We start from the raw sequence: 243,793 nt of genomic DNA, 5'->3' as shown, positions 1-243,793 counted from the left end.
AGATCCTTGCTAGGAGCTCACTGCAGGCCAAGTGTTTGGTCAGTGTGGCCAGAAAAAATGTGAGAAGAAAACAGCACCTGATTGTCATCTGATAAAACCACAAATGAACATTTGCCCTCCTTTTCTTCATCCCTCCAAAAAAAGAAAAAAAACCACCAAAAACCAAAAAACACAAAAAACCAAAAACCGAAAAAAACCAAACCAACCCATCCACACCCTCTAGCCACAGTAGGCTGGGAAGGGGGGGGGGAATAATCAATTAAAATCAAGTTAAACATGCACAGTAAAAGTCACCTCTGGCTGTGTGTCCACAACACTAAGATTCCCAATGTTTATAGTGCAACTTCATTTGACCTGTAGTTGAAGACCAGTCTCCATCACTTTGTGTGATCAAGTTCTGCTGATTCCTTGTAAAGTTGTGCAAGACAAGTTTCACCACAGACTAAAACATCTTAGGAACCATTCAAGTAATTAGACAGTGGCACTGGTATGGCTGAACAGTCAGATGTGTCCAAAGAAACCAGACTCAAGCTGCCTTGTGAGTACCATGTGAGTCTCTAATTAGTAAATGGCTGCTCTTTTTCCCTTTTAGTGTTCAGTAACATTGAGGAAATTCACTCAGCAATTGGCCATAATTCCAGCACAGATCTGGAAAATACAAATATCTCATAGAAAATATTGATACGTGCTAACAACCCAAGCAGTCAGTGCCCAGGTGCAGGGCAGAAACTGCAGGGCATGGTCAGCCAGAGTTATAGAACCTGTTGAATTTGTGAACAAACTGATCAGCCCATTCTTTAATGAGATCTTTAAGCACTTCCTTCAGCACACTTGTGTGTTCAGAAGAATCATCCTCCCCTAAGTTAAATACAAAAATAGATCCTTCATCTTCATTCATTTAACACAGCTGACAGATGACTTCTGCTCTCCAGTTTTCTGTCCCATGTTTTTAAGGAGGGGGAGGTAGCTTTAGATCCAACAGACTGTAGGCAAAAATATTCCAGAAGATGGCAAACAAGACAAAAATTATGTAAATAGAAAGGAAGATCCACCATAAAGTCTGATCTTGGAGTCTCTGCTCATAGTTCCTCAGGATGATGACACCAAGGGTGATTCCAACCATCACCCCTCCCAGGTGAGCCATGAAGCTGGGGTGAGGGCATGGCGGGTAAGCAGAGGGGTGGAATCGCAGCCACACGGCTCTTCCAAATTCAAAGCTCACTGGAACAAAGAATAAAAAATAAATTAATTGTCTAGGTTATCCCTTCTTAAGTCCACGTTGCAGACAGCACTGCATTCCTGAGGAGATGGAGAGGGAGAAGTTGCCTTGTATGGTGAGCACAGGGAAGCCGTAGCCGTGTCAGGGCTGTGGAACACAGACATGAGGTCTCTCCAGTGGCTGGAAAGTGGTCTGGGTTTGTGGGAGTGTAGATAGGTTGGGGAATATTTGCCTCCTGAAATTTATACCAACACCATAACAAAAATGAGTTAGAATTTGAAGACAGTTGTCTGTGATGAACACATGGTTTGGTTTCCCTTATTGTGCCCCCTGGTGATATGGCTGGATGAATTCATCAGTGTGTATATAATGCTGCTGCCATCCCAGATAGGACGTGCTCAAGGAAACCCAAGTATTATCATTACGAAAATACTGCATGTTTGAGACTGCAAAGAGAAGATGCTTAAGTCCAATTCTTTCACAAACACCACAAGCTATAGATGCTAGCTAATGACAAATCCTTATTTCCAAATACTTGTGTTGAAAGCCAAAATCTGCAGTGGAGAGCAATGTGGTTCCTGCTGCCAGAAGGTCCAGATGCAAGTTCCTACCAAAATTGCTGCAAAGTCAAAACCCTCTGAGTCAGCTTGAACTATTATGACAAGGACAAACAAAACAGGACTGGCTGCATGTGTGCCAAGCATTGTATGGTACTTACTACAGATCAAGGCAACAGCCATGCGCAGCAGTTTGAATTGGCACTTCATTCCTGACCAGTTCTGGAAAAGAGACAAGGAAAGCAAAGTAATGCTGCACACAAACCTGAAGGGATATTACATTTAGATCTGTCACTTGTCAGGCAACTTCTCAGTGCATTCGAGCCCTACTGTGCTTTTTCAATGCTACTTTCTGTGCCTCAGGCTCACTGAAATTCTGCAGCTCAGATCTCTGGCAGAGCATAGAGAAACAACAAAGACTTCAATAAAAACATATCAAGGAAACAGTGCCATAAGAAAACCTGGGCTTGGCCTCCTCTGTCTTCAGGCTTGGTTGTTAATTGTTAATTGTTTAATTCCAAGAATACTTATTTTTCCAAGCAGGAGTGTTTCCATTTCCTTTGGTTACCAGGAGGCACGAGGGAACAGAAGATTCCAGAGACCCTCCCTGCCACAGTCCCTGTGCTCTCCCCAGCTGTGCCAGACTGAGTTTTGCCATCAAACAGCCAGCGTGTCTTTCAGCGTGTGGGAGCATCACACTTAGGTAACAAGTGAGCACAGAGAGACAATGGGGGAAAAGAAAAGCAAAGAAACCCCTCCACCAGAACTGGAAAGGCAGCAAAAGTAATTTCAGGTGGGAAGAGAGGCAGTGGATAATGGAGAAATAAAGATGCTAAGGTAGCAATTGCTAAACAGATTTGGAGGAGGCCAATGAGTAGTGAAATGACACACCACTTTGTGACATTTTAAGAAGTCTGGGAAGGTAACTGCTGAAGACTCTCCACACACCTCTGGCAGAGCCTCTTCCTGTAAAGCAGACCAAAATTTCCTCCAATGTCCCCCTCTAACCCTGTGCATTGTGGTGTTAAAAAAGCCCTATGTCTGCGTTGCCACCCTGAGAGACAGAGGAAGCTCCCTCCTGCTTCTCTTGGCACAGTGGTAGGGAACACAAATGACACTGAAAATAACTGTATATAAGGATGCAATTCCCCAGCAGAAACCCTGTGGTATAGGGGTAGCACCTCTCCTCCACTCCCTACCTCTCTGCCAGCCACTCAACTGTCTAATTTGGACATCAGCCTCAGCTCATTCATGCTCTGAAAAGCTTGAAGAGGATGAAGGAGACCAATTCTGGTCAGGAAATCTCTCACTTCCCGTCTCCCAGCTGTTACAAAGCTGTCTGGAGCAGCACCACTGTGGGTCGCAGCTGGAGCCTGCTGACTTCACTACAGACAAGCATCAAGTACAAGGTTTTCTTTTAGGCTTGACTCTACCACCGCCACCCACACATGTCTTCCAGCACCCATATAACAGATCTGTTTCTACTGCAGCCAACCCACACTATCTTCCCACTCAGACCCAGGGGAGGAGCATTATCCTCATTTTCATGGTTATTCTGCTCTGATATTGCTGGTACAGGACAGACATGCCACCACACATGAGTCTTCTATCAGCAAAGCCTTTTTTTCCCCGGCATCAGCTGAGGAGTCCCCTGGGCAGTTGTGCTGGGCTTTGCCACCACCTAGATGAGGGCTGGGGATGAGCTCTTGCTTCCAGCCTTAGAGGAATGACAATGCTGGCATTTACTCACCTTTGTGAAGTATTTCATTAGGTGAAACAGCAAAAAGATGCATCACTAGATCACCCAGGGTTCAGCTTCAGTCTGGGTTTTACAAATGCAGATAAGGAATATTCTGCACATGAATCCACCGAATGCTAAATTTCCTTAGATACCCAGTAAAATTAATGGCACATGCAGACAGAAACAGATCTACGCTTCTGCAGAGCCAGTCTGCTTTTCAAACATTTGCCAGCCATTGTGTGGAGAGCTGATAGCCTGGACAACACTGATAAATTTTGGATTACCAGCATCTTTAGCTTGTCCTGACAAGCTACCAGTCATCAGGGTACCAAGACACCAAATGCAGGGTAATATTTCCATTCCAGGACCACACCACTGAGACAAGACTCTTAGCTGGGGCAAGCTCTGAATGACCAACAGCTGGCTCAGGCCTTATTTTCCAGCCCCTTTGGGCCACCAGACCTGGCTCAGTCCGAGAGGTCAGACGGTCACTCTGGTACTCACCATCACAATATTGGCCAGGTGAGCAGAGACAAGAGCATACACACCTCCAGAGGAGCCCACCACAGGTGCTCTCATGTCAGCCACTGACACTGCCAGGGACCCTGGGGGAAACAACAAGGCTTTGTAACAATTGCCAGCCAATTAAATACACTCTCCCCTACCCTACATCCCTGCTACTGCCTGTTTGTGCTAATTGATGCAGGTCAGGAATACAGAAAGAGAAGGAGGGGGAAATTGATTGACTCATGAAGCCAACTTAGTCCTGTCAAGGCAGTGACTGATTGTTCCTCTGCACCTACTTTAAAAGCAGCCAAGCAAGGCAGCAATGTGTCTTTAAACCTGTGCTGCAAAAAGGCATTTGTTCCCTGATTGAAAGAACAAGCAGGAGACAGACAAATATCTGTGTTTTGTTTCTCACCTGAAGATAAAATAGAAGTAGCTCCCATGTTGGGAAGAAAAATATTTGCACAGGGAGAAGGAACTGGGGACTTGTAACTTAGCACAGGCCTCTGATCAAAGCACAGCCTACTACTTGTAAAACTTCAGAGTAAAACTAGTTAAAAATAACCTGGATGGAGGCAGTAGGCATGTGACAGCAAAATGACAGGTCAAGTATATAAACGCACCACTCATAACAATACAGCCAAACAAAGACATTGCTTCTTCTTATCCCAGTCGGAGGCTTGGATCTGCTTAAAGCTCCTTTCATTGCTGACTTTAAGAATAATTTAAGCGATAGAGGGAAAGGCAGATTTGGTGTCACAAGGAAAGGATAATGAAGATCTTTGTGATGAGTGGGAATGGGAGAAAGACACATTGGCAAATCTTGAGAGAGTCCTCGGTAGTGTAGAATCTAATGAACTTCTTTGCTAATTGCCCAACTGATTCCAGGTCAAGAAAGTGCTGAGATTCCGCCAGCCAACTCTGCTGATAGCTCCCTCCTTCCTTCTATGGCCCTGAGACTTCTCAGCTCTTAAACACTGCCATTAAGAAAAAAGTTAATGAGAAATAAAGGAAGGAGTAATACGATCGTGCAGTTAAGTCCTCAGACACCGCAATTTCCAGTCTCAATGTGTCTTCTTAGTAAAGCCAGACCGATGAGAAAGAACCACAAAAGTTGTGGCCTAACTACATTTTACTGTCTATTCCTGATTATTTAGGAGCTGAGTTACCTTTATATTGCCTCAGCATGAATATATCCATTTCCCTCTCTCCTGGCACATGACAAAGAATAAAGAATATTTCATAACTGGCTAACATATCAATGAAGCCCTGGGGTTTGGTAGGTGTATCTGTGTAGAAAAGCTATGTCTGGAAAGTTGCAAATTGGGCACCATTTTTGTCAGTGCTTGTTAAAATAACAGTCAGGGGACAGTGGAGCTGATCTGCCAACTCCTTTCTCTGCATTAAAAAGTGTTAGTGTTTGTACCATGCCTAGTCCTGTGTCCTAGTCCAATTATTCTTTCCACAGTCTCTCTCCTGGAATGCAGGATTTATTAGTACCCAATGCAGCCCATTCTACAAAGGGTTTATCTGTTTATTATGGAAAAAAAATAATTATGTGGCTGGAAAAAACCAAACAAACACTATAAATCTTGAACTAAGGCAATCAGTCACTGTCTGAGTTCCACTGTAAAGCTCTTGGTTGTTTTCACACACTCCTGTTTTAATCAGATGTTGATCTATTGTCAGCTAACTTCCATCACCTCCACACTGCTGGAAATTCCAAACATAAATAAAAGCAATTCTGCACAAACTAAAAATCAATCAGACACCATGGCTTAATGATTAAATGAATTTTCCAGATTTCTGTGCACTCACAATCCACGACCAAATACTTCTTGCTTACTTAGGCTGTAGAAAGGTGACAGACAGGACAAATGGAGGAAGAACTGGCATGGGACCAGCATGACTCCACATTCAGGAAGACCATCTAAAGCAAGGCTATTTTAAAATAACAGGTAGTTGGTGCATTTTTAGCAGGTCTCCTAAACACAGAGTCTATGGCTACATAGAAATAGATGTCAAGTTGTACCGTATTTTCTATGTCCAGCCCACCAAAGGATTTCAATGCACAGAAGATCAGTGAATGCTCCTCTCCTAATCCCAAATATCACAAAACATTTCTCCTACTCAAAAGCCAGCACAGACCATTTTCGCTGCTTCTCTGTCTGGGGCATGCAGAGGTGTCACCTACCTGCCACAACTCCTGCAACATACACAAAACTGATCCTCGCAGCTCCGTGCACCATTTCCAGAGGAACCCCAACCAAGAGCTGAAGGACAACATTGAGCCCAAGGTGTTCTATCCTGCAGCAAGGAAAAACAACAGTTGTCCTCTTTTCCAACTCTTCATCTCCTTTCTCTACCACTGAGACACAGATATCTTGGAAAGAAAATCAAATAGCACCTGTTTCACATAAGTAGACTAACGGTGGGAAAAATAGGGATTCCAGAAAAAATCAGACCCAGAGCTGCAATTTATCTTCCCTCCTTGCTGCTTTTATCTTTTTTGTATCTACATACATCCTTCCAGCCAAAGACCTCATACAATATTTGGTTCTTAGTCAGACATTTTTTCTTTTTTGTTTCGTTGAATGACTTGTCAAAAAAAAAAAAAAAAAGCAGCAAGATGCCAGCAGAGCCTGGAACAGAAGCCAGAAATTTGACCTGCTCTTCTCTTCACCCCTCCTAATGATTCAGCCTTTCCCTGCACACATCACACTGCCATGATGGGGAGTGGTTGTTGAGTCAAGAACAAGGTGAGCACAGAAGTTCCAAGAGAGCTGCCATTTCCTGGTGCCATAATGCTGCTTTACAGTATGGGCTGTCTGAACCTCACCCTTTTCTGCTGTGCCTACATCAATGGCCAGAATGGGAAGCATTTTGATCTCTGCTCAGGTGCCCAGGTATACTCACTGACGCTTTCTCTTCACTCACCCTTGTTCCCATTGCAGTCAATAGCAAAACTCCTGTTGAACACAAAGGAAAAAGCTGGGCTGAGGGAACTCTTGCAGAAAGCCCCACTGTCACACTGTGCAGTACCACTTACAATCTTCAGGCAGAGTGTGGCAGCTCAGATATGCATATTGGGTAAAGACTCCAGTGCAGCAGATTTCGCCTCAGCTGAATCAATAGTTTCAAGGCAAGTTCTCTGTTGCTTTAATCAATACTACTTAAGAAAACTGTCCTGCCACTTTTCAAAGTTCTACACAGATATTTATGAGTGTCTTTGCCATTTGCAGGATCTTCCAGTGAGGTAACAACAGCATCAGGCCCTGAACAGGGTCCTCAACACTCTGCTAGTATCTGAGATTTACCCTGGGCTTGCAGGGCTGTGACCTCACTGAATAGTGACATCCCACTGGATCCAAGGGTATCCTGATTTTTGTATGAAGAGTGTCCGAGCCTGCTTACAAAACAGATGGAGCTAAATGACACAGTGGTACCCTTAACACAGAATGCCAGCATCTTTTGGAGAAACAAGAGCAAAGTACCTAGTGCCTTGAAAATATACATCCCATTTTATACAAGAAAAGGGTTGCTCACAGGCAGGCGCTAGCAAACTTTGGTTTAAGTTATATGTGTTTCCACTGTTTTGATCTTTTTCATGTTACCATAGCAATTTCCCATATACAGCAGAGAAAAACACTGATGGTGAAATGCAGTAATGACAGAACAGTCTTATAAATGAGAATTTAAAGTTGGACTGGAAAAAAGTGCGAGAAATGATACTGCAGGAAACAATCCTCTCCTGATATCTCTATAAGTTTGTTTCCATTGAATTTCTCTCCAAAGTTAAATTTCCCTCCTGCACAATACACTCAGCACTGCAATTTTTCATCATAGGAAACTGCTGCATGCCACTGAGTTATTACCTTCCTCGAGCCTTTTGAAGCCACTGGGCATGGTCAGCACTCATTCTGATCCCGCATGCTCACAGAACATAGGGAATTAAATTAGGGACAACCAGCAAAGGTCAAACTGAGATCACAGAGACAAGTCAAAACATCCAAATGCCCTTTCACAGAGGGGAGAGAAGAAGTTTGGCTGGCACACAGTCAACATCATGAGGCGGCACCTGACATTTCCACACAAAGCACTGGTCTTATTTTTCAAAGGATGCTTTTGTAAGAGCTCAGCAAAGTTTATCCTGGACTCTGAAGTGACTACTCTGATTCACAGCAGTTCTTAAAAGACTTCCCAGGAGCAATTCCATTCACTTCTCTTTCCCACCATGGTAAGAGCTTTGAAGGCACCACAGTCAATAACGACCCATAAAATATAATTATCCTTTGCCAGTGCTGAATGTGTCATTCTTGAAGTGACAATTTCATTGATTTATTAAAGACTTTCTCCTTCCCTGGGACCAAACAAATGGGACTGAGCATCAATGCAAGTCATTAGTTATGGCAGTGATACAAATGCGTGGGCTTCAGATATCAACGTCTCGTTTCCATGAAAACAGAAGGGCAGAATTTACAACTTTGCCTTTTCAGCCCTCAACAAAGCTCCCTCCATCAGGACTAGCACACAGCCTGTACATTTTTGGAATCTTTCTAGAGGCACAGCCAGCCAAGCCTTAGCAACTACTGCCTTCTCAAACACCTTCCGGCTGCCACTTGCTCTTCAAAAAAAGACCGAGTGCACTAAATTAAGGAGCAGTCCACATTACCATTTAAAAGTCTCAGCTGGAAACAGGATAACAATAGACCCATGGCATTGTGTTATCCCCTCATTTGAAAATGAGAGGAGAATGATGGGCGTCCACTAAAAAATGTTATTACCTTTCCAAGATTTATCTGTTTTCCTCACAAGAAAGGAGCTTAACACAGAGAAGTTAGAAATAAAGGAACATTTAGCTTAACTCCAGATACTGCAGAAAAATCACGAGGTTTATTGTTCCAGTGAGATTCTCCATTGTTTTGAAGGCTGTGTAGCTAAAGGACTTGGAATCCATCATGACAGTCCCCTGCTCACCGCTTTCCATTGTTCCACTCTGAGCCAGCCAGAGGTGAAATAAAACTGAGGGATTTTTCATCCAGTGAGTGTGAAGAATACCAGAGAACTGCCTGCTACAAAGGTGACCTGGCACAGGTTAGGAAAGCATGCCAAAAAAATTGTCCTTGTGCAGGTGTTTCTCCTCCAATGTATCCTAAAGCAATCTGTAGTTATAGAAGCGATACAGTAAACCACCACCACCATCAAAAGAAAGCCCAAATATGAATTAACTAACATTAATTAAAATCAAGTGTTTCTTCCTTTTACAAGCCCAGTTTTCCTCATATCCTCAGTGATGGAAATTTCCACATCTCTTTTTACATAACCAGCTTCATGTCTAAGCCCAGTAGTTCCCACTTGCAGGATGAAACCTATATAAAATGGGCTCTTTGGAGGGATTCAGCATGCAGACTACAGATGTTGCCACATTCAGAAGTTTCTTCTAAAAACTTTTTCCTACTCTTGCCTTGGGTGGAGTCTGTTTTTATGCAGAGATCTGGGGCACATTTTGTGCTCCAGGGCAATTACACACCAAGAAAGTTATTCCATGGCAGGGAGGAGACATTAGCACATCTTCCATCAGAGACATGGAAAAAGGAAAAGATCAACTTGATCTTTCTGGCCTTTCATAGAAGAACATTGATGGAAATATAGGCTTTCTATTTAAGAACAAAGGATCCTTATGCAATTTCAAACTCTACACTACTGCTAAAAGTCTTGTTGCTAACATTTTTCAATGACAGAATTAAAGAAAATTGCAATTATCTGCCAGGAATGTGTGAACATAATGATCTGAGAAACTGCTCAGAGGGGGTAGAGTGCTTTGTACAGGGATGAACTTTCCAGTGACACTTACTCATCACCATGGCATCACAAACATCACACAATTAAGTCTATTTGAATTTTGTGAGGACTAGCACAGCTGAGAAGAACAGAGTTAGAATCCCCACGCCTGGTATATTCTTCCCAAGTCTGCTACATACCTCCCATGGGATGAAGGAGGATTAATTTTACTGTGCAGCTTCATTTTGCATGGGATGGACCACTCTCTGTCCATCTGGTCAATCGAGATTGTCAGCTCTTCAGGAACACTGGTGTTTGCACAGCGTGTACAAAATGGGAGTTTAAGCTTGACTCAGGCTTCTAGGCATTATCTCAGTCCTTACAGAAGGGACAATATTACTAAGTGATGACATGTCACAGGCACAGGGAATTTAACTGACTTTTCCAACCTCAGCTAGGAAGCCTAGCTCAAACACACCCTGTAGTTTTTAAATACCAGTCCAGCATCTTTGCAGACTTGTTTTAGCACCTGCACAGCTCCTTTAGTGGAACACTAGGCTTTGAGCTGGTTTTGGGAAGTAAACAGTAAGAGCAAAGTGTGGTCCCAACACTGCTGAGGAGAAGAGCAGCATCTGTTAAGTTCCTTATGTTGCCTTGTCCCTTCAGAGAGCTGCGAAGGTTTGTGCCTCATTGCCTAACACTCCACAACTTCTTGAGATTTTTACACACAATTTATAATTGAGTTTTAAAAATTTAATTCTGAGCTGCTTCTGTCACTTCCTCTTTCTCTCTGGGGAACCTGAACTGTGGGAAATCTCCAGTCTGTAAGTACTCACCCTGCATGCATGAATATGTAGGTTAGGTACCTCCAAGCCTGGGCCCGAAGCTGGGGATGGTACAGTAATGCATTCTTCAGGTACAAGGGGTGGCTGACTTGCAGCACAAATCTGTCTAAGACCACTCCATTGTAAAGAAAAAAGGCAACCTAGAAGAGCAAAGATATTCATTGGTTAGCAGATGCCTTTCCTCACCAAAAAGTACCTTTTAGCTCAAAATAATGGAGAAAAAGATCATATATACAAAAACTTTTCTCCCATTTTACAGCTTCACACAGCATGAATATTCCCTGTTTTGACGCACCTGTGACACACTGATATAACTCTATATGTGGCCTTCTGTAACACACCAGCCCCTGAGTCAGAGGAACCTGCTCCCAGTCAGCACCTGACTGCTATCAGTGTCACATTATATCCTCCTCTGTACTTACTTGAGCACATTACTCAGCAAATGTGCAAAGATCTCATTTGGACAACACATGAGCAGGTCAGAATATTTAACCCAGAGGTTCTCTCATGTCCTTTTTCTCCCCCCTCAAAGAACAGAGGCAGCTGTAGAGAAATTTCTCTTCTAATTCCATTGACTTATCAGTTTCTCTAGAACTGTCCTGTTTCCATTCCTCAAAAAGTTTTTCTCTAGTTTCCCAAATTGAGTAGTCTCATATACAAATTGTTCCAATGACAGGATCACAGTCTCCACTTATACGCACCTCAACAGGCAACCAAAATGGCCACCAGTTTTACATCTGTCCTCGTGCAGGTCTGAATGAGTCCCTCCCTAACCCTTGACTGTGTCCCAGCAGAGCCTTTGGCAGTGTGGGGAGGTTCTTAGGGAGGTCATGAGGGTACTTGCCTCTACAATAGTGATGGTGATCATGAACCAGGGCGGGGGGCAGCAGGTGTAGCTGTCGTAGTACCACTTGCGGTCAATCTCCCGTGGCAGGGTCTCATATGCCACGTGCCGGATCAGCCTCTGTGAGAGGCTCAGTCCTGTCTCCTCCAGCAGGGCCTTGCTGCACAGCCTCCTGTTCCCCTGGAGGATGGCTTGGCGGAAACTGTTCGACCTTTTGTTGCTCATCTGGGTAAAAGGGAAAAGAAGAAACCATGAGTACAAAGCAAGGCCTGGCACAATCATCAGGGAGAATAGTGCCAGTTTGGCAGCACCAGATCCAGGCAGGCAGGAGAGCCACCATCAGGCTGAGCTTCAGGAACCAAGTCTCAGGACAATCACAGGGTGACCCACTTGGAGTGCAAGGAAAACCAGTACCAGGGTCTGCCATTATGATGCCATTAAATGAGGTCAGGGCAGAACTCTGGCAAGGCAGAGCAGAGGCTGCTGATGCACCTGGCTGACTCTATGGCCCATTCTCCAGCCTTCCATGCACTGTCTTCACCACTGGTTATCACAACCCATATTCCTGTGTCCTCCTTCCCTCTGCTCCCCCTGCTCTACCACACTTCCCTGCACTCTTGGGGCAGAAAATTTCTTGAATGTAGCAGCAGGAACTTTCACAGCACATATAACCCTTGTGGCAAGAACTAGCTCTGGGCAAAGAAAATTATCACTTTGTGTAAAACAAAACTGCCTGAGCAACAGCAACAAACAACACATTAATCAGCTGTACAGGCTGTCTTAGCTCCTGTAAGCTTGCAAGTCTTTACAAGACTTCTTTTTATAAGTTATCCTCAGACGGGGTAGGTTCTGAGGTGGCACAGGCTTACAGCTAATTTCTATGTGCATTATCACCATACATGCATAGATTTATCTGTCTATCTTTTTGAGCATACACTTTCCCAGTTTGGATGCATAATTAAAGCAATTGCATTTGCAAATTAGGCAGATGGAATTTTATGCTCAGCCTGCTGGGGGCGGCAGAACAAACCAGGTCTGAAAGAGCCTGTTCCAAGATTTGGATAATTTTTAATTAGCCCCGATGTCAAACAAACCTGCAGCATTAGAGCCACTGTCTGTACTGGCTGAATCTTTGGCAGAAAGCTCCAAAGACTCACTGTGTACACAGGCTGCTGCAGGGGGACCCTCTACTGTAACAGGCAGCAAAGCAAACATGACAGCCTGGTCCTTCTGAGAGAACTGCTAACTGCTCTCAAACCACCAGCACCTCCAGCCTCTCAGAACCAAACAAGAGATGACACTCAGCAGTGTTGGCTTCCAGTTGGTTTCAGCTGGTATCCCAAAGCCAGCAAAGCCCTGAGCTTGTGCTCTCAATGCCCAGGCAGTCAGGGAATCACTCGAAGCTGGACCAAGCTGCTTAAACACGGTAATCACTGCAGGGAGCCACCTCCTGTTAATCACTGGAGGAGGGCAAGGGGCCATCTGAGATGATGGCACTGCGACCCACTCTGCCCGTCCCTCCTTAGCCTTCATTTGCAGCCTGTCCCTCCAACACAGAGGAGCATTGACAGGCATTCAATGTTCTTATATTTTTTTTAAACTGGGGAAAAATTTGTTGCTGTTGTTGTTCTCTGTGAGTTGTTTTAGTGAGAAGATGTTTTACCCTAACAACTCTCTCCATTTTGGTACTTCTCCTTTGTCACTCTTTCCTTCGTTCATCCAGAAAACACTTGTAAAAGAACATTTCTGGAAAAAAAAGCAGAAAAGACAAAGAAGAAAAAAAAATGTCCACCAAGTCTCTCTCTCAGTCTTCTCAAGTCTATCATCCAAAAGCCTGTATCTAAAACTAGGGAAGATGAGGGGAAAACAATTGTTGGTGGTCCTCAATTGCATTAAGAAAGCCTGCTCATATTGAAAGACATTGTTTTCGTAGAGAAACATCCAACAGGTACAAGGCTTTCCTTAGCATGTGTGAAATGCCTTTTGGTAGGTAAGAGATGTACCTCTGTTTCAAAGATACTTTTAGCCACCTAATGACCTCACTGTGCCCACAGAAGAAACCTTCACTTCAGGTTAGTTCAGAGCAGCTTTTTGGATATGTTCTGCACATGCTCCCTTGTAGAGGGATTCCTTCTGGAACAGGGGCATACGATACCCCAGGACAGTCTGAGCAACTCAGGGCTGCTAGGGAAGAACCCCTGAAGGGGCCTCAGGTTGCAGGCTTGAAAGACACCTGGCAGCAGGCAGCCCTGAAATCCTTGGCAAAGTTATACACTGGTTGGCTCCCCTGCTGCTTAGAGGCTGTCTTGTGGGAATAGGGCATGAATCTTTGAAAAGTAGATACAAGTTGGTGCAAGTAAACAATAAAGCAGAGCACGATGCTCAAATCGTATCGGTGTTCGTATCATGACTCTGGCCAGCTCCCCTGCGCTCAGAAACCCCGCCCCCCACTAAACTCCCTCACAAAGTTCATTCTGTTCTCTCTCGCTTTGCCCCTCTTATGGACAAGAATAATTTCACACTGAATCTACAAACTTGCCTGAAGATACCAGACAGTTGACTGGAGCTGCTGATCTGCTTATTACAATTACAGTGATATATGGGATTTCCTGCCTACCACAAAAGGGTCAGTGCTTTTCCCTGCTGCAGCACTTCAGTGGAAAATACAGTAACTTCCAGAGTCAAGGAAAATCATCATTGCAGTTCAGCATCAAGAAGTGCTGACCACCCTCAGCAGATGATCACCTCATCATTGCAGATACTGCTGAGGGAGATGGGCAGGAAACTGCAAAGGCTGCTAATGTCCATGGTTAGGCTCATAACAAAGATCTCCTTGCATCATGTTGAGCAGAGGATCCTAATGGAGGCACCCCTGAACTCATCTGTTACTGTTTAGTATGACACAAGGGACTGGCTCAGTCACCTGAACTCAGCACAGCCCCATCAGTCCAGTGTCCTCTCTGCAATAATGCTTGTGCTGCCCATGGAGCCCAGACAACAGCCAGGGCACTGCAAATTCATCACCATGGTGTTTCTGAAGGTGTTCCTCAACATACTAAAAACAAAACGGGAAAGGTCTTCTTAGATTTAAGAGCAAAATATTGCAGGATCACTGTAAATCACACCTCAGATGACTAAAGCCTCCACTGGCTCTCCTTAGGAGGTGGGAAACTGGACTTCTGTTCAGCAGAAGCTCTGCCTTCCTTCTTCCAGAGAGGAAAATAAATCACAGGACCTTTCACACCCCACACAGAAGCTAACATGGAAGGGACATGAAAATATTTGCCAGACCTTCTTTGGAGCAAAGGATATGGAAAGAAGGTCCAGGTTCCCTCTACATGACACAGTCTTGGTGTGGTTTTACACCCCAATGAGGCAGGGACACAGTGTCAGGAGTGTACCAGATGTGCTGAAAAGCCCCCACAATCCAACAAGATGTGCATAAGTGGATGTACTGAGCCCTTGATAAAATCAGGCCTCTCAGGAAGGAGACATCCTGTTGGTCCCCACCTGCACTCATTGCCCGTGGCACCAAGGAGGAGATGATCTCCAAAGAGACAGCACAGCTGTCTGCCAGGGCTCAAGCAAACACAGAAGTCCTGGTCCTACTTACACAGCCCCACAGGCCTTTGAATCAAGCTAGGAGGAGATGGGCATGAGAAGAGACAGAGGATTAAGTCACTATTGCTGTTCTCGCCCATTCTTGACGAGAAGTCTATTTTGTTCCTCAGACTGACTTTGGAAGACTCAAATCATCCCAAACAGTCTCGCATATGGTCAGAATTTGCTGACTTTATTTTGGAATTACATAATATTGGTATTTATGAGCCAAGTATTTAATCATCAGCTGAAAGAACACTAGGTCCATTGTTGGCCTGCACATTACTATGGCTCCAGAAGCCCAGGGCAGCCCATCTCACTTCTCTTCATGCAATCAATCTGGGACTTCTTTAGTGAGTGTGATATTAAAGCTGCAAGCAGATGGGTACAGCAAACAGTATGTGGAGAGAAAAGGTAGCAGGGGGAACAACACATTCCCTTAGTCCTTCATGCCTGCAAAATGTTATTATGGAAAGAGAAAGAAATTTCCCTTGCAAAACAGCCAAGCTGAACTGACTGATACCCAGATGCTGCCACCTGTGCCCTTCGGTATTACCATACCAAAACAAACCAAAGCTTAGTGTTAGAGCTCCTCTAAAAGGCTGGGTTTGATACCTCTGTGCAAAAGGAAAACTTTTTCCTACTTAAATCTGAACCTGTCTTCAACACTGAAAACGTCAACATTTAGGATGAGTCCTTACTGTCTAGTGTAGGACAGTGACAAACTTTGATGAAGTACAAAGCCCTGCTTTTGTTTAGCATACATGGCACTCTAAAATTACTCTAGGATAATCTGCAACTCGCAAAGGAAGTTGTCCATTCCCACCAGCAGACCAGTTCCTCTGTGTTCCTTGGATATCTGTACTACTGTAACTATCTCAGATAATCAATAGACAAATCATGTCATATTTCCCCCATCTCCAATTTCAGAGCTTGTGTGGGGCACAGTACCCTTTTTACGGTTTTATTCAGCCTCACTCAGAAGGTTTTGAAAAACATGGATTTCTGCCCATTATGTATTGGCATCTTTGAAACTGGTCTTGAGCTATTTTTAAACACATACAGCTCTGTGACAGGCAATGCATTCACCTCCCCAACTCTGATCCTCCAAGACACAGAACACTAAATCAGAAGTTAGCACAAGCTTTTTAAAAGCCTCTGCCAGCTCCAGTTTTATAACCCACTTTACTTACAAATACAACCTCTTCAATCAATTTTGCTTTCAAGATTCCCATTTATTTCTTTCCCTCTGCCCACACTTCTACAAAATGCTAATGTGGGTAGAGACAGCTTTTCCAAAAATGTATATCTCAGCATCAAGTTCATCTGTCACAGATGCTCACATCCTCTGAGCCAACCTGGTAGCACTTTCCTGAACAGAATCAAAGGGAAAAAAACCCAGATACCAACATTCTGATTTGGTCTGACCAAGCAGTGGTTTACTCTGGGGATTCAAAGAAAGAGGCAGGAGAGACATAATAAATTATCCCTGCTCAAGGCTTTTCCCGATTCCTATTAAATGTGCCAGGCTTAGGCCTTCCAGCACTTCCAATAGAAAAGGTAAACCACTTTTCAAATTTCAAGGTTACTTGAAAGAACATTGCTTGCAGGACAAGACTAACATTGTGGTTCCAATAATACCGTGTCAAAACACAGTGAGTTGGAAACTGCAAACCCTCTATACCTGCTCCATTTTCCATTGATGCTGGGAAGGATTCCACCAATGAAATGAATCCAGATCCAATTTTGTGAAACAATTTTTAAAAAAAAAATCTTTATAACATTTCTTACTCATGTGTGCATTTTAGATATGCACACAACCATTTAAATTGATATTGCACTCCTCAAGTTTCAACTGTATGTGACGGAAAACAGTTCAGGTTAGGGATGGGAATTTCTATGGTAAGTTCCACTTTATTTGGCATAATGATTATTTGACAGACTAGTTCATTTGGAAGAAAGTTCTCTCTTCTGCTGCTACTTGCAACCAATATCTAATAGATTTAGGTTTAATCATCCTTGAATAGAGAGCATCTTAATGTATCTTTCTATACTGCATTACAAAGTCCTACAAGTCTAGGCAAGTGTTAAAACTAGACTGAGATACATTGTTTTTCTACATTTTTTCTTTAGCATGAGACATACAGTAAGTTCCTATAGACTGATGAAGCTGTCAAATATAAGTCAAACCCTCCACTGAACCAGCTCATTTCTCACTTACAACATTCCAGGATCCACTTTGGACTTTTTGTTTTTGTTTGTGGACTGTAACATGATCCCAAAGTATTTTATCCCTTCAGCCAGTCCTGCTCTTTCTTCCAACACCAATGAGATCCCCTGCCAAGGACAGAAGAGCCGGCATCTAAATCTTAACCTCTGTGTATCTACAGCATCCAGTGGCACAGACACACTGTAAGACTCTGGGTAGGCACTTCATCTCCTTCACCCCCCGTATTTTATCTTATTTTTAAGACTCCAGCAATATTTTGACACAGTAACTGCTCCTTTGAACATCCTGCTCAACAGCACATAGCACAAGACACTTTCCACTAACACCTAATCATGTTCCAGCCTCTTGCATGAAGTAAGAAACTCCTGCAAAGATCTTCCTCTCACCTTCTCTGGTGGCCAGCAGAACTGTGGATCTGGCACTCTCGAGAAGGAAGAGCAGAGGCTGCAGATTTCTCAGCCTGCCTCTCCAGTTTTATTTCTTTACTTGAAGAGGTAGGATTTACAGCCTGGCAAGTCAGAGAGGGAATCACAAAAATTAAAGGAAATCCTTCTCTGAAGGGTAATGTGTGCTGGCACCAGAAATGTTTGGATTAGGGTGACCAGATTATTGTCACATAGTGCTTCAAAAATATGTGGTTTTTGTTGAAAATGAGATAGAATTAGCCTGTTCCTAGAAGCCAGCAAGGCCAGGGAGAGCAAAGCAGGTGGTGATTCTTGATCTGGAAAACAAAGGATGTGCATTTAATTAGCTAATTATTGAGATGCTACATCAGCTTCAAGTTACTACAAAGCTACAGCTAAACATTTCTGTTGGAAGCAGCAGTGTTTTGTTTTTCCCAAGTCACATGAACTCTATCTTAGAGCTTACTACTCACTGCAAGCTCTACTATAGCTCACAGGGTATTATGTGAAGTAATCCAGGACTGCCAACAGCAACTGCTGTTCAGCAAGAATTCCAGCAAATAACATCTCAAGTGTAATTACCTCCTGGCTTGTCTCTTCTCTAAAAGTAGCAAAGTTAGTTAAACACCTTGGTTCATTATCTCCTCCTGTGGCCCATGCTGTTCATAGGCAGAATTTTCACTTTGCATCTCTTTTCACAATGCTGCAAAGCAACCAGACAGCAGATGCTCGAGATGTCTCCACTTGTACAGGAAACACTTTTGTTACTCTGCACTGTCTCAGACACAGCATAAGAAACCCCATCTGAAACTGCTTTCTGCTGTTATTACAAACCACAGTGCAGAAACAGAAATGGATATGATTGCAGCATTGTGTTTTACAACTACATGAGCTGAATTTCATACACACAGAGGAGAAGTAATTCCCAATGAGTTGCCTATCTGATTTTTTTGGTGTCTTTTCTGTTTGCAGATCACACCAGGAGTTTTCATCTTCCCTGAACTTATTCATTTCTCAATTTATTTCTTGAGTGATTTCTGGGGTCTATTCTCATATTTTAAAACTTCCAACTTCATAAATTTAAGTTGCTTTGCTGAGTTGAGAACAGACACATGTATGGATGTCATTATTAAGGTGAGAAGTCCTCTAATTACATTTTTGATGTATCTAGAAGTTCACAAAACATTTTGGACATCAGACGATAACACAGCTTTGCTCAATAGCAGTCATTTAGCTGGGGATCACAGTGAGAGAGCAGGCAAAGTTCTTGGTGCTCATAATGATGCTGGAGAAAGGGAAAACCATACATACAGAGAGCCATGCTTGTACAGTCTCTGGTATAGTGAAAGGTCAGCCTTTCCATCACGACACCCAGCACCATCATTTTTGGCAGCAGGTCAATTCTTGCTAAGCTACTGAAACAGACAAATTAACCTGAGCTTAAAGCAGAGAGGGCTAATGATCATCAAGCACAAACATGCACTTAAACACCACCACACAGAGGATTGACAGCTATGAAGTGAAGGAACTCCGTAATTTCACAGTGATTCTGTGTCATCTGTGCTGTTTCTTTCCATCAGAAAGTTCAAAAGTAAGTTCAAAAGGCAGAGAAAAGAGAAGGAGCCCTAAAAAAAGCTTGGATGTTGGAAATCAATAGAAATTAGAGGAGAAGGGAGAAGAGAGATGTCATTTTTAAGTAGCTTAATGTTCTGGCATTTGCACTGCCTATTGATTAGAAAGTGCAAAAAATGCAGACAAGGATAGAGGGGCTGATAACAGGAAAATCAATGGCTTCTTTATAGGAGTCATTCCATAGTAGTGAAGGAAATTTGCTGTTCTGCAGAAATCACACCAGCTGGGAGTGAGCTGGCATGATCTCCTATTCCCAAAGGAGGAGAATGTCCAAGCATTTCACCTCCCACCTACCTCTCATTAGCTTGTGCTTCTCCTGAGCCCTGTGGAACGAGGAGAGAGGAAAAAGCCCAGTTCTATTCCTAAGCCTGTTGTCAATGTGTTAGCTGGCCCTAGGCCATCATTTCTGTAAAAGAAATTCGATGATACCTCTTCCTGCTACCTAAGTGTTGCGCAGCCCAATTAGTGAATGCTTGCATGGTACTTTGAATATCCCCAACTGTGGAACCAGCAGCTGTTACTGTAAATACTCTGCTGAGCACTGAGGACCACACTGTTACACTGGAGCTGAGGAAAACCTCATACTGTGTGATCTGTTTAAGAGTTGCTGTATTTATTTTACTGTGTACTTCGACATAGGCAAGGGGCTAACAAGACAGCCTGGTTAGATACAGCAGGTTTCTGTCATTCCATCAAAGTAACTTCACCTTGACACTGTCCACAGCCTGATGGAGGCCAGCATCAGGGTCCTTGACAGCTGGGCCATAATATCATACTTTTCTGATGAATGTGAAAACAGGACATATGGCAGACACTTTCTTTCTAAACCAAGGACACATACATGAGTGACTGTCTCGGGTTTGAAAGACAGGTGTCTGCTAAGGAAGGCAGAAGCCCCCCTTGAAGTGGCAGATATAACCCCTTTTCCCTCTAAGTTATTATATTTTGAAATCAAGGGCCTTTAGGCAAAGATGTGGGAAAATAGGAACAGTTCTTTACTATTATATATCCATATGTGTATAACCAGTCAAACAAACAGCAATAACTATGGCAGTAACAGCACACACAAACCCAGTGCCAGCCTTCTCGGCTGTCGGGCCCTTTCCCCTCGGGTGCAGTTCCGCTCGCAGCCGGCAGGGGCGCTGGCGGCTCCCGGTGAGCAGGGCAGGTGCGATGGTTCCCCCGCGGCTGCAGGGGGCGCTCCGGAGCGAGCTCGGGGAGCACGCGGCACTGGTGGCCTGGGATCCCGGGAAGGGATGGAACAAAGGCTTCACAAACCCCTGGGCAGCCGATCCCGGTGTCCAACCGGACCCTCGGGAACAGCAGGCTGGAACGGCAGGCTGGAGCAGCAGGGACGAACACAAATCCGGGTGGCAGACGAGATGTATCCAGATGGGAAAACCCCACGGAGGCCCAGGCAGGCAGGGCGAGCAGGGCTACAGCGTAGCGAAAGCTCGAAGCAGCAGCGGGGCAGGGCAGGGAAAGCAGCTTTTGGGGTCCCGGCGTTGTTTCCAGCAGGAAGAAGAAACGGCCGAAAGAAAGAAGCAGCAGCTCCTTTCTCTGCAGCTTCTCTCTCGGGACGCTCAGAGCGAACTGACCCCACACCCAGGTGTAGACAAAGGAGTAGCCAGGCCCGCCCCACCCCCCTTTTTGTCTTTCTTAAGTACAGCTATTTGTCCCCTAGCAACATGCATATGGGAGAAAATTCCTTTAACAGGAAAAAAAAACTAAGACTAAACTAAAAACCCCAACATAATCCACCCCGAATTTTTTTCCCATACTAACATGTTACATGAAACTTAACTTTTTTAACCATATAAATCTATGCATCACCCAAATTACATACAAATATACATGCTGATACTGATACAAGTACAGAGCCATGGGTAGTTCACCCTAAAACAAGGTCCCCTTGAGGTAAGCATCGGGTCTCTCCATCCTTTTGCATCACCCACCAGGTGCAACCTGGTCCCTTAGCAAAAACAACCCCATGGATGGGTTTGTCTTTGCTCAAGGCAGACTTTACCCAAACAGTTTTCCCAAGCATACCTCTCATGTGCACCACTGGAACCTTATCCCTGTCTGTTGTTTGTAGGGGTTTGGATTGGGCAGGGCCTGCTCAGCTGGTGGAGCCTCGGGTGTTAACTAACCAGGTGGCTCTTGCTAAATGCATCTCCCAGTTTTTGAAAGTCCCCCGACCCAGTGCCTTCAAGGTGGTTTTAAGCAGTCCATTACACCGCTCAACCTTCCCAGCTGCTGGTGCATGGTAAGGGATGTGGTACACCCACTCTATGCCATGTTCTCTAGCCCAGGTGTTTATAAGGCTGTTCTTGAAATGAGTCCCATTGTCAGACTCGATTCTCTCAGGGGTGCCATGTCTCCAAAGGACTTGCTTTTCCAGGCCCAGGATGGTGTTCCGGGCAGTAGCATGAGGTACAGGATAGGTCTCCAGCCATCCAGTGGTGGCTTCTACCATTGTGAGCACATAGCGCTTGCCTTGGCGGGTTTAAGGCAGTGTGATGTAATCAATCTGCCAGGCCTCCCCATACTTGTATTTGGACCATTGCCCACCATACCACAGAGGCTTCACCCGCTTGTCCTGCTTGATCGCAGCACATGTCTCACAATCATGGATCACCTGGGAGATACCGTCCATAGTTAGATCCACCCCTCGGTCTCGTGCCCACTTATAGGTGGCATCTCTGCCCTGATGACCTGAGGCATCATGGGCCCATCGACCTAGGAACAGCTCTCCTTTATGTTGCCAATCCAAGTCTATCTGGGACACCTCTATTTTCGCAGCCTGATCTACCTGTTTGTTGTTACGATGTTCTTCATTAGCCCGGCTCTTGGGAATGTGAGCATCTACATGACGGACCTTCACGGATAGCTTCTCTACCCGAGTGGCAATGTCTTTCCACTCTTCAGCAGCCCAGATTGGTTTTCCTCTGCGCTGCCAGTTTGCCTTATTCCACCTTTCCAGCCAATCCCACAGAGCATTGGCTACCATCCATGAATCAGTGTAGAGGTAGAGCTTTGGCCACTTCTCTCTTTCAGCTATGTCCAGAGCTAATTGGACAGCTTTGAGCTCAGCAAATTGGCTCGATCCACCTTCTCCTTCAGTAGCCTGTGCAACTTGTCGTGTGGGGCTCCATACCGCGGCTTTCCATTTCCAGCTAGCGCCTACAATTCGGCAGGAACCATCAGTGAAGAGGGCGTATTGTCTTTCACTCTCTGGTAGCTCGTTATATGGTGGGGCTTCTTCGGCACGTGTCACCTGCTCCTCTTCTTCTTCAGAAGATAACCCAAAAGTCTCACCTTCCGGCCAGTTTGTAATTATTTCCAAGATCCCAGGGCGACTTGGGTTTCTAATTCGGGCGCGCTGCGTGATGAGGGCAATCCATTTGCTCCAAGTAGCGTCGGTGGCGTGATGCGTGGAGGGAACCTTTCCTTTGAACATCCACCCCAGCACCGGTAGTCGGGGTGCCAGGAGGAGTTGTGCCTCTGTGCCGATTACTTCTGAGGCAGCCTGGACTCCTTCATAAGCTGCCAGGATTTCCTTCTCTGTGGGAGTGTAGTTGGCTTCAGATCCTCGGTAGCTTCGGCTCCAGAATCCCAGTGGTCGGCCCCGAGTCTCACCAGGCACCTTCTGCCAGAGGCTCCAGGACAGACCATTGTTCCCGGCTGCAGAGTAGAGCACGTTCTTCACCTCTGGTCCTGTCCTGACTGGGCCAAGGGCTACGGCGTGAGCGATTTCCTGTTTGATCTGGGCAAAGGCTTGCTGCTGTTCAGGGCCCCAGTGGAAATCATTCTTCTTGCGGGTAACCAGGTAGAGAGGACTCACGATCTGGCTGTACTCGGGAATGTGCATTCTCCAGAAACCTATGGCGCCTAGGAAAGCTTGTGTTTCCTTCTTGTTGGTCGGTGGAGACATTGCTGTGATCTTATTGATGACCTCAGTGGGAATCTGACGCCGTCCATCTTGCCACTTTACTCCCAGGAACTGGATCTCTCGGGCAGGTCCCTTGACCTTGCTCTTCTTGATAGCAAAACCAGCTTGCAGGAGAATTTGAATTATTCTCTCTCCTTTCTTAAACACTTCGGTTGCGGTGTTCCCCCACACAATGATGTCATCAATGTACTGCAGATGTTCTGGAGCCTCACCCTTTTCTAGTGCAGTCTGGATCAGTCCATGACAGATGGTGGGACTGCTTCCACCCCTGGGGCAGTCGGTTCCAGGTGTACTGCACGCCCCTCCAGGTGAAGGCAAACTGAGGCCTGCACTCTGCTGCCAGAAGAATGGAGAAGAATGCATTGGCAATGTCAATAGTGGCGTACCACTTCGCTGCTTTGGACTCCAGCTCGTACTGGAGCTCCAACATGTCCGGCATGGCAGCCCTCAGCGGTGGAGTCACTTCATTCAGGGCACGATAGTCCACAGTCAATCTCCATTCCCCGTCAGACTTGCGCACAGGCCAGATGGGGCTGTTGAAAGGTGAGTGGGTCTTGCTGACCACCCCTTGACTCTCCAGCTCGCGGATCATCTTGTGGATGGGGATCACAGCATCTCGATTTGTCCGATACTGCCGGCGGTGCACTGTCGAGGTGGCAATTGGCACTCGTTGCTCTTCCACTTTCAGGAGCCCAACTGCAGAAGGATTCTCAGATAGTCCAGGCAGGGTGTTCAATTGCCTAATGCCCTCTGCCTCCACAGCAGCAATCCCAAGTGCCCACCTGAGTCCTTTTGGGTCTTTGTAATAGCCATTCCGGAGGAAGTCTATGCCCAGAATACACGGGGCCTCTGGGCTAGTCACAATCGGATGCTTTTTGCCACTCCTTCCCAGTCAGGCTCACCTCAGCTTCCAAAAGGGTCAACTGCTGTGATCCCCCGGTCACCCCAGCGATGGATACGGGTTCTGCCCCCACATGTCCCGATGGCATTAAAGTACACTGTGCCCCAGTATCAACCAATGCATCATATTTTTGTGGCTCTGATGTGCCAGGCCATCGGATCCACACCGTCCAGAAAACTCGGTTCTCCCGTGCCTCTTCCTGGCTAGAGGCAGGGCCCCTCTAGCCCTGGTTATCATTCTTTCCCTGGGCGTACATGCTCGAGGTACCTTTAAGGGAATCTGACATATCATCCTCCCTTCTGTAATATCTGGCAGCTCGGTCACGGGAGGCTGAGGCTACTTTCACCTTAGCGGAACCCCCTCGGTTAGTGCCTCCCTCCTTGAGTTCACGCACCCACGCTGCCAGGACAGAGGTGGGTTTCCCATCCCACCTTCTCATGTCTTCCCCATGCTCACACAGGAAAAACCACAGCTCAGCTCGTGGGGTGTACCCTCTCTCTCTAGCAGGGGGACGACGGGCTCTGACTTGGGGGCCTGTGACTCGCACTGGTGCCACACTGACCCTCCTCATCTCCTCCCTCATCTCCTCCCTCATCTCCTTCATGTCCTCTTTGAGGTCCTGGACCACAGCAGAGACATGAGCTTTCAGCGGGCCATTGATCATGCTGTCATAATGCCTGAGCTTGTTGGCAACAGAGCCCACTGCTTCTCAGGTATTGTCAGCATCAATCGTTGCAATGAAGGTGGTGTATTGCGATGGCCCTAGCCTTGCCAGGTTCCACATCATCTGTCCTGTGCACCTGACCTTATCGGGGTCATTATCATGCTGTCCATCCTTCCCAAAGAGTACCTCTAATATTGCCACCTCTCTTAGCTGTTGGATCCCTTGCTCGAGTGTCTTCCACTGCATTCTATGATGATACTCCTGCATTCTTTCTTTGTGAATGAACCTTTCTCTCACACTCGTTAAGAGCCGCGCCCAGAGAGAGAGGGGCCCTGGCTCCCTCACAAATATCTGGTCCACACCTGGGTCCTGGGTCAAGGAACCCAGATACCTTGCCTCACCACTATCCAGTTGCACACTTGTGCCCATAAGGTCCCAAACCCGAAGCAGCCAGGTGGTATAAGGCTCACGCCCCCTTCGCACAATGTCGTTTCGCATAGCATGGAGACTGTCATGCGACAGGGACTCAGTGATGATTTCTGGCTCTGGCTCTCCTGCTGGTTGTGAGGGCCCTGGTTGCCCATCATCATTAACTGGTCGTACTGATTTGGTCTTACACTTCCTCCTTTGCACAGGGGCGACTGCTGCTGGCTGTGGTTGTCCTTGTGGTTCAGCTGAAGCCTGGACGGTTGTAACATCCGTGGGTTCTACTGCTGCACCATCGGACTCACCCTCTTTGGGGCAGGGAGAGGGTTTTTCACTAGTTGAGGAGGTGTATTCCCTTAGCAATTGGCATATCTCCTGGCGCACCTGGCCCATCTCCTGGCATATCCCCTGGCGCACCTGACCCATCTCTTGGCACATCTCCTGCATCCCTTTTGCCAGTACCCCCACCAAGTTTGGGTAGTCCATTTCTGAGGTGGACTGTTGGGCGGTATCAGTCTGTGGGGCGGGGTCTCTAGTGTCTGGGGCTGTGGCAGGCTCTGGCTCTGGGGTAGGATCTCTAGTGTCTGGGGCCGTGTCAGGTTCTGGGGCAGGATCAGGCTCTGGGGTAGGAACTCTACTCTCTGGGGCCATGTCAGGTTCTGGGGCAGGATCTCTAGTCTCTGGGGCTGGTGTCCGGGTAGATATCCAAGCCAATCTCAACTTATCCTTGAGTGCTAAATAGAGTAGGCCTATCAGCAGCAGATGGTTAATATTCAGAGGGAATTTAAACCCTTCGAAAATTGATGGGGTGGGCCCAAAGAGCTGGTTCAGGGATTGGGGGAAAACTTCCCCTGGTGTCATTTCCTCACAGAAGGTACCATTGTTAACATAACCCCAAAAACATGTGCTCAGTGTGTGATAGCCATTTATCCATGTGCCCACATTCCGGAGGAAGTTAAAAACCCATGAATTCCTCACCTTCTCGACCCATAACGCAAGCTGGATAACAGCAATGGTAGCCTTAGTCAGAGGACCCATATTCAAGTAAGGAGCTGCAAAGGGGAAGAATATAGCCACGGCCACATGCCACCCGAACCAGGGTAAACTAGACCACATAGTGCTGCCTAGCAAGGTTCCTATATCAGGCACACAAAATAAAGTTATCCAGGAACTGTTATTCCTTTTTCACCTCTCTCTCTTAATGCCCTCAGGCCCCACATTGGGCGCCAAGATCTGTCTCGGGTTTGAAAGACAGGTGTCTGCTAAGGAAGGCAGAAGCCCCCCTTGAAGTGGCAGATATAACCCCTTTTCCCTCTAAGTTATTATATTTTGAAATCAAGGGCCTTTAGGCAAAGATGTGGGAAATAGGAATAACAGTTCTTTACTATATATATATATATATATATATATATATATATGTGTGTATAACCAGTCAAACAAAACAACAATAACTATGGTAGTAACAGCAAACAATCACAAACCCAGTCCCAGCCTTCTCGGCTGTCGGGCCCTTTCCCCTCGGGTGCAGTTCCGCTCGCAGCCGGCAGGGGCGCTGGCGGCTCCCGGTGAGCAGGGCAGGTGCGATGGTTCCCCCGCGGCTGCAGGGGGCGCTCCGGAGCGAGCTCGGGGAGCACGCGGCACTGGTGGCCTGGGATCCCGGGAAGGGATGGAACAAAGGCTTCACAAACCCCTGGGCAGCCGATCCCGGTGTCCAACCGGACCCTCGGGAACAGCAGGCTGGAACGGCAGGCTGGAACGGCAGGCTAGAACAGCAGGCTGGAGCGGCAGGGACGAACACAAATCCCGGGTGGCAGACGAGATGTATCCAGATGGGAAAACCCCACGGAGGCCCAGGCAGGCAGGGCGAGCAGGGCTACAGCGTAGCGAAAGCTCGAAGCAGCAGCGGGGCAGGGCAGGGAAAGCGGCTTTTGGGGTCCCGGCGTTGTTTCCAGCAGGAAGAAGAAACGGCCGAAAGAAAGAAGCAGCAGCTCCTTTCTCTGCAGCTTCTCTCTCCGGACGCTCAGAGCGAACTGACCCCACACCCAGGTGTAGACAAAGGAGTAGCCAGGCCCGCCCCACTCCCCTTTTTGTCTTTCTTAAGTACAGCTATTTGTCCCCTAGCAACATGCATATGGGAGAAAATTCCTTTAACAGGAAAAAAAAACTAAGACTAAACTAAAAACCCCAACAGTGACCATAACAAATGAAGGGATCAAATACCTACATTGTCTGCAGAACACACAGAGATGCAAATTACTATACTCTGCATCAAGGATACATCCAGCTTTCAGAGAAACCTCAGAGATGTCACCAACTTCCATTGCTCTTTGACTTTGTCACCCTCGCTTATTATTATTAATATTGCACTAAATCTGATGGGATTCAGGCATTCAATAACAGAGCAAGAACAAGGCAAAGCCCCTGAATGGCCAGTGTCCAAGATACCTTGCAAACAACATTTGTAAGCTATCCTGGGCATCTGACAACACGTCTACAATTGTGCTGACTCAACAAACTGCCTTGACTAGAAACTGAGTGATCCCTTCACTAATTGACTCATTAGCAGAGATAGAGAGGCATCCAGATCATGACTCATGCACTCTGAGACACCTCACCTGGGATAAAATGAACATGACCTAGAAACACTTTATTGCTGTTGCTGTTGATGCCTACAGCAGTGCAATATGACGCCACCCAGCACGTCAACACAACATTATCTGTATATTTTTTCTGGAAGTGGTGCAATCTCTAGATAAAACAGGAGACATTCAGACTGACATACCTCTGCTTGCAAACAAATGGCTCATTATAGCAGCTAGCAACTGATACTGAGAGCAAAAACATCTAAACTAGCAGCAGCCATTGCTTCATGATCTTTTTACAGCTCCCACAGTTCCTTCCCATGCAAATTTGTTTTCCTGGAAAAATCAGAAGCAATTTGACTCTTGCTGAAGCATTCAGTCACACCATTGAATGCTTCAGCAAGTCCATGCAGAATGTGATGTGGCAAACACTGGTGTTAATAGAGGGAGGGAAAGAGAGAGAGAGACACTGTCCATCAGCAGCCCATAAGCAGAGCCAAGGACTGACAGGCCCTGCCAGCCAGAGCACTCACCAGGTTGACGAAATCCTGGTAGCAGATCCTCCCCTCAGAGTTGCTGTCTGCCAGGGCTAGCAGGACCTCCAGCTTGTGGGGATCCAGCTCTGAGCTGTGTCTCTGGAGAAGGGAGCGAAACTTCTCAGTGCTGATGTAGCCAGTGTTGTCAGGATCAAACTGGGATAGGAGGGGAAAGTGCCACAATTAACAATTCCATGTTACACACAGCTCTGTTCTCCTTTGCATTCATCACCCGCTGCACACCCACAGGGACCCAGGGGCTGCTCTTGGCTTTGGTGACACTGTCCTGCAATCACCCAGGGGCTGGAAAGCACCCTGCTGCAGAGTGGGGTGAATCCAGGCACCATCATCCACACCACCATCCCGTCTCCACCCAAGCTTCAGCTGTGTCAGCTCCCTTCACCTTCCTTCCCTCTGCATCATCATTTCCCTTGTCTATTTTTTATGTCTCTTTCTATCTGGAACATCAAGTAAACCAGTGATGCAGTTTGTGAGATAAAATGCACCGAAAACAGCTTTACTCCTCTATTTCCTAACACAATTGCACCACAGGAATATGCCATCCCTCCTCAAGCCCTTTCTGTGCTCAGTGTTTCTGACAGTCACCTTTCCAGATCACCTCTACATATGCCTTCACTATGGTAAGTGCTTTCACTGCTGAAGAGCTATTTTAAGACACTTGGGAAAGAAAATCTTTGGACAGGAAGCAAAGCAGATGAACACCATGTCAAACTAAAAGTGGCAAGGCAGCCACATACCATTTTGAGAATGTAAACCAGAGTCATTAGAAGGAAAGTCCCAGATGAGACCTGGAGTGAATCCCACTCTGACCAAAAACATCACTGTTTTCCCTCAGCCTGTGGCTAATCTCCTAAAAATACCACTGATGAAAAGAGACACCTTTACAAAGCTATCCAAACTTATGACTGATCCAGTGGCACTCTGTGAGGGGCTGCCAGCTCACAGGGCACAGCCCCAGCCCTGACAAAGCCCGTGCTGGCACCATGCCGAGCATGTTTCTTATGTGCTTGGAAAACTAGTGGCTGCAAGCTGCCAGACCAGCCTGCACTAGCCTTGGTGCAGTCTGATCTCTACCAGTTCTCTGTTGCTGGGAGATTTTGCCTTTGATTTCCCAAACTTGGCTGTGAGAATCCTGGTGCTTGCTGGCCTCCTTTTGTAGATAATGATATCAAGCTTGTTGGCTGGATTGAATGGCTGTCAGGGGGCAGGCTGGTCAGGAGGGAGTCTTTTCATGGAAACATTTGGGACATAATAGGGCCTTGGCAGAGCCAAAAAGGTCCTGACAATCCTCACTCTTTCCTAATGGAGAACAAAAGTTGAACAGGCGCCTGGCCTTCTATCAGACATGGTGGAGTAAAGGCTGCCTTGGCAAGGGAGGAGGTGGGAAGGAGGATGTGGCAGAGGATGCAGCCTGCCAGCAGCAGGGCTAGCATGGCTCTGCAGTGAGCAGAACAGCTGTAAAACAGATCAGCCTCAGGCATGGGCAGCTTGTTTGGAGGTTGCAGTGCCCATGTGCGAGGATCTGGCTTCATCTCCTTCTGGCCCGAGCACCTTTGTACCACTGCTCTGCTCTCCCCAGCTGCTTGACTGAGGAGGAGCTGCCTAACCTGAGGAGGGGAGGACACAGCTCCTTGCTGGAGTAGGGCTGTCTGCCTTTTGTCAAAGCAGCAGCCTCTCTGTGAGGAAGCTGCTGGGGCAAGTGGATTACACAAAACAAGATAAACCAAGTGACCTGTGGACAGTCAGAGCTGGGCACTCTCTCCCGTTCTCTGCCAAAGGTTGTCCTGCCCTTGTGAGGTGGCCTGGATGTACCTCCCTGACAGCTGGCACTCAGAGCCAAAGGTGGATTTCATCAGCTGTTTAGTGCTAAACAAAAGCTTAATATTAATCCCTGGAGAAGCTTAGCTCCCCTATTCTGGCCCACTCTGATGCTTTGAGTTAATAGATCAAACTCTAAAACCAACCCCAAAAGTCAGGGTTTCTGCACTTGGGCCCAGCTCTGATGAGTTTTGGCTCTTGCTGTGACTCTCAGGCCAGCCTGTTTGTGGTACCCAGTCCCAGACATATACCCAGGAAACGAAGTATTATTAGCACAGTACCTGAGATGACCTTTCTCAAGGGGAATTTGTAGGCGCTGGGAGATGAGTCATTCAGTGAATGAATCTAAGATCTACAACCCCGTAGATACTGCTCTATTCATCCCTGTTTCCCAAGAACATTTGACCTAAACAACATCGTACTTAACTGCACCACTTTAACTGTATCTTGATATTTAAAATGTCAGAACCTAGCTTGTCTAAGACAAAACTATTTACTCCTTGAAGGCTTAAGTACCTCCCTACTTTGAGGGCCAGGGTCAGCACCCAAAGTGTGGGACTCTCCCCACGCTGTGTGCTCACTGTTTGACTTTGTAGGAAAGACTAAGGGCTGCAGCCACATGGGACATGAGTATTCCTTCAAAGGGCAGATGAGTTACAGAACTGAAGCACACAGGCCTCCAGAGCACAGAAGAGCTGCTGAGATCACAACCCACTTTTCCCAGACTTTGTTCTGCTTTAAAGCCTTTCAAAAAGAAGCATTTTATAACCAAGAACAGAAATTACACAACGGCTTCAGAGCTTCAGACCAGCCCACAAGGACACACTAATGACTTCAGACTCACTAGTGCTAGAGCTGATACATCCTGCCACTCAGGATGCTGCTATCAGTGGTTGCTGGCTTCCAAAGGCACAGCTGAAGCTATAGCTGTCTGGTGGCTACAAGGGAATCCACTCCAAGGATACTTCTTTCTCACACCAACAGGCACCAGCATTCCTCCTTCAGCTCACAGTCTTGCTGCTTGCTCCACAAAAATCAAAGCAGTGGCAGAAGGTAGCTGGTGTTTTCTGTAGTGTAATTGGGCTAGGGAATCTCTTCTCCTTCATGTTATTATATATAATTATTTTTTGGCACTATGTTAATGATACTAATTCGAAATAAGTTTGAAGTAAAACAGTGGATTTGAACAACATGAGAGTAAGAGATAAACAATGAACAACTGACATCTGAACTAAAATACCCCAGAGCAGGGTCAGAGCACAGTTTCCACAACCTGGAGCAGAATGTTTTACTGTCAACCCCAGCTGTAAAGAAGTCCTCTTATTTATGTTTAGACAATTTTTAATTGTATAACAATTCTATATAAATAGCATATAAAAATCTCATCTGTTGCCACTCAAAATCCACACAATACTTCAAATACTGTTTCTGCTATCCACAAAAATCAAGTGGTTGAGCAGGTCCTGCATATCCTATGTCCTACACACAGCAAAACATAAAATCACAGAATGTGCTGAGTTAGAATGGACCCATCAGGATCATCCAGTCCGGCTCCTGACCCTATGCAGGACAGCCCAAGAATCCCATCATGTGCCTGAGAGCATTGTCCAAATGCCTCTTGAACTCAAGACAGGCTCGGTGCTGTGACCACTGCCCCGGGGAGCCTGCTTCAGTGCACAACCACCCCTTGATATCCAAACTAAACCTGCCCTGACTCAGCCCTAGCCGTTTCCTTGAGTCCTGTCACTGGTCATAAGATCAGTACCTGCCCCTTCACTGCCCCTCATGAGGATGTTGAAGACCACAGTGAGGTCTCTCCTCATTCTCTTCTTCTCCAGGCCAAACAAACCAAGTGACCTCAGCCACTCCTCACACAGTTTCCCCTCAAGACCCTGCATCATCCTTGTGGCCTCCTTTGGACACTCTCTAATAGCTTCATGTCTTTTTTATAATGTGATGCCCAAAACTGCACACAGCACTCCAGGTGACACTGCACCAGTGCAAAAACATGTGACAGCAGACTCAAAACACTCAGGTCCATCAATTATAAAAGAGGCAACTGACCTTTGCTAGCTGCTTCATGCATTTATCCATTACGATCTCCTTCAGGGCCAATTGTCCCACAAGCCCAGCCGAGCACCAGGGTCTCACCCGAGGACAGACAGCAGGGCTGTCTCACCCTGGAGGCAGCAGCAGGGCCGTGCTGGGCCTGACTCCAGCCCCTCTGGGAGCAAAGCTCCCACAGCACAGGCACCACGGTGCCTTCCCTCAGCACAGTTCCTTCTGCCTGTCCACGCACTTGGGCAGACAAGTGATCAGGGATGAGGAAGCCGTTTGCCCCCCCTCATCCCCCCAGACAACAGGACACTAATGGCAATTTCATGCAAGGTTTTCTCTACATTTCAATGACAATCACCCTTAACTCCCTTGATCCTCAACCAGGCTCTTAACCAAAAATGTAAATATGTTAATGACCGTAGCAGCCATCTGACCCAGGATCTTAATTCCCTGGCCCAAAACAAGATGTTTTTCTCCTGTTTCTTCTTTATATTGGAGGAGACACATCACAAACTAAAGGTCCCACAGCAAAACTACAAGACAAAAATAAGGTGAGGGGGCCTCATAAACTGTGATGAAAATAGAAATTCACTTGAGGAAAGAAAATGAAATCTCTAATTGTTCCTCTTCTTTAATTAAAGACACATCAGCCACGGCTGAGTGAGCAAGTAGGGTGGAGGCTGGTGCTGCAGACAGACAATGGGTATCTTGGGAAAACTCAGACATTTCACAGAGTGCAGCCAGCTGCTCCTCTCCCCATGGCAAACAGCCCTCAGGGGCATCAGAGCAGCTGGAGAGTCAACAGCTGAACTGGGTACAACAGGAGGATCCTTGGCTGGCTTTGGGATTGCAGGAACAGAGTTAGCTACCACCCATAGTTTCCTTGTTGAAGGGCTTTGTCTTGGCATCACCCAAGCCACAAGTTGTCTTTCCAGCGGGCAAGGTTCCAAGCAACTTCATCTAATTTGGAAATTGGCCTTGAGTTGGACCAGTTCCTTAAAATCCAAATCATTCTAAGGTTGGGTGCTGGAGAGACTGGCCTGGTAGTATCAGGCCTCCTGGCACTGACCCCAGCTCCGCTCCAGACTAGGAGATTCTAGAAAGAAATTGCTCTAAGCTTTAGCTTCTCCTCCCTATTATATAGAAATGACAACTCCTGATTCATTTCCCACCAGAAAGGAGCTCTCAATAGTTGGCCTGTCTCTTATTTAAATGTAGGCCCTTTTCCACTGGAAAGGGGGAGTGAATTGCATGCAACATCTTTTCATCACCAAGGATTTCAGAAACCACTCTGAGCTTTGCTGGATGGAACTCAGACAGTTAGGTGGCATAGCCTCTGCAATCTAGGGATGCATAATGATCCTGCTCTCTCTTCCAAAGGTGAGAGGTGAAACCCTGAGAGAAGAAACCCTGATCCAGCAGAGAGGAAGGCCAGTCAGAGGTAAATGCATATCCCTCCACCTTGAAATACAGCTTCCCAGCATTTAAAGTCACCTCATCTGAGTTGCCTGAACGCATGTGGTAAAACATTAGTGCTGGCTCCAGTGACGCACACTTGCCTCCCCTGTAAATAATGAATTTACTCACTGTTGCAATAAGAAGTGACACAGATTCCCCAGACAGGTGCAAAGGAGAGCCACTTTATTGCAAAAACCCGGCCTTTTAAAGCAGTTAGCTGGTTATCAGTTTACATAGTCTCAAGGCATAACAAACATAATTCAACCAATGAACATACACCATGATGTGGGCACGTGGCAGTCACGCAGCATGTTTTTCTACCCCTAATTCAGCTGTGTCTCTTTCCCACAGTCCTTTTCTACTTAGCCAAAGTAACAGGCCTGAGCCATGATTTTACAAAGGCAACAAGGCCTTCATTTTATAAGGTTTTAGCTATATGCAACAACTCACCACTGCCCAGACAATATAAAGTGATTAACGGCTGTCTAGCAGTACTTTAAAGGCATGTTAGATTGCTTTGACCTGAGGTGAACCCAAGGGCTAGAAACATCACCCAGCTCTCAAAAGCCAGATTGCTTTTAAGCACAGAGGATATTCCCTCACCAAGCTCCCAGACAGACCTGCTCCCAGGAAAGCTGCAGTGAGAGCACGGAGCTGCCCAGCTCAGCACTCACCTAGGCCAGGAGGCATTCCAGAGAAGGGGGCCTGTCACCTGGATTTGGGTAAGAGTGTCTCTGCATGCAACACATGGCAAAGTGGAGATGGAGGGGTATAAGATTCCCTTTTCCCTGAAGAGCAGAGTAGTCTGAAAGACCAGGTTCAAAGCTAGTTGGCCAATATATAGAGGCATTTCTGTTCTAATTTATTTCTCCTATTGTCTTAGGCATAAAGACAAGGAAGGAATCTACATTACTACCATCTGTTGTTACCTTCTGCAGAAGCACTTCATCTAAGCAGACAGTGGAAGCACAGCTTCAACAAGAATGAGAGAATCAAAAGATTCACTCAGTTCTGAGGTAGACAGGAAAGAGGGCTTGGGACTAGATTTGATTTTGGTATTGCCAAGAGTCCTGAAGGGAGCCCAGAGACTTGTGTGGTGTTGTGACCTCCCAATTTACAGGGCACAAGCGCCACACCTGTGTTTGTGTGATCCAGCACAGTGAAGGCTGTGCAGCACTCAGAGTGTGGCTGGATGATGGCTGCAATGGCAAAGGGCAATTGCCAAGCCACCGGGCCAAGAAGCACTCTGAACAGAGGTGGCCTTCTGAGGTTTCAGGTACAGAAACCTATCAAACTTTCCAAAGCCAGTGACAGCTGGACACCACACTGAACTCCTTGACTCTACAGAGGTCACACCCCTGGTCCATAATCACCTGTCTTGGTTTGAAAGACAGGTGTTTGCTAAGGAAGGCAGGAACCTCCCTTGGAATGGCAGATGTGACTCCTCTTTCCTCTGAGTTACTATAATTTTGAAATCAAGGGGCTTTTAGGCAAAGATATGGGAAATAGGAATAACAGTTCTTTACTATTATATATCCATATGTGTATAACCAGTCAAACAAAACAACAACAACTATGGCAGTAACAGCAAACAATCACAAACCCAGTGCCAGCCTTCTCGGCTGTCGGGCCCTTTCCCCTCGGGTGCAGTTCCGCTCGCAGCCGGCAGGGGCGCTGGCGGCTCCCGGTGAGCAGGGCAGGTGCGATGGTTCCCCCGCGGCTGCAGGGGGCGCTCCGGAGCGAGCTCGGGGAGCACGCGGCACTGGTGCCCTGGGATCCCGGGAAGGGATGGAACAAAGGCTTCACAAACCGCTGGGCAGCCGATCCCGGACTCTCGGGAACAGCAGGCCGGACCCTCGGGAACAGCAGGCTGGAACAGCAGGCTGGAACGGCAGGAACGAGCACAGATCCCGGGTAGCAGACGAGATGTATCCAAACTGCGGAGCTGCGGTGGGAACCCCCCGGAGGTCTGGGCAGGCAGGGCGAGCACGGCTACAATGTAGCGAAGGCTCGAAACAATGGCGGGGGGCAGGGCGGCCATGGCCTGGCTCCCAGTGGGGCAGGGAAGGTGGGCTTGGGATCCCGGGGTTTCTCTGGCAGAAGCAAAAGCAGCCGAAGAAAGCAGCCTCCCTCTCTGTCCAAATGCCGGGGACTGACTGTCCACACACCCAGGTGAAACAAAAGAGTAGCCAGTGGGTAGGTCTTTTATTTTTCTGAAGTACCCAGCAATTTGTCCCCCTAGCAACACGTATGGGGAAAATTCCTTTAACAGAAAAAAAACCTACGAGAACTCCTAAAACCCCAACACCACCATAGGCCAAGCAAATCCTAAACTTGGAAATCCCAGTAATTTCTGACCCACAGCTTGCAGGGGAAGCCTATCATGCTCAGCCAGGTACCCAAATTCATGTTTCTGTCTCCATGCTAATTTTTAATACAACTCTCTTTCTTATCCTTCCTCTGCCTGTGGATTTCTTGCTGCAAGTCCTTGCTAAGACACTGTGAGATGACAGAGCTGAGAGGCACTCACATGACCCACTGAGTGGACTTTCAGTCCTCGGCCACCTCCACATCCCACCACTCTGAGTGATCCCACTGCCTCTCTCCAAATCAGCCTCCTGGCAGAATACTTCCAGAAATCAGCCTCTAGTCTCAGCTGGGGAATTGCACACAGTGTTCAAGCCACCCAGAACTAAATTATTCAAAATATACCACTGTACTGGCTTTGAAACCAAAGCCGCTCCCCAGAAAGAAGCCAGGGTAAATAGAAGCTCCATTACCAGCAGCACTGACAGGGAAGGAGGTGCAGCACTGAAAGTGAGGGAGATAATTACATGAGTAACGAGACAGCATAGGTGGCAGGAGATGCCCTCCTTTACGCCACAAGGCTTAATACAAAGAGACATGTTTATAGACTGAGCCTTCTCCAACTCTGCTTCTTCCTGTTTTATTATTTATGTCAGTGCATTAAGACTAATGGAAAGAAGCTGAGGCACTCTAAAAAGTCGCAGGTGGGGTTTTTTTAGGTGAAAGTATTATTTTTAATCTTGATCCAGCACTGGCCACATTGCACATTCCTGCATGGGTAGTTGTCCTCAGCCGCAGTAACAGACTGGGCAGGCTACGACCCAGACTGGCGAATGATGTATCCGACAGCACCAGCCCAGCTCTGGTGCTATCTCTCATTTCTGGTCCCAACATCCTTAATGTATGAATGCCCAATCTCTTGCTCTCCTTTTGGGATTCCTCTGGTTTTTAGGCCTCCACAATCTCCTGAAGCAATGAGTTCTGCAATCTAGATAAAATAAACCCCACTTTTCATCTGGATGGTGTAAGGCATTAAATATCAAAAGCTGAAAACAGCAATATCCATAGTATCATACAACACGTGATACTCTCATTTATCACCACATAATTATTGTTCATGTGGTTTTAGACTTGGCTGACTGGAAAATCTCAAAATTCTGTATTAATATCATCTCTCAGGGCTTCTACATCATGAAGGGACATAACATGTAAGTAATTTCATTCAGATCCAAAATGCAACACACTCTGGGTGAGATGCTGCATTGATTTGGATTACATAACTCAACAGAAGACATAAGCATGCACAGTCAATCTCACAACTGGGAGACAGGCTCTAATCACTATTGCCACAAAGAAAGTAATAATAAAAACCAAAGCAAACCAGAAACTGACACACAACAGTGAGAAGAGCCGTTCAGTGGGGGCTCTATTTCAGGCCAAGTTCCTGCAGTCAGACCCCTGCTTACCCCCAGGTCAGCTAATCATACATAAGATTTCTGTAAAATTCACTGCTGTGGATAATGTCTCCTGTCACAGCTGCATCTATGCTAGTACAGATGAGTAAGATGAATCTTCTCATTCAAAACAGGTTTTTGATCTGATATTATCTGGAAAAAGTTGCATAGGTGGTATCAGTGTGAAAGAGTCAGGGGAGGTGAAATATTTCTGTTCTGTATGTGGACAAAAGCCCAATGAATTATCTCTATCACACGATGATGATGATGCACTTTCTGTCCCAGCAGTAACTCTGGAGAATGTTACACAGCAGCTGCTGAAGTTAGTTTTGAATCAGCAGGTCAAGGTAACTTTCATCCAAAAGATTTTAAAAAGTCATTACAAGTACTGATTTTCTGCAAGTCTGAGAAAACTGGAAGAACATAAAGATCTGCTTGCTACCTTTCTTCCAGTTTTGAATCAGCAATGTAGCCCTTCCAACCCTGGCTCCAAAACTCCTGTGCAATCACAGTGACAGACACCCACCCTGCTCCCTAAACTGCCCGGCATGAATTTAATGGGATACAGCATGTCTTGTTGGTCTAACAGCAACCCACAGCAAAGGAACAGATGACTGGTATTGAGTAACGCATACTTGAAGGAGGACTGGTCTAATATCAGTCAGAATAGGCCACAGAAAACAGATTATGTCCAGCTGATATTATCTGGATGAAAATACAAACTTGGTGCAGATCATAAGACAAGGTTGCTGGGCAGGACTGATTTCTGCAGGGCATCTGATATCACCAGACATCCCTGAGTCTGATGATTTGCTGTGAAACAAACATTCAACATGCTGAAATCTGGCTATTTGACAGGCCTCAGAAATAAATCTGAGTCATAGAGCCACCATCACATGGCAATGCCACTAATGGGGTCCCATGAGAATTCATTCTTCCTCCTACAGAATTCTCATTAGTGACTTTGGAGCAAACTTACGAAAAGCCTGCATTGTGCTCACAGATGAGTTAAAGCAGCAACTTACTAAGCATGAGCTGGGTCTTTTGGTAAATCTGGGTACTTGGAAACAATACATATGACATTAAAAATAAATAGAAAGACATCTGGACAGAAGCCAAGAATGCCAGCCAGTGTACAGGGTGGGAAATGCCATCTTCAGCAGCTGCCACTCCTGGCAGGGGAAAAAAAAAGCCCTTGCTTGTTATATTTGAGTGCTCTCAAGGTAACAGTGCCTGCAAAAAAGGAAATGGGACCTGCAGGTTTGTAAATGAGGTGACATTACGTCTTTAGCACTTTTTATTGGTACAGTCTGACTGGCTGCACTAACAGGCTCAATTCATTATCTTATGAAAGGGAAGGTTAAGCAATGACTTGATCGCTGTCCAGAGGAACAGAAATTTGGCAGTACAGGATTGTCCACCAAGAAAAAGGTATAATCACATCTAGGGGATAGAAGTAAAACTGGACAGCTTTAGATTAGAGTAAGTTGATTATTTTTACTACTAACAAGTGAAACGTCTCACTAACTTCACCAGAAGTTTTACAATTGAATGGCAAGTTCTCCTAGGAGATGAGGTATGGTTGAGGTCAAGCAGAAGATCACTCAGAAAACCTTCTTGCCTACATTAGGAGACTAGATGATCCCAGCAGTTTTCTTCTGACCTGAGAGCAAGCTACTAGGGTTCAGAAAAGCTCAAGCTAAACAGATGCATTTAAAGCTCCAGTTAACAAGTGCCATAGCACCTGTGTAGCCAAAAATAACTCACCTATACTGGAATTCAAACCATGCTTCTGGTTAGAGCAACAACCACATAGCAAAACTCCTGCTAAACAGACTGGGAAAGGTATTTAACTCATACTGGTCCTATAACTTGCTTTGCTCAGTCATGGGGACTAGAAGCTATGAAAGACACTCCTCTGCTTTCCAAGCTAAACTGGAGCAGAAGTTTAAGTGAGCCTTGTGAAGAGGAGACGGAGGTACCACATGATTCCCTGCAATGCCTTGTAGGCACTGGCATTGCACTGCAATGACGTAACCATCTCAAAGGTACTACAGACAGGCTGGTTCCAAATGCAACCTGGAACTGAGCACATTCTAACTTCTACCATTTAAACACTTGAGAGCAAGAAATCCTGGTTTGCATCTTTCCAGGGTGATCACAGGAGTTACAGCTGCAGGAAGGAGCCAGACTGCTGGAAGCTGTAGTGGTTTGCATTGTTTCTTAGGTGATCTACCCAAATTATTCCTGGATGACACTGAGACTGCAGGTTCCCTGCATTGAACTGCAATAGTAATTTCTGCAGTGTTTGCACTTTACCAGTGTCTGCTATGTCAAATATGTTTTGGTTTAAGGGTAGAAAAGATTTGTCCAAGTGCCAAAGTTGCAAAACCACAGATCAGAAAAATCAAGCTGCATTTTGGATTCCTATATGCTCTTACTGGGGACAAGAGACAGTGTTCCCAGAGTTCTCTCTGCCACAAGTTTTCGAACAGAAAGAAAATGTGTCTGACATTTTAAAGCAAACCATGACTAAATAAACTCCACAACAGGAATGCAACTAACTTCATAGGAAGAAGCGCTGTTCATGCAGGGTTCCCAGTCCAAGCCTTGTTGGAGCACAGAGTTCTGCCTGCAGGTGACAAGGTGCAGGACTGGCCTGGGGCTCGATGTGCCCTGCGAGGGTCAATGTCTCTGTGGGGCCAAAGCACAACGAACGGGGAATCCCTTTTACACACTCACCAGCCTGACAACAAACCACAGCAGGGTTTGAAATCCCACTTTGATACAGTTAGGAGGGGAAAGGGTCCTTCTCAGAGAATTGACAAGTCCTCCCAGAACCTGGCCCTGCCAGGCAGTGTCAGGGGCTCCTTTTAGCCTCATAAGACAGCAGTGGATGGTCCTTTCACAGCCTCCCACACAACAGAGAGTTTGTACTGTCATTCAGACCTGCACACACTCACAGAACTCCCCTCCTTGCCTGTCTCCACGTCATTTCTACCTCCTTTACTGAGCTGATCAGATTTCCCACATGCACAGGGCTCACACAAGCTTTCAGAGCACCTGCTTCCTCTGACAAGCCTGTCCACTCTTCCCAAGCTCTAATACTCCCCTTTTACTTGACCAGACTGGCTTGAATACAGTTTAACCATTCAAAGCTGAAGGCCGTCATGGGCATCCAGAGGCCAGCAGACCTCCCACTTTGTTTTCCTGCCACACTGCAACAGAGACCTGCTCCATCAATAGCCTAGGGTGATGTCTGCACACTGCTGGCACTGTGGGAGCTGCAGGGGACCAGGTGCTCAACAAGCTGGGAAATCTTTGGCAGAGACTGTGGTCCATAATTCCTGTGTCTGCATCACAGGCATAGGGTTGTGGCTGCATTGAGACACAGAAACAAAGTCCTGGCTAATGCAATTCACAAGCTCTGTTTCCTGGGGAACACTTCAAACACACATTCGAGCTCAGAGATGGGTTGACAAAACTAATACAGCCTCCAAGTAGGTGATTTAAAAGAAGGAAGCAGAGAAGACACCGGCAACAACCATAATTACAGAGCCAGCATAATTAAGAGAATTCACGTCATGTTCCTCGAGAATGAGGAAATCCAAACAACCTCCCGAAGAGTCACCTGAGAGCTGCAACTGCTGCAAACAAAGGGGAAACAAGCCAGGAGGGAGAGACAGAAAGACCAGACTGAACAGAAAGGTTAGGAAATTGCAATACACTTCCTGTTCATGCACCATGCTGCATCTCCAGAAGTGGGGGGAAAAGAAATCTTCTCACCTGCAGGGTAACTAGAGAGACAAATCCACCCAAAACAGTCCTTACCAGGCTTCCACTGAGGATTAATTAGCTCATCAGTTGGGGCCAACTTCTAGCAGATCATCCTCACAGAGCACACTGCAGACTGCTGAGCTTTGGATAGTCATGGAGAAGGGAGAGCAAAGACACAAAAGGAGGACTGTGGAAGGGGCAGGAGGAGAGGGCAGCCCAGAGTGGCTGAGGGGAAGCCCCAATGAATGGAGAAAGGAAAGCAGGGAGGTGAATGAGCAAGAGGTGATGAATGGTAGGGAGGGCATGGAAGTTCTACACAGGGCAGAGAGCAAAGACAGACATTGAATGGGGAAGACTGAAAGGTGCCGCTTGAATACAAGGGGAAAGAGGGAGGAGAAATGAGGCAGGGAGAGAGCTGAGCAGCACAAAATGAAATAGTGCAGACAGAACAGCTTCCCACATGGACTTGACAAGGCCTTAGAGAGACAGACAAGTAAAACAGCATGAACTCTAATCCGGGAGCAGAAAAGCTGCCTCAAGCAGACAGTGCTACCATCGTCTGTCCCTGTATAATCTCTCCACCATCGGGCACCTCCTTTGCTCCCAGCCAACAAATTCTCATGAACCCAGAGCAAATCAAACAGCAGCCACCAAAGGTCAGACTGCCCCCATCAAAGGGAGCTGTAGCAAAACTGAACCAGTGACATGGAAACGGCCGATAGGATAAAGCACCAGGATAATTACAAGCAGCAGCCCGAGAGATGCAAGTGTAACACTGCTCGAAGGGTGGGACAAGATGCAGTTTATACGCATGATATTATTTATCAGCAGTGTTATTTTCAGGGGTTTTCTCCCACTTATGAAGCAAGGACAAATTTTTTCAAAACAAAACTTTCTAAGCAAAGAGATTTCCGGAGATTTCAATCATGCCAAGACTTTCCTGAGATTTTGCCTTAGATTTGAACATTGATTGTTTAGAAGTTCCTTCAGATTCTAAAAGGCCAAAGCACTGGATATTGCCATTTTCAAAATGTTTCCTTAAAAATTGTCATTTATATTCCTATTCAGAGTGCCCAGATGGTTCAGCTCAAATCAAATTAAATATTTTGCTAGAAAAGAAACAAACAGTGTTTTCCCCAGCCTTTAGGTGAATTTCAAACAAAACTCTCTGTATCATTATTCATCCACCTCCTCCCTTTGCACAGCTGGGGAAAACAAAGCATTTAAAAAGGGCACATCTTATTACTTCAACCTCACTGGCAGAGCTGAAAACTGGATGCCCTCCCATCCTTTTTGGGTGGGCAATGTCTCTGTTTTCCTCCTAGGTCTATCAGTCCAGTCACCCCTGCATGAACATGTGCCAAAGCTGTTTTCCCAATGCAAAGCAAAAGACACAGTGACTCAGCTTAAAAGGGATAGTGTAAGGCCTTAAATCATAGTATTTCACTTCATATTTGTTAGGAACAACCATTTAAAAGCTAATTTCAGTGTCTGGAGCACATGTTTTGCTTGCTCATAAATAGACTCCACTAGCACATAAGCTAAAATGAGAGGTCATAGAAACATCGTAGAAGGCAGGACACTCCCTGCAAAAACAAACACAATGGAAAGAAACCACATTTAAATCTAAGATTTGACCCTATTTTGCCTTTTCAACACATCGGGGAAGTCAAACATACAAACTGGCTTTTAAAGGGTTGCTACAGGAACCATGAGGACCCCATCTGTGCCTCAACTTGAGGCTCTGTTCTGCCCCTTCTTTTTTTGATGTTCCTTGCACCAAGCAAACATAACAATACCAATGTGGGTAATTTCAGGCAAAAAATGTGAGTGTCCTGGAGTCAGAGCACAAGCAGCATCTCATCTGAGAAAACACATAAGGATTTCTTTCCCTGCTCCATGTCCTGCCAAAGAAAGAACAAAGGAATTCCTGGGAAATCTGGGCTGGATCATCAATCCCTCTCAGAGAGATCCAAAAATATAAGGGCAGAGACTTGGGATCTGGTTGTTAATAATCAGGTCTCTAGGACATCGTACATTTTGAAATAATTTGTGCCTTTATGATTCACAGTGGTACCACCTCATAAAGAGTTCCACTTTTGAATTGGGAAACAGGCAAAGTAATTCACCCAAGTAATTATCAAATTATGAATTACCAAAGTAATTTGCAGAGAGACAAAGTAACTCACCCAAGGATACAAGAGGCTTAAAGAACTACTGTAGCTGAGATGAGCTGCCTGTTCTCCAGCCACCTCCATGACACACTCCCGTATTGCCACCTAATAACTAACTAATAAAAATTCAAAACTGCCAGATACGAGAGGGGGGATTTTGAAGGAGTGGGTAAGATGGAGCAAAGGTCAAAGCATCTCTATGAAGCACGCTAACCTTGGTGATATCCACAAGCAACAAGGAAAGATAGCCAAGAGTGAAAGTCTCTCCTGGAAGCAGCAAGGAGATGAACACATGGATGTGGGTCTGTGCAGGCACACACACAGCAGGGGCAGGGGGACGGAAAGGCTGCTCTGCCAAAGCTCACAAGCTTGAACACTGCAGCTTCACAGGCCAGTTGAGCCCAGAAGAACCATTACTGCGACCAGAAGAGTGTTTTGGGTTTCCAGCTGCCAGCCTGGGCACAGGGAGATCATGTTACATGTGGCAATTGCGGGGTGGGGGGGTAGGGGGGGAGGGGAAGGGAGAGGAAATATGAATCATTCTCAATCCAGGGAAAGGAGCAAGAGCTGTGCAGCTGCTGCAGTGCAAGCAAGTCCTACCAGCACTTAGCTATTGTTTTGAGTCAAGAGATCATAGCATTTCATAGCTTCCTGACTTCTGCTCCATCCCAGCTGCTTTCCTCTTGCTTTAGTACCTGCCTGCAGGAACAGCTAGCTTTCTGGAAAAAATCCAGACACAAGGAGGAGAGGTTACATGTGCCTGAGGGAAGCAACAACACACAGCAGATCACTGCTTAGTCTAGAAGCATTCAAGAAGGGTCAACACCTACCAACAAAAAAGTAGATAAATACACACATACACGCTGTGCAGGGGAAGGATTTACTCATATGGGACAGCCAGAAGCTCAGGTGTGCTTGGGGTACCTGGAATCTGCATCTCCGGGAAGCTGGCAGCTATTACATCTGAATCAGACATGGTCAGGAACTTGCAGTGCCTGAGATCTGACAAGTTATCCTCCTTCCACGAAGGGCTGCTGTAGCACCTGTGCTGTTAGGGATCAAAACAGCCCCCCTCTCCCCATCCCGCATCCAGCCTGGGTACTCCAGTTCTTTCCTGCTTCCCAAATCACAGTGTCCCATATCAGACAGCCGAGGCAATGCCACTACCACAGGCTGGTCAATCTTCTTATGCAAATGAAATTAGGGTAATTGGGACAGTTACAATGAGTCCCTGACAATGTTTGCCTTTGTGCACACCAGTGGTAAATATAGACTGAGCTGCTTTCTAAGGATGGGGTGAGAGGAGAGCTACACCCAGGGACAGCAGCTCAGCTTCTCACAGGGATGATGAAGAAGTAAGCGCTGTTTTAAACACAAGAATGCTCTCAAAAATGTGGACCTGATAGCAAGGAAAGAGGCAGATGCTGCAAATAAAAGTCACTGGCTGGAAGTCTCAGAAATCCTCAGGGAAGCATAGCCACTGTGGCAGGTCTGTGGAACTGTCCCCTTGCATTCCGACCCTCCTTCCACAGACAGAATACTTCCAGAGCATTCATCCCACTAAGGATCTCAGCCCACAAGAGGCAGAGCTCCCACCAGAGCCACAAGGTGACATGGCACAAACACCTCAGCCAGAGCAATTGCTGACAGTCTCCAGGCTGCAAGAGCACAGTGACTGGTCAGGCTCAGTCACTTCTGCACTGACAGCTTTGCTTCAGCCCCATGAATCTCATCTATAAGCTCTACTTTTGTTGTAGCCCTCCAGGGCCCATTGCAGCAGCAGTGGAAGAAACCTAAACAAAAAGCAATTGCCCCCTGAAATCCTGTCATGCAAACAAGACTCTTCCCACCCATTGCCACAAGGCCTGAATGGAAAGGGACTGAACACCTCCCACCCACCCCCGCCTGGTGGTCTTTTTGTCTCGTGACCTTACTCACACAAACACAACCCCACAACAATCAGACAGGCAACATAATGCGCCAGCACTGGCTTTCCCAGCCCTTCAAGGCAAGCTGGGGAGGGAAGGGGGGAGAGCTGGGGAGAGCTGAAAGGAGCTAGGGATGAAGAACAGATAAGATGGGCAAGGAAATACCAAGCAGTGTTTTAATTTCTACTTGTACAGTCCCATGAGCCGGGATGAAAATAATTTTAACGAAAGAAACAAAAGAAATGTCATTCAAATGGCTTAAAAGGGACATGGGAATACCAGCCAGTATTTTAATACCTAAATAAATAAATAAATCCAAAAATGCTTCTAAACCCTGAGAAATCTCTTGACATTCTCTTCAAGAAGCCAACAAAACTGAGCCCCTTCAGTGCAAACTCTGCTGGTTTTACTTGGCTATCTTTGAAATTTAAAGTCTGAGATGAAGTAGATACAAAGGTTTCCCTCTAGACTGGGACAAGACTTTTTGCAACTGCAGCAAAGCTGCTGTAGCACATGGAACACATGGAAAAACACACATGGAAACCCTCGCTGGTGTGATAGCTTCAAAGCACAGAAACTTTCTGCCAGTCTGCCCTGAATATGGAAAAAAAGAGTCATCACCTGTGCTACTGACAGCCAGGAGCAATTGCGCCTCCAGGCCCCAGGTTGCCCCTGCAAGGTAACAGATACCTTTTGGTTACTGCAGGACACATACCACCTTTGGGAAAGAGCAACAAGGCTTTCCAAAGGGCTTCTCAGGAGCAGACCAGGAGACCAACCAGGTAAGGGGAAACTCCTAACCTTCTGAAATGCCATGGGATACTCCCATGCTCCCTGTGCAGACACAGGAAAAAATACAGACTCCACAGGAAAGCAAAGCCGATAAAACAAAATTAAATATAATCTCTCAGAGCCTGGACTCAGTGGGCTTAGCAGGGCCCTCGGCTGTGCTTCAGGGCACTGGAAATACATACCAAGTACCTTTATAAGAAAAGGAGGCTGCTCTTTTGCCACAAACTGAGATCTGTGTTCCATGAAATCCTGGCAGCTGAGGCAGTGGCAGAAAGCAAAGCCACAGGAAAGCACTTGTGTGATTTACAGACACATTAACCACCTGGGGAGCATGACACAGTAAGAAATGACTTCTCAGCTCCTCCTGCCAGCCCCCCCCCCCCCCCCCCACTATGCTATTGTCGTTATCACAGCCTTGATTAAAGCCCTGTGACCACACGCTGGAAACCACCTGACCAGGTGTGAAATCACCGCCATGGGATGGTGCAGCTGATGTAAACAGACAGAAAGTCTCCTCGAAGGCCACGTGCAGCAGCTGTGTGCAGGAGGCCTCTCCCAAACCCAGACCAGATCATATCTGGCCTGATGTACTGGTCAGAGGTCATGGAGCTGCAACTGACCCTTGCCCATGTCCAGATATGAACTGGAGTAACTGGAAGAGCACCAGCACCAAGCTTGCACACAACTGGCAAACTTCCCACAGCACGGATACTGTCTCCTGTCAATCCACTCCAGCCTTAATCCTTCATGGAAAGATCCCATCAGCACTGTGCTAAGAGGCAATCTTTCATGCTAGACGTTAACAAATAACGATAGCGAAGATGACGGAGGAAGGGACAGATGGAGAACTGATATAACCAGGCTCTGCTCATCACACTGAGTGACTTAGAGGAGCTGGACAGGAGATATACAGACAGGATTTTTAGTTTTGGTTAGCCCTCAGTGAAGCACTACACATCACCATGCTTGGGACAGCTAGAAAGCAAGTCCATGGCCATCACTCTCTTCTCTCAGCATTTCTTTGCTAGAAAATCTCACTGCATGGAAAAATGTTCATTGTAGCAAGTAAGGAAGTACAACAGACTGGTTACTCAGCTGAGATTAATTCCTGTCCTATTTTATTGCATGAAAAAATTAATTATACTATAGTCTTTATTATGTCAATTAAAATTATATAGCCATTTTAATTGACCAGCATTGCTTGCTCCAATTCTCAACTCTACAGAGTTTGGAGGCAGCTAAAGTAAAAATTATTTCAGAAACTGCCACCTGGTGTCACCAGAAGAAGAGGGTCCTGATGAGTAGTTTCTCCATTCACTCTTCCCTTCCCAGGCCTTGTGGTCCTGGTCTCAGACAAGCTGAAGTGAGAATCCCTCCTAAACCAAGGAAAAGGGACATTCTAGATAACTTTGATCTGTGGTGGGGGGTTGATGGGGAAGGTGGGAAATTTTTGAGGTCATTTTCAGCCCTCCACATTTCACGACTCCTTCTCCTGTGAGCCTCATGAGCTGTGTGCAGGGCTGTGAGTTCAGGCAGCCCAATTGACGCCAGCCAGAGTTCAGTGACACCAGTGCTCAGTGGCACAGAGCTGGTGGTTACAGTGACCTGTCCACAGTGCAATGCTGCCTTCTGCAGCCCCAAGGGGTGACTGGTACCCAAAGCTGCCAAATATCTTCAGCTGCCACTGAATTCACAGACCTGAGAAAAGACTCACGAGAACCTTACTCGGGAGACCAAGCCTCCAGAAGAAAAGCAGCTTAGGTTTGCCTACATACTTGCTGATATCCTTCAAGGAAACACAGCAGGTTTTTTACAAGCTGAAAGATGTGTTTCTACCAACCCAGAGCAGGCTGCAGATCCCTGCAATCACAACCAGCCAGCTTCAGAGCCAAGACATCATAACCAGGCACCCCTTCTTGCCTCTGGGGGAGTTTTTTTTTCAAATGTCACAATGAGAGAAAGAAATGTCATGGAGGTGCCACCCACACTCTCAGCCACTCCACATTGGTACTTCACCCTGGTTCTATTCCTGCTGCCCACACAGCAAATCTGGCTCTTTCAATCGCCTTCACAGAAACACAGCAAACCCCGGTCATTTCCTCAGGCTGCAAAACTGAGAGACTGTTCAGTGTAACCCTGGCACACACCCCTTGAGAACAGACCAGGAAGAGGTGGATGCAGTACCCACAGAGCAGCACATTATGACAGCTGTGATAGACCTTCCACAGCCAAGCTCTGCTGTGCTGAAATCACCAGTATCTGGAGGAGCAGTGGCCAAGGATGACACAAGTAAAAGATTTTTTCCTGACATTAAAGATGCTGGGAGGTAGCAAGGCTTGGATCCAATACTTCACCTTAGAAAATATTAAAATAAATCATAAAAGCCTCAGGGGAAGAGATCATTTGAGCCTGGATATTCCTTTCACCTTGGCACAATTTTATGGTGTGCATCACAATATTCTCCCTGCATATTTGCTATTGCCCCTTCAGCCCAGGCTTGTGGAAGTGATGAAAAGCTGAAGTATTTGTCTCACAGTGCTAAAGGGAAAAACAAGAGGCACCAATGTTTTCAGAATGTAGCTTTTCAATATCTGAGGGATCATCACAACCTCATGTGCTTGTAAAATGCAATTTATCACATAAATGCTCTGCCATGGAAGGGGTGCGCAGCTTCCTTTCATGAAACCCTCAGCAAATGAAATTTAATATTTCAATGTCTGCATGCTAAAAGAAACACTGTAAAATTAAAATCAGTGGAAGTCCTTACCCTTCTGAAACCAGCAATGAAATTAGCATGGGGGCCGAAGGAAGCAAGCAAGGCCTCTTTGGAGGGGCCAGGATTTATTTTTGTGTTTAAAACCCCACAGTGGCAGATCTGTACTTATTTTAATGACCCACCAAATCTTCTTAGTCCTCTGTATCCTTCAATGAAAGCCTAATAATGAAAAATTATCTACTAAAACTTGGCTTTTCCTGAAAAATAATATCTGAGCAGATCTCCAAAGAAAGCTATTTCTATGGACACCATGAATTTGACTGCAGTGTTTTGTTTCAGATATCACTGCATTTCCCATTTTCACAGCTTCCTTAGAATAATATTTGATACAGAAAAGGTTGAAGTGATACAGACAACGGAACAGCCAACCCTCAGAAACCACAGGGCTCTCCATTTGTATTGCTTTTTGTAACAAATACAGTCTGAGCCATAGAATTCCAAGTAAGAGAACCTCAGGAGACTTAAAAATTCAAGCAAACCATTGCCATGCAACATTAAATGCATTCATTTTTATGAGCATCAAATTCCACCTATTAACAGATCAGTCATCTTCTGCAGCTACCAATTTACATATGCAGCCTGTGAGCTGCCAAGGGGCCAGTGGACACAAAATACATGAATACATTAAATCTGAAAAAGGAAACGAATGTTCATTATAACTCAACTTAGTGATCATGTTTTCTTTAGGAGCAGCAGCAGAGCCCGTAGCTGACAACCATGCACCCTGCAAAGGCACCCCAGGTGCCAAGAAGCACTGAACCCCCTGCTTTGAGACTGTAACTGTGCTGCACGCAGTGTTCACAAATTAACTACATTCAAGCCCTGTACAAAGAGGGAATTCCTTGGAGCTACCTTCTTACCAAGTCACTAAACCCCTTGCTATTGTACATGGACTAAATTCAAAGGCCTGAGCCTCACTGTGGAAGATAGTTTACCTGAATATACAATTAAAACCCTGTAACACTTTGTCAGGCTTTTGCCAAGCCAGGCAGTATGACCAGCTTTAATGTAACAGCACTTTTGATCTTGTAGCAGCCAGAGTGATGCTGATACATCTACTATTCCTCCTGGAACAGAACCGTGGCCTGATATCACACCTACAGTTCACTCTTTGTGCACAGCTGTCTAGAAACAGATCTAAGAGAGAGCTTCTCAGCAGCCTGTACCCCCTCCATCACCTCTCCAGTGCCCAATCCAGCACCAATTACAGATATGACAAAGAAAAAGGCTTCTATTTTAAGATTCTTGAAAAGGAAACTGGGTGCTGCAGGTAGAAGGATGGACATGGGGGAAAGACTCCTGTAAACTGGTTCGCCTCTTTTCAATTGGGCACCACAAAGGTAGACAACACCTTGATGAATGAGGGGCAATCCCACAAGCAAATGGATTCAGGTCTGAGCAGACAGCTCCCCATCGCAACTCAATATGATCACTGATCTCCTTATTCCATTTTCCCACCTATGAAACAAAATGAACTGATACTGGAGAACAAGCTTTGAAGTCCTGGAAGAGGAAGGGTTATTGCAATGCTGAATAAGGCCAATTCCCTACAACCCACAGCCCCTGTGGTGATACATGCAAAAACTCTGAGGTGCAGAAGAATCAGGCTCTGAAGGAAACTAAAAAGCTCTGACAAAAGATGAAAGAAACTGAACATGGAAAGTTAATACTGCTTTGAACATTTACTGAACAGAAATCCTTCCCAAAAGTGACGGAACTGCAGTTACCAATCAGGGACTCTGGGTTCAGGCTGCTAGGCAAAGCCCACACCTCCCAAGAGATCTGCCTGCAGGGCTTGCTCAAAGCCATCTCACAGGCATCAGTTACAGCAATATCTTAGGAAGAAAGGGCAGGAGCTTTTAGTTGAGCAGTGGGGAAGAAGCAAACACTGCTTGTTTATTCACAGGTCTTGCTACTTGAACTTGTTGCTTCCATCAGATGTGTGGTAAGTACCTGTTTAAGAAAAAATCAGGAACAAGAGCAAAACCACCCCCCTGCAGCTAATCCAACTAAGACACAGGATAAAGTTGTAGAGGTTAATCAGATCTGAGCCACTGGGTCTCTCTCTGCTGCTGCTTAGACATATCTGGTGAGCAACACCAGCAAGAGGAAGGCCAGGCAGAAACACCAATGACCCAGCCAGCCCCAGGAGACAAGTGCTGCTCCTCCCTTTTCTGCTCCATCAGGGAGAAAAGAGAGGAGCACATTGCAGGGCAGCCCCGTGGGAGAGCTGCTGAGCTCAGAGCTTGGCTGTCCCCTTAAGCCTTACCAGGTCCCAGGACACTGTGACTGATGGGCTGCATTAGACACCCCTTACAGCAAAGACCAGGGCTGTGCCTACCAGGTGCTGCCAGGTGGAAACCAGGGTGGAAATTTACTCAGCAAGGAAAAGTTCTGCCCATACAACTGCAGGGAGCTCCTCTTACCTTGTGTTTCATTAGCTGTAACTCTGTGTAAAAAGGCTGCAGCAGGGCAAGTGAGGGCTGTCCCAGTTCGAGGGGCACCAGCACAGAGACCAGCTGGACTGTCACAAACAGCCCCTTCAGCACTGGGAGCCAGAAAAAAGCTGAGCTGGGGTTACACTGAAGCAGCTCCACCAGTGTCGGTTCAGTGCTGACACAGGAATGTTGCTCCTGTCGCATCCAAGGTATCCTGCCTACTGCCTGGCCTGAAGTCTTGACCTAAAGCTACCTTGCAAAACTGGGCACTCTAGTTTCCCCAACTCAAGCCTTCCTGTGCAGTCAGATCTGCTCTGCCTCTCTCCCTCTTCCTCCCTGTAGAGCAAAAAGAAGCCAGTGGCCTCAGTCCTTATTGCTGAGACCAGCATCTGCACCTTGGTGGTAACAACATGCTATCCCATCACCACACCCCTGGGTGCAGGACACTCAGCATGGAAGAATGGACGTGCTCTGGAGAATGACCTCCCCTTTGGCCCATCAGACTGGACTCAGGCACATTCAGTGGGGAAAGGAAGACATTTTTTCTATATCCATTTCTTCTGGGCAGGGAGTACACTTGGACCAGAAATTCATCTTCTCTTCCAGACAGTACATGCCAGCCTTTCAGGGGATGGAGCAGGCACTCCAGTGGGATGACAGAACTGTAGTGACAGCAAGAAGATGATGGAAGGTTTGTAAGCACCATTCTGACAGTGATGCTAGTCTCTCTGGTTGCCAGAAATACTGTGTCAGGCAAATGATTCCTAATCCAGTGACCATCATCTTCCCCCTGGAAGGGAACTGGGTCTCTTGATACCACTCTACCACACAAGACTTTGCTTGTCTCCTCTGATAAACTGTTCCTCCTTCTTGGTAAATTATTTAATATGAGGACAGGGACTGCCACTGTTTTTCAGTTTCTCAAAGGAACTAAGATCTGTAACCCCCAAAATCAGAACTTCCGCCCTTCCTGAAGGAAGTTTTATGCTTCCTTTATAGACATGAAGCTTTATAGCAATAATCCATGAAACTTGTCATGAGAAAAACATTTTCATACTCTGGACTCGAAACACAGAACATTTCAGATTAAAAATAGCTCCCTTTTTCACTGTCTGCCAGATCTGGGAGGGAGGTGAAAATCCCCAGGGACTTGATTTGATGCATGAAAAACAATTCTATAGCAGCAAGTATGCACGCACGTTTATTTTAGGTTAATAATAGCTCTGCAATAATACTTAGCTCTGTAGAGAAAACTAAAGCTGAGATAGACCCATGCTGGCTGGTACTGAGTACCATGACAACTCGAGCACATCCATCAGAAAGAGAATAAATAATTTTTTTAAATCTCATCACATCACAGTTTTCCTGGTTTTTTAGGATGATTTCTCTTTCAATTTCCAAATATCTGCTCCTGTATCAGCAATCATGACAAGTATCTCGGCTAAACGGATGGATCCTATGAAAGGACAACAGGAATTAGCAGCTTTGACTCTTAAAAACATGGAGTTAAACATCCAGTATTAGGGGCTACTGAGTAATGCAGAAGTGATGGGACCGAAGGAGGGTTACTTTAGTAATGTAAGGGAGAAGAGCAGCCAGTCATTCCTTCCCTCCAAATTGGTGTTGGATGACAGAGGCTGGATCATCTATATAATGTTGGTAAGTGCCTTGCCACTGGCAAGGAACACAATACCAGGGCACTTGGAAACATCTCTGCTCTGATGTCAACATCACAGCTGGCACACACAGAGCATCCCCACCCCAGGAGACAGGTCCTGAGCAGGGCTGACTCTTTGCCTGCTAACATAAGAAAAACACCTTGGTGTCCCCACTGGGAAAGACCTCATTCAGCTACATCTGATGAGCACAGAATGACCTCAGAAAGACTACAACATTCACACTACAGAGAGCATCTTTCCTTGAATGAACTACTGCAGCTCAGCGTAATTCAGGCTGGTTTAGACTACAAGAAACCATCCAATGCAGCTTTGTGTCAAACCTCCACCCACACATCAGCTACATAATTAATAAGGATGAACGAGAGCATTATCCCAAGCTGGTATTCAGAGCCTCAGTGATCGGTAAAGCTTGTTATACTCTGTTCAGCTTTGGAAGTCAGCGGAACATACTTCACACATTGCACTACATGCTTGGTCATTAAACACAGGCTTATAAACCCACAAAGTCAGTTGCTTGCAAGTGTGGAGCAATTTTTTGCATGATCTTGTTTGTTTTGCAGTAGGCACAAAAGTTAATTAGTTTTCACAGTTTTATTACTCCACGTGGTCAAATAACAGCCTGGAGCTTCCAGTCAGCTGGAACTGCATAAGGTCCAGAAAATTCTTACTGTGCTTTTCAGAACTGTTCACTAGGGTCATAAATCAGCAGCTGGCAAATGACTTTCTGGCTCTTCTTGGCCAACAGTACCAACACTAAAAGATCCCATAAATCAGTGCAGCAATGGCAGCTCTCAGCTCATGGAGCACAGAGGGAATCAAGATGGAAAACACTGTTTCAGATACATTAAAACAATGCTTTGGGAGGAATTTTGGCTATCACTACCCTGGGACAAGCCATCCAGAGCACTGGTCTTGTTGAATGGGACTTTGGTTCATTAAGCCCTAGAGGAGACAACACCAGAATATTTAACACGTCAAAGGAAAATCCTGCACACAACACGTATGCACAAGACCTGCCCAAATGGTTCCCAGGGCTGGCAAGTCCAAGTGTGATAAAGCAAACTTACAAATTAATAAAAGTTCTTCAGACACTTTATTTAGGTTGGAAGGAAGTTATTCCTCCAGCCATGGTCTCCAGGCACAGTTCAGAAACCAAAGACAGCAGCAGCAGGACCATCTCCCATGGTCTCCACAGCAGTCTCCCCCAAAATGGCTGCCTAAATGCACAAATCCATGCAAAAATAAGCATTTCCAATATTATTGTCAGAGGACACATGAAGGAGAAATGTTTGTGCCTTCCCTGTTGACAAGGAGAACAACCCAGAGATAGAAATCCAGTGATAGTGGAACTGTGTGCAAAAGCAACTCCTCTATCAGCAACCAAGAGGGAGTAGCTGAGGGAGGAAGCAGCAGTTCAAACGGAAGAAGGAACCACAATAAACATTTTGATTTTCCTCCCTAGTGCAAATGACAAGGCTAAAAATCAACATCATTCCATGGAGGCCACTGCCAGCAGTGAGAAAAGATGCTCAAGTCCCAATTCCCATTATTTCTCAGTGTGAGGGTAAACGTGAGAGGAGTGGCAGGAAGACAAGCATCTGGCTCTGTCTTAGAGCCAAGGGGAAGAACTAAAAACCCACTTTGCTCTCTAAATTCCTTAGGGAACACCCCATTCTGATACCAACCCCAGCAAAACATACAGCTTATGTCAGACACATAAACAATCCAGGACAATTGGCACACTTATTTTCAAGTGCTTTGCTAAACCAAGTCAGAGCATTCAGGATCAGGTCCTCCAATAGCTTTTGTGACACTTCCCGTTTTTCACCTTCTATAATATTGACCCTTTCTCTGCCAAGAGACAAACAAGGCTACACCTCACTGGCTGCAGGCTGTCATCAACAAACACTTCCACTACCATTGTACATCACAAACAAGTATGCCACACAAACCAGGGACCCCATCACCACTGGTATCTATTAGTGAAGGATCACTGAGGCAAGGATGTTTCCTCAGGGAACACTGCCCTGAAGAAGTGCATCAGACCAGATGTTTGATGATAGTCACAAACAGCTCTGCCTTCAGCTGTCTCATTCATCTTTTCCTCATGCAACTCGGGAGACTCCAGAGTATTTGCTACTTACAAAGTATGTCAAGTATCAAAAATGATGAAGAACAGTTCCTAGGGGTAAGATTGATATTGCTTGTTTAACATCAGTTTCATACATTGTTACTCTTCTCACCAACAACACAGGGTCACTGCAGATAGGTGTTCCTAAGCAACAGGAACGGACACTAAGAACACATAAATTCTCTGTGTCTTGTTAGCGTGGGGTTTTACTTTTAAAGTTGAAAGAATCCAAGGTCCAAGTGAGACTCAGAGGGATCACAAACATGCAGGACTTTTGCTACATTTTCCACCAAGACATATTGTCTCTAATGAACAGAATATTCCCTGTGTCACCCTGAGCAGCCAAATCTGGGTTGATGCCACCACTCAGGAGACTGGGAGAGGGAAAGAAGTGACTCTCCCAAGTGCTACAGCTTGAACAGGCAAACACTACAAGGTTTGAATCACACAAAAATCCAGGGCACTCAGAAATCAGGAGCCTATATGTACAATAGTACAGGAAAACAGCCCATCAACTGAACCCCATCAACTTTGCCTCATGGTGCGTTGCTACCAAACTGATTTCAGACCAACATATAGTACAACACCTAGTGAGGAGGCAGAAGGAGATCACAGCTCCCTTGGCTGCTGTCAAACTCAAACAGTCCCACTGCTGCATTTAATTTTCAAATGTGCCCCAGTACTTTTGCACTGACTGCAAATACCAGAAAGCAACGGGAACATCATACTTCCTACTGCAGAGGAGAAACATTTGTTTTCCAGGTCTGATAGAGAGTAACTTTAAAAGTCCTGTAAATGTTACAGGCATAAGTGATGATGGTGTGGAAAAGCACCTCCAAACTGTTTCCACTCGCTAAGCAGCTGGCTTGTTCCTCTGGAGACGAGATGATCTCTTCCCCTTCTCTGTCATGACAGCACACAGCCACAGAGCACAATGCACCAGCTGATTTGCAAAACAGCATCAATCCACTCTGTGTTTATGGCTTTTTCTCCCCTTTCTTTCTAAACATGCAGGCTTAAATGTTTTTATTGCTTCAGTGATTTTCTATGTGCAAGACAGGATTTGAGAACAATGCATTAGCAAGGATCTATGTGCCTAAATCCCATCCCACACATTCAGCTGAAACAGCAGAGCAGAGATTCCAAAGCCCCCCGCTGCAGCTGGGATCAGGGAGCAGCAGAGACACACAGCTCTGGACATAGCTCAATGTCCCTCTTGGACACTGCACTCCAACATGCAGGTTTCTAGGCTCATACATGGAAGGTACACAACTGTGTAATGAGTATGAAGCCTCCTGAAGCTTTTTACAAATCTAGAGACATCAAGCTGCCAGTAACTCATGAGCTGTGTAAGACTGACTCAGCCTCCATGTGCTTTTTGGTGTGTTTGTTATGACTCCTTGAAACATTTCAGGAGATGCCTGCTTTTACTGGCACAAGCTTAAGAGTGCTGTGTTTGCTCTGCTGCCAATATCTGGTTCATACTGATGGCTGCTACTCCCAACTTTTTGCAGTAGTCAGAGTCAACAGTCTGTGTACAGGCCAGTGGGATTGGAGAGAGGAGTGTCCAAATAGCCAGGGAAAGGAGAAATGGGGTAGCTGATCACAAACCTTTCACGCTGCAGGGAAGGTGTAAATACAATCTGAGATACACATTCAGCTTAAGGGCTGGCTGGTGCTCGGTGTACAGAGGTATTAGAAGATTAAGAAGGAACTTGGGGCATTTTTGCTGTTTGTCTTGCAAGAGGCGGGAAGATCATTAATGACCTCCATGTGGCTTTTTCATGCTGAGCCATCACTCCAGTGTATCGTGGGTAACAGACAAACCTGGGTATAAGCCTTGAAGTGCTGGGAGATTGCCATCCACTGTAACAACACTAGGGATGGACACGGGCTAATCCAGGCGTAGTAAGAGACATTATCCTGCGGAGGGAATAGTCTCTTGGACTTGTATTTGCTGCTCAATGCCTCAGTTTCCCTCCTTGACTGAGGGAAGGATAAATTCCCCTCCCCTTTCCCAGGCTGTATTCAAAAAAGCCTCTGCCTGAAGGCAGAGAGGAGTTGATAATCCAGAGGGCATCAGCAAACCAATCTCCAGCAGAAACAGCTCCTAACAGCCCCTTCTTGCTTTCAAGGCTGTCCACAGGGCAATGAATTTGAAGGGACCCTTTTTTTTCCCCCAACCCCATAACCCAAAGTGGAGGAGTCAAAGGGTTAATGCTGTATGACAAAGGTCAGCCCAGTTTGGGGAGAGAGGAGAAAGGGAAGCATTGTGGCCATAGACAGCAGCTCACTGCCACCACAACACCACTTGAGAAATGTAAAGTGATGGTGTTGCTCAGAGAAAAGGCCTGAGAGCCTGGCCTAAATCCCAAGGCTTTATCACTCACAAAAGCCCAGCCCCTTGGGACATTAATCGTGTGCTCCATGGCTGGGTGCCTCAAAGAGCAGCAGATGACACATGCCCAGCTGTTATTGCCGCCCCTCCTCAAGGTACCGGGGCAGAGGCAGATGCACTCCCAGTGCCCTCTGCTCGAGACTAATCTATTCTCCCTCCTTGTCCTCTGCCTTTCATCTCTTCCAGCAGCCCACGCTGACAACTGTAAATGAGATTAGACTTCAAGGCGTGGGACAGATGCAGAACCCCCTCTGTGCATTGCCAAGAGACCCTTGTCGATATTAAAATGTCTCTCCCCTTTACAATGCACAGCTTGGTGGAGGGGGAGAAGGGGACACATTTCTTGTCATGCTCTCAGAAGCGTCTGATATGGCAGACAAGGCAGACGCTGGTTTAGGGCCTGGATGCTAATCTGTTATCACCATGGACAGTCTTCCCACCAGCACCTCAGACTCCTCAGTCACCTTAGCAGATGAAGTAACAAGTCGATGACTATTTCCTCATCCCAGTTCCCATAGCCTCTTCTTTGCAGCACCACTCCATTTAAATGTGGACAGATGTCCCAATGAACACTAAAAAGGCAGAAATAGTCCAAAATTCATGCGAGGACTTGAAGGTTAATACAACCCTGGGCTCAACCCTTCTGCCTATACTGCCACTATCACTGCCATCATTTCCTATTCCTTATATTGCAGTTTGTGCTCCACCTGTTCCCAGTGATCCAACAAACCAGAGGTGAGATACAAGTTGTTTGTCAGAGAAAGTTGTGAAATCTCAAGGCACAAACCACTGTCTACAGCTCAGTGAGACCTGCCTGGAGAGGTCTTGCAGCCACAACTGGCAGAGGTTTGCCAGCAACAACAGGCAGGGAAAGTTTTCAAAGTGAAGGGTCATGTTTAGCTCAACAGTGCCCCAGTAAACAAACTGGAATTTCTTTTACAGTGTGGGAAATAGCTCTGCCTGCCTGTGCTAAAGGGTACCCAGAGAAAAGGGACAGTTAACATAAAAGATCGTTAAGTTCAAAATAATTCCCTTTCTTGGATACCACCAACCATGATAATAGCTGCCCCAATTTTATGGATCTCTCTGCAATTTCAATCGTGCAGGAACCAGCCCTGGATTTATGGCAGCTGCAAAGTCAGCATATTTTAAAGCATATTTTAATGTTTTATGAGACCATGGCAGAGCGGGTTGAGCTGCACCCACTACTGGTAGTGTCAGCAACTGAACTCTTCCTGGCAAGTGAATATCTACCTCTACAGCCTTGTTTCTGAGCTCAAGTTTTCCATTAGCTGCCTACACAGACTGGGTAACTTGGCATCCCTCTCCCTCTGCATTCCCCATAAACTCTGTTCATCTGTTGCCATTACACCCACATACAAGTCTCAGGAAGGAATCTAGGATTTCTAAAGCAGCTGCAACAAAAACATAACCTGGATTGACAAGCAATAGGATCAAGGTGTTGAGCCGGTGAGGAGGGTCTTTTTGGAGAGTTTTGTGTCTATTTAAAACAAGTTTGTTGTCATGACTACAAACCAGGGTATGGGTAAGAAGAAGTGAGAACTCCATGGTGAGTGCTGATAATGCTAATTAACCCTCAGAATCTCAGCAGCCATGGGGATGGGGAAACAGAGAAGATGATACAAGCTCTTGACATCTAACAAGGTTAAAAGCCGCCTTCAGAAGGCAGGTCTATCCCAAGAACAAACACTGTCGTCCTAGATAGCCCCTTTCACCCAGCCCAGCCAAGGGCCGGATAACACCAATGAGCTGCAGTCACTGCCAAAGCAGGGGCACTGGGGACATGGAGACAAAGAACCTCACGCAAAGCCCTAGAGAGGACATAGCAACGCAGGAGCAGCCCCTCAGGATACTCATCTGCAGAGTCAGTCTCCAACCATCAGGCAGCTTGGCTTCAGCAAGGACTGGGAGATGTTCTCATGTCTGAGTGCAAGGCAATTAACGGATCTTATTAGCACAGAGAAGCAGGAAACTGTCAGCAGCTGCTCCTGGGATTGTCACATTTTTAACTTTACCAGAAAATTAACCAAAAAAATGGGGCTTTGGCCACTGAAAACAAATGAAGAAAACCCCAGGTGATTGCAGAGGGATGGAGAGAGCTTGCTCTGCTCAGAGCTCAGATTCTACACGGAGACAGCACAGAGCACGCAGCAATGGTGCAGGCTCTGCAGAAGGCAGCAGATGCGGAGCTAATGTGTATGTGGGGGTGGAGGGTGTTTATGAGCACAATAAATAAATGTATAAATCCCTATAAAAGTTCCCATATAAAAGTGAGTTAGAGCTGCCCGCGGGCCATGGTCTCATAATAAAAACCACATCTTGCAAGCACAGTATGAGGCAGCAGCTGAACTGTAACTGGCTGGCTGCAGCACTGAAGAGCTGCGAGTCTACCTGTTCCCCAGCTCTTGGGTGAAGTGCTGACCCCACTAAATCCAGGAGGAATTTTGGTACTTGCTTCAGTGTAGTCAGGATTTTGTCCAGGGAGGGGCTTCTTTGAACCTCAAAGCCTAGGAAGCAGTTCTGGGTCTGACTTCTTGTCAAATTTAAGTTCTGTTACTTCTTAAAAAGAATCTGCAAGTAGCTGAAGATCTTGGCTTGAGCCACTGATAGTTCCCAGTGTGGCAGACTAGAGCTGGATCAAAACAAATAAAAAATTCCTCCAGAACACATGGTCAGTCACTCCTCTCTCCCAAAATAACCAAGCAAAAAGCATTGCTTTATGGCTGAGCAGCAATTTTTCCATCAAGAAGTTTTTGATTTTTAATTTAAGTTGGGAGGGGATAATAAAAAAACCAAACCCCTTAAATTTTGTATGTCTAAACAGAAACCTGCTGCTTTTTTTGTCAGTAAACTTAAACAAAAATTTTTAAAATACCTCCTCAGAGGGGGGAAAAAAAAAAAAAGCAAGCATTAATAATAATTTCTTTCCCCTCTCAAAGGCTCTGTGTGTGTGCACTGACCTCTCCTTCACAGTTTTCTGGGATGATGGAGTATAACGCCAATAAGGCACTTGCAGACTCCCAGCCTGTAAATTCCCAACTGCTCTAACACTTTCTCCAGAGCCTTCTCTTGCTCTCCTGGAAGGTGGTGAGTGCAGAGGTCCACGTGTCTCAGCTGAGAGGATGGCTCTCAAACCTCAGACCCACCTCATGAGTCACAAATGCACATGCACCCGGGGCCACCCATTTTCACTCCAAGTACACCTCCAAGCCAGGTCCTGACTCCCAGGGAGAGCTGCAACTGTTCCCAGTGCCAACACACAGGCATTCTCTAGTTATTAAGACTGTCCTCATGTTTCACATGGATGCCAATCAGAGCTAAACAAAATGCTCCCCTCTCCTCTTAGCACATTGCTGCTGGGAATAGCAACCTTGTTCCATGACAAACAGCATCTTGCAATTCACTGCAGGACTAATTGCATTGCTTTGCTGGTATAATGCTCCAGGAAGACATCAGCTTTGCCCGCAGGCAACAAGGACATTATTGATTTATTCAGGACTTATGTGTAGTTGTCACAGGTTGCATTCTCTTTCATAATAAAGCCTTACAGACAAGGTTTAAAATTCAGCTGCAGCCCTAATTGAAACATAGCTAATTATCAAAGGTCTGCCTTTGCAGCCCGTTCCATTGTTACTGGGCTAATGTTCTGTAAATCCAACAGTCAAACTTTCCCTTCCCTTAAAAATAAAAAAAAAAAAAGCAGGAAAACCCCTCATCTACTATTCAAGCAAGTCCAATGGGAAACTACAAATTCCTCTCTTTGAGCCTGAGGTAGCTACCAGCCAACAGCCCCGTCCCACAAGGACTCAGTGACTTCAAAGGATGCTTGTAGAATAAGACTCCAAATTAAGGCCAGTGTTGGAGACAGAAGAATTCAAAGTGGCTGGAACAAACATTCAGCCCAGACCACAAGCAATTTATTGTGCATCCACCTTTTCAGCGGCAGCATCCCCTATGAGCCCCAGCAAATTCAAACACACCACATGATTTAGGTGTGATCAACAATCACAATACCCAGCTCCCAGGTGCCGGCTGACTGTAACACAGCCAATGTGCTGCAGTCCAGACACGTGGAATAGCAGCTGGTCACGGCTAACCGGGTATAAATGAGCACTCATCAGAACAAGCAGCCCCAGTTAATAGCTGAATGATAACAGGACCCCCAGGGTACCAAGGACATCCTTTCGCAGGCTACGCCACAGCTTTTGGCTTTGTAGTTCAGCCAAACACAGGGGCGAGATTATTGCCTCATAAAGCAGGGATGAAATCCCATCCGAACTTTATTGCCAGGATGATTCCAGCGTCAGAGCAAGCTCCCTTACAGAAGGTGACATTTGCATGCATGCACAACAGCATAAAAGTTTATGACATCAAGAGAGTGCTGCAGTTTAGAAGCAAGTCAACCCTAGAAAAATACCTGTGTTTATAGCTGCTACACATTTCAACCTGGCAGATGGAAGGGATACCACAAAGCAAATGTGTCAGTGAAAGCAGCTAAAAGCATAATTTACAAACTAGAACCCACAGCTCAAAATCTCAGCAGCTGTAGCTCGAAGCTCTTCAGAGCTGTGCTCATTTCAGCTGGCTACTGATCTGACCCAAGGCATTTATCTGACACAACCACAGTCTTTGGTACAGAAGCAGATTCTTTGTTAATCCTCTGCAAGTCTAAAGCAGCAGGTCCTCCCTGGATGATGTAACCCTGCAGAAGTCAGTTTAGCACCTGGGGAGCCATTTCAAAGAACACAGTGCCAGTTTTACAGGTCTTAGTCTGCCCGCCTGAAAGAGTAGAAGATCCTTTAAGCAAGGACAGCACAATTGGCAGCAAACAGAGCACCTGCTGCAGCACCTTGGCTCAGCCCCTGTGTCGCCAGGGATGGGCTCACTCCTGTCCCTGGCTACTCTGAAGAGGAACTGAGAGAAAGGCCCAAAGCAGCTGTGATAATTATGACTAGCATACCAGCATCCTGGGAACTGTGGGAGCATGGAGCACATTACTCTTAGGCTGTATTTTAAATGCAGGGAAAAGCCAGTATAGAGAAAATTAACCAGACGTTAGGCTCTTTGCTCACAAGACAGAGACAATATATCAGTTGTTCACATACCTGATCAAATAGGGCTTTCCAGTGCTGAGAGGCAATGCATAAGGGAGGAAAAAGAATAAAAAGAAGGTATCAGAGCAATGACATTAACATGCAGTAAACTGTAGAAGTATATTCTAACAGAGAAATAACCAAATGATTTAATGCCATTTTCAACATCCTTCTTCATCCCAGAATCACCTTACCCTTCCAGAGGGGGAGGCAGGGGAATCTACCAAACACAGGGAGAACAGTTTTCATTTACAAATCCAAATTAGGATGAACTCAAAACATTCACAGGGTAATTCTGTTTTCTCCCACTTTGTCTATTTTCAGGCAAGCAAGGAAAAAAGGAGTTTTTACTCAGAGGGATCACGAAAGCTCTGTGTATATTGAGGGAAGGGAGGAATTAGCAATGTTTTTCCAGATCACTTTCTGAGATCCTGTGGCCCAACACTGACCAATCAATTGCCTTGCTGGGTTGTAAGAGCCCCGTCTGATGCCTGCTTCTGACTCTGGCTTTCTGCAGGCTCTTTGATAACCCATCAGTTCTCTTAACCTCACATGTCCACATCTGAAAAACAGGTAATTCCTCTTGTGCAAGGTGGGAGGGTGGAAGGCTGGAGAGAGCCCATTGCAAGGATTTACCCCACATCTTTTGTTCTATCAGATCTGCCTTAAAAATGCTGTATAGGAGGAAGCTCCACTTCAATGCTCACAACCATGTGAACACTCCACAAGTCCTTGTCACTTGGAAACAGAAAAAATAAACTGGAAACTGGCTCTGATTTATGCTTTGTAGAGAGACTGATGTCAAGTCACCTCCCTGACCCAGATTGCTGCCTCACTGTCCCACGGAACAGAGGAAATTCCTAATGAATTGTTTAAGGCTCTCTCTCATGTATCCTGGATTTAGGGGCCAGTTGAGAAGACAGTAACTTCCATGGGGCAGCACTGGGGTAGCCACTGGCTTAGGATCCCCAGAAACGTTTGAACGTTTGCTCATTTCCAGCTCCATTGTCTGAAGTGCTGTTCAGCACATCTTTTTTCTGCCTCACTCCCCTTCCCAGAGAAAAACAAATTGAGTAAAACAACAAACATCAGACTCTTAGAAGCAAATCTCCTCACAGTGCTATTAGCAAAGCAGAAGTCTGGTAAGAGTCTTATCTAGTCCTGGAAGAACATTTCCTTTTACATGGTAGGCAAATCTAATGCAGAATTGACTGGAGAGACAGTGGGATATCAGGCCACTGAATTCCTTTTCATTGCTTAAGTTGTTAGCTCCCCTCCTCCCCATGTCTCTCTCCATTTATAAGCTCCCATTTATCATCATAAATCAGCCCAGCACTTTAACCATAACACTTTGGGACTGCCTGAATCCTGGCTTTATGGAATGCTGCTCTGAGAGCTGCAATGACATCACAGCTGAGCTGTTACACACTATCAAGGCTGTGACAGCCACATCTCCACTGTGTGATATTTTTGTGGTTAATAACACATAAAGAACTGACCTTGTGCCAGTTCTTCCTGGCCAAGCCAGAGAGCTTCCATCAGGCTTTCAGATGTAATAACAACACAAAATCAACCCCCAGTCTGGTCTCAGGGGGCACAGAGTAGCACAGACCAGTTGAAGTTTTCAGAGATGATGCTCTGTAGCCTGCTTGTTTCAGCAGGAAATCTTGGCAGAGGAGAAGGAGGGCATTTACACCACTTCCTGCTTTTCTGACTTGCAGATGATACATGATACCTCAGGCTTCTGTCACATCATCTACAGCCAGGTCTCAGCAGCTTCTCATAACCAGTGCAGCTGCAGGCTTTAGTTTTGTTGATTATAGAAAACAAGGTACCAGAGTCAAATAACAATGCAAATAATGGTGAGATACTGTGAGCTGGATCTGACTCAAGCTGTCCTACCTCAAGGTCAAGCACCAAGGCAGCTGTGGAACTGGGATGAGAACTTCTAGACTAGATCTAGACTTTAGCAGGGACAACTCCTGTCCTAGGAGCCCAATCCTGCCAGGCACTCAGCACTTCAGCATCTCCTGGGCCCCCTGGCAGGATTGAATTGCTAATGGATACGTTTTTGTAGAGAATGGAACAACTCCAAGGGGCCCACGTGTATCACAACAGGAAATCTTTCTTATAGGACCATCCAGACAAGCAAAAAATTTGTCAGAGAAGAAAAGGTCACAGTCTGATTTCAGCAAGTACTGGGATTTGGAAACCTGGACTGTGAAAGCTCCTGAAACGCCACCCTTTCCAAGTCAAAGCCACACACGCCCCTGAATCAGTCATCTCCTCTTAGGACTGTCTGGCAGTGTTGTAGCAGAGGTCAAACTGCATCACACGCTTCCTCCTTACTGCACTGTGCTCAGGAATACAGACTGGGGAATGCAGCTCCAGCAAGCAGCTGCACTTCCTCCGGTACCCTCTGGGAGGAAAATCCAACAGCAACCGAATTCTAGGTGATTCAGAAGGAAGGGCTGGGGGGTGAAGAGCAGGCTCTGTCCCGAAGCATGCCCGGGTGGCTTCCTCCAGCAGCGTCAAAAAGATAGAGGGCCAAGGGGATGCGCCATTGATGGAGGCTCAGCTCCCAAGCGTCCCTTTCATACTGGTGCAAGACCCGAGCCAGAGCCCGCTTCAGAAAAACATTTAGTATCTCTACTTTATGTCTCGCAGGCAGGAACAGACCCTGCACTTACCGCTGCACACTGAGCAGACACTTTGCAGTTCTCATCCCAGCCCAGTTTGCTGGGAAGGAGAGCTGTGAACAGTCCTGAGATGCACCAGGAATGCAGGGTCTCTCACGTTCACTCCCTCCCAGACAGGTGCACGGCGAGCTCCTGCCTCCGGGTCCGGCAGATGCAGAAAAACTGCCTCAGCTCTGCAGGCACTGTCGCTCAGCATAGCAGGAGCAGATTTGGAGTGCGCAGGACCCCTTCGCGTCCTTCTGGGCTGGGTGGGCAGAGAGCCGGTGCCAAGTTATCCCACCCTCACGTGCCATCAGAGCTCGGAGGGTGGAGAGACGCCATCAGCCCTGTCAAGCCGAGGACAAAACTTGCTCGACTGTTTGTTGCTCGGGGACTGGAAGAGAGGGCAGCTCCCGAGAGCGGGAGCATTTCTCATCTGTCACCCTCCGGGTGGCTGTGACTCTGGAGAAGCTCTCTGTCCCCTGGCGGCCCCTCAAGCCAAGGCGTCAGCCCCTCACCAGGCTCCAGAGTCGCGTTTGTGAGCAGTCCGCTGCCCCTGCCCGGCCAGCCGCAACCCACCGGCATCTCCCCGCCGGACGCGGGCACCCAGCGAACCGGGAGCCCGTATGGGCCGCCGGGGCTTCCTGGGCCGGGAGCTGCGGCCCCGGAGACGGAGCCAGCCCGGTGGCTGCTGGAGCCCGCAGACACCCAGCGGCGGGGGGCGCGTAGGGCGGCGGAAAGGCGGCGGGGACGGCGTCTTTCCCTCGCCCCGCAGGGTCACCGGCTCCAGTCCTGTCCCCATCCCGGGCTTCAGCTATGAATAGCTTGAGCCGATTAACCCGGCCCGGGGGAGAGGGGGGAAGATACCGAGCAAAGGAAACTTACATCCTCTGCGGCCATAGGTAGGACATCCTCGGAGTCCAGCACCTCGATTTCTTCCGCCTCCGAGCTGGCAGCCACAGCAGGGGAAGGGCTGGCGTGAGGCTCCGGCAGCTTGTCTCCCATGCTTGGAAACGGTCCCCCCTCCCAGCCCCCGCCCCCCCCCTTCTCCCCAGATCCTTAAAGAAATTAAACCTAGCTGCTGCTTGGCAAACTTTCAAGCCCAGCCGAGCCTGCCTTCATGACTCCCGCAGCCGGGAGGGGAGGAAATCCTCCATCCAGGGAACATCCAATAAGCGCGGGCAGCGCCGGCGGGCGGCATCCCGGCGGCCGTGCTCCGGCCAGGGCAGTGACCCCTCCCCGCCTCCCGCCCCTGTGGCCGGGCGGTGCCCCCGGCCCGGGCACGGCCGGCGCCTCCCCCGAGCCATCTCCCGGGGACGGGGGTCCGCCCTTCCTGGCGCGGGGGAGCCCCGGGGGCTCTCGGAGGCAGAGCCCGGAGCTGCGGCACGTCCGAGGATGCGGGCTGGGCGGCGGCGAGGGGAGCAGCGCCGGGTGGCCCTTGCCCACGGCCGGCACCTCCTCCCAAGGGGCGACCCTCGGAGGCTCGGCCATGGCCGGCACCGGGCAGCCCCTGCGGCGGGGCCCGGCCGGTTCCAGCCCTGCCCTCCTGCCCGCGGACAGGTGACCAGAAGTGCCGGTTCATTGGGGCTCTCTGCAGACGACTTCTGCGTCCCGGAGTCTCACCGTGAGGGGCTGGTGTGCGGTTTTACGTCTTTTGCCATAATTGTTCCTATATGTCAGGATGGGCAACTTAACCATCTGGAGCCTGGATTAGGAACTTGAGGAATGCCTTGACTGCCGGCAAAAATCCAGCAGTTTTAGCTTCCTCCAATCTAGTACAGAAATAGCAGGTTGGCAAGGGGGAAGGGCAAGCAGAGCAAGGCTGATCCACATGGTGCCAGTGCCTCTGCTTTCTGTTAAAAGCCAGACAGAACACAGAGGCAGAGCAGAGTCCAGCACCACAGGCCAGGTTTTCTTGATGAAAAGCTCCAGTACCAGATCAGAGACACCTCAGGCACGAGTACAGAACCAAGCTGGAAGTCCCTCTTTTCTCTACAATTTGTTTAAAAACCAACCACAACAACAAATATTATAACAAATCCAGCTAGAATACCTCTGGAAAAGGAGCAGGATCTTCCATCCTGCAGTAGCAGAGCATATAGCAGAGAAGTAAAACCAGGACCCTTGAACCTGAACAGAACTTTTCTATCTCAGGATTCAAGTAGGAAAATGACAACAAAATAAAAGCTCTTATGAGGTCTTCAGTGCCACTGATGAAGAGGAGGGCTTCTGTTCCCTTAATGACATCGGTGAAACAGAGCAGATCTTCTTCACATTTAAAGGTAATTCCTTGAGCCATTTCTGTCTGGTCTAGAGCTTGTCCAGCCTGCTCTCCTGAAGCATAAGAACAGGATACCAAATCCAGAACTTCTGAGAAGCACTAACCCACTTCACTCATACTAACACCACTCCTGCCATATTCCAGGCACTAAACAACGATTATACAAACAATCTCTTTTTGATTGAAAAACTAAACCTCATCAAAACTTCAAAACAGATGGATAAGCAAAAATATGCTATGCCAACAGAAAGAAACAGCAGTCATTTAAAGATGTCTGTAGGGAAGAGGGAAGCAAGTTTTTAAAGTAAAGAGAGAATAAATGAGCTGAATTTCAGGGGTAACAGGTTCCACTCAGTTGGGGACTGTATCATCTCTGATTCCAGATGCTAGTGGGAAAATGCCAAATGTGAAGTCTAACATGAATGCAATCAGCAACAGGGAGAACCCCCAAAACTCCTTACCTCAACACCAAACTCCCCCTAAAGTGGGAAATTGCTGCAAAATTACAAGTTCATTTTTCTTCTCTAAGGACTGTTTTTCACTAGTGGTTTTTTTTTTTCAGGGAAATATCTCTGCAATTGCATATATGAGCTAGTGCTCTGCTATAATTGTCACAGAAAGGAAATTAACAGTATTCTAATGAGGAGTTTTGTTACAGACAAATTATCATCTTGCAAGTGTGTGAGAGTCTCTCAATTTAGAATGTCATTTCTCCCCGGCATACCCCGGTGACTCTACCTTGAAAGACAGTAATTGCCTAAATAAACTGGGAGGTTGTAAGCCACCCCAGAGCAGGTGCAGACTGAACATGGAAGGGCTTCAGAAGACAGAAAGGACTTGAGATAATAAACCCCAACTTTTATAGTCCAAATCCTGCAAACAAAATGTAGATGTATGCCCTCCCTGAATTGGAAGTGGCTCAAAAGGTCAGCTCATGAATATGCAATAAACCCACCTCAAAGTAGGGACCCAGCCAACATCTGTTAGCTAAGCCCTCTGGAACAAATCTAAACAGTTTGTTCATGGGTCCTTTCTCCACCCAAAGTAGCCCCAAAGGGCTTTTACAAAACTTCCCAACTCTTACAATTGGAACTATGTGGAGCAACCTACCCAGCTTGATTTCCATACCAGAGCTCAGCCAGCTGGCCAGACTTGGGAGGCAACTTCTGAAGGAAAATGCAGCATTTTGGATCAAAACCCAAAAATGCTGCACACAAACACAACCTTAGGAGGAAATTAGATAGCACATACACAGCTGGGACTGGATCAGACCTGTCAGATTAACCCCTTCAGACTCATGAAAATGGCCAAAAAACCTCTAAGGACCACAGATGGTTTGAGACTGGGGTTTAAACGCAAGTCCAAAACGTAACAGTGGCGAAGGACTCTTCCAGCATCAGCGATACTCCCTGTGCCGGAACAACGCAAGTTTACCTCACAGAATCAGTATGAATTTGACTATATGTGCTGCCTTTTGGCTTCCCCCTGTCGCATGGGTACTCTCCCTCCTGAAGAGAAGGAATAGTGGGAAAAAATAAAGTTCAACCTCTCCTGTGATTTCTAACTTGTGTTGAAAGACCATCCTCCTGACCCTCCCTGTTCCATGTTGTACTTAGAACTTTCCAAGTCCAGCAATGAAAAAGCACTCTAGTCCTTCCATCTACTGCTCTCTTCTGCCACAGTAGCTGTTATTGGTTGCAGCTGGTTCAAGTTGTCTTTTTGGTTATAGTTGGGGAAATACTTAAATCTGCAATTAACCCTTTTTGGGGCAGTTGTCTTAAAAGGGAGCTCTCATATCAGGTCAACCTTGCGGTATTTTAAGATGTGTCTGCTTGTTTTTACCTGCCACCTGCTGGGATCACAGTACAGGGTCATTCCTAAACAAAAGAATTGTTTGAAATGGAGACCAATTAGTCAGTCAAGGTTAATTTCCAGCATAAAATCAATGGTAACTATTAATGCTTACTATGAATCTTGAACTGACAAGCTTTCAGACAAGAGGTCAAAGCTGAGGGGTGAAGGACGTGTCTCCAAATAAGATGAATCAAGGTCTTTTTCCTCTCAGTGACTTGACACTGTGGTCAGGCAATTCACGCATCAGACTGAGCAGCAAGAAATGGAGTCTGGTTGTGAAAAATAAAATGAAAGAAGTTGTTAGAAAACTGACAGCACCAGAGGAAAGAAAACAAACCACTGTTGAGAGTAAGTGGACTGGAGTGCTGCACCTTCTTCCCAGCACTTGACTGCAGTAGCTAACTTCTGGACATTCTTCATCATATACTCCATGAGAAAAAGAATTTCCCCTCACGGTAACTCTAATCCTCACGGGATTCAGGAGGGCTTGGCCAGTGGCAGGGGGACATCATGACTCTTATCTGGTGGCACCGCGGCCCCCTCAGAGAACACCGACCACCCACCCGGATGGGGCCACAACAGAGCTGGATACTAGGACTTGTGTGCTCTTCCCTAAGAAAATTCCTGTCCGCAAACCACTGTGGAAGGCCTGTTTCATATAAGCAGGCGGTGATCCGCTCCGTCCCTCACCTGCTCTGGCCGCTTCGGGCCGTGAGGGCGGGCGGGCAGCGCCTTAGAGCAGGGGCGCATCCCTCAGCGGTGCAGCAGAACCCGCTCCCCGCCGCTGCCGGGCTGATGGGGCAGTTCCACCCGGGAACACCGCACCCGCCGGTTCGGGCTGACGGGGCCGTTTCCCGCTCCCGCTGGTCCCGGGCTCAGCGCGGCCCCGTGAGCTCGGCGCCAGCGGCCCCTGGCGGCCGCTCCCGGCCGGGCCGGTGGTCCCTCGAGGGATCCCAGGACTCCTCACAGCTCCTCGGGAACGCCTCACTGCTGGAGCTTGTTTAATCAACACGGCAATATTCACCAATTCACTGCCCGCAACTCCCTAAACCCCACTGAACTATTTGATCTTTTCTCCCACTCTTTGTCCTTGACAACATTAAGAAAGTTCATGCTTGACTACTTGCATTTCAGCTTTAAAGTATCATCGAAGGCACTTCGGTTTTCTGATAGAAATCAGAAATAAACGCTAACTGGAGGCAATGCAGTCATGAGAGAGATCAGAGAAACTGCAACACCAAGGTATGTAACCTCCAACAAGTGAGGGCACCGAAAGCATCCTTTGACATATAGGACAAAGTTTTGTTAAACTCCACCTTGCAGGGCACAGGCAGGGAAATAAAAAGAAGAAAAAGATAAACACAGACACAGTACACAGTTATTTTATTGAAATACTTGAAAAGGCCAGCAATGGAAAAATAGGTTTGTCATGAGGAATTTAATGTTTGGTTTACCTGATCATTAAAAAAGCTGTGTCTATAGGTAATTCTAGCCCATTACAGAATGCACTGTGATCCATGCAACTAATATACTACAGTAGAATAGGCACTGTGTACTATTGTAGTTTTCTCTTATACACAGCTTTCAATGGGTATGATTGACAGATGTGAGAAATTAAATTGCAACACTTTCCAAATTATAATACACAAATTTTCTTGTCTGGTTCATGAACAACATAGTGAAAAATGAAAAACAGGGGTTACACACAGCATATAAAGTTGATCTGGCAGTTTTTGAAGTTTACTTTTTTCCTTTTAAAAGACAGACCAGACTCTAAATATATCTATCACTGGTCATGTAAAATACAAAATCAAAAGGCCAGGACAGCAAAGGTGACTCTTTCCTGAAATACATTATTAGAGGGGCAAATTTGTTCATCAGTTAAAAATATGAATGAAAATCACAAATTCTGCCTGGTATAGCTTACAGTCCAAAAAGATGAAGTCACTTCAGATGAATGTGAAATAAATAAGCAGTCCTTGAGGAAGTATGATCCTTGAGTTGAGTCTACGCTACTGAAAATTAATTTCACCTATACACTAGAATGTCACCATGGTGAACATCTAAGAACAGTATTTTGAATAGGTTTTTGGCAAGCAATGTCTTACTTGCTTAAATATGTACAGGTTATTTACAACAAATTCCCTTTTGGCCTCACAAGTTAAGCCATTTCAGCTGGCTGTTAAGATGCAATTCCTTTTTTTCCACACATTACGCAATACTGTAGTTAGACCTATAATTTAAAATAATCTTATGCATGAATTACAAATATTAATAAAGTAACTCTGCATATATAAATATTTCTAGCAGAATTTAAAGCATTCAGAATGTACATAAAAGTGTTTTATTTATTTATTTATTTATTTGGTAGGGCCAGATGTGCTTCTTCTCAGATCATCGCTGCTTTAGTAGTGCTTTGTACATGGCAAAACCCAACACTGCAAACACAGTAGCACCAAAACTTGCTCGGAGCCAGAATGCTGAGGTCTTGAGGTCTGCTTGTGTCACATGCCTGAAATTTAACACATATACAAAACCAGGTTAATTCCATGACAGGAACTCCAGACAACTTGTGCTAAACTACTCTGCTTTTGGAAATTCATCACTACACTTGTCACAGCTAAACAGCGAACAATTCAGCCTTACGAGCACTTTACAGTCATTTTGCTTTTCTTAAAGCTCTGGATTTGATCTGCAGCCCCTGATCACATCTGATCTCCTTGAAGTCAGAGCACTCAAGACGGCTGAGGACAAATGCAGGAGCAAATCATTACTCATGGATGTGAGGATGTGTCTCCTTTGAGAGTACCAGCAAGCATTCAGGAAAGGCAAACAAAAATAGCTACAAATAATTAATGACTCATAGTGGGAACAACTCTGTCCAGCAAAATCCAGTTTTTTTTTCCTTTTTTTCTAAATGTTGAGTTTAGTATTTCTGCTTTTCCATGAAAAACTTCCCAGTCCTGTTGAATATCTACTTATTCTATCCCCCCCCAAAAAGTTCACTGACAAGTAGCAAGTAATATTTTTCCAAAAGCTAGAATCAAACCATTTGTAAATCCCTTTCTTCCCAGCAGTCACAAGAACAGCAACAGAAACAGTCATCCAACACCAAGCTGAAAGCTAAGAGAGAGTGCGAGTGAAACAAGCAGTGACCATGGCACCAACAGAAAGAGACAGTATGGAGTGACTGTATGACAGAAAAAGCCACATCTCACATGACAGTGGAGACAGGCAATGACCCAACTCTCCCAAATATTGCAAAAGTCTGTGAACATGCTCAGTTAAACATGGCTGGCCACCCTTGACAGCAGTCTCAAGTATGACAGCTTACCAGGAAGCAGGAGCTACCATTTAAAACAAGTTATCATAAATGCCATAATTCAAAGCACAGGAAGTTCCTAAACAATAGTAAAGTTGGTTTTTTTGTTTGCTTGGTTTAAAGATAGAACTTAGAACAGAACTTCACTAGTCTACATAGTTTAGCCTGTGTTAATCACCATGGGTTACCCAATGAAGCTGCAGGAGGGCTAAGTAAAGGAGCACAGAGATCCTAAGCACACACAGGAGTTCATAGAGCGAGAACTGCAGAGCTGTAGCTCAAGCTGTTTAGTGAGAGCTGGAATTGCTACTTGCTATCAAAACACACAAAACCAGTTTTGGATATGCTTTAGTAGACACTTGCAGGAGCCATATCAGCCACATAGTTAACCAGTATTCTGTCATACCACATGCTGAAGAACAGGCTCTTTGGTGCACACACAGCTGCTCTTTAGCCTTAAAAATCCTGATCTTATTTAAGAATGTCTTGCTGGGTTATGGAACACACCAAATCCAAGAATTCCTGCAAGCGTTAGTTTTTCTACAGCTAGTTTTGACAAAATCTCTGCAAACTAGATGTCAAGTGGCTTGCTGAGGGGAAGACAGGGAAAAGGCAATGGCAAGGTCACCTGGGTTTGGCTGTTGTTACCTGTCTTCAAGCAAACGTGGGCCAAGAGATGACTCCATGAAGATGGAATCTTCTACAGAGTGGACGGCGTGCACCTGCTGCATAATCCTGCTCTCCTCGTCTGCTAACAGCATGGCCCCCACCTCAGCTAGGTAGACTCTTAACCTTTTCACACACATGCACAATGCAGTTCATTGCATGGCTCAACAACAGCAACCCTCTCAAATCACAAAGCCCAGAGAATTTCTGATTTTTAGCCTTCTAGCCCCTGATTCTTGTGCAGTTGTTAAAAACTTAGTGCTTGGGGAAACCAGAAACAAATCGAGTTTGTGCTTTTAATAAGCTAAGCAAAATGTATAGTTTCATGTAGCTAAATGCCATTGATTTAAGGACAAAGAAACCTTCTTAAGAAACTGGATTTTTCTTCCCACTTCACCTCCACAGCCTCAGCTTCCATGTGTCTGTCTACAGGACACTGCAATACTCCTGCACCATATGCAGGAGCACTTGTGCTAAACACACTGGAATGACTCCAACACATCAACCCTAAAACTGACGAGATCCCACTACTGTTGAGAACTCAAAGACTGTATTTTATCACTACAGTGGTAGTTGGGGTTACTTCTTAGTACAAGGCTATAAAATCCTTGTCTTCCGATCTGTAAATTATAAAACTGATCTGTGTATGCAAAATAAATCACTTGAAGGTAACATGATTTTAACAGATTACATGACAAGCTGTGTTGGATGAGTATTTGTATAACTAACAAGTCTCCAGTTTAATTTGGTTAATTCAAATGCCCAACTATTTGTACAATTTTAAACCCCATTCCTTTAAATGTGCAAATCAATGTTTAAGTTGCAAATTAATGCTTATGCATTGCCTCATAAAGCACTCTCACATCTAGATTTTCTGATTCCTATCTATAATTTGCCTTGTTTTGCACATGTCCATATTTAATGGTATGCAGAAACTTGCTGAGCACTGCTTCATTCTTCTAAAAACAATTAATATGCTCTCAGCCATGATAAAATCCTCTTGTAATGTCTAAAGGGAGACTAAATTGGCTTTGATCCCTTTTCTAAGCCTAACAATAGCAGACTCTTTCATTTAAATAAGGAACTAATTTGAGACAGGGACTTACAGCCTCAAGGAAATCTACTCTGAATGTCTCAGCTTGAAAATCTGAAGTTCAAAAATGCTTACTGAAATTCAGAACATTATGGATGTCTAACTGCTTTACAACTTTGTAAAACACCCAACTTTTCTTCTTTCAATGTTCCTTATGCTATCATAAAATCAATTTTTACAACTTTAATCTCTAATATTGTTTAGCTACCATTAACAGAACAAAAAAAATCTGAGATAATAAAAAGATCAATATTTGATTCTAGCACAGGTTCTTTGACATGAAGGTGGCAATAATGCACAAGAAGTTTTTTCAATACACACTGAAAATTTCTACCTTTTCAAAAAATAACATTCAAATTTTATTTCAGTCTAGTTGTGCTTATGGAACTAATTTTCACCAGTGGTGGAAATTATTACTGCCTTGTTATAGACTGCCTTGTTATATACTGCCTTGTAAGAGAGTAACCCTGAATTAGAAAAAATATTTTCTCCAAGGGTAAAACATCTGTATAAATGTGCACTTATACACACACAGAGCAGAAGTCAGGACTCCATAAATGAAGCTGTATTTGAAATTAAGCCATAATTGGAACTCTTGCTTATTAGTAATAAAAATGATGTTTCAAACTTTCCAGACAGGCTGCCCTGTGCATTTAATCATACAATTAGTTCCACAAATATATGAAAGTCCAGAAATTTTACCTTTGGCACAAAATTCAGATTTTAATGCACATTTTGGGAAAAAAAAGGGGCATATTTTAATTCAACCTACCTTTAAAAGTGAGTCAAGTATCTTGTCACTTTTTGAATAAGATCTTTGAAATCTGAACAGTCTTTTTTTCAAGAGACTTTAACAACTCTCAAGAAGTTAATCACACGTACTTACTAAGAGGTTAACTGAGCATGCCTGCCATGGGTACACACAGAAAACTGCTGAGTTACAGACCAATGCTGACACTTTTCCCTAGGTCAGCAGCAGAATAATTCCCAGGTCTGGGAAGGTTTATCCTTAAATACAGAAGTTCAAAAACATTCTTATAGTAACTTCCAAAGCATTTAAAAAGCACAGTGGTGAGGCCAACAGGCTGCTCACATGGCTACTCACACCAGAACTCTAAGCAAATTCACGCAGCAGCAGCAGCCACCTGCTCTGACAAAGATTCTAACCATTACATACAAGCAACTGAATTCCGAAAGCATCACGTAACCTGCACGAGCTGCTGCAGCTTCCTTTCAGGCACGTATTTTCCCAGGATGCAAACTAAGTCCAGCAGTTAGAATTTTCCGCCATGCATTAGTCATCTAAAATGTGCAAAGCTCCAAATGCATCTTAGTATCCATAAAACCTAAAAATGCCCACGTAAAATGCCATATGAATATACTCTATTTAGAAAGAAATCAGGCACCACAGCTTTGCAAATTCCTATGCAGTTTGGAGTATTGAACAGCTTAGAGGAGGCAAATAAATTAGCAATTTCTAATGCCCTAATGTAATGACATTGGGATGTCATTTAGCAATGTCCTAATTTGAGGGACACTTAAGTGTAGAGATAGATTTCTGCAATTACGTTTAATAGCAATACACAAGTTTTGAAAAGTAAACTGCATACCCTGCACATCCTGGATTACTCTTAGAACTTTCCCATTATTACAGGAAAATCTAATAATAATGTATTGTCTTATCTTTAATTTCACAGAAGGAAGGTTTTCACAGAAAGCAAAACCTTACTAAAAATTCCTGAAACAACCAGGTTTCATATGGAACTAGAATTTCACTTCAGTTCTACAATGTTTTAAAAGCTTTAGAAGAAAACCATCCTCTGAGAAGTCTCCTTGCTGAACAACAGAATTCTCATGCATTAGAAGCGTCTTATTTTGAAATTAACTTAGCCAGAAAAATGCCACTACTGTACAAGAAAAAGGTAACATGGATGATTTGAAACCAAGGGGGGGAAAAAGCGCGAAAAAATCCAAGCTCATCATTAAAGAAAGGATTAGAATGACAAAAGCAGAAATCCTGCTTTTGGTAAAACAATGTAGCAAAAAGAGATTAGGTGCCAGCCAGACAAACACAAGTGAACACCTGAAGGAAAGAACAAATTAAAAGTATAAAAATACTTCAGGATACTAGCAAGTCTCATAGATGCATGTCCAGTGCTTTGAATGCTGTCCCTCCTTCCTCAAAGAACCACTGAAGTGTGACCCTGGGTAGCTCAAATCAACACAGCAATCTCCAAGCTGAACTTGCCTTTGACAGCCTGCAACCCTCAGGGGAGCCTCTGAAGTTTGTCCACAGAAGAGAAACTGAGGGGGGGGCATGAACAGGTTTCTCAGTTGCACAGAGGCAGTGTTCTTCCTTTAATTACTACGGTGGGAATATTCAAACATCATTTTATATTATGCCTTGGTAACAGTGTTTAGGTCTTATGTAGCAACACATTGCACTGCGAGTCCAGTGTGAAAAATTTCAATTTACCTGAAAAGCTTCCACAGCCTAAAGAAATAGGAGGGGATCAGGACAATAAAGTACTCTCAAGAAACCTCCTTCCTTCATCAGTTATCTAACTTCAGCCCAACTATCTAACCTAACGGTAAGCACTTGTGAAGGCAAAATAAGAAAAGTTATAGAAACTAACTGAATCAGAAAGTCCTTCTTGATCCAAATGCTTTCTCTAATCTAATCACCTATCATTAGATGTACGATTTTTATACAAGAAATCCATCTCTACCCTCCTACACCTACAACTGGAAGCTATTCCCTCTTGTTTATAGGTATCCCAGCTCGACCATTTGTGCAGTTATGTAGCAGCTCATGTGCTGAATGGTAAATAACCTGCAGCAAGGTGTTTGGTGAGGGAGTTGGTGAGATGAAGTGAGCATGCTGGAAACCTGCAACAAACCCCAGTGACTGAGAGACAAACGGATTCTAGCGAATAATTCCTCTTTCTGGAGGGAAGTGTCTATGAGGAATTCTTCTTACCCTGAATTACAGACTTTTTAGTCAGTAGTGGATTCCTATGTTTGTTCCACACTCCCTAGTGATAAGGTGTGGAATGACAGCATCCCAAACCTCATTAAAAGATTTCAGTACCCTGAGACCCTGACAATATTTCAGAGGAATGAAGTTCAATGTCTAATGCACGACTCAAAAAAACCAATACAAGAGAGAAACAAGCCACAACAGTGAATGGAGCAACCCAAAACCATTCCAAAAAATGAAGATGTGTTACAGATGATTTCAGCCTCCATAATGAAGAGCTGGGATCTTCAGTAGTGACTGCTTAATGAAGTTTTAGAGTGACAATATGCAAGGAGATTGCTGTTTCAAAGGATTTCTGTCTATGGGATGACTGCTGTAGAAGAGATGCAACATGAAGAGCCTCACTCATTCAGTTTTTTCCTAAGCTAATGAGTTTTTCACCCTTCCTTGAATTCTCACTCTTTGGTTAACACTTGTATCTTGGATTAAAGTGGTATTTCACAAGGAAAATGCTCAGTCCTGTTGGTGGGTGTATCAGCAGACCTCCTACGTGTGTGTAACTTGCATTTAGAGGAGACAGACTCTCTTACATGGAGCAGCTAAATCTGAAACCTCTAACAAGTAGTAACATACATGGACCAGCAGCATGCCAGGATATTCCAACCATGGCCTTCAAATAAACACATTTACCACCTAAACCTCCAAGAAGGCTGTGGATGATGGAACCACTGCACTGCAACAGTTGTTTGGTTTGAACTCCCATTTGCTTGTGTGTGATGACAAGTGCTGAAGTGTTAGTAAATCCTGTGTGTCAAAAACAGTGCAGTACACACAGGACAAGCTAGAGTACTGTTTTCAAGGCTGAAAACCAGTTATCTCTCTTTACCAATTGTTTTTCCAAAAGTGTCTGGAAATGCAAATGTTTAAGCATTTACCACTTCAGAGAGGAACTGGACGTTAAAAGATCTGGATTATTTTTTTTAACACAAAATGCTCACTCTTTGTGTAAACCAAGCATAACATACACACACAGAAATTTTAAGAACTCCCAAATATCCAACTAGCAATTATAAACATGTAATACGTTGCGTGATGCTGCTGTAAGTCAAGCTGTGCCTTTATGAAAGTATCTCTGTAACTGATATCTCAAAGGCACTACCTCTAATCAATACTAAACAACCCTGTAATGTCTCAAGTGAGAAACATTACACAGATTTGTAGACACTACTTAACGTCTATTAGCAGTTCCCTAAAAACATAGTCCTAATTCCCGCACAGTATTTCTGCAATCACAAAGAGCCTGAATCAACAACCAAATTGGTAATGTTTCAGAAAAATGACTGAACTAAGCTCAAAAGAATCTTCAAGTTAAACCAAGTTTGATAATTCTATGACAGTTACTAAAGTATCAGCCTATTTAGTGGATATGGAGTGAAAAATCTGCAGTATATAAGGTTACCAATTGCTTTTTCAAAGACACCCTTTATTTTAAAAGCACACCTGGTACCTAGTAAATAAAGTTAAGGACCTGTTAAGAACTGCAGTGAAGAGTTTGTTCTTTACAGATTGCAGCAAGTCTGAGTTGAGGAAGTTCTGACAGATGCAAAATGTACACCTGTTGCAGGCGCACATACAGCGTAACCGGGCATGGCTGCGAAAACACACAGAAGGACAGGAGTTGAAATCTTGCTCATCAAATCAGGTGCACATTAGGACTGTGCCACAACCAAGAGAGAGATTTAGGAATAAAAGGTACATTTGAATGAGTAAGGAGAGGAGAAAAAAAATACACTGGGGAAGAAAGGGTACAACTACAGCTGTGCAGAATTTAAAGGTTAGAGGTTCTATGTCTTTTGGCATTACCACCATATACAGATCTTAACAGCAAAGCACAAACATGAATGAAAATGTTTGTTGAATTTATACAAGTTCCCATAAAAGGGAAGCATTTAAAGGCTTCTGAGTATGTCTGCACAGCAATAGGTAACACCCCTTTTTCAAAGGAAAGGAAGCCACATTTTCTACCACTTCGAATGCCCTCTTTACAGGGTGAGCGTTGCCTCTATTTTTCCCACCCTACCAAACACACATGCTTGAAAACTAAGGGAGAAGCAGGAATATTGATATGACAGACATTTGGTCAGTGCTACAGTTTAGTGGTTTCCCAGTATTCCAGTGCTACAAAATGAACAGAAGAGGAAAAAAAAAATCAAAACCAAAACTAAAGCTTTACAGACGTAATTCAGTAAATTCAGTTTCAAATAATTAAAAATACCCTATTATTTTGGGTGAAAGTGACATTAGTTCTATTTATTTTAAAGCAAATGTCAGCTGTCATACTAGACTCCATCTGCTGTAATATTAGTGTAGTTCATCACCATATTAAATAGCTTCACCCACCAAAAAAAGAGATGCAAAGTGAGTTTAGCAACAGTGAGATGTGTAGTGAAGAAGAATCTGAGCTTAACTGTATTGCACCTGAAGTCCAAAGGTGTTTATACAAAAATTCTATTAAAATGATAAGATTTATTAGATGAATGAACTAAAGCACATAGTAATAAACACCCTGAAAACAAAAAGTACTTTGAGCAGTACATTTGGGGAACTGTTGTGCACTAAGGTGCCACTGCTTGTAATCAGCTGTCAAGTTGAGCTATCAACAACGATTACAGTACAGCTCACTCATGAATATCTCAAAAACACCAAGATACGAAAATTGATACACTTTTTGTATCCCCAATAAGGACCAAACAGAATCCTATTCACTGGAATTTGCATCTTGAGCTGGATGAACTAGGGTATTCTTTAAAAAACACCTTAGCAACAACAGCTGAGACTGATTTCTGTGTTGGATATATGCCAAGTTCCTCAATTTGAAATAAAGATTCTACTCAGGTCATTCATGTCTCTCTGTTGCTAAAGCTGGGTGAGGCACTTCCATCCTGTGGCTAACGATGGCATGCAGTGAGTGGTGCTGTATGACCATGCACACGGAAAACAGAACAGCTCCGGTACTTACGGATACATTGCCATAGTTGTCAGCTTAACAAAGATATCCTTACTTGGCACATCAGCAGTATTACAAGTAAAGGCTTGGGGTGGAGGCATTTTGTGTTTTTTGCAGAATTCAGCAGGAGAAATACTATATTCCTGTCTAACTTCATGCAAGTCGGACTTGGCAGCTACCAGTAAACATGGTATTCTGCTGTCCATGAAGTGCTGCTGCAAATTAAAAGAAAAAAAAAAGCGAAAGAAACAGTATATGACACATTCAACCTGGAACAGGCTGTACTGAACTGGTTGCAGCAGCATCAAGATATGTTCATGGCACTGAAGTCAGGCATTTCTAGAAGCAGAGTAGTTTACATAGGAAAGTAGATGTTTGCTTTGTATGAGTAACAGAACTGCATCACTGCTACTGCATCATGATATATAACCAGCACTTAGAAATAAAATGTCTTTTAAGCACTAGAACCAGTGCACAGGTCAGGTAACTGACACTGCCTATTTAGTCAGTGAGAAGAAATATAAATGTAAAGGTTTGTAAATATAAACTCTACAAACCTTAAAAATCCTGGCACAGTATTCAAAGGATTTAGGATTACTGACATCATATACCAGGCAGACAGCATCACATATGGTCTCAGCATCAGTTAAAAAGTCTGAGTCACTGACGTCGTGCAGCTGGAAAAGAAGATGGTTGCAGAGGAAGAACAGCTTGTCATTATGCAGTTAAAGGAATTTAAAACTTGTCTCATAATTTTTATGGCTCATTTTTATGTATCCTTCAAACTAATGGACTGACAATAGGCAGAATTAATGAAAAAGAATAGTAGGAATTTACCATGCAGCCAGCATATGTGAGCTGTTAACATCACATCTGCAGGCAATCACCACCTCAGCATAAAAAGGTGATATTTACTTTAAAACAAAGGTTTAGACACCCACAGAAATGGGCATTCATCCTACAGAGAAAAACCAGAGCAGAGGACTAGATCTCAGAAAACAAAGAAAGAGATCATACTATCATAAAGGAAAACTAGAATGGAACAAGCCTTAAAGAACTGATTTCTCCCACTGAATACTAATTGTAGCCATTCTAATCACCTCATGTGACAGAAGCTTCTTACTGAATACGTAGACTGACTTCTGATCATTTATCACATGTTGTAACTTGATACCCTGCAGTGTGATCATAAAAGGACTAGGTTTTGTACAACTCAGGACAAGGTTTCAAAAATAACGGGTCCTGAACAGGTTCAGCTAAATTATCTACATAAAAAACCAGAAGGTATCTGGGACAGAAAATAATTGGGGGGAATTCCCATTAAGAAGAAGAGAGAATTAAAACTAGTTTGTTGCAGAAGGCTCTGAATAATTCACAGAATTTTAACATTAACCAGTCTTAGGCAAACAAGAATGAGGCAACCTTACCAGCAAGTATTTTTCCTGTCCATATACATAGACTGTATTAATGGCATAGTAAGATTTGTGTTCTGCACGTATTTGCCTCTGTCTCTGAAAAGGCAGAATTTCATGTTACATCACAGCAACTTTTCCCTTTAAGTTAGATTTGAACAGCTGGTTTACTCTATTTATTAATGAATGAAAATTATAGTAATCTTTGGCATTTTTTGCAAGGAAATGCATAGCTATAATCTATGATGTACAAGTCATTATTGCATGCAATAGCTACTGCCAGAATAGAACAAAACCAAAAAAGCCCGAACTCCTCCTTAGTAATTCTGTATTTCCTCAAAGAACTCTCCAAACTCAGTAACAACCATTAAAGCTCTAAGATCAATCACTTTTGCTGTCTAATCTTAACTCAAGAGCATATATAGGTGAATATAAGCAACATGTTTCTTACTATCAGATTTCTTCCAAGGAGAGCTTGAAGAACTCCACTTTTCCCACAGCCTTTCATTCCAACAACATTGCATCGGAAGACATTTCGCTGAGTCTGTTTTTTCTGGAGGTCTATCTTTTTATCTCTTGTCACTTTCAGAAAACCAAAAATATTTTTCACAAGATATAAATGCACGCATGTATGTGAAAACACAAAAATGCACACAAAACTATCTCTCAAAAATATTAAATCAAAGGTTTCACTTGAGCAGAAAGCGACGGAGTAAATAAAAATAGATGAACTATTAGACAATTTACTCTTTAGTATATTTCTAAATTTAAATTTCTCTGTTGTATCAAATTTTTATTACCTGTAATTGCTGATGCTTGAGATTCTTGTTCTGCAAGTATGGAGTACCCTAAATAACCCAGGTACTCCAGGCAACGCTGAACATCCAGGTATGTGGTTAGTCTGGCAGAGGGGACAAAAGGAACTTTCAATTGTCACCATCTGTGGTACCAATTCTTTATAGTACTGAAACAATCCTTATCTCCTATCTCTAGATTGACATGATAGAAACATTCCTGACACTATGCAGTACTGAAGGACAAAAGTCTCTGAGAATAAATGGTGATAACTTTATCAGTCTTACTGGTCACCAGAACACTACTTGCTGAGGCTTATCAACCCACACTGTATTTTCTTATTTCCCCAAATAATGTTTTTCCCATTTTCTGTATTTTAAATTGGAAAAAAAACCCCTCCTTATTAAGCACCATTTTTCAAACTGTCTCCAAAGAGCAGAAAAATAGCAATAACATTTCAACAGGGATCATAAAGATTTCCACATTTTGAAGGCACACTTCTTCATTCTTAGCACTAAATACTGGCCAAATCCTGAACAGGTTATAACAGTCTGAAGATCAGGCCACTGGATGGCTACAGAAACTTGGCTGCTTGGGTCAATTTTCAACTGTTAAACTTCTACTCTTTCCAGTAGTTTTTTAAGAGGAATCTATAAACACATTATCATACCCATAGTTCTCAGCTACTAAAATGTCCTGTTATCACACTTACGTCCACTGCGAGAGAAACCCTTGGTATGTGATCCATCCTCTTTCATTTGTACAAACTGTGTTGTTCACATCAGGTCCCCATGGCATGTAAGGGAAGACTTTGAACAAGTCTTTCAATTCATCAGGAGATAAAGCACAATCTCTATCCTGAAACAAAATACAGTATCAGACATAATTTAATTCATGTCTATTCTAAACTGGTATTTTCTTGCTGTATACTTGCAAGATTCAAGAAACTGAGCTGTTTCCTTTTTAATAATTTTTCTTTCCTTGTTTTTTAGTAAGATTAAACATATGAGCTAGTTAAAAACAATTTGGTACTACAACTATGCTTGCCAACTCTCCTTGCAGACAATCATAAGCAGCAGGTTAGTTCTGACTCCATAGATTAAGCTAAAGCCAGTTTCTGAATAAAATGACATAATGATAAAACCACGTTTTTGTTAGCAAAAATCCTGGCAAACTAAGGCTCTTAAGTATAAGGACGCACACACACTCGGATTAAATGCTTACCAAATCATGTTTATCAAAAATACTTTGAAGAAACAAGTATGCATGATGATTTAGTTCTGTTGTGCAGTCAGGGGGAATTTTTAGGCTGTTTATTGGAAACAAAAACAAATACAAGAAGCATTAATTGTTTATGAACTATAGAATACTAAAACTCAAAATACATACTTTATGAATTGTAACATTTAGTATCTGACCCTGGCACTTAACTTTAATAATTTATCTTCACATAGATCAAAGCACATACTTTTTATTAGGAATTCTAAATTGATGAGTGAGTGCCTTTATATTATATGATATATAGTTCTATAATAGTTACATTTTTGTTGTTTTGCTTTGTTTTTGTACTTTGGGGTTTGGAGTTTTTTAACAAAAAATGATGCAGTTACATTTTTGAATAGAAGCCACAGAATTGGTCAATCTCTTAACTTTTTAATTTGGGGATTTTCAATAGGTCTCAAATGCTATGAAAACACTGACAAGTCTTTTAGAATTTGATGCCACATACAATAAGCAACTGCTCAGATTTATGTTCCAGTTTTGTATTAAGAATCTCTTCTGCCACCTTTCTTGTGAAGAAAGGGAACAGAACGTGATTTGGCACAAGAGAGTTCTTCCTTCATGTTGTTTAGTCACATGAAGGTTTTGGCTGGGTGGTCATAAAGTAAGGGAGGTACTTGATGTAACAACGTGTTAAATAAACACACTACAGTAACCCTTTCCTCCTGCCAAAGCAGGAGCACAGACTGAACTCAAGCTTAGAAAGCTGAAATCAGTGATACATACGGAGGGAACAAGTACTCTGGGGTAAGCTCTAAGTCATCGTCGTAGCCAAAGCGACGCAAAACAGTCCAAGTTGTCTCATGCCTTCCTCGCTGAATGAAAAGTGTGTGTAGAAAAAGAAAACCTAAAAATCAAAAATGGTGAAATCTTAAGGCCCTGAAGTGCTTTACCTGCTACAAGTGTTTTCAATAGAATCAGTATCAGCCGTGAAAACAAAAAAGCTCAAAATGTACATTAAAACTTTAAACCTCCTGGGTGATATTTACAGCATTATCTACACAGACTGAATGTTCAGAAATCATGTTTCCTTCAAACAATACACTTGGTTTTCTGCTGTTGTTTGCTTTTTTCAGTACCAGCATTTTAGAAGAACTCAGCTGTATGAAAATAAACCCAATATTTTCAACAGTTTAAACCAGAAAGCTTTAGCTTGGAGTTGCCTAGGGAGGGGTCTCATGGAAGACTGCTTTTAGTTTTCTTATATCAAAATAACTGGGTAGGATTTGTGTTTAGCACTTCCCAGGGCTTAAGAACATTGAGATATCACTGTTTAGTAAGCTCAGCTCTTGCAGTCTGAAAGAATCAAGACAGAGATCATATTCCAAAAGAGCACCTTTTCCACGTAAGAGTGATTATCAATTGTATAAAGACACATCTTTTAAGAGTTAAATAACACTCACCTTTTAATGTCAATCCATTATCTGCAACTCCATCACTTAGGTTTTTCCTGACTACATTCTTTACGTCTTCCAAAGCTTGAGGTGCCAGTGGTGTATTAAAACAAATTCTCTAACACAAAACCCAAAAAAAGCATGTTAGGACCACTGTCTACTGAGCTGGACAAACAGCATATCCTGTATGAAATACAGCCTTAAACATTTTGATAAGCTAGTTAAGGACAATGCAATTTCTTAGTGGAAACAAAGGTCTACAAATTGTATTTTATTTTTAAGAACATTAATAGATTTTTAAATTTTGCTCTTGAACTCAAACTTGAATAATGGTTAGAAATAAAAATAATTTCATTTCTGTTTTTACAAATCCATTCTTCTATGCCACAGTTGAGGCTTAGTATTTAGGCCTGATTCCCTTACAGTTTACCTTACTATATTTATTCAAAACCAATCACTTGTTTTTCTAGAGTTATATAGTTCACCTTTAAGCATGGTGGAAGAATAAGCAAGGTACCTGAAAGAAATTGAGCTCTGCATCATTGAGAGTACCATCATTATCTTGATCAGAAATTCTAAAAATGCGAGTCAGTGCTTTAATACAGGCAGGTTTCATCTAAGGAATAAAAGGAAATTCAGTATCTCTCCAGGCTTAAATATAAAAAGATTACACTGAATGACACCAGGCAGCTCAATCACATGGTAACACACACTAGTCTTCATTTACAGTTTTAGAACAGAGACATTCATTCACATCTACACAAAAGTAAAAAGCAAGAGGAAATTAAAATTTGATTTAGCAAATTTATATCCATAAATTTAAAGCAATTATTCCACATTAAATGTTTTTCTATTCAATTATTAGAAGAATCTCAAGCTCTTCACAAGCTGAAGGTGGCACTACTAAGTTATTAAAAAAAAATAAAACTCAGTTCTCTAAATTCAGTCTTATTGATATAGAAAACTTTGAGAAACAACTAAATAATTTTTTTTCCCAAAACAATTTTTGGTGGGGAAAAGAAAAACACCTTAAAATCCCAGTGCTTTGCAAAACTAAATGTGTCTAGAACTACAGCCAACTCACTTCAAACATCAAATACTGAAAACCTTCACAGGGCTCATTCATCTACCAGGCAAAGCATTGAGCATATGGACTATCTCTAGGACAAAAGAACTGCTAGGATACCTTCCAAGTGAAGGAAAACAGACACTGGTAATTCTCTCCCAACAACTACTGTGATGATGGACTCTTCTCTTCACAGAGGTCACACAGATTGCATAGAGATTGGTTTGGGAAAACCAAAAAGATTTCAGCACAACAATTTTATCACAACATTACTAACTCATATAGATGATTCTGATGGAAGAAATCAAAACAGGGTTATTCTCTGATTCTCTACTTAACAAAGTACTGCTGAAGCAACTTTCCTACTGCCCAATACTAAATGGATACATTCAGAGATTCTATTTGTATTTGCCCAGGAAATTGTTTTTTTAAAAAAACATACTCCTTCATAATACACTCAGCTAACCACCTGATACCTAAAAACCAGCCACATTACTTGTTTCTAATCCCTTTTGCCAAAGTTTCACAAGATTCTCAGAAAAAAAAAATCTCTTAGATCAGGCCAAGTCTAGAGTGCTTTCCCTGAAATAAATGGAATTACTGTGAAATGTACATCTGAAAGAGAACTGAATTGAAGACATAATTTGGTTCACATTACATTTGGCTCAAGGCCACTAGCAAAGCTTCTCGCTTTACTCAGCAGTTCACATGGGCAACAAAAAACTGTCTTCACTGCTTTGAACAAAGAGGAAAGACAGGTCAGGTTAATACATCACTGAACAACCCCCATGGTTCTGGGATGCAATGCCTGACATTTGGGGGTGGGGTGCTGGTAACAGAACACACTAAGAGATGCAAAATCCACTGAAAAGGAAAGAACAGAAAAGTGATTCACTCCCCCCAAATTATTTGCTCTGAGAATCTATGGATAAATACCTCTTTCTCCTCTGGGCAATAAAGAGGACCTGTAGGATGTAGAACAGCTTTCTGTGCATAATAAAATAGTTCAGATATATTCTTCAGGTTCTTGGCTGAACACTGAAAGAGAAATCCTCACACTGATGAGCTAGTTTCTTGGCTATTTGGCGATTTCTTCTGAAATTTAAGTAAGCATCACATTTTTAAAGACTTAGTGCCCTCCTGTGGGTACAGGGCTGGTTTGGAAAAAAGACATCCAGCCCCTGTACCTGTTCAATTAATTAACAAATGAAGCTTCACTACAATTTGCTGTCATACCAAGAACAGAAATCAAAAAGCTGTCTCTACTTCGGAAAAAAAAAAAAAAAAAAGAAAAGAGACATATCCACACATATTAAATCAATTTTGAATACTTTGCAGACAACTGTCTGGCTTAAATTTAAACCCTTGTTAAAGGCAAGGATGTGAGGAGGCTCTAAATATTAGAATTTGACTGTAACATTTGATTATACAATAGTGTAATCTTCCCTAAAGAAAGACAACATATAAACTTGCTGGTTTTATAATTACTCATGTTTGAAATATTTTATAATTACTCATGTTTGAGTTAGGGAAAAAAAAAATCCCTTCCTCTACTATAAAGTTGCCATACATGCTTGGCACGAATATATTTTTTGTTACTTGCTTTAACTTCATAAAGTCTTGCATACCTCTACACACGTTTCTATCTCTGTATATTGATTCATAATGGGAAGGATAGTTTCCATACTGCTATACTCCACTAGATCAGACTTGTTTCCAACTAATATAAGAGGCAGCCTAAAAACAAAAAAATATTAAGAGCTTTAAAGACAGATGGATAAAATATCTTAATTTAGCATTTTATCTCCCACCAGAAACTACTGTATTATTTTCATGATGTAATTAAATACCACTGGAGGCAATGGGCAAAACTAAACGACAACAGTTTAAATAAGTGTTTTGATGTACACTTAGACATAAATGTACTTCTTGTTGATTCTACGAAACCCACATATTTAAATACAATGGCAACTAATCACATTGTTATTACCCAAACCAGCATCAGTAGAAAAGCTATACAGACCACAGAGGCAAAGCTAGTTATACCATAGCCAATATAAACACACCTGGTAAAAGCTGGCCATGAAATTCAAAATAAACAACATTGCTGGCACATGTAACAGACCTACATACTTCAAATCTCTTGTTGCTTGGACTTCTTAAATAAACTTTAAGTTTAGAATTTGATTTTCTTAAACAATTAATATCCTCAACACTGTTCATTGACACCCACTGACATGCAGCCTAATTCACATTTCTCATCTTTACTTAAGCACCTGCTATCTTTGTCTGTCCTTTCATTGATGAGAGGAATCCATCGACTCGTTACCTAAAGTGGGATTAAAAACAGACATGAAAAATACATACTCAAATTAAATATGACTGAACTGTGCACAAGTTTCACTACAACTTCTACTGCTTCTTTCCCAAAAAGGCACATACTGACCCACAAAGGAGGAAACAAAAATTGGAGTTGATTAATGAGCAACTTTCTCAGACAAGTGAAATGACTAAAAACTCATGTATGTTGGAATGGAGCAGAAGCAAAACCACATCCGTTCAGTCTCTTAACAACTAATCTCAAACTCCATCTCAGGCATTTAAAATGTCTAATCCAGATTTCATCTTGATATCAATGAGCAGTGCACAAGTTACATCTCAATAATGGGATAAACTGTGTTACTGTACCTTATCAATAGAATTCTTGTTATTAACAGCATAGACTATACAAATCACATTTGCCTGCAATGAAGAGAAAGGAAAAGCATGGAATTCCACCGTTCAGAAACCCCTGAGCAACAGAGACAAGTAAAGACCATACATAATAACATCAGAGTAAACTATAGAACTACGTAACTAGAACTCTGTTCCCGACTTGTTTAAACTACTTGGAGCCTGAACAAGAGATTAAAACAAAGAATTTATATGCTGAGAAGTGCCAAAAAGCCTGTCTTGCAGTGTGATAGTCACAGCTTGTGTCTGCAGAGACCTGTGCCACCAGGAAATCCAAACTGAAGAGTCATGATGTGCAGCCTCCACTGAAGCACTGAACTAAATGCCAGAAATGGAACACAACACCATGACAGACTGTGCAGAAAATGTGCAAAGGTGCTCAGAAAGAACTGAAAATCAGAATCAGAAAATAGGAATCAGAAAGGATGACAAAGTCACCAAAAAGCTTGTGCTATTCATAAATCCAATAGTACCATGTGACAGAAAGAAGCAAAATGGATCTTTTCAGGGTAGAATTATTTATACAAAACTGGCTTGCTGATTAAAGAATATTTAGGTTCTGTCCTTTCACTTGGAAGGACAAAGCTTAAGCTCAATTCACCAACACAGTGGCAGTATCTACTTTCTCTATTTAAGATTTCTTAAATAGAGAAATCTTTCCTATAGCACGAGCAACAAAACAAAACAGAAAATGCCAAGTAAGAAAGGTTTTTTTCTTCAATTCAAACTGAAACCCATCTAATGCAGAGAACTTCGAAGGAAAGATTTTTTCCAAAACTATTTTCTAGCAAACACTAAAATACACTTACCTGTGATATTTCATGGTAAAGCTGCTCATCACTTTGCTCTGCTTCTGCATTCAACAGAGTAAGTTATTCATTAATACTAAAATTTTTGCAAACAAAATAACAAAACTTCTGAAACTGAACTAGGGTATTTCAGAATGCTTATGAGACAGCTTTGTCAAAGCCTTGATATTTAAACTTCTTTTTAAAAAATACTCTAATGAGTGCTCCTTCGAAAACAATAATGAAATTGGTCCATTAATTTGTAAGACAGAAACAGTCTGTTGCACATCAATTTTTTACAGCTATTTTGAAGAGGAATAATTGTATTTGTAGACAGGTTCTCTTTGGAACAAGTGACAGTTTGCATCCTTCTACGTTTCTCAACAGCCCCTTCCTTCTATAATGTAAATTTTTACATCACAATATGACATATGTTAATTTTATTACAGTGGTGATGATTTTTTTAGTGATACCAAGCTTCTGTTAACTGAATCTATGAAAAATTCATTCAATAGAAAGAAAAACTCACTCCACATAAATTTAAGGTCAAGTCCAACAACAACAAAGCATTATTTCTTTTTCCAGATGGTTAAACACATCAAAGACATTTCCTCAGCAGTGATGGGAGAGAGAAGACAAGAAAAGTACCTGCTAACATGGCCTAACTCTTGGCTTCCACTGTAAATGGCAGAAGGGCTTTTACAGCTGTGCAACAGTTGCACAGATTTATGACGGCACATGAACCTTCATAGTGAACCTATTCATCTATTCAGTAATAAGATTAAAATGCATGAAAAAAATACAAAAGAATAAACTGACACAAAATTATGAGGTGTCCTAACTTAGAAATTCAGAAAATTTCTACTTTATTGTAGACTTCTCCCACCTGCAACTCTGGTCCCAGACCTGTCTGACTGTTACAGGGGCTGTTGAGTCAGACAAACAATTCCATACCACATCAGTGACAATATTGAGCGGTCCCTACCTGAATAATCTACTATGTGGGTTGGCACTCTTTCAGGAGTGACATCAGCTGGAATGGTGATTTCTTCAGCTCGGGGTGGAACCTGGGGTTGAAAGGAACAGCAAGAAAGAGACTTTCAAGATAATCCTGACAGTGAAAAAAGTCATATACTGTAATACACCTGCCATTTGGTTAGCTTAAAACAGAGCAACTAATATTAGTTGTTCAAGTTGTTTAGTTATTCAAGTACTGTTTGTTTTTCTTTTTTTTTAAGTACTGAAAGTCTCTGCTATCTTCTCACTCTTTACTATATACTTACTGCATAAGGAACTTCCTGCAAGCTTTGCAGAAAAGCAGTGCTGTTAAGGGATACATACAGTTAATGTTTCTATAAAACTTAAATCCACTCTATCCAATGCCTAAACAAGCATGACAGACAAAACACAAGTCTCAATTTTTATACAATTGTAACCTGACAACATCCTTGCTTCTGACAATGCAAAACATTAAATTCAGAAAACCCTGAAAAGCAAAACATGCTACTAATAAAAGCTTATTCTGAAAAACTCTGATAGCCCTTTTTTCCAGAGAACACTAAGTCGTATTCAGTAACTTAAACCTAATTTTAATGAAAATCTCCTGCACATCTATTTATTGCCTTTCACCTGCTGACACTGAATTTTCATGATACTTTACTTTTAGTAAAACAAGGGAAAAAGAAAAGTCAATCACCACTAGAATGTCTCTTTGTAAAGCTTCAGGCTCTGCTGAGATCTTCTTCAAGAGTGATTACTGATAACACCCTGTACATTAAACACTATTTTCAAGCTTGATGTGCCTGTTAGACCCCATAATGTTGCTCTGATCCGCCTGACTGGCCTGAGGAACCGGGCAGGTCTCTTTCAGCAGCTTTTATAGGATGCAGTATTTTTCTAAAAGTTATTTTTGTAATTTCAGGGAGGTTTTGTGTTATATATAAATTATGCTTTTTCTCTACACAAGAATTTAGAGAAATATTCTAGGCTATACTGCAGGAAGAAGCTGAGAAGAGAACAGAAGACTACAACTCACTAAATACACTAACAAACAGCCTGCCAAAGGAACGGGTCCCTGAGCACTTTAAGAACAGGAACCAGACCTCCTTTTTACCTGCAAGGTTAGGAACTAAATTCAATTACATTAACAAAATTCAGTTATGTTTACAATCCAATCTTGACTCCTGAACTGTGGTAACCTACTGATTTGCATTAAACCCAGAGAAGAGCAGACTCAAAGAGCAGCACATGAGGTCTATTTTAAGACCTGTGATCAGAAGAAATAAACATTCATGTTTCTATGTAAAAAGCTTAACTATTTGCAGCAGCTGTGCTTCTTTTTATGGTATAAAGAAAACTATGTGCTGCCTTTTTAAAGGAGTAATAAGTACAGCTAGCTTTTTCTGCAGTTTTTACTTCAAGAGTCAGTAAAATATTCTTCAAAGACAGAAGTAAAGGCAATGTCTTGCTTAGTTACAAAAAATAGCTACGTATAAGTTATACAATGTGACTTTTTAATTCCTCATTCTCAATCATTTTGCAGTCTACTTGCTCTTTAAATGCAATACCCCCCCCCCAAACAATTGATGGTCTTGTCTCTTTCAGCACCTTCCCATTTATATGCTGAAATATGCTGCCAGTTTGGACCAATTATAGCTCCCTAAAAAACCTACCATTCATCACATATAAAACAATTAGTTTAATTAACAACGTGAAAAATAAGAAAGGAACTTACATAAAACTTAAATTTCTAATCTTCATGCAGAGATATATTTAAACTTACCTACATCACTCTTCCTGAAGTCATCTTTGCAGTTTTAAACTTTATTTTATTTTTAAACATTACTTTAAAGCAGAGTCTGTTAACTTATTATATGACAGGGTAGAAATAAAACTTAGAAAACAAATGAAAGTGCTCTACCTCTTCTGGGAATTCCTCACTGACAAGAGACATAATTAGTGATGTCTTCCCAACTCTGGCTGCAAAAGCATTAAAAACAGATATTAGGTAATTTGTTTTGTTACACTCAATAGTTGCACCCCATCTTAAAATGGGAAGATTTAAAAAACATTTTCCAATTCACCACATTAAAAGCTTTTATAATCATACTAAATGTGGATGACAGCAATTCTCTCATCATTCTTTTACTGTAAAAACTTGGGATCCATCTCACACTTCTGGATTTCCTCCAGAAGGGAAAGCGAATTCTGCTCTGCCTTATGCAAAAGAATTAGCAGGTTTTAACCTTAGCACAGTACACTTAAACAAATAATCAAAACAAACTAGAAATGCTTTAGTAAAACTTCAGAAATAGAAACAAAATGCACAGAAAAGCATGTAGAAATTAACTATTTTTATAGTATTCTTGATATGATGATTGCACTTTAGTCCTAAAATACCAAGGATGAGGCTGGACAAGAGGACATGAATGAAGTCTCCATCACTGCGATTTTTATAGTATTCTTGATATGATGATTGCACTTTAGTCCTAAAATACCAAGGATGAGGCTGGACAAGAGGACATGAATGAAGTCTCCATCACTGTGACTATTTTTAAAGTGCAAGAACTTACTCCCTTTGATACAAATGATCTGTCCCCCACTAAAAGTGAAAAATACCCCAAATCACCAACGCTTCTAAAGTCACAGTTTTCTTAATGCAAGGTGATCATCTCTGCTTCAATACCCAACACTACTCAATCAAACAAATGACTCTGTCTACCTGCAAAGTTTAGGCTTCTGACAGAAAAATTTAATTCCCTGGTTTTGAGAAGCTCTAATGTGACCATTTAAAACCAAGAGCTGTAACTTATCTCAAGGTTCCACTCTCACTAAACCCCTTCATCTGTGAACTTTCTGGTCCTCTGGAAGCCTCATAAGACTATTATTGCTTTATTTGGTTTTCAGACATTTCTTAAAAACCAAAATGTTCAGATTCAAATGTCCTTCTGGGACTGTCTATTTCCAACAGCCCCCAATTCAAGCAAAACACTATTTCGCCCTGGATTTAACAGCATTTCTGCCAGCAGGAATGTGTTACCAACCAAGGCTCTGATCACCACCAGTCAGAGCCTGTGTCACTGTTCCTACTGAAACCAACAGCAAATGTCACCAGGGGACAGAAGGCGTTCAGCTGATATCACTGCATTTACACTGCTCTATGTAATTGCAAACAATTCTGAATATGGAAGAAGAGGTATGATTATACTGCTGGTTGATTTTGTGCAGGAGTTGGTGTTACTGAACTGATGATCCAGTCAGAGCACCCTCAACTTATCTAGGTCTATTTTTGGTACAGTAACATGTTCTGACATCCAGAAATAAAACCTTCTCTTCATCATGGTAAGTTAAAGAGCAGTTGTAACAAAATTATGAAAAGCAAAGAAAAGCTATTCTGGGGAGGAAGATTTCTGTTTTCCTTATGAAGAACAGCTGTAAACTTTTCCCTAGTGGTACTCCCTGCAGAGCAGCAGGCTGCAGGTTTCCTAACAGCAATGCAGTTGTGTTTCCATCAAAGATACTCACGTGAGCTAAAATCCTAACTTAAACTGCCAGGCATCCTCCTGCATCAAGCGCATCTTAAGTTTCATTCCTTCAGAATCAAAAGAGCTTCAGAAGCTCTCCTATTTCCATAGGGAAAAAAAAAGATGAGTACTTTCCTTACAGGTAAGTAAAGTTACTAACTAGTGAAAATAGTGATGTGTATTTGCACCTGACCAAGACAGTTCCAACTTGAAACAGTGACAAAACTGGCTTTGCAGATATAGAAACCCACTTCGTATGACTGAAAATAGAAGATTATGTGTTGCTGGTGAGTAAATGTTCAGTATTTAGAAGCTCTTGATACACTTTCTAGTCTCCTTGAGATTTATGAAAATCCATGGGTTCAAGTGTAGAGATTTGGGTTATTTTGTTCAAATCTAGGTCAACCCTCTGTCTTTCCCAATCTGTTTATAGTCGTAGAAGTAACAACCTAAACAGCTGACTGGGATGAAGGAAAGCAGCACAGCACTTTATGATAGTTAATTTGTCTTTTTCCTCATATATAAGTCTTTTACATCATGCTACATAACATGCTGAACGTAATCTGAAAATTACTGGCTATTAAAAATTGATGTTTGCACCCTGGCTACGAGGACTAAACCAACTTAAGCCTAAACTGTGGACCACTGGGGATGAAAAAGGCTGAATTTTGGAACAGGCTTACAATGAAGAGTTCTTGGCATATTTCAGATTCCAAACCTGATGGTTGCTGTTACCATCTAACAAGTTTTTAGATGGTCTGGACTAACTTGTGGTTTCAGACTAATAAATATACACGAGACACATACACAAAGCAGCACTGACACTATAACTGACAAATTTTACCAATTTGTAAAACAAATTTCTCCCCCCTCCTCACTACAAGTCAAACAAAAGTGTAACATAGGGATGCTCACAATCTCTGATGTGTGCCATGTACTAAACATTGCTGTATTTAAGAGACTTGTATCTTTAAAATGCCCATTTGGACACATTGTGAACCTTGTTGCCAAAACAAAGCACCTGTTACACCTGTGCTGAAACCACTGCATAGAGCCAGCCCAGAACACAGGCTTGTCAAAGGCAGTGAGGTAAATCAGGCATACATTCTAAAGAGGAATTAAACTGTGTATTCAAAGGCACCAATTCCTAAACACAGTCATGCAAAACTAACCAAATACAGTCTTAATGAGTTAGCTCTTTCTGCACAGTTACAGCTCCCTCAAGATTCCTCTCTAGAAAAGTCACAGAGAGCCTTTCTATGCAGTACAGACAAAGCCAACCTGCACTATAAAACAACTGCATAAACTGCACTATAAATATATATGGGGCATTCAATCCTCAGGAAAGCTTTGTCAGTAGTACCACATTCTTAGTATAACTAGGTAATTTTCTAATAACACTTGGTAATTACTCTGTGTTCTTTCCCCTTGAGGAACTTAAGCTCGCTTTACAAACTAACAGAACCTCCTTGCTGCTATTTATACCGGTGAGAAGCTGAGCCTCTACAGGCCTTGTCAATTATTTGGGTACCTAAGTGTGAATTTCAGGACGCAATTTTAGGAACACATGAAAAAATCCAGACCCACAGTACCTCTGGCATGCACCTACGTGTGTGCTGTTTATCCCAGGTCACGCAGAAAGTTAAAAGCAGAAAAAGGGATCTGGACTCCCTGGCCCTGTCCTGGCCACAAACTCAAAACACCCGACCTATAACCACTAGGAGCACATCGGGCCACTGATTTCCAAAGTCAGTAAATCGGAAACGTGCAAGTGTGGTTTACACAGGGATATAAAAGAAAAAGGAAAAAAAAAAGAAAAAAAAGAGGAAAAAAAAAAAAAAGAAAAAAATAAAAAAAAGGAAAAAGAAAACCAAAAGTTTAAATAGGCCGTGGCCAATTATCGGGCAAGAATTTCACCCCGGTGTCGTCTCCAGGGACGTCCAAGCCGTACAACTCCACCAAGTGCCCAGAGCAAGGAGCCGAGCGGCTCCAGGCCAGAGCTCCGATCGGTCACGGCTAGCACACTCCGACCCCTGCCCGCCCCGCCGGGCCGGCGCTGCCCCGGGCTCCCTGCCCGGGCCGGGCTGAGCCCCGCGGCACGGAGGCGGTGTGACAGTCGGCGACCCCCACCCTACCCCGGCACTCACGTTCTCCCACCAGCAGGATCCGCACGTCCTTCTTCATGGCCGCGCTCACTGCCCCCGACGCGGGGCCGCTCACATCGGGCGGGGCGGCGGCGGCGGCGCCGCTACGGCCTGGGCTGCCCGGGCTTCCCTCACAGAGCGGGGCGAGCGCGCTACGGCGGCTCGCGAGGGACCGGCCACGAGCGGCGGCTGCGCGGCGGCTGCGCGGGGCGGCGGCAGCCCCTGAGGGCGCGGGCGGGAGGCGGCGGCTCCACGGGGCAGCGCGGCCCGGGCCGGCCGTGAGCGCAGCGAGCGCTGAAGGACAGCTCGAGGCACTCGGAGCACACCGGGAATCACAGAACCAATGAGGGTGGAAAAGACCTCGGAGATCATCCAGTCCAACCTGTGACCCAACACCACCGTGTCAACCAGACCGTGGTACCAAATGCCATGTCCAGTTTTTCCTTAAACACCTGTAGAGATGGTGACTCCACCCTGGGGAGCCCGTTCCAATGTTTAATCACCTAATCAGGAAGTTCTTCCTAATGTTCAAGTAGTGACACAGTGGGTTACCATCTGCACTGTGTGTTGTTACGTGTGTTGTTGCTGTGATCCAAACCATAACAAATTGCTGCCCCTGGGCACTACGGTGCAACTCGTATGTGGGAAATTAGGGATGTCCAGTGAGTTCATGCTGTAGCTGATGTTTTTCCAGATGAACCAGCAAAGGACACCTCAATCCTAACAAAGTAGTGGCTTTGGCTATCTCAGGAAAGCTACCCCAGCCTTGGAGATGCTGACAGACACACCCCTGGGATCATACAAATGTGCATTTAGTCCATCAGAGTGTTCAGTGACACCAGAGAGTAACTCTGAAGGTGAGCAGCAGTTCTGTCAATGACCTTAAAAGCCAAGGAGCTCCATTCCACTAAATGAGATAGCTGAATCCCACTTTTATTCAAAATAAACTATTTATTTTGTTAATTCTGGAATGCCACAGTCTTCCTGAAAAAGCTTTTGCTTCTTGTGAATGCTGTTTTCAGTTTGCCTGTATGAAGCAGTGGATCTCTCAGAAATCAAGCTGTCCATAGGTTTTGTAGGACCTCAGCTCTGGTCCCTTCACCCCCCCACAGGCAACTGAGAACCTCTTGCTTTGTCCTTGGACCAGATGGTCCTTGCCATGACACAGTCCTGTTTGCAGGCCCTTTAAAAGAGCAGTAGTGACCACATGATTTATTAGCTGCTATAAATACACCTGAACATCTGCTTCCACAACCATTCCCACGGTCACACCACCACCAGGATTGACAACCCTTTGGGCAAGACTAATATATGGCTCCAGTGAGATTATGCTCTTCTGGGACACCTCCCTGAAGTGCCAGGTCCTCAAATACAAAGCCTATTTCCTAGTTAATGCCTACCCTAAAGGGAAAGATTTTCATACCTAAAATCACTAACATTCTTACCCTCTGAGCATTCTTTAATCAATCAGATCTGTCTAAAAAAAAACCTCACTTGACAGCAAGTAATGGCATCATCTGTTCTCCTGTATTTTTTATATCAATGTAGGAGAAATGAGGTCCATGAGAAAGGCTTATTCCCAACATTAGAGCTTCCTTAGTACATTCTTTCCTATGAATATCCTGGGACTACTTAAAGCTGCTTGAGAAATCCACCTGACTCCCACAGGGGTGGTTACTGCCTTTAGAATAGGCTGGAATCACTTCAATGCAGTATGGCTAGACCAGAGCACAGCAGACAGAAGTATCAGTTGCTGATTCCCAGGAAAGCCTGGGTAGCTATGCATTCATTCCTTGGTACATTCCTGTGTAAAACACTGAGGCTTTTATAGAAACTCTGCAGTCATTGGCAAAGTTGTCCCTGTTCTCAACAGGCTTTATCTCCTGTTTGGCTGACTTATAGTTAAAGATCCATTTCTTTCTAGACTGTACAGCCAGAAAGCAGGGTAGAGAGGATTTGAGGTAATAATTTCAAAGGTGTGCAAAAGCATTTCTTTGTCAGCGATTGAGTAAAATGACACGGTCTTCTTTCGTAGCTCCAGGAAAACTCCAACCTTCAGCGGTTTATCCTTGTGTAATAATGTTTCTTGATCCTTATGCCATGCTGACAGCTGTTTTTTAGCACCCAGCCATTCTACACACCAGGAATGCTCAGTTCTTCCCAATTTGTCCCTTTTACCAATCATTTCGTGAGCAACTCCAACAGCCCATCCATCACTGTCCTTGGTAATTACTTCCCAGTAGTGGCACCCAGTAGAGAAGCCCTGTGAACACATCACTTGGCTGATGCAGAATCTTTTGGGTGAATGTTCATAACTGGTCAGGTGGCTGGAAACCATCACTCTCCTGTTCTGGGCTGTGAGTGCCAAGTGCTTGTGTACTCTTGTGGGGTCAAAAGTCACATCATCTGCCCCTGGAAGACAGAAAGGAAAATATTCTCACCTGCAGGCAACAAGAAAGCAGGTGCATTCCTGCTCCAGAACAGAAATGAAAACAAATGATCATACAATAAACCTGAGTCAAAGTTCAAGAATCCTCAACCAAGCACTATCGACTGTATCCTGGGCATACTGAAACATATAACAGGCACAACTGGGTAAATATCCATGACAGACTCATATGCACTCCAGTGGGAAGGTGAAAGTACCTTGCACCCTACAAGATGGATTTTATTCCTAGCCACAATATTTTTTTTTAAATTACCTTTTTGTCAGTAATAAATGGGATGCTCACCTTAATAAAGCTTACAGTCATCTGTTCACTGAGACAAGTTCTTACATACTTTATCAGTATAAACATTTGTTTTCTGTGTTAAGCTACAGCTGTAGTACAGTGTGTTGACTGTAAAATGTTTCTGTCAAAATGATGCAGAACTCAAGTAACAACTGGAGTAATTACAGCTTAACAGCAAAGATCAGTGAGGTGCAGTAACTGCCGGTACACCAGCTCACACTGTAGCCAGCACAAGCTGCCACACAGCTTACACACCTCCATGAAACAGGTTTCTTATCTTTTTTTATCTTGCATCTGCAGCCAGGTACAGTGTTACATTATGTGTCAGTAACTGATTCATTCATGGCAACTCCATTGTGTTTCCATGCTTCAGTAAACAGCCACATTGCCTGCTGATGTTAGCAAGGACAGTTTTCTTCAGCAAATCCAGTCTCAGAGTGACCTGGATGTTGTTAAGAGTCCTGCTGGCCTGGATACTTACACTGAGAAAACTGCCTGGAAATGGTTGGTTCAGGACTTTCAGTTGCAGACTCTGGAGATGACGAGCAGACACTTGGCTCCTGATATGAGTCTGGAGGCTGCACTAAATACAAAAATAAGTGAAGTGTTAAGGCATTTCTTCAAAATGTACATGGGAAATATTTAAGCTTCTAAAGGAAAACACACCTTAAATAAACCCAGCTACTGGTTCAAGTACAAAACAAGGACTTGCTTTTTTTGATTGTATAAATTACAAAGGACGAATAAGCAAACATTTTTACCCAAAATTAACAAAACACTGTATGCTGCTGTGGTCAGAAGGGAGCTGTCAGAGGAGTGAGACGGGTAAAGCAGTTGGAGCATTCTATGCAGAAAAAGCAGTTTCTGTCTTAAAAACTTTTACAGTGTTCTTTATTTTTTTGCTATCATATGTTTCTTGTTTTATTTGCACATGCATTTCATAAGCACAAAGTAATTTTTTACTCTATTTGCTAGATCCACTGCCTCTAAGAAAAAGATTTCAAAATAAGGAAAACTCACCTGATGGGAGCTGCTGAGCATAATTCTCAAAGAGTAAAATTTCCAACTTTCTCTTAAGATCTTCTACAGCACTTCTGACAACATTAAGCTTCTCATCAAGTGTAATTTTATTAATTGTTGAAGGTGAGCCTTTGTACCTCTGCCTCTCAGGTAAGTTACTCTGATAATGACAAAAGGATCAAGGGGAAGATGTAAACAATAGCAGTTATTTCATCTCGCAGATCAGATTATAATGTAAAGTCCGAGTGGAAAAAGAGCAGTTATCTCTCCAAGAATCTTATTCTTTGCATCAAAAGCTTCCTTTATAGGATAGCTACCTGAGCAAACCAACCTGAAACCTTACAGAAAATAGGGAAGGATATTCTTATTAAAAAATTTTTAAAACTGTGTTTTCCCTAAGAAAACTGAGAATGCAACTAATTTTTCTTTCATATATATATATATATATATATTACAATTTTCTTTTCATATTTCATTCATATGAATACACAAACTTACTCTTTTTAAACTTCCTTCTTGTTCTAAAACCCAAACCAAAAGTTTCAAAATGTATGAGTGTGAGGAAAGGGCAAACCTAGTTTGCCTAAATTTAGAAATTGTGGAAATCTACATCTGAAGTTGTTCTCTTAGTCTGTGTGTACAGTCTGTAGGAGGAAACAGCCTTTTGGAGGCTGGATTAATCTTCTTTGCAGGCGGATATCTCAAGTAGGCAGATAACTCTGAAAGTGCCCATTCCTCCTCACTGCCTGTAACGGGACACTGGATCAGGTGAATTCCAGTGTGGGCACCTGTGCCTGCATCCTGGAATTCCAATTCTGTCTCATGGCACTGCCACACCCAGTGAGCCGCACTCTAAATTCCTGCTGGCTTACTTATATCACTTGGCACTGTTGTTTTCAACATCAAAATGGGCTCTACAGAATCTGAAGTGATTTAACTGCCTCTTTTGAGGGCCCTTGATATGTTTTCCCTGAGAAAGTTGTTACACAATATTTAATAACTCTGTAAGTTCTTTAACTTGCATCCCTATGTGTATATACAAAATCTGGAAAATAAGAAGATCGTGAAGGATCTCGACTTTAGATTTGACTGAGGACTGGATTTCAGCAGTGCAGTTCCCACTTCATTCCAGTTCACCAATATCCTTGGAAAAAAATTTAGTTCTGACTTGCATCCCCAGCCTGTGCCTCTTTTAGTACTTCTCTTCCTCTGAATTTCTCACTCCAAACTCTCCCTGCTAACAGCAATGTCCATGGATTGGCACCATTGTCTCCATGAGAATAGTGCAGTGGGGACCTCAAAGGCGCTCTGTACATATTCAGCTATCCCAGACATTGAGCTTGAGAGTTTCTATTCATATTCTGCCCTGCCACTTCATTTCATCACTTACAGTTTGGCCTTTGATGTCTGTGAGCTGGTGAATAGTCTCTTCAATTTTATGCTGAGCAGCTTTTTGCTCCTGTTCAATGAACATCAGTGTGTTTCTCTCCTGTCTTTCAACATATTCCTTCATGCAACAGAAATCTTTAGTAATCTGGCTTTTGATCTGAGATGTATATTCCTGAAAGGCAGAAAATATGGAGTTCATTGTGTGGTTAGGAAAGATGTATGCAATACGAGAAGCTACTGCCCCATCTAACATAATCTTTGACTGACCCCTGCAGACCAGAAGATTTTATTCAAAGGAATAAAATATATTTGACACTATCCTGCATTACCTGCAATGAGATTTGGGGCATGGTAAGAATCATGACTATTTTATGGCCAGTGGACTCTGCTTGACAACGCAGAAAGATCAATATTCCCTCTTATGATTTGTAATTTGCATCTGAGTGTACCAGAAACATTCAGGCTACTCCTGGAGTAAGCAGAAAAATGCAACCATGCACAACTCCAGTAGCCTTTGTGCCAGCCAAGACACAAATTAGTGCAGCTGATGCCATATATTCATTCTCATCAGTAAAACTAGAATTGTGACAGAAAAGAAGGAAACAAAAAGGCAGATTCCTGCTCTGGGCTGGAAGGCAACCCTGCAGTCAATCACATCTCCGAGGGTCCAGAACAGGGGAAACAGAAGGTAACTGCAGGTGATGAATGTACAGTGTGTACCTTTGTTTTATTGAGATCTTTCCTCAAAAGGTGGACGGTCTCTGCAGTTATTTCTTCTTGCTTGGAGCTCTCCCATATCTCTTCTTCCTTCAAAGTGATACATTGGACTATTTATCTATATAACCCTCAGAGAAAGCATGACTAGGTTAAGCAGCAGGATAATAAAATTCCCTACATCACTGACATTAGTTAAGCATTGGACTGGTTAAGGAGGTGCCTAAAAGACACAATTCTGAGCAGGAGTCATCACAATGAAGTCAACATGCAAGAGTCACCGATTAATTACATGTTCAACTAGAATTGTGAGCTTCAGCTCTTAGCTTGACTGAAGAAGATACATATGTGCTAAAATAATGAAGGTAAACAGATTTTTCTTATCTCCTCCTCTGGGAGTCGTTTTAAGCAGACCTAGATCATGAACCGGTCCCATTTTGTGCCATGACGCTGGGTGGAGCTGTGGCATTGTCTAATAGTGTTACGTGTCACCAGTCTCCAATGCAATGCTGATGCAATACGTAACACCCAGCACAAAGTCGTCACTTATTACTATTTTAAGTCAGCTGAATATGTACAGGTATTAGTTCTTCTAATTCAGCTATGCAGCTCTCAATGCATCAGACATTACCAATGAGGCCCAAACACTGCATTAGCTGAACCCATCTGCTCAATGTGTTACGGTGCCGTGGGATGGAACCCCGGGCTACACTGGAGATGCCATGGGATGGGAACCCGGGCTGTCCCGAGGGTGCCGCTGGGCGCTGTCCCACAGTGTCGCGGGCAGGAGTCCCTGGGAGTCAGGGGATATCGCCTCGGGATGTCACCCCGGAATGTCCCGGGGTGTCGCGGGGAGGAGCCCCGAGCTGTGGCGGGATAGAGCCCCGGGATGTCGGGGGGTGAAGCTCCCGGGTGTCGGGGGATGGAGCTCTGGGATGTCGGGGATGGAACCCCGTGCTGCCTCCGGCCGTACCTTGTCCCCAGGTCCCCGCCCCACCGAGCTCTGGTCGTTGCAGGCAGCAGCTCCATAGCGTTCCGCCCCATCCTGTGTTTCCAACTTCTCCTTCGGCTCCCGCGGGATGAGGCTGAGCAGCGCGGCCAGTTCGCGGTTGGGCCGCAGGTGGCGGAGCTCGAATCTGCGCCGGCAGAGCGGGCAGGCGGCGCGGGGCCGCCCCGCGCAGTACTGGAGGATGCAACCCCGGCAGAAGCTGTGGCCGCAGCCCGTGAGCCGCACCGGCTCCGCGAAGAACTGCAGGCAGCAGGAGCACTGCAGCTCCAGGACGCGCTGGAGCCGCTCGAACTCGATGACGGCGGCCATGGCCCAGCCCGGGGCGGAGCGGAGCGGCCGGAGAGTTTCGATTTCCCCGGGCGCCTCCTCCGGTGCCGAGAACGCCCCGGGCCGCGCCTGTTCTGCCCCGCTCTGTTCGTCTCACGTGCCTTGGTCCCCGGATTTGGGTTGCCGGTGGAAATGGACTGTGACGCAGAACTCTCCAAGGCTCGGCCTTGACTTTTATTGAATGTTCAAAAAAGTCTCCGTTATCTCCACTATTTCGTTTCCACCGTGAATTTCCCGATTTTGTAACAGTAAGAGATGCTGACATGAGCAGTCTGCTGAGCCAGCCGGGAGAGAAGTGGCACAGCACAGCACAATGCAGATCCTGTCTGACTGAAGCTCAGGCTACTGGAAGGACTGAACTGTTCTGAGGTCATCCCGAGCTACTCAGGTCATCTCAAAATAACAATTAACAAATGAAGAGTGACATTGTTCCTCGTACAAGTCAAAAGCTGCTTTCTGTTGATTTCAGGAGCTGCAGGATTAGGCTCTTCAACAGAATTGCTGAACCACCATGTGAGCTAGAATGAATGGGGTTGTGTGGGGAGAGAGCCTAGAACACAGGGAAGCTCATGGGAGCGTACCAACAAGTAAAACTACTGCAGATTGCTCAGAGCTGAATGATGAGCTGGCTGAGAAAAGCAGAATGACGATCCAACTCAAAACAATTCCTTTGCACTATTGGGGGGCGGGTGGGGAGAAAGAACCATTAGTGTCACTAATTCCTGCAAGTACTGGCACTTCTCATTTCTGCAAAAGAGAACTATTTCGAGTATCTCAAGACCAACTGGCAATTGTCAGCAAAAGGTGGAAGCCTCACCAGAAACTTGGTCTACAAGACTTCCTCTTGATTTGCAAACTAAGGCTATCTGGAAAGAAGAATTAAATGTGTGAATGATTCGCTGCTTGGTAAAACCAGATCTCAGATTTGGTCTTGAGGCATGGAAACACACAGTGCTCTGTGTCAGCCAGTGCAAGTCTCCATCAGTTCCTGCACACAGCAGTACCTGATCAGAAGGCTCCCCTCCAACACTGAACACCAGTCCTCCTTCATGGAGTGTTTTCAAGCAAGTCACTGAAGAAAACACTTCTAAAACTTGTTTCTGCCTTTCAGTATTCAGTTGAATCAAGCTCATTAAGCTTCATTTGTTCTTAGGTGAGAAAGGTCAGCGTATGTTCATCCTGTACCCTCAATGTGTTCACTGGGGCACTGCATGGGGTCGTGCTATGGAAAAAATTCACTGGATGTTGGATTTGCCACTCATATAAAAGCCAAAGAGTAGAGACTGTTGAAAGCAAGGTGCTAGGAGCATCTGTGTGATTCCTTTAGAGGAGTGATTCCATTACAGTATCCTCCACAACTTAAACCTGGCTTGTATTTTTTTAATTGTGCCAGAAATGTAGTGCCATAAGAGACATTCACCCCACTCTGTTGAAAACAACCCTGTCCCTGTGTGGCCAGAAGTTGCAGCCAGGTGGAATGTAGCAGCCTGACTGCTCCTCCCTGTGGACATCAGAGCTGGGTGATGACTCCGTTCAAGGCATCCATCCACTCCCTCTGCTTCCTGTCGTTCTCACAGAGAAACACAAACTCTCTGACTGGTGTGACCAGAGTGATCGCTGGTTTTGTCTTTTTCACACAGACTCTCTCGGGCAAATCATCTCGTACTTCATATCCCTCATCCCTCCTTCCGATGAAAACCTGGCCCTGTGCAAATGCATCCTGGAGAGAAGGAAGCAGAAGACAGCCATTAGTCGGTGGACAGTGGAGCTCCAGCAGACCAGACACTGCTCTATCCTTTCACATAGAACAGGATCGGGGGATGCATGGAGGGGAACTGATGACATGGACTGGTGACAGCAGCAGGGAACACACAAAGGGGTATTTTGCACTCACAGGCATTCTCAAAAAGAGGAGGCAGGGCCCCACCCTTACAGAGCTGGTTGGTGGGTGTTCAGACGGGGCAGGGAAGGACATTCCCATAGCTAAAGCTGTGCCGGATACTGGGGCTGTCAAGCCCCTGATACTGGAATATTGCGCATCTTGGCTAAGGTTACAGACACAGAGGCCCTAGTGCTGGGGGAGAGGGGGGCATGAACACCACAGGCAGTAGCAGTTACTTTTAAAAGACTTGGACCTTCCTCACAGCCTCTGTATGGGCCAGAGTTCCCAACCAGCTCAGCTTCAGAGACATCCACTGGCAAGGGAGATGGGCTCTTGAGGCTGGGCCCACTCCAGTTTGGCACAGCCACTGGAAAAGGTGGATGAGAACAGACCCTTCCTCCCCACCTGCTTCATGAAGGGGCTGTGGAACAAAGAACACTCCTCTTACCAGTGGATTTTTAAAGTATATCAGGTTCCTTTCTTGAGAATCCAAGCAGAACCAGCGTACCTTAAAGGCCTCCTTCTGCTGCGAGGAAATGGTAGAAATTCTTTAAAGACCAAGTCTCAAAGTGGAGTTTGTTCTATTCAAATGCCAGGACTGATTAAATGACTTGGAGCTGGAGTTCAGTTTCCTTCATCCTTGTAACTGGTAACAGGTGAGTGACTGCTGTGTGCAGCCCTCAGCTCTCTTCTCCCTGGGCTCAAACTACAGATTTACATTCAATGACAATCCTTTGGGCAGGGAAGTAATCAAACTAACAGGATTAAGGAAGTTGCATGAAATGGATTGAAAGCACTGCACAGAACAACCCCTGAGCCAGTGGTGATAGTGAAGAGAGTGTGCAATCAATTCCAATGAATCCAAAACAATCTGATCAGGGAGGCTGTCCCTAGAATTTTGGGTGTACAATACTAGTTGTTTTTTTTTAAGTGCTAATTCCATCAGCTACACTTATCTGACCATTCCTGAGCTATTAATTGCTCCATGCTGAACTGAAGAGGCCTCTTCTAGGGCTCACCTCAGTTTAAGCAGAATTTAGGCCTCAGGAGAAAAATATAAAATCTTTCATGCTCTGAGCACTGGCACAAGCTGGGCCAAAACCCAGCATATTCAATATCAGCACGGCACCACTGAACTTTATAATGGGACTTGGCTCATGGCTCACTCAAAGGAGAGCAAGGCACAGAAGTGGCTGTGTTCAAAAAAGACCTCAGATCTTTATCTCCTCCTTCAGCAGTGTCAAAAACCTCACTCTTCTGTTCCCAGAGTACTGGCCCAAACACTTCCTACAATAAAACAAACCAACCGATTGGCTTCACTGTAGAGAAATTTGCTCAAACGACACTTTGCTGCTTTAAGTAGATGTGACTTAAGTGCAACTGACTCTTAAGTGAAACAGAGAAGTAGGAGGGGTCAGCACGGAATGTTCTGCTGTGGCAGGAGCTGCAGTTAGCAGATACAGCAATCCATGTGGGGTTGTGTAACAGCACTTTCCATGTCCATTAACAGCTAATCCATCTTGCTTACTCTTCAAGGATTCTTCTTCCCGATCTTATTTTCCACACAAAATAAAACATGATCCCAAAGAGCATGACAGGCTTGAATATAATGTCTTCTATCAATCCAGGAAGCAGAGAGTCACTGAGCAAATCTTTTATGAGTCAGCATCATTGAACTACCAAATATTCTCTATCTGGAATGATCCTGTTTGTGTAATGCCAAGCATGCACTTACTTTTGGTCCTGTTTTCTTCATATAGCCTTCTCTGACAAAATTTCTTGTGATCCTGGGTATGAGCTAGAACACAAACACAAAAAAGTCTGTGTCTGTCCCAACTGAAACCAGGACAGGCTGCCTCATCCAAGATTGCACTTCTGTTCTGTTTCTGTCAAAGTTAATCACCATCAATTGCGGCTTTTGGGGTCTGGGGTTTTTTTGGCTGCTCGGTAAAAGGAAGTCTGAAGTAAGAAGGAACATAACATTTTTCACAGATTACACTTTATAAGGATCACATGGAGACTTTTAGGCCTTAAATGCTGACTAAGTTTTTTTGCATGTTATTCAGCGTGGCCTTTCCTTTTACCTCTTCTGTCCATTCCCTGGACCCAAGTGCTGCTTTTTGAGCACCTGACTCTCAGTAGTGAGAAAATGTTTTCCCATGCTATGTTTGCCTAGACTGCTTCAAACCCTGTTCAGCTCTCACCTCAGCCTCAGGGACATTTGGGAAGGTTGTTCTGAGATAATGGTAACGTGCAGCCCGAATAGCATTGAACCAGTCAACAATCTCCTGGAAAAACAGCAAACACAAATACAAAAATTAACAAGAAGCGTAAGAGCACTGCTTCTCCAAAATGCCCTTCTCCTTCCTTGTGACCTCTTTGTAAAGAGGTACTTTCTCCCCAAGGGGCAGAGAGAGTCAGTGATTTGTCCCAGACACCTGAAAAACACTGACCCTTGAAAATAATTTAAGAATGGCCCTCCTGGGAGGACCTAGACATGCTCAGCATGGACAATCACCCAAGTTTGTATACACTTTTACAGGCTTTTTCAGTTGATTCAGTTATGGGTTGTTTAAAAACCTCTGTACCTGGAAAGACATGAGAACTCTGTTGAAGGAAGAAACAGAAGTCTAACAATATCTACAGAGATATTTTTTAAAATTACATTATTAGCTTGGAAATAATATAGAACAATACTCTCTATGCATGTCAAGAATTTAACCATGAAATTATGTAAAACCAGAGGCAGTTACCTTACAGAGGTTTACATCCATGCACCACTTAAGAGTATCCAAAGGGTGAGATTGAATATATGCCCCAACAGAAAAGGAGCAAGATGCTACTGTTAGGAGTATCAAATTCTGCAACTTCCTATATTCTACAAGTCTTAGTGATGCCAAATAAAACCAGATCTTGTGGACACAGTAACTCTTCCAAAATACGGATCAAACATCTAAGCATCTTGATTCTGCTTACTCCGGAATCTCCATGATATTCACCTTTCCACTTTCGTGATAGACAAAAAGGTTCCTTGTTTGACCATCTGTGGTGTATGTGATCTGCAGCCCATGAATGTGTCCTATTTTGTCCACCTGGAACATTGCATTCAGAGATTCAACGCTGATAATGGCTTTTGGACCTTTGGACTGTGAAATAAAAGCATCACTGTATTAAAGTGCTCTCAGGGAATGTACTGCAGGACAGATCAGTGGTATGAGATGTAGATCCCTACTGAAGAGAAAGCAGACATCCTAAACTATCTGAATATTGGATATACCTGAAACATAAAGCCTTAATTACATGCAACATAAAACCACTTACAAAGATTCCTTGACAAATGCTGGGCCACTATTTAAGAGGGCTGGGTCTGCACGGCAAGGGATAGGTCTGTCTCCAGCCCTGTAGTTAGAGAACAATTAGCTACAGTATCTCACAGAAAGGAGACATGTTGAGGACCCTGCTGCAGGAGCTGATGAGAAGATATTTTGGTAATGTAAGAGGTGACAACCACCAGTGGATCTCTTCTTTGTCTTGCTATTCAACTGCCAGTATCCATTTCCTTTGTTCACTAAGCAAAAGGAGGCTGCAGGGTTGAGATAACGGATGAGGAAAAGAGCTACATCCAAAATTGTCCAATATACCACATATGTTAATGGGGAAACATGGACTCCTCTAAGCACAGGCTGGCTGCAAAACTAGAGACAAAGCTACTTGTTCTGGGTTTTGCCCACAAAGAGCAAGTTCTGAGGGTAGGTGTTGACCTGCTATCTATGGCCAGCTCTGGCTGAGGAACTCACTTCTTTGGTGAAGTACTTCATCACCCCTTCCCTTGCTGATAGGAGAAATTGCCTCTTCTGGAACTGTCTGCGTCCTTTCCGAAGTTTCCAGAGGCATCCTTCACGGCTGCCTGCAGACCAGACAGATAATTGTCAGGGAACGATAGCACAAGGGCGGGACTGTTTAGCTAAGGGTGATGTGGCACAGTTTCAAATCTCTTCTCCATCTGAGAATTTTCACCTCATAAGAAAAAATCAGTGGAGAACTAGAGAATGGTAAGATCTGAATATACCCATGCACTCATGTAAGTGCCTTTTCTTAGAGTTCCTTCTCAAAGCTAGACTCAATGCAGTGACTGCACATCCAGCAGTTCAAATGTGACAAGTCAACCTCAGAGATCTCCAAAGCTGCAAACAGAACATTGTGCTGTTGGCCTTGAGGCTGAGACCTCCCTGACAATCCTTTTACCTGCAGAACAAGGATCTTGGCAGACTTGGGTGTCAAGAAATTCCCCACGTTCATATTTAGCTCTAATCCACTGCTCTCTTAAAACCCTGAAAGAGGAAAACATGGATAAAGCTAATCTGTCTCTACTCTAGTTTCACCAGCCAGCCAGGGAGACCTGTAAGGGAAGCAGATGTAAAGGTCTGCAGCAGTGAATACACCACCAACTTACAAGCAGTCACAGGACTTGGGGATGTAATAGTATGGAGGCACCTTCGCCTCATATTTAGCTTTGGCCCAGAGATTCCCATGATTCTTCATAAACTGAAATACAAAATAAACTACAGTTAGGTGTGCCACTATAAATCAACACCATGTCAAGAACATAAAATGAGATGTGTATCAAAGGAAGCACTGCACTTTTGCTGAGTCTCACCATAACTCAGCGTGTACTTATATACATTTATAAATTCCCTTTAGCATTATAGTTTGCTATTTTTAGGTGGATGCACCTTTTTCAGTATTTACAGTTCTGAATCATGTGTGAAGAAATACAAAACTGTGGTTGTTGATGAAAAGAACAAAAGAAAATTAGGAGAAAATTTATGATCTCCCTATTCCTTCATCTCCTCCCAGATATTAACTGTGAATGTATTATTAACACAGTTCAACTGAACGATGAGAGGCTGAACCAATATTTAAGAAGAGTATGTTGCTTTCTGAATTGAACATACTACCTGGAAATACCTGTGAGCTTCTAAACCACAGTGAGAAGTTACTATGTATATAAAAATACACATCACAGACAGTTAGGAACATGGTCACCTATCAGTGTAATTTGCTTGAGCAGGTCATAAAAAACCCCCTGAAGTTACCCATGGAGTTAACTTGGCTCTGTGTAGCTCTGTTGCTCTGTCCATGGTGGATGGCACAGGAATTACATGGCAGAGGAGGTTATGAAATGTGGAGAATTACTGCTTTTGCCTCTGTACCTCTATTAAATTGCTCTCCCAAAAGTCAAGGCGAAGGGATTTGACTCTGCTGATTTCAGGAAGATTGCGATGAATTCCAGAGCAATTCAAACAAATGAATATTCCAAGTTTGTAAGAAGCCCACTCTGGATCTGGATAAAACCACAAAGAATTAATTAATACACAGGAAAAGGTACAGCCACTGGCAAGGGTGAAAAACCACATCTGATGCACAGCCCAGGCTTCATACCTTATAAATACCTCGAACCCCACCCCACTGTTATGGCTGTCACTTCACTGTGTTCAGGGGAACGACACCTGCTTTCCCCAGTGAACGATGGCCCCTGCATTTATACATTCTTTTACTGACTATTTGCTTTAAAATTAATGTGACTGTGCAGACAGGTGAGTGGTGATGGAAAAGCTCAGCTAATTATTAGGTCTGCATGAAAAGCTGCTGTTGCTGAATTACCAAGGGAAGGAAGGTGCCGAAAGTGTGCACTACAGAGAGTACAACAGAATACAGCGAGGACTCTGTCCGCTGCCCGTGAAGGCTCGTGCTCTTGCCTGCTGCTACATCCCCTGAAACAGCTTTGACAAGTGCATCCCTATAGGCATTGACTGCTCTGGGCAAGACCATTTCCTTGGATTGTGCCACCGTCCGCTTCTCCCTATCACACTAAGCAGAAGCTACTTGACGCCTTCTTCAGCTCCTGCTGGCTCCCGACTGACCCACCCGAACGCTCACTGGCGCCAGCACGGCGCGGGGTCTCCGGCGGGTTTTCCTTGGTGCCTTTCTCTGCCCCAACCCTTGCGCAGAGACATTCCCCGAGCTGGAAATCCAACCCACGCACCCTCCTCCTCCCACCTGCAGCCTCATGCCCTGTCCACAAATAACCCGGGGAAGCACCCGGTGCTGAGGCCGTTTCCTGCCCCCTGCTGCGGTCCCCTGGCCCCGCGGGACTCCCCGAGAGCCGTGTCCCGGCGCGGGCAGCGCCCCGGGACCGTCCCGCTGCCGCCCTGAGCGACACGGAGCGAGGGGCGCGGCCGGCCCCCCGCAGGGACCGAGCGGACACAGCTGCGTGCCGGGACGAGCAGCACCCAGACGGCACCACAGCCTGAGGAGGGGCCGGCCCCTCGTCACCGCCGCTGTTCGCTCGGAAGCGGGTCTGGAGGCCGAGGGGCGCGGGGCCCCGCCCGGCGGAGCTCCCTTACCTGGGTTTCCGCAGTCGGCGCAGCGATCGTTACCGGTCCCGGCCGCCCTCTGCAGCTCCAGCAGCAGCGCCTTGTTGTGGTCGCGGTCCATCGCCCCCGGTGCCCGGCGCGGAGTCTGCGGGAGGCTCGGCCCCGCCTGGAAATGAGGAACCGGAGCGGCCCCGGCGCCCGGGGCGCCCCGTCCCCTCTCGCGCCCCGGGCCGGGCAGGCGCTGCTGGGCCGCCTCCTACAGGCGGTTCGGGGGGTGCGGCTCCCCTGGCTCGGCCCGCGCCCCGCGGGCACCCGCCCGCCGACCCCGTCCTGTCCCGGTCCCCCGCCCGCGTCAGCTTTCCCGCAACGAGTCGGAAGTTCCTGCGCTGAAAGTTCATTACTAGGTGGCTTGGGCCCAGGAGGGCTCGTCCCCGCAGCTCCAAGTTTGTCTCAACCTCATCTCTCTAAAAAAATTAATTTACAAAGCTTGCTGGATAACAGAATAGCAGTCATGCCCCAGACATCGACCAAAGCACCGGTACCGCCGGGGCAGGTGAGTCCCGCTCTCCCAGCGCAGCTCTGCGCCGCTGCGAGTGCTCAGCACAGGCTCTGAGAGAGCTCGCCGACACCAAGTGGTGCCAGAAAAACGCTGCCCACATAGCTCAGCACAGAGACAGTACAGCATTTCAGTCCTACCGAAAATGTTCCTCTTTCATGATAAAGCAAATGCAACAAAGCCTGTGACTTAATATTCTGTTTATCTAAGACAAAAGACAAAGAAAAATTTGAGAAAAAGATTTTCAAGAAAGTTAATTCACTCAGAAAAAGATTAAGAGGTATTCAAGTATTTTTCTAGTTTCAGATTAAATTTAATTTGCATTGCTAATTTGCATTGCTATAGTGAAGTATAATACACAATGCTTCTTTAGTTAAGTTTATCTACAATCTTGTAAAAACACTGTAATTTTGTAGATGACTAAACACTACACTAGACATGTATTATCAATTCCAAATACTGAAACCTTTTTTCCATCTCTAGGTACTAAATAGTATTGTACCTTTTATTTATTTGTAAATATTGTGAAGTTACAAAATAAATAGCAGCAGAATATCTGAAAAGTTGTTCAACTACCTACATAGAATCTCTTTTCAGCATTTACCCTCTAGGAACTGTTGCATACTGGAATGTAAGCGTGGATTTAATTTTCCCCAGGGAATTTTCTTGCAAGCCATACACCAAACCTTTTTGCTAGCCTAATTTTTGTAGTGTCCTTACAACTCCTGTAGATAAAAGATGATTTTGTATGACATTTGGGAAGTGGTTATTTATATATATCTTTTACAAAGACTTGAGAAAGTCTTGCTCTTGAAGGGATCCTTCCCTCCTCCCACTTTTGTTCTGCAGTAGCATTAACACAGCCTAAGCCTTTGGCTCGTTCTTGCAACCATAACTGCTTTTTTCTCTATTATTCATGGGATGGTAGAACAATGTCACCCTCACTTATATTCTGGAAACTAATATTGGAATGACAATAAAAAGAAAGAAAACCTTGAAACTTGGTTGAGATTCCACCAAGAAGAACAAGGTTGTTGGTTTTGATTTTAAGTTGCTATACACCTACTAATAACTGCTGCTTAAATGGGGGAGAGTCATTGTGAAACTCCACGGTTGTTTTTACTTCTATTTTCAAGAGACAGAAGTTAGCTCAAGAGGCAGTAGACAAAAGACTAAGCAGGGCCCAAACTATGGCAGGAAAATATTTAGCTTCAAAAGTAGGCAAACTTCACAGTACTGGAATGGAGCTTGTGAAGCATTTCCTTCTAAGCAGAGTTAATCAGAACCAGCCCCAGCTCCCTTTTCCTCAAGCCTATCCCTCCTGGAAACTTGCTTTATTCTAGCCTATAAAAGATGCTCATACCTGATACACAAAAATCCAAAGGTGTTAATTTATCAGAATTCAAATAAATCATCACATGCAGATTATTTTTCATTCAGAATACCTTGAGTTAATTTCATGTGGTAAATATCTGATCAAGAAATGAAATACTTGAATTCCACCTTACCTTGTGGACACCACAGGAGATTCTGTAAATTTCTTAAGGCAGTTATTAAAAGCAGAGAGTTGACTTCAAAAGAAGGTAAAATGTCTCTCACTGCTTTCTAATTTGGGTCTTTCAAATTACCCATGAATTTCCTAAAATACTACTTGTTGGGGAAGATGAAACAGGAAAGCCTTATAAATATGATTGCCTGACAAAAGATTTTGGGAATATGAAAACTATAAGCGACATCGAAATGAAGGCCACCTTTGAGATACCAAGTCTTAGTTACTGAACACCTGGAAAACAATGGTATGGCCGACTGAAGGTAATCCCCTCTTGATTGAACAGTGCCCTCTGCTCGCAGGCAGGTCCAAGGGTCAGAGCAGACCCTACTAGCTCAGCAGAAGGGGTCCAAAGAGTAGTTTTTAGAAGTTAAGATGTAACACTCTATGGTAATATAACAATTCTTATAGGCTGTATGTAAATGCTATAGGATTTGTATCTTGTATTAGATTGGTTAGTGACAATTAGAATATTCAGTACAGGAGATGATTTATTGTATTGTAATGAGGACTTCTGCAACACTCTACTTACTCCCTTACCTGCTTACTCTCTTACTTACCTCCTCTTCGCTCACTCTTACTGCGCTCTTACCTACTTGCTCTTACTCTTACTCTCTTGCTCTCTTGGGCCTGCTCAGAGCTGCCAGCTGCAGCTCTAAGCAGTGCCCCTGTACCCACGCCCTTTGCAATAAACCGCATGTTCCAAGATCTGACTTCAGAGATCTCTCGTCTCTGTCCGTCCCGACCGTCCAACCCACCCCAGCCCCTACAACTACTACTTTATAGGACTTGTTTCTGATTTATGTAGGTCCTCACTGTAATCTAGTTAGATTGATAGTGCCTTTATAAAGCAGTGAACAGATACACTTTTACTTTATTATTTTAAAAAAAATTTAAAATGTGTATTTATTTATTTTTACAAATCATACAGGAGAAGCACAGAATGTTAATACAAAAAATCAAGCCATGAAGATTTTAACAGCCACCACTTTAATTTTTTGATAATTCTGGATTATGGAAAGAGTAAACTATAAAGATGATCTACAGTGCAGAAGCTTAAAATAATTTACTGTTTCCATAAATATTTCTTATTCCTGAACATCTTTAAGACATGTAAGATGAGACCAGAACTACTAAATGGCCTTCCTTATTATTACAGAGACACTGAGGTAAGTGGAGCACCACTGCATGGCAGTAGTCTGACTCAGTTTGAGGAACAGGAACAGGAACAGTTCAGCTGCAATAAAAAGGCAGAAAAGTACAAGGTTGAACTAATTCCAGTTTTAAAATCCTTTAAAAAATACATTTCAGGAGTTTTACTTTTCATGAAACGGAAACATTCTGATTGTAGCAAAGTTTCACAAATTTATTGTCATATAAAAATGGATTCAAACACAAATAATCAGACTCAAGTCTTGTCAAATACAAAAAGAAGCTTAAAAATAGGACACAATATACAAGACTAGAAGTAGTTAAATATTCCTGAATCCAAAGTAACACTGGGATAATTGTTATTTACAAAATCTTGCCTAAATCTCTTGAGACCATGCTGAGCTACAGTATTAATTTCTCTACCTTTTTTAGGAGATTAACATGCAGATCTGATAGCTGTAAACAATGAAAGGAATGTATACAAATATATGTACATTGAGGCATAGTGCTTTGTAAGGACTTTGTTCCCTGCGGTCAAAGTGAGGAGCCGCTTTTAGTCATTTAGACTTTGGAAGACTTGTTGCATCCCCTCTGTGCCCCTCCTACCTCGAGTTATTTATCACTTAACTGCAAATTCAGAAACAAACTTATTTGAACAAAACAGTCTCCTCAGAAAAAAGCAACTTTACTGTGGAAGGTGATGGTTGTTACAAAAGGACTTCTTGCTATGTGATCCACAAATTAGAAAGAGAGCAAAAAGTAGTCCCCACTGAATAGTTTGTGCATTTAGTATTATGAATGCACTTACTGGACAAGCACCAAACAAACCCACATTTCAGCTGTGGAGAGCAGTATAATGACAATAGATATATACATTATTTTAAATACTTATAAAAATTTAATATACAAATGGATCTGAATATACAATAATGTGGTAATTAAAAAAAATAAAATAACCAAACTATGGCGAGAATACCACCATTAGGCACAAACTATTTCTGGTGTTGGTAATTTTAAGGGAAGTCCAAAGACAGACCATTTATCACTTGTCTGGGTATTTCGAGATGAATCCCTTCAAGATAATGCAAGAACCTATTAAAAAAAAAAAAAGGAGTAAAAATGATTGTTAAGGGAACAAAGTTATTTCCAAATGTAAGGCAACACTTCTATTATTTTGAGAGACAAATGTCCACCTTTCTTGCCTATAATTATTTGACAAAATATTTTATTAAAATCCTTAACTATCTTCTGCCATGAAATGTAGCAAGATTTAGGAAAACCCAAACCTACCTTCTTTTAGTTTTCCCTTGCTCTTTAAGCTTCTCAGACCTACAGATACTGCGGAGAGTGGGGAGGTATTCGAGGGTACTGGCTTGCTTATTGCCCAGGTTTAAAGGACTTCTGGAAAATACAGTTTTGATGACAGCCAGCCTCTTCTGTGCTTTTTTGTGAGTGCTAAAACAGAGAATGAAGCTTTATTGTTTCTTATTCAAGAATGTGCAGCAATGGTTTTATTTCTTTAGGATCAAAGCCACTGGTTTAAAACTCCATAAAACTGATGGTAATCTGCATCCCAATGGATCAGATGTCTGCAGCCTCTGTGTGCTGCTTACACAGCATCACAAAGCTGCACTTGGACAGAAACAGGAGGGCCAGCAGTTTGTTTGGCCAATGCTCTTGTCTTAATCAGGAGTCTGATCTGGGGAGCTCTTCAGTCGAGATACGGATGTGAGGTTCAGTACAACCACAACCAAAAGCATCTGTGGTCTTCAAAAATAAAAAGCATTATGCAATTGGTATTTGCCAGAATATCAGTGTCAGGTCCAGTGTCTAACCATGATATAACCTGGTCGCAGGATGGATGGTCAGATCCATTCTAACATTGCTCCTCTGGGTACCGACTTACAGAAAAAGGCTCTAACCCATTTTCCTGTTCAGACCCCTGAATGGGCTTTAAGTGCCCATTGTAGCGATTTTACCCATGATGACTTGTTTATGTTAAAAAAATGTTTCATGCCCACACTTGATAGCATTCTTTGGTCTTTTACAATGTATTAAAGGTATTCTTTGTTAGCATAAGTTACTACAAAGACTTTGCTTTGGATTTTGTTAGGTCTTCATCAAGCAACACCTACCAACACAACACAGGTTCAGTATGAGCAGGTGACAAATTTGCATGTCTGGTACTTGCAGAATCCATTTAACCCCATCTGTCTTGAAAAAGCCATTCCTTTAGGGTTCTGTTATTCTTTTGGGGGTGGTGGTGGTGTTTGTCCATTTTTAAAGTAACTAGACTAAGGCCACCATTCCTTAACAACATTAGAGTCAGGCTGTTCAAGAAAAGTCACTCTTTGCAGATTGCCAAGAAGTTAATTTAAGGTTGTAAAAGCACAGTGAACAAGATACTGCAGTGTTTTGAGGCACACTGACAACAGTCATAGTGGTATGAATGTGTATACATCAAATCTGAAACAGTCCTACACCCTGTGAAATGCTCTTCTGGACAAATAACTGCACTATACTCCAGAAATATTAACAAAGTCTTACCTTGAATCAGCTGACTGACTGAAGGCTATTCCATTCCTTGTGTTTGAGACAGGCAAAGTAAGTCCCGTCAGCTGATCACTTTCAGGTGTTTTACTGGTACTCAAAAAGGATTCCAAATTTTGTGAAATATTAACAGAACTTTTGGTGAAGCTGAGTGCTTCAATAGCTGCCTTTATTTCACTACAGCTCTGGGAACTCCACCAATCAGTATTTTCTATACTGAACTCATCACAAAGACCATTTCTGATTCTGGCATTTGTCCAATGAAATTCTTCATTTTTAGAAAACTCCAGTGGTTCCCTGGTGTTAGTGTTTACACAGCAATCCAGGAAAGACATGTTTTCCACTAACTCAGTCAGGGAATTCAGACACGGGAAAACAACTGCAGACCTTTTTTCACTTGCTGAGGTTTTAACTTCTTTTTGTTCTTTATGCACCAACAATTTTGATTCCTTTTTATTCATTTCAGCACATGATTTAGGACTATCTGATGGCAAAGTTATGAATTCAGCTGAATAGTTCAGTTCAGTATCAAATAAGTCACTATCATCCAATATCTCAAGTCTTTTCTGAGTCTTTGTCTTTTTAGACCTTTTTCCAGGGCTACTCTTCCCACAGCAAGAACTCTTAGTAGATCTGTTTTTTGGAGAAACTATAGTAGTCTTTTCAAGTATAGGCTTTGAGGCTTCAGACTGGTTTGAAAGAACTTGCACTGGTAAGGGAAGAATAAGGTCAAGATTACTATATACAAAATCCACATGCTTCATCTGGAATTCTGTGAGAAGCTGCATCAATTTATTCAATTCCTCCATGGTTGTGATTTTGTGCTGTAAAATAATAATTGTGAAAGATTTATCAATATATTAAAATATATATTTTTAAAAATAAAAATGTTATTACAGAAAATCTCACACTCCTGGCTTTGTGCTTATGAGGTGAGGGACTGCTTTGCTTGCAGGAGACCATCCCAGTTCAGATTGTACTTAATAACCATGGAATTCTATAATTTCTACAACAAACCTTTTCAAAGATTTGCTTCTAAGATGATGCTATTCCTGGTGATGGTTACACTCAGTTACCTGGCAATCATTAAAAGTATTAACTAGTCAACTACAAAAATACCTTAAGAAATGTAAACAAATCTTCTGAAGGCAACAGGATATTCTTAAGGCCAAGCAACGTCTCTACACAGCCTGTATCACATTTTGGAAACTCCTGAAGATGTGCGTCATCAGCTTGAGAAAAATCCGCCTTGGAATCATTACACTTTGCAGGATCAATGACATTATCTGCATTCCTTGTCCCTTCTCCTTCTGCACAAAGATAACAGGCTTTACTTGAAAGGGAACAACTGCATCATGAAATTGATTTCAATTCCTCAATTCCTGTCACAAAGGATGCTGTAACTGTCACCTCTTGCTGTGGTGCTGGAGGAATGGAGCAGCTGAAATGAGTCATCCCCATGCCCAGTTCACTGCTGGCAGTGTTACCAACCCGCTCTTTCGCTTCCCAAGTAATGTTTGAAGGAGGCTGTGCCTCACTTATCTCTCCCTGTCACTCCCTCACACGCCTAAACTCTTCCTGAATCCTTTGGGATCAAGTTCCTACCCTTGCCTGCTTGCCAGCTGTCCCATTTTTACCCCTTTTTCAGCTCTGCTTCTTCTACATGAATTGCCTACAACTCAGCTACATGGATAAAGAACTGCAAACTCTGAAGGGAAATTACTACTGGTTCCCTTCTTTGCCCTGTTTTGCTACTCAGAACATGAAAGGGAGATAGTAAGTACCATAATGATGGGCAATAAAACCCTGAAAATTTAGTTCCTTATGCATTAATACAAGGCTTTGAAGAAGCTAAAAAATACCAGATCCCCTCCCCCTTCCAATATTTAGGAGTCTTATAAGAAGTTACCATTTATTCATACACATCTAAGAATGCTTAGATTGAGTCAAATTCAAATTTAGATGGATATTTTTTTAGGATTAAATTAAATCAACATACCACAAGGTGCCAAACACTTCTCTTTCAAGCATCCACCTCCACTTCTAACCCAGAATTGTAAGTACAGAACACTTTGTCTGATATCACAGTTATTTGTGGCTAGGAGAGCAGCCAGGTCTTTCACATCTGTCCGTAGGTTCTCAGCCAGGCACAGAGCTTGGAGATAGCTCACAGAGTTTATCTAAACAAGAGTTACACACAGACCACTGAAACAAGTCCTGCCAATCACACTGCAGGAAGTCACACAGGAGCAAATTATTCTATTTATGCTAGCAATGCATTTTGCCTTTTAATACAGAAGATTAGTTTATTAAATTAGATTACAGTTAGATTAAAACCTTTACGGAAAAGCAAAATACCCAATCTATGTAGCTTATGTCAGAGAATTAAGTTCAATTTAGAAATTCAGCTGATTAAAACAAACACACAAACATATTCTGCTCATGGTTCTGAGACTACCTACACCTTGCTTCTCATCACCAGTGATTAGCTTTTACTGAACTATATTAGTTTTAAAGGTTTTTCTTCCATTCTTTCTTTTAACTCTGCAACTGCCTGGAAATCCAACAGGTTTTCAGTTTCACATTAACCAATTTCCCCTTCTCAAAAATTATGTCCTTCTGATTCTCATTTTTTTAGGTTTTTCATCTAATACATAGCTGCAAATAAAACTATTTGCTACACAGAACACTAGTGTTCACATTAAAGGAATAACCCATAATATTTCTAAAATAACTCCAATACTTTTTAATGAATGAACCAATACTGGCATAACCAACCTTCAGATAAGAGCTATCAGATATTTATCTAACTACATTCTAAAATCTAAATGAAGTGGTTAAGTGATGCTCTTATTGTACTTCTCAGTACCAATAAACTGTTTGGAAAATAAATCTTCCATGATAGTAAAACAGCTTCTACATGTAAAGATAAATACATCCTACACATGCTTACATAAACCTCAAAGACATGTCTGTCTCTGATCAAACAAAAATATTACATCAGAAATGTATAAACCTACATGAACATTTAAATTTCAAACTGAAATCAGCTGACAATTACTTGTTTAGGATGTACCTGCATTTCCAGACACAGACTTACCAAGGAAGGGGTTTTAAAGTTGATTTCTTCAAAATAGCCATCAAACATTAAGCTGAATGTTGGATCTATAAAGAAATATCAGTGAACTGTCATGACATTATGTTCAAACCTACTTATTTCCTTTAATCATTAGAGTAGCCAGTAGCTTTATTCAAACACTAAAATACTTGCTTTACAGTCCCCACTCATTTAATTTTGCATTTAGGAGCAGTATTCAACCATCACCATTTACAGCCTCTAATTAAAAGCGGCTCTTCTGTCTGTAAAGCCTAATTACTGTCACAAACACTACTCACCATTGGTGGTAAGAATTACAGGTCGCTTTGCAGTTGCCATGAATGTCTTTATTGCACTTAGAAATCCTGCATCTTCATCAAATATTATATCCACCTACAGAAAACAAAGTATCAATAGCTTGAACAGCAGTTATAAGCTGTGAATACAATCACACTATGTTTCATGTGAATTTTACCTCTTCAAAAAGAATGAGAGATGTTGCACTTTTCCTGTTGTGTTCTCCTCCTTCTTCTTTGTTTATTGACTTAATTTGAGCATCTTTCTTTACTTCCAGTGAATTCTGAGTATTTCCTGCAGATGGATGAATAACTGAGCAGGAAGGAAACCATTTAAAGCTTTCCAGGTACTGGCTTCCAAAGTCCCCCATGTATCAAATGCTTAAGAAAATCTATTATTTCCCCACACAGCTCCACATACACAGTGTAGCATTTCCATCTCCAAAGGTAATGAATTATTAAAAAGGGATATCTACCTCTATTTTTTTCTTCAGATGTTGCTTCTTCATTATTACCTTTATGTTTGGCAGAAATTTTGAAGTAGTTTGCAAGTGTTTTAGGGGGCAAGCTTCGTTGTAATCCTACTCCTTTTGGTGACAGTGGCGGTTTTCTTGGAGAAATAACTTTCTTTGGAGAATACATTTTTTCTGCAAGATACATTTAATATTAAACTTCATCTGGAGATACAATGTCAAACTGATATTTCTCAAACAAATTTAAAGTAAAACTCATTTATTATCTAGTAAATGACAGGTTTACTGATACAGTTTACAGCTGATTTCTGCTTAATTTCCTTTTCTCTTGTTATTGGAAAAGCTTTCTGTTTAACTTTCTATTCAAGTGCCACAGCACTTACTCCACCGCTGCAGAAATAATGTAATCAAGAGTCAGTATTTTAATAAAGTCATTATTTAATTTGGTTTGTAGTTGTGTTAACCAACAGAGCATTTCTTACCATTATGGCCAGATAAGGTAGATCTGCTAACTTTTTAAAGACAACTGATGTCTAAAATTTGTTTGGGGAATTCAGTCTTTAACAACCTCCTCCCCTCCATAAAACCCACCTCATAATTCAAAGCAAACAAAGAACCCCAGGTAAGAACCATGAGACTTACTTGGTGACTTGGTGCTACAACTGTTAAAAAAGCAAGGCTTGTGTGCATTAACACCTTTTTTGTCCACTTGATGAGACTGAGTAGCTTCTTTCAGCTGGGACAGTATCTGTCTCCCACTACGTTGGCAAGAGGCATTGACTTCAAATATCTGCAATGGTATTTAATTGACAAAAAAAAAAAAAAAAAAAAAAAAATTAAAGTGTAGACATCTTGTATTACAAATGCTTTTGTATCATTAGTTATAAATAAGAAAAATGCACTGAGGAAACAACTCCACAAACCTTAAACCCAAGCTCCTGAGCACAAGCATACACTGCAGCAGTCTTCCCCACTCCTGGTGGGCCAGTTATCAGAACTGTATTGCAAAGGGTTATCTCTTCCTCAATATCAGATTTACTATCTTTAAAGTCAAGGCTGCTTAAAGAATCTGTAGAATTATTAAAAAGAAAATAAAGGATTACTGTTATTTTTTTGCCAACTTTTAAGAAAAGATAAGCTGTATTAATTCTATCGGTACCTTCTTGCTCTTTGTCCTCCTTTTCCCTTTTCTGATGTCGTTTTTCTTCCAAATCAGCTCTCTTTTTCCATTCTTTTAACCAACTATAAAAGGAAGGAATGAAACAAGAATAAAAACTGCTGGTGAATTAAGTAAACCAGATTAAGATGGAACAGAATATAAAACTAGTGGACATCAGCCACTTGTTATCCTACAGAAACCTATCAAGTCGTTCAGATAAAAGCAAAAAAATGTTCAGGATTTGATTCTTTCGTAGAAAATGTTTCCTTTTTCATTCTCCATTCTATTAGCTGATTGGTATAAAAACAAGTCATTTGGTGAACTACTTAATCCCTCATAATTTAGTGTTGTTTTGTCAGATGGATCTTTAAATTCTATGTAAGAGCCACACCAGTAACTGAAGCCCACACAGAAAATTTAACTGAAAGCACAATGTATTAGGTGGATTTCAGTGCTAAATTCCTGTCAAAAGCAGAGGCAGTACAGCAAGGTCAGACTATGATGCTTGTAGGGAAGTACAGACAAGTACTTGAGCATTATCAAGTAACATGAGGTTTTGAGTTATTTTAGGAATGGATCCATGTTCCCACTTCTGACCTGTGTAGCCTTTCAATCTCTTTCTTGTTCCCTACAAGTTCACTCGAATCTTGAGGCTGATATTTTTCTGTCCAGAGCACGTCTTCCTTTTCCACACCTACAGAAAAAATATTATCCATTTTTAAATAGTTCTTCATGCAACAGATTTGATCAAGTCTAGTGAAGTACTAGGACTAGATACGATTTTTGCATCACAGTGGAAAGCTGACATACATTACACATACACTTCCCCAGTGCAAAGATTAAAATGAGACAGGAAATGCAGTTACCTGAAGGTGCACTTGGATCTGATAAACACTCAGTGTCTTCTGTCACACCATCTGGTTTCTGGGTCTTGTTTTTTTCCAAATGTGTGGCTTGTCCTGTCTCTGCTTTTTTTTCTGCAGATATGGGAGGAATAAGGTTCCTGGGAACTCTTGATTTCATTTCTGTCTCTGTACTTTCAAGTTGTTTTCTTCTTTTTGATTTGCGGTCTTCTGTTTCTTTTCTTTTCCTCTTCGTTTCCTTCCAATTGTCAGGTTGTTTCTGAATTACATCAAGATTTGCAGTGCCATCTCTGCTTTCTAAGAAAAGAAATTGCATCCTTTTAAAATTTCAGGCTATGTCCCTTACTACTGTACATTTGTTTAAGCCATATTTGAAGAATTTGGTCAAAATAACCTAAAATGTGAGGATCAATTTATTTCCAGCAACAGTATTCCTTCAGTAGTGTATTTTTTAAAATTCCCCATTGTTTTTTAATGCCAGTGAGAGTGAGAGTGGTTTTTTTCCCCTACATAGATTCCTAACCTTGTGTACTGTTTTCCAAAGCCAAGTGTTCTGTTTGCTTTTTCAGGAACCTGTAGTAGTATTTTCTCACTGGAAATTGAGAATTAGAAGACACGATCTCATCTAGCAAATCTTTCTTGAATACATCAGGAAAAGCTGGTCGGTGGCCTGAAAGCTGGAATACACGCACAGAGAATTACTCAAAACTTTACACAGAATGCTTTCCATAATTTAAACTGGCAGTGTCTTGTTAAATTCAGAGATTAACAGAAACTGTTAAGAACTGATGAGAACTGTCTGATGTTAAGATGCAAAATGGGTAACTCACACACAGGGAAATTTTAAAAAAATTAAACAAATTACAGGACTGAAACAGATTCAAACTACAGGGTTTTTTAAAAACATAAATCCAAACAAATATCAAAACAACTTGAATTTTAAAGTACTAACCACAGGTGCAGAACAACTTCCAGTTTGTTTTGAATTCACAGTGGAAAATTCACCAAGTGAGAGAGTGATTTTTGTGGTGTTGGTGACTTCAGTACTCAGTTCCCTCAGCTTAGTTAATACAGGGCATGATGGTGATTGCAGTTTCCACATTGGAGAACCTACAAAAGAACCCCCACCAAAAACAAAACAAGAGTTAGCTTCTATTCTAGGGAAAAGAAATAGGCTGGTCTTCTCTCTTTTTGCCTTGTCAGAAGAAAATGTTTTCTGCCCAAATCAGCCCAATACAATCTTTATTCTCCAAATTGGAACTTAACAGATCAACTTCTTTTTACTAAATATTAAGAATTTTGCATCCTTACCCATGTATGTATAGACTACTTTAGCATCAATTTAATTTGTAAATTTTGTATTCAAAAACATCTCACTCGAAGCTTCTAAGTTTTGTTTTCTTACCGAGACACAAAACAAGAGGAAACTCCCACCTATTCCAGTCTTAAGCTGTTCAAGTTTTTTCTTTTTTGCACAAATTCCTCAAATTATTACATACATTTAAACAAAACCCAAAAGCATAAAAAAGGCTTACAGTCATCCTTCTGCTGTACATGGACAACAGTCTTAAAACAGGAACTTGCAAGAGAGTATGCTTCCATTGCTGCTGCTTTCTTTGCAATCTGCCTTTTCAGTGATTCTGGCAATCCACTCATCAGGAATTCACGTTTTGCTCTGAACTGATCATCATCTTGAGAATTTTCAGATGCATCTTGGCTTTAATGAAAATAGAAAAAAAAAAAAAAGAAAGAATTATTAGAACTTCCAGCTATGCAAGGCTGAATTTAATCACATTCTCTTCCACCTGAGTTAAAAATAGTCTGTTAGAACTGCTAAAAATTATTTTAATGTAATTAGTTTGAATTTAATTCTCAGTTTTGTGTTAAAAATTTTAATCTAAAAAAATTCTCTTTGTTTTCGTATTTTTACATGCAATTAGAGACTCCTTTTTAATCCATCATCAACTACATTTCCACACATCTAATATGGCTCTAAAATGATTGAGGAACTCTCCAACACACCCCTAAAATTTTGCAAGCAGATTAAAATACTAATCAGTATAAAAGTCATGAATATTTATAGCACATCAGTCAGTGTATTTAAATCTGTCAAATGAGAGAATGGTAAAGTAACCTTGAAATGTATTTTGATTTTTAAGTAACTGCACACTTGACAACTGACCTGCTTTCATCAAAGATCATGACTGGTTCACCTGCAGAGTTTTGAGCATTTTTGCCTAGGCAGGATGGTGGATATCTCAGTTTCCCTTTAAAAAGGTTAAAAAAAAAAAAAAATTAGATTAGCACTGATACGAGATTCTAACCTTGCTTCACCACCTGTATGTTCCATTTAACATCATGGAATCTCCTTTTCTTAAGGGAAAGTTGAGTATTTTAACAAAATTCATTATAGCTTTATTTCTAATTATTTCCTTAGTATGGATGTTATTTTCTAAAATTAGGAAAAAAAAGGAGAGGCAACAAAACATGGTATACTACTGACAGTTTTTCAAACAAATAGTTTTCCCTGAATAAAGAAAAATCAAAACAACACATGTAAATAACCTCTGCACTATTAATCCAGGTAAATCAGAAGAAAAGATGAATGTACTGCAAAAAGGCAGCTTTATAAAATAAAGTTACAATCATCAATAATATTAAATGTTTCTATATTAAAAAATAAACACATTCAGTAAAACCCAATTACCGCTGGAATGCTTCGCAACCTTCAAGTTTTCAGACTTCTTCCCCAAAACATCATTTAAGCTCCGAAGTTTCTTTTCCTTCACACTCTGCTCTGTAGTAGTGACACTATTCACACTTGAATCTAGAATTATTACTGATTCCTAGAAGGAAAGCAAACCAAATAAGAAAAGCAACACAACTTTTCCTCCTTTATTAACAATACATTGCAGATATCTACCTTAGCTTGCAAACATTTCTTGTAAAGAATCAAGTAGGAATCATTTGTGTAGCTTAAATCAATCACAAATATATCAAAATATTCCCCCTCCCCCCAGTATAGTCTTACATCACTTTCTTCTAATTTTTTCTTCTCAGCAAGAGCTCGCTGCCGAGACGAGCGCCTCACGGGAGCTGAGTCTTCATTCACTTTTGATCTGTTATGCTGTATAGCCTTTGCTTTTTCAATCAGCTGCTTTGCTTTGGATATGTTTTTAGAAGTGGAATTTATCTGTTAACAAAAACCAAAAGAACTGAAATACCAATTAATAGTGCTATCTTCACTAAGTACTTTGCATATAAACATAATTTTTCACTTTCATGTAAGTATGTAATTGTTGCAAAATTTCATTGGTATCAAAAAGAAAATTAAATAATTGAAAGGAGAAGCAAACCAAGATGATACCAACAGTTTTCAAAAGGGAGTGAGCCCTGCAAGCAGATCCTCAATTTGTCCAGGGAACAAATAAAATATGGGCGGTGACATTCTTAAGCCTCAGCTGTTCTGCTGTGCCCAAACACTATCACAAATCACTGGATCATTTAGGTTGGAAAAGACCTCTGAGATCATCAAGTCCAACCTCTGACGAATCACCATCTTGTCAAGTAAACCATGCCACAAAGTGCCACGTCCAGTGGTTTCCACATCCCATCCTGAGAATGTGAAGCACAGGAGCATGCTATTTTATGAGATTTTTCTGTTATGAAAGGTGGATTTTTACTGATAAAACATGTTTTAAAATCTAAAGTAGAAGAAACTATCGCAAATTCTATCATAAATCAGAGTAATATTCCCTATCCACTGAGCAGCTGGGAACTGTCATACTGTACTACATTAGACTATTACACAAGACTGAATAGACCACAATTATACCCATTTAGGAAATGACAGAACACTGACACCAATGGTTACATAAATTACCTTTGTGTTTTTGGAGTGAGACTCTTCCTTTCTCATTGCTTCAACTTTATTTGATTTTGTAGCTGCTTTGATACGTGTAAACCTCATTCTAATTAGGGAAAAAAGTATTATGAAATTAGTACTGTTTAATAAAAGGAAATGTTACTCTCAAAATCATTTTCAAAAGCCTCTAAAAATACAGTGCTGTAAACAGAAGCAACCCCCTAACTGGTGGTTGAGGTCTTTTTGTTGTTTGGTTGCTTGGTTGGGGGGTTTTTGGATGTCTTTAGTGCAAACAAATTTATAGTCAGCTTTAGTTCTTCTCTATTTTTACCCACCATGATCAGTATCCATGCAACTTTGGTATACAATCAATTTATAATTATGTCTTATTTTCAAAATATTTGCATACAATTAATGGGCAAAAAGGTAGAATATACTCTAAAACGTTTACCTTATTGGGCTGTTTCCATCAAAGGGCACAATAATCACCTCAGCTCTGTATATGTTGCTTTTCTTGCAGGATTGCCTGCGTGCTTTTGGGGTGGAAGTCTCTAATGGGCAGCCACCTAATTCATCTGCAGAACAGGCACTTTTAGCCCTGGGCTTTTTAGGTGTAACATTTGTTGATGTTTTGGTTTTCTGCTGCCTTAAACTCCTCCTTAACTCACTCACTTTTGGACTTGATGGAATTATTACATCTAAGATGTTTTCCACAGTAATAACATTAGCACCTGAATCCTCTTCTCCATTATAATTGCTAGTGTTTGAGACATCAGTTTCCTTAGTTTCTGAAGCCTTCTTCCTTCTGTTTCCTTTTTTCTGAACCTTCCTAGGTCTTCTGGGTTTAGTTCTATTGCTTTTAGGTTTAGAATGTGTGTGTTTGTCCACATAATCTTCTCGTATCCCACTTTCCAATCCTTTATTTGAAGGAATGACATCTTCAGATCCTTCTTTTTCTTTTGAAGACTTTGCAGCAGCTTGCTTTTGTTTTCCAGGTGCCTTTTTAACTCCACTTTTTGCTACATCTGCTGTTGGTTGTCTAAAAGCCTTCATAAACTGATGCTTTTCTTCCAGAGTACATTTTGGCTTCAGAGAATCCGATCCTGCAGTCTCCAGTACAGCCAGCTCCAATTCTTCTTCCTCAATAACGACATTGGATTTTCTTTTCTGAGCCACCTGTTCAGTTTGGTCAGTGTCCAAGAGGGGTGGGCTGCTTTCTTTTTCCCCTACACGTCCCTTCTGCTTCAAAAAAATGGAAGCTATTTTCCTAGAGCCTTTTTGCTCCTTATTTAATGGAGATAATTTGGGGGGAATGGAATGAACTTGTGCAAGGACAGTCACCGTTCGGAGTGGCAGCTGTTGAGACTCCTCACACTTTTCTGGGTCACTAATACTATCACTTTTGTCCATTTCATTTGCTGTACCAGAAGTGTCCATTGCTGGCTTTGTGTCTCCTTCAACATTATTTTCTCCCTGACTTCTCAAGAAGTCCTCAAATGACACTGTTATTGTACAATTATTTACCTGGGATGTCCCATCATCCATATCAACCTCAAAACTGGAATCACCAATAGCATCACCACACTCTGCTACTGTGTTTGTCTCTTCAGTTTCCTTTTTACACATTTCATTCATCTGGTTTTCTGATGAAGAGCTTTCAGACAAATCAATATTTACTTTGTGCTTCCTTTTCCTTGATTTTCTTACCCTATTTTTTGATCCCTTTGTTTCACAACCAAAGCTTTTTGCATTTTTTCTAGAGGAGACAGTGTTTGGGAAGTTCTCTCTTTGCACATTATCTTCTGCTGATTCTCTTGCACATTTTTGGTCCACTAGAGCACAAGAAGCAATAAAGTCATTACTGTCTCGTTGCAGTCCTGTAGTTATTCCGCTGTCATCACTACTAATTTCTATTTCATGGTCATTCTCAGATTCTTTTGTTTCTTTTAGCGTATTATTTAAATTAACTTTCTTCCCTTTTCTCTTCCGCTTTAAAGTTGGCTTGAAAGATGATTTATACTCTTTGTCATCAGCATCCAACAGTATTTTACTTTCTCCAGCTCCAACTGGGAATGCAGCATTCCCAGTTGCAGATGTCTTTTTAAAATAATCCAAGATATTGTTGGATTTTGGTGATGACAATGCTTTATCCACTGGTTTTGCTAATGGTGAAAAATACCTTGTGATTGTTTTTACAGAAGCATCTTCCTCTCGCCGCTTCTTGCATGGCTGTAAAAGGTACAACATGAATCTTAGTTTTAAAAAAACTTAAGATGACTTATATAGTACTTTTTCAGAAAACAAAAATTCATGTTAATGTGCTCAGACTGTGCATGCCTCAACTTTATCTCCGTGTTTTCAAAGGCCATCTAAGCCTGAAATAAAGATTCTGCTGTTTCAAATAAATAGAAATCCTGTTCTGAAACCTTGAGATGGTCAAAACTGAAAGGGACCACAAGGTCTTCAGAACAGCAATGCAGAGATTTCACAATACTGGAAGTCTGAAAGTCTAGTTCAATTCAGATGATCGACCTTGACATGTTCCCCAGAGCATCTGTTGAGCATTTAAGAGGGAATTCCAACATCACTTAAACAGGTCTGATCCTGCTGTAAATATCTGACATATCTTAGGAAGACACTGTATCTTTAAGAGTACTTAAAGAAAATGAACACAAGAGAACTCTTATCTCGTATAATGATTCAAACCATAAAAGAGCATTTACTCCTACAGCTCCAAGAAAGACTTTGGTTTATAAAGACTTTTATAACTCCTAGTTTACTAGAAACTGAACTCCTCTGAAATCACACCCTCTGAAGCAGAAAACCCCTCTTCCCAAAGCCCTTCGAAAGCGTTTAATGACAGCCCGGGCCGCGGGGCTGCGCGGACCGTCAAAAGCACCCGGGGGCGGGCGGCACCTCACACCTCCCCTGGTTACACCGGACGGGCCGTGTCAGGGGAGAGCGCCAAAGAGGGCGAACGCCAAAGGGAGTGATCGCCAAAGGAGCGCCGCCCGTCAGCTGCACCCCCTCTCTCCACCCTCACAGCGCGACCCCGGGCCCGCGTCCCCACCTGAACGTCGCCGTCGTTCCCGGGGAGGAGGGGGGAGGCGGCCGCCGCGGCCACGGTGACCCTGCCCACCATGCCCCGGCTGCTGCGGGCGCGGAGCCCTCCCGGATCGTTCGGGGCGGGGGGGGGGGCGCGCGAAGCTCTGGGGCCCAGGCAGTGTCCTCAGGGGCGGGGGCCGCGCAGCGCCGCCATGGCCCCGATGGCGGCGCCTACGGGCACGCGCTCCGGGCGGGCGGTAAAAGCGCGCGCGGGACCAGATTCGGATCGTCCGCGCGGAAGGCGGGGGGCGGGGCCTTTGGCCGCTCCCACGTGACCCTCGCGCGCTGCCCAACGGCCGCCCGTCTGTCCCGGTCACGTGACGCGGGCGACCCCCGGCTCCAGCTCGCCCCGCCTCCTTCCCCGCCGAGGCCACGCCCCCTTCTGATCCCACTCCCGCCTTCAGGGCTGTCAGTCGGGTTTTCGCGCCGCGGCCGTGACGTCACGCGGGCAGCGCGTGCCCTGCCCGCCCCTAACGTCACACTTCGCTGACGTCACCAGCCACCGGTCTGTGCCCCGGGGCCACCCCCCGCTCCCAGTCCCGCCGCCCTTCCCGCCCCGCCCCGCGGATGCGCGGCCCTTCCGGGGGCGAGGTCCGCCCGCCCCGCCCCCGCCTCGCTGCCGCCGCGGCTGCCCATGGAGGCCGCCGCCGCCGAGGTCGAGGTGCGGCTCCTCTTGCAGGAGGCTCGAGAGAGCATTGAGGCGGCGCGGAGCTACCGGCGGGAGCTGCAGCAGCGGCTGCAGGGGCTGCACCAGGCGCGGGAGCAGGTGGGGAAGTAGGACGGGACGGGGCTCTCCGGAGCTGTCCCGGGACGAGCGGCCAGAGCCCTGCCCGGGCTGCGCCCGGTGCCCACAGGCGGGGCCGGTGGGGGTGGGGCCAGCACCAGGGACCCCTCCGGGGTGGCTGCTGGGCCTGGCCGCTCCGCTCCCGGGGCCCGGTATTTGTCCGTGTTTCCTGTCCGCCGGGAGAGCCGGGATGGGGCTCAGGTGTAGGGAAGGTGGAGGAGGGGGAGCCCCGCCGAATCGAGGGGTTATGAGAGCCCTGGGACCGGCCTGTGGTCTCGGTGGGTGCCGGAGATGGAGGGCGTGGGAGTGGGCAGATGTGGGACATGTCGGAGGAAAGGGATGCGAGCTGAAGTCTGTTACTGAGCTGAGCCTCATTTTCTGGGATGACAGGGAGGTTCCCCAGGCAGGAATAAAATCTTAAGGAACTACATTTTCCAAAGTAGCTGGGTCGCTAAGTCTGATTTAATAGGGAATGTTATACCCATCTTCGCATCGGATACCTGCCTGGGCAAGCTGCTCCCTGGTTTGGATGATGTGCTGAAGGCTGCTGTCCCCATGCACCACAGTGCCTGGGTCACGTACTCCGTGGGTCAGGCAGGAGGCTTGCCACCATTCCGGGTTAGCTGGTTTGTCTGCAGCTGTGCACTGGAGCCAGAGGAGAGTTTCCATTGGGACTGTGACCCACCCGCCGGGAGATGCAGGAGGAGATAGGCAAGTGTGGGCAGGGAGAGCCATAGTGCCGGGCTGGCTCCTCTGCTCAGGCAGCCTCTCAGCATTTGGGGTTTTGCAGACTGGAAGTGATGCCTTGCTGTCTTTGATTCAGCTCTGCAACGGATAAATAAAAACCCAAACAAAATCAAACTCAGCGAGTGTTTCTGTGTTGACCTGTTAGGTTTTCTGAAGCAGATCCCATTAGTGTAGAAACCTGCTGTAAATCTGCTAGGAGAGTGTCCTGCTCCCAAGTGCATGTGGGTGATCACTGGACATTTAATTAGTCAGCACTGAAACCACAGGCTACTTAAGAAAATAAATTGTTCATGGTTGTCTTTAGTCCAAACCTTGTCATCTCAAAGTGTTGTTTGGCAATTCCAAGTGCAGTGAAAGGCAGCCCATGTGCCTTTGTGCAGTGAGTGTGTAGTTAGCTCACCTTTCCTTTTCCTCTCAGGGGGAATTTCTTTACTGTGTGCATGTTGATGTTTTCTCTCTTTCCATCTTCAGGACCACTTGCTGTTTTGTGCACATCCAAGAGTTCCCTGTGTTCCCAAAGTGCTGAGTGTGCTAGACTGGGGTTCATATAGTGGCAGCTTTATTATTTGGGGACTGATGGTGGGCAGATGTGATAGAGCTGGATCACTTACATTGCATCCTTTTCCTTTGGACCAATGGGACATGATTTTCTGCAAACTGCACCGAGCTCTGTGTGTTCAGGGACTTGCATTTCCTCTTTTGCATGATGAGCAGTATCTAATCCTGGAGATGAGCTGCTGAATTTGTATCTGCCTGTAATGGAGGTAAAGAGCTTGGAGAAGTGACTGTTCTGCCTTCCTTTGCCCCACCCCTTCACAAAGCTAAATACTTCCTCTTTTTTTTTCTCAAGCATTGAAATTACAAGAAAAGGGAAGCAGAGCTGTGTGGCAGCTGCAGAGCTTCATGAATATTAGTTGAAGAGGAAATTTATTTTACCTAACCAGAGAACTTCCTGTGTTGGTTGTCTGTACTTCTAAAGATCTAGAAATTATGTGTAAGGCCATGAGTGTGTTGCAGCATTTCCCTGTGTGTGTGACTTAGAAAAGTTGTTCACAGGGAGATGGTCACTTCTGATTTTTGCATCTTTAGCTCAGGGATGTTCAAGTGTGTTTTCTTCCCTAAAAGTCAGATTCAGCAAGTTTGCTGACATTTTAATAAACACTTGTAGAACCTTCCGTGGTTGGGTTCTTCCGGAATCAAAACAGACTTGCTGTTCAGCCTGTCCTGTCACCAAGGGGGGCTGTTTGAACAAAATTGAAAAGAAAGCCGAGGATTTTAAAAATCCAGTGAACTGATAGGGCTTGGAAAAGTGCTCCTAGATAGTTTTCAAAAAGTCTGATAGGTTTTTGTTTGCAAGGGGGATTGCCTGTATATGATGCCAGGTGGTTTTTGAGTAGGATTACAGCAGTGGGGGTTTTTTGAGGGGCAGCAGGGAGGAGATCTACAAAGCATTTGGATTTTTCTGACAAGAAAAATTCCTTGATTGAAGCACCCGTAATCCAGTTTGTATTTTGTTTAGTTAATATGCTCTTCCCCTTGTCCAGGCTGGTTTCTTTGCCTCCCTCCCTGCTGTACATGTGCTAAAAATGACTTCACTGATTTGTTAACTGCCAGTGGTCATTTTTTAAAGCAGACTCCACTTGCAGCTTTACTGAGCAAATGAGATGCTTCAGAAAAATAAAAGATGTGTATGGCCTTTGCCTTTATCCTGAATCCTTCTTTCCTGTTACCTGAATTCAGATCAAAGAAAGTGCAACATTGACCAGAGATGTGCTTGAGCAGCATTTTAGCGATTTGAAAGGGACCCTAAAGAAGCTTCTGGATGAGCGACTGATGTCCCTACTGCAGGAAGTGGATGTCATAGAGCAAGAGAGCATCAAGCCCCTGGATGAGTGCCAGAAGCTGATAGAGCACGGAGTCAGCACGGCCGATGATCTGCTCCGGGAAGGTGAGGCAGGACCTGGTGCTGAGTCTTAGCTCTGCCTTCCAGTGTGGGTCTGTCAAAAGTCTGGAATTATGAGCAGCGTGTTTGGCTCATTTTGGACTCATCTCTAAATGTTAAGAATTGGGTAGATGTAGTGAAGAGCTGATCAATATTATCTCCTACAAATCCATATTTCAACATTTCACTCCAATCCTAGGTTGTACGTATGTCAGTGTAGCCTCTCCTAAAGGGCAGGAAGTACTTATTTGGGAATTAATTCACTACAGAGAAATTCTGTACCTCTCCAGGGTAGACAGAAAAGTATGTCAGGCTACTTTGAAATAAAATATATGGTGGATACCACCATAGCAAAGTGTCTGTTTTGGTGAAGTAAGTTATTTCTGTCTTGCTGAAATAGCAGCTGAAATAAACAAATTGTCCTCCTAAGTGTGATTATATTTGCTGTTGGTGGGGAGCATGAGGAATGATATGGCCGCTGTATGGGGAAAATTTCTCTAAAAAGTCTGAAGATGAGGCAGACAAAAATGGCCATGTGGAATATTACTGTAAGGGCCAGACTATACCCTACTGATGCTAAATACCTCGGCAGAAAGGAATGTCACTCTTGCCTGTTTTGCCCGGGCTGGAGAACCTACTGAGGGCATGTCTGAGCCATGAGTGTGTTGGCAGTTTCCTTGCATTGTTCTCGTGTCTCAACTTTAACTTTCTTTCAGCATGAGCTCAGTTCTGGGAGCTAAAGCACATTGAGCCATGTCCCAGGGGTGGGAAAGCTCCCAGTTCCTCCTCAGCCCTGAGCTTTGTGCTGGCCTGGGAGCTCAGTGCCTCCTGCTCACAGGAGCAGTGACAGTGTTTAAAGGATTAATTTGTTGGGGTTTTTTTCTACCACCACAACTCTAGGACAGCTTGTTTTCACCTTGGTTTTATTTTAAGTCTCACCTTACTGAGTCAGGGTGGTGGCAAAGATTGCCTGTGTTTTGTGTGAGATTCTATGGGGTCTCATGAGAAGCTGACTTGCTGCACTTCCCATCCCCTGGGTGCTCTGAGTAGGAGCATCACTGAGTGCTGTGGGCAGGACAAGCTCACATTGCAGCTAAGTCAGAAAGGAGTTAAGCCTCCGTGGTTATTAAATCTCCTGCTGCCAATTATGACGTGTGCTTTCCTTCAGAGATTTGTAACGTGCGTAATCCTCCACTTGGAAAAGAACTGAGCTTGCTGAAGTTGTAAATTATCCTAAAGTCAGGAGACTGGAGCATATGTCTCTGTAAGATGAAGTGTGGGATGCTACTTTATATGGAAAGCTTAGGAAAATGTTTGTATTTATCTCCACACTTCAATGCATGGATTATTTCCTTCATTGTGACAATAGTGCCATTTTGATTGTAGCAAATAGAACAATGGTTGAAATTATTTCTTGCTTTCAAGTGTCTGCTTTTTTATTTTCTGATCAGTGAAGGTACTTTGCTTTTCTCTTCATTTAAAGCTGGTGGAGGAAGGGATTATTACCCCTGACTTTTGGCATCATCTGACCCCAGTTCTGCTCCTGTCTGAGACCTGAGGCAAATTATTACATCTGTTATGGGTGTGTCTACAGGTAGATTTGAGAGCTTCAAAAGTTGCTAGATAGGCTTTATATTGTTACCTGTAATTGTATTTTCTAGCTAAGACTAGCAAAAGTGCTGAGAATGCTTCACATTTAATTGGTTGTTCGTGTCAGAACTGGTTATTCTTTGAAGCAAAGAATGCCTTCTGTGGACGTTGTCTCATTAGGAATATTTTTACTGTTTGGTTGCAGGAGAGAGTGCAGTCGATGGAGATGTGGGAACACAGAATGAGAAACTTTGCAACTTTGCAAAAAAAGCTTTACATATTCAGCTAGATAGGTAAGACACCAACATTCTGAGGTGATCTGAGGCAGTGGCATATGTGCCCTTCTTTGAAGAGGATCTTTTCTCTTTTGAAACAAATGTTTTCCACTCCATTGCCTCAAAAGATTCATTTGAGGTGCTGCTGTCCTGTTTGTTTCACAGACTCTTATTGGGGCTGGTACTTAGAGAATGGAGGGGATTTTCACCCTCTATATGTTCTGTGGAAATAAAGGCTGTTTATTTGCGAAGGATGAAGCCACTCCCCATAGAACAGCCTGTGTTTCAGAGTATTTACTCACAAACAGGCAGTCTGGTTAGGGCTAAAACCACAATGTTTTCTGAGTCTTTTAAGTTTGGAGTGCACGTGCCAATTTCTGCAGCTGTTCTCTCTTTGCAAATCTGCACAGATTCGAGTGTATGGATGAAATATGAATTTGTAGAAGCTGGTCCCTCTCATTACAGTGAACTTTCCTTTCTCAGCTTACCAGAAGTGCCCTCCTTGGTTGATGTGCCTTGTTTATCTGCCCAGCTGGATGACTGCCTCCTTACTATACTGAAAAATCAAATATTCAGACATGGAACTGTGGCATCTCGCCCACCTGTACAGCTGGAGGAATTTGTGGAAAAGCCTGGAGGTATTTTAGTCCGATGGTGTAAGGTAGGTAAAATATCCTGTTGGAAAATCCTCTAGACTTGAGTTTTTTCTAAAAGAACCCAAGTAATCCACCTTCTTTCTGAATTCTCTACGGCTTTCGAAGGACTAGTCCACTCCAGTGTGGAGTTAGAAACTTGAGCTTTTTATGGTAATGGTGTCATTTAAAGGCAAGGTAGCCTGGTGACGGTGTGGTTGGTGCTGGGGTTTGAGTCTGCCTGGCAGAGACACTTGCTTCAGCAGATCCAGGATGAGGCTGGACCTGCTCTCTTATGCTTTTACCCCTAAGCATGTTTGTGTTCCTAGGGAGATGCAGTGGGTTGAAAGAGAAAATATTATTATATTGGTGTTAGCTAGTCCAGTAGCTTTTCTCTTCGACACACAGAGACTATTTTTGAGTAAACCACTGCTGTGATCTGATGTGGTTTAGTTGTTGTTGGACAGCTCTATGCTCCTTGGCAGCATCAAACAAACTTTTGTTGTTCTAGCAACTTCCAGTCGTTGTTGGCCACCCTTCACTTGTAAAGGATGTGGACTCAGGTTATTAAACCATAGGCACTGCTCTCAAATGGGGTCTGATTTACTGTGGTATAGAGGAATTCCCTGGATTTGGTTGTGCCTGGGGGATATTGAAGGGGGCTTTTTTGAGGGTGTGTGTGTGTGTGTAAATATCTTTGGACTTAGAAATATCAAAGAACTGGAAATCATTCCTGAAACAGTTTATGAAGGACAACAGTCATTTTCCCTTGCTGTTAAAAACTGGCACAGAATTTCTTCTGCAAAGTTGTTCTCAGCTTTTGGCTGAAGGATTTTTTTATATCTCTGCTAGAATGAACAGCCTTCTGTTAAATGTTTCTTCCTCTGTAAATATTTTTTAGCTGTAATAATTCTGATACATCTTTTTGTTGGTTCAGATGCTGATGTTAGTTCAGACACTGATGTGTCTACAAGGCACATTTTCTGCTCTGAAATACCTTGTGAGTCTGATCACCTGCGGTGCTGTCCTAACATGTGCCCCTTCAGAGAGAAAAGGAGAACCAGGGGGATCCTTATTAACGCAATAAATGTTCCTGCAGGTGGATGATGATTTCATACCCCAGGACTACCGGCTGCAGTACCGCAAGAGCACTGCCAGCCACTTTGAGGATGTGTATGTGGGCTCGGAGACAGAGTTCATAGTGCTGCACATTGATCCCAACGTGGATTACCAGTTCCGGGTGTGCGCCCGCGGGGACGGGCGGCAGGAGTGGAGCCCCTGGAGTGTCCCCCAGATTGGCTGCACCACGCTGGTCCCCCACGGTATTGGTCATCCTGAACCCTCAGCTGCTCATCAGCACTCTGGGGGGGGCTGCAGGTGGATGGAGCTATGCTTGTGTGGCGGGGGGTGTCTCCAGCTATGGGGTGTGCGTGTGACATGCGATGAACTGTTCCTCTGTCCTACAATTCATTCTTTTCTTCCTTGGCATGGGGACACTCAGTGAGCCTTTCACAGGTGGCTCACTGCTTCCTTAGCCTTGGAAAGCATGTGAGCCAGATGAAAAGCATTATTTTTCCCTTCTCCCTCACCACAACGTAAGCATTTTTGATGACGTACAGCTCACAACAAGCTCTTATCTTGGAGAGAGAAAAATTTAAATTTTCTCTTCACTTAAAAATTTGTAAGCGCAGTGGGTAATGAAGGGTTTTCTTTGCCTATGATAAGACTTGGCAGGGATTGCAGCAAAGAGTGAACTCCTGGGGACCTCTGAGCTGGAAAATACTTTTTGTAATTGCAATTTATTTGAAAAACAAATCTCTCCATAAGAAAAAGGCAAAACCAGCCCCTGTTATTAACATAGCTTGAGCTGCATGAGGTGGACTGAGTAGACATTGGGATTGGCTTGATTTTGCACAGACAGGAGCGAGTTGAGGTTCACAATTTCTTTCTTGTTTGTTTGTTTTCTTTGAAGAATGGACAACTGGTCTGGAGGGTTACAGCTTGAGCAGCAGAAGAAACATAGCACTTCGGAATGATTCTCAATCGTGTGGTGTGCTCTACTCCAAAGCTCCTACTTATTTCTGTGGGCAAACATTAACATTCAGGCAAGTCGTTTTTGGGTGGCTGGTGGCTGGTGCATCCCCTGTGAGCTGTCACATCTGAATTGTGTGTAAACCTGAGGCATGTTTGAGTTTTAAATCAGCTCAGCTCTAGTCAAGGTAGTGTCTCTATGTGACGTCTTTAGTTCTTTAGTTCTGCTTCCTGGCTTTGTAGGAAAACACCTGATGTTTTTGTAGGATCTGCGGTTATATAAAAGAGAGATGAGTGAACTCCTGAGGGATTGTAAAATATAGCCCATGCTGACCAGATCTGTGGAATGTTGAACTTCCTGATGTTTTGTAGCAGCTGTTACTGGCTGAAGTCAGTGGCGCTTTGCCTCTAGTTCCTTTTAACCTTGGGCCAGGGGTTACTTTCCTTCCCAGACTATTCACTGGCTCTGAAGACTTTGGACATGAAAACACTGATGTGCTGTTGGGATAACAGTCTGGCAGCAATGCCTTTAACATCTGAGATAAATAGTGCTGGTCAGACTACTAATGCTTGAAACTGGCATTAGGAGATCCAGAGTAGAGAAGGGATCTTGTGAATTTCAAGCTTTCCATTTGACACAGAACATGATTAAAAACCTTGGCAGTTTTTCTGCCTGTAGTCCTATCCCTGAGATGATGCTGTTTAACAGGGTATGAGGAATGTCCTTGTGGATATGTCAGTTGTAATTACAGACCTCAGAGACTCTGAAGCTTTGTTTCATCTTTTCCCTGGTTAAATAAAACTACTTGCTGTACAGCAAGCAACCCCCAAAGGCAATCAAAAAGGGCTGTTCATGATACTTTCATTACTTATTCCATGGTGTTTCATTTAACCCTTCCTGATAACAGATTATGTTAACTTCAGATGGTTGCAGTGTGAGGATGTATTCAGTTGCCCTGTCTGAGATAGGTAAAAAGATCTAAAGCTTTCATTTGAAATCTATTGCTAGATTTTACTTCTCTTGGCTCAGCAATGCCTGTGAAATTAAAGGCAGAACCTTGAGGTTTCCCTTGAGGTTCTCTCTCAGTCCAGTGCCTTTTATCATTTTTTATTGGTAGCATGTGAAAATGTTTTGCTTCACATTTTGGTTATGGACTTCTCTCCAAGAGGAGATTGTTTCAGGACGGCAGAGGATGTGTCCACAAGAGCTATCGTGACACGAATCTTGAGATTGAAGACAGCCTCAAGAATTGGTTGTGTTCCCCTTCCAAGGTCCAAGAGTAGATTCTTGTTTGGAAGTGTGAGAGATTTTCCTGAGCAGGGAGATGTAGTACTTGGTGCTTGACTTTCTCCAGCTGTTGGAACACAAGTTATTATTCACAAACATCTCTGGGGGTTCTCTGTGTTCAGGACCCAGGCACAGCTTGTCAGTGAGAAGTGAAGCTGTAATAAACACAGTATTTTGTATCTACATTTTAAAGATAAGCTGTGGCAGTTGTCCTGAGGTGAAGCATTTGGCCAAGCTGTAGGAAAACATCACTGCATTAGGTCAAATCTCCTGTTTCTTTGCAGCCTCCAGGGAGCTGCCCTTAGGGACAGGAACATTTCTCTGCAGTGACCTACCCTTCATCTCTAAAGCTTTGTTTGCTGTGGGGAGCCACAGTCCTTCTGGCCAGGCTGGTGATTCGGGCTCACCCAGCAGATGCCCTGTGGTGGTCATGCTGGCTTTATCAGGAACCCAGCACAACTCTGCTGACAGCTGACCGTGAGGCAGTTCCTGTGATCCCACACAGATGGACCTTTCTGTGCTCTGAGGCAAATAGAAACTGGTGGTGGTTCACTGGGGTTCAGTGTTTGGGCTGCAGTGGCAGAGAGGTTTTGTTGTGTGGCATTTTTGTTGTGCACCAAAATCAATTTGAAATTGCCTTTAAAGTTGCTTTGGGAAAACATTGTGGATCCCTTCCAAAGTAAAAGCTTCTTGGAGATTTAAATAATTGTTTTCTCTTCGCTTTACAGTGCAAGGCTACTGCTCTCTTAGTGACATTCCCAGGGGACTGAAAAACCTAATGGAGTGCAAAAGTAAAACATGGTTCCAATTTTATCTTCCCGGTTTGCCTCAAAAGAGTTAACCCATTCTGTGCCAGTCCACTGCCCCCTTTAATTGCTGGTTCTTGAAAGCTTTGCTGAAGTTTTCCCTCGTTTGCCAACAACCATGTATCAGTCTGTTCTTTCTCTCAAGCTGCAATGAAAATAGCAACTGCTTTACTTTCTAGGAAAGACCATCTGAATTTCCTGAGTCACTCAGGCTCTCTGTAAAGTAGGATTTAGCACCTTTGAGAGGTGGCAGTACTAGAGAAAGGACTCAAGTCCAGAACAGCCCTTTAGCGTACGAACTGTGCAGCCTCGCTCCTCTGCTGGGGCCCAAAGGGAACTGAGTCCCTGGTCATTTGCAAAACTTGTATGCATTTTCTTCAGAGATTCTTTCCCCAGACTAAAACTCCAAATACAGCTGAGCAGAAGCCAGACATGTAAATGCTCTTCTAGGCATTGCTTGGTTTGCACCAAGCTGATTTATTACAAAAGCCTAAACCAAACACACTCCCTAAGCAACACCCCATCCTCATCCCATTACAGCAGAACATGGCAGGGCCCAAAAAACCTATTTTGGTAATGCTTATTAAATCCCTGCTGAAACTACTGATGTCTTGTCATAATACATGATGCTGACTAGTAATCTGATATAGCTAATTGGCTAGCTGAGCACACTGTCTGCTTCAGACAACTGGAAATCATTTCAAAAGACCATTTCTAAGATGTGACAGTGGAGAATAGTATTAAATACCATTGGAAGTTTGCAGGAAGCACGTTCCTATTTTGTACAGATTAACAGAGTATTGCTCAGTGGAGCTCTTGGGAAAGCTGGTAGGAATTTTGGGGACCTCCCCAAAAGTTTGGATGAATTTGTTGAGAGCCATGGAACACAGTACAAGGGTCTGGTGTGACAGGTTATTACTGTCTGGGTTTCATGGTATGTTTTGATTTAAAGCTTCAGGTTTTGACTTAACTTTTTGCTTGTTAGAATTGAGACCGTGGGCCAGCCAGACCGACGGGACAGCCTGGGAGTGTGTGTGGAGCAGCAGAATGGCTACGACTCCCTTCAGCGGGACAAAGCTGTGTGCATCAGCACAAATGGTGAGTCTGAACCACAGAATTCCCCCCCAAACCCCACAGCCCCTGGCTCTTTAGATCCCTGCATAATATATGAGCAACTTTTATGTATGTGCTGCTTGTGCAGTTAAAAATCTTTGGTGAGATCACAGATCTCCTCTTCCTGCTTGCAGTTATTGCAGCCTGTTCCATGTGACAAAAGAAATGCAGCAGCGTTTTTTCCCTATTTGTTTGCAAAAAATGGGGAGATGTGATCTTCCATGTTAGTACATGCAGAAAATGAGAAATGGTAGATCTGCTGTTTCAGGGGCAGTATTTGTAAATGGAAAAGAAATGACAAACCAGCTGCCTGCTGTTACTTCTGGCTCGACTGTGACATTTGACATGGAAGTTGTGCAGTTGGGACCCTGCAGCAACGAGGGAGGAAACTTCAAGCTTCGAGTAACCATCAGCTCCAACAACAGAGAAGTGGTCTTTGACTGGGTACTTGATCAATGCTGTGGATCTTTGTATTTTGGATGTTCATTTTCATACCCAGGCTGGAAGGTTTTGGTGTTTTAGCAGTGAGTAAAGGGATTTTTTGTTCTTGCTGTAATGTTAAAAGCTGAGTTTCCAGCTGTTTGACAACAATCTTGTAACAAACCCCTGTCTTTATAGTACTTGAACTCCACTATATTGTACTTCATACTGGATTCATTTAAACAATAATTGTGAAACATTTGATTTGTTACTCTGGAAAAAGCTAGACACAAGCATTTGTGTAGGCAAATTAATTTAAGCAGTCCATCAGACCTTTCCCTTTTTTCCTCCAGACTTGATTTTTGTCAGTATTTCAATTGTACTCGTCTCAGGGTACACGCATTGTGTAGAATTAACTTTGCTTAAAACTGCTGCTCTGTAAGCATTTTAGGGGTGGTAATGGACCAAAGTTGTATTTATACCACTCAGAGCACAGTATTTAGAGCGGCAAGGTCCTGCTCTGCTTCCTTGTGCACGATGCTGCCTTAGGAGTCTGAGTGGACAGTGGGGCCCACCTGTGGCAGCTGCTTCCTCCGCGCACGGTACTGTTTGTCCCTCCGGAGCAGGGACATCTGAGCCAGCCTGTTCCTGTCTCACTTAAGTGCCTTATTTCAATACTTCTTGAACTGTTTTCTGTGTTGTCACTTGGAATGTTTTCTAGAGTAGCTGCATGGTGATACTTACATCAACGGTGCAAGGCTGCCTCAAGCAGACCAACAGCCAGCGCAGGATGTTATCCTGATCCTCTCTGAATGTCTTCCCTGGTTACAATTCACATGGATCCTGTGTCGGAGACAGTCTCAGTGATTTGCTACCTGGCCTCAACCTGTGGATTGGCAGCTGTGGTTCCTCAGAGCCCTCCTAACATGCAGAGACAACCTTCTCTTACTGTCTGACAACACAAGGGCTGTTGTGATATGCAGGATTCCTGGCAATCCCAAATTCTGCCTGGGAACGCTGTGCTGTCAGTGCAGGTATATGGTCCCAGTACTGCAGACAGACTGGGCTGACGCAGCTGTGCCTGCTGCTGGAGCTCCACCTGGAGTAAGGGAGATGGGCTTTGGAAGTGGGCTTCAGGCATACCCTGCCTGCACAGATTTAACCTGGGGCAGTCAGAATTGAAGAGAGGGTGGTAATTAAGCTGTCTCCATAGAATAGGATGGGATAAAAAATATTGTGAATTAAATGACTTGGAGTTCAGAAATTATATAAAGTTACATATTTTTCCTCTAAGGAGCAACTACAATGGATAAGCTCAGTCTCAAAAGAGAGCTTATTCCTGGTCAAAAGATTTTAATGCTACTGCATTTAAGGAATATTTAAAAGCAACACTCACTGAGGGGTTTCTTACCTCATGTTCAATTAAAATTAAATATATTTTATCACGTTAGAATAGCATTATTTTTATAAAGCCTAGACAATCATACTGCCTTTCCTTCAGTGGCAATGTGCTACATTAGCCCTCTATATTACCATAATAAGCTTAAAGCATAAAAGCTTATTTTACAATTAATTAACATTGCCCATACTCACACTGTCAGTACATCAGCCATCCTGCCTGAATTTTTCCCCAAGCAGCTGTGGCAGGGGTACAAGAACTTCAGACAAGGAGAATGGCTGTTGGTATTTATACCATTTACAAGAAAAAAAAAATGCATGCGGATTTAGATGGGTGCTGCAAAGAACCTGCACAAGGCAGGGTTAGGTTGGAATTGGCTGTAAGACATGAAGTGAGAAAGACTCAACTGCTGCAGGTCAGATCATCCACTGTTAGCAGCAAAGGCCCTGCAGTACTGTCAGTTTTTCAAGCTTCACTAGTTCAGTGTCAGGGAAAAAGAGTACTAGCTTATCCTGTGCTTTCAATGTTACTTTAATTCTCCTGTGAAGAGTGTTTTCAGTACTTTTACAATAAGATTCAGTAGATGAAAGTGTCAGTCCTGTTCAGAGGGTCAGGCTGGCACTCCAGATAGCAGCTAACTTAAATCTTGCTCCACATAGTAGTGCTGGCAGTTTTATTTATACACTTCAGGTATCAGGTACTAGTTGTAACTTAGTACTTTTACGATATGGAAACTAAAATTGTGAATATCCACATTTCTGAGGTACCAACGGGTCAGGTACCCTTTAATCTGCTTTTGGAGGGGCTGGTCAGACTGTAGATTCTGCAGGATACTTACATATTAGAAAATAAAAAGCTTAAACCTTGAATTCAGGTACTTCCAGAGGTGGCAATGCTGTGTCAGGTTGTTCAGAATATAAATAAAAGCAGCTGAAGGTGACTGTGAAGGGCCATGGGAGACCCCTACTGCTGCCCAGGAGAGCTGAGGAAGGCAAGAGAAGTTTTTCTGCCTTCAAGCTTTAGCTGTGTGTTGAACGAGGGCAGATTGCCAATCGTTCTTTCATTGTTATTGTGGTTTTGTTTTTTATTTGAACTTGGCACAAGCCTTGCTGTCCAAATTCCAAATGAGGTACTTTCAGCCACCTCTTGGAGCTGCACCTTGTGAATGGGGGAGGAGTGAAGAGTCTCAGGGCAAGAGACCTGAGCACTAAAGGAACAAAGGATGCAAAGAAGTGGAAGAGGCTTGAAGTAAAAAGTGTAAATTCTGTTCTTCCGCAGCAGAGTTCAGCTGGATGGAAAACCTGACACTTCCTGTACAATTTGCACCTATAGCTCTTGGAGCCCTGCAAGTAACAGTGTTAATGGCTTATGAAACCCAATCCTGAAAGTTGTTTTCCTAAGCTAGTACATTCACTTACCTCAACTAAGACTTGCGTGTCAAGAGAAATTTGAATTTTTTTAAATAAAAATTTTATCCCTCAACTGTGTATGGTCTAGGAAGTTATTTATTGGGGCATAAAACTGAGAACCACAGCAGTCTAATAATATAAGGAAATGTTTTCTAGACTACTGCAGCCATCTTTAAGAGCTTAGCCCCTTTTTTTTCCCCATTTTTTAAATTTTCTGTCCCTCAGAAGTCCCAAACAATTTATTTCCAGGTTTTGCACCTGTGCACTTACTTTTATTTCCAGATTTTAACTGACATATCTTACAAAAATATTTTTCCCCTTCTTTTAATAAAATTTGTTAAAGCATCTATGAACTACCCCTCAATATTCCATCACGGCTGATTTGTCTCATCTCCATTTTACTGTTCGCGTCTCTTACTGGTGCATTCAGTGGTGCAACTCTTACACATCTGTAGTTTTTGGCCAGCAGCAGAGGTATTTAATCACCTTCAGATGAAGTCCCTGTTGGACTAACACACAGCTTTACTTAGTTCCCTTAGTTCTGCTTTACCTGGAGCCTGTTCCCGTTCTTTGGTCTCTTTTAAAGGAAAAACAGCTTGTGAAACCAGTAAGTGAAGTTGCTGACTTGGCAGCTTTCTCTCATAAATACTCCATTCACATGAACTTCCTTCATGACAAGATGCCAAGTGTTTCTCCTCCAGAGCTGCAGAGTCACTCTCAAATCAAGCAGCCTAAAAACTGTAGGTTAGTCAGGGAGGATTTACCCACTCCAAAGCCTTTGTTTTCTTGGATATGAAACCACAGCCAGATTTGTAACAGGGAACATCTCCACTTGTCAATGATGGCACCAGACTTCTGTGAATTAAGAAGTATTTAACTTGGAACAACACTGTCACAATTGCCCTCACAGAATGGCTCCTGTATTCCCAAAGGTAAAATCAAATTTCTGGTTTGGGGGATTGTATGGTTTGGGAATTTTGTTCTGTTGATTACATAAATAATCAGAACAGTTCAAATCATGGGTAACTGCCTGGAATGAAGCAGTGAATCTTTACCCCACCCCTCAAAATTCAAGGGCTACATTCAAGACATACTCCAAGCAATGTGGGCTGAAGGTTAACAATTCACCTACTTTTGAATAGAGTAGTTAATGCACTGAATTAATACTGAAATCATGTTAGGTTCCAAGTTGGGGTTCACAGACCCATTGTGATCACCAACTACAAAACAACATTAAAACCTTCCGTGAGCACGCTGAGGGCCAGATTAGGAGAATCTGGACAATGTTAGAGACAAGAACACACAGCTCAATGGCAGCCTAAGGTAGTTTGCAGAGCCCAGCTGGCACATCCTGCATTTCAGGATCTGAATCCTAACATGGAAAAAGGTTTCCAGTGGCTGCCATTCCACAGTCACTACTTGGCCAAGCAATGCAATTCCTGACTTGTTTTGTCCCACAGTACCTGGAGCATCCATCCTCTGCAGTCCCAGATGAATGGGGTTTTCAACTGACACCAATTTAAACTTGACTTCATATAAGCCAAATACTTTAAAAAATGTCTGAAAAATTAGCCACTTGCATGTAAAATCACATCTTAGTTCTGTTACTGCCAACACAAGTGGTATGTGTCACTTGCACTTCTATAAATTGCAGTTCTGCACAGTAAAGTACAACTTGCACATCTATCTCAGGTATTCAGCTCTACCCCAAGAAAGGAGAATGAAAGTTACTAAAATCTGGCTAAAACCCTGGAAATTTATGGAGATACCTTAAATAGAGCTGTAACAATCTGGCAAAGGAAGAACACATATCCAAATTTTAAAAGTCATGCAAAGAATTTACACAGGTGCTGCTTGAGGTCTCTGCACATGGAATGACTGGACACCCATCATGGCAAATTTTGTATTACTGAACTTCATGTACAAAAGCTGATTTCAAATAAAACATTTAATGAAAAACAATGGTTCATTTAAACAGCTTAACTTGTTTTGGGGTTTTTTTTTTTTGGATGGGGGGAGGGTTTTTTTTTTTTGTTTTTACATCTACTGTACCGTTCAAATTCTTTTTAACCAGCTTACATGGCATCTTCAAAGGTACAAATAGAAAAGGCATCTTTATAAATAGAAAACAAGGGGATTTTTTCAGCTTTTATTATAAATTGACATGACATACAAAGTTTACTGAACAGAAGTAATTTCATTACTATTTTGGGGGGATCACCAACTTTTTGTGCAAACAATGCTAGCCTTCTTTTAAGCATTAAGAGCATAACTGCTTAAGAAATGACATAAGCAATAATTCTAGAACTACTTCTCCCCTAAAATAATCTATTTTTTTACATATGTGCACAGCTTTAGCAAATTAAAGCCAGAGAGAAATGCATGATGTACTATCCAGAGGCATAATTAGAGTTTGCTGAAACTCAGAGAGCTGGCAATTCATGAAGTTTGTAATGAAAAGCTGCAGTTTTCCCTCTTTCCTATTTTGTACACAAAATCAGTGACTAAGAACTTAATACTGGATGACAAATCACATCCACACCATTAGTTAAATAGTCTCACAGTTAAACACATCTTAAGGACCATCAAAATCAGTATTTACATTTTATAAATTTCTGAAGACACCATTAGAAAGCTTATATACCCCTTCAACAAATAGGGAACTGCATCTCATGGTGATGGAATGAAATAAAAAACAAAAAATACCTGTATTTACAGCAGCATTGTTCCTTTATAAATAAAGAATATGAAAAATGAAATATTTTAAGGATAATAAAAAATTGAGGTGATGTCACTCAACCACAGTGCTTGCTGGAATAAAACCCTTCGGTGCTGATACTGTACCAGTAGTGAAACCACTTTCCATTGGAAAAAATCTGTAAACGTATGCATAAAATGTGTTAACAGCAGTGCAAAACTGCTCAAATATAGTTTAGTCAGCATCTTAGTATCTGTATTGAATACAATACATCACAGAATACTTACATAAGAAGTGCAACACATTTTCTGGTCCAATTTTACAGTGCATTTTTCCCTCAAGAGTGGCATCTCGAAAGCCAAAGCTAAACCCATGGCCTGGCCTTGCAGTCTGTGCTGAGGCAAGAACTTCCCGGGAAGTTGGCAACACAGCGCCTGCAGATGGACATGAGGCTCCGGCCTTAGCATGGCACCCCAGGACGGGCGACCCCAGACATGAGGGGCTGCACCCAAATCCTTTCTGTAGCTGTGTAAATGTGTAATAAAAATCTAAAGGAGCTAAATGTTCAAGTTTAAAATGGTACACTGGGCGATCAATACATCAGAATTATCCACGAAACCCAAACTGCTGGTTAACCTCAAAAAGCCAAGGTGGTACTTCACTGTGTCTGGAACGTGAAAAGCCAAGATCTTTTCCAAACAGGCACAAGACAAAGGAAGTGCTAAGTTTGCCAACTCTGATAATTTTTAGTGTAAAAAAAATTGATTTGTAACATGATCAATTGATAAATGATTTCAAATACAAGGATCAAGGTTAAACTGTAAATAGTCAGACGCTATTTTCACAAAAAGCTAACTGGAGAATTTCTAAATAAGAAAAGCAGAAACTGTATCCCAATCCCCTTTCCCTAATGTTTCACAACTTCATGGTAGGAAAAACAGCCAGATACAGATGCAAAAATCTTAATATAAAAACGGTTTTACATATACTTAAATTACGTAAATTCCATAAAGTTCTTAAGACACTAATTACACTAAAATTACAAAAAGATTTTTATATTGCTCTTCATGCTCAGACTCTTAGAATATTGTCATTACATCACCAAAACCAATATACATGTAGTACTTGCATAAGTAACTGAATAAAAACCCTGTTTAAACAATATCCTTGTTGAAATCATTTATTTCCATCCAGCAGTGCCTGTTTGGAATCTCTGTATTTCTGTGTGTAATTCTTTATAGAGCTCATGCACCCTAGAATGTCACTTCAATGCTTGTCCGTTGAATGACAATTGACTTTTGACTTCAGAGCTTCTGCTTCTTGCTCTGTTTTGTGACACCTGAGATGCTTTCCACTTCTGAAATCCTCTCTCTCATGGTATTTTCACTGTATCCATTTGCTGTCCCACTTTGTTCCTCGGAAGATTCCTCGTCCGTCGCGGAGGCCGATTCTCCTTTCTCCAACTTCTGCTGCATCTCTCGGAGCCTAGCCACAGCTTTGTCTATGGACATGATGCTGATGAGGTTAAAGTCATGCATGCTGACCAGGTGGAGCATAAAGTTTCGACACAAGTTCTTCTTAATGATTTTTTGTCCATAATTTTCAACAAACAGCATACAGGCATGATTCATTTGATTGTCAGCAATAAACCTGTCAAATAAGAAAACTGTCATTATGCAAGTAGAACATCTTCAAAAACAAAAAGATACTCTACAACATGATTTATCAATGTAACTGCAGAGAGCAGCTACTACAGAGTCCAATATTTTTTCTTTTCAAAACCCAAAGGCAACTAGGCACAAGAACTTCTTTAAAAGCTTAAACTCTGAAAAGCTTTACAAATTATCCTTTAATGACCCTTTCCTAAAACAACTGAGACAACTAAATTTTAAGTATTTAGTGAATTGCAATGCAAAATGATCAACCAACTGTATCCTATAATTTATTTCTATCAAAACTAAGCAGAATAACATACCCGTGCTTCATAACATGAAGATTCCATAATTTCATCACTTCTTTCTCTCCTTCGTTAACATCAGAAAATTCTTCAATTTGCTGGAGATTGGGAGGAAGGATAGGAAAAGAAACAAACACACCCATCAGAACTGCATGTCTGCTGCCAAGTAGTGAAAGCATACCCAAAATTCAACTTATACACAAAAATATATATAAAAAATTTAGGTTCTGCAGTCAAAAAAGTTTAAAAAATGTCTTTTCATGTAGAGATTTGTGATGATAAATTATATCCTTATTATAAATAGCCCAAACTGTGTGCTCCTGATTTCAGCATCTCCTCTTTGAAGGAGAAAAGGAGCCACAAACAACGAAAACTTGTTCGAACACAAGGGGACTGAACCAACTTTGCAAACTGAAGGCATACTTGAAAAAACAAACTTTGATTCCATTTATTTCCATCAACAGTTTTCCAGCAAAATTTTCTGCTTTTAAAATGCAGAAATGTTGCAACATATGCCCCATTGTTCCCTAAAACAACTGCAGATCATCTTTTAAAAACCACAATCCACTTAAAATAACTTAGTACAAATGGAATAATTACAGTAATGGTTTTCTCCCGAAGCCATTCTGGGTCCTTTTCATCCTCACTGTCCACCTCCATCTCCTGGGGGCGGAGGGGCAGACAGGTGTCGCTGTGGAAGTAGAGCCGATTGTGCCCACTGCTGTACGTCCGCTGCTGCTCCACCTCTCCGTCCTCAGACTCCAGGAACTCGGACATGCTTGCTTTTGTGCGCTTTGGCCTGGCAAAGGAGAAATTACTGCTGTCACCATCACATCAGAGATGCAAATACTGAGAACTGTCAGTGATTAATACAAATTATTTTAAGCTCTAGCTTGCCAAAATGTTGGGAGGGGGGAAATCTCTAGCAATTAAATAATCCCCATTAAAAACCCAACAGCTCGTGACCCAACCCTCCAACTTCACCTTCTGGGGAAGAAAAGATTTAGGGTACAGCAGTTAAAGAGAGCTACATTGTTATGAATAGGTATCTCATCTGGAAAAACGTAGAAAAATCAGGGGTGACATTATCATCCTTCAGTTACATTTTAGTTAGTCATAACAGTGAAATTTAGCACTGTGTATATGCACCTACAGATTCACAAATCTGGTTTATAGGCTGAAAAATTCTTTGCAGAAAGCGTGGTTGGGCACTGGAATGGGCTGCCCAGGGAAGTGGTGGAGTGACTGTCCCTGGAGGTGTTTAAAGAAGACTGGATGTGGCACGCAGTGCCATGGATTAGTTGATCGTGTTAGGTCATAGGTTGGACTTGATGATCTCCAAGGTCTTTCCCAGCCTAGCTGATTCTGTGATCCCCACACAGAGCTTGCTTCCCAGCTCCCTACCTGCAAACCAGGATGTGTGTGATTGGAGTTCTTTTGACGGGCCCGTTGCGGCTGAAGGCGAAGCCGGGCTGGCGATGGATGTCCTGGGGGTTTCCTGCGTAGGAGCCATCGTAGCACTCATTGATGGACACGTCTATTCGAGCACCTTTTGGATGATACTGAAGCACAATTGCAAATACTCAGACAGTAATGACAATGCATCAAGAGGTTTAAACAAGTAACCTTTAAATTCTGAATACCTTAAATATCACCTGTCAATAACCTGATATAGCTCCAAGTTTCCTTTCAGAACACCCAAATAATTTTTAATCTCTAGAAGCAAATTATACTAAAGCTTCCTTGCTCTGTACTATTTTACTGTTTTACATAAAACCACCCAGAACTAATTATAAAATTAAGGAAAATATCAGCAAAAGATTGCTAGCAAGTACACTTCTGAACTTCCTAGAGCTTCAAGAGACTTCCAACCTAATTACATTGCTTTCCACATCAAAGAGCACATTGATGCAAAAGCAGTAGCTACAGTCAGAATTCAGCCTCCAGTGGTCAGCACTTTTATATATATAAAGAAAGAAAATCAAACCCACAATATTTCCCCTCCACGTAACACAAAAACATTCACAGAAAGCAGCTTCTAACCTGTAGATACAGTCCTACAACTTACTAAGATGGAAACAGAATCCCTGCTCTTGTAGTATCTGTGACAGACTGTACAGTGCTTCATAGTGCTAAACTACAAAAAATTACTTACAACATAATTAAAGATAAATCTGCTGTGGCAGAGTTTAAGATGTTTGAGTAAACTATAGAGTTTCCGACAGTTCAGTGTGCACCAGGGGCAGTGCAAGTCGTCGCGGGCCTCGGTCTGCTGCCTCGTGTTGTTGTTGTAAAGGAACTGATGCAAACAAAGGAACAGGCAGAGCAGAATTAGCACCAAATGAGTTTCATTCATCAACTTCCAACCCCCAAAACCAAGTTGGACATCATTACAGGAGACCTTGACAGCAATAATTAGATCTTGGGAACACTACATCAGCTCAGTGTACTGAAACACTGGTATTTCAAGAATTTTTTTTCCTATAGGAGACCCACCTGTCTCCCTCCAGATGTCTAACAAGGAATGTCCTTTGCCTTTCGGAACATCAGATGTGCCCCCAGGAAGATTAGTTTCCTAAAATACTTCTGGAAAGAGTAGTCTGTGGAATGGCTTTCGGTCTGTGAATCTAAGACTCTTTAAGGCATCCTCTAAAAGGGCAAATGGAAATTTCCACCCAGCTCCCAAGCAAACATTTTAATTCCACACAATATTTAGATTCTAGTTTTTCCCTCCAATTATTATTTTCAATACCTGGTAAAATATTCGCAACTTCTGTCGAGGTTCATTTAAAACATCTCTCTCTTTTCTTGTTTGAAGGTCTGTCGGCAAGGATTCTTTCACAGCTGAAAAAAACCACATGTAGACACACATTTCTTTGCTGCAGAGGAACAGACAAACATTGTTTCTTACCCAAGTATGGAAGTTCTGAGAAGAGCACTGCTGCTGAAGGAAACAGGCTACTCAATTGTCCTTTGACATAAGTAGCTCCTACCAGCAGCAAGGAAGTCTGGATGTTCAGCTTCCTTCACAAACCTACAGGCAAACCCACTTCTAACACAAGGTTATCTCCAGTGTTGGAGAATCCTTCAAAGAACTTAAAAATGGTCAGGTAAAAAGTAACCTTTTTCTTACTCCATTTAAGCAGAGAATTCTTTATATATTGCTAAAAGCAGGTGAGGCTGGGAAATTAAAACCATCCCTGCTTCAGACCGCTACATTCAAACACATCACTTAAATTCGATTTCAGAAGTTCCACCAGTCTCTTAACAGACAGCAGAAATGTAAGTAAACACACAAAATATTTAACTGAAACTTTAACCCTTGAACACTTACTATTTGCATGTGTAATGGTACTGCTCAGTTGCTTCTGAATCTCTTCTGTACAGTTTAATCTATGTAATAGTATTTGATTTCATACAAACAATGAGAAACCCCACATAACTAAGCAGGTTTATAAGTCTGCCCTCAAGAGAAACCAAATAATGACCCTGCTTGCTTCTGAGTTGTGAAAAAGATGGGAAAACCTAACTTCTAGAAGATGCACTTATTTTGTATTTAGTATTTTGGAGAAGAATGGAAATTTTATCTTCTTACTGTACGAAAAAAGACAGAAGGTCTGACACTTTAGCCTGCACCACATCAGAGAAATCCCAATTCCATGGCTCAGTTACTTTCAGAACTTTGTAATTACAGCAAAGTTTAAGCTACTATATTTAGAAAGTCTTTGATGTCTTTATTCCACTGGTCTGCCTTGGGAAATATGCCAAAGTAAAATGACAACACCAAATTTATGTACCATTGGGAAAGTACTGGGTCTTTATCAGAATCTCTGATAGAAGTTTCCTACTGTTTTCACTCTTGTGGTATTCAGACATTGCAAACAGCAGAACCATAATAAATACCCTACAATGCTGCACATTACACTACAATATGTTTGTATGTAAGAGTTGGCTGTACTATTTGGGAAGGGTGCTCTGGCTGTAACTTTATCAATTTACTGGAATATTTAGCTTTTCTGATGGAAGAAAAAGTGGGTTCCGGGTTTACATTAGCAATGCAGTCTTGCCACGTTCCTACTGTCTCTACATTTATCACAGTAAACTACCACACGCCTTCTAGAGTTAGTTAACTCAGCTCTCATTTCTTTTGCAAGTCTGAGGATAAAACATGCCTAACAAATTACAATACAGGTCTCCAAGAAACTCTAAAACACAAGGAAGCCTACTACAAGGAAGAAAAGAGAAAGCAGAACAATTTCTACAGCGAACGTTTGAAGACCTCCCAGGTTCTGTTGGAACTACTTCATGTTTGTATGCACTGTCAGCCATTCATCCTAATGCAAGAAACCCAAGTGTCTGCAGTCCCTAGCTCAGGTAAAATACTCGGGTCAGGAAACAGAAATCAGTCTTATTTAAATATTCTTGTACTCTTTCCAAAGAGAAAGACGCCTGTAGGTTGGCTGAGGATATTAGGGATCATTCTAGACATTGGTTTCTGCACAGGTAGGGTAAAATTCTTCTTGCTCTCACTTTTTTATCACACTAAAGCTCTAAAAGAATCACCACTCTTAGGAAGTCTCACCATTACATTTCTCAACATTTACTGCAACAAAACTGCATAAAAACTACGTTTGGAAAAGCAGTGCTTTTTTCATAACAGTAATTCCCTTGCTGTCACTACTCCAGCTCCAAAACTTCACCAAACTCAGACTGAAATGCCATTTTGGACAAGTTCTCCAAAGCACTATCAACTCTTCACTAGCAGTGCCTCACTGCAACACCCCAGAGACTAAGCCCGGGGACAGAACCACTGCACTCCAGATAATCACTTCTACAACAGGGACCTAGAAGATTCCTTAATCTGAGTCCCAATCTAGTTACAAGCTTGGAAATGCTGATTACTCTGAAGTGAACTGGCTGCCAATCCAGAGTCTAGATGTGTTCATAGCTGTTGAAACAACAGGTGCAGCCTTTGTTCTCTGTACAACTTAAGTTTTCCAGATGTCCTTGAGCTTTACCTGCCAACACCAGGTTCTAATCCAAAGTCACAAACAACTGGGAGTGAGAAAAAATAAAAATGGCATCTAGGCTAACTTTCCTTCTAGTTTCTATACTGAACATGAAGCCATACGTTCTGGAATATCCCTCTGGACAGCTTGGGTCAGCTTTCCCAGCTGTATCTTCTCCCAGCTCCTTGTGTCCCCTAGCCTCCTTGATGGTGGGGTGGTGTGAGAAGCTGCCAAGTCCTTGACTTAGTCTAAACACTGCTTAGCAACAACTAAAACATCAGCGTTATCAAAATTATTCTCATCCTAAATCCAAAACACATCACTATACCAGCCACTGAGAAGAGAATTAACTGTATTCCGCGTGAAACCAGGGCACCTATAAATCCAGAAACTTACAGAACAGTAACTGGAGTGAGTAGGGCAAACAAGATAATCCCAAAAATCCTACTGATGGATTTTTCCCAATGTATTTCACAGCAGGATTTACCAGCATTGTATATAATCACTTCAATATTGTCCTGATGTTTAGTTTTTAACCTTAAAAAATTTACAAAATACAGGATACAACAAAGCCCACTCAGTTTTGCTTTTTCCTGTTGAGAATTACCTGAAGCAGCTGCACCAATGAGCCCTAAGCACACAAGGGCTAAGCAAATGATTATTCAGCAGCAAAACCAAAGTTTGCTTACCTATAGTCTGAGTAGGCTTAACAGAATTGGGCTTGTTTTCTTGAGAGAGGCTTTCAGAATTTCGTGTTGCAAGAGGTTTAGCTATAGGAGCTGTAGACTTATCATTTGTGTCTCCTGTCCAACGAAGAGTAAACTGAAGCGTAGGTCCCTGAGAAAATGTTTCAAATGGAGGCAACCGCTGGAGAGTGGGGGAAATAAAAAAAAAACCCAGCAGAGTAAGTGTCTTCACAAAAACAATGAGAAAATATTCACAAAATGTAGACTGATGTAATTTATTTTAATCCAGTTAAAGGCTAGTCAGGATACTTGAGCCTATAACTGTACTTTTACTATATAATTTGGATCATCTCTGCTTTTTTCATAATTATAAGATCATGGTGAGATACAAATACTCTGCAACTATCTGGAATCCTCTTCTCTTCGATCACTTACAACTCATACTCTCCCAGGACATGTGAGCATGACTATGTAAGTACATAGAGTCACTGACTTGATTCACCTCAGTCAACAATTTCTCAACCCTTCCTCCTACACTGATACATCCTCTTCATCACTACATTTTATCAGCATTCTCTTAAGGTATGTACATAAGATCACACCTGTGAAAGGTCTGGGTTCCTCTTTCTTCCCCTTTAAATATTCTGCAGTTTGGTCCTTTTTGATATGTCCAACTTGTTAGAATAGCATTTAAACTGCTTGATTTTCTAGGTCAGAAATTAAGAAGTCACTGAAAAGAAACAGCTGCCATACTTACAGTAGTTGCCATCTACTTGTATTAAGGATCCAGTGTAGCCAAAGCTTTCTAAACTGAGAGCTAAATTAAAATGTATGTCCATACATTCCAAAGAGAATTATTTCCTGTGAAGACAGGTCTCTTGGCCACTAAAACAATCCATACCTTCCCATCCAGAATCGTTTCCCATGTTGCTCTTTTCTTGCTAATGGGACACTCTTCCATTTCCTGCATGGCCACTTCATATTCCCCATCCAGAAGTTGCAAGCGTCTGTCAAGACAAAACACCCATTATGTGCAAAAAAGCTCTTTTTTATTGTATGCCTATTAAAATGCACTATTTCACAGTAACTAAATTTCCGTGAACCTAAAGGCGTATTTTCAGGCAAATTTATTTGACTAGGTCTGAATCTTAGGCAAACATCATCCATAACAAAGAAAAATGTTAAAGACTAAACCAAACATATAAACATTTTAATGCATGATTTGGTTCTGCTGCAAATCAGTCTCATTTATACAACAGCATGTCTGAGAATGTCCTTGCTTATCATCACTACAAAACCATCTAATGGTTTCTATTGTGTTTAGCATATTCAAGTTCTCCAGTAGAATTAAGTAATAGAAAAGAACAAAATATTGTCAAGACTTCTAAGATATATATTAGAAAAGGATATTTCTTCAAAACCCAAACTCTTCTCAAAATATACTTCTAAAACCCTATTTGGATAAATAACCATTTTGTCAGAATTAGTTGGAGCTGGTTTAAAGCAGCTTTTTCTTCAAGCTCCATTTTTATTGATAAAGAAATCATCTAAATACCTACCTTTACCTGAGACCTGCATTTGCCACAGAAAGAGGTCTTATTTTCATTGTACTGTATTTTGGCTGTTGGCACTATGATCCTTTGCAGCACAACCAACCAAACAACCAAAATGTCCACCCAGGAAATGGTCTGGTCCTTATCTTTTGAACTAGATCTGGAGTGCTCTGAGCTATTGACACAGGAGTTCACCCCACTCCACCTTCTTTGAAATACTTTAAGTAGTATCATGATAATAAATAACTAAACTACATGACAGAGTAAGCCTGTTACAATTTTAACAATTTGATTGTCCTGTAGTAATGGAGAACTTACGTCCTCTCTAGCTGCTGGCAGAATGAGACCTGTGACTACATCAGCAACGGTCTGGGCATGGAGAAAATTATGGCACGCAACAGAATGTAAGCAGTAAGGGTATTTCAGAGACCTTTTCTTTGTTTTTCTTTTAAATTATGCTGTCACTGATCTTTAACAGAACCCCAGAAAGTACATCTGTCAAAAACTGGCAAGGAACAGACAAACAGATGCAAATTAACAGGACAATATTCAAGTTCACAGATGGGAATTATTTACAATAATCACTGAATGGGTTTCAGTATAAAATGTGTTATGAAACCTGCAGGTTTTTTAAAAAAACATAACAAGCTGAAGTTCTTACTGTAAATAACAACTAAAATGCAGCCAAATACAACCTACACTGTAACAAAGAACATATTAAGTTTATTATCAAACAAACTTCTAATGATTAATAGAATTGTTTTTAATAATATCACCTGTTTTTATCAAAAACAGTCATTTGTGCTACAAATGTCTTTTCCCCATCTTCACGATTTGAAGAGTTTCTTTTTCTTCTAGCTGGAAGCTCCTCATTGACATCTGCACATAAGAAATATGGTATTCAATCATTATATAAGCACAGATTCAAAAGATCAAACAGTCTCTATGCAGTCACAAATATGGCTGTTGATGGTGTCAGATGTGCCATACAATAAAGAAGGACAATGCAATAGAAAGAGCACTTAGCTTAACAGTAATCATATTTTAGGTATGTTCTCATGTATTTATAGTTTCATCCTATTATTCTGTCAGCATAAAGAAGTTGGGATTTGATCTTCCTCCTCTTGTAGCTATAAAATAGTGAGAAAGTTTTTCATTCTACATGCACTTTCCAAGGCTGAAACATTTGTGTTGTAACACATCTCAGTAAGATTAAGAAAATAGCTTTTAAAAATTTGTTATTGGGGTATTTTCTCTATTGGCTTGTCATTTAGTTTTGCTGAGAGATACTGATAGCACCTACAGGGAGTCAGTGTTGGTAGAGGAATAATGACACTCTCAGTGACCAAAGGGCTCTCTTGCACTATTCACCTTTTAACAGTGTTGCCTCACACCTTCATCACTACATTAGTAACAACTGGTGTTAAATTTACAAAAACCAGAAGCACAATTTCTAGCTACCAGCTGAATTTCAGCCCCTAAAAAGAGACTGCAAACAAATAAAAGCTCAGTCACTCAGTTATTACTGGCCCTTGTCACAGCGTCACCTACACTGCACATCAAGATGACTCTATACGTGCTTACAAGATAAACCTTGCAAAAGCAGATTTAAAGGTTGAAGTTACCAATGTTTTCATTAGTTTCGCCATTGATCAGTCCATTAAATTCTCTCCTTCCTGGGCGAGTGACTCTGAATAACAATGAGTAAGACTTCACCATATGGCTGTTGCTTGGTTCAAACTCATTGCTGGAAACTGCAAGTGATGGGAAGTTGCCTGGTTTTATTTGGCTGAGGTCTGGGTTTAAAGGCACCTGCTTTTTACCTGTAGGAACCTGTCTTATCGGACAACTGACATCCTGCAGCAAAACAAGAAAGATAAGGTTTGGGTTTTTAGACTTCAAAGTAAAGACATTATTTAAATTGACGTCATTTATTAATCGTACTTGTTCTGCCAACTTTTGAAAATAAGCCTTGTAACAGATATAAATAAAAAAATCTGGAGCAATCCCAGATTTTAAATGCAAACCCAGATATTTTTAAGTGTAAATAAAATTGGCATTCTATAACCCCTTCTGGCAGCAGCCATCTTTCTCTATGTGATTAAAGTAACACTAACATGAGGCACTTAGATTGTTAAACAGTCATTAATACTAATTTAATTCTGTTTACCTGAAGAAATTAAATGTTTAGGATATATATATATATATATATATTTCAAGGGCTTCCTATCTTCTCCTTGCAATATTTCAAAGTGCACTTTGTGCTATCTGTGAGATAAAGAAGCACTCATCTGGGATTTATTATATTCAGTACCTCTCAAAGAGATCATCGAACATTGTGTAGAATTGGGAAAACAAGACAAGATGGCCTAAATATGAAGCTTGAAGCAAAACATTTGGAATAACAATCAGCACCTCCTGATCTCACCATATTTATCCATACTGTAACAATTAACAAAATTGGCTAGAAACAACATCAATTCTTAAAAACATGTCAAATCAGCCTAGCATTCTTAGGGAAGAACACATAGTTCTGACTGCAAATCTTTCCCTTTCTGGTAAAAACCTAAAGCATTACTGAGCCTCCCATATTCTCATAGTTGGGAAGATAATTTGCCAACTGATGTGAAATAAGCACAGCTAAAACTGCAAGCAAATTCAAAGATGCTTTAAAAATAAATATAAAATTGCTTATGAATCATGGTAGCTAAAACCTGCAATAATTGAAATGATCAAAATAAAAAACACAGGTACAGAAAAAGCAAGGAAAGAGACAAGAGTTGGCAGATGACTGAGGAATTCAAAACAATTACAATTTGTTCCTTTTTACTCCTAAACTCTAAAAGGCATAGACTACTTTATGATTTTGTGATTGCCTGGTTTACTTAAGCCTCTGGACATCACAACAAAATGAACAGTTTAATGACGTGACACACAAAAACTGAGGTAAAACCAGAAGTGGCTGAAATTCACAGTGAGTGGATGTGATTTACAAGCTTAATTCAATCAACAACGTTAAATGCTTTTTAAAACTCATTTCTCATAAAGCTGTGCAAAATCCAATAGAAAACAACTTGAATACACTAGTTCTTAAATTTAAAGACTAATTTCAACTATACAGCATCACTATATGGCAATGTTACCTGGATATTCCAGAAGCAGGTAAACATTTTGCTTTAATGTATATAAATAGTTTGTGAAATAATTTTTACCTTTCGTTTCTTGTGGCAAACTTTCACGAGTAGTACTTCCAGAGTTACAGAATTTTGTTCATTTTCTGAGTTTTGTGATGGCTTATCTAAACAGAAAAGTATTTTAAATTCTGAAAAAGTGAAGATCTATTCAACGATCTAAATCCATCTGTAATTACTTTTTAACCACAGGCACCTCCCAGGTACAAAGACCTTTAACCACATTCTTAGTTTCAACTCTCCCCAAACTTACTACAAATTTCCACTTGAGAATATATCCTAATTATTCTCATATTAACAGATTAAAAGGCATAGCTGATCTTTAAAGTTTAAAAGAGCAAGTGTGCTATGTTTTATAACAGAGAAAAATGTTATGGGTAGATTTAAGGACAGTCAGAATACACTAATTACAGAGGAGTCAAATTATTTTTTCCAATTTTTTTCTTTACAGGTTGCAAACCTGAAATTTGAGTTTAAGATCCAGATGCTATCAGATAGGAAAATAAAACAAAATTATCCCCCTTCAACCTCAAATATTATGCAAAGTTAAATATATGCACAATAGCTGCTAAAGGACTCTCGAAAGAATCTGAAAAAAAAAGTCTTAGAAACTAAGACTTGGTTTCGGAGACTGCACAATAAATTTCCTAGAGCCTGGAATCTTCAAGGTAGCTGCTGCCAGCAGTGTGATCAGCAATGCCAACCAAAAAATTAGAAATACTGTTTTATTTTAATGGACAAACAGCTTTTGCTCTCAGAGCAATAGAACTCTTCATTCTGGTCGATGAAATCTGATATTCCGATTTTGAGAGGCAAATTCTCACATGCTTGAAAGACACCATGGAATGACTTCAAGTCACTAAACTATTATTTCCATGGCTTTTATAATCATTGACATGGCCTTCCCTTCATTTCTAGACTTGACAAAATTTTTTCTTACACTTCTATTTTAAACTAGCATGGAATCTTCCAACTATTTGATGGCTGTGAGGTTTTTTAAAGCTACTTCAAACACCAAAGACACACTCCCAGAAAATGACATTCTTCAGGAAAGAATCACTTTCCTCAAGGTCTATTTCAGTTTGAATGGATAATGACTTAAAGTATTTCTCAAAATCACTGTTCTGACTAAAACCCTGAAGGCTTACCTTCTTAACATCACATTACAGTACAACATTTTTAAAGCACTACTGAATTATAACTAATGAGACAGGCTGAACAAGTAAATTAAAACCTGCATCCAAACAGCAGAGATTAAAAACATTCAAATATTCCCCTCATGTATCTCTACTAATTTCAAAGGTGTTATACAAATTAATAGTGTAATGAATGAATTGGCAAACATACCATTTTTATGGAAGAAGCCAGTAAATGTAAGTTGCAAATGAGCAGACAAGCTAAATAGGAAAAAAAAAAAAAAAAAAAAAAAGGAAATGTTAGAATAAATAAGTGTTTTCTTCTCACAGCTACCACTTCACTGATGTTCAGTACAGAACTCTAATGATTCAGTCCATCCTTTTAACTTGGAAACTGCCTGGATACAGCAGTTGCAGTTGATGCAGAATTGAACACCAGTTTTCTCTTTACAGACTCATTCTCTCTGGGTACTCTATGACTTACTATGCTAAAAAAAAAAAAAAATTTAACACTACAGTAGAAAAACACTGCCTGAAGACAGGAGATCTTGCCTTCACAAGCAGGTAAACACATTTGTTGGACATTCATCAGCAACAGAGTTCAGTTTTGGTGGAAATTGTCTAGAATTTCACCCTGAACCATGGGCTTGGTACAGATTAAAACAAAACCAAACCAACAAGTATTTTAATCTTGGTAATGAGAATCTGCAGGGGGAACCTTCATCTTTAGAAATAAAGATTATCAGTTACATCAAGTCCATATAATTCATAACATATGCAATCAAAATAATAATTGCATCTGTTTTGTTTCACAACCTATTCTGCTGACTATAGACCCATCTTACTTCAAATTGCAAAATTCAGAGCACATTTCAGTTTAAAGCAAGTATTTATAAACCTAGATTAAAAACAGTCTCAAAACCACTTAGTATTTCTGAAATACACATTAAACAAAACATCATCTGTCCCACCACACCACCAGACACAATTTTGCGCACCTTCATTTCTCAGGCAGATACAGCCTGACACTCCACACTTATTTTTTAACACAAACATTCCCAAGAGCTCTGAGATGATCAATGTAAGTGCCCAACAGCTTGAGCATTCAAAGGACTATATCTACACCAACTTGCATTATTCATCCAGGTTACTTTTCCACCCTAAAGCACATTTTGGATAGTTTTGAAAGCACAAAAAACAACACACATAAATCAATACTCTAGCAACTAACAACAATACATGGAGCAAAATATAATTAAGAAAAATAATACATGGTAAATCCATAAAACCTCTTAGAATACAAAATTTATGTTTGTTTCAGACTACACTGTATCTAGCACAGCTGCCTCTGCAGTAGTCTAATGATTTGCAAACACTGTGGGAAAAGGTTAAAAACAGCAAGTATACAACAACATAAACCCCAAGCAATAAAACTTTGTTGTATTTTCCCAAATCCACCTCATTTTTTTACTTTTAATTCCAATGCACACAGATTAGTTACTGACACAACTGACACTCTTAAAAACAAAGTTAAGGCAAATACCTATTTTAAGTTTCTATACACATTCTAAGAGCTGCCACAACAAATACTGAAAGTTTATCCCAATACTGCTTTTCCCCAAGTTAAGTGACCAGCATACATACACACATTTTAAGATTCTGGAAGCAACATTTCAAACAGTAAGTGCCTTGCTTCTAGTAATAACTCTTTATCACTTGCACTTGATCAGTCGAAAGTACTTTTGATTTAGCCCGTGCATGTGCTCATTTGTGCCCACACACATAAATATACAGCAGGACAGTACCTGTGAGATTCTTGTTCTCCCTTCATTTTCTCTACTTTTGATAACATGTCATCTACTTTGAATGTCTTCCTGCAAGGAAAAAGCAAAAAGAATAGTTTTACACAGCCACTATAACCCGCAACTAACAGCAGAAACAATTATTCAGCCTGAGCTCTGACTTGGTTTTCCATCTAAAACTGTCTATATATACTATTTTAGCCTTCTCTTCAGGAAACACCCTTTAGACACATATATACTTCTTCAGACCTTGTATCATGGTCATGTTATAAGCAACACAACTGCTTCTCAAGCACTATCAAAAATAACACAAGGAATTAAACCCAGACCTTGTAAACGTAATCCTACTGCTCATAAGAAGTTTCATTTAACAGAACATATTGAAATCCTTGCAATGAACATGTTTAACCACATTTCAGTTTTGTCAAAGAAAATCTTCCTGTTTTAGTGACACTTACACATACCAGGAATTGACGCAACAGCCCTTCAGTCATTACTATTTTAATCTTGGTCATAATAATAATAATGAAAAACACTTAAAACTTTGTAGGACAAAAGAGTTAAAAGCCTAATTAAAAACCCAAAACCTCACTTCTCAACACATTTCTATTAAATGGACACAATGCAAAGAGCAATGAATTTTGAAGGTACTTTTGGAGCACACTCACAGGAAACAGGGAACGATGACAACCAATGACAAAAATGTCACAGAGAATAATCACTTCAAATCATTCCTCTCTGTAATTCTGACATCAGTCTGTTCATGCTCGTATGTTCAGCCTGTTCTACCATACATACAATTTCACGTTCATTGCTTAATAAAGCTCACTCATGAGCAGAAGTTATTCAACGCATTACAGAACAGTCTTTCTATTTTTCATTAAAGGCAAGTTAATGCTTGGCTCTAGGTGCCCACAAAATTGCACCTGACTACAGTGACAACTCAAGAATCTGACGGCATCTTTCCTTTACATTTATACCTTAGAAAAATGGAGTAAGAAGAACATAAAACAGTTGCCAAACACTGGGTTTCTTGCAGAGGGAACAACACCACCGTGTTCTGGGGAAGTGGGAAGCATTTCTCTACAGAAATATCCTGACTGAAGAAACACTGAAGTCACTCTGTCCACAGTCAGCACGTAATGCTCGTGAATGATTGAGTTACACATCATGTGGTGACTAAACAGCAACACTGAGCAACAAAAACTACAGGGCTGCACTCAGATAACAAGGAGAAAAACAATTATGATTTGTGTAATAAACAATAACTGATTCAAAGCTCTACTCAGCCCAAGATTCACACATATGACAGACTGAAGAACTGACTCACCTACACTAAAACATGGGATTATTAAAATGACCATTGCTGTCCTCAGCTTTAAATCAAGAGACGTTAGGCACAGAGCAATTCGTTAAAAGTTTCAGATTCGAAGGTAAAAATGTCTCTGCGTGCACTTTGCTCCAGCTCATCAAAATCAGCCACTGTTCTGCAGAACAGTAAGTTTAGAGGGCTTTCTGCAGACTGAGGAATTGCTTAAAACAGATTTAGAGCAAAGTTATGTCATGATTGGAATACGAGCCAAAAACCAGCTAAGAGACAAACATGATCCCAGAAGGGGGAAAGTTAACAATCTTCCATAAAAGATACTAACATCTGACACAACTTGTATTTAACATGTGACCATTATTGATCCAAAAAAGAACAGTGGCACAACCTTTGCTAAATCTAGACTCAGGTTAGGCAAAACATGAGAGTCCTGCTAATAAAAAAATATTTCAGAAAAACTAAAAATAGCAACTGATAAAAAACATTTGCCTTTGAAGTTAACTTGTAAGAGCAGAAATTCCTTTAAAATTACTTACTATTTATGTTACCATGTTTCCATGCAAAACAGACAAAATTAAGTTCTTGTAATAACCATTCCTCACACTCAGGATTTTCAAGACAGCATTTACTTGTGTAACAAGTATGTGCATCTTGTGCATTCCTTTCTCCACCCACTCTTATTCCAGACAAGGAAAGTAATAATTAGCAAAGTATTAGAAGTCACATCATAGCATGCCATTGTTTTGCCAATTATTCCTTTATCCAAGTACTGTATGTGAATACTGTCACCAAATACTGTATGTGAAGTAATTTTATTAACAATTAGTAACTTCTTTCCAACACCATCATTTGGTCTAATATACTAACACCTGAAGACAGACCCAGAGACACAAAGCCCAGTTCAGCTCTCCATCAAGTATCAGCTGACCAAAGCCCATCACCTCTCCAATAAGCAACAACTTCAATACCTTTTTAGCCCATATTGACACATGGCCATTAACTATTCCTTATGACCATTTTCCTATGATCTAAGCATTCTAGGCTTTCTAAACACTTTCTTAGTATTAAACATGTATTAAACATAATTTCCTCGTAAAAATGCAGTTTTAGTTCCCTACGTCCAAGCGATAAATTTGTCTGGCATTTTTCTCAGACTATCATAGATCTGGAGGTAAAAGATGCAGAGCTATAGTTACTGTTGTTCTTTAAGTAAGTTCTATAAAGTTTGGAGATTAGTTCTTTATATTTTACTTATAAACTGTTTACTGAAATGGCAATCAAAATAATTATCAGCAATTTAAAAATGGCAACATTTAGGAGTTCTAGGGGAATAAATTAATATACGTGTGTAGTCCACATAAGCAGGCTAATAGTGATGCAGTTCCAGAAGAGACTTCTTTGCAAAAGAACTCTACTAACATTTTCACTATACGGAAACCAGGAACACAGATTTTTCTTAATATAAACCTCAAGATGATCTTCTCTAGTTCAGATCTTTTCCCTCTTCTAAAGTCTCTTTTTCACCAAAACAAGATCTTAACTAGTTCTATTGAATGAAGAATAGTGATTCAGATCTTGTGGATATCTGTAAGTATTTACCAGCACAGATCAGCAAACATGGATCCTGCTAACCCCCACGGGAAGTGCAGTTCAGACTCTTTTGCCAATCTCTCAGTCCAAACTACCTTTAAATTACAACTTCTGTGGTTTTAACTATGCTGAAAGAGAAGGGTCACAGTACCAACTGAGCATGGAAAGGGTAGAGAGAACCCAGGGGGGAACACACTTCACAATTACTTTCTGGCTTTTTCCCTTTCAACTATGCTTGCTCACTTTCGTTGCATTATTGTGTTTTTATAGAGAAAACATACCGAAACATTTTACTTGATCTTCCCAGACCTAATTACCAGCATGATTTTAGTAAGTCAGCATTGTCAGAACTATTGAGAGAAACAGCTGTAATCTGTCTGTTATTAGAACATCTCCCAGCTAAACTCACAGTTCTAACACAAAACATTAAGGGAACTGGTAAAAATCAGTACATTTCCAACAGAAACCAAGCATTACTTGTGCAGCTGAATCAACTGGAATTTTGGAACAGTGGATAACAATGCACAGGCAAAGAATTGTCTCTTGCTTCCCAGCAAGTACAGCAGATATCCAACAGAACACTTTCAAGTAACATACACATTTCAATCAATAATAAATTAATCTAAATTATAAGCAAGAACTTCCTGTAGTACAATTCTAGTTAGAAAAAACCAAACCACAAAAAACAAGACACCCTGAAAATAATTTCTTTAAATTTTGCTCTGACTCACTCTAAAATAAGCAAAAAATTCATTTTGGTAACTTTCATAAGAAAAAGTAAGCTACAACTTCAATTTTAAAAAAAACCCCAAACCTGATCCTTACCTGTCCTAAGTATCTGAAGTTGTATGTTATGGATTCAGTTTTAAGAAGCAGTTATATTGTGGCATTAAAACTCATAGCAAGAACATTAAACAATATCCAAGAGATCAAACAATGCCATGAATAGCTCCTTTAATTTAAATAAAAGTATGCAAATTCTATTGATCTACAGATCATGCAGATATTACTTCCCTTAGATATAAATACAAAGTTTAAATTAGAATTGTCTGCATAATTACATTTTGTTGCATATTTGTTGTACTTAAGTCCCACAGCAACTGTTTCCAAGCGATAAGAACTTTGGTGCTAAAATATTTTAAACTAAATGTTCAGGTAACAAAAAAAAAAAAAAATCTAAACTGTAACAAAGGATTTTCAGTGAAGGGGAAGTAACTGGAAGGGCCTTGTGATTCTGCTAATAAATAATGTACACTGCACTTGTCCCTCTGCGGTGTTTCTATGTTTCCAGGTCCACTGACAGGCAGTTGTAGCACCTCACACAACAGGAATGACTACTTTGCAGTATCAAAACTGAAGCCCATCTCTCAGGTGTATCCAGTTCAAAGCAACCTTTTTAAAGTATTTGCTGGAGATCTGGTAAAATACTATAAACAGACCTCCTTTATTTTCCAGCTTTTAAAATAACTACAGAAATAATTACTGGATTCTTTCATGACTAACTAACAAAGCCAATAGTTTTGTATTTGGGTTTTGGTTTTTTCAAAAACAAGTGGTTAGGTTACAGTTTAAAATACAATGTTTCATATGATTATGATTAAGCACCATTGATTACAAGAGTTGGGATGTAATACAGTTTTGTTTGGGTTTTTTTAGTAAGTTCTCTTCCAAAAGAGAAAACCAACATAGGAGAATTAGTTAGGATTCTGCAGATAGTTTTCCACATCTGAATACTTCCAGTATGAACAGCAGTCACATGGATAAAGCTACACATACACTTAACATTGCAAAAAATCTCCTAGGTCTCAGAAATCAACTGTACACTGAAGTATGCATTTTAATGTTCTTCAAAAAGAAAATAGGACATCACCCTCCACTGTTTTTTGGACTTGTGCTACTTGGTGAACATTTTAGGATTACTTTACAAAAACAATTTTACCTTTTGATATTTGTTCGGGAGTTTCTGTGGGACATGTAAGTGAGAGTTCTGTGCAAAAATATTGGCTGCAGGGGGGAAAAAATAGACAATGGTTATCCTTTAATTAGAATTTTCTACAAGTGCAAAGTAAAGGAGTGATAAAACCAATTACTCACTGCTATTAGATTTCGGGTGCGTAGAAATCTGTATATCTGTGTTGGTTCTAAGAAAAAGGAACAGATGTTATCCAATGTAACTTACACCTCCAGAAAGACAGTCTTATAATGAAAAAAAGTATCTAACTTAGTATGGTGATTACTTTGAAACAATTATCACAAAAGTCATTAAGTGAAGCATCACAACGTCCAAGTAACTCCAGGTTATTACATGCAAGGTTACTTCACCAACTCTACAACACAAAGCCATTTCTTGTTTAAGGTACTACAAATCTGGGGTCACAACTCAACTCTGACTGCTCTTGCTTTCCACAAAATGTGTTTCTTACAGGCCTTGTATCATGAAAGGGCAGAATAAATACGTCAACGTATCACAACCTATGGTCATACAGGCAAGTTTTCTTCATGAACTTGATGAACACATCTGCTATGATACCAAAATAGCACAATACATTTACACAGTCAGACAATTTGGTATCTGCTTTACAGTTCTGGCAAGTACCAAGGTCACTTGCAGCAGGTACTGAAACAAGAATAGGGACTGCCAGTTGACTATGATCCATTATAGATCATTCTAAGGTGGGAAATTAACGTTGTTTTTAGTAAAGCAGCTACTGTTTCCAAGTGCAAAAGGAGGGAAGATAATTCAGCTGTTCACAAAATGGACACTAAAGCACAGCATCACCTCAAACAGGTCCGAGAACTAATGTTCAAAGGATCAAGACTTGCCTACAGACAAGAAGAGGACCTTTGGTTCAGTTTTAACCAATTCAGTTAAATCATGACAAGAAGGGTTTTGTCTGGATCAGGTTATTTCTAACAAGAATTCCAAACTAAGCTGAAATACACCCTATTTAAACTGAAATAAAAGCCAACTTCACTAAGTAACATCAGCAAGAAACTTATAAATGACTTGGTAATACACATCAAGTGGAGAGAAATAAGAATGGTCAATGTATTGATGACCATGCTAAGGCTGGTAACACTGACTCCAATTCCCACAAAAAGAAAACAACGTTTATTTTAAAAGAAATATACAATTTTTTTTTTTCATATGACTGCGAAACATTTATTTCAAATAGCTGGAAACTTTATTGTGTGGAATTCTGCAGTCAGAAGTAGAAAAGGACAGCTTTTTATACCCTTTACCCTTTTTAAAGATATTATTAAGCCTTATTTCTACAGTTATGAACGTAAGGCCCCATAGAACCCATTATTAAAGAGGTATTTTATTGATAGAGAAGGAAATCTTAAAAGGATCACAGTATTTCCTTTAAGAAGGCTGATGAAAGCCAGTAAAATTCTGCTTAATGCAAATTATCATAATAAAATCTGTATTTTTCAAATCAAGGTAAAAGAAAGAAATTAAGAAATGTGCACTTTGCCACAAAGTGAAAATACGGAGTAGTCACAACTTTGAAAAACACATCCCAGGTTTTTTAGTCTCAAAACCCCCATGACATAATTATAATTTCTTAATGTATAAAAGCATTAAGTAACATTCACAAGGATGTAATTTAATTTAAAGGCAACACATTGCTGCTTCAACTTTAGTTTTCCCAAGTGGAAAAATTCTGAAATACTCTTCAACCTGCAGAGACATACATTTCACAAGTCTGTATTACTCAGCAAAAGCTTAAAATAAGTCTTTTATCTTTTCCTAGCATATGACCCTGAAAAAGGACAAAAACAGTCAGGAAGAACGTGATTCAATAGTACACTGTTAGGATTTTTTTAACACAGTATTTACTAACTGCAGTTTTCCCATGATATTTGCATTACAGGGTTAACATATACGTACATAAATACGTACATCTACACTGTAGCTTCCTCCTAACCCCCACCTCCACAGCTCTGTGCTTTCCTTATCTGACACACTGAGCCACGGCAGAAGAATTTTTTCCACCTCGGGCACTGACACTGAGAAAAGCTCTTAGAACTTAAGTTTGCCACTTGACCCATTTGCAGCACAGTATTTGCTGAACACAGTGTGTTGTTAAAAGGGCTGAGACTCAAATGGCCACACATTATTCGAGACACCATAAACTCCAACACTGTCACTGTCTACAGCAAGTGTGAGCATTGACAGCACCAATCCCAAAACAGGATCATGTCTTCAAGTAGGGCATTAAAAATTCCGTTCAAAGCCTGGCAACTGCACAGAAATCTTTTAGTACAATTTAAGTGTACTGCTCCACTGTGCTTTTACACCAGATTTCCACAAACAACTTTCTAGTGCATTCAAGGGGATTCCCCTCCTATCTGGAACTGCCACAGGGGAGATGCCTGGGTCGCAAAGGTCAATTTCCAATACGAAACCTCGACTACAGGAAAATTATTGCCAGACAAAGAAAAACCAAGTACAGTGAAGTCTTAATCGCGTCATGCCCCTGAAACGAGCTCGAACGGCAGAGGCCAAAGAGGAAAGGGCCCCCTCACCCCTCACTGCCCAGAGCCTCCAAGGGCTGCTGGAGGAGGGAAGGGAACCAGCCGCCCCGAAAGCCTGATGGGAAGTGCTACTGAGAACCAAGTTCATCGGTGGGCGCGGACACACACACACACACACACACACCCACTCACACCCGCCCTCCGCCCCGCGGGCCCCGGGCGCCTCTCGCCGCCCTCCCGCACACCGGCCCCGCTCCCCGCGCTTCCGTCCAGGCCCCGCCGGCCCCCCGCCTCCCCCCCTCTGTCCCCCGACCGTGTTTACCCCCGGAAGCCCCTGCTCCCCAAAGCCCTCCCCTCCTCCTCCCGCCCTTTCCGCGGCGGCCCGGGCCGGTCCCGCTGGCCCGGCCCCCACTTCCTCCGGCGACCCGGTGCTCACTCTCAAAGGCCTGAAGAAAGAGGTCGTGGTCGGCCTGGATCTGCTCCATCTTCGGCTTCTTCACCGGGGGCAGCGCCGCTGCCGCCGCCGCCGCTGCCGAGGAGGCCGAGGAGCCGCCCGAGTACCCACTGCCTCCTCCGCCGCCGCCGCCGCCCGCGGCACCGCCGGATTTGCCGCCGGGAGCCGCCGCCGCGGCGGAACCCCCGAATCCGCCGCCTCCTCCTCCTCCTCCGGCGGCGCCGCCGCCAGCGGAGCCCGAGCTGGGCCCCGCTCCTCCACCGTGCTTCTGAGGAGCCATGGGGGTGGCCCCGGGCGGGCCCCGGCTGGACGGAGACCGAGCGGGGCGGGCAGGGCCGGGAGGGGCGGGTGCGTGAGGCGGGGGGGACGCGCCGCGCTCCAACTCCGCCAAGTCTCCTCCGCCCCGCTCCCCTCAGCGCCGCGGCCGCCGAGCCCGACCGCCGCCGCGCGCCCGCCCCCCGCGCGCGCCCATTGGCCGCGGGAATGGCGCCGCGCCGCCCCATTGGCCAGTACCGGCCCCGCCCCCGCGTGACGCGCGGATGGTTCTGGAAGCGTTTGGTTGGTCCGCGCGCTCGGCGCGCGCCCCCCCACCCCCCGCCTTTGAACTGAATTCGCGGGAAAGCGCCGCTCGCGCTCCGGCGCGGGGCATGATGGGACGGGGGGGGCCCCGCCGGCCTGAGGGGCCGCTCGCCGGACCCCGCCCCCGCCCCCCGCCGCCAGCGCTCCGCCCGAGCCCCCGCGCTGCCCCGACCCCCGCCCCCTCCGTGCCGCCCCGGCTCTGCGCGTTCCTCCGGGCTGCCCATGCCGCCTCCCGTTGCCTCCGCGGCCGCACAGGTGGCTGATGCTCCTCTCGCCTGGGTGGCCGCTCCGCTGCCCGCACAGCTCAAGAGCTAAATTTGTCAAAATAGAAGTTCGGGTATAAATCGGTATCGGTTTTGTGGTAGAAGTGGTTATACTGGGTCGGCCATGAGGTCCTGCGGCTATCCCGTAGCTTTAACCTTAGCTAACCGTGAGGTTTCCTCCGAGGATGGCACAGGAAGTTGCCCATAGGTGCAGGGAGACTTGAATTCTGAGGTAAAGTGTTTCTGGGTTCCTTAGACCTTTCTCTGTCCCCAGGGAAGTGCAGGTTATGCCGCTGTGGCTGCGGCCGGAGCCCTGACAGCTGCGGCAGCGCCGAGCTCGGGGCCGGGGCCGGCCCTCGGGGCAGCACTTCGTGTGTGAGAAAACACCGAGTCCAGCCGCGCCGTGGGGAAATGCAACAGCGGCTCCATTTAATCACGTCCTTATCAGCAGTGCGGCAGCTCATACACAAAAGGCTTCGGCAGCCGTTCCATTCTGTTTGCTTTCCTTTGCAAAACTTCTCCGGGGTAATTGTACAGGGTAGGGTAAGAATGGTCTATGTGTGAAATACAGCCTTGAATTCTGATACCAGATCCAGCTGTCGTACTGGGACTCCACCATCTCCGCTTATCTTCTAATTTCTAGTGTTAAGAAAAATGAACTTAGTGATAAATATTAAGAAGAAAACGATGTATCAAAGTCAGTCATGCTGTAAATGTACCTTGCATTATCAATAGAGGGGGATTCTAACGTGATGTCTCAATTGTCCATTATTAACCTTATTATGTTTAAAGAAAATATATGTATATACACCCCAAACATTAAGATAAACAAGTCTTTGTCGACTACTATTCCCCTCTTTTCGCTTTTTCTGCTGCACTATTTATCTTCCATATTTGCTCTGGAAAGATCTTCTCTTATCTGTTTTCCCCCTCCTTCCCTCATCAGACATTGATGGTTTACCTGCAAGCTTTTCAGTGTTTTGCTTGAGCCTTAATTTTCTTACATTTTTATAAATTCATTGTTGTCACCACTTTACCTATGTTGTGTTTTCTTCCTCTAAACAATACTGTTACACGTTTTGTCCTGCTTATCATAATTGTCTCTGCTTAGTATTCCAGCTTCTTTATCTTCTAATTCCTACTCAGTTTCTCTACAGCCACTTGTTGTTGCTGAATATTTCATTTCATGCCAGTCTTTCACTCCTGGCAGCAGCTGTGTTAGATGCACTGCACATTTTTGAGGACCTTATGTGTAATTTCTTTGCTCATAATACTTGGGACTTCTTGATGATGTTTCTGATGTTTGGTGTTTGCCAGGCTGGACTTACAGGCTAGAGAGCAGGAGTATCCCAAATTATGGGTATCTTTAGGTGATCAAAGATTGAGCTTGAGGTCAGTGACACCCTGTTATAAATGACAAAATGTATCAATATTGAAGCATGTGTGAGAAAGGCTCCTCAATGTTGTATAACTGCAATTCAGTCCTTGGAAGTTGTTTACTGACTAATTTATTCCTGTTTCCTCCTAACTGCTTCCAAGCCTCTGTTGCTTCTGGTGGCTCATCCTTCTAAATTTCAGAACTGGGAGGAGACAGAGGGCAACCTTCCAACCAGGAGTAACAAAGATAATTCAGCAATTAATCTCTGGCATTGAGTTGGATCTGCTTGTGAACAGACGAACCAGGGCTGCGACTCCTGCCTTGAGTAAGACAGGACAGTGCAACACCACATGTACGTCTGAGCCCTCTGGAAATGTAGGACTGGTGGCCAAACAGGAGAGCTTTGGTAGCTTGAGCCTGTTTTTCTTTGCTGGTAAAGAGAATTCATTTTTTAACTTGTTTAGATCTGCTGCCCTGGCCTGTTCATATGTCCTTAAGGAGCACAGAGTATTCATGAGGTACAGTCCTCAAAAACTCTGAAATGTCATTCCCCACCCCTGAAAGTGTTCAATGCCAGGCTGGATGGGGCTCAGAGCAACCTGGTCTAGTGGAAGGCATCCCTGCCCATGGCACAGGTTGGAAGGAGATGATCTTTAAGGTCCCTTCCAACCCAAACCATTCTATGATTCATTCTATGTTTGGAGCTTCACAGAATGCATGGCTAGAAAGAGCACAGGGCACAAAATAGCAAGTAATTTTTATTAATTTTGCACAATTAAAAGCAAGAAAAAGAAATAATTTCTTTTTAGAAAGATTGAAATCATAACAGTGTCTTCAGAAGACATGAGCTATGGCATGAGACTCTTGTGTCCCTGATCTGCCAGGTAATAGAGACCCCTATAGATTTTACAGATGCATTTATTAAAACCCAAAAAATTAAAACATTTTTCTTGTGTACATGTATATCAGGTAACAGAAAGTTGGCCGTATTTAGCAAATGACACTGAAAATGTGTTTTCTAATAAAGTAGTCTGAAAAAGATGCAGGGAAATAGAGTGTACCTCACTGAAATTGACATAAATACATTCAATTAAAACAGTAGAAGATTATGATACTGTATCTTTTCTCCATAAAGATAAAAAGCATCCTAACAGAATGGATAAAAAAAATAAAAGGCAATTTAATAAGTTTAAGATGAAAAATGGAAGAAACAATCAATTGCAAACCAGGAGTGCTGTTGGAATAAAACCTTGAAATGAAAGCAGAAGTTGGTGGCAGAGGGGCTTTCATGCTATGTCAGATTTTCAGTCTTGAGATGGTCAATCCATTCTTGTTTTCACATCCTGTTAGTGGGATTTGCATTTGATATCCAAAAGATCAGATTTGTTTCCTGCAGATTGAAAGAATATGCTACTTGTAAATCTCTTTTTTCCTACAGCTTTTTGCAGTCTGTGCATGCCCAGCATTCCTGTCATCTTTAATGGATGAACTGCAGCAATTTTTGCCTCTTCAGACATATATGTAAAAGAACATGCATATTTTATAGCACTTTATGGATTTTTGCTTTGTTTCATAGTTACATGATTTTGTTGGTTGCCTGTAGTATCCCTATGGCCACACTACTTAACTTTCCAGCTTCCAGTCCTCCAAATTACTGTGTCTCAGCACAAGAATATTCACCAAAAATCTTTTCTTTTAAAGCAGAAATAAATACTTGTGTACTTGGAACTCATAAATGAAGGTTCTGTCAGTATATTTATACTGTTTTTCTCACATTTTTAAATATGGATCTGTCTGTGTAGATGGTTAGTAGCTAACTAAATACTACTATAGATCAGTTTATCTTCTGGGAAATTAGTATTACATGTAACTTTGGAACAAAAGAGTGCTTACGAGCTGAATATAAACTTTTAGTCAGTCTTCTTTAAGTATTGATTCCAGATTTGGGCCATCCTGAAAGCCAGGGTCAGTATTTATTAGGGAGCATTGTTATGCCCCACTGGTAAGGCACTGGAGTTGGGTGTTCAGGGTGTTGTTGAGAATAACAAATCCTCAGCGTTGTGGGTACCTGTGTTTCTTTATTTTGGCCTTGAGCTAATGAGCACAGTCAGTGGGATTCAAGGGCATCCACTATGGAAAAGACTTTATACACTCCACTTCTGTGGTTAAATCCAAACTTTGCTTCTTGTTTTCATGGATCCAAGTTCTTCTTCTCACACCCTGTCCCCAAACCCAAGTTTTCCATGAGAGAAGTGAGGACACACAAATGCTCTAGAACCTTGTGTGTAGATGGGAAGGTCCCATCTATGTCACTGTACTCCAAAACCAGACCCATTTCAGTGGCACCCCTTTCTTTCACTTACATGAATAAACTTCACTAGGTGCTGAGTTAACTTCATCTGCAATAGTTATTAATTCATTTTTCAGTTTATATTCCTTATTTTCAGTCTGATTTGATGTAGATCAACAGTAACTGGCCATGGAACTTGTTAGATAAACTACTCTTCCCTACCTACTTGGAAAACAAAAGTCAACTCCCTCTAAGTGTTTTCCCAGACTCTTGTAAACAGAGGCTACATAATATTGAACCTGGAGAAAGGGAGCAATTCTAGCTTTCTGGGTAACAGCATGGGAGCAGTTCCAGCTTTCTGAGTAACAGCACAGGAACGGGTGGAGTACTGGGTGTGTTTGGGATGGCAGGATCATGCTGCTGTTGGAGTGGAAGCTCTCAGTTTCAGTTTGTTTTTCTGCATATTAGTGTACGTGCTGCCCTGCTTTAATAAGGGAACTTTAATGCAGGGAACTCACAAAAGAGAAAATAAACTTTCCTGTAAGGGAAGCACTGTGGAGCATGGCAAAGGCAAGAGCTCGGATCCTACACAGCAACCCAAGTATTCTGATGTGTAGCCATGAATGGTGTGTGTGAGATTGACAGAGCAGCCACTTGTGATTCTCATTCACGTGTTTGGCTGGGGACTGCTTTTGTACAGAGCTGCTCAAATGTATTCCAGGAGCACAGCACTCAAGGAACTTGGCCCTCGGGGAATCTTAATGCACCCACAATGCACAACTTTAAGCTAGCAGGTTGCTTGTGTGTCTTGAGTTATTGCAGGGACTGAAAAGTGAATGCACAGAATGTTTTGCACCAGGGAGTCACCTGCCTTCTGCTTTCACATGGTGAACAATCAGTGATAATTAGTAGTCAGTATTGCTTAGGACTTGTTTCTTGGCGTTCTCTTAGTGATGTTTTACTGTATTCTTCATGACTCTTCTACAGTGAATTTTTTTTCCTGATTTTCAGTTAGTGATTTATTTTTGCTTGGTGGCTTTTTAGCAGAAGTGTTCGTCATTAGAATTGAGATAGTGGACTAAAACTACTTGCTTCAAAAGCATTGTGAAAAGCCTGGGCCCAATATATTGATTCGTTCTAGAAAGGTAGGATATCTCTTAAGATGATTAAACTGTAAAGGCAGAAATATACTAACTACACAGGAAAAATCCATGCTAAATCTTGAAATTTAAATACTTAATACATGGAAATGGACAGGAATCATTCTAGTTCATTCTGTAATTTCAAAGATGCAGTATGTGTAGTACGCAAAACTATGAAAAAATTATTCTAAGTGAACTTTCAGGATTTGTGTTCTCTTAATTGAGTCCCGGAAACTGTGAAAGATATGGCAACTGAAACACTTCGGGTGCAAACTTAATGATTAAACTCAGAAATGCAGAGATCAAAGAGAAACTGGTGGGAAGATCTGAAAATTAAGTCAGTTACAGATGTAAATAGAAGTTTCTGAACAAAAGGTCTGTTGACAGTGCAAGAATGAAATCTTCAATCACTCAAAAAGAAAAATATTGGAGGATCAAAGAACATGTCAGTAGATAGTAAAAGAAAACCTCAACTGAATTAGTTAGCAAATTAATTTCAGCTTTAAGTAAGGGATAAGTTTTAACAGGGACCAATTCTTTCTTTTGTGACTGAACCAAGTACAGGTTAATAAAGTGAGAATTTGGAATTTTATCATCACCAGTTACTTAAAGGATAAGATCTGTTTTCCTAGTGTTTCCCAGTTAGCACAGAAACACAAAATTCACACATGGGAAAACCTATCTGGGTGTTTCATAGGAGAGTTATCTGGGGTTTCATATGCCAGCAGTTGCTTCAGAAGTGTTTTACAAGACTTTATCTTGTTTTTGGAATGGTGCTTGGGAGGATATGATTCTGCACACTATAATCTGAATTATCCACACTCCAGAGGTAGTTTTACTGGTTGTTGTCATGACTGTGGTCAAAGTACTTTTACCATGCTAAAAACATCTCTATAGAAGGATGTGAGAAACACAGTAGGAGGCAAATTGTGACCAATCCTAATCCCAGTTTTTGGAAGGAGAAATAAATCTATATGTGGTATAGTTTATGGTTTTTGTTGTACCAGTATAATTGGCACTGACACCAACATGCTTGTGTTTAAAAGATACAAGGCTTTGCTCTGAGGAAGTTCTATCTTTACCTAAATTGCTACTTATGGAATAGGTCACCAAAGGCCATGCCACAATTTCACCTACCCTTCAAACTTAGGTTAGTGAGGTAAATTAAGCTTAGCATGACTGCTCTCCAGACCTCTGGCAACAGACAAGAAACAAATTAAAGATAATTAAGCAATATATTTTGTAGTGTTGACATTTTGGGAGTGTGTAGGGGAGATGACAGATATAGTTTTAAATTGTTGAAATGTGACTGGCATTCCACTGGGTTATGAACTGGCATTATGGGTTATGAACATGATGACTGACTAGTTGTAACTGCCCTACTACATTTAGACAGACTGTCAGCTACTCACCAACCAGCCAAATGACAAAATCAAATTAAAAAGCACACTCATAGCCACTACTGTGCAAGCCCCTGAAGATCCTGAATAAGCAGATGGATCTTATACTGAGTGCCAGATGTGAATTGGCAAGGAAACAATTCCAGAGGCACCATTCCCCTTCATTGGAAATTCCCTTTGTATAGATGTTCAGATCTTGGGGCAAAACAGAATGCCTCAAAATAAGTAGGAGGAAAAATCTGATTAATAAAAATTCAAGTTCAGAGCCAATGCAGAGAAGAAAGTAAAGGGTTTGCCTTTTTAAAGAGGTATGTAAAGTATCAGATAATAGTTCTGTTAAGGCATTAAACGAAAATGTTTATATTTGTTGATTTTGTGGTTTTTTTACCACTTTTAGCTGAAAAAAGAGAAGAGTGAGTGAATGAAATTCCAGGAGGGATTCAGATGTAAAGTCGCAGGGTAAGTGCCAGCAAGCTGCAAGAATAAAGCAATGCATTCACAAAGACAAGCAATTTTCTATCAGAATGGAAAAAATAACATCTGTCTAGGACATGTACCAGGATTAATGCTGGTATGGAACAGTCCAACTGACCAACTGCAAAGACTTAAATCTAAATTTTTGGATGCTCAGAGTGGAATTGCAGTGATGAAACCACTATTTATTCAGATTGACTGCTGGTTTTGGCAGAGGTGAAACCAAATCATCATGTAAATTATTTTAATTACAAAACTAAATAAGTTAATGTAGTCCAAAGTTTGGGTTAGTTTATTTTTGAGAGTAAATTCCAAACTGTTTTATTAACAGATGTGCTCATATATTTTTAAACCAAAGTCCCACATGCTCAGTAAATGCTTTGAGGGCTTTGTTAAAAATATATCCCGAGGGGATGAACCACTGGCTCAGCTGAAGCCAGTGGAAGCTTCCCAATTCTTTTCATGAGGTCATAACATGATTTTCATTGTTTAAAAGGCATTTTCATAAAGTACATGTTAATTTTAAAATACTGTACATCTGGGGGCATCTTCTAGAAAGCTATATAATTGTTTCTGCACTCAGGTAGTAAAATAGCAGAAATAAAAAAGATAGATATAAATCAATTTGTAATTTAAATATTTGTCTTATGCACATTAACCATTAAATGTTTTAATACAGACAAAACTTAATGGAAAACCACTGTGATTTTTCCTAATTCATAACGTATCCATTGCTTGCAGACATAATCTATAAACATTAAGTTGTGACAGCTTGCCAGAACTTCTCCGCAAGGACCTACTGATGGAGTTTTTCTAAAGAGACTTCATAAAAGTCTGTGGGACCCTACAGTTGCCAGCTGCAGCAGTTGTTTCTCCAGTTTTCCCAATAAGATTTGTTGAAACTCTCTGTATCACAATGTCTTTATTGGTAATGGATCCCTCCTTAATTTGCACTAATGCATTTGGAATGTCAGCTTCCAAAACAAGGCACATGGGAGGCATTTAAAGTAGATTTTATGAAAGGGAAATGAACAAAGAGCATGTCAGGTTCCATTTTGATTTGCATGACAAATCCAGCATGCAGTGTTCCGGTGGGTCGGGCTGGGCTTGCCTGCCACTCACGGCATTTGTCACTTTGGTATGAGCACTTTTGACAGTCCGTTATGTTAATTGTTCTAAGGATTGTTTTGCTGGGGAAAGAAAAGGAAAGGCATTTTTATTTTTGTCCTTGTTCCATCTACAGGAAAGGAAGGATATGAGGGAACAGAAAACGTTTTCGATTGGGTTTTGATCTTTTTTTTTTTTTTTTTTTTTTTTGTAAATAATCCTGTGAGGTCATCAATGAAGTTCAGTATTTTAAATCTTATTGTTACTCACTTTGTGTGTTTTTGAGTGGGAAGTACTAGGCCCCTAAACTAGAAACTTGGGGAGTCTATTGTTTTGGTGCACACCATTCTTTGATCCTTTGAGTCCCACAGTGATGGGTCCTGCAGAGTGGTTTGTGCTGTGCCTATGTGCTTCTATGGGATGATATTGTGGTGCTCTGACAAGTGCTAGCAAGAAATTTAATGCCCTCTGAGGCCTTTTGGGACACCCATTGTTATCACTGTGTGGGGAACTCTCAGACCTGTTGGTAGATCTGTGCATGGGACTGAATTCTGCTGGAGACACATTCAAGGTGGAGGTTGCTGTGGCCTCTGAGGGCACACACACTTCTCTACCATCTACATTAGAACACTCATGGATGGTTTGGTGAGCTTCAAAGTCCCTGACTGACTGCAGGTGGCAGAACACTGTAGGTTGATCACAGAACAGTATTTTCAGACTGACCGAATGATCAAAGTTTCAGAAGACTCTGTTGTTTATGTTGATGTCTCTCTTCTGCAGTTACTGCTGATTTTCAGCTGAATGGTTGAAGAGAGAGGATAGCAAGAAGCTAGAAATAGAATTTTCTTGAGGTTTTCGGGTAATGGCTGACATTTACCTTTTCAATTCATAACTCCTACACTGCATGTGGTGTTCTCATTTACATGTTGGGATCTACATGCAACATAACAGACTAGCTCTAAGTACAGAATGCTTTTATAAAGTATAAAATCATGCAATCAGATGCAAAAATACTCAAACAAAATGAAACAATCCAGTGTAGTAAATCCAATCACACTCTTGCTCAGCAATTCAGTGTGCTAATACTACTTTTGATGCCCGGTGCTGTCCTCCTTAAGGGCTATTTTAGTAAAATTTGTGGACTTGCACAAGAATCAGCTTGAGCTGGTGCATATCAAAATATCAAACCCAATATAATTAATAAGTTACTGGTGATTATGAATAACACTCTTCCACCGCCACTGAGAAGAACTGCTGTGCTGCTTTACTGAAAGCTGAACTCAATGGGAGGTGAACTCACTGAACTTTAGGTCGCAAGGGACTGAAGGCTTTGGCTCACCAGTGGGGATGGCCGTGCTGGGACAGTTACACCAATCCCCCTCCGACCTGTGGTGGTTCAGTGTAGGACAAGGGAGTCTCCAAGGAGGACAGTCTCCATCAGGAACTGCCTTTGTCCTTGTGGGGTGGGTAAGGGGTCCCATGACACAAGGCAGCTGCAATCCAGAGCTGCCTAGGCCACCAGCTTCTGAATGCAGCACTAGCCTGTAGTTCTTGGTCTTGTGACTGGATGGTGCCTCTCCATTTCCTGGTAGCTTTCCTGTTTGGTTACTTCTTGGAAAATCATGTCACTATTTCCTGTCAGAGTGAAAAGTTGCTAAACCTCTCCCACTAAGAATTAGTTTAGTTTTTTTTAATTGGTCCCAAAATTGAGAAAAGCCACCACAAATCCAAGTCACGGCAGGTGAAAAAAAAATTACCACTGCTCTTGATAGTTCCTGTAAAGTGTTACCTGTGTTTTTAACAAAAGTCAATTGCTCAAGTACTCACTCTGTATTTGGCAACACCTGTTAAAACTTTTGACTGTAAAAGGAAAAATCACTCACTTTTTGGTTTTTTTTGCTATTATGTATGAATTCTGTGCCAGAAGCCCTCTTGCCCTTAGTCTGCTGCCTCTTCCCCTTGTACTTGTTTTTACAGAGACAAACTCCTGCCTTTTCCCTCAGGAGGGAACAATGGCTGTGACAGGGTACGTTTAGAGGTGGGGTTGGCTCTGTGGCTGACCAGCTCAGTGACAGCAGTGACAACTCAAAGCATAAGCAGCAGATACTGCTGTGGATAATATGCATTTAAGCAATTCTCTCAATAAATTATTTCCCATTTCAGTTTTTGTTTTCTGAAACATCTCTAAGTTCAGAAACAAAAATTTACTGTTGCCTGGTTATATTGTTAATTTTCTCAGAATCATAGACTCATGGAATGTTTTGGGTTGGAACGGGCCTTAATGATCATCTAGTGCCAACCCTCTGCCATGGGCAGGGACACCTTCCACTAGACTGGGTTACTGCAAGCCCTGTCCAATCTGGTCTTGAACACTTCCAGGGATAGGGAATTCACATGTTCTCTGGTGCCAGTATCTCACCACCCTCACAGTAGACGATTTTTTCTTAAAAATCTGGAAGGTGGAAAGAAGGACAGTACCATGTGAGTGACAAAGAGCCATTTGTCTTGGAGGAATCCCCACCAAGAAGCAAAGTGCTGGAGCAGTTCCAGGCTGATGTCCCATCACTGACCCTGGTCAATGCCATCGTGTTTAGCTCCACGGCTGGTGCCAAGAGGATGGCTCCAGACTCTTTTAGGTGATGTCCAGCGACAGGACGAGGAGCAATGGTCATAAACTAAAACACAAAAAGTTCCACCTCAACATGAGGAAGGATTTCTTTCCGTGGAGGGTGGCAGAGCACTGGAACAGCTGCCCAGGGAGATCATGGAGTCTCCCTCTCTGGAGACATTCCAAACCCACGTCTACGTCCCCTGCTGCAGGCGACCCTACCTGGGCAGGGGGGGTGGACTGGGCGATCTCCAGAGGTCCCTTCCAACCCGATCGAGTCTGTACAGACTCTGCGGCTCCGGCCCCGCCAGCCGGGCAGGGGGCGGCAGAGCGGCGCAGCGGCCGCGGAAGCTGCGAGGGCAGCGGGCGGAAGCTGCGAGGGCAGCGGGCGGAAGCTGCGAGGGCAGCGGGCGGAAGCGGCGGCAGCGGCGGCGGCGGCCGTGCCGTGCCGTGCCGTGCCGTGCCGTGCCGTGCCGGACACACCGGAACCCCCGCGGTCATGGCGGAGCGCATCGAGCAGCGACTGGAGGACCGCGTCCCGGAGCTCGAGCAGCTGGAGCGGGTCGGGCTCTTCACACGCAAAGAGATCCGGTGAGCGGGGCCGGGGCCGGGGCCGGGGCCGGTGGGTGAGCGCACGTGGTGCGGCCAGGAGCGCTCCGGGCGCTGATCTCCCGTTCCCACAGGGCCGTCCTGAGGAAAGCCTCGGCTCTAGAGTACAAAATCCAGCGGAGAGCGCTGCGGAAGGAGGATTTCATTAATTACATCCAGGTAGGCTTCACTGAGAGGCAGAGCGAGGCAGCTCTCGATGAAGACCCAGCTCAGTTAGACCCGGCTAGTTTTGTAGTTACCCACGTTGCAAACAGGTCAGAAAACGGAGACTCCTCCTCACCTGGTCGTTCGCCTGTGAGCGGTTGTTGGCACCAGAGCAGGAAGCGTAGCCAGGAGTTGGTGCCTGAGTTTGGGGTCAGGCTTCTCTCGTGTTGTGACCTCTTCCTGTAATTTCTTGTCTCTCCAGGGATATAGACCCCCCCCATTATGGCTTATGTGTTCCTGACTGTAATGTTTATTGTTCACCTGATCATCTATAACAAACTTGATTTGGGGGTTTTTTTGCCTTACTGTTATGTGCCTCATTATTTGCTTTTAAATGTTTCTTTTTCTAGTATGAAGTTAATCTGCTGGAACTGATCAAGAAAAGAAGAGCAGTAAGTTTGTCACTTATTAAGAGTACAAAATACTTTATGCCAAATTTTCTATTGCAATAAAATTAGTATTTTTTTCCTCTTAGCGCATTGGATATCCATTTAAGAAGGATGAAATTGAGCACTCTATTCTGCATAGAGTCCACAGCCTGTTCAACCGAGCTACAGGGAAATGGAAAGTAAGTTTATTTGTACTGAGATTCAGAATTCTTTTTTTCTGCACACCAGGTCATTGTACCAAGAGTGTGTTGTTTGCTTGTCAATGTACAAATGATTTTGTACATTGTGAGATTGATTCTCCTTTTGATTTCCAACAGGATGATGTCCAGCTGTGGCTTTCGCATGTTGCATTTTGCAAGCAGTGGGTGAGTTTTCAAATCCTGATCTTACCCAGGTCGAGATACTGGATTGGTGCTTACTCACACATCTGAAACTTGATTTAAAGATAGGGGTACAAACTTAACTGCTACATGCTGTAATACTGACATAATTTTGATAGTGTTGTTGGAGGTGCTTGGGATTTTGACTGATGTATGTAAATGTAGAGTTTGAGAATGAATTAGTATGACATTTGGTGCTTGCAGGGGCAAAGGTGAGGCTAACTGCATTAAATCTGGTGTACCAGTTGGTTTGTGAGAGCCATAATATTGGTTATACCTTCTCTGGAGTGAATGACTCACTTGTCTGTGAATTGTGATTCTGTTCCAAATATTTATTGTAGTGGCTATCCCGGAAAGTCTTAATTCTGGCGGTTCTGTACTTGATAAACTTATCTGTGCAAGGCTTCATGTTATTACCAGCATTCAAGTGCTGTCATTTCTGTACTGAAGAAGGTGACCTTGCATGGCAGTGAAGGTGGCCAAAAGAAAATACAATCTGTATCTCAGAAAGGGGCAGTGAGACAATGGGTTTGGGACTTAGGCAACATTTGTGTTTGCTGTGTAGTTCAGAAAAGTTGAGTTAGCCATGCTACCCTAATCTGGTGACATTTAAATGCTGGTCACTCGAGTAAATATGAGAAACTTTCTACTGAAGATACAGTAGCAGAGAAGCATCTTTTTCAGAGCAATTGTACTATGGCTAGTAACCTTTCCTACCGAAACTTTGGTGCTGGGGGTTCAATTCAGTACCAGAGTGGGTGAAACAAAACTACTTCTTTTACAGAATGCAAAACATCAACTCAGTAAGGTGTTTTCTACCATGTTGGCCATTCATTCCAATAAACCAGGTAAATAAAATAAATGGTGAGTGCTGAATAAATGCCTCAGCATAGATTGTATGGTGTTGGTTTAAGTTCTTGTAGATCTCGGTTCAAGCTGTTGGGCTGAAGTTCCTACTCTCTGTTCTTTGCCTTGCTGCTGCTTCAGAGAGGAGGGCTCTGACAGGGGTTCTGCTGAGCAATGGGAAGAATGTGAAGCAGGTCAGAATGACCCAATTCCCAGGTGGACTGGGGACTCAGTAGATGTATCAGAAGTGAGAGATGTTGAATGCTCATGACTGCTTTTTGGCTTTTGAAGACATCATTAGATCTGTAGACCTGATTAAACTTCCTGGATCTGCCTGTCTGCTTTACAGTTTTGCATGGGAGATAATCAGTCTTATACTGGTGCTGAGCTCATGTTGAGAGGTTCAATAAATTTATTTGTGTCACCTGTTGCAGCACTGTGGATTATGGCAGCAAAGTGGGAAATGGAGACACGACTGTCATCAGAAAGTGCCAGGCACTTGTTCCTTCGTGCTTTGCGCTTCCATCCAGACTGCCCCAAACTTTATCAAGAAGTGAGTTCCTGTTTTTCTTCTATGATCACTTACTTGATCAATCAGAGCAAATCCGTTCAGCATGTTTCCCAGATCCGTCTGACACAACTGGAAAAACTTGTTTTTCCATCAGCAGGAAAATGTCAAAAATATTAATAAAACCAACCCCAAAATTCCTTTCTAAGGTGCTGTTAAGCTCTGCCAGAACATAGTTGTCAGGCTCAGTCTGGCATCCCCAGTCTTTGTTGAGGAACTTGGTTTTCTTTGGGGGCAAGTTAAGGTTTAAAGAATGACTAAAAAATGGTCACTGCTACCTGTTGGAAATTTCTGGGCAAATACACAGGGCAGATAGTGGTAGGTGCACAAGCCTTCAAAAACCAAGGCTCTAGGACATACGTGGGATGTGGCAAAGTCCTTATTTGTAACTCCTCAGAGCTTGTTTTACCCTGTTTGTGGACGTAGATTTTTATGATTTATCCCCACAGTAATTTCATTTTGTTGTCACTCTTGCAGTATTTCAGAATGGAGCTTATGCACGCTGAGAAACAGAGGAAGGAGAAGAAAGAACTTGAACAAGCAAAGATGGATCTGGTAGGTCAACTAAACTTACTTACAAGATATTGTCTGCTTGTGTATTACATGTTGAATTTCACAGTTTTGAATTAATGGTTAATTTGACAGTGGCTTAGAGAAAGTTTTTGTTCCTGTCCTGCACCTGTGTGGAGCTTTTCAAGTATTTGCTGATGCTCAGCTCAAATACTTCATACATCTGTTTTTTCTTTGCCTTTGTAAAATCTTTTATTACATTCCCCAGTCTTAAAATTAACAGTAATTTCTGGAAAGTAAATAGTCAAACTTCCTATCTCATTTCTTTATAGTTGACTTGTGCAAATTACATAAAAATAGACTTGCATGAAGAAAAACATTATTATCTTCCGATTTTTCTTTCCCTGTTTGCAAAAATGTTGGCTGAGAAAGGACAATAATTTCTTCAATGATATGCTTGATATTTCAGGGGGAATTCAATTACTCTGAAGAAATTCTCAATGGGGAAATGGCTCGCATAGTCTATAGGGATGCTTCTGAGAAAATTAAAGGTGAATGAACATTTCTTGTACTTATTCATGAAAAAGTTGTAATCTTTAATTCAGTTCTGCAGTAGGCAATGCTGATAGACTTAGCTTCAATGCACACACTAAGAGCCTTTTTTCAAATACACCATTTCTTCAGGAGAACCTATATAATGCAGAGTATAAGTTAATGGTGCTGGTAGTTCTGATTCCACGTCTTTCCTGCAGGCTGACATCTCTTCCAGCACAATGGCTTTAGGGCTGAAGAGGCTTAGTGCTGGGTTACAGTCTCAAAACTTGATTAAAAAAGAAAAACAAAGGACACTTCAGAATTACACACCTTTCTTACTTTGCTGAACATTAGATCACAACTGATCAGCTAACACTAGTGGCAAAGAAGTAAGAATTCAGACTAATAATAAACCAGATTAAATTATTTTAAATTAAGCAGGCTTGATAAAACTCAGCTATTTTATTGAGAGAATTGGGTAAAATAACTGCAAACTAGTAGCAGATATCTTTGAGAAATCATGATAGAGGGACGTATTTTAGAAGACTGGGCAAAATACAATAATGAACATTGAAAATTAGTGGGGAAAAAGGACATTAGAGGAAATTTCAGAAAGATTTGGCTTAATTTAATTTGCTGGAGAAATACTGGAAAAAATAAGCATACGAATGATTTGTAAGCACTTAAGAATAGTAGGGTGTGAGTAATGGCTGATGGGGGTTCACAATGATCTGAATATGTCAAGTCATGTCACTTGGCATTTTCAAAGCTAAGTTATGGAGATACAAGATGGACACAATTCATGGACATGTATTTTGTGCAGCTTTGGAGAGATCTGTCCTGAGTGTGGAGCATTTTGTGTTTTCATGGCAGAGTCAAGTGAGGGAGTAGAGGAGGTGCTGATTAAATTTGCAAGTGAAATCAAGCCACAGAAATGGAAAGTGCAATTGATGCAATATGTTGAGGAATTTAGCAAATACTCCATAGTTTTTTCTCCTCTTGAAATGTAGGTGTTGAGTTCCAGCTGGCTGTGCTCTCTATTGCAAAGCTCTTTGATTTTACCCAAGATTTGCAAAAAGAAATCCTTGAGAGGTGAGTTGTGGCTTTATGTTGTATTTTTATTTTATTTTGGTTTGGTTTTTAAGAAACATGTTCTCATAATGTCTCTGATTTATAGTGGATTGACAGGATTTTAAGAACTGAAGGCTGTTCCTCTAGGGAAATAGTGTTAAGACTTATGTAAAGTCATTTAAGAAAAACAAAAGATAAGGCAAGCATGATCTTTAGAAAAGGATACTTGTATCTAACTTCAGAAAGGGCTTTAAAAAGCTACTAAGAAAAGTTTAGATAAAATACAGTTGTCACTGAATAATTACTTCACTTAGTTTCTGTAAATTCACTGCAGGAACTGTGGATTTTCCTAGTGTACTTTCATAGGGATTTTGCGTCTTTTATTTCTCCAGTTGTTCCTCTCAAAAGAAAGATCTCTCTTAACAGCTCCCTGTTAATGTCTGGGTCATTTTATTTCTGGAAAATATCCATATTAAATAGGATTTTTTTAAAAGCTAATATTTTGTCTTTCTCTTGTGGAAAGGTAAAATGGTTTTTTCTCCAGCATTTGGTTACTTAGCAATTAACTACATTTCTATACCAATATAACAACCTTCTTAAACATACCTGGAGATGAAGAATGGTGGCTGTGGGCTGTTACAAGCATGTTGTGTTTAGTTTGCAGACCAGATATGCTGATGATCCCCTGACATGGGACTACATGGCCCGCCGGGAGCTGGAGCTGGGGTCCCTGCAGCCCACAGAACACACCACAAAACAGAAGAAAGTCTCAGAAATGGCCCAGAGAGAGGAACGGTGCTGTGCAGTCTTTGACGAAGCTGTGAGAGCAGTCCCAACAGGTGAAATGTTCTGCCTGCATTTTAACATTTATTTCTGGTACTTGAGTAGCTTGTAAAAGTCTTGAAGAAGGTGATGGCAGGCTCTACCATACCTAAGAGAAGGCAAGCAGTTTTTAGATGCTACCTCTTGGGATCTATTTTATGTGTTATTTGGGTTATTTTCCAATGCATTTATGCTCTTGAAGGAGCTGCTTAATTGAAAGTGCGAGTATATTGCTGGTTAGCTGTAAGCAATGGTTTCGAATTGCCAGTGGAGTGGATATCCAGCTTCAACATCTGGCATTGTCCTTACTCTGAAAAGAGGTTGTTGAGGGGCTATTTGTGGAGTGGTCTCAAACTTGCTCCTGTATAGCCTTTAAAGCCATAGAATAGTTTGGGTTGCAAGGGATCTTTAAAAGTCTCAGCTGAACTAAGAGCTTGATGCTCTTTATAGAGAGCTACTGCCTGCGGCTTGGACTGGGGAGCCATTTAAAAATGTTAATGTTATAAATTTAGCGCCTCTTTTGTAATACAACATTTTAAAACAAAGCTAGCATTAACACTTTGTATCATTTGTATCTTTGTATTTCTTAAAGACAAATATTTGTGCTTATTCTTGTGGTTCTGTAAAGTGTGATATTATGCCTTTGCTTCTACAGAGGACATGTGGAAATGCTACATCACTTTTTGCTTAGAGAGGTATGACAGAAAAACCAACAGTGAAGAATTAAAACAAAAGGTAAAAGTTTATTAGGAAATAATACTAAACAAATCATCCCTATTTTTACTGACTTCTGTAATACCTCAGACAAGAAGCAAATATATTTTGACATTTTATCAAAAAATACTTACCTATGGCCATCATTAAAAATATTCAGTGTCCATCTAGGGGGATCACTGTTACTGCCACGCTCACACGTGGCCTGCCTGAACATGATTAACCTGGGCATAAATCAGCCTTGCCAGTAAAGTGCAGTGACCTCTTCGGATGAAAGCTAAGACTGCAGACTTGTTAGTCATGGAATCACAGAATGTCTTGGGTTGAAAGGGATCTTACAAGTTCACTGACATGTCCTTCAAACCTGTGCTTGTTCAAAGAAGAGGGTGAATTAAAATGACTTTTGCAAATAAGTCTGAGCAAAATTTGGTGCTGGCATGTGGGTAATTTAATTATGCATCTCTGCTTAGGTATGACTCAATTAACTAATTATCCTGTGCAGCTTGGTTCCCTAGCATTACACTAAAAGAACAACGCAGTGTTGTTCTTTGCTCCTTAAGGAAGAGAAGTAAATATTCAGATTTCCACTTGATCTTTGAATGTTTGCAGGTACCTAAAACATTAGACACATAATGTGTATTTAGATGACATGACACAATCCAGTGGGCTTCTTGAAATGCTGGGATTTTTCTTCTCTGTTGGTTCTAGAGGTTGGAGAGGACACTGAATGTGTTCAGCAAAGCCCATGAGTCCAGTTTGTTGCTAGAAGCTCTCTATAAGCACTGGGTAAGAACTGATACAGAAGAAATAAATGCTGAGACTTTCCTGCATTGTTTGTGTGCCTGTCTTTGCCATTTTGAGTAGACACAGAGCGACAATATTGGTTCAGAGCCCTGCTTTTTAACAAAGTTGTGTCTGCTGTGTTGTAGCTTCAGCTGTTGCTGGACTCCAACCTCTCTGAGAAGGCTGTGGAGGTGGCAGAAGCTGCAACCAGCCACTTCAGCCAGTCTGTGGAAATGTGGCAGATGAGGCTGCAGGTGCTGATCCAGCTGAAGAGGGATGATGTGACCCAGTGTTTTGAAGAAGCCATTAAACATGTGAAATCTAAGGTCTGTGCTGCTTTAATGGACTTGCATGCATTAGTCTTGGGCCAGAAACCTCTGATGATTGGTTGTTAGGGTTTTTTTGTTTTGGTTTGTTGTTTTTTGTTGGTGTTTTTTTTTTTTTTTTGTGGGTTTTTTGTTTAGTTTTGTTTGGTTGTTGTTCGTTTTGGTGTGATTTTTTTGTTGTTGTTTTTTGTTTACAAGGCATTTACAGTCCCTAACCATTTTTAAGGTCAGAAATAAGAACTTGATGTTTCACATGCAAATTGCACTCCTGAGTATTAGGGAATTGTCAATTCACTTAAAATTCACATGTTTAAAGTTTGAATGCTTACAGGTGACATTTTGCATGTTCTCCTAGCAGTGAGCTGGTATTTGTGTTTTAAGTAAAAATGTGCTTCCCCTTCTTCACTGTCCTGATAACACCATTTGCCTGTGTGGTATTTCAGCCTTGATTAGATGTGTGCTCTCCTACTCTGTTCCATTTCAAACCCCGGACACAATGAGTGAAGAAAGAGGAAGGTTTCTTTCCTTCTTGTTCTTGGAAGTCACTTTTGTGTACTTCAGTGCTCAGTGATGCAAAACTTGGTTCTCATCCCTTGCAATACGGCTGTCCAGCTAAGGATGATTTGTCCTGTAAGTTAGGAAGGAAATGAGAAGTGATTTCAGTTCAAAGTTGTCTTTCCAAGAGCTGTGTCTAAAGGGTATTTTTTATGGCAGGTAATACAGAACCTGATGGCTTATTGCTGTCTGTTTCTGTAAATCAGTATCACTGTATTTCAGTCATTTGATGTGTTTGCTGACCTTGTAGGGTACTTTGCCATTGTGGACCCTCTGGGTGGAATGGAGTGAGGGCAAAAAGAGCAAGGAGGACACAGAAGCTCTCTACGAGGTACTCGGCTAATCAAAATCTACTTTTATGTCTGTAAATAAAAATGGAACAATGTGGATGGAACATGCAATAAATGCTTTATAATGAAGTTCCTTCATGGATGTATTGATATCAAAGCATTTCAAGCAAAACTGTGTTTGCTAAAAAAAACAGTTGGACATAGACTTACAGGCACAAATATCATTCCCATGCTTCTAAGGCATATGGATGTTTGTAAGCACAACCAATGATGGACTCCTACTTTGTGGTCTAGAATTTTTGCTCTGTTTTCAGATACCTATCTGAACATGGAAAAGAGAATTTTCCAATCTGTGTGAAAACATCAGTCTTGTTACAGAAAAGTCAAGATCAGAACCAGGACTTTAATCTCACTATGTATTTCCTCAGTAGCATAGGGCAAAACGTTTCCTCTTTGCCTGGCATTTTACACTGTGGTTTTTTTCCCTCCCATCTACAACATAGAACATATATTTCAGGTGGAAGCTTGACAGCTGTTTGTAGAGTATTGTGAAACCCTCTGCATGAATGGGTTTATGGAAATGCCAGTTCCAGCTGTATGGAATACTGGAGGAGAAATGTATTTTAGACTTAGGAGATCTCCATCTCTCAGATACCTAACTAGGGAGAAGCACTAATTGGGCCATTTAATTATAGGTTATGTGATAGGTTTATTTTTTGTTTGTTTTGGTTTTTTTTCCTTTTAAACTTGCAGAGATCCTTACATGCCACAACACCTGCTGAATCTGTGACTATGAAAGAAATGTATCTTGACTGGACTTACAGAAATGGTGGTTATAAGAAAGTTAAAAGACTCTTTACCAGGTAAAAGTTAAAACCTTCAAACTTGATTGTTCTAGAGTATATGTTAAAAGTCCTTAAGTCTAAAGTCACTTACTTTATTTCAGCCTGTGTGAAAATCATCCATTTTCACTTGACTTCTTCAGGAAGATGATCCAAATAGAAAAGGAGCAAGTAAGTTGTTGACTATCCAATTAGTGCCTTGTATTTGTAAAATACAGTTCTAACTTGGGGTTTAAATAGGAAGCAGAGTAGTGATGTTAGTCTGTGGTCAGTTCATGTTTGTTCTCTGCAGCTGATTCACAGGATGTGATACAAACCCAAGTTCTATGGTAACTAAATCTTCAGCAGTGTGTGCGTGTAATTGCCATGACTCTCTTCCTTTGTCAGAATCTAATCACACTGCAGATTCATTTCTGTACAAAATAAATGGCCTTTTAATACCTTCCTTTGTTAGGAATCCTGCAAAATGCTTCATCTGAGAGAATACTATGAACGTGCCTTGAGGGAGTTTGGTTCAACAAATACTGGTAAAGGGATTCTATTTTTTATTATTTATTCATTCATTCACTGCTGCCTCTTTTATTTCCATCCATTTCAAAAGGTAACTGTTTGTTCTGCCCTTGTGTGCTTGCTGTCATTCAGAGTGGAGCTTATTTCTTCTGTGCTGTTAAGTGTAGGACACTGCAGAGACCCTCCACTGTCAGCCCAGCGTCATTGGCAGTGGGATGGCTTCAGCACAACTAGGAGCAAATCAGATTCTGACGCTGGCATAAGAGATGTGTATCACTTCTAATTTGGATTTATGAACAGTATGGAGCTATATATTTATAATCAAGATTTCTGCAATATTCCTTTTAAGAAAGTACACAGCTCAGTTACTGTTGGATTATTTCTGAAGACATGACTGTTCCAGCTGGGAATAGAACCCGGGGTTTTGCTCCTCAAAGGGCAGAGATTGTAGTTTCACAAAGTAAACCTTACTGCATTAATATCAAGACACTTAGAAAAAGAGAGTTTCTAGTTAGGCTTGGTATTAGGCTTGGTCTGTTAAGTAATATCTAGTCAAAATCTAACCAGAACTTCCATTTTTTTTTAAAGACCTCTGGCTGGATTATATCAAGGAGGAGCTAAGTCATCCCAAAGGCAAACCACAAAACTGTGGGAGCATTCACTGGCGAGCTATGAAGATGTTGCAGGGAGACCTGGTGGAAGATTTTGTTTCTAAATACACTTTATTGCAAACTGGACATTTATGAAAAACTAGACATAGTTATAACATGACTCTGCATTTTTTCACTTCTTTGTACAAAGGTAAATATATTCCTGGATTTTATTAAAGTTTACCTTCTTCACATTTTATGTGACAAAAAAGAATCATCTTCTCTGTTGCAGTAATTTTTAGTGTTGATTCTGCCAGGGGCAGGTTCAAGTGCAGTCAGAGAACCTCTGAGGGTGTTTTCATCAAGACTTCCGAGAGCAAACTCTTCATCCTGCTTAAACATTCAGATAGTTCTAGTGCATCAGTTTTTACACTCTGGAAAGCTAATATTGCACCTAAATGCAAAAAACCAAAACCAAACCCCATGGAAACTACACCTGTGTCTTTTTATCTTATGAAGTTGAATCAGAAAAGTGGAACGCTTTTCATTAGGTAATCAGAAATCAGTAAAAATACAGTATTTATTGCTTCCTAGCCTTGAAATCATCTGTCATCCTCACAACAAAAAGAGAAATAGCCTCTGCAGCCACCTTGCATTGGTGTTTGCATCGTGAGAGTGATGAAGGGGGGTCGAGGGGAGCTGAGATCCATTAGCAGTGTCCCTGAGGTGAGAGCAGAAAGCAACTTTCTGTCCACCATGAGAAATCAACATAAATGCTATCCTTGGACCAATAGAGAAATGTAGGGAAAGTACAAGAACATGCTGCAAGCGTTCTTTTGTGCAATTTCCCGGTGACAGAAGGGTGACATAATGAAAATACAGCGAAATATGTCTTGATTTTGTACTCAAGTAGAAACTGCAGCTCCTCTCAAGCAATGAATTCCAGTAACTTAACTAGCTGGGAATAAAGTTTGGAGCAGCAGTCTGGTAAGATTGCTCCTTTGACCAGATCTGAAGTACATCCTGCTTTTGTGTTTACCAAGCTTTTAGCCAGGCCATCTCCTCCACTAGTTCCCACCTCATGTCTGTTACTGAGATTTCCTTACTGATAACCACACTTTCCCTGCCCCTTATGCTGTTACTCCCTCTCCTGAACCACTTCTTGCTTCTTCAGTTGCACAACTAAAAGCTTTTAAATGCAAAATTTGGAGTTTTTAAAGTCCAACAAAGCTGGTAACTCCATCATTTCAGAAAATGGGCCCTTTTTCTTCAGCTATTCTGGTTCCTTGCAGAACTTTGCTATTCTCCCCAGGGATACACATTCCCTGCAACCACATGTGCTTGACACCTGCCACAGCTGTTCAGCCAAGGTGCTTCCTGTCTGTTCCTGTTTTGAGCATGCTGCTACCACGAGGCCGGAAGGAAATTGTTATCTTTTGGCAAGGGCAAAACTCCACCCAGCCATGAGAGGTATTGATACCTTATTTACAATTTCTTGAGTGAAAAGGGCCTTTCTCAGAGCTCTTTTGTCTGTATTTCTCCAGGGTGCAGTCTCCACTACATGGTGGTGTTAGGTCATGGTTGCACTCGATGATCTCGGAGGTCTTTCCAGCCTAAGTGCGTCTGTGATTCCGAAGCTGTGCACGGTGGGCTCCGCCGGCTGGGCGCTGTGGGCGGTCGCGGCGTTGCAAGCACCGAGGCTGGAGCGGGAGCCGTCCCTCCCAGCCTCTCACCCCGGTGCCGCACCCAGGCCCTCGGGCACATCCGCGGGCCCGCCCTCCTGACGTCGCCCGGGGGTGCTGAGGGCCGGGCGGTCAATTGTGCCCTCAGGCGGGGTAGCGGTCTCGGCTCCGAAGGTTCGGGGGTCCCGGGAGCGTGGGGCGGGCAGCGGAGGCGGCGGGGCTGCCGTAAGGGCTCGCCTGGAGTCCGGGCTTGGGCTTCGTCACCGCCGCGGCCCCTGCGGGCCCCGGCTTCCCGCACCCACCGCTGGTTCCCCCTTGTTTCAGTGGAAGTGAGAGGAGAAGACGCCGTCCCTTTTCCTGTGCGCCCCTCAGAGCAGCTGAGGGTTTCCTTCTGCTCTCCATCCATCTTGGTCCAGCCCCGCAGGGCTGCTGGAGGGTCCGACTCGCTCCTTTCCCCTCGGCGTGTGTGCTCCAACCGAGTGGTTGATGCAGTGTTAGTACTTTTTCCATTCTTTGTGTCTTCATTACCTCTGATGCTTTCACAGTGTGATGCGGTTCCCAAAGGGGCACGTTTTGGGTTGGGGTTGTGGGGGCGAGTGAGGAGATGGGCTGTTCTGTGTTGGCTAATCGTAGGGGTGACCAATGGCAGCAGCAGAATTAGCCATACCTCTGCAGGTTTGCCTTCTAAAGTGAAAGCCTGTTTGTTTTTAAACCTCTGATTCATCAACGGAACAAATGGAGGGGCTTGGGAACACTCAAAATGTGGTAGCAGTTTCGTGAGCAATCAATGAAAGGTGCTGCTTCGTTCTTTAAAACTCTTGTAGGTGATGGCTGCTGTCACTGAGGCTTCAAACTCTGGGGGGAAACAGCTTCCTAATAATAGAGAAACTATGATCTGGAAGCCCAGAAAAGGTAGGACAAAACAAAGCAGGTCGTGAATATTGAAACTTGTGCACTACTTGAGACATATACTTAAAACCTTTTGGTGGTGGATGGGAAATGCCTCTTTACTTACTGCACTAAATTATTTCCATGCAGATACTTAATCAGTATGAGGGTTTTTTTAAACCAGAACCATGGTTTTTCAATTTTTTTTTTTTTTTTTTTTAATCCCTGCTGTGAAAGAAGACTGCTGGGTCCTTGGCCCTAGTTTAAAGATTTATTTTCCAACAGGAGTCTGTGGAAAATCCTGATTTGGGCTGGTGCTGTGGTGCCAAGCTATGTCTACTCTTCCCAAGCATCTGAAATGTGAAGCAGCTCTGTAGTGATATTATATATAATACGTATATTATATCTATAGGAAACTGCATGCATTACAATAAGATTAGTAGTCACAAAGCGCATTTGTGTACCTCTCTGAATTATTGTGTGCTGAGCACTTAATTGTTCTTGTTTAATTTCTGAGTGTATCTGTTGGCACTTTCTACTGGTTTTAGAATGTTTGGTCAAGAATATTCCAAATGTTCCTGATGGCAAGTCTGAAGAAAGTGAATCTGCTTCTACCTCTCCCAATCAAGGTGATGTCAGTGGCTCTACTGATAATGGTTGGTACAATATATATGCTGACCTGGATGTGTGGGATAGTGAAGTCTCCAATGTACCTGAGTCTCCAGGGCAGCAAGGTGCATCTGAGTATGAGGTGGAGGACTGGGATAAAGAATTGGAGGAGGCTACATGTGGTCTTTATGGTGAGTACACACTTACTTGGGCTTCATTTGAGTTTTGGGTAGTAGGTGGTTGGAGGTAGGTGCTTTGCAGGAGAACGTGTTTTAGTAACTCTGTGTTCTATTTTGGGAAGCAATTTCTTCTTATGTTGATGTCATGGATGTGTAATGCACAATTTTGTTGTCAAATACGGAATTTAGGTGGTGGTGTGGAGTTCACGTGAAACTCTTGCTTCAATTGAATTCTTAGGGAGTGGCATGGTAAGGAGGAGAATTCCATGTTTCTGTTGAGTTTCTCTGGTGAAGCAAGTTCTCAGTGGTGTGTCTGTTATTCTGAAGCAGAAGAGAAGGGTACCTGGTGTGCAGGAATGTAACTTTTTTTGTGTAAAAATTCTTCAAGAAAATTTAAGGCTGTTCATTATAATGTCTCTATAGAGCACGGAGTTCTTTGGGACAGTGCTCAGTCTCTGAATATGGTTTGTTGCTTTTACTGTAGGTTTTTGAGGGGTTTTTTGTTTGTTTGTTTCACTTTGTTTGGTTTTATTGAAGCTTTATCCTCCTAAATGATTGTGCACATGATCCGTCCCATGGACAAAAGTGGCAACGAATAGAAGGAGTTTCACTCACACCTTTAGAGTTGAATTATTCCTCCAGTTTGTAACTTGTTTTTATGGTGACTCACATGTTAAAGAGTCTCAACCTCCCACTGGCCAGGCTGGTTGTTAGCACAGAACGGGTGGACAGAGTTTAGCCAGCAGTCACTGATAACTTGCTGTGTCTTTGTTGATGCACAATAGTACAATTTCCATTTTCTTCTCATTAATGTGTATATTTTTGTAATTAATACAATTTTCTTTGCTTAGGAAATACGAATTTTCTGTTTATTTTAATACCATAATTAAAATAAGCTTTTGTATTTAAATTCCATTGTTTGATAATGGAAGAAAGTGGGAAAGTTTTTGCAGTCTTTCTATAAAACCATTCCATTTAAAAATGGAAATACAGTGTTGGTTTTTACACTGGGTAATCTGAGAAAAAGACTTCCATTTTTGGAGGTTTTCCCCTCTCTTCCATTCTGAGCTTTCATTTTAATCTCTTATATGCTCAAATTTATGGAATGTTTTGAATTTTGTACTGGAACTGTCACAAGTTTTTTTTTTTCCCCTTTATTGAACTTGCTCATCCCACCTGTAGCTCTTTAAATCCTCAAAAATTAAGGCAGCTGTGATTGTTGGATTCAGGTGCTTCTGAAGGATACTGAGTACAAGTGTCTGAGTTGTTAATGGCTACAAATACAAAAATGTGCTTGATTGGTCATCTTACAGCTTTTTAAAGTGTCTTAAGATCTTGCTGTGGTGGCTTGTTTGGCAGTGCTGCTGGAAGGCTGACGTGGGATATTGTGTTGAGTCCTCTGCTCCTCATGCTCTGGGCTTTTTCTTTGCTCAGTGTCTGCTGGCTAGAAATCTTTATGCTTCTGTTAAAACACTTTGCCCCATTTTTGTGCTAGATTGGTTAAATACAGGCCCATTAGGTTTAATTCTGGCCTAGTGGAAATGGTCAGAGCGAGCTTTTACAGGACCCCACCCTCCTGTTCTGTCCAGTGACCCAGTTCTTAAAGCATTTCAAGGACTCCTCATTGGGATGGTGTTATGAAAACAGCAGGGAGGGGGAGGGCAAATAAAGGTAATAGGTTTATGAGCCTTTTATTCCCAGGGAAAATGCAAAGAAACTGCATGCCTTGTAAGAGCTGGTGCCAGACATTCTGAGTCCCAGGTGTATCATTAAACTTTCTGGAAAATTGTTTTGTCTGTGTGGCATGAACCTTCCTTAAAATGAAGATGTTGACAAATTCAGTTTTCTGTTTGCCTTTTTTTTGCCTAATTCATGAATGCTGGCAGATCAAATTGAAATAGTGAACTGGAAGATGCCATAGACCTCCATAATAACCTGCAACACTACACCACTACTTTCCTGAGTATCTCCCATGGTTTAAACCTTTTATTTTATCTTCTTTAGATGCTGATGATCTCTCCTGTGGAAGCTTTGAGGAAAATAATCTTTTCGGCTCTTATGTATGGAAAGAGGATTGGTTTTACAACCCAGGCTGTCACCACACACCTTGCTTTGCTTTTCCACCACAACTTAGAACAGTTGAGAAGGGCCAGTTTGATGATGCTGATGAATGAGGTTGACCCTGGTCAGAAATAAATTTGGCTTCTGAGCTGGATTATGTTCCTCACCCATTGAGCTGTGTCAAGTCCCTTGGCTTTTTTGCAGAGTTGGGCCTGAGGCCAGAAATGCCAAAACCATTTCCAAGGTTTTGCTTAGACTGTTTCTGAGCTGTTCACAAATTGACCACCCTTGCCCTGGAGACAAGAGTGTGGGTGCTGGCTGTAAGGAGTCACTGCATTTCTGGAGATTTTGTTTGTATTGTATGTTACTAGTTAATTGCCTGAGGAGAAATATTTAATTTCTAAACTTCAGCTTGTTTGCCAGGCTTCTGTCAGTTTTGTCATGCTGATCCCTGTGTTTTTGTGTAACTTGTAGTTTTCTTTCCTTTTCATTTGATGCTGTCAGATTGGTTTGGATAGCTTTAAAAACTCTCCCTCCTTCAAGCTTCTCTGTTGTATTTCCATATGGTTCTAATGTCCATTTGTGATTCTGATACTGCTGTTTAACAAAATCAGCTGTGGCAAGTACAGAAGGAGTTGTTTTGTGTTTTTTGTGTATTTCAGCATAAAGGAATTACAAACAATGATACACATTTTGCAAATACACGTGTTGATTTATAGGGGGGCCTGCTCCATCTAGTAGGAATGCTGGGTGCTTAAGGCTGCCTCCCAACAAAGATTTCTCCACATCAGACCTTCTTGTGTATGGGCATATTACCCTAGAATCCTACAGTTCTCTTTCTTACATTCTCATGCAACATCAAGTGTGCAGTGACAAAGAAAATATCTCTACATATATATATATATATATATATATATATATATATATATATATATATATATATATTGCAGTATATAATCTCTGTGTCCTGCAGCCAGTATTGAATTAAGGTTCCTGATGCTGTTCTGCTGTTTGTGTTGTGGCAAATGAGGATATGGGAACACAAAATACCTCCACAGAGTCCCTAAGAGAATAGCTGGAATGAGAACCACATCCTTCTCACCTTTGCTCTGGAGTTAAAGGAAATGTTCTCAAATGAAGTATGTAAGTGGATTGAGTGGCTAGTCACCTGAGTAACAATAACCTTCATCATGCTCATGTTTCATTAATCGCCTTTATCTCAAAAATGTTTTCATGGCTTTGTGCTGAACTGGAGCACAGTACAATGTTTGGGTCTTTTGGTTTGGGTTATTTTTTTCAATCATCCAGTGTATGGGACCAAAATAATTCATGCACTAGTTTAGAAAGAGGAAGTGAATGTCACAGTGATGTTTCCTTAATATTTTCCTAGAGAGCACAGGAGGACAAGAGCTTGTAAGACAAGAGCTTTTCTTTGGCTAGCTTTCAATTCCTGGTTATATTTTGGTACCTAGCAGTCAAAGCAGAGTGGAAGCGTAGTGTTAAGGTTGCAAAAAAGAGGGCCTGGTCTTTTACTCCCATATGATGGAGTAATCTAGGGATTAATATGTCTATCAACACTTCCTCAGTTATGCCAGTAACTGGCTCATCATCTCAAGTGAAAAGGTTGATTTGCAATTATAAATGCAGTATTCATAAAGATAAATTGAGTGCAGATTACTTTTGAAGTAACAATACACCAGTGAATAATAAAAATTCCTCTGAAAACTCCCTGGTTCTTTAGTGAGCCGGTTTATCCTGTGCAGGCCCAACTGTGGGTGACAAGGCCCAAGACTTCCCTGCAGAGGGCAGCAGAAAATTGTCTGCCCTGCTTGGTGTGTGCTTAGCAGTGTGAGCTCCCCGGGCTGGATTTCTAACACTGACAGCAATTTAGATCAGAGTTCTGCATTGCCCTGTTGTTCCCCAGTGAGGTTGATTCATGGCCCTGATTAGTTTCTCTTTTTTTTTTTTTTTATTTCACTCTGAAGTTACACTTACTGGACTGAAAAATTTCTCCCATGGCTGAGTGAAGAACATCACTTGACTTCAGGCTTAATATATTTTTTTTTTACTATGCTTGTGGGAGATATCCCACTGTATTCAATAAAGATGAAACTAATAGAATTCTGTGGAAGCAAACCCATCCTTTGTAGAATTGTTTTATAAGGATAACCAAAAAGTCTTTATAACACCGATTAGGATGATTTTTCTTCCTGTACAGTTCCAAAATTCCGTCAGTCCTGACTCTTCAAGCCATTTTCCATGCACTTTATAAATCAAGGTGGTTTTTTACCCTGTACCTTTAATTGCAATCAATCTTGTCTGTCTCAAAGTTCTTACTATTTGAGGAGAAATTGTACTGAATGGGTGCCTTGCTAAGCTGTTCGTATTTTAAATGACAGTAAACTTAAAGATTTGTTTTCAGTTTCCATTTAAAGGTAAAACTGACACCACCCCCTCCAGCTTTGGACAACCAGGATTTTGCAGCAGAAGTGCACTGTTCTCTCTAGGGGTATGTTGGCAAACACAGCTTTGATCAACTTGGCCCTGCGTGTTAGGGCACGGGCTTGATGTAAAGCTTGATCTGAACACTCAAACTTCAGGGGGATTAGAAAACCAGATGCAGGCTTCTCAGAAAGCATCTGCCTGGTAGGATTTGAAACCAAGCTCATGGATTCCCATGTTTCTGCACTACAGAGTGTTTCAAATTCTATTGTGAGTCTTGCACCAAGCCTGTTTTGTGTTGACACAAGCGTGTCATTCTAGGCAGGAACACTTGCAATTAAAAACAACTTACGGTAACACATGAGCCCACAGTTCACACCAACAGTCAACCCTTCAGCCTGCTCAAATGATTAGAAGGAACAGAGTGCCTATCACAGGGCCAAGATTATAAATCTTGGATGTACACAAGAAACACATTAGCAGTACATCAGCTGGAAAACTTACCAGAAGTGTGAGAAGTTAAATGCTCACACATCTCTAACAAGATTTCCCCTTTCTGTACCCACAGTGTAAGATGCCATTCAAAGGACTGAGGCCCTGCTGCAGGTTAATAGTTTTGCTGCGTTTATGTTGTGGGGGCAGCTTAGGAGTGTGGCATAATAGGTGGCTCACAAGAACAGGGTACAACTTTGAAGCTGCCCTTGCTTTTCTTCTCATGACCCCACTTTGTAGGTAAAGATTATGATACCAGCCAGTAAAGTACTTCAAATTTGCTGAGCAAGGAATTTTGTCTAAATAGTGAGGTGCTAAGAAACAAAAACAAAGTAGGTTTTGCATTTTCTTTGAACAGCCAGCAAAGAAATGAAAACTTGTTTTGGGTGCATCTGTTGTTTCCTTTGAGACCTACAGGGAATGATTTGCAAGAGGAAATAATTGTAGGAAGTGTGTTCATATTTCCTGTTGATAAGGTAGAGCACTTAATTCATACATCAGATTGAGACAGTGTTTATTGCTTTTATGTAACCACAAAATCCAGCCCATTTTAAAGTCACTACTGCTTCACTTGCTGGTTTGTCCCATCTTTTAACTGGTCTGCTTTCACTTTTAGACAGAGAAAACGCCTTCACTGTTTGGGGGGACTACGTGAATAATTTCACAGACTAAAGCAAAAATGCTGATGGCAGCAGCTCATCCTGACCATCTGTTGCTTCTGAGGACACCAGTGTAAATCCCTTTGTAACAAAGGTCATTTTGTGAAGCTGGGTAAGTCTGCATAGGCATGGGGAAGGAACCTGTGATACTTCACCCTCTGTTGTTCTGTGTTGCAAACAGAGACATTGGAAGTTTGAATGTTAGAGGATAAATTAATGGTGGAGTTTTTAGTCCTGGAGTACCAGCTGTTCATAGCATAGCTTCCTAGCTTGGCAGGAGAAACTGGAACCTACTAAAAAAAGCTGCAAAGCACACAATCCCAATAATTGGGTTTAGTGATGAAACCACTTCCTTTAAGCATTTGGAGTAGATCTTCAGCTGGTACAAACTTTTGCAGCTCATTACCCATGCAGAGCCTCTGTCCCTGTATGTCCCTCTATGACCTGTGTCATCTCTCAGTGAAAGCTCACGTTCAGTGTTTTGTTATTGCTGTGTTCTTAATATAGTGGGCTTTCTTTATGTTACTTTTAGCTCTGTTGGCCTTTACAGAGCAAAACCTGTGAATATGGCTCAATGGCTACATTTATTTCTTAGCAGGTTGTATGGGGGGGGGGGGGTTTCCATGTTGGTGTTAGCTAGTTTCAGGAGGAGTAGCTGAAATCAGCCTTGGAAAGTTAACTTCTGTGATTCAGCAAGTCTTGATTCTTTGGCCTGAATTTTTTTAATCAAACGTTTTCTGATCGACCTGCATTTTCTGCAACTTCTGCATTTAAGACCTGGAAACTCTTATCATTGTATGACTCAGGAATTTAAGAGTGAGTTGTATATATAAATTGTATATATTTGTGAGCCTGAAGTCTCAATTTATTGTTTTATTTCCCTCAGAGGGAAATACTCAGTCCTCTTTGAGCTATTGGTCCTTAGTAAAACTTCCATTGAACAACACATTTTCTGTGATATCTGGGGTAGCAGAGGATGCCAAGTTCTCATTGTGCTGCTTTGCAATTTTCATCAGTGTAGCTATGTGGACTCCTGTTCCAACATTGAACAAGTTATTTAGTTTCTACATCTCCCTCAGGATCTACTCCAAAACATTCCCTTTCTCACTGAGGAATTCCTTCAGTTGCTTAACTCATTCTGGAAAATACAAAAATTATTTTACCTCAGATAAAGTAATATAATTTCACCTGAAATCTTCATCCAGACACCAGAGTAAATATGCCACATTGAATATAGTTCTGGCTGACTACAGTTGGTTGGGAATTGTGTAACTCCCTGTTCCATGTTACATGCTCATATGTTTCTGGGGAAGTAAATAGGTGTGACAGTGACATTAAACAGGACCTGTACCCTACATCAGACAGTACAGCCTCCTACTATGCAACTGGAGATCCATTTAGCAGGGAAGGTCTTCTAGCTGAGCAGGTCTTCACAGTGCTGCTGACAATAGTATGGTAGAATTAGATTAGCAAGGTCAGAGGAGAAACTGATAGCTCTACGAGGAGCATGGGCAACAAATAAAAATAATTTGGTACAGGAATCTCAGTTGCTGCATTCTCCTTAGAGCAGGAGAAGAACATGTAAGGGAAGTTTGCAAAGTCTGTTTCAACTGTAGTTAACTCCTTAAATCACAGACTGAAGCAGGACAAGTAATCTGAAATGAATGCACCAAGGTGGAGTTGCAAATAGCCACATGCTGATTCAGCAATCATCGTCTTGTCTACTGTCCCTACTGGATTTGCTGGAATACCAGACCCCTCCTTGTTCTCAGTGTTATTTTTATCAGTACTTTCAGTTCCGTATTCATCAAACAGGTCATTATTTTCCAGGTCTAAAACACCTTTTACCTTCTGTTTTGTTTAGTCATAGCTTAACTGTGTCATTCAGGCTTGATTTGTTCAATTGGGCCTCCAACTCTGCAGCTTGCCAGACATCTGCTCTTTTTAGTGGGATTGGTCAGACAATATCAAGACAGATAAATATTTCTCAGGCTGAGACTGCCTGTCTGCTAGATAAGAACTACATTTAGTTCTATTATCTGCACTTGTGTTAGTAAGTGGATTAGGTTTAATTTGGTCCTTTGGAGAGAAGTGGGTGAACTGTTCCTCAGACAGATCTGGGATTTGGTTTAAGGACAGGCTTTGTGATGTGGTCTGTAAAGTGCCTTGCAGCCCTGTAGGAATACTTTGTGTGTCTGGTTCCTGACAGCAATTTGGAACGCTAACTTTAATGTTTGTGCTTCTAATTATGTACAGAGGTAAATTCTCAGATGAAAGAATGAGGAGTTTCATCATCTGTCCCATTAAGTGCAGCAGGGTTTCTGTTGTGCAGAGGAGTGACTGCCTAAAACTAGCACCTGATAGCTGCAGCAAGGGGAAGGGTTTCTCAGGCTGCACAAGGCACCTTCCATCCCTCTACAGTGTGCAACTCTGATTAAAGAATGCATTGATTACTTAAATGAGCCGTGTCTCTGTCATGTCCCTTCAATGCCATTTTTGTCCCCCCCCAGCAAGGGGGTAGATGTGGACAATTGTCCAGCATGTAGCTGGTTGGCTGGTCAGTGTTAGAGGACTGGGGAAATTGGTAACACCCAGCCTTTGTGATCCTGACAGCCTCCAAACAAAAGGGCAAAGTTCAGTGTCCTGCTAATGGATTTAACTGTTCCATAATTGAGACTCCAGGTATTTGGGAAATGACCTCTTTTGCTACATATCCTGTCAAGTTTGGGTTAGTTATTCCCATTCAGCTTACCTAGGTATTGGATATTGCTAAGGCTTTAATGCTAGCTTCCACCACAGTTCAGTCCTCCAGGCTTGGCAATAGGATTTCTTTGGTTTCAGGGCTTATCTCTATGGGTTTGTGTTTAACTTTCTGCTTGAATTTTCCATTTTGGAAGGATTTTTTTTCTTTTTTTTACCCATTTTTTTACCTAGTGTCTGCTTCTGCCTGGGGTTAAATTTAGTTTTTGTTTCTGCCTGTAGTACTAAGACCCAGCAACTGGTGCCAGGTAAAGGAAAGAAAAATTACGGCAGCATCCACCTTGTGTAACAACTCGAGGACTGTATCAGCAGTGAGTGTGGGAGGAGGCTGAAATGAAGTAAATGTGAGAGAACACAGAGGGTGCAGTAACTGTGCTGATTTGTACAATGCGAATGTGCTTCAAGTTTCACTTGATTGCTTCTTCTTTAATTGAAGCCTTGCCTAATTGAGCTGAGGGCTTTCCCTTCTCTGGTTCAGAATGCTGTGTCTTTTTTTTTTTTTTTTTCCCTTTATTTGCTGTTTTACCTTAGACATGACACTGATGGGAGAGGAATATTTATTTTTAGCACTTCTTCCCCTCGTTAATCCATGCAAGTTCTGCTTGACGGTTCAATGCTATTCTAAAGATGTAGGCAACAGCTGTTTTCTCCATGTCTTATCAAATATCCTCCATGTTCTAATAATAACAAAGAAGTTTCTTTATTCTTGAATTTCCACACAAGGGATCTCATTGCATCTTTTCAGGGGGACTGCAGTCTAGGAATAGGTACTTGTGGCTGGCTCGGTAGATTCTGCTTTAAACAAATAAGTATGATCGAGGATTTAATATCCATTTTATATGGATTCTGTTGTTACACTTAGGATGGCAGGGCTAATATTTTTAACAGCTCAGTAGTTTTAACTGTTGTCTTGTTGCTTTGGTAAAATAACGAGTATACCAATCTGCTTTGCCATCAGATGCTGTAGGGATGATTTAATTAGACTAATTTCTGTTTTCATTAACACTTCTATTAACTGTGTTTTAATGCTACTGTTTACAGATTCTTATTTTGGGAATTTTTTTCTATGTTTTTTCTCATCTTTTTTGTTGCCTGTTTGCTATCACAAAATTGATACTATAGCATTGTATCACTTGTAAAATTGATACAATTGTAAAATGGTAAAATTGTCTAATTTTACAGGAGGTCTCTCAGTGATATTATCTGACAAGATGTGGTACCTGCGCTACTGGCAATGGTGTCCTCTTATCTCCATGGTCCCTCCCAAAGCAGGGTAGCCTGAACTAGTACTCTACTAGAAAACTAGGACAAAATCATGTGAATTATGGCAGTGTTGGCATATCTTGAGAGACCAGAACTGTCATAATGGCACATATCCCAAATTCTTTCTGACTTCATGTTTTCTGTGCTGATTTTTAAGATCTGTCAGAGATGTGGTTTTCAGTGGAGTCTGTCATGTTTAAGAGTTACCATAATTATCCTGAAAAAGTTCTGGATTTGTGAAATAGATGCTTGCTTTCAAGCTTTTTACAGTCTGCAGTATACAAACTGCAGAGGGATGCAGTTTATTCTTAGGCTTAGAAACTTATTCTACTACTTAAGTACTTAATCAAATTCACTAGTAATACATAGCATGTTTTTCTTGCTTAGCATTCAGCAGTGGATTTAAGAAATCCTTTTGCATGTGGATTTCATTCTGATATAACTTTCTACTATAGCTCAGTGCCACGTTTATTCTTTAACTTTCTATCCATACAGCTGCATGCTTTTAAAATAACTTGGATATTGTACAGGATTTGAAAGACAAAGTGTTTCAGCTACTCCTAACAACTTATGAGAAAGTCACCACAGAACATTGCCTTCTCTGTCGTCTAAAAAAAATGAACATTTGCAAACACTTGGTTTATAAAAAAATGAAGTTGTCAAGGACAATGACAGCAGAAGTAGAAACCACTTAGCGATTTTTTTTGTCAAGGCTCATACGAAAATTATATTTGGAAGAGAACTATGTTGTAAAGCACCTGAGAGGCCACTGCTAGTAAGTGTGAATAACTTCATGTATTGAAAAGCATGGATCTGCTGGAAAAAAGACGGTTTGAACGCCGGTCTGCAATTTGACAAATTAAATATCTGTCAAAATGTATATTGAAAATTACAGTGTTGCTATGGTTACCAAAGCTTCCTTCATTCCAGGACTGTGGTGCATTTCACTTCAAAGGAGAATCTCTTATTTTCCCCTCTTCTTTAAGTATAATTGAATAGAACTTTCAGAAGTGCTTTTAATTTGTATGCATTAGTTGGTGAAACTTGTTGCCAGAAAGGATCAAAAGCCCAGAAATATAGCTGTTTCCAAAACATATACTTCTCTTTCACAGCATCTATGAATTAAATCTCATAAAATCATATTCTTTGGTTCTGAACTGTAGAGCAGAAGTGACCATACCTTGGTTAGGAGGACACTGGGACTCACAGCAACCCACTGAGTGTGGGTAAAACTCTTAACAGATGCTATTGTGGGCGTCCTGTGTGTGTTTATATGAGTGGCTGATGCCCAGCTGTTCTTCAAATTGCTGTTGCACTTTTGAATATTTTTGCTGTAACGTACTGCTTTGAGTAGTAAATGAGAAAGATTAAGGAGGAATGACTTTTATGGTCAAACTCTGCCATTATTGTTCCATTAAGGCTCATTTCCTCTGAAGCTGCAGGTGCTGCCACCAACCATGTCATTGTGGCCAATTCATGAGTTTTTGGAAAATACAACCTGTTACTTGTAATGTGGAGAGATGATCATAAGCCCTGTGGTGAGATGCTGTTAGACAATACCTGTGCAGCTTTCCTCATGGAACTCAGTCAGTAAATGACATTATTAAATAATATTAGCAAGGCTGTAAAAACAGTACACAGTGAAGGAAATAAAACCAAGGGATTTTTGCTCTGTCATCCTGGAATCTGCCCCACACCAACAGCACATCTGCCCAGCAAAGGTCAAGGATCAAGTGCTTCTGACACTGCTTACTTCTGTCAGGGATTGTTCCCTTTATATGGAGCACAAAAGAGCCTGTGTTGAGGCGTTTCCCATCGTGCCCTCTATGGTTATTATGTAAAGTTGACTCTCTTCTTGTGGCCATACATTTTCTGCATATTATCAAACTTTTTTTATCCCATGTGAAGTTTCTGCTTATGGTTTTAACATGTACATTTGCGTCTGTGTAAATAAGTAATGGAGGAAAACTGTGTGCTGCGTTAAATCTGTTTGCTTTAGAGCTGCAAAGCTTTGTCCCTCAGCAAAACAATCTGTCAGGATACATGAAAGCATTCAGTTGTTTGCTGTGAGTGTGCACATCTGGCCAAGCCACAGCATTCCTAGTGACACTATTCCCCATTCCCTTCCTTGCTGCCCTCTCAGATGTGGCTGATCCAGCTGGAGGGGTGTGCCTTTCATCCTGCTGCATCCACAGGGGAGAAAGAGGAGGAGGGTGTGGGTCTCTAATGTAGCACTCATGGCCTGATTCATCGGTGACTTGAGCAGGCTTCAGGAGTGCCTGAAGTGAAGGTGAAAACCAAGGGATGAAGTAACACCAACTGTGACTTCTGGTGCAGCTCTGACATGTACATAAAATCTTCTAGTCCTTATATCAAACTACTTGTTTATTTCAGGGTGGTTACTGTACTAGTCTTCCTGAGGTTTATGAGTTGAATGGAAGATACTTGTTTTAGGTCTTTGTTATCCTTAGGTCCATCTGTTCTGTAAGAGTTGGAGTTGCGTGCTCTTGAGCTGGAGTAAGAAAAAAAACCATATAATTTTGTACACAGAGAAGAAAGGGATTAAATTTTGAAATTGCCACAATAGCCATATCCTCTTTTTAATATTAAATGAATAGGGAACTGCTTATTTAACAGTTTTGAAAATAGCTGAAAACCCTCACAGATCTGCAACATGCACTCTAGATAGATTGTTGTGAAAACAAAATGCTTCCCATAATATGTACCTTTACAAGTACATACTTGGGTCCATCCAGGGCATATTTCTAAAAGGGCTTGTTCACCAATACCAGTGTGTTTGAAAGTTCCATTTTCTCGCTCTTTTGAATCTGCTCCCTAAACACATTCTGAGGGTTGGAAACATCATGTGGTTTGTATAAATAAAACCACCAAATTGCCTGGGGTGCATCTGTGCCCCTTGCTGTGCAGGCTGGCTGTTTCTCTGCCATCAGCCTGACATTTTCAATCAAGTTTTTAATGGACTCCTGGGGCTCCCCCAGTTTCTGTTCAAGCAGAATCTGGCACCAGTCTACCCAAGTCCATAGCAATGAAAAGCTTTATTTTAGCTTTTGATTGTACAGAAATTTAGTGACGGTAGGAAAGAAATAAACTGGTTGGAGGAGTGCCAGAATAGCAGGAAAGAGCTGTCTTTAGAAAAAATTCATAACCTACATTTTGTTTTGTCAAATTAGGAACTGCAACGTGTAGGGCAACCATAGATCAGACTTCTCTGTAATCTTTTTCAGATTTTGACAGATTGACAGTTTTAATTAAGAGTGTTTTGTTTAATTCATTTTGCCTTTACACCTGAGAGTGTTCACAGGCCTGTGCAGGTTTGGACTGTAATTCTGCAGGGTTTTTTTGAAATATAATTGTTGGTCATTAAAAGAAATTGAAGTAAATGTTGTGAAGGCTTTTAATTTTCATTCCTGTTCAGGAAGTTCCCAGATCCCCTCTTAGGCTTACATAAGTTATTTTAAACAGTTTATTGTATTTCAAAACTTCTTGTTTTAAAGGAAGAGTGAACCATAAAACCATAGTAGTTGCCACTTTGCTGTAATTATGGACACCTCACTTCTAAGTAAAGAAAGCCATTGTGATTGTCTCTCAGGTTTGTAACAGCAGCTGTTGTAATAACTGGTAAAAGTTGAAGTCCTGTGATCTGTGTGGAATAGATGTTGGGATTTTATATCGAGAAAGGTATCAATTAACTTCCTCTCTATCCTTCTGAGAGTTACAATTATTATTTCTCCATACAGTAGGTGGAGACAAAGACCTCATGAATTTTATCATATCTCCTCACACTGATTTTATTAGTTATGCTTGTGCTCTCCTGATTTTTGGTACTATTAAATCCCTTTATAAAAATAGAAACTATCAAACAATTTTGTTCTAAAGATTGTTAATTTATGTTTACATTAATGCTGTAATTATTTTGCTGGCTACTGTTGATAAATTGGTTATTTTGAATATAAGGGGTGATTTGGAGATTGATCTGTGAAACCTTTCTGTTCAAGTTCAGATCTGTCTTAGGCCCAGAAATTCAGAGGTCAAAGCATGCCTGTGATAGACTTCAAGTTTGAACGTATCGTGAAATTCCCAGTGGTATGGGAGTTGGAGTTCTGTGCAGGCTGGAAGATTGAGGTGTGGTCTGCCTCTGTTTATAAAGTGAATTTATATGTGTATATATGTTTACATAAATCCAGTGCCTGTTTACAGGTGGATGTTTACATACTTACAGCATGTTTGGCTGTACAAAGAATATGGCCTTGGCATCTCTGCCTAAACTTACCCGAAAACTTACAATGTAATTTGGAGCAGTGAGAACAAATGGGGTGTAATACATAAAGTAGGAGAGATGGTTTTATTCACTTTTCAGAGGGAAAATGAAGTTTTCAAATTTCTCAAATCCATTGGTTGACTATTTCAAGTCATCTGTAGATACATTTTTATTTTAATCTTCTTAAAATCATTTGCACTAGGCTGTTGATGCTCTATAATAGAGGAAGTCTCTGCCATAGGCAGAATGTATACTGGTTTTGTGTACTGAATGCTGTGTGTACTGAAGTTGACTGAAATAGTCATGCCAGAGAAGGATTTCCAATAGTATGACAGTTCAGGGTAGGTTTCCCATTATTTTGGATGCCAAGCAGGTTGCCTTAGGGAGAGATGGTTTTGTCAAATCTGTTCCTCATGCTCAGCTAAGACTACAATTTAACAAAGCCCTGTGACTTCAGCAGATCATGGTAGGAGTCCCTCTTTCACTGATCTCAGACTGGTCTGATCAAAGTTTCTGTGGCTCTTAAAATAGAGAGTTTACCTAGTGAGGTGTGCTTGTGACAGCGTAGATTCAAGAACGCAAAGTGGAGTTTGATCCAGTAAGGAGGATAAAAGAAGAGAAGAGCAGAGCCCATATGTCAGGGTAAGACCAGACACCTGAACTGAGGAGACATTTAAGCAAACCTTTACAAAGGGATTTTTTGCTGCCTCAAAAAATTTGAGAAGGGTTGTTATCAAGTACCTCTGTTCCTTGTCCGCCTGTGAGGGGAGAAGCTTTGTCTTTTGAAAAGGAATACCTGGGATTAAATTTAAGCAGGAGAATGAGTTGTTGTCTGTTCACTTCCTCATTATGCCAAGTAGCTTTGTGTGTATGGGACAATTAATTTCACTGGAATCCTGACAAAATCTCCATTTCATATGGAAGAATTGTGTACGTCTGATTTTTCACTCGTGGGCAGTATATGCTACAGAAGGTCAAAACGGATGTTATTATTAAATACAATTCAAATGAAGAGGCAATGAGCAGAGTAGTTTTCCAAAATTAAGACAACACAGGGTTTGGGGCTAATTGATAAAGATGTGCCAAGTCAGTGCCTGCCGCAGTATCATGTCTGTTCTGGTGAGGTGGGTGTTTTGCAGGGCATCTCTTTGAATAAATCAAAATATTCTCCTGTAAACATCAGTGGGAAACTGAGAATGACATACAGGTGGGTGTGTGGATCTTGCCTCGAAGTGATGCACATAGCCTGTCTTTCCAGTGTCATTCAAGTAGATGCAGAAAGTCTAAATATCCTAACATTGCTTTAACTCTCAAGGACATTCAGCTCTTCAAATGCAACGTGGTATTTTCCAATTTTGACCTACTGAGCTAATTGCAAGGATTGAACAGAAATCCTGACTTGGAGTATAGATGATGATAGTGGGTGAATGTGCAGTCAAACAATGTTACTGCTTGGTACAAGAATTACTTTTATTGGTCTTAGAATTATGGTTCATCAGAGTTTCTTCTATGCTCCTTTACTCTTAAGAGTGTGATTTAATTTAAAATATCCAAATCTGTGTAATAAACTCATTAGATCATGAACAGACATAAACAATTATATTCCTGAGGTTTGTAGCACTATTCATTGTAAATCCAGCACAGTGCATCTTCAGCTAGGAATGCTGCCAGGCCTGAGGGTTCTGGAGGAACTGTGCTTTTGATGTATACATCTGAACTTTGCTAGGCTGAGGAAATAAGATTTTGAGGAGCCCAGAGCCAGATGAGGATGGTCAAACTAATGGTTCATTCTCTGGCTGTATCTACCTGCATCTTCTCTTTGAGTGCCAGAACTAATCAAAGATGTATTCTCTAAGTGAGGTTGTGTAGGAGTGCCCAGGTCTGTGCTCCTCTGGGCTGGAGCTGTTCAGAGGATGTTTCATGGAGCAGGGATGTCTGTAGCTTTTGGACTGAACATGTGAGACCACAGCTTCCTCCCCTCCTCTGAGTACTCCATTGTTTGCTGAGGCTTCCCTTCTGTCTTAACAGAAATCACAACTAAGGAAATAACATTTGTAGAATTTAAATTACGTTCTTTTCTATGTGTTGTTAGATGTTCCACACAAAATTGTAGATATGGATCAGTATAAATGCCATCCAATTTACTGGTTTTCTGTATATTAATTTCCCTTATTTTCCTCTATAAGTGCACGTACATAATTTATACATGGTATTATTCATATTCTCTATCAATAGCAAGGATAATTGATGAGGAAGAAAAAACCCAGCAAGCTAGTCTGTTTGGTTATCTCCACACTTGTTTAAAAATGCCCTTGGAAGTGGAAGTATAGTGAATGTTGTGCTGTCTGTTAGTTTGATTTTTAAGGTGGTGGCATGTGGATAATCTCTGGTGGGCTTGAAAAATTAAGCTGCCATAGCTGCAGACTTCCAGTGCTACTGTTTGGGGCAGAGAGGTACGAAGAGTTCTAAACACAGAGGTAAGACACTGGGATGGACAGAGTTTTTCATTCCAGAGTATAGTTTAATGTTTTTTTTGGCTTTGCTGTTCCTGTTGGCTTACATCTATAGGATGAACACTGCTCTGTGAAAGGAAGAATGAAGTGTCAAAAGTGGCTGGAGGGAGACTTCTTTGGAAGTTAGTGAATTTGTGAGCCAGTAAGTAAGTGGGCAAATGCAGTGTTAACTTAGAAGGAAGTAAATTTCATTTGAGCATGTTATTTTGTTCACAGAGGGCCAAATCCTGAGAGATACTAAGGATTAAGTGTTTTTGATAAAACGTTCTTTTGTAGATTCAACTTCAAGTTGCCTTGGGTTTTCTTCTCCAGATATGCATAAGATTTGGCTCTGTCTGTGATAACTAGTTTTGCTCAAATTATTTACCAAACTGCTTTGTAATGTGTGACTCAAATGCACGTAACATTTGCCTAAAAAATTGTGTTTTGGGAATGAAAGCCTTTGCTTGAGGTCTCTGCTATAAAATCTTTGCTGAGGGGCAGGGAGAGGCTGTGAGTTTTTTGGCGAAGTTAATAAAATGTGTGGATTAGTGAAGTGCTGATTAGTGAGGTTCTATTGTCGACAGAAACATTCCTGCCTTAGTTGAAACCCAGATGGAAAAACTGCCTGCCTCGATTGCAGAAAATGGTTTATGCTGCTGGTTTGCTGGAGTTTGTTGCTGAGGTTGCAGCAGAGTGGATCTTACTAATGTCTCGAAGTGTAATTAACTCTGTTGTTCAGTGTAAATATTTGAATACTGCTTGTTCGGTCTCTACAGGGGCCTGTTTAAAACAAATTTTGCCAAAGAGCTCAAAGGCCAGTAGGAATGTGTGTGCATTAATAAACTTCTCTTTGTCCTGGACTTGATCCAGAGCTTATAGAGGGCAGATAGGATGAGATCTTCCCATCTCACGTATTTACAGTAGAGCTCAGAGTGCTTGATCAAGGCTTCATTGTGCTGTCATTGTGCCCAGGGTTTAGTTTAGATGTGAAACACTGCAGGACGTGGACACAACAGTCAAAGGGACTCAGGGTGCTGGAAGGGCTGAGGGAGAAAAAAGGAATAGAATTTGTGAGAAGAATAGTGAACTCTGTTATCCTTACTTGTTACATAAAAATGATGTTTTTTTTAAAGTGTAGTGCTTCCATTTTTGGTCCCAAGCATCAGTTTAAATGCTCAGAATGATGCTTAAAAGGTCAAAACAATACTCTCAGGGAAATAAAGTTACATTTTCTTGCAATCATCATCTTTTTTTGGGGGTAAAAAAATTTTGCTTTCTGCAAAAAGTTTTGTCTGTTTTTTAGAAATAAAATCCTTATTTCTGCGATCTGAAGTACTCCTTTCAGATACAGAGTGTGCTTCCTTTATGAAATGTCAAATTGCTTCCAAGATATTACATGTTATATTCTCTGTGTCTGGACTTCCCAGAATGCCTATTTTTGTGCTGTCTCCCAACTCTTGAAGACTCTGGTCCTGCAAGCTTAAGCAAGAAAAGCTGTGGCAGGGTAAGAATGCAGCCATTCAGCAGCAGATGGTCATCTTCCCTGGGCCTAGCCTACAACTTCCTTAAGATCCACAGTGTTTCCGAATAAAAATATCTCTTCTGCCAAAGGGGATTTTTTTGTTTGTTGGCATTTTGAATTTTCACCAGAAATGCCTTCCTATTTATCTCTTATGAGCTCTGCTTCTGAGCAGCTCTCCTCAGTTTCTGCAACAGTGAAGATGAGCAGGATTCTGCAGTAATTGCACAGCAGGGGAAGCAGCACTGCTCAAACAGTGCTGGGAAATGAGGATCAAATTTTCATTTTATTCCTGCCTTGCTCTGGTGATGTTCTTGGTAATTCTATTATCCTGTGTTAATTTCTACCCCACTGTAAAATATGCTATAATATTCACACTTATCTCCTATGGATGTTATCAATTTTATTATTTTCTGTAAATTACATTGAGATCCTTGGATCTTAAATCACTGATTGTTCCTGTTAATGGGATTGTCCAACTTGATCTTCAGATCACTGTCAAACTGCAGACAGAGATAAGCAGCACTTTGGAGATGTAGCTTTGAAACTGCTTATGAATTCACTTTTTGTTCCCTGAAGATGTAAATAAACACCAGGATCAAAGAGGAGTGTTGGAGTGATGGCAACGCATTTGCTGTAGCTCTTGGTCCTGAATGCCTGGCTTCTTCTGAAGTGAGATCCATAGGAATCTGTTGCCTCAGCCTGGCTCCTGCAGTCTGTGTGGATGAAGTTCACTGTGGAGATGTGATTTTTTCTTTATTGCCCAACAGAAGTCAAGGGAGCAGGACAGGCTGGGGGAGCTGGCAGGAGCTGCAGGAAAGCAGCAGTGCAGCTGTACTCCCCCTCCAGGGAATGCACTGCTCAGGTGTTGGTCAGTGCTGCACCTGCCTGGGAGCTTGCATGGGTGACATCTGGACAGTAGATCATGGAAATGCCCCCTCAAAGCATATTAAAAAAAAAAAAAAGTCCAGAAATGGGAAAAGATGGCAGAAGGAGGCTCTGTTGAGTGAGTGGTAGCTGTTTGGTGCAGTAGCAAGCATCTCTGCCATCTTTTTCTAAGATGTCATTGGATGCCAGGTACACCACGTGCCCTTGAGCTGCATAACAATACACACCAAGTCATTAATGATTTATTTTTTAAAGCTATGCTCCTTCCCTCATAACACTTCTGGTGTGAGATTACTTGCTGCCAGAACTTTGAGGACAGATTTATTGAAGACTTGCAGACTGAGGCCTTGAATACACACCTGGGGTGGTGCCTGTTTTCTTCTTTAAACTTGTTTGTCTGGAGATTATGAAGGGTGGGGGTGGATTTGGGTTTGGTTTCGGTTTTTTTTAAAGTAAAGTCCCGAAGGTAGCAGTAGATACATACTCCTAAAACCAAAATAAAGAAATAAACAGAGGTACTGTCCAGGATTAGAACTTCAGCTGCCATAAATTTTACAAGCCATTGCAAATTATCACATTGTACTGAAAAATCTGTTCCTTTTCAAGTTAAATCTGAGCATGTACCCGGAATACTTCTGTTGGGGTTTTAGGAGCTCTCCTGGTGTTTTTTTTTTTTTTTTTTTTCTGTTAAAGGAATTTTGCCCATAGATGTTGCCAGGGGGACAAATGGCCAGATACTTAAGAAAAACAAGAGCTGGCTGCTCTTTTTGTTTCAGCTGGGTGTGCGGGCAGTTCAGTCTCCGGAGTTTGGATGGAGAGGAGGGCTGCTTTCTTCGGCTGCTTTTCCTTTTCTGCTGGAGAAGCCCCGGGATCCCAAGCCCACCTTCCGTGCTGCACTTGGAGCCGGGCTGTGGCCGCCCTGCCCCGCCGTTGCATCGAGCCTTCGCTACGCTGTAGCCGTGCTCGCCCTGCCTGCCCAGACCTCCGGGGGGTTCCCCATTTGGATACATCGTGTCTGCCACCCGGGATTTGTGCTCGTCCCTGCCGCTCCAGCCTGCCGTTCCAGCCTGCCGTTCCAGCCTGCTGTTCCCGAGGGTCCGGTTGGACACCGGGATCGGCTGCCCAGGGGTTTGTGAAGCCTTTGTTCCATCCCTTCCCGGGATCCCAGGCCACCAGTGCCGCGTGCTCCCCGAGCTCGCTCCGGAGCGCCCCCTGCAGCCGCGGGGGAACCATCGCACCTGCCCTGCTCACCGGGAGCCGCCAGCGCCCCTGCCGGCTGCGAGCGGAACTGCACCCGAGGGGAAAGGGCCCGACAGCCGAGAAGGCTGGCACTGGGTTTGTGATTGTTTGCTGTTACTGCCATAGTTATTGCTGTTTGTTTGACTGGTTATACACATACAGATATATAACAGTAAAGAACTGTTATTCCTACTTCCCACATGTTTGCCTAAAAGCTCTTGATTTCAAAATTATAATAACTCGGAGGGAAAGGGGTTGCATCTGCCATTCCAAGGGAGGCTTCTGCCTTCCTTAGCAGACACCTGTCTTTCAAACTAAGACAACTTCACAAGAAATAACTGACTAATCTTTATTGCTGAAAATTATCACAGTACTTCCTGGGATCTGCATGAACCATTGGCATATCTATTAAAAAATCTCGGAGAGAGGAGCTGCTGAGTATAGTTTCTCTGGGGGTTGTGAAGTCCCTGTGTGGATCTTACTTTTGGATAGAAATGCATCATGACTTTTAGCATGTATATCATACCCTGCTGCTTAGGGAACTGTAGGCAGAGATCTGAGGCACAGGGAAATCAGGTAATCTTTGTGAAGTTTAATTTATGTCTCATTTCAGAACATTCACACCAAAGCAGAGATCAACCAAAAATATTTTGCATATTAGGACAGAACAGTCCATCTGCCTTTCTTCCAACACAAACTTCAATCTACTGCTCTTGGCCCTCTCCTCATCTTGTACATTCTCATCTTTCAAAGCCTACAAAATGCAAGAATTTACCTGGTTCTTTCAGTTATACGTGTTCCTCGTGATATTGGTGTAAATGGGTTAGGTTTTTCATATTATTATTTTCTCTCAGCTTCCTGTGTCTTATGTGTGTTTCTAGCTTTAGGGGAGGGAGCAATCACAGCTGCTGTTAGGTAATCTGGCTGGGAGGTGCTACGTGATTGAGGAAGGCAGCTTCTGGCAAAGCTGGGGCTGTGGCAGCTGGCCAAGGTCACTTCTTAATGCAGTGCTGCTTTTAAATTTAAAATTCCTCCTGCTCTGGTGGCTGCATAGCCACCAAGCTGACCCTGGAGGAACCAGCCAGAACTCAGCAGTGCTGGGGGAAGGCCTGGAGCATTGGCACATGCTGGTGACACTTTGAGCCATTCGCTGCACTTTCTTATTGACTCTTATTCCAATCTTCCTTTCTTTTCTGTTTTTATCTCTGTTATGGGACCTGCAAACATTTGGAATTGATGCACTCATACAGTCTTTATGGAGAACCTTTCCTGTGACTGAAAATTGGGGATTAATTCATTGCCATGAAAGGAGAAATAACACTGGAGTTGTGCAGGGAGTAGTGCAGTGGGAAGGTGGTGGTGGAGCTGTTCAGACAAATATTGCCCCTTGCATCCCTGAGTTGCCTGATATGGGGGCAACACAGAGCCCAACATTGCCTTAATCCATCAGCAGCTATGCTCTTGGACACAGTGGTCACTGTTTGACTGTGGAAATCTGTCCATTTTCTGCCCAGTCTGTGCATTTTCTCCTGAAAATGAAATAGCACAAAGACACTGGTGAATATGTGCAGCTGCATAGGTGGGATCTGCACTACCACATATGTCGCTGTCTGAAGAGCTCAGGGGAAAGCTATTTGGTACTGAGTGCCTCTTTTCTATGTGCTAATAAAATAGGGTATTCAGGACTCTCTGCAACTTGCAGTGTGATTTGATTCTGAATTGCGTGGAAGACTGTCTGTACCACCCCAGCAATCTGCCAGGATGTTAAAGTAAATTTAAATTTAATGTGTTTTTAAGCTCCTTTGCTCAGCTAAATGATGCAAAGGGGCTGTTTTGAATTTTCAGCCCTTACGAAGTGGTAATTTTTCCTTTTCTTATGAAATTGCATTTTCTGAATCTGCATGAAAAATGGCAGAGGAGCTGCACACAGATCAGCTTGTGCTGGCAAACTATTTTTCCTCTCAAATGACATTTTCTAGTCTACTTCTGCAAGGATGTGAATCTTTTTTCAATCATACTGGTCTGACAGCATCTTCATCAGAGTTAAGTCTTAATCTGTGTTTTCGGCTGGTGAAAACTTGCTCCTTGCTTTGATTAAGGAAGTGTTGCCATTTTCTCTTTGACATGCACTTACTGTCATGTCAAGAAAATGGAAAGCCACTGATGTCTCTGCCCTGTGGTTAAGGGCTCTGCAGTTATGATTCACCCATTCATAAGCAGAGAACTCGGGGAGGTTGTGGGGCCTCACATGCCCCTGGAGTCCTGCTTGTGCTCAAGTGTGCTCTGACACAGCTGGTGGTGGTGCTGGTGCAGAGCTGCCACAGATGGATCTTGACCTCTGAGATGAAAGTTTTTCATCCTGTATATACCACTTACAGTTTCAATACTTTGACACATACTTTGGAGAGAGATTTCTGAGGAATACTTAGGATGACCAATTAGCTGATGTTCCTGTTTTCAGTCTGAGCCCTGCTTCACATAATGCAAATGATACTCTCCATTTTCTCAGTGAGATGAAACATTTATTTCAAATCACTTGAACTCACTTTCCAAGTTATCTCTCTTCAGGCTAAACTCCACCTTCTTACCTCCACCTCTTTTAAAATGATTTTGCAGTTACAACAGTGTATTGTTCACCCTTACATCCTGCTGTAAACTGCTGCGGAACTTGCCTTCATAGGAGGCTGCAATTCAACATTTTCCAGGTACTGCATAGTTTTATAAAATGCTTTGACTTGGTGCAGCTGTGTAAACTAGGATTTTTGCCTCTGCATCTTAACAGAGTTTCTTTATTTATTGCTAATTCTGGGCACATTACATAAATAGACTCTTGCTTTTAGTGAGATGTGGACTGTGGATCTCAGATTGACATAGTTTTTTCTTCTGGCCTCTTAAGGTCCTGTAGTTTTGTAAACAACTCAGTTTCAGTCTGAACTTCTTTGTAAAATGAAAATAAATGAAACCAGTTTCCCACCTGGTTTTGTTTATGATGTTTGTTGAAATTCCCAGGAGGTTGTACATAACTGGTCAGAAATACACTGTCAGGTGGTCCCGGCTTGTCCATTAAAATAGATCGTTTTTATTTTTACCTTTTTTTTCCCCTCCTTGGGGTCATGGTGGGGGGGGGGGGGGGGTGAAGGGAAAGCTGATGAGAGATAGAAAGATTCACTGTGGCTGACAGGGAAGAGATTCACTTCTCCTCCCTGACAGCTCACATTTTCCTCTGTGTTCTTCCCAAGACTGTGGTCAAAGTTCTTCTGTTTTGGGCTAATCAAGATTTGGTAGCTGGAGCAGAGCTCACCCATCATGTAAGATGCCAAATGCTTTCAAATTCATTGATCTCAGTGGAACATGAGGGAGCTCAGCCATCAGCACGAGCCTTTCAGTTCTTAAACATTTTCAGGCTTTCAAATGGGCTGTTAATCTTGGCTCTGGCAGAGCATCCAAGGACGTCAGCAGTGTGTGATATGTCCCATAAAGTGCAACTTCTAGGAATCCTTTTTTTTAATGTGTGGAGCACGTCAGGGCTCAAGTTCTGTTTGCATTTAGTCTAACAACATCTCAAAATGTGTTATTTAGAGCACATTTCAAAAAAATGGCTTTGTTAGCATCCAGTGTCTGGGCTAATGTGATTACCTTAAACCGAAATACAGCTGGACTCTCACATGTACAGGATTTCAGCACTCTTTATAGGGAATATTTGTTTTGAAATAAACAAAATGAAAGTTTAGAGCAAAATCTCCATCTTTACAGTTTTTATCTTCATTTAGTCTGGTTTCATATAAAAACTTACAGTCCTTGTCACTCTACCTGAATTTTAAAAATTTTCAGTACTTTTTTGTGAGAAGGAGGCAGGGACTTGAGTGTCCTTTGCTTGTCTCATCTATTAAACCTGAGCAACAGCCGAGCTTATGGATCCGGGGCAGCATCTGACCCCCCTGTAATAACAAAGAGGTGTGACAGGGCACATCCACAGGGAGGTTGTTTTTCAAAGTAGCAGACTGCAATGTCAAACTTCTACGGGTTAAAATGATGTGATAACAACGAGAATTGTGTTTTCAGTGCACTGCACGTTCACAATCCATGTGAAGCAAATTTGGCTGTTGTCGTGATGTGCTGCTTTGTAAGAAGTGTGGTTGCTCTGCAGTTACTTACCTTCAGGCTTGTGCCAAGGATTAACCCATGGGTTAAGGCCAAAGGGCCCTGCTCTGTTGCCCATTAAAGTCAGCAGAGAGCCTTGCATCAGCTGCAGCTGCTCCTGGATCAGAGCTGAGATTTGTGGTCTGAATGCAGCTCTTAGGCTGTCTTGGTTTTTCAGTGTGACCTGGAAGAATATCACTTTCTCTCACTTCACTTGACTTTGAGCAAAGCTGTTACTCTCTCTGTGCCTCACCAAGAAAAGGAGGCTTATAAAATCATTAGTATTTCGAAAGCATTCATCCTAGAGAGGGAGGGGGCTGTAGGAGCAGAGCAGTAAATCCTACTCTATTGGAGCTGTCCAAATATTATTGTGTGTATTGAAAGAAAGCTCTTAACTGAAGCCGGTGTTCGGAAGCCAGTCCAGCCCAGGAGTCATCACAACATCACTGATCTGCTGTAAACCTGGAGTGTCAGTTGACTTAGTGTGCTTTCACACAAGCACAAGTGTTGAACTTCAGGTTTCCAGTTTAACTATTTGTGTTACTGGAGAAACAGATTTGACTGTTTTATGGATATTCTAATCCCTCTTTTTAAATGGTGCTGTGTTTTGTTCAAGGTAGATCTAGAGTACAGAACTCTGGAAAGCTTTCTTGAGATTTAAAAATAGATGCCTCATCCTAGTCCCTGTAAAAGTCCGCATTTTTCAGTCACAGTGAAAACACAGTTTGTCCTTTGTGCAGTTATACAAAGCTATATGTATATAGATATCTATAACTGGAGCTATTAAAACTTACATTGACTTGATTCAGAAACTGTTAAAGATGTACAGAATTTTTTTTTTCATCAGATCCTGTTGATCTTTGGTTCATACCCTTCTCTGGTTAAGTGTTTTCAAGTTAATATTGTTCTATAGGAAGATCTTATTCACTATCATGGCAACTTGGATTTTTCCAGTTTCACAGCTGCAAATTCAAAGCAGAAATTAATCGAAAAATGCAGTAGGATGATGTGAATTTCTTACTACAAAATATTTATATCTTTTCATTTTAAGTTTGTGCAGAGCTGTATATCCTCCACAGAATGAAAGCAAAGTCGAAAGCTTCAGACTTTTTTGGCAAATTTTGGAATAATTTACTTCTAGTCACAGTCTGGCATTTCAGGCTAGGAGCAGCTGCATTTCTAGCAGCTTCCACTGGCTAAACCTCTGACATTATAAAAATTTGTAAAAATCAGTGTTAAATGATCCAGTCCTGTTCTGCTCTAAATGATTTGTACCTACCTGTAAGAGAATATTCTAGAAGAGCTGTCTGTTTGGAGCAGCTTCATATTAGCATGCTTGTTATGTAGGGAAAGGGGGAAAGATTATTTGAAAGTCTTCAGGCTTATTTCTGCAATTCTGCCTTGTGGCCAAATGCATTTTGGGTCTCAACTGTTACCTGCTGCAGATCAGGGCTCTAAAGATCTCACAATCTTTGGAGGAAGAGAATATCTGGCAAGGCCAGGGTATTTACTGGGAGCATTACTTCACAAAACGAGATCATTGCATGCCAGAAAGGCTCTGTAGACAACTGCTTCAGTTCCTGCAACAGCATCAAAGGTTCCCCAAACACCCTCTGGTGACTTGTTTGCCATTAAACTGGCTGTGTGTGCCCATGGGCATCCTAACTGAAATACTCTGGTACTCCTTTGAGGTTTTGCATCACCCAGTCATCCTAGAAATCTGCCCAAGAGGGTCAGAATTCCTAAAAAAAAAAAAAAAAAAAAAAAAATCCACCCAAACCCTTAAAAAACTCCACCAAAACAGCACTGCCAATGAGATCTCAAATGAGAGAAATATTTGGCCTGGTGGGTGTCTCAGACATGCATGAACAGGACAGGCTGCAGTACTGAGCACTGCATTTAACCAGATGTTTGACCTGTGCTCTGTGCATGGAAACATTCAAGCATGTGAGTAAGTTATCATTTTGCACTGGGACCACTTAAACTTGGAATTTCCAATGACAAAGTGAAGAATACTTCCTTTAAGTTGCAGCACAGTAATGGAAGTTAGGATTTATAAGCCCTGTCAAATTTAATAAGCTTGTGTTATGGCCTTTTAAAATTGTTATATCGAACACAGCTTATAAAGAGCCATCTTCCTTCTATTGTTTCATAATTTATTCAGTGTTTTCTTAACTGGCCCATCAGCAGAAGAGTAAAAATGCCACGGAGTAAGCTTTGTTTAATGGTGACCAATTTTTTTGTCTATGTTACAATAATGTCTGTGGGAAGAAACAATTACCTTGTGATTTGCTGTCAAAGCAGTAAGTGCATTTTCTTTCCAGTTCATTTAGAAGGGACATCACTTTCAAGCTTTCCCTTGTTCTCTTTGTGGGGTTGTTTCCTCTTCTGCACATTTGGGTTTTTTGCTATGCACACTAGGAAGTACTGGGTCAGTCCTGGATCCAGGATTCATAAACAGAGCCTCTGCTGTCCCCTGGGCATTATCAGTACAGCTCAGACTTGGTGCTCAGATGTTTACTGAAACCCCCCAAGACAGAACAAACCCCCCAATGTCAGCTGCTAATGCTATTTTTCAATTGGATTTGCTATATGAATCAATATCCATTGCTGTTTGTTCAGTTACACTTCCATTTTCAGTTGCAGCACAGAGATCCAAAGATATGGTCTGCTTTCTTTTCATACCTGTCCAAAGTGTTAGGGATGGAAGTGTTGGTGAGTTTTTGGCTACTGCATGTTGCATTTAGCATGATTATAATAATGTAAGAAGGCAGTTTAAAATGTTGATTGTGGCCTGAAACTTCTCAAATGTGTCACAGTTCTTCCTTTTAGTGATTGCTGGTCAGTCCCTGGTGTGCTTGCTAGGATGGGAGCATTCCGAGGGACTCTCAGAATGACTAGTGAAAATCTTCCTCAATTTGGAGAGGAGCAGCACATACAGAGACTGCCCAGCATCATATAGATATAGAGACTGTTTGCAGGAAAGAAGCGGAAGGTTCAAATAAATTAACAGAAAACAGTTCTCAGAGCTTTTTAGGAGGGGTTGTGTCAGGGTTTGGGGCAGCACCCATATGTGCCCCCAGGCTGTGGGTATCTGTAAGCAACATAAACCGTCTTGATTTGTAATCCCTGGTTGTCCAAGATGTGCTTTCTGTGCTGTTTGCAGAGCTTTCATCCTCAGAAATGCCTCCCAGTTTCAATGCCCCTATTGTACACAGAAAGGATGAAAACCTAAATTGACCCCAGGGATTCAAGGTGTTTTCCAATCTGAAGATTAGGCTGCTAAAAAGCCCTGAATAGCCTCAAATCTTTCCTCCAGGTTCTTCAAGAAGAGTTGAGGCGTAATCAACATAGTCTGCTTCATATATCACATTACTCTTCTTGGAGGCCAGAATTCTGTTAGAAGAACCATATTTGGAATTCATAAATTGTCCTGTGCTCTTCTCCAGCATTCTGGCCATTAACCACCATAAGATTAAACAGCCACCTTTATTTAGGCAGCATCATGTTTATAACAAATTGCTTCCATAGAGCGCACCTGCAGTACTTCGAAAGCACAGTAAGTTAGATCTCAAAAGTTGCGTTTTGGTAGATGATGGGGATTTAAATAAAAGGTTTCAAATTACCAGGCCTCAAATAGCTACCTAGAGAGGCAGTGTCTAGCATCTGGACTATTACTGAATTACTCTAGGTTGCCTAATCAGCAAGGGAGCCCCTAAACTCAAAGGCTGGTGGGAGTGAAACCTGACACTAAATGGACAGCAATGTAAGAAAGCTTTGTGAGCAACTGCCAGAGGAGTACGATGTGTAAGTACATCTTCAGGGAAAGAAAACCAAAGTTGCCTTGTAGGATAGAGAAGCACATTCCTTGCAGTGTTTTTCCTCTTGGTTTTGTTTTTTGATGGGTTTATTTTCCATATATAGTTTTTGAATGCCTCCAGACCAGATCTTTTGGTGCTATAAATCAATGTAGTTCTCTTGGTTTTAATAGGGTTATGTTGATTTACTCCAGCTGAGGATCTCCTCTAAAAGTCTGTTCCCCTACTGCTGGCGTTAGCAAGTTCAAGCCCACATTTTGAGTACTTCATGCATGCACAAGAAATTAATCATAGCAATGATGTGTGCAAAGTATGTGTGAACATTTTTCCACAGATGGTTCTCAAAATCCCTGCCTCTGCTATCCCCATTTGAAGCTGACCCTGTCTCTTCTCTCAGTTGTGCGGGTTTTACACTGGAGTAAGTCCACTGACTTCAATAGGTTTGCCCCTGGTTAACACCTATCTGTGAAAGTAGTGTTAAATCAGAACTAGTGCTAGACCTTCTGTCTCCACATAAAGCATTGTATCCCCAAGGGTCCTAGTTTTGGAATTTTTATCCTTCTCCATTTAAGGTAGTAATGAGTGATGAGTGATAACTCCTGTCCAACACCTACTGAAGAAGACTGTTCCACAGTGTCTTCTGTGGGTATTGGCTCAAGCTCAGATTTCTTCAGGAGTAGTTTAGCATTGCCTGTCACTGACTTCATCTGTCTCTGTGTGGTGTCTTGTCCATTTGCTGGGACATGGTGGGCTTGTAGAGGGGCTTGCTCAAACACTACTAATTCTTTTTTTATGATGTCCTGAACCATCATGCTGACAAGACACAGGGAGTTGTATCTAACAGTTGGTACATGGGAAAGCACGGTGCCATCCCATCCCTGTTGGCCTGAGGTTAGCAGTGACCATCTCAGCAGCATCAGGGACCTGAGGAAAACCTGGCTGGGATTATCAAACTGATCCCAGAGCACTGCACCTCAGTGTCAGTTCAAACTGGCTCTTAATTTCCTCCACCCTTTCCTATTTCTCTTTAATTCCCAGCATAGCAGCTGGCAGCTCTGGTCTGCTTTTCCAAAACAGTGGCTGAGGTGTGAGGTGAACAACTTTCTATTCATTCCCATGGAGCATGTAGATGGTTTCTTTGTGGCACTCAGAGCTACAGGTGCTTTCCTGCTGTAGAGTTTCTGTACTTCAGGAGGTGATAGGGTAACCCACTTGTGGTTACTTGAATTCTGTGCACTCTTCTGCTGTCTCCTCAGTGCTCCATTCCTGAACCTACTGAGCAAGAATGTGCTCAGCCTGGAGACAGCCACTTTGTGCACCCATGTCCTTCCAGAGCATGCAGGATCACAAATGCAGGTGTTCAGCGCACATGGTCTCAGTCGTGAAGGCACAACAGGGAAGGGATCAGTGAATGGCCATTAAGTGGATGTGTTGAAGAAACTCATAGAGCCTTTGGGAGCACAGTGGACATTGGTCCTTCAAGGGGAATGTATGAGCAAAGGAGGGCTCTTCCTCTACCTGTCCTTGCATGACGTAGGAGAGGGAGCTTCAGGAGGTCTAGAGATTCCTTCCTTGCTATATTTTACTTTTGCTTTCTCTGTAGCAAAGCCTGGGATGGGTTACCTCATCTCATTTGCCAGCCCTAGCTCTGTGAGGTGCTGATTCCTGGGCAGCTGCCTTTGGCTTTCAAGTAGAAGAGAAATCTCTGTTCAGAAAAAATGGACCCTTACGGCCTGGCAGGTGGAAAGTCCCAAAGAACAAAAACTGCCAAATAAATATTTTGCTTCCTTGAAATGCTCCATGCTGAAGTATTATGTGCAGTTCTGCTACCTGAGTTTTTTTAAACTGAAATGACTTAATTTAAACCTTCCTGCTGTACGTGCCTTTGTATGCGTGCATGGATTAGCAGAGCACATAGTGCATGTTTGCACACACAACTGCTCTGGCCAGCTGTTTGGGCTTCCACACTGCCAGTTATATTGATTGATTTAATTCTTCTGTTGGCTGCTGAGTAATGTGTGCCAAATGCAAACTTGGATCTGCTCTATGAAAATAATATAAACAAATATAACGGCCCTATAAAAAGGACATTCTTCTCTTTTGGCTGGAGGAAGATTCATGCTCAGTATTTGTGCACTGGCCTGCGTGGTGTCTTTCATTTTATTTTCTTGTCTGGGTTGGAATTGCTGGATCTGATAGTGTGAATAAATAGGTTAACATTTTTATTCCATGTGGAGTAAAAAATGGTAAAATCTTTAAGTCAAAAGACATATGACATGTTATTTGTAAGGATGAGAAGCAGTGTACTTAAGGTTTGTAGTTTGAGTCTTCTCCATTCCATCAGTGACAGGAGTAATATGAGCTGAAATCACTGTGATTACTGAGACCTCCATTTAGCCTGTGATTCCTTTAGGGTAGCAACATGCACACCTAATGAAGAATTAAAAGAAATACTTCAGCTATGTTAGATTATTATTTTGAAGATTTGTGTATACAAGGATTGATAGTTCCATCTTTATGCAAACAAGTATCAGCCATTTCATTCCTATTGCAGCAAAGATAAATTGCATTTTCTGAAATCCTATTTGCAGTGTATCATCTTAACTGGGGGAGGTCTGTACTTGTCCTTTCTTTTTACTACAGCCCTTATGATTGTGCTTAAGAAGATTCCTAACGTCATTGTGTAAATAGTTTTTTCTTCCTCTCCTGGGTAAATGCTCTTCCTGCCATCTCATTGCCACCTCAGTCATCTGGTTTTGGAATTTCCTAGTCCTGGCTATGGGACTGCAGCTGCAGTTTATAGAGTTCAGTTGAATTCTTTTTTGCAGTTCTCCCCTAAGAACCGCATTAGTGTGTTTGTTCCTCCAGGTGTCTGATGTCTATGTAAAGAGACAAGCTTTGTTTCCTCTAACCAGAGCTGTTTGAAACTGTGTAAGGACTATTTGGTACTGAAGTTACAGACGTCTTACTATTATGTAAAAATGTGCTTGTGTCACATTTGTAACGTGTGAGAGCAGCCCTGCCCTCCCGTGGGTAGAAGGAGAACTCAGCTGCGTGCACAGTCCAAGCTCTGCTGATGCTGTGAATGTTGTTTTCAGTCAAGGGTCTGGTTTATGGGACAGAAGAATCTCTATCCTGGTTTTCTCTGATGTTAAACACTTCTTCACTGCAGCATGAAGCCTCAGGACAACCTTGTGGTTTGCTGGAGCTGTTTCCTTTCCTGAGTCTTGCTACTATTTTTTTTTTCTTCTTCTTTTTTTCCGTTCCCCTTGTCCCCTGAGGAGGGACATGGTACCTGGTCCCACCCAGTCAGCCTTTCCTTCTGGGAAGCAGTTTCTCAGAGCTGGTGGGATACAGAACATTGTTTGGAAGAGGTGATGTTGCAGCCTGTGGATGTGTGTCACTGTTCTGGTGTGCTGAATTTGCAGTGATATGTACCAGTGTACCAAAGCAGACTTGTGTGTGGTCACAGCATATTAATAGGATTTATTTTCAATTCTAATCAGCCACTTAACCAAGTCATTTTAACCTGTCTCCCTTTGCCCTTTCTTTTCTTGTGATGAGTAGGACTTTCTTTATTTCTTTAGTTCTCTCCCATTCCTTACAACTCTTTTAGAGAGGTCAAAGAAACTTGGAATAAATATTTTATTCCTGGGAGGAAAGCCATGATTAAAATTAGCATTAGATGATGTTCCAGCCCAGGTGAGCAGAACCATCCAACTTCACTGGTGCTGCTGCCGGTGTCCAAAGGGTGAGGAGAAGAGGGGAGGATTCATTGAGGAGGGATGTATGATTTTTTTTCCATCATCCTGCCAAGCTTCCTCCAAAAGAGCCAAGACTGCTGACACGAGCAGAAGCTTGACCTGCAGGCAGCAGTGCCAAGTAATGCCGGCAATGTGTTTTACACAAGGGTGTGCTAACCTCGGCATTTTTCCCGAGCTAGATCATTCTCACAAAAACAACTCTCTCCCCTCTCAGATGTAGACCGCAGTAGAGAGCTTGGTTTGCAAGCTCTGATTTGATCAAACACGCCCAGCAGAAGACAAAATGGAATCACAGCTTTGCAACTTTAAAACGTGTCCGTTTTTAAAGTTTTTGAGCTGCATTAATCAGGAGCAGTGGACTCTTCCTGCTCAGAGGTGCTCAAGTTGCATGTGATAAATTTTTCATGGCAGGAAGAACGCGCTGTGTCAGTGTGTCATTAGGTTTGATAATTCACAGATCAGACCCAGCAAAAATATTTATTGCCTGGATTTACTTGTCATGAAATTGCCTTAAAATATGGGTGGAAGAAACATCAAGCAAAGCAAAAAAATAAAAGGAAAATGCATTATTGGATTAACAGAATAAAAAGTCTTTGGGAATCGCTATTTTATAACTTTATTTATGTAGGTCGACTCAATTTCTTTTGAATGAGTTTATACATAAATCAATGAACTGTATATCTTAACCCAGAAGGATGCTCTCAGGAATTCCTCCTCAATAACACTGGAAATGAATGACTTGGAAGAGGAGGAGAAGATTGTTAATGTTGGCAGTGTCCCTTCTGATTATGCTGGTGTCTTTTTGTGGGACTGTATTGAAGTACAGGTTTTAACAGGGAATATATTTTTGAATTTGATGAGATTTTGTAATAAACCCCCAATATGAATATGAGATTCTACAATAATTAGGATAAAAATTGGGAGAACCGTAAATCCTAATAAGAAGAAATTTTTAGTGGCTTTTCTTTCTTTTTTGAATTGGGTATCCATATTGTTATTCATATTTAATTTAGAAAAATCCTATTATAGAAGTAACTGCCAAAACTTTATTCAGGATATTCCAGAAGACCCATGTATTTTCAGTCTTAAATTCATCTCATCAGGTGAGCTATATTAGAGATGCTGTACTTGGGAAATTAGGCAGTGCTGTTAATTTGATCACCTGAGTATATATAAAATTGTCTGTGAGGCTTAGGTAATAACCCCAATGCTGTGTTATCTCCAAGGCACTCATCTCAAGAACACTTTCTGTATTTTATTAAGTGCCTGGGTGAATCTGGAGCTCAACCCTTTTCTAAATAGGAGCCTTGGCACAGGGAACCTGAGTTTGGGTTCTTGTTCTGTGGCACAACTCTTGTGTGACTGTAAGTGAGTCCGGAATCTTTCTGTGTGCCTCACATCTGTAACATGGGGTAGAGACATCTGTCTTTGTAGCTCTGCAGTGCAAAGAAGCTGAAGAAACTGGAGAGGCACAGGTGCAGTGAGGAGTAGTTTGAAGTATTTTAGCAGAGTGGTGAGTGGGAGCTTTTCTTGAGACTCATCTGAAGGCCACTTTCATTCAGCCAGCACGGTAATGTACTGGTGGAGGTTGATATGTATCAGTGCTCAAACAAACAAGCAAAGAAATCTTCTGGGATTCAACTCCCCTCCCTATTTTTTCTACTGAAACAAACAAATTCATAAAATGCTTTACTTTTGCAATGCCATTTTTTTTAAATTAAATTTTTTTAAATTTATCTGCAGAAAAACAGTTAGCTGTATTTTAAAGCATGTAATTTCCAAGCAAAATGTTGACAACTTTTGAGAATTTAATGAAGCAAACCCTTTTTCTAGTGTTCATCAAGTATTGTAGAAAAGTTTGGGGTTTTTTCTATTTTCTGATGTAGGCTGTAGAAGCCAACTGTCACAAGTACCTCAGAGGAGGGGACAGACTCAGCAGAAACGTGGAAGGCGTAGTGAGGATACGTCCAAATAAAGCCAGAAAAAGATTGTTCCACAAACTACTGGATTGCACCTGAAGTGACTGATTGGTGTGCTCTCCATCCTAGTGTGGCCTGACTGAAAAATGCCAGGTTATAAAAACTTAAACCCTGAAAATTTACTCCTCTCATCCCTTCCTTTGCTTTTTCCCTTCCTCCATGGTCTCTGCATTATTTTCTATGATGGTTTCTATTCTGTTTGCAGCTAAATGTAACCTGCAGAGTAGTGTGGTATATCAAGATCTCCTTTACTGTTTATTATTAATTTAATTGACTCATTAGGTTGATTTGAAGAGAAACTGAACGTTCCTACTTGTTCTTTTTTATAATAATGCCACTGCATTAAATCTGTGTTAAGTCCTATAGCATCAATGGGATGGTTAGCACAAATGTACCATGTTGAATGAGCACACTAAGTACTAGATTAATACATGGGAAGTGTCCATTTGTAAGGAATGAATAAGTCTACAGCAAGGTTTGCTCCTCATGTGACAGGTGCTCACAGAACCCTTAAAACCCAGCGGCCTGTAAGGAGACAGAAAGGACACTTCAAATTGACCTTGAGGACCGGACAGCACCTCTGACAAACCCATCCCTCCAGCAGAGCAGGGCAGGTGTGGGCACCAGCTGTGTATGTCTCTGCTCTGCTTCCTTGGGGAGCCATGGGGCACTGCCGGGCTGGCATGAGATCACCTTACCCAGTGCTCCAGCCTCTGCTGTGGAACTGCATGTGCTGCATCTTGACAGGATGCCTGGAGGACATTCCTGGTTCTCCTTGGCAGGGCAGAGTCCTTCAAGGTATTCCAGAATGAACCTGCTGCAGGCTGTCAAATGCTTTTCTTGATCTGTGTGATAAGGACAGTGGTGATTTATCTTCAGTTCGGTTTCGTCTCTTACGGTAAATCTGGTGAACAACTATGATCTTTCCCCTTCAAGTTTTTCCTTTGTTCTGTTGGGGATGGAAGAATAGATGACCAAGGGGCTTCTAAAAGACACAAGTGGCCTCAGGCACATTTTCTGGTATTTTCTCCTGTTGGGCCATTTTCTTTTGGTTGTGGAGGCTTTTCCTAGGTACCTCCTTGGGCAAAGGGTTAAACCATGTCCCTCGTGCCAGGTTTTAGCATTTGAACATCTCATATTTAAATTACAGGTCTTCTTACTCTCTTAACTTCTCTCTCTTTTACCACTATTTTGTTAGAAACAACAGTGAACTATTTATTCCAGCAGAAATGCTGAACCAAATTCCTTGCTGATATAAAACAGAGTTGGGGAACTTAAAAATAGGAAAGTTCTGGATCATTTGATCTTGCCTGTCTGTGTAGATACCACAGACTTTTTAAAATGTGAGTTGGGCAATGTCCAGGAGAGGCTGATGAGTTGCTAAGATCCCACATGAAGTTGGTAGTATAGCAAAGAATAAACCAATGCATATGTTTGTCCTCTCCAGCCCACTATGATGCTTAAAAAGATGATTATTGAACTCTGAAGTTTCTTCAGCTAAGGAAAGTCTCAGAGACCTTGCTAGGCAGAAAGCCTCACAGGGCTGCAGCAGAGATTGCTTTTCCCTTTTTATGCAGACTCAAGAAGTGAAACGCTTGATCTGTCCTTTCTGACTTTGGATTTTAATCCTGAGGTCGGGTGACTCCTCAGGAGTGAGGCCAAAAGTGCCCAGGGACTCACTGACACAGTGCAGAGGAGCAGTGTTTCCTCACTGTGCATTTCTCATTAGAGTGGCTGTAAATCTGCAGAGAAACAGCAGTGTAGGAGGGTGGTTCTCTGTAAGCTCAGTCTTTCAGCTCTGGCAATCCAAGTTCTTGTTCCTGCAAGTGCCCTTCCTGGAGAAGCTCTCCAGAGCAGCACAGGCAGGACTTGTATTCTGAAAACTTTCATGTGGAGTGTTTGCACATCTCTGCATCCTTTCTGGTTGAGTTGTGGGTTGTTCAGGTGCTTTGTCTTGTGTGTCTCATTCTGCTAAAGTCAATCCCCATGTTGTTTTCCTGAAAGCTTTGCAGAACACAGTCGACAAGTCTGCATTACCTGCTTTTCTTGTTTGCTGGTTTTTGTCCTTCCCCCTTCTCCCATCCATGTTAAGCCATTCACAAATTATTATTCATTAGGAACCTGAGTAAAGAAAAAACCCAAACCTTCTAGTGAGCCAGAACTTACTCATCCTATCCTGTTTCTCTGCCTTCTAAGAAAAATGAATATGGTCTAATCATAATTCCCCAGTGACCCATAAGCTGGGTCTAGCTGTGGTAATCAGAGCCTTATCCTGCGGCTGCCTGTCAGACGTGGTTGTTAGCACAATTGATGCAGCAGACATCTGTCTCAGCTGAACTCTGCTTGTACCTTGTGAAGGAAAGTGAGCATTCATTTGTATACATAACTTGGGAACAGGAGAGAATCCGCAATTTCATTGCCATCCTCTTTAACGAGCTATCATGATATTTCTTTAAAATAACATGCACACTTTGAACTGTCACATTGCTGCACAGGGCACTGCTTCAGGAGCAGGAGGAAAAATTGCTTCATTGCACAGGCTGCAATGCTGCTGCAGTCCATTGGGCTGTGCCTGAGGGGCATGTGGGGATAAATTAGTGAGGGGCAGAAAAATTTATTTTACTTGTATAATTAGGACCTTTTAAAATTTAAATATATAAAAAAACCTGTCCTCTCATCTTCAGAGAGATATTTTTGTGTTGCTTTTGAAAATAACTCATACTTCTAACTCTTCCAGAAAGAATATGCTTCTGGCACTACAGAATTTCCAACAAATATCAAGCTCTTGAGTCAAACACCCAGAGGCCATCATGAGTTTCAAAAGCACACAAACAAACTATTGTTAAAATTTGCTGATGCTGCTGGCATTGCCAGGGGGGCACCTTGTTGTTTTTTGCTCATGTGATTTAAAGTAATGAGAAAATTCAGAATGAGACAAATTAGGAGGCAAATCTTGTGAAAGGACCGGGCCTTCCCCACTGCCACTGAGTAGTGTTCAGACAAAGTGTACACAAAGGGGCCTGTTGCTGGACGGGCCAACGTGTTCTAAATATTTGATATCAGTAGTAAGGGAATATAGGGATGATATTAGTGGAGCTGAGAGGGGGAGAGGAAAAAAGATAATTTTGAAGAAAATCTAAGTCCCACAGCTATATTTACAATTTAAAGTCCCAATCGTATATGCATAAATTACTTTTTCTCAATAAATTGTCACTACACTCAGCTTGTTCATATGACAGTGAATTGGAAAGTGCATCATCCTGTGCAGCCAAGTAATTTTTTCCTCCTCTAAATATATTACACTGTTTAGATGAGTCTACAGTTTTGTGAACAATCTGTGTATCAATATAAAATGAATCACCCTCGCACATTCTTCTCAGGCCTTTATTTAACACCTCCTTTGCTCAGCTTTTGAAATATAAGAATATATGTTTGCTTGTTCTTGGTGAAAGTCTGGTATGCAAAGAGTCTTTTGTACCATATTAATAAAATAGTTCAAACGTCTGTCTAAAGCCTTCAGTATATCAGAAACTCAAGTGTGTGAAGCATCAGATTTCCATATTTGAAGACCATTAAACTCTTCTCTGTAATAAAAACAGAAGGGTGAAAAAACTCTGGAAGAAGACAGTCATGCTTGTTGTCTTCATTGCCAGGGCATCTGAGCACAGCAATACCAAGAATTTCCAGCATATGTTTACAGCACTGGGAAGTGGGTTTTATCTGTGATTTTCCTGGGGGGAGGGGGGGAAGAAGGGCATGGACATGATGAGAAATTTTCCAGGTCACTCACAAAAGGTCAGGAGCTGGGCAGTGTTTAATTTTTGTGCCTGGGCATTAAAATGGACATTCATCCCAGGGACTGGGCTGTCCTGTGTGCACTGCCTGTGGAGTTGCATTAACCCCCTTAGGAAGCAGTTTTCTTTAATTTTTTTTCAGGGACTTTATTGTGTTTGCTTCAAAGCCAGAGCTGCTTACATCTTACTGAGGTGTTCTGTGTACTTGAAAATACATTGAATCTGAAGTTGCGTGCATGGCTCACATACCTTTTCGGCTCCTTTTCCTTGTTTTTGTTTTCAGTGTTGTATTTTTCCAGTCTGTCTGATTTTAGTCCCCTGTTCCTATCACAACATGCATGGTGTGCATATTGGGCAGAGCAACCTGATTATTTCAAGCTTCAGTCTGGTTTCCATTTTTTGTCCTTTTAAACCATGTTACTGGAGACTGGTAGTCATGGTAACCTCCTTATCTGTGTTGAGAAATAAATACTAAAAATTGCTTTTTTTACTATTTATATATAAAAATGTAGAAGCAAATAAAACCTGCAGTATATGACTCACTTAATGTTTTCAAGTCTCCACTACTTCTGTTAAATGTGGAACCAAATCATCCGGGGAAATCAAAACAAACTTAATTAACAAATTAATAAACACATTTTGTTCCTTTTCAAGGGGTTTCACTGGCAATGTGCACAGGAGGAGTTCAGCTGTATTCAGCTCCTGTTAGTTTATGCACCCCAAAGAGATGCGAGTGACTCTCCAGAGAGCCTCAGCTGGGACTGGACCTGAGTGATAGGGAACTCCAAAAAGAGCCAGATCTGAGTAAAGGTTTAGACTGAATATTGCTGGTTTTCATTTCTTTTTTAATCAGACTTTGTTCCAAAAAAGGCCTGTGTTTTCCATACCTCTGGATCAGCTAGCTGAGAAATGCACCTGCTCTCAGTTAAAGTGAGCCTTTCCAAGATGGAATTACAGCAGATGTAAAATCTTTAACTGCTGCACCTTGATATCTTGAGACTAGTGCATAATTTCAATTTCAATTCATTTCGATTTCCATCTAGAATAACCTGCAAATTGCTTCAAAACCACTTTCTTCATGCTCATTAGGGACACATGGCTGCAAATATATCTCTAATTGTAACTGCGTGGCTGCCACTGACTTACTTTAAAGACGATGTGACATCAATTCCACATACTCTGCTGACCACTGGGATCTGATACTGGGAAAGTGACTCAGACTGTCTCAAGGAGTAGCTCATCCAAGGTCTTAGTTTGCTTTCCAGTAACTGGACTCCAGCTGTTGCTGAACTCATCTGCATTTTGTAAATGGTATTTCTAGCACGTCTTTTTAGGCAAACTCAATCCTCCCTTCTTCACCTACCTCGCTGGGCTGGCAGAAGGTTTTGTTGGGAGAAACCAACTGATATAATTGCTGGAAAAAGACACACAAGTTTTTGACCACATTTGTCTGTCCCTCACTGTTTAGTGAGTGTGCTCTTTCAATTCATCAATATCAGCTTCCATGAGAAAAATGGGAAGCAGAGGTTTTCATTGATGACATCTGAATGGCTGGAGTTGGCAATGCTGCATTTTAAATTCAAATAATCTGCTGTTTCACTCTACATGTGATTTTGTTTCTCTTTTTGGATTGGATGAGGGTAACTAGGATTTCAGTGAAAATGCTTTTGTATGTGAATTCTTTGTGTATTTGTCAACATATGATTAATATGCTCTTGTTTACAACATTCCTACTTAAACAGTATCTGCAAGAACTGTCACATTGTGCAAATACAAAAAGAACCCTGTGGACTCAGTAGGAAGAAAATTATTTTAAAATATTTCTATTTACAGGAATATTTGTTTTGGACTAGCTCTATTTCAGACTTGTATCTTCTGTCCATGATAACGTGTGCATTTATTTTCCAGCAGAGCTCCTCCTCCACGTGCTGTTCCACTGCTCACTGTCTCTCCTTCTACGTCTCTGATTCACTAATAAACTATTTTTGATTCTTCTCCCCTGCCTGAATTTCAACTCTTGCTGACTTGTTGCGGCTTTGCCCTCTCCCCACAGCATGTGTTACTGAGCACTGATTCTGGCTTGATTATTTTATTTTTCCTTTTTAATTGTTCACATTGTTCTGAATGGCAGAGTGGCTCTGAAGCTCGCTCCGTGACCATCCGTGTTCTGACAGGCATCACTCCAAATTAGGGACTCTGGGATCCAAATGGGACAGATTCTAGGCATGATGTTGAAGGTTAAATTAGCAGCATCTTACTCCAGAAATGGGCTGCCCATATATAGTCTGAACTGATTAGCCAAAGGGGATTTAAGAACTTGTGGAATTGCCTGGGAATTGAAAGGAAAGGCAGGCAGCAGTGTTCATGTATGTGCACAAGCACACATGCCTTTGCAAATATGTGAATTTAATCAGTAAGGTATTTTACTTTTTTTTTTGCTTATCATGTGTAAAGGGAGAAGTGAGCCATAGAAAAGTAACTATTGGCTTTTGTACTATTTTAGTAATTATCTGCTGTTTCAAAGAGATTTCTGTATGACAGCATTAAGGACTTTACAGCAACATGGATTTGATTCTCAGAACAGTGTTGGGAGACCTGTTTCCCAGGCTGGGCTGCTCCAGACCCTACATTTCGGCAGCAGAGCTCAGGAGCACAACCCAAGCACTGTCCCAGAACCGAGGCCCTTGCTGTCTGGTTTGCTCAGTCTCTACCATGACCTTGGCCTTTGGAAACTTCCTCTTTGGCTTGAGGTGCTGCTGTTTTCTTTGAGCTTTTTCCTTTGGGAAAAGAGGAGCTTGCATTTCTTTGCAGGGATTTCTGATGTGAATGAGAGCTCAGGTGAGATGCAGAAGGCTCAGCAGTGCTCACAGCAGTTCAAAGTGTGTTAGAAACTGTGCAAAGAGAGGGAAATTTGCTGCCACTCTGCAGAATTTTCTTTGGCAGTTCTGGAAAAATCTTTCCTCTTCCTGAGCAGCACCTCAGGTCCATTCTCCCAGGGCAGAAGTGCAAAGATGAAAATTCTCATTTAAATCTCTTTTATTTCTTACGAGTACCTTGTCCCTGATAACATGCTATTTCATGCCCTTATGTGGAATCTGCTTGTCACCGATGCTGACAGATGCAGGATAAAGTGCACTTTCCTTTGGCTGTGCCAAGTGGATATGCAGCAGCGTGCTCAGCTAGAGAAGCCAACAGCAGATTCTGTGCAGAGCCAGGATTGTCTGAGAGAGCTTTTCTTTCTGAGAATTACAAGTTTAAAGGGCACGTGTGCAGCTGCCTTGATGAGCTAGTAGGGATGTGGTAGTGGCCAGCAATTTGGTGTAAGGTGGATATGCTGAGCCTATTCACCCCATCCACTTGGGATTTTCAAATTCAGGATGATTGTTTAAATCGTCTGTACTGTAAATAGAAGTAGAAATTTTTAGTTTCCCAGCTCAGTGCCTCTGCACTCAGGTCTGACATCGGGGCCCACAGGTTTTCACTTCAGCTGCTAATCCTTGCTACTGAATAACGGGTGACTTTACATTGCAAATATGTTACAAGATCTGAGGTCAGTGGGTGGGAATGAAGAGCCAGAAAAGAAGGTTTGTCACATCTCAGTACTTGCCATAACAAGCCAAGTGGCCAGAGCCGTATTTGCGCACCCGTTACAGATCATGTACCTTAGCATTCAGTTTGCTGCGAGAGTTACTGGTGCTGAAGTTCACAGTATAATATTTCCAGGGAGTAGACAGACATGGGAATTAGGCCAGTAGATGCGGCCTTTCCATTTCTAGATTTAAATAATTAGTAGGTGTTCATTTACTTCTGCTGTCTTCTTGTACTGGGTGCAAACACAGGCACATACAGCAGATCACCACAGTTGGGTTATTTCTTCCCTTTAAACAACAATTTTCCTGTTTACAGCCTGAAGATTGCAGATGGAAGGATTCATCCAGTGTGAATTTCCAGGCTTCATTCAACTTCTATCTTACTTTGAAGTGCCATGGGAAAAATAATCCCTCTTTCTGTGAGCTGGTTTTCATGTATGCAGTTGCAAATGCTGGGTGCCAAGAATGTGAAGGATCCAAACCTACAGTAACTAACTAGGTCACTTTTGAAATGTTGTCTCATGTTTGGGTTTTCGATATTTTTTTTTCTTCAGTGAGGCTGCAGAAAGTAAGGGCTGGGAAAGAGGCAGCAACACAAAAGCTGATCTATATATTCTCTTTCCAGCTATTCCTTATCCTCAGTAGTGTCTAGAAAATAGTAGACCCCAAAGTGGATGACCTAACAAGAACCTTACAGCTGTGAACCAGTCCATTTTAACAAGCAGGTAATTGGACTGGGAAGTAGTAAGAAATGCCACATTCTAAATCCTAATAAATCATTGATAGTGGCTACGTGAGAACTTGTCAGATGGCAAATGCTAATGATTCTACATGCTTATGCAAAATTGCTAAGGTTTATGTTAGAGATATCTGAGGTATCTGACTTTATGGTTCCTTGGTTGCAAGCTCTGACTGTATTTAGAAACCTGCCTGCTTCCTTACTTAGTCTTTCTAGTTGTACAAAACACTTGTGTGCTTCCATTGGCTGACAGTTCCAGTGATTTAATGGATGGAGAAACTGTGGTTCTGACAGATAAGGGCTGCAAATCCATTGCAGGATATCACTGTTATAATGCTGTTGGGGAAACTATGGCACATCCAGGCCCTCTTTACAGCCATCACCTCATTCTAAACACTTCTCTGCCACAGATTTAGGCTAAAATGCTCTGAAGGATGTGTGCTAGGAGTTTTAAATGCAATAAGTGAACCTTATTGGCATGAAGCTGAGAGCAGGGATTGAGGGAGATCGGGGCTAGTCAGCAGTGAAGGTCTGTAGGGCTTATCCACTGTGTTCTGAAATGAGCTGGTTTTATTCCAACACTTGAGGCAAAGAGATTCCAGGAGCTGAGTCAGAAATATGTCAGGTGGCCTTGTCATGGCAGGGTCCATCAGAGGTCAGAGCCAGTGGTGAGAGGCATTTTGATCATCACCAAAGGATGCTCTCCAACTGCATCTTCAGAGTTCACATCCACAGTCATGACCTGCTGTTTTCAAGGGGAACAGGTGGTCCTGTGGCTCTCTGAATGAGCAAAACAGCCTTGAAATTCTGCAGTGAATGAAAAGATTGTGTGTTAGGGACTTGGTCAGTGCTCTTGGCTATTCCTTTGGAGAAAAAACACATTTCTGAAATGGATTTCAGCTTGGTCCATTCCAACCCCAATCAATCACATTTAATTATCTGCCCAGGGCACAGGGTATCCGTCATACTCTGATAAATTCAACGAACATGCAAATTCTATCATCTTTTGTCATCAGTACTGTCTGTTCTTGGCATTCATGCTATGAGGCTAGACTGTAGATATGTTGATTAGCAGATACGCTGATCAGTCATGAAAATTCATTTCCAAAATGAATTTGGATTTGGAATGAGCATGGGTTTTTTTCCACCTCAGGCAAAGGGAGCCCGAATTCTTGATTACACATAATTATTTACACTCATATTTAGGCCATTTTATATACCCCCAAGGTGGTGCAAACTTGTATGAGTTTAAATATGAGGTTAGATCTGAACTGTTTAAGCATTTCATTTGTTGGGTGCTTGGAGGAGGAGGAGGCAGAATGGGAATTGTCTTTCTTTTTAATTGTCTTTATGTACAAGCTGATTTAGATGTCCTCTGCTATTTTATTTTCACTTTGGAGGTCTGGATTTATCTTAATCAGAAGCAGCCCAATTGGTGCCCTGAAGTTTTTTCTAGAAAGTGCAATTTTCAGCAGTTGTAGTTAAGGAACACATTTTGAGGGGTGCCTGCTCTCCACATTTTGAACTGAATGGGAACCCTTTTATTTCCCAAAATACAGATGATGGCCTGTGCTTGAAATCCCAGTTTGAGACTGCCTTGTGTCTCAGCTGGTGTTGCTGGGAATATCCCCATTCCTCTTTTACTTCAGTATGTTGTGGGGAGGCACCTTTCCATTCTGCAGTGGAACTGTCGTATGAAAGGTAGAGGGGTCCTTTTGCTGTGGGCTTTCAGAAGTCCTTGCAACATCAGTCACTTGGCATTCAAAGGAAATTTTTGCAATGTTTAGCAATGCCAGATGTAGCTTGTGTCAGCATAAGTCAGCCAAAATTGTTGCCTGGTGTTTTCACAACAAAATGGGCTGCCCGGAGTTCAGTGTCTGCCACTGAAATACCTTGAGACTCCTCAGAGGTCAGTGTCCTATCAAGTCTCAGTTTTTCCATGTAAACCCAGACAGGCCTTGGTTTCCCTGTGCTAAAACCAGGGTGTGTGTGACTTTTTCTCCACTTGTGAAGCTTACCAAGAACAGTGTTTTAAACTGCATCTTGAAAAAAACCAAATGAAAGTCCCCAAGCGGTTGTTTTTCTACCTTGTCCAAATTTGCAGGATTTTATGTACTGTGTGAGAGATCTGTTTCCTAACATGTATCTAGGAACCTCTCTTTCCAGAAAACCCTGTTGGAGATTTCTTGAATCCATTTCCAGGTGTCAGTCACACTGAGGAGCTACAGGGGCCGGACTTTCCCTGCAATCTGTAAGTGTATTTATTATAGAGGCCAGTGTTTAAGGACATGTTGGCAACCTGGAAACATGCTGAGGTCCCAGACTTGACAGCAAGCCCACTACACGTGGACCCAGCTGCTCTCTCTGTGTTTTACTCTTTGCCTGGGTTACACTACCTTATGGTCAGTCTGGTCAGTCACTGCCTGTTTGTGTACCTGATTCCCAAAGCATTCCAGCTCCAGCCCTGCCACTGTTGGGGAGCATTCAAACCTGTTTGGGCTCTGTAGAGGCAGAAGGATGTGTCTGTGTGGTATATACTGGTGATAAGGACCTATTCTCCAATATTCTGTATTATTCTTTCCTTTTTTAACAGATTAGTGTTTATTTGATCTTCCTTTGGGTGTGTGTTGTCCTCTTTTAATTGCAGTTTTTTGAGTATTCATAACCCTTTGCTTAGCTCCTAAGATTTGCTTATAAGTTCCTGATGTGTGCCAAGATAATGAAGATGATTAATGAAATTGTTTCACTCCCAGATTCTTGTTCTAACTCGCCGTCTTTCAGTGGTTTCAAACTTGGATTCATCTGCACTGTTACCTGCAGCACACCCCAGCTGTAGCCACAGAAGCAGAAAAGTGGGAACGTGCTTTGCTGTCTTCAGAGATTGTCATGTAAGAAACCCACTGGAAAGTTAACCAGTGAACAGGCTGGTGGCAAGTGCTTGGTGGTTCAGTCATGAGTTTTACTGAATCCCACAGGGAGGTGACACAGGTACTAGTAGCTCACGTTCACATTTGGCAAAAGGCACGTTCCTTCTCTGCCAGGCTGCAATTATCCCACATGCCATAAAACAGGACTGGCAAAGGTGGTGAAAGAATCCCAACTCCACAGAGTGGTTCCAGGGGAGCGACCAGATCTCATAATCTTGGTTATACTGCTTGTTTTCCTAAGCACTTTTACTCTTCCTCCCAGACTAAAATACAGCAGTTAAGTTCATTAAAAACACTTTAAGTTATAAACAGTCACCGTTTTTCATTTCCTATGCAAGCAGCACTGATCTGATAAGTGTGTTTCCTTTCCCAGAGCTGTGAATATTTCTTTGTAAAAGAAAGTTTGCTCTGATAAAAGCTGGTTTAGTAAAGTCTGAGTGTGTGATTCTCTTCTCTCTGACAAGTATTTTGTTTCTCACCAATGTTTTCTTTTCCAAAGACCTGCCCTGTACAGGGAGTTTCAAATGTGGAAAGAAAAGCTCTCTTCACAATGTCTTATGGAGGCCTTTGATATAATACCTACTACGTGCTTTGGAAAGTAATAAATAGTACATTGGTCAGATAATATATACTAAGAAACACATCCAGTTTACCTCAACTAGCTTTGATAAAAAAGGTATGTCAGTGTAAAGCAGATTTATCTTTTTCTGGAAATTTGTATGGATTGCAATGAGGTTTTAAAATACTGCCTGTGTTAGAGATGGTTCTGTTTTCCTCTTGGGATCCTTATTTGGGATCTGAAAGAGAGTGGGATGGTAAAGCTGGGAATCATCAGTTTCACTCCTGCCTTTACTTTCTGAGCTGTTCTTTGCATTATTTCAAGCTTGTGTGGATCCTTCCTTGAGAAGAGCAAAATACACAGCAAAGAGGATGGGGTACACAGTGGTTGGGAATGGTCGTGCCCAGCTGCTGACAGCCCTGGGAGCTTGTCTGTGTATGTGGCTGTAACATGGAAGATCCTTTGTCCCTCTTCCCACCCAGCCTTGCAGCTTTACCTGGCCTGGAGGCAGATGCTGAGCCTTTTCCTTGCTTTGTCCCTTAGCTGATGCTTTGAGAAGAGCCCAAGTGCACTGGAAGAACAAATCTTAATGTCTCAGTGTAAAGCTTGACATACTCCAGCCCCATACAAACTTTTATTCTGTACTGTTCAGTGACCCCACTTGTTATCTGCTTCGTAACAGACCTGCAGAAGTGTCCAGGCACTCACACTGAAGGAGATTTATGGTTCATCCAGTCTGTAGCTCCCAAATGTGCAAGAGATTCATTTTCCAGCAAGGATGTGTTGTGCTGCTGCTTCATCCAGAGCTGATCTGGGGCCAAACACACCCTTAGAAACACCTGGTAATATGAATGGTAAAAAAAATAAATTATTACTTTCTTAAAACAAGAGCAGAACTAACCTTGTCTGGAACAGAAAACATGCCCTGTAGAGCTAAAAGCTACTTTTATTTTTAACTCTGGAATGTTTGGAGTGTCTGTTTGAAAATGAAATAACCTCATCATGGTTTATGGGCACATTTTACGCACATGCATCATCTCTCTACAAACAAATCAGTTGTTATGATAAGGAGAGAATTTAACAACTACAGCCAAGACATCTTTCAAGAAATGGTTCTGAAGAGAAGTACAAACTCTTGACAGTGATCTGAAGTGCAAAAAACCTCTGTTCAGTTCCCTGCTATTCCACAGGTTTCATCTGTGACTTTTGGTGAGTTAATTATGGTCTTGATGCCTCCCTTTAATATCTGTAAAATTGCTATGAAAGTATTTTCCATCCTGCAGCACTATCATGGGGATCAGTGCATCTAGAGTGTATTGCAAGACAAAGTGGGGATTAGATGCTGTGGAAGTGGGGGACAGGCAAGTGTTCAGGACCACAGGAGGAGCTCCCCATGTGCATGATGCAAATGTGGCTGGTTTGTCAGCAGTGTGGGATCTGTCCTGTCTGCACACAGTGAATTGAACCTCTGTTTCTACGACATGTTATTTCTCAACCACTGAGTCTGCACATCAAGTCTTCATGGAACAGGACATCCTCTTGCCTAATTGCAAAACTCTGCTTGAAAATCAATCAAGACAGCAGACTCCTAAATCATCCTGCTGATTTTCTTGCAACATCCTTTTTTTCCTGTTTCATGTGGAAACTCACTGACACTCTAAGAATTAATGCCAGTGATTTGTGAAGAATTTAGTTATGTCAAGATTATCCATGTCTGTAAAACTAGCCTGCAATTCATTTGCTGGGTCAAGTATATTTAATGATGCTTCGTATCACTGGTGACATCACATCCTAGCCTAATTACATGTGCTTTTCTTAATTTTGATTTCTTTTTTTCTTCCTAGCTAATATTGCTCTGTCCAAAGTACGCTGTCACTAGCTCACAGTATTATTGGCCAGATTCCCCTGAAAAACCTCCTATGCAGGCAGGGAGGACAAAAGGAGAAAGCTGTGTTATGAAAAAGGTGCAGGGTGGCTATTCAGGGCCTTTTCATGCAGCTCATGTTTATGTTAAAGTACTATGGGCAGACAGAGATTCTGCTGAAAC

At 42.3% G+C, this 243,793-nt stretch overlaps 9 protein-coding genes across 15 annotated transcripts; 3 read left to right on the top strand and 6 right to left on the bottom strand.

Moving 5' to 3' along the window:
* Window positions 1–949: 949 nt before the first annotated feature.
* On the bottom strand, window positions 950–66,427 carry RHBDL3 (rhomboid like 3; the record flags this gene model as incomplete). The annotated part of the gene is made up of 9 exons (XM_082293938.1): window positions 950–1,221; window positions 1,938–1,998; window positions 4,022–4,122; window positions 6,219–6,331; window positions 10,642–10,790; window positions 11,495–11,719; window positions 28,419–28,577; window positions 62,757–62,780; window positions 66,308–66,427. The coding sequence occupies 9 exons, from the start codon at window positions 66,425–66,427 to the stop codon at window positions 950–952; spliced, it is 1,224 nt and encodes a 407-aa protein (XP_082150064.1).
* Window positions 66,428–70,923: 4,496 nt separating this feature from the next.
* Window positions 70,924–96,932, bottom strand: RHOT1 (ras homolog family member T1). 5 transcript variants are annotated; one of them, XM_082294123.1, is made up of 21 exons: window positions 96,765–96,932; window positions 93,015–93,073; window positions 91,080–91,161; window positions 90,116–90,159; window positions 89,262–89,315; window positions 88,850–88,902; window positions 88,202–88,310; window positions 87,510–87,611; window positions 86,025–86,123; window positions 85,517–85,625; window positions 84,840–84,960; window positions 84,057–84,141; window positions 83,545–83,690; window positions 82,838–82,938; window positions 82,489–82,619; window positions 82,053–82,136; window positions 81,183–81,302; window positions 80,638–80,840; window positions 79,147–79,269; window positions 73,528–73,671; window positions 70,924–72,069 (listed from the first exon to the last, which is right to left on the bottom strand). In XM_082294123.1, the coding sequence occupies exons 1-21, from the start codon at window positions 96,799–96,801 to the stop codon at window positions 71,952–71,954; spliced, it is 2,124 nt and encodes a 707-aa protein (XP_082150249.1). In that variant the 5' UTR covers window positions 96,802–96,932; the 3' UTR covers window positions 70,924–71,951. The 5 variants fall into 5 exon arrangements, with proteins under 5 accessions (XP_082150249.1, XP_082150246.1, XP_082150248.1 ...); XM_082294121.1 differs by lacking the exon at window positions 70,924–72,069 and adding an exon at window positions 94,619–94,716 and having other exon boundaries at window positions 72,106–73,671; window positions 96,765–96,885; XM_082294120.1 differs by lacking the exon at window positions 73,528–73,671.
* Window positions 96,933–98,426: 1,494 nt separating this feature from the next.
* RNF135 (ring finger protein 135) lies at window positions 98,427–103,934 on the bottom strand (the record flags this gene model as incomplete). Its single annotated transcript, XM_082293823.1, has 6 exons — window positions 98,427–99,173; window positions 99,975–100,076; window positions 100,514–100,673; window positions 101,904–102,074; window positions 102,623–102,709; window positions 103,590–103,934. 6 exons carry the CDS (start codon window positions 103,932–103,934, stop codon window positions 98,638–98,640), a joined length of 1,401 nt encoding a protein of 466 aa, XP_082149949.1. The 3' UTR covers window positions 98,427–98,637.
* Window positions 103,935–105,358: 1,424 nt separating this feature from the next.
* Window positions 105,359–112,413, bottom strand: ADAP2 (ArfGAP with dual PH domains 2). Of its 2 annotated transcripts, none has more exons than XM_082293918.1 (10): window positions 112,242–112,413; window positions 111,048–111,178; window positions 110,288–110,379; window positions 110,080–110,165; window positions 109,632–109,741; window positions 108,834–108,980; window positions 108,039–108,122; window positions 107,570–107,632; window positions 106,283–106,360; window positions 105,359–105,672 (listed from the first exon to the last, which is right to left on the bottom strand). In XM_082293918.1, the coding sequence occupies exons 1-10, from the start codon at window positions 112,330–112,332 to the stop codon at window positions 105,463–105,465; spliced, it is 1,092 nt and encodes a 363-aa protein (XP_082150044.1). In that variant the 5' UTR covers window positions 112,333–112,413; the 3' UTR covers window positions 105,359–105,462. The 2 variants fall into 2 exon arrangements, with proteins under 2 accessions (XP_082150044.1, XP_082150045.1); XM_082293919.1 differs by having other exon boundaries at window positions 108,834–108,926.
* Window positions 112,414–116,481: 4,068 nt separating this feature from the next.
* Window positions 116,482–130,913, bottom strand: ATAD5 (ATPase family AAA domain containing 5; the record flags this gene model as incomplete). The annotated part of the gene is made up of 23 exons (XM_082293964.1): window positions 116,482–116,560; window positions 116,759–116,923; window positions 118,016–118,842; window positions 119,138–119,328; window positions 120,018–120,198; window positions 121,119–121,183; window positions 121,415–121,508; window positions 121,591–121,706; window positions 121,888–122,058; window positions 122,527–122,674; window positions 122,808–122,953; window positions 123,044–123,126; window positions 123,641–123,737; window positions 123,910–124,203; window positions 124,430–124,583; window positions 124,859–125,016; window positions 125,442–125,623; window positions 126,089–126,173; window positions 126,614–126,752; window positions 126,938–127,099; window positions 127,790–127,877; window positions 128,223–130,000; window positions 130,842–130,913. The coding sequence occupies 23 exons, from the start codon at window positions 130,911–130,913 to the stop codon at window positions 116,482–116,484; spliced, it is 5,475 nt and encodes a 1,824-aa protein (XP_082150090.1).
* A 597-nt stretch (window positions 130,914–131,510) lies between these two features.
* On the top strand, window positions 131,511–145,370 carry CRLF3 (cytokine receptor like factor 3; the record flags this gene model as incomplete). The annotated part of the gene is made up of 9 exons (XM_082294256.1): window positions 131,511–131,642; window positions 134,148–134,355; window positions 136,145–136,232; window positions 136,698–136,875; window positions 137,946–138,168; window positions 138,819–138,951; window positions 141,957–142,069; window positions 142,353–142,608; window positions 143,226–145,370. The coding sequence occupies 8 exons, from the start codon at window positions 131,511–131,513 to the stop codon at window positions 142,604–142,606; spliced, it is 1,329 nt and encodes a 442-aa protein (XP_082150382.1). The 3' UTR covers window positions 142,607–142,608; window positions 143,226–145,370.
* Window positions 145,371–147,390: 2,020 nt separating this feature from the next.
* Window positions 147,391–171,580, bottom strand: SUZ12 (SUZ12 polycomb repressive complex 2 subunit). The gene is made up of 16 exons (XM_082294326.1): window positions 171,180–171,580; window positions 168,356–168,402; window positions 168,201–168,265; window positions 163,348–163,416; window positions 161,754–161,803; window positions 160,428–160,513; window positions 158,841–159,072; window positions 157,992–158,094; window positions 156,564–156,669; window positions 155,666–155,843; window positions 152,720–152,811; window positions 152,123–152,266; window positions 151,372–151,529; window positions 150,568–150,766; window positions 149,986–150,065; window positions 147,391–149,660 (listed from the first exon to the last, which is right to left on the bottom strand). The coding sequence occupies exons 1-16, from the start codon at window positions 171,475–171,477 to the stop codon at window positions 149,315–149,317; spliced, it is 2,253 nt and encodes a 750-aa protein (XP_082150452.1). The 5' UTR covers window positions 171,478–171,580; the 3' UTR covers window positions 147,391–149,314.
* An 11,278-nt stretch (window positions 171,581–182,858) lies between these two features.
* UTP6 (UTP6 small subunit processome component) lies at window positions 182,859–194,355 on the top strand. Of its 2 annotated transcripts, XR_014226981.1 has the most exons (20): window positions 182,859–183,029; window positions 183,122–183,206; window positions 183,602–183,643; window positions 183,727–183,819; window positions 183,958–184,005; window positions 184,805–184,868; window positions 185,301–185,419; window positions 185,912–185,989; window positions 186,414–186,495; window positions 187,489–187,570; window positions 188,207–188,388; window positions 189,027–189,106; window positions 189,794–189,871; window positions 190,015–190,194; window positions 191,000–191,080; window positions 191,793–191,902; window positions 191,986–192,052; window positions 192,336–192,408; window positions 192,980–193,192; window positions 194,274–194,355. XR_014226981.1 is itself a non-coding variant. In XM_082294280.1 (19 exons), exons 1-19 carry the CDS (start codon window positions 182,938–182,940, stop codon window positions 193,135–193,137), a joined length of 1,794 nt encoding a protein of 597 aa, XP_082150406.1. In that variant the 5' UTR covers window positions 182,859–182,937; the 3' UTR covers window positions 193,138–193,245. The 2 variants fall into 2 exon arrangements, 1 of the variants encoding a protein (XP_082150406.1); XM_082294280.1 differs by lacking the exon at window positions 194,274–194,355 and having other exon boundaries at window positions 192,980–193,245.
* A 1,135-nt stretch (window positions 194,356–195,490) lies between these two features.
* COPRS (coordinator of PRMT5 and differentiation stimulator) lies at window positions 195,491–198,513 on the top strand (the record flags this gene model as incomplete). Its single annotated transcript, XM_082294202.1, has 3 exons — window positions 195,491–195,575; window positions 196,100–196,351; window positions 198,344–198,513. The coding sequence occupies 3 exons, from the start codon at window positions 195,491–195,493 to the stop codon at window positions 198,511–198,513; spliced, it is 507 nt and encodes a 168-aa protein (XP_082150328.1).
* Between the last annotated feature and the right edge of the window lie 45,280 nt (window positions 198,514–243,793).

This window comes from Coloeus monedula, assembly GCF_965178545.1.
Source record: "Coloeus monedula genome assembly, chromosome: 19".
Taxonomy (NCBI): Eukaryota; Metazoa; Chordata; class Aves; order Passeriformes; family Corvidae; genus Coloeus; species Coloeus monedula.
Note: the sequence above shows the minus strand (reverse complement) of the source record. Positions and strands in the feature narration are given on the sequence as shown.

Coding starts and splice junctions, on each gene's coding strand:
- UTP6 (XM_082294280.1), top strand. CDS start 182,938: ATGGCGGAGCGCATCGAGCAGCGACTGGAGGACCGCGTCCCGGAGCTC. Junction 185,420..185,911: donor GCCCCAAACTTTATCAAGAA/GTGAGTTCCTGT, acceptor TCACTCTTGCAG/TATTTCAGAATGGAGCTTAT. Junction 186,496..187,488: donor TGCTTCTGAGAAAATTAAAG/GTGAATGAACAT, acceptor CTTGAAATGTAG/GTGTTGAGTTCCAGCTGGCT.
- ADAP2 (XM_082293918.1), bottom strand. CDS start 112,332: ATGGACCGCGACCACAACAAGGCGCTGCTGCTGGAGCTGCAGAGGGCG. Junction 109,742..110,079: donor CCAAGATCCTTGTTCTGCAG/GTAAAAGGATTG, acceptor TCTGGTCTGCAG/GCAGCCGTGAAGGATGCCTC. Junction 108,981..109,631: donor TGAAGTACTTCACCAAAGAA/GTGAGTTCCTCA, acceptor TTTATTTCACAG/TCCAAAGGTCCAAAAGCCAT.
- SUZ12 (XM_082294326.1), bottom strand. CDS start 171,477: ATGGCTCCTCAGAAGCACGGTGGAGGAGCGGGGCCCAGCTCGGGCTCC. Junction 168,266..168,355: donor GCACCCGAAATCTAATAGCA/GTGAGTAATTGG, acceptor TCCCCCCTGCAG/CCAATATTTTTGCACAGAAC. Junction 151,530..152,122: donor GATTTATCTTTAATTATGTT/GTAAGTAATTTT, acceptor ATTGTGCTTCAG/TATCATCCAAAAGGTGCTCG.
- RHOT1 (XM_082294123.1), bottom strand. CDS start 96,801: ATGAAGAAGGACGTGCGGATCCTGCTGGTGGGAGAAC. Junction 84,961..85,516: donor TAATGGATTGACATTAAAAG/GTGAGTGTTATT, acceptor TTTGATTTTTAG/GTTTTCTTTTTCTACACACA. Junction 82,939..83,544: donor GGGTTTCTCTCGCAGTGGAC/GTAAGTGTGATA, acceptor CCCCTCTGCCAG/ACTAACCACATACCTGGATG.